Source organism: Schistocerca nitens, chromosome 4, assembly GCF_023898315.1.
Source record: "Schistocerca nitens isolate TAMUIC-IGC-003100 chromosome 4, iqSchNite1.1, whole genome shotgun sequence".
Lineage (NCBI taxonomy): Eukaryota > Metazoa > Arthropoda > Insecta > Orthoptera > Acrididae > Schistocerca > Schistocerca nitens.
This window is the reverse complement of record NC_064617.1, coordinates 223,565,994-223,847,051: the sequence shown is the minus strand read 5'-3', so window position 1 is coordinate 223,847,051 and position 281,058 is coordinate 223,565,994. Positions and strand designations below refer to the sequence as shown.

The following is a 281,058-nucleotide window of genomic DNA, read 5'->3' as shown; positions in this document are numbered from 1 at the left end:
ACTCAAGTGACATATTGGCTTCTTCAATAAAGGACACCACTCACACAAAAATGTTCTCTTGTGTCTGACAGTTTCACAATGTGATCTATATGCTAACAGCTTGGTAGTTCATGGATGTTGTTTCACATGACAATTTAAAGACAAGACTTTAACACTCTCAACAGTGGCCTATTTGAAGCATTCATGGAAAGAAGTAGTAAATGAAAACCACAAGAATAATTTGATAAGAAATGTTACTAACAGAACTCTCCAGAATATATAACATTGCTACATGATTATATTACCCATTGTGTAAGTGCAAACTGCTACAGAGATTTTCTAATGAGTCCAGCACTATGGTCTGGTATAAATGAAACAATCATTATGTCATAATGTGAAAGACAAACAATAATCATTAATCTACTTTCTCAAGGCAACATTTCTGTACTTGAACACTGGCTATTCAGAATTCTTTGGAGAAAAGTCACTGAAAATGTCATTAGTGAAGTTAAGAAGATATGCCTCAGTAGTAAAAGCTGATCAATATCAATATGGCAATGTTACCAGATCACAATAATCAAATTTATTAAATAGAAATACTTCTAGATTAGGAGACAAAAATTCTCTCTGCCCCCCCCCCACTCTCTCTCTCTCTCTGTCTCTCTGTCACACACACACACACACACACAGAAACGTGTGTACGTGTGCCAATACATACCGAGGAAAGGGTTAGTGGGTTGAGAGAGTGAGGAGAGGGAGGTGGGGGGGGGGGGGGGGCGGCAGGAAAGATAGGTTGTTTCAAAAGTAAGTCCACTGTAAATACTAGTTCCACAATAATGCACATAAGATTTCAGCCTTAGATCACACAGCAGTTTTTGTTTTGCCTACTAATAAACATATCTGCATTTAGCAATACAAGATATTTTCAGGAAATGGAGAAAGCACTCTGAAGTATTTTCAGAAAATTAAAAAAAAATTAAATCTTTCGATTGCCTGAATCGCAAACAATATGCAACATAAAATTTTATAACTAGTTTCAGTTGTTTATATAAACAAGATCTGAAAGAACAAGCTGAAGTAGTTCACTGCTTAAGGTAAAATTCAGTTACATAGTCTTCAGGAATATATAAGGGGCAGTCAAATGAAAATGAGACAGATGGAAAAAAGTAGGTAAACTGTTTATTATTTCAAAAGTAATTACCATAACTGTTAACACATTAATCCCACTGTGAGACAAGACAGTCAGTGCCTTCATGGAAAAAGGTTTGCAGTTGCCTAGGGAACAATGGTTGTAACCAGATGTGCACCTCTTTGTCCAAAGCAAATCAATGACCATCAATGTCTTTCTCCAGGGCTCCAAAAATATGGAAATCACATAGAGAGAGATTGGGTCTATATGGAGTATGTGCATGGGCTTTCCAGAAAAACTTCCGCAGCACAGTGGAAACAATCTTGGCAACATCTGGGCTTCCCCATATTGCCAAGCTTATTTTGAGTAAACACACACTATATAGTCCTGATTTCTCCCCATGTGACTTCCATATGGAGGTGATGCACAGTGCACTCAAAGGAAAAATGATTGATTTACTGGAGGAATTACTCATACTTGTATGGAGTAAAGTGCTGATCTTATACTAAATGAACACCGAGAATCTAATCAGGACTATTTCTCAATATTTTCTGTAAATTACATTTATTTTATGAGGCTAGCCTGTACTGGTAATATGTTTGTAGTGTGTGCTGCCTAGAGGACTGAAATCTGCACTTCTGTCCATCTGCAACCATCTGCTCATAAGCACTTGATGTTGATCACCACTGCATTCTCATGCTGGGAGATGGTGCTTCAGCCACACTGGCATCTTCCAGCTTTTATTTGTTATTTTGAGTGCTTGTTCTTACTTATATAAATTCTGTACTCATATGTTAAAATTTATATTGTACTCCTTGTCTTTTAACATCAGTTAAATATATTGCTTTCTTTTAGCAACTGTTCTCTCTTAAGCAGCCATTACGTAGCCACTACAATTTCAACATTAGATGGTCAGATGTGTTTTTCTTTTTGTTCTTGTTTTTAATTCTTACTTTCATTTTTTATTAACTTAACTACATTTCTTTTATGTAATTTATTTTGTATCTGTGGGTACTTAACGCACCACGTACAAGCTTATCTGGCAAGTCTTGATTGGCTTTCACAAGTATATGCAGCTATCAGTCTACTGTGGATTCCAATAAGTTACAATCAAGTTTGATCTAAAGCGCACACTCCGCTGCAGAGTGAAAATCTCATTCTGGAAACATCTCCCAGGCTGTGGCTAAGCCATGTCTCCGCAGTATCCTTTCTTTCAGGAGTGCTAGTTCTGCAAGGTTCGCAGGAGAGCTTCTGTAAAGTTTGGAAGGTAGGAGACGAGATACTGGCAGAAGTAAAGCTGTGAGTACCGGGCGTGAGTCGTGCTTCGGTAGCTCAGATGGTAGAGCACTTGCCCGCGAAAGGCAAAGGTCCCGAGTTCGATTCTCGGTCGGGCACACAGTTTTAATCTGCCAGGAAGTTTCATATCAGCGCACACTCTGCTGCAGAGTGAAAATCTCATTCTGGAAGTTTGATCTACTTTGCATATCTATGTATTTTATCTTTTTGGTTTTGACATGTTACATCTCATAACAATGAAGAGTAAAGTTTTTTACACAAGTGCAGTTTTAATAAGCATGGCATGTTTCTTCAGATAGAAATATCAACAATCTAGGGAAAGACAGATTGCAACTCACTGTAAAAAAAAAAAAAAAAAGACCTGTCAAGTTGCAGGTGGGCACAATTAAAACACACTTACATTAAGCTGTAGGCCATAGCTTTCATCAGTAAAAAAGAGACACACACACACACACAGACACACACACACAAAGAAGAAGAAAAAAAGAAAAAAAAAAAAAAAAAGGGCAAGCATATCTCATGCACACGTGATTGCTAACACAAGCAACTTGGGCCACAATGCAGCTATCATGTGTGATGCAAACAGCATTTTATTATTATTATTTCTTTCCTTTCTCAGATGTTATGTCTGGTTAAAAATGGAAAGTGACGCGGACCTTGATAAAGCATGACTTCCTTTTTTACTGTATGGTATATGTTACATTGCATTTAGGAACTTTCGGGTAATTGAACAAGTATCAATAATTACAGATTTCTGTAGTTGTATAAATACGTTTGGATGTAGCCCGTATTGCGTTAATGTACTGGTGAATATTGTGTGGTATGACTCCTGTAGCTGATAATATAATTGGTATAATGTCAACTTTATCCTGATGCCACATGTCCTTGACTTCCTCAGCCCGCTGGATGTGTTTTTCAATTTTTTCTCCTGTTATTTTCTGTATATTTGTTGTATAGGGTATGGATATTTCGATTAGTTGTGTTAATTTCTTCTTTTTATTGGTGAGTATGATGCCAGGTTTGTTATGTGGTGTTGTTTTATCTGTTATAATGGTTCTGTTCCAGTATAATTTGTATATATCATTCTCCAGTACATTTTGTGGTGCATACTTGTATGTGAGAATGTGTTGTTTTATTAGTTTATGTTGTATGGCAAGCTGTTGATGTATTATTTTTGCTACATTGTCATGTCTTCTGGGGTATTCTGTATTTGCTAGTATTCTACATCCGCTTGTGATGTTATCTACAGTTTCTATTTGTTGTTTGCAAAGTCTGCATTTATCTGTTGTGGTATTGGGATCTTTAATAATATGCTTGCTGTAATATCTGGTGTTTATTGTTTGATCCTGTATTGCAATCATGAAACCTTCTGTCTCATTGTATATATTACCTTTTCTTAGCCATGTGTTGGATTCATCTTGATCGATGTGTGGCTGTGTTAGATGATATGGGTGCTTGCCATGTAGTGTTTTCTTTTTCCAATTTACTTTCTTTGTATCTGTTGATGTTATGTGATCTAAAGGGTTGTAGAAGTGGTTATGAAATTGCAATGGTGTAGCTGATGTATTTATATGAGTGATTGCTTTGTGTATTTTGCTAGTTTCTGCTCGTTCTATAAAGAATTTTCTTAAATTGTCTACCTGTCCATAATGTAGGTTTTTTATGTCGATAAATCCCCTTCCTCCTTCCTTTCTGCTTAATGTGAATCTTTCTGTTGCTGAATGTATGTGATGTATTCTATATTTGTGGCATTGTGATCATGTAAGTGTATTGAGTGCTTCTAGGTCTGTGTTACTCCATTTCACTACTCCAAATGAGTAGATCAATATTGGTATAGCATAAGTATTTATGGCTTTTGTATTGTTTCTTGCTGTCAATTCTGTTTTCAGTATTTTTGTTAGTCTTTGTCTATATTTGTCTTTTAATAATTCTTTAATATTTGTATTATCTATTCCTATTTTTTGTCTGTATCCTAGATATTTATAGGCATCTGTTTTTTCCATCACTTCTATGCAGTCGCTGTGGTTACCCAATATGTAATCTTCTTGTTTAGTGTGTTTTCCCTTGACTATGCTATTTTTCTTACATTTGTCTGTTCCAAAAGCCATATTTATATCATTGCTGAATACTTCTGTTATCTTTAGTAATTGGTTGAGGTGTTGATGCCAGTAGTTTTAGATCATCCATGTATACCAAATGTGTGATTTTGTGTGGGTATGTTCCAATAATATTATATCCATAATTTGTATTATTTAGCATGTTGGATAGTGGGTTCAGAGCAAGGCAGAACCAGAAAGGACTTAATGAGTCTCCTTGGTATATTCCATGCTTAATCTGTATTGGCTGTGATGTGATATTATCTGAATTTGTTTGGATATTAAGTGAGGTTTTCCAATTTTTCATTACTATGTTTAGGAACTGTACTAATTTAGGATCTACTTTGTATATTTCCAATATTTGTAGTAACCATGAGTGGGGTACACTATCAAAAGCTTTTTGGTAATCAATGTATGCGCAGTGTAGTGACCTTTGTTTAGTTTTAGCTTGATATGTCACCTCTGCATCTATTATCAGTTGCTCTTTACAGCCTCGTGCTCCTTTGTAGCCGCCTTTTTGTTCTTCATTTATAATTTTGTTCTTTGTTGTATGTGTCATTAATTTCTGTGTAATGACTGAAGTTAATATTTTGTAGATTGTTGGTAGGCATGTTATGGGGCGATATTTTGCTGGGTTTGCTGTGTCTGCTTGATCTTTAGGTTTCAGATAAGTTATTCCCTGTGTAAGGGTATCAGGGACTGTGTGTGGATCTGCAATGTAATTGTTAAATAATTTAGTTAGATGTGAGTGTGTTGAGGTGAACTTCTTTAGCCAGAAATTTGCTATTTTATCATTTCCAGGGGCTTTCCAATTGTGCGTAGAATTAATTGCTCGGGTGACTTCATGTTGCAAAATTATCACTTCAGGCATTTGTGGTATCATCTTGTATGAGTCTGTTTCTGCTTGTATCCACCGTGCATGTCTGTTATGTTGTACCATGTTGCAAAATTATCACTTCAGGCATTTGAGGTATCATCTTGTATGAGTCTGTTTCTGCTTGTATCCACCGTGCATGTCTGTTATGTTGTACCAGGTTTGACCATATGTTGCTCCAGAAGTGTTCCATGTCTGTTATGTTTGATGGATTGTCTATTTTAATGTGTTATCCATTGTCTGGTAAAATTTATTTTGCTTTGAGTTGAATGTTTGGTTTTGTTTCCTTCTATTTTCAATTTTTTTTGTATCTTCTAAGTCGTTTGGCCAATGCTTGTAATTTATGCTTCTTTTCATCTAATTGCTCTATCGCTTCTTGTTGTGAGATTTTACCCAACCTTTTTCGTTTTTTGTCTGATATTTCATTTCTTATAAATTGTGTTAGCTGTCCAATGTCTTTTCTCAGTTTTTTATTCTGATCTGTAGCCTGTGTTGCCATGCTAGTTTTGTGGGATTCTTCTGTGTGTTGGTTGGTTCTGATCTCTGCCTAGTGTGTATATTTAGTGCAGTGAGTGCGTCTACATAAACCAGTAGTTGTAACTCTTCCATAGATGTATTTTCATTTATTTTGTTGTGTATGATTGTGTTGATAGTTGTTATTGTTGTTTCGACTTGTGGGTTATTTGGTGGTCTATGCAAGAATGGTCTAATGTCTGTATTTGTTTCTTTGTATTCTATATATGTCAACTGAAATTTTTCTTCTATATCTAACATGTCTGGCACTTCATGTTCTATTTGTGCTTGTTCTGGTGGCTGTCTTAAGATTTCATTTTCCTGTGATTGTTTAACTTATGCGTGTTGTTCTTTGTTTGTTTGCTCTGGGATGTTTGAGTCCAATACTGTATTTTCTTCTTCTTCTGGTTGCACATCACTTTGTTCCAGTATTTGTTGTACTTGTTGTTTGATGTTTTCTAATTCTGACTGGGGTATCCAGTTATTTTTGATTATTACACGGATCTGATCAGCTAGTCATTGTTCTGTTAAAAATTTTAATTCTGGCTATCTGGTAATAAATGTTGTGTATACTTGTGATCTGTATCCAGTTGTGTTGGTTCCTATGTTTGTTGCTTGGTAATAACAGAACATGAGGTGTCGATTAACTTCATCTGACCATCTCATCCTCTGTCTTTGTTTTCCTTCTAGAGTGGTTGCAGGAAGCATATCCTGCAAAACACCTCTATTTGGATTTAAATCATTTGCTGTGTGGCTAGCAGTGTCGTTATCATTGTGGATGGGCATACGGTTCAAGCGTCGTCCCCGACCATGACAGCGCTTGTCCGAGGCTTCATTAGTTCTGTCCTGAACCAACCAATCACACTAAAAGGGGAGGTTAGCCCTATTAGTGGCTTGTTCTTTTCGTCGCCTTTTACGATTGGCAGAACATACCGGAGGCATTTCTTTTCCCGGGCCTCCACGGGGTTTATTATTTTTATTATTATTTATGTGAACTGCTTATTACAGCTAACACCTTTTGTGCTGATTTATTTCATTGTTTGTAATTAAACTGTTTGTTTATTTTATCCCTCTTGGTTTAGAATTATGTTTTTGTGTCTCACTGATATAGCTAACACTGTACTCTTATATGAGAACAATATGTCTTCTACATTTATTACTTCCTTATTTGTTTAATGCAGTAAAACTGATTAAGGGTCATATTCACCTGCTAGCTGCTTCTCCCTTATTTAGTAGTACCAAGATATGCAAACCACACAGTCTTACTTTGCTGTATATGTTGACACAATATCTTCATCATAATTGATATGTCATTACTTTTTGTACATTACTCTATGTTGAAATATGTAGTGTAGTTGGACAAAAATATGGGAACACTGTGAATTTGAACATAAATAGTGATTCTAGCCAAGCCTACAGTTTATAGTATTGTACAGGGTAATTATAATTAAAGTTCCAGTTTAAAAATGCTGTAAAAAACAAACCACTGCTCAGTACGGTGTCAAATTTGAAAGGAATATTATCAAAGGCAGGAGAAACATTATGGAAACAAAAAAATTAACGAAAATTTCACCACTATATGGCACTGTAAGTGGCAGAACAAGCATAATAAAAAATGCAGGGTGCACTGCTGTTCCTCAGTTTGTGCCTGAGATGCTCAGCATAACTGTCTCAATGCAGGATCACGTGCTGCTAGTAAACTCTTTTACAAGAACAGTGACTGTGCATCAGTAGTGCTGCAGGAGTTCTGGTCACTCAAGAGTATGAAAAAAAGACATTGGTCTGATATATGCCAAGGGTCCCCAGAAAGTCCTTACGAAATTCAGAAACACGTGTTTTTGAACTGCACAATGGGAGAGGAAGGAAAACAATTGAGCATGCATCATAGAAGATGTGGCTACAGCATTGCAGGAGGGGTCAAGTGTTGGTGTGGAAATATGCAGTGCACAGGGATTTGCCTGAAGTTTGGACATGCCTGCAAGCACAGTGCATGAAATTCTGCGAAACATCCTGCATTACTATCAATACAAAATTACCCATGTTCAGAACTTTCTTCATGCTAACCTGCCAGTAAGACAAATGTTTGCTATAGAATTTCTTGTTCATGTGGAAGTGGACAACAGATGGCCATGGAACCTTCTGTGGACATATTGCATAACATGGACAAGGAAAATCTGTTCGTAAGTCAGTGGTACGTTCAGTCCGCAAAGGTAACTGTGTGGTGTGGGTTGGCAGCATCATTTACCATAGGGCCATATTTTTTTGAGGAAATGAGTCCTATCATCAGTGGTAAATACTATGAGAGTCTTTTTCCCACCAACATCTTTCTAACTCTGTGACAGTGTGTATGTATGGGTAGGGTCATTTTTATGCAAGATGGTACTCCTCCACATCTTGCACTGCCAGTGAAGCAACTGCTGCAGGGGCATTTTAGAAATACTACAATTATCAGCCGTATTTTTCATACAGACTGGCTGTCCAGATCACCTGATCTAAATCCATATGACAGCTGACTGTGGGGTTATCAGAAATGTGCTTGTGCTCAGTGCTCTGATTATGAACGTACCTGAATTGAAGACACACAATACGCAACACGGTCTGGACATGACTCCTGAGACACTCTGATATGTTATGGAACACGCTGTTTCTTGATTTTGACTTGTGTCAGAAAATGGTGGACTACATACTGAACATGTCCTGCACCAGTCGCACAATTAAAAACCGATTTGATTGCTGCTTTTTACACAGTTTTTGGCCTGAAGGCAATTAAAAACCAATATCATTGTTGCTTTTCATGTGTTTTTTGGTCTCTGGATAGTTAAAAACAAATTTTTGCCACCCAATATGGAACGACCTTGCCATGGTGGGTGAGGTTACCTAAGTAACAGTGGCGCAACTCTTGAATCCCAAACTTGCGTGGCTGTGCGCACTGCACAATAAGGTTGGTTTAATGTACAGCTCATACTATAAATGTCATATTGCAAATCATCTGTCATTGTAGCCAAACTCATTTACATTACAATGCTTACAATGCCATCTAGCAGGAAAATGTTTATAATTTTTTTTTTTGTTTTGTTTCCATAACATTTTCCTCTTTTCCAATAATATTCTGTTCAAGTATGATGTCATTCCCAACAGTGGCTCTTCTTTTTACAGTGTTTTGAAAGTGGAACTTTAATTATAATCACCCTGCGTTAGACCACCAATGTCACCTGTGGAATAACTTTAATGTGTTGCAAAAGTTAGTTGTGGTCAGAACTGTGTTCTGTGTAGCTGTGAATGCATTATGTCAGAGCTAAGTGAATTCAAACATGAGCAAATTCTGGTGCTTATACAGTGCTTATTTCCATAACCAAGGTATGGGGAGCATTTGGTGTTTAAAGAGGCACCATATCAAAGATTTATACCGCATATAGGGAACGTGGGAAACCATCATCTGCTAAGTCACAAAATGGACAAAAGTGTGCATTGAGTGATCATGACTGACAGTCATAGTGGAGAATTGTGATGAAAAATAGATGACAGCTACCAAAAGTCACTGCAGAATTGAATGATGCACTTGTGAACACTATCAGCACAAAAACAACATGCAGGGAGCTACAGAAGCAGGGAATTAAAGGGCAAGGTGGAATTTCAAAACCATTCATCAGTACTGTAAATGCCTGTAACAGGAAAACATCGTGCCAAAGTTATAAAACCTGAATATGGAGCAATGGAAAAATGACATTTGGTGACAAGAGTCTTGTTCCACAATATTTCCAACTTCTGCTCAAGCTTGCATTCAAAGAGTGAAACATGGCAGGGGTTTGCTGATGATTTGGATAGTCATATCATCATATTCCACAGGCCCCATGGTTGCTCCAAAATGTTGCATTACATGCCAAGGATTATGTGACCAGTTTGTCTGATCTTGTGTATTCATTGATAATATGTTTGTTCTCAGTAGTGATGTGTTCCAAGGCAAAGCCCTTGTTCACACAGCCTGCATCCAGGACTGATATAGTGAGCGCAAGGATTAAGTGTTCCATCTCCTCTGGCCATCAAAACCACCAGATCTCAATATTATGAGTCCTTGAGTATCTATTTTGGAGTCACTATTTTGCAGGAACATTAGTGTAATTCTCTTTTTTTCTTTTCTTTTTTAACCATACAGTGCCTATATTTATCCATTCCCAGATGACTGGATGCTGTTTTGAATGCCAACAGTTCTAACGCTTTAGACGACAAGAAGTGATGTGGAGCTGGTTTGCAAACTTCCCACCTCTCTCCCATAGGTTGACTTACTTGGCATGTACTGTCTATCTTCTTCTCTGGATAGCTGGACATGTCAATCTCCAAAAACTTCTTCTCCAAAGACTAATGCTGGTTAATGGAATTTATCAGACTCTCTCTCTACTCTTGAAATAATTTGGTACTCGAAGAATATTTTTAGTTCAGTCATGGTGTATTTCAAATTCCACAAAAAACAAATTCATCACTTCTCATATAAATATTCGAACTCGTGCGAGTCAACCAAGTCGTCAAACATTAGACTCTATTAGGATACATTTACAACAGGGTTGGTTTAATATCACCAGAAAATATGAACATGTCTTGCTTCTAGCATGTCCTACACACGAATTACTTAAAAGTCTAATCTCATTTCTTCATTTGTTTTTAACAATGATCAGAGTCACTAAACCAGCAAAGAATAGCATCGGCTCTTCTCTACACATACACTGAAACTCTATGGATCTTACAGCAGGAACTTGTCGCCCACTGTTCGGTCGCCGTGTCCACATTTTGCTCATGACTGTTTTTAGACCTGCACACACAAACATGCAATGCGCAGTAGGTCGAATTAGTCTCCCTCACACTTCTATTTAAAATGTGATGGGTTCGAGATGGAGGAAGGCCAAGTGGTTTTAGACTTTACACATAAATTCTCAAAGCACTACACAGTTTCCCTACACTGTATCAGGCATGATTATGTGTTATTTTTGTCCACTCCCTGTATATTCCTGAAGATTATTTAAAACAATTTTACCAAAAGCAATTTCTGTGTTTGCTTGTCCTTTGAGATCTGAGGATGGTTGTACGAACAACTGAAACCAGTTATCAAAATTAATGTTGTATATTGTTTGTGATATATACAATTAAAACATTTTGTATACGTTTTTTCAAAAAATTTCTGAATATCTATATTTAGTGTGGGCTGTGTACATCTACCGGCTATTGATTATAGAAATGAAGAGAATCATTTTCTTGGAAAAAAAAAAGTAACAAAAGAAGAAATAGAGGAAGCCCTAAAAAGTATCTAAACCAACAAGGCCAGCGGAGAAGTCTCAATATCAGCAAAAATGGTGAAATGAGAAGAACTGGAAATCCTACACCATATCTTCCAGCAAATATGGGAGACATAAAAACGGCTAGATGAATGGACAATGCCACTGATCCACCCACTCCATAAGAAAGGTGACAAACAAGACGTAAACAACTACAGAGGCATGCCATTACTTACAGTCACCTACAAAATCATCCTAAAGATACTGCTGAATAGAACTGAAGGAGTCCTAGATAAACAACTTGGAGAATATAGGATGGGTTCCGGAAAGGCCACCCCTGTGCCGAACAAATTTTTAATTTGAAATCAATAATCTGACACAGAATGCTGAATGGCAAAAATATAGTGGTTTCTTTCATTGACTTCAAAAAAGCCTTTGACTCAGTGGATAGAGAGACCCTAGATAGGACCATCAGAGAACTTGGGGTCAAATAGAGGGTGGCAAATATTATCAGAGAAAACTTAACGGGCACTACTTCCAAAGTGAAGTTTATGGGAGACTTGTCCCAACCATTTGAAATCAAGACAGGTATGTGACAGGGCGATGGATTATCACCAATACTATTTGACTGTGTCTTGGAGAAGATTGTGAGGATTTTGAATTCCGAACTTGAAAATCAAGGGATTAGCCCAATCTGTCTAGGAAGAAAATCGGGAGGAATCGAAGTCAACTGCTTGACTTTTGTTGATGATTTTGCAATAATTTCAGAGAACTTGGAAGAAGCGGCCATACAGATCAACCTACCAGAAAGGATCGCTGGCAAGACAGGACTTAGGATCTCGAAAGAGAAGACCAAATTCATGACAAGTGACAAACACGGACCACAATTGGAAGGTAGGAGATGAGATACTGACAGAAGTAAAGCTGTGAGGACGTGGCATGAGTCATGCTTGTGTAGCACAGATGGTAGAGCACTTGCCCATGAAAGGCAAAGGTTCCAAGTTGAGTCTCAGTCCGGCACACAGTTTTAATCTGCCAGGAAGTTTCATGGACCACAATTCCTTGAAACAGAGATTGGACAGATTGAGAGAGTAAAAATATTCAAATATCTCAGAGAGGAGAATGGACTAGAGAAAGCTGCTGTAAAAAATAGAAAGAACTTATGGATTAATTAAAAACATTTACAACAAAAAGTGCATCTCTTGGAATGCCAAAATAAAGCACTACAGTGCTGTGGTAAAAACAGTGTGCCTGTATGCCAGTGAAAGCCTCTCAAGGAATTATAAGTTGGAACAGCTGGAGATACTAGAAAGAAGAATATTACAGAAAATCATGGGTCCAACCCAGGTTGAAACTGACTGGAAATTTTGGAGCAACAATGAAATCTACAAAAACGTGGAGAAAAACTTGGAGACAACGAAAAAGAGGAGGTTACCATTTCTAGGACACCTATACAGAATGGACAAAACCGTATTAACCAAAAGGATATTTGACTACCTGTGGAAAAAGAAAACAATGACAAAATGGATTAAGGAAACTCATACGGATCTGGAAAGGTTCAACATTCAAGAAGTTCAGATGTTAAATGGGAATGTATTTCAGACCATGATTCAAAATTTGGAAGGATTTCAAGACGAAATAACTAAGAAGACTGGAACAGCCGGGACGGATGGACAGAAGCAACAACACAGTGTCCATATGAAGGAGTACTGGAGAAAGACGAAACTTCAGACAAAGAAGAAATGACATTGTAGCATGATCCTAAGTAGTCAATTCACAAATAAATAATAATAATAATAATTCCTCAAACCCACTCCTCTCTCTCTCTCTGTCTTTCTAACACACGCACACGCACACACACACACACACACACACACACACACACACCTCTGAAAGATTCAAAACAACTGCCAGGAACACCTTCAAGTGTTCAAGTGTTTCACTGTCTGCCATCTTGTTTTTACAGCTGGTAAACAGTGACAGTGACAGTGACAGTTCAGTATACAGAACACAGAACTTCACAGTGAAGAAGATGAGGAAAAAAGAAAACATAAGTGAAACATAATGTAAATACACACACACACACACACACACACACACACACACACACACACAAAACCCTTCCACACAGAATTAATTAACTTCAGGCATAGCCATAACAGTTTCCAAATCATAATTTTTGCTTTGTAATATGTCTATATGGAGTTGAATATAATTGCAGATGGGGGAAAAAAAAAAAAAAAAAAAAAAAAAAAAAAAAAAAAACAGGCAGTATAAAAACATACGGTAATACCTCAGGAAAACCACGTGGTAAATACAAAACTTTGTGCGTTCTTCAAAAAATTTGTAATTACAATATAAAAACTAATATTTACATGTGTACAAACAGTAAGAAACATTCTTTATGTTTAACAGCTATAAAATAAGCCCACTGATGATGCTGCAATTGCAGTGAAACATGTTTGGGATAAAAAACAAAATTGTGTTTTGCTGAAGCCGGACCCCATCCAAAATCACATGCATTGAAGAGAATCAAAATGGTTACCACATGTAGGTTTTCAGGATTGTCTCATTTTCTGGATGCAAAAAACATGACCACAACTGATTGTGGGAACGTGGGAGTAACCAGTGATGCGTGCTTCGTTTACTGCATGAAAGTGCAGCGAACATTAGATACAAGTCTTTACTCTTTGTTAGTTCAGTGAGTTATCTTTTCTGAGTTGGTAAAATAAAGTATTTTTGTGCAACACTGTATGTGGGTTTAAGTTGTTGCCTACTTGATATTTAATGCATATATTTTTGGATCACAGAAATTAGTGAGCAACCTGATTGTGCATATCATACGGCATTGCTTATATTATGAACAAATATCGGTAAGGAAGAGTAATCCTACAATTTTAACATAACAAATGTATATAAACCAGATACATGGCTCATCAAGTGTTACATAAAGTAGAAGTTTCTTTAAATCATTTTCATACTGTTTCTCACATGTATGATCTTTGCAAAATCCATGTACAGAATCTGCAACCAATATTGTTCAGTTCAGGCACGAGAATGTTCATGATGGAGACTCACTGTTGGTGTGCATCTAAAGTTAATAAAGAATTTTTGGAATAGGTTAATGCAGTGGGAAGGGAGAACAGGTATTTCACAATTTCATTTTCCAGGCTGTTACACTGAATTATCAGAAAAAAATGTCAAAGCTGCTGAAACTGACTTTGCTAAAGGCTACAGTCAGCCACATTATCATCGAGGATACATCAATAATATGGAATTCAGTCCAGCATAGCACCAACAGTCATTTGTGTAGAGCATGAGCCACATACATATAAAGCTAAGACACCACTTTGGAAAATTTGGGATGGAATAATCACAATATTATGAAAAGGTCAGGCAACCAGAGACAGTGGCTGTGCATGCGCGCAAGCACGCGCGCGCATGCGCGTGTGTGTGTGTGTGTGTTTTTTTTTTTGTCTAATTTGGAAGTAGGCCTTTGCGCCAAAAGCTTACTTGTTTGGCAGTCACTTTGTTGTGTTTATCTGTAACTCAACATCTCCGCTATATGCTGATTATCATCCAACTTTCCATAATATTGTTAAGACGCCACATGACACAGAAGATGATGTTCACTTTTTTAACCCTCGAGTGGGTGCACCAATGTATAAAGTACATGGATCGCAAATAACATGGTCTTGTACCATTCCATTGTTGTTTTGTAATTGTGAGCCCATACCTATTCCTTCATTATTGCTTCAGCTAACACAGTTACAAGTTGTGTTACAATACATCCAAGTGAGCAGCAGTAATATAAAATAAACAGTGAGCAGGTGAGTGAGCAGGTGAGAAAAAATTTATAATCAGGGCAAGAAAATGCCCCAGGTTATGAGCTAGAAGCACAATACCATAACGAGGCAGTTGTCTACAAGCTAATTAGCAATTGAATAAGCATCTGGCTGGAATCTGATTAAATTGTACTGTTACTGCTCCACTGGGTCATTACTGTGAGGTAAAACTTGTACATGGCAACAGAGTGAGACAATAAAATTTCTTTTATTATTGTTTAATTAAACAGTGATTTAGCACACATAATACTAGTTTATTTAATTGGTGCTTAATCAAACTAAGATTAAACTGTGATTTTATTCTTACACATTTACCTTCGTAACATAAAGATAGCTATTTTCTACATGTGCACAAAGTATGCCATGTGCCCGCAAGTGTTATGGAAATTGGTACACCCACTCAAGTGTTAAGGGACAATGATTTTGTTAACTAGAACATAGCAGTTAATCATTAACTGTTATCCGGGAGTAATTTTCTCATTGTCCCTACAGCTCCGATCTGCTGCCAATTGTTTTAACATATTTTTTTCATCTCAAAATATTTCTTTTTAACTAATCTTCCATGGCAATGGCAAGATGAAAAATCTGTCAACAGCTGGTTGTTCTCAGAGGTGGGATATTTCTAAAAACAAGGTGTGCATATATGTGAATTATAAGTCTCAACACAGGAGGTAATGACGTAGAAAAGTGATGAAAGGTGTATGCTTACATGTTTACTAAATATTCTTGTTAGTGTTATTTGTGTGTGTGTGTGTGTTTACATTACAAATTAATTTCATTTATGGATGATTATCAAAGAGTCAACACATAGTCAGATAGGTCAATTGAAGGTATTTGCAAAACCAATAAACGTATGCAGTAGATTTAATTTACCATTTTATTGATAATGGGATGATTCACTGCATGCAAGACCAGACAAATCTGTAAACTAGGCAGAAAATACAAAGGAAGCAATAAAATTATTTTCTGCCATAAAGGTAACATTTTGGCATTACAGTGGAAAGACAAGAGTGGCGTTTATATGGTAGCCATGAGGAACAGAATAGACATGCTTTCCTACACTGACAGGAGAGAAAACATCAAACCAGCAGCAATGCCCGGTTACTATAAAAACAAGCTGGATAACCAGCAGCAATGCTCAGTTACAATTAAAACAGGCTAGATGCTGATCTCAGAAATCAGGCATGTCATGGGATATCCAACCACTGCTCTGTGAAATGGTGGAGAAAGCTCTTGTTCCATCTAACTCTCCTGGCAGTTTCATATGCATGTATATTATATGAAGGGTGTTGAATAAGTAATGCAACACTTCTGTTCCACCACCAATTTTGGCTGAAAAAATGTGGAATTTGTTGTGGGACATTGTAGAATATTCCTGCTTCAGCCGCTATAGTTTCATGAAGTTCTGATAGTACCCAAAGCTATACGTAACCTTCAAAATGGTGTCTGTAACAGAAATGAATTCCATGCAGAGGGCTGTCACTGAGTTTCATTTGGTTAAAACTGGAGCAGCATAGACATTCATAGCCTCTTGCGGAATGTCTACAGAGACCTGGAAGTGAACAAAAGCATGGTGAGTTGTTGGGTGAGATGTCTGTTATCATCGCAACAAGGTCACGCGAACCTGTCCGACCTCCCACATGCAACCCGCCACGCAGCTGTGTGCCCTAAGGAAACTGAAGAAACAACTTCAGAGTGTCTGTCAACACAAAAATGCATAAAAACTTCTCCTTCTGTATGACAAAGCAAGGCCTCACACAAGTCTGCAAAACCAAGAGGAGCTCACAAAACTTCATTGGTCTGTTTTTCCTCACTCATCCTACAGCTGGGATCTTACACCTCCTGACTTCCATCTGTTCAGCCCAATGAAGAACGCACTCCATAGGAAGCAGTATGTGAATGATGGCAAGATTACTGATGCAAGATGATGGCACCAATGCTGACCAGTACAGTGGTACTATGTGGGAATACAGGCCCTCCCTGTAAGGTGGCATAAGCCTTTCGCATTGAACAGAGATCAATGTAATTTGTAACTAGAAGAGTGGGAATAATAAGATGTATTGGAATCTGGGATAAAGCCAGTCAGCTTTGAGCAAAAAAGAGGTGTTGCATTACTTACTGTGTACACAAGTTACAAAAAGACAAAGTTAGAACCAGGGAATTCATCATTTCTGTTTGCATGGATCTGTCAATGATCTGTGGTAGTGAGACTCAGTCTTCTACAAGTGGTGACGAGATTTCACAATTGGCTGCAAATCATTCGCTGGAGAGAGTACCAATATCACCAGGAATGAAAAAAAAAAAAAAAAAAAAACACAGAAAACATTCAGAGTCCTCAGACAGAGGGAAGAAAGGAGAAAGAGTAGCCAAAAGGAGAAATACATCATTTCATTGTGGTGTATGCAATGAGGGGTTTTGAACAAATAGGTAAATAAGTAAGCTTTGGTCGAAAAAGCCTTGTTCTGAATTAGACACCACACACTCACTCACTCTCTCTCTCTCTCTCTCTCTCTCTCTCTCTCTCTCTCTCTCTCACACACACACACACACACACACACACACACACACACACACACAGGGGCACACGTGTGTTTGTGCAAATGCAACACTCACACACATGACCATTGTCTCTGGCTGCCGAGGCCAGACTGCAAGCACCTGCGCATGGGAGAAGTAATCTGTGTTGTGGGCATAACGAGGAGGCTGGGTGGGGGAGAGATAGCATGGTAGGGATGGGGGATGGTAAAGTGCTGCTTGTGAGAGGATACAGGGACAAGGTGAAGAGAGGATAGGTTATTTAAGTGCAATTGGGAGTTTAGATGTAGGGTAAGAGTGGAAGGGGGGGGGGGGGTGTTGGAAAAAGGGAAGACATAAAAAGACTGTGAGTGCACTGGTGAAATAAAAGGCTGTGTAGCTGTCTAGTCCTGGAATGGGAACAGGGAAAGGAATAGGTGAGTAAATGACCATGACTAATGAAGTTTGAGACCAGGAGGGTTACAGGAACATACAATATATTGCAGGGAGAGTTCCCACCTGTACAGTTCCAAAAAGCTGGTGTTGGTAGGAAGGATCCAGATGGCCAAATGGCACAGGCAGTGAAGCAGTCACTGAAATAAAGAATGTCATGTTGGGTAGTGTGCTCAGCAACTGGATGGTCCAGCTGTTTCTTCACCACAGTTTGTCAGTGGCCATCCCTGCAGACAGACAGCTTGTTGGTTGTCATGCCCACATAGAACACAGCAGTGGTTGCAGCTTAGTTTGCAGATCATATGACTGGTTTCACAGGTAGCCCTGCCTTTGAAGGGATAGGTGATGCTAGTGACCAGACTGGAGTAGGTGGTGGCAGGAGGACATAAGAAACAGGTCTTGTATCTAGGACTATTACAGGGATATCAGCCATGAGGCAAGGGGTTGGCAGTAGGGATTGTGTGGGAATGGATGAGGATATTGTGTAGGTTCAGTGAGTGGCAGAATCCCACAGTGGGAGAGGTGAGAAGGATAATGGTAGGACATTCTTCATTTCAGGGCATGATATGAGGTAATCAAAACCCTGATTCAGTTGCTCCAGTTGTGGGTGGTACTGAGTCATGAGGAGAATGCTCTTCTGTGGCTGGACTGCGGGACCTTGGGAGGTGGTGGGTGACTGGAGAGATAACGCATGGAAGATCTGTTGTTGCACGAGGTTGGTAGGGTAATTAAGGCATGTGAAAGCCTGACTGAGGCCCATAGTGTATTTCAAGAAAGACTGCTTGTCATTACAGATGTGATGGCCATAGGTGCCTAGGCTGCTTGGAAGGGACTTCTTGGTATGGAATGGGTGGCACCTGTCGAACTGTAGGTATTTCAGTGGTTGGTAGGTTTGATGTGGAAGGAGGTACTGATTGTAGCCATCTTTGAGGTGGAGGTCAACATCAAGGAAGGTGGCTTGCTGAGTTGAGGAGGACTAGGTGAAGCAAAGGGGTAGAATGTGTTGAGGTTCTGGAGGAATGAGAGTAGGGTCTCCTCAATCTTGATCTATATATTGAAGATGTAATCAATGAAACTAAACAAGATGAGCATTTTGGGATTCTGGGTGGTTGGGAATGAAACCTCTAGATGGCCATGAATAGGTTGGCATAGGGTGCTGTGATGTAGGTGTCCACTGCTGTACCCCAAATTTGTTTGTAGGTGATGCCTTTGAAGGAAAAGAAATTGTGGATGAGGATATAGTTGCTCATGGCTTCCAGGAAGGACATTTTAGGTTTGGAATCTGTCAGGCATTGGGAAAGGTAGTGTTCAATAGTAGCAAGGACATGGCATTAGAGATGTTAGTATAAAGGGACGTGGCAACAATAGTGACGAGCAGAGTACCATGCGGTAATGGAGTGGGAACTGTGGAGAGTCAGTGGAGGAAATGGTTGGTATCTTTTGTGTAGGAAGGTAGGTTGCAGGTAATAGGCTGAAGGCAATGGTCTTGAGACAGAGATTGTCTCAGTGGTGGCACAGTAACTGGCATACTGTGTGGTTGGGTTTATGGACTTCGGAATGTATGTAGAAGGTAGGAGTGCAGATAGTAGTAGGGAAAGAATGATATCAGGCAGAGTTTCTGGGATGAGCCTGAAGATTTGAGGAGATACTGGAAGTCCTGCTGGATTTCTGAAATGGGTCACTGTGGCAGGGTTTGCAGGTGGATGAATTTGACAGCTGGTGGCGTCCTTTCACCAGTTAATCCTCGAGGTTCAATACAACTGTTGTGAAGCCTTTGTCAGCAGGTAGGATTATAAGGTAGATGTCTGTTTTTAGGTGGTGGATAGTAGTTCTTTCTGAAAATGTAATGATAGCTTGCATGTTGAGGGATTTGGGAGAAGATGACGGGGCATGGTTCAAGGTTAAAAAATTCTGGAAAATTAAGGGGGTGATTTGGGGGCAGTGGGGGTGGATCTTGGTTGGACTGAAGAGTGAATGAGTGAGGAAGTGTTTTAATCTGGTCGTTGGTTGAGTCTCATTGGTAGGGTTGGTGTGAAAAAAGTGTTTCCACTTAGGAACCAGGAGAAGGAGAGGAGGTCTTTAACAAGTCCAGAATGATTGAATTTGGGAATAGGGCAGAAGATTAGGCCTTTGGAAAGGACTGACACTTCTGTGGGGCTAAGGCTTCTGGAGGAAACGTTCATGACTGAGTTTCGGGTCTGTTTAGGTTCTGCATTCTGTATGGTGGTGGGAGGGATTTTCGAGGTTGGGGTTATGTAGCAGGCCTGCTAGGCAGGGTTTGTCAGCAGTGAGGGGATGTGGGGGGAGGTTTGAAGGCTGTTGTAGAGGTGGTGGATAGTGGGTAGTTTAAGGTGGGAATAGGAAGTGAAAAAGGTGGAGAGTTTGGTTTTTGAAGTGGCATTGTGCATGCTGCTCTAGTTCCTGACGGGCAATAGTTACAATGTATTTTATGGGATCCAGGAATTTGGGATTGTACAGTAGGATAATTTAAGGATGGAGAGGAGATATTGCAAGGAGGATTGGACCTGACTATCATTGTTCGTAGGACAATGTTGGTGATGGTTAAGGACTTGCTGAATCTGAACAGACAGAGATTATTGTGGAAGGAGGAGTTGCAGCTGGAAATGGTTAATTTGATGGTAAGGCCATTTGGGGGGATATCATGAGCCAAGCAACAATGTAGGAACAGTATGTGGGACTGTATTCTGACTAGGGATAAGGAAACTTTTCTGTATTGGCACAGATGGAGCAGGAAAGGATCCATCTTCAGCCTATTACCTGCAACCTACCTTCCCATATAAAAGATACCAACTATTTCCTCCACCGACTCTCCACAGTTCCTGTTCCTTTACAACACAATGCCCTGCTCATCACTATTGATGCCACCTCCCTTTACACTAACATCCCTAATGCCCAAGGCATTGCAGCCAGTGCCCAACAGGTTCCAAACGTACAAGCTCCTTCCTGGTCGCTACGACCAACTATATCCTAACCCACCATTACTTCTCCTTTGAAGGCATCACCTACAAATAAATCTGGGGTAAGGCAATGGGAATCTGAATGGCACCATCCAATGCCTACCTATTCATGGGCCATCTAGACAAATCCTTCCTATCAATCCTGACTCCCAAATCCCTAAACCGGTTCAGATTCACTGATGACATCTTCATGATCTGGGTTGATGGTGAGGACATCCTATCCACATTCCTCCATAACCTCAACACCTTCTACTCCATTTGCTTCGGGTCCTCCACAGGCAGGCAAGCCACATTCCTCGATGTTGACCTCCAAATCAAAGATGGTCACCTCAGTACCTCCTTCCACCATCCGTTCCCTACCAAGAAGTCCCTTCCATACAGCCTAGCCACCTGTGGCATCTGCAGTGATCAGCAGTCCCTCTCATAATATACGAAGGATCTCACTGAGGCTTTCACAGACTGCAATTACCCACCCAACCTTGTACAGAAACAGATCTCCCATGCCTCATCTTTCCAGTCACCCACAACCTCCCAAAGTCCCATTGTGCAGCCACAGAGGAGGATTCATCTCATGACTTAATACCACCCACAACTGGAGCAACTGAATCACATTCACTGCCAGGGTTTTGATTACCTCTTATCATGCCATGAAATGAGGAATGTCCTACCCATTATCCTTCCCACCTCTCCCACAGTGGTATTCTGCCACTCTCCGAACCTACACAATATCCTCGTCCATCCCTACACAATACCTACTACCAACCCCTTGCCTCATGGCTGATATCACTGTAATAGACATAGATGCAAGATCTGTTTTTTTACATCTTCCTGCCACCATCTACTCCAGTCTGGTCACTAGCATCACCTATCCCTTCAAAGGCAGGGCTACCTGTGAAACCAGTCATACGATCTGCAAGCCAAGCTGCAACCACTGCTGTGTTCTACATGGGCATGACAACCAACAAGCTGTCTGTCTGCATGGATGACCACCAACAAACTGTGGTGAAAAAACAGCTGGACCACCAAGTTCCTGAGCACACTACCCAATATGAGGTTCTTCACTGCATGTGCCATCTGGATCCTTCCTACCAACACCAGCTTTTTGGAATTGTGCAGGTGGGAACTCTCCCTGCAATATAGTGTATGTTCCCGTAATCCCCCCAGTCTCAAACTTCATTAATCTTGGTCCTTTACCCACCTATTCCTTTCCCTGTTCCCAGTCCAGCACTAGACAGCTACAAAGCCTTCTGTTTCACCAGGGCACTCACAGTCTTTTTACTTCTCTGCTTTTCTGACCCTCCCACCCCCCTCTCTGCCCCTGTATGCTCCCACAAGCAACAAGCAACACTCTACCATGTTCCATCCCTACTCTGCTATTCCTCCCTCTCCCAGCCTCCTCCTTACCCCAACCACACAGATTGATTCTCCCATCATGCACAGTTGTTGCAATCTGTTGTTGGCAGCCAGAGACAATCGTCATTTGTGCGAGTATTGCAATTGCACAAGTGCTCTTGCGTGTGTGTGTTTTTTGTATAATTCAGGATAAAGCTTACTTGTTTATCAATCTTTTTGTTGTGCCTATCTGCAATTCAACATTTCCTCTACATGGTGAGTAGGAATCTATCCTTTCAATAGTGCTGTCAAGAAGAACTAACAGAAATATTAAACTATATCCATAACATTTTTTTCCTTTCAATGTATTTAGAAGCTTAAAGTGATAATTTCTACTTGTAAAGTGTAAATAAAATGCCTTTTATTTTCTTTTTTCACCACTCGAAATGGGCATTCTTTTTCACATACTGTGACGGTGAGAAGTTTAACAGAAAAACTACTAAAGTCGCTTTTATTTAAACACCAATTAATGTTTTATTTCAAACTAAGAAAAATGGTTCATGTTGTTTCTTGAGTTTGTGCCAGAGAGTCAAAATATAGCAAAATGCTTGGCACTGGATGAAGGAGACAGAGATGACAGGGAAGTAACTGGTACTCGAAGTGGTAAAGTAAGATATGCTTAAAGAAAAAGCATATGAATATATAAAACTATTTGCTGAAATGTGTTTCTAATCCCATTCTTTGGTTTTTACAAGGAGTTCTACAGCAATTACACCATTTGAATGACTCATAACCTGCTCCGCAGTTTCTACCTACTGGACTGAGTAGAGGCTGTGAGGCATGTTCTGAAACATTTGTTGATAAAGCATTACTTGTGAAGGGGAAAGATCTGGTTTGAACTCCTAATCTGGATCTGACTACACCAAACAGGAAAAAACAGGGGATACTGAATTTATACAAAGGAGGTCAGCATGAATGGCTACAGGTGTTTTTATCAGTGGGAGAGAGTAGCAAAAGTGCTAAAAAACCTGGACTGGCAGATGATGTACACCATACTGCAGAAACCTTCTTACAAAGTTTCCAGAACCAATATTAAGTGAAGCATCTATAAATATATACAGCCCTTTAGTACTGCTCCCAGAGAGACTCCAAACACAAGATTACACTAATTACAGCACACAAGGAGGTATTCAAGCAGTCATTCTTCCTGCATTCCATATATATATACATGGCATGGGAAGAAGCACTAATATGAGGTACAATGGGAGGTAGTATTCTTCGTCATGGTTTTCAGAGTACGGATATAGTACCAGATGTAGATGTAGACTTCACTCACAACATTAAATGCATAAAACCTTTCTTAAATGTGTCCCATTATTGGAAGTCATTTATCCACACGCCAAGGATTTAAGTGGTTCTCTCTTGGTTTATAGGTACATTTTCAAATCTAACATAATTTATCTCTGATGAAACTAAGTGGTAGGCAAAAATTTACACATACAGTTTTATCCTCATTCAACAACTGTTAATGCTTAACCAGTTTAGCAACTAGGAGTTTGTATCAGAAATAATGTTACAGAACTCATCAGCACAGTGGTTTGAATACAGTATACTGGTTGTCATCAGCAAACATTACTGGTAGGCCTCTTTGAATGGTTTGTGGCAGATCATTGATACATATAATAAACAGAAGAGGACCAAGTGTGAAACTTTGAGGAATGCCTTGACTTGCGACTTGCTCCGCTGACTGTACGCCTCCAACATTTCTTTGAGGTGATTACAACTTTTTATTCTCTGATTGAGAGATACAATCCACACCAATCATTGCATTTTCCCCTTATTCCATACTGTAGCAGTTTATACATAAGTAATTCATGGCTGATGAGATCGGAAGCCTTTGCAAAATGAAGAAATACTCCTGCTGCATGTTTTTTGTCTTTGAGTGCACAATGAATTTTATTTAGAAACGGATACAGGGCACCATTTATTGACTCCCCTTCTCAAAGCCAAACTGATGAGGACTCAATAAATAATTGCTTTCCAAGAACTTAGCACTGTAATATACTGCTTTTTCAAGAACCTTGGATGAGGGTCACTAAGTTATTAACATCACTCTTTTCACCTATTTTAAAGACAGGAACCACATCTGGCAGGGGATAAGACACATTTTGGTAGATTTGTTTAAGGCAGTAACCAAACCACAAGAGCGGGAGTTTGGTTTCTATAGTACGTACTGCAACTTTCACCTAACATCAAGAACAATGTTTTGGGGATAACTCTAGGTCTGAACTGAAAGAGGGAATGGGAACATCAATTTGAGAAGAAATTTTATTGCCAATGTTTATGAAGTGCTTACTGAATAAACATAAGTGTAAAAACCACTCATGGATTAGGCCTTTGGTATGTCCTGACTGCTGCCTACAAGGTAGTATGAGGATTGGTCTACAACTTGGTACATATGATCAGCATGTCGCCAATCCCTCCAGCCATTATTGCCAGCACACGAATTCTGATGATGATGCTGCTGCTTCTTTACTCAAGAAGCACCTCATATGGCCTCACAACAGCTGAGTGGACCCTGTACCAGACCTCCGTATCTCAGAAAAAATCTGAGGTAGTGCCAGGAATCAAATATGGGTCCTTCCACACCCACACTAACCTATTTTTTCTTTCCAAAAAAAACAGTACCAAAATTACTAGCATGCAATGAAATGACATAAATAAAGTGACAACTAGTAACAGTCACCAATTACAGCATTCATAGAATGAGAAATGATATTCAGTCTTTAACATTAGCACTTGGAAACAAATTTAACGATCGCCTCCATTCGAGAGGTGTCTTCACTGTCACCTTCAACTGGTGGCAGTTCAACGGCCACATTTTCTTCTTCTTCAGTTCAACGGCCACATTTTCTTCTTCTGCAGCCTGAAGGCCCTCTGCATCAGTACCCAGACCCAACTAATCATTCAGTACATCCTTGATGTATGCACCTTAGTCTAGTCCAGAGTAAATAATGGTAACACAAGAGCAGTCTTGAACACTAGCATTACAAAGTCATTCACTACCTTGACATCTTTGTCAGTTTCAGCCTTCTAACAACATCTTTAATGAGATCAACACATTCCCTTTAACAGACATCAGGTGTTTGAATGATTGAAAAAAAAAAAAAAAAAAAAATGGAAGGTACACACTGGCACTAATATGAACAGACCTTCAATATTCAATACATTTATTCAAATTTAAATTTAAATTTACATACTTCTTTTTCTTGTTGATGCCATTGAGCATAGAGCTTGGTATGGTAACACTGCTTCTGGACTGCCCCTCTTCTGCTCACGCAAATTATTCTTGTTTGCTTCGATCCTCTCGATGCAGGATTCTCTGCGCTTTGCGGAGAGATGAACAGATGAGTATCGTCGCCGTGAATATACAAATAAACTTTGCTATCTGAATAAATTTCTTTAATACTTTCTAATGCACAATTGGAATACACACTTCTGAACAATACCAATGAGGCGGAACTCGTCACACGTCCACCCACTACCACTTATAGAGACAGACAGACAAGCAGGCAGATAGATAGATGACTCTAAACTTATTAAAAAATTGAAGAGCATCTCTCTACCTCTTTTGTTTCTATGCCAATGTTATCTATGGCACAATATGTATATTCCTTTGATTCACAATGTCGTGGATGCAAGCACAGTAAACGGTTCACAAAAGCAATGCAAATACTAGTGAGACACACACTCTGACACAGCTAATGCAACTAATAACACAACAGTTTGCACAGCAATATCAGCTGTTTAATGATTTCGAGAATAGTATTAGTCAACAGTTCAGTGAGGTGATCAAAACTATACACACAAAATTATCTGACAAATTATCCGGTAAGTTCACAGAGCTCGGTAAACAACTAAAACAAGAAATAATTACCAACATGTCCTGCAATATAAATACATTAAGAGAAGCAGTAACATCCGTAGACTATAAACAGGAACAACTTGCAAGCTAGTTGCAAAATGATGAATGCAGTCAGTGAGCTGCAAGATGTTTGCAAAAACCTACCTATGAAATACACAAGTTGAGTCTAAGAGTAGATCAGTTAAGTTTAGAGTCAGAATTTGCCAAAAAACAGAGAGGTAAGTTATGTGCAGATGTATAGGAAATAAACGAAAAAGCTGAAGCCGGGATGCTGGATAAGGGCAGCACTCTTGCTGAGAAGGTAGTGTCAGAATGCAAAATTTATGTAAATACTGTACAAGAAGCTCTAAAAGAGAAGGAAAATCAACTTCTAGCTAAAATTGACATGGGATTTAAAGGACTCAGAGGAAAGGTTGCGAGGCAGTGTTGCTAAAACTACTAACATTCCAAAACAACATATGACAGGAAACAAACCAATGCTTTTATAGAAGTTAGATACCTTCACTGATTACCCACAATACAGGGTTAGCCCATCGAAGGAAAATACCTAAGGTTGCACAATGCAACACACTTGCCGGCAGTTGCACCTGTCGAGCAAGCGCAGTTGCCATGCGCTACCCCACTAGCGAACAGAAGCACACCTGTCACCGACAGCGGAGATGAGGGATTACTTAGACACTGACAATTTCTGATATTTACTTCTGAAGGGAAAATAACACACCCTGCAGTCTTAATAAGAGCATTTTGAAATGTTTTACCTCATACCTGGACCGAAGCCTAGAAAATTAGATTTGTTGTTGGATATACACAGGGTCCCCCCCATGAACCATGGACCTTGCCGTTGGTGGGGAGGCTTGGGTGCCTCAGCGATACAGATAGGTACAACCACAATGGAGGGGTATCTGTTGAGAGGCCAGACAAACGTGTGGTTCCTGAAGAGGGGCAGCAGCCTTTTCAGTAGTTGCAAGGGCAACAGTCTGGATGATTGACTGATCTGGCCTTGTAACAATAACCAAAACGGCCTTGCTGTGCTGGTACTGCGAACGGCTGAAAGCAAGGGGAAACTACAGCCGTAATTTTTCCCGAGGGCATGCAGCTTTACTGTATGATTAAATGATGATGGCGTCCTCTTGGGTAAAATATTTCGGAGGTAAAATAGTCCCCCATTCGGATCTCTGGGGGGGGGGGGGGGGGGGGGGACTACTCAAGAGGATGTCGTTATCAGGAGAAAGAAAACTGGCGTTCTACGGATTGGAGCGTGGAATGTCAGGTCCCTTAATCGGGCAGGTAGGTTAGAAAATTTGAAAAGGGAAATGGATAGGTTAAAGTTAGATATAGTGGGAATTAGTGAAGTTCGGTGGCAGGAGGAACAAGACTTCTGGTCAGGTGACTACAGGGTTATAAACACAAAGTCAAATAGGGGTAATGCAGGAGCAGGTTTAATGATGAATAGGAAAATAGGAACGCGGGTAAGCTACTACAAACAGCTTAGTGAACACATTATTGTGGCCAAGATAGATACGAAGCCCACACCTACTACAGTAGTACAAGTTTATATGCCAACTAGCTCTGCAGATGACGAAGAAATTGAAGAAATGTATGATGAAATAAAAGAAATTATTCAGATAGTGAAGAGAGACGAAAATTTAATAGTCATGGGTGACTGGAATTCAAGTGTAGGAAAAGGGAGAGAAGGAAACGTAGTAGGTGAATAGGATTGGGGCTAAGAAATGAAAGAGGAAGCCGCCTGGTAGAATTTTGCACAGAGCACAACTTAATCATAGCTAACACTTGGTTTGAGAATCATGATAGAAGGTTGTATACATGGAAGAACCCTGGAGATACTAAAAGGTATCAGATAGATTATATAATGGTAAGACAGAGATTTAGGAACCAGGTTTTAAATTGTAAGACATTTCCAGGGGCAGATGTGAACTCTGACGACAATCTATTGGTTATGACCTGTAGATTAAAACTGAAGAAACTGCAAAAAGGTGGGAATTTAAGGAGATGGGACCTGGATAAACTGAAAGAACCAGAGGTTGTACAGAGTTTCAGGGAGAGCATAAGGGAACAATTGACGGGAATGGGGGAAAGAAGGACAGTAGAAGAAGAATGGGTAGCTTTGAGGGATGAAGTAGTGAAGGCAGCAGAGGATCAAGTAGGTAAAAAGACGAGGGCTAGTAGAAATCCTTGGGTAACAGAAGAAATATTGAATTTAATTGATGAAAGGAGAAAATATAAAAATGCAGTAAATGAAGCAGGCAAAAAGGAATACAAACGTCTCAAAAATGAGATCGACAGGAAGTGCAAAATGGCTAAGCAGGGATGGCTAGAGGACAAATGTAAGGATGTAGAGGCTTATCTCACTAGGGGTAAGATAGATACTGCCTACAGGAAAATTAAAGAGACCTTTGGAGAAAAGAGAACCACTTGTATGAACATCAAGAGCTCAGATGGAAACCCAGTTCTAAGCAAAGAAGGGAAAGCAGAAACGTGGAAGGAGTATACAGAGGGTCTATACAAGGGCGATGTACTTGAGGACAATATTATGGAAATGGAAGAGGATGTAGATGAAGATGAAATGGGAGATACGATACTGCGTGAAGAGTTTGACAGAGTACTGAAAGACCTGAGTCGAAACAAGGCCCCCGGAGTAGACAACATTCCATTGGAACTACTGACGGCCTTGGGAGAGCCAGTCCTGACAAAACTTTACCATCTGGTGAGTAAGATGTATGAAACAGGTGAAATACCCTCAGACTTCAAGAAGAATATAATAATTCCAATCCCAAAGAAAGCAGGTGTTGACAGATGTGAGAATTGCCGAACAATCAGTTTAATAAGCCACAGCTGCAAAATACTAACACGAATTCTTTACAGATGAATGGAAAAACTAGCAGAAGCCGACCTCGGGGAAGATCAGTTTGGATTCCATAGAAATACTGGAACACGTGAGGCAATACTGACCTTACGACTTATCTTAGAAGAAAGATTAAGGAAAGGCAAACCTACGTTTCTAGCATTTGTAGATTTAGAGAAAGCTTTTGACAATGTTGACTGGAATACTCTCTTTCAAATTCTAAAGGTGGCAGGGGTAAAATACAGGGAGCGAAAGGCTATTTACAATTTGTACAGAAACCAGATGGCGTTTATAAGAGTCGAGGGACATGAAAGGGAAGCAGTGGTTGGGAAGGGAGTAAGACAGGGTTGTAGCCTCTCCCCAATGTTATTCAATCTGTATATTGAGCAAGCAGTAAAGGAAACAAAAGAAAAATTCGGAATAGGTATTAAAATCCATGGAGAAGAAATAAAAACCTTGAGGTTCGCCGATGACATTGTAATTCTGTCAGAGACAGCAAAGGACTTGGAAGAGCAGTTGAACGGAATGGATGGTGTCTTGAAGGGAGGATATAAGATGAACATCAACAAAAGCAAAACGAGGATAATGGCATGTAGTCGAATTAAGTCGGGTGATGTTGAAGGTATTAGATTAGGAAATGAGACACTTAAAGTAGTAAAGGAGTTTTGCTATTTGGGGAGCAAAATAACTGATGATGGTAGAAGTAGAGAGGATATAAAATGTAGACTGGCAATGGCAAGGAAAGCGTTTCTGAAGAAGAGAGATTTGTTAACATCAAATATAGATTTAAGTGTCAGGAAGTCATTTCTGAAAGTATTTGTATGGAGTGTAGCCATGTATGGAAGTGAAACATGGACGGTAAATAGTTTGGACAAGAAGAGAATAGAAGCTTTCGAAATGTGGTGCTACAGAAGAATGCTGAAGATTAGATGGGTAGATCACATAACTAATGAGGAGGTACTGAATAGGATTGGGGAGAAGAGGAGTTTGTGGCACAACTTGACCAGAAGAAGGCATCGGTTGGTAGGACATGTTCTGAGGCATCAAGGGATCACCAATTTAGTATTGGAGGGCAGCGTGGAGGGTAAAAATCGTAGGGGGAGACCAAGAGATGAATACACTAAGCAGATTCAGAAGGATGTAGGTTGCAGTAGGTACTGGGAGATGAAGAAGCTTGCACAGGACAGAGTAGCATGGAGAGCTGCATCAAACCAGTCTCAGGACTGAAGACCACAACAACAACACACAGGGTGATGTTCTGATATGGGCTATGGACATGGTGGAACTTTGCCACTATCATGAACAGTTTGAGAGAGCATTTCTGGATAAGTATTGGTCTGAGGCCGTACAAGAGAGGCTCAGACATGAAGTATTCAACCCAGTTCCGTTCAATAGCAAGTGTGGAAGCTTAAGGGGCTATTTTGAAAAAAAAAATTGAATAAAACCAGATACTGGACAAACCTGGTATCTCAAGTAAATATGGTGAAAATTTTAAAGAGCCGTATGCCTGCCCACATTTTGGAAAAATTCATTACCATCCTGGAACATGACACTGAATACTTTCTATCTGTACTAGACTGAATAGATTTAATATAAGAAGAGAGACCAGTACAACCAAAGCCTGTTAATATGCCAATAGCTACACAGAGTGATTTACGGACCAATGAGTAAACAACAGATTCGTAGTACAACACGGATGGCAACCTTATTGCACATAGAACTATGGTAATCATAACGATAATCACAGCGATAATGGAAAAAACCGTAAATACAAATGTGGATATAAAAGAAATGGGCAAAAATTTAGCAACAGCAATTATACTGGGCGAGTAGCATACATCCAGCCTATTGCATAAACTGGGACATGGAAAATTAAGGGAGAGCTTATACTATGACTATCTACACAATACACACAAACAAAGATAAGCTCAGGGATTATATACATGGAAAGGGATCCTACACTATGTACATTATATCTATATATTTACAAATTTAAGTATTGGAAGTACATGAACTGATTAGAATTGAGGGACCAGAAAACTCTTTCTGCGGATAAACAAACGAGTACAATATAAGTGATAGGCTGAATAAGAGGTCGCATCACGCCTCTAATACACTTTATCTTCCAGCTTTATAAGGTAAGTAGAGAATGCACACATGACATTAAATGAGTTTGTGATAGCATGACTGCACACTAAAGTAAATGAGTACATGGTTGAATATATGAAAGAGGTATTAGTGACCATCGTGCCTCTGTACACTTATCTATGAAGATTTAGCTTTATGTTAGTAGTAAGTTTTTTCTTCAGGGAACGATGCATCAACACGTCCTAAAGTGAAGAAAGATAAATGCTTGTCGAGTCTTAGGTACCATATAAACATAAGAAAGGGCCACACCGCAAGTAAATATAGTTGTAAGTTTATGATATGTATGAATGTGATAGTGTGAAAATATGTGTAGAAGAATATAGTTGCAGTACATCGCATACCACTATGCTGAACTAAGGTAGAGATCTGCCAAATAATCAAGGGGTCAAAACCTAACCACTGTGAGTGTCGACTACTTATGAAAGCATCAAACACCTGATTTACATTGAAATTTCTTATACACGTTTGCTCCTTGTATAAACACTGTTTTATGCTCATTGTACATAACATACAGTATTGATGATACAACTCTGCATACCTCACCATATGAAATGGTTATCTTTTATATAATGAACATAAGAAGACTGAATAAGTATTCGATACAATTGGTATTGTCAAGTTTGCGTTATGTTTATAAACAACAAACTATTTTGTTCTGGGGATCACAATTAAGTCTAGTAAAAAGACGCAACTGACCATATAAATGCCGTTCCGTGAAATATCCTCAGCCCTGTAATGTGTAGATCCTTCCTGGAGAACGCTAGAGAGGCGAGGCCATGCACAGTTATTTAAGCAGCATGTAGACTCTGTTGCAGCAACTTTTGTTTACTTCTTTAATTCTTTGAACATGATAAATATGCTACAACAAGAAGTCACTGTAAAATGAAATGAAATGTATGTCAATTTATGCCATAAAGAAAAAAAAATAAATCTATTATTGTATGAATCTTATGTAAAGAATGTAAAACCAAATGAGAGCAAAAAGTACTCATATAATTGAAAATGAACAATGTAATGAAATTATAATTTAACAGAATGTACTAAAATAAAATGACAATCAGACTGCAATGTATATAAGTAGCAAAAATTACATATCAGCAAATAAATAGGGTAAGTTTATTTTTGTAGTTGTATTTTTATTAATTTTTTTATTATGTATATAGTATGTGGAAAGGACACTACAAAAACTTTGTGTAATGCAATGGTATGAAAGACACTCAAAAACAAAGTGCAAAAACATACAAAACCTGCCTGCAACGTGTTAAGAGTGAGTGTGAGATATGTCGGTGTGCGCATGACAAACTAAAAAATGACAGTACTTCGTGAAACATGATTTTTTGGTGCTCAACAACATTGTAAAAACATGAATTTCCTGTGCTTGACAATGTCGTAAAAACATGATTTTTTTTTTGTGCTCGACAACGTCATCGAAGTGGAAAGAAACTTACCTTGTCGGCAGATGTCAGATGAACAGCTGGTATCCCCACCGAATAAGTGCAAGCGACGGGGTGAAATACATTCCTGGGGCCGCTAATATGGAAACCGGTTGTCACCGCAACAGAGATTTCACAAATGATTACACCACTGAATCCACTACCAGGACCTCCAGAGGGGCACTACTCAATGTCATCAGGAGAAACAAAACTGTCATTGTGTGGTCCAGGGAAGTTAGAGCATTTAAAAAGGAAAATGAATAGGTTGAAGTTAGACAGACGTAGTGGGTATTAGTGAAGTGTGATGGCAGTAATGGTCAGGTCAGTACGGGATTAGCAACAACAAATCAATTAGGAGTGACACAGGAGTAGGTGTAACAATGAGTATGAAAATAGCAATGCAGGTAAGCCACCCTGAACAGGACAGTGAAAGCATCATCATAGCCAAAATATGTGCAAAATCAACACCCATTACAGTAGTACAGCTTTGTGTGTTGACAAGTTCCGCAGATGAAGACACTGAAAGAATGTATAGTGAGATAAAAGAAATTTTTCAGACGTTAAAGGAGAAAAAAATTAAATTGTGGGCAGAGACTGGAATTTGATATTATGGAAAGGACAAGAAGGTAAAGTAGTAGGAGAATACTGGCTGCAGGAGAGGAATGAAAGGCGTAGCTGCCTGGTATAATTTCACTCAGAGCACCATTTAATGATTGCTAATATTTGGTTTAGGAGTCATGCAGGATGTTTGTACAAGAGATCAGGAGAAACAGAAAGGTTTCAGATAGATTATATAACACAATAAATAGATTTTGAAACCAGATTTTATACTTCAGAACAGTTCTAGGGGTAGATGCGCACTCTGATGATTATTTACTGGTTACGAATTGCAGATTAAAGCTGAAGAAACTACAGAAAGGTAGGAAAGTAAGGAGATGGGACCAGGATAAATTGAAAGTTTCAAAGGTAGCATTAGGCAATAACTGACTGAACAAGTGTAATGAAACTGCTCAATGGTACACTCACATTCACTACTGAAATATGCAATACACTAATTTAATTTGCAGCATGGTCTAATAAAGCTTAGCATCAATTTTGTTTACACCCACGTTTATGAATTAAATGTCTTTTAAACAAAGTATGTACATATATCAAAGCATAATACAAAGAAATAGCTCATATGCAGTTGAGAAGATTACAAAAATTTTAATCTTCTTTCGTAACATTGATTTATGTGGATTTTTTCAATGTCAAAAATTATGTTTGGACTTGTCATTATTATTACTGATTATTTATTAAAACATCTACATAATAATAAAGAGAAAGTGCAATAGAAATGAGCTGTTTTTATTTGTGACTTGATTGATGTATTTGACATATGCACTTTGAAGAGAGTTTGCTTGGCAGGAAGAAGTGAAATTATGTCAAAAATATATTTTTTGAAGCAGTATTGGTGTTTTAAGCATGATTGTGTACATCACTGTAATCTGGAACTTGGGTTGACTGGATGTGGTTATTAAAAAAGATTACTAATAAACTAAGGAAAAGTATAGATAATGGATGTTACATTTCATTTAATACCATGCATTGAAAAGCCTGAACCTTGAAATTTATTTTGCAAGCAGGGTAATACCACTGGAAAAACTGGGCCAACAACGAAAATGAGTAATCGACCAGAAACTAAATGAGAAATCTTTTCTTACAACATTAACTTGAAATTATGAACAATTCCAATTTTCCCTCTTATACATTCTCCAGGGAATGAGAAAAGATAATGCAAACAAACCACAGAAGTCTCTTCTGTGGTTTGTTAAAATGTTATTTTTCTCATAGTAAAATAAGAGACTGGTTAGTCGGGGGAATTGAACGTAACACATAGAAGACAAATGTAACAATATTATGAGAAGGAAAGTTGCTGCTCACCATATAGTGGAGACGGTGAGTCGCAGATAGGCACAACAAAAAGACTCTCACACTGACAGCTTTTGGCCGTTAAGGCCTTTGTCAACAATAGACACACACGCGTGCACGCGCACACACACACTGTGGTTTCAGTTGCCTGAGACAGCAATTGTGTGTGTGAGTTGCATTTGCATTGTGTGTGTGTGTGTGTGTGTGTGTGTGTGTGTCTATTGTTGACAAAGGCCTTAACGGCCAAAAGCGACTCAGCATCTCCGCTATATGGTGAGTAGCAACTTTCCATCTCATAATATTGTTACATTCCCTCGTGGATTTTCCATTGTTTGATAGAATACAAATTGGTAGCTTCAAGAGACGAAGTACTGAAGGTAGCTAAAGCCTAGTTTACACAACGACACTAGGTTGCATGCAAAGGCGTTTCCTGACCACTGCGCAAGCGCGGATCGCGTTTGCGCAACTAGACTGTGAAACTAAGCAGTTTCGGCTCGTTCCAACTTTGGCGACACTAGCTGCATGAGATTTGAGGTTAGGTGCGTCAGTATAGTGTAAACAAACAGAAATATGAAGTGGAGAATGGAAGCAATTCTTCGCTTTTTGGACATCTATGCTATGCGTAAGTGCTTGTGGGATTTTAATGATTATGATTACAAAAACAAGCAGCAACGTGTTGCTGCACTTGAGGCCATCCTACGTGATCTAAACATTGAAGGACTGACGATGCCTGAGCTGCAGGGCAAAATACATTCACTTTGGAGTACATATACCAATGAACTACGAAAAATGCAGGCAAGCGAAACATCTGGCTGTGGAACAGCCCACATCTACAAGACGAAAATCCTATGGTACAAGATGGCTGATTCATATTTAAGGAAATTTGTGTACAGGAGAAAAGGATACACAAATCTGGTAAGTCGAATTATTTACTCAATATTCATTTATTTAAAAAGTCATCAATGCTTAACATTCACAGTTTGTAGTACTGCTACATATTTTCATACTCTTAAATTGCCATGGTACAGCACCATCTGTAACAAAGTAGTATACAAACCATGCCGTTCTTAATGCAGTCTGTTTTGAATAATTATTGCTGCCAGCTTGTAGCTTTGCGTTTATCAGCCCCCAGCATTTATACTCCTCCATGTCCCTGACTGATAAGTTCCACTTTCAGCATTCTCCTGCTATATCAATTGGGGCTGTACACATTGTTGGGGAGCTGTTTTTCTCTGCCAGTTGTGGATAACACAAGTAGCCCTGACAATTTTGACCACTATTTGTGGGTGGAATGGTATTGGTTTTTCAAAAACACGAAATTTTGACACAAGAATCCCGAACGCATTTTCTACAACAAGTTGAGCTCTCGAAAGTCTGTAATTGAATATTTTTTCTTTTACACTGAGTGGGCCACATTTTGAGAAAGGCTTCATCAAATATGATGTTAATGGGAAAGCATCATCACCAACTAAAACTGCATCTTCTGGTAGGCTGAGAGTTCTTGATTCTATTGCCGATTTTAATGTGCAGCTTGCAAAAATGCCACCATCAGACACCCACCCTGCTTCGCCTATATCAACATAACTAAAACAGTAGTTACTGTCTACAACAGCAAAAAGAACAATACTGAAGGTTCCCTTATAACTGTGGAATTGAGAAACAGTTTTTGGTGGATATTTAATCAATACATGTTTCCCATCTACTGCACCAAAGCATGGGAAATCCCATCTAACTTCGAAGTTTTTCATTATGTCCCTCCATTCACTTTCAGTTTGGGGTACCTGTAAAAAAGTAATCAGGATTACTGATCCAAACATTGCAGTTCATTAGAATGATACTAAATTATGATCAGGTATATCACAAGTCTGGTTATAACAATCACACTCTCTCCCTTCCAGGATGATAAAACAGAAAATGAAGAAGATGAAAATCTGTATGCATTGGAGGACACACTAATAAATGAACCACAGTCTCCACCCACATCAAGCATGGACGAAGTCAATGACCTTGTGTGTGTTCAATTTTGCAACAGTAGCCTGCAGTCAGCACCAAAACACAGCACAAAGAAAAGACGTGTAGAAGATCCTTTCCAGAATCTCGAAAATGCTGTCGATGCACTAAGGTCAATTACAAATCAGCCTGATGAGGAGGATGAAATTACCAGTTTTTGCAAGAGCATTATGAAGCAAATGCGGAAATTGCCAGAAGAATATAACATAGAACTGATGGAGGAACTCCAGTCCCTAATTACCTATAAGCGGAAGCTTTTCTTGGCCAAACAGCAAAAGAAAGAACAGGTCCATTGCTACCTAGGAAATACTAGGTGGGGAAGGAGGGTTGTCACAGTCAGAAACCATCCATGTATACTATGATGCCACAATGAATTAAGTTAAATTGTAATGGTGTGGTCTTACAGCAAATGTATTTTTTTGATCTGTAATAATAATATTAAAAAACAATTAAACAGTGTTATGCTTCACCTTCATGTATTCTGCAAGTCCCACGTAGATCACATCACAAACAGCTCGAATAAATTTGGCAATTGTGGACTTAGGAACACAATACAGGTATCGTAGTGAAGAATATGAATTGCTACTTGCCAGGTAATACAATGTAATTTGTAACTTTAGCTCTGGTGATAATGCTTCATGCATTACAGTATCTTTTTTCCTTATTGCATTGTTCACTGTATTTAGTGGATACATTAACTGGTCTGGTGTCATTCAGAGGTGATTAAAATAACTTCTTGGGTCTTCCACTACAATTTCTTTTAGCAATGTCGCAGAGCAACTGAGCTGATGTCTTTTCTTGATCCACTCGTGAACTCAAACATAATTCTGAATTCTTTATCTTTTTTCTTATGCAGCGATTTTACGCAAAGAAGCATTAACTCCACCACAACTCATGCAACTGCCAAAACTTTCATTTTAGACAACAATATACGGCACTCACCAACGACGAAAATGAAGTGTACACAGATGGCAGCATGTCTACAGACATATACAAAACCATTTGCATGCAACTCGTTTCACGCAACGAGTGGCACAAGTCAGTGTTGTTGTGTAAACTAGGCTTAAGGGTCCATATGCAAAAAAGGCAATGCCCAGTAGAAATCTTAGGTAACATGTGAGATAGTGACTGTTACCAAAGAAAGAAAAATTGGAATAAATATATATCTTTTAAAAAAAATGACAGGAGATGCAAAATGGGAAACCAGGAATGACTACATGAGAAATTCATGCCTGTAGAAGCATGAATGATTAGAGGAAAATTAAAGAGGCCTTTGGAAGCATGAGAGGATTTGTACGAATATTAAGAGCTTTTTTAAAAAAATAAAATGAAAAAAAAAAAAAAAAAAACTGAAGCACCCAGATGGAGAAGAAACTTCATGGGTTGAGAGAGTATGTACTATTATTTCTCTGATACAAAATTGAGTCAGATTCACCAAGAACTTAGCAGTATGTGTATAATTAGCTGTATAATGTTGCACCCATTCTGGCCTGGAGGGATGCATGGATTTGGTTGGGAAGGATGTCATAAAGCCATTGTAACTTCTCCTAAGGCAAACTCGCCCCTACTTTTGTAACTGGTCCTTGATATCCTGGATAGTGACAGTAGGGGGAGTTGATGTCTGAGCTGTTCCCACAGCTTCTGTTGGGTACAGATCTGGGGATCTTTTTGGCCATGGGAGTAGCTCAATATCACACAGACAGTTCGTAGAAACATGCACCATGTGTAGATGAGCATTGTCTTGCTGAAAATGGCACCACAATACTGTTGTAAGAGAGGCAATAGATGAGAATTCAGGATGCCTAACGTTTTGACGAATTAAAAGTGTGAAATTAGACATACAAACTTCACACTTCTTTACGAGATGACTTATTTGGAGTTTGCAGCCACTCTTCTTTACTGGATAGCCGGCTGCTGGAAACTCTCTCTACTTCTTCTCTGTCAAATAATGCTAGGTAAAGGAACTTCCAAGCCTCTTTCTACTTGTGAAATACGTAGCCACACAAACTTTGCTTTTCGTCAACCAGCGATATATTTGACTTTCAAGCACATTAACAAATTTTCACTATCAACAAATTATGTAACTTCCAGCAAGTCTCTCATACAATCATACATTAGAAACAATTTGTTTTTCATTCAAAAGAAAGTCTGCTTAGACACCACGACTTTCAGAAAAAAAAAAGAGTCTGAAAATACGTGTTGCCTCTAACCAGGCTGAGTCAAGAGTCCAAAACAGTACTGTTTTTTTAACTGTTCTAGTTATAATTAACAATAGTCAATGACACAATAAGCACAGAGCGGCATGTAAACTCCATAGTTCTTCGTTATATACTCACTAACACATCTATGGATTGCCCGACAGGTACTTGTCGGTACCGTTCGAACACCGCGTCTACTTTCTTCCTGTGACTGATTTTTAAACCTGCACACACACACACACACACACACACACACACACATGTAACACACAGTAGGTAGTATTTTACCATCCCACACTCATATCCAGAATATCATGTCTTTGAGGCGGTATAAGGCTGAGTGGTTCTAGAATTTACACAGAAATTCTCGAATCACTACACTGTTGTGCCGTCAGAGTTCCTTCAGTCACAACCAGGTTTGACTTGAAGTCATAACCAGTTGCTTCCCATGCAATGGGATGGATGGATGGATGGATTGATAAGCTGGTCTGGGTGCACGACAGCAAGGTCTTCAGTGCCCGCACAAAAACAGACTGAGACGAGAGTTGGTAAATTACACTAAACAGGAGGATCAAACAGCATGTAAAACAAAGGAAACAAAAGTTGGAAAACTATATGCGTACTGGCACAGAAGTACAGAAGCAAGTACTTCATCGATATTAAAACATTAATAACACAGGAAGAAAGTGGTATACGTAGTTAAAACAATATAGCTGACGGATGTGGCTGGCTGAGACCAAGAATAAAAAAGGAGGAGCCAGCCACTCTGCAACACACTAAAACCTCCACCTAAACTTTAAAACCTTAGTCACATTCGTCTCATCATCATCTACTAAAATACAAGGCAGATTCCCACCAGGATTTGCTTCTGGCCTTGCATCACAGTATAAACTGCATTCTATTAAAATATGGTGCATAGAGGTGTGCACGCCACAAGCATCACAACAGGGGGATCCTCTCACCATAGTAAAAAAACTATGTGTAAGAGGGCGGTACCCAATTTGAAGACGTGTGAAGGTCACTTCATCCCACCTGAGCAAGTGGCAAGAGGAATGCCACGGGTGGGCAGTTGACTTCACCAATCACAACTTATTGGTTGTCATCGCCAGCCATTCCTCATCCCACAACTGCATGCACTTCCTGTGTAGTGAAGAAATGACAGCTTGCAAGGGAATAGCACACCGTTCCACATCCAGCCCTCTGCAGGCCTCCTCGACAGCCGAATCAGCCTGTTCATTTCCCCTATCCCTACATGACCCGGCACGCAGTTGAATGACAGCTGCTTACACAACTGTTGGAGCAAGTACGGTTTGTCATATATCAGCTGGGCCACCTTCTCAGGCGGGTACAGGTTCTGTAATGATTGTAAGGCACTAAGGGAATCGGAGCAGGTGAGAAACTGTTTGCCCCAAATACATCATATCTTCTCCAGTGCCTTCAGGATCACATGGAGTTCCGCTGCGAAAATGATTTACTCATCAGGCATGTGAATCCTTGTGACCTGGTCAGAAAACACTACAGAGCCTACAAGAAAGTTCCCTTGTTCGGAGTCATCAGTGTAAACTACTGTTAAACTGTGATGCATATCTAAAATGTTAAAAAACAGAGATTGGTAAGTAAAATTTGGCGTACTGTCCTTCTTAAAATTAGTCAAGTCTAAAATAATTCCAGATCTCTGGAGGTGACAAGGTCGAAATCTGCTCCAACCTCGACGTAAAACGTAAGACTGCCCACACATATCTCTAAAAGGCAAAATCCTGTGCGCAAATCCCATAGGGACTTGTTGCCCATTGCCAAAAAAGCCTTTTCATTTGAGGATGAGCAATGGTATGGTATGCGAATGTATCTGATGTGGACAGTGTTTCATATTCCTGGTGCACCACAAACAGCCATCGACTGATATGAAGTGGTGGTTGACCAGCCTCCACACAGAGGTTTGGTATGGGGCTTGTTCTGAATGCCCCAGTGGCCAAACGAATCCCTTCACGGTGCATCACGTGCAACATCTTTAAATAAGAAGGTCTCGCAGACCCATACACCATGCACCCATAATCAAGATGATACTGCATAAATGCCCTGTAAAACTGGAGCACACAAGTCCTGTCTGCTGGCCATGTGCTGTGGCTATGACATTTTAAAATACTTAAAGAGTCTTACGTGACGATTTTTTCAGGACCTCACATGGTTGTGTATGCATATTTGCTAAGAATGCGAGAGAGCATGCACTTTTGCACTGCAACTGGCTCGTTCTCTGGCATCCATCTCTCGCTTTGCTCTCCAGCCATTGCTCCTACAGCTCAATGGGAAGTGGTCAACGATTTGTACAGAAGTGATTATTTCCTGATCTGGATTCAGCTGCCAGATACAGTGGAACCCAAAAGGAAACCATCACAATGGGTGCTCAGTACAGCAGACTGGACTCTTTACAGACAGCAACCATGTAATTTACAGTGAAATATGAGGCCCAGAAACCTCACTGTGTCTTTAAAATTAAGAAGTGTCCTTTGAAGTTAAGAACAGTGTACCTCATCCTCAACTAAAATTAAGAACAGTGTCCCTCATCCTCAACTCACCCAAGTTTAAAAAGGAATGAGAAAGGTTAAAAAGAAAACAATAGACTTCTCAGTTGAAAGCTTAAAACCACTCTTCTGTGCCCATTCATCAAAACGTTGAAGAATTAGTTGCAGTTGATGTGTTGTTGTTGCAAGGCTTGGAGAAGAGCTAAACACAGAGAAGTCATCCACAAACAAAGATAACTGAACTGGACTTTTCACTACTGACATAATGGTATTAATAGCTATGGCAAAGACACACACATTTAAAACACTATCTCGAGGAACACCATTCACCTGCTCAAAATGATCAGATAGGGCGTCACCAACTCAGTATCAAAAATACTGTGGTGAGAGAAAGGACCAAATAAAAATGGGAAGACAACCACAAAAGCCCCATTTGTGAAGCTGCTCGAGGATAAGATGCCTCCAAGTAGTATTGTAGGCCTTCTTAACGTCAAAACATATACCCAGAAGGTGAGGCCGATGCAGGAAAGCCTGTTGTATAGTCATCTCCAAGAGGGCCAGGTTTTCAAAGGTGGAGCGATACCTCCTGAACCCACACTGAAAGCAACTAAGGAGTTGGCTGGATTCTAAGATCCAGGCAAGGTGGCAGCTGATCATCTGCCCCAAGGACTTTACCACGCTGCAAGTGAGGGCAACACCATGGGAACTACTCCAGCATCTACATACACACCTACGTGATTACTCTGCTATTCACAATAAAGTGACTGGCCGACGGTTCAATGAACTACCTCCAAACTGTCTCACTACCATTTCACTCTCTAACAGTGCGCTGGAAAAACGAGCATTTAAATTTTTCTGTGTGAGCTCCGATTCCACGTATTTTATCACGATGATCATTTCTCCCTATTGTAGGTGGGTGCCAACAGAATGTTTTCGCAATCGAAGGAGATAACTGGTGATTGAAATATCGTGAGAAGATCCCACTCGCACCGAAAAATGGCTTTGTTTTAATGGCTGTCACTCCAATTCCTGTGTGATGTGTGTGTATGATTGATGGAAATTAGTGTCATGGAGACAGAGAGACAGTTCACACATACCTAATACTCCATCAGCTCTGGGGAAGAGTCGGATGAAGCATCAAGTAGAATTACGTCAACGTGGTCGGACGGTTTACCATTTGATTTGACCTGCTGTTGCTGCTTTACAGTAGTATTTCGCTGTTTTGCGGGCTTCCCTGGAGCTGGAGTAGGACACGTGATGGCTGTGCTGGGCTTCTGAACAGCCTCGGCAGTACCTGGGGCTCGCCCAAGTTGGCCACTGTACCTTTGTCTGCTGTTCTTGGAGGGCTACAGGCTCTGAAACACTTGCTGCCTTGGAAGTGCACTGACACATGCAAGTGTTAGTGCTGACAATCATCACCTTTGTTTGTGTAAAGGCATCAGCTTTTGGAGTAGGATTCTGAGGTGCTGATGCAAAAGATGTAGCAAATGTGGGAGGCTGCATGTAATTGCAGATCTTTTTGGTCTCACAACAGGGGACAAGCTGGGTTGTTTTTATTTCCTGTACTTTGTGATCCTCTAGAAAGATTCTGCAGTCCATACTCCACACAGGATGGTTTCCAGAGCAGTTGATACATTTGGCTGGAGATGAACAACCAACTCCTTCATGAGCAGCCTTACCGCAGTTGCCACATGTCACTTTTCCTTTACACCCTAGGGTCGTATGCCCAAACTAATGGTGTTTAAAACAGTGCATTGGATTTTGGACATATGGCGATATGTTTAGGTGAAGAAAGCCTACCTTAACTTGATCTGGGAGTTTGGGGGTGTTGAAGGTAAGAATGAAGGAGTCAGATTTCACAAGGTTACCATCCACCCTTTTCATAACATTCTGAACATCCACAATTCCCTCTGAAGCCCATTCACTCTTAAATTATTAGATTGGTATATCAACTAGGTCCCTAAATGGTACAACACCTTTGCTGAAGTTCAATGTGCTGCGGAGCTCTGTGTCAATGGCATATTCCCCCAGGCATTTAGCATTCTGTAGGTTAACAGCTTGTTGAGAACTGGATGTTCCAACCAACAGTTTGCCATTTCGCAACCACTTTATAGGTTTTAGTCCTGACATTTCCTTTTAAGTCCTTCTGGATGTGAGAAAGGCGAGACTTTCTCGGAACTTCCTTCTTTTCTTTTTATTACTAAAAACACATTCTGAATACTGGCTTCTGTTCTGTTACTCTTTACTGCTGTGTACTGCTTTACTCTCACATCTGGAGGGCTGGCTTCCCGAGCCCTCTTATTAATTTGGGTGTTAATACCTCCCAGTGGCCCACCCTTCCTGCCAGGAGGAGGAAAAGAAAATTTTAGAGTGTCCCACGAGCAGCTACGGAAACGAGGGACCACTCAGACAGAGCCCCGCATGCCTGAGAAAACCTTATACAACTGAAGTGCGGCAGGTTCCCCAGAGGTGGCCTGCTGGCGACTGTTCCATCTTAACAGCCATGCAACTCATCAGTGTGCAAACACACCTTTAAGATTGAGAGTTTTTTTATAGAGGTTTTTACCATCCTCACAATCCAGTTGGTCAAGCCAGGATCCCCATTCCCCGTGACAAACAATATTTCACCGCCGCGCCACACAGTGTTGCTGAAGCATGCCCTGTGCTCATGGTGACAGAGGACAGGTGGTGCTTACCAGTCCCCAGCTCAGTAAGCTCAGGGTTGCCAAGCCCGTACCCAGCAAACAATAGTGCCATGACTGACACCACCTCTCCACCTAAGATACTGAAAGAATGGGACCTCTCAAGGTAACCATACTCGCTGAGAACGGTCATCTGGGGTAGTGCAAAACCACAATTAATTTCTGAACACAATTTGAGGCCCTTCATCAACTGTCCATGCTTCACGGTCATGGCAGCCATTTGTATTGTGGCGTGTAATGTTACATGTATTTGGGTGAGCTAAGTGGCCACACAGTACTGGTATGAGGTAAAATTAATATGTTGTACAGCTGAACACTAGCAGACACACAGCTTAGGGCGTCCTGCAACAGGTCTGGCTAGGCAACCAGTACAGGCGAGTCCAGATACAAAAATGAGCAGCATGTGGTGAAATAAATAAAAAAAAATTTAAATTTATTGTTTATTTTGAAATGAGGAAAAATTATGGATATGGAACTGTAATCTTTGGTGCAGCCTTTAAAGTTTAAGGTATTGTATGTCTCTGCGTCGGAATGTGTCATTACAAGCATTACCAGAAATCGGTAAATTCCAAAGCTGGGAATTTGAACGGCTGTTACTCGCAGGGGCTCTGTTCAGGTGATTCACCAAAAATTGTGGAATGTCAGACAAACTGAAAGATGGCTTCTGACAGCTCTTTGAGAATCTATAATAATTTACAGTCAACTATTAAAGCAAATCTGAATACATTTGCAGCCCCAGAAAAGTGAGGTGCTTCCAATGACATGACAATATTTTCAATACCTTTAAAACTACAGAAGTTAATATTTCTCAGAGAATAAATATTTTAACAATTACCCTCCGAATTAATAACTTTTAAACATTTCATGCAATTTCAACAAATGATAGCTCATATAATAGCACTGCAAGACAGCTGTCATCCCAGAAAGCCATTCATCTGTATCTATTTTATTTATTGATTTATGACATCTGTCTTTTTTATTACACAAATATTTGACAGAACATCGCATTCTCCACAATTACACAGCAAATGAATACAGCATGAATACTTCACATTCTATAATATAATACCTCACATTCTGTCATATTTGTGTATTTATTTAATGAACCGTTTACTATTTTGCCAGTAACTTTATTTAAATATTAATTACAGTTGAAAATATAAAATCATGGTAATTTAAGAAGTAGTCAGTCACATGTGTTAGCTGACATCACCTTTGTAAAACTGTGCCAAAAGACACTTTTGACAAGCAGGCCTAAATAACAGTTTGAACAATATTTAACAACAATCTGTTGTCACATAACATTAGTTCACTTGTGGGAGAATACTGGCTTATTTATTTATGGACAAACCTATATTTATATGTATTATGGACAGTTTGAATGTGACCAAATGTTTATAACATTTCTTTATTTAAATATAATTACAATATATTAGTTTAGTCCACAAAGTGGTGAAGTTGAGTCAAATAATGTCTGCAGAACTCGATAACAAAACCACAGGTTTAGGCAACTGGCAACTGAAACCACACTGCGAGCAGCAACACCAGTGCATGATGGGATTGGCGACTGGGTGAGGGTAAGGGGGAGGCTGGGGCGGGGAGGGGGAGGGATAGTTTGGTAGGGGACAGTGAAGTGCTGCAGGTTAGATGGAGAGCAGGGGAGAGGTTGGGATTGGGGGGGGGGGGGGGGAGTAGCAGAAATAGAGAGAAGTAAAAAGACTGAATGTGATGGTGGAATGACGGCTGTGTAGTGTTGGAATGGGAAGAGGCTGGATTTGTGAGGACAGTGACTAACGAAGGTTGAGGACAGGAGGGTTACAGGAACATAGGATGTATTGCAGGGAGAGGTCCCACCTGCACAATTCAGGAAAGCTGGTGTTGATGGGAAGGATTCATATGGCACAGGATGTGAAGCAGTCATTGAAATGAAGGATGTCCTGTTTGGCAGCTTGTTCAGCAATAGGGTGGTCCACTTGTTCCTTGGCCACAGTTTGTCGGTGGTCATTCATGTGGACAGACAGCTTGTTGGTTGTCATGCCCACATAGAATCCATTGGTTGCAGCTTAACTTGTAACCCTCATAACTTCAACCTTCATTAGTCACTCTCCTCACCCATCCAGCCCCTCCCTGTTCCCATTCCAGCACTGCACAGCCATCATTCCACCATCACACTAAGTCTTTTTACTTCTCTCCTTTTCTGCTACCCCCCCCCCCCCCCACTACGCTCCATCTAACCCGCAGCACTTCACTGTCCGCCACCCCTGGCATACTATCCTTCCCCCTCCCCGCCCCAGCCTCCTCCTTACCACCACCCAGTCACCACTCCCATCATGCACTGGTGCTGCTGTGGTTTCAGTTGCCTGAGACTGTGGTCGTGTGTGTGAGTTGCGTTTGCATGCGTGTATTTTATTAACTTGAAATTCTAGCGAATGTATAGACATTTGACTGCAGGTTATTTGCAAAGAATTAGCTGTGGGGCGGGAAAGCAGATGTGCGCGGCTCGACCTTATGAGTACATTGAGCTACTCTTCTTAAACCGAGTCGTGCACAGCCCAGGCACCTGAAGTACAAGTAACCACAGGTAAAGATGCAACAGGTTTGCTCATATGGGATGGTGTTTAGAAGACCAACTACTGTAACAGTAACTGTTAGGTACTGTCGAAGATGATAATAGAGCCAGCACACAAGACATTAATTCCATAGTCCGGCTGCTGCTAGTCTCTGACCAATGGTGCAGGATGATACACAGTGTTGCAAGAAGTTCATTATTTGTTTTCGGATGGCAGGTGAAGGTGTGAAGGGGTTATGATGTGCTTGGCGCACAACACAGCGATCCTCCTCTGTGGTTGTCAGGTGTGGTCAACTGGAAGCTTGACGAGTCTGTCTGACTTCACTTTCCCATGCAGCGCCACAATGGATCACTGTCTCATGACAATGCACAAAAAGTCTGGATACTGTATGATTCAATCAGCTGGCCAAATGGATACTCACAATGAGGCCCCTTTCAAACTTTGTCAGGTATGATAATGCTGTATCACACGAGTATGTGGCATCTCCTTGTCCTCCACAGTGATCACTCAACATCCAACACTGTTCATGGGCCTTCGATACCCTACCAGACATGGTAAGCAACACTAAACACAAACAACAATAATGTACTCGTGCCCATACTAGCTGTCACAGTGAATGGCAATCCTAATTATTTACATACCAGCCATTAGTGCATATGTGTACACTGTCACCCAACCATGTCTTCTGGATGCTTCACTTATTTTGTTGTTTGGAAATTCCCGTTAAAAACTTCTACGACTTGTAGACAGGACGGAGTACATTATATTTTGAATAGGAATCCATGTCCGTAAATATAGTGTTTCCGTTCTATGGTTGTATCAATTCAGATATTTAACTCATCTACGTCTGCTTGAGGAACTGAATTAGGCATGACACAATATAATTATTAGATAGCAATTTGAAAGGAAACCTAACGAAATATCCATTTATCACTTAAGCACATTTGTTTGTATTCACACTTAAACACTGTTTGTTTACATTATTCCAAAACAAAAAAGAACACGGCAAACTGTGTATACAGAACAGTGCTGAAGCATTACAAAAGGGTCTTGATGTGGCAACCACCAGTGTTGTTATAGACATTGTACCTATGAAGCATGTTCTGGTACACACTCTCCATCACATCTGATACCTCTTCAAAATCTACTGCAGTGGCCGGAAGTCGTGCCAGAAGTCTTCCTCTGCCTCTGACAGGAGTGTTGAAAATTGAACTTTACAAATGACCCCACAATCCATAGGAATTAAATCTGGCGATCATGGTGGCCATGTAGTTCGACCACCTTGGCCTATCCATCTTTCACCAAATTGTCTGTTGAGATGGCCCGAACCACACATAACAAGGGAGGTGGTGCACCATCATTCTGAAACGACATATCCTGACAGACATTCAGTGGCACAGCTTCCAAGAATGGGTCCAATATGTTTTGTACAAAGTTCAAGACTGCAGGACCAATTAGCTTGAATGGAAAGATATGGCACTTCTGAATTGAAATCACCATAGAATGGAAATAGATGTTTCCAGACGTGGGTTCCTATTCAAAATATTATGTACTCACTCCCCTCTAGATGTCCTAGAAGCTAGTAACAGGAATTTTCGAACACCTTGTATAGAGGGTCTCTAATATGAGGGAAAAGAATCTTGAAGGTAATTGAGGAAGTAGATGAAGATGAGATGCGAGATGGGATACTACAAGAATTTCAGAGAGTGCCGATTTGACTAAGTGAAATAAGGCCCCTGGAGTAGATACATTCCAGAGATCCTGCGGAAAGCCAGCTATGAAAAAACTATTCTACCTGGTATTTAAGATATATGTGACAGGAAAAATCCCTTCAGACTTCAAGAACAATGTAACAATTACCAGTCAAAGAGGACAGATGCTGACAGGTGTGAATATTACTGAAACAGGTGGTTGCATAACACTGACATGAATTATTTACAGAAGAATGGAAAAGCTTGTAGAAGATGACCATGGGGAAAATCAATTCCAGTTTCAGTGAAATGTAGGGACACACTAGATAAAACTGACACTATGAAGTATCTTAGAAGATATACCACAGAAAGACAAACCTATGTTTATTGAAATTCAGAAGGTACCAGGGATAAAAATACAGAGACTGAAATGTTATCTACAACTTGAACAGAAACCAGAGTTATAAGAGTCAACGGACATGTAAGGAGAATAGTAGTTGAGAAAGAAGTGAAACGGGGTTGTAACCTATTCCCAATGTTATTGAATTTGTACAATGTGCAAGCAATAAAGGAAACCAAGTAGAAATTTGGGAAGGGAATTTAGGTTCAGGAAGAAGAAATAAAATACTTTGAGACTTACCAATGCGATAGTAATTCCCTCAAAGATGAAGAAGGAATCGGATGATCATTTGACTGTGACAGACAATGTCTTGGAAAGATGTTACGATATATGAACATCAACAAAAGTAAAACGAATAATAACATGTAGTTGAATTAAACCAGGTGATGCTGAGAGAGTTAGATTAGGAAATGAGACACTAAAGTAGTAGATGAATTTTGGTATTTGGGCTGCAAAATAGCTGAGGGCCAATGAAGGGAGGATATAAAATGTCCACTGGCAATAAAAAGAAAAGAGTTTGTGAAAAAGTTAAATTTGTTAACATCAAATATAAACTTAAATGTCAGGATATCTTTTCTGAAGGTATTTTTCTGGAATGTGACCTTGCACAGAAGTGAAACATGGAGGATATGGAGGTAACACAAGGAGAGAACAGAATATTTAGAAAAGCAGTGCTACAAAGGAATGCTGAAGATTAGATGGGTTGAATGGGTAAACTGAGTAACAAATGAGAAGGTACTGAGCCAAACCGGAGAAAAAGAAATTTATGGCACAGCCTGACTAAAAGAAGGGATTGGTTAACTGGTTGCATCCTGAGGCATCAAGGAATAGATGGCTAGATACTTGAAGGAAGTGGGGCAGGTGGTTTATTGTAGAATAAGACTTACAGTAAGCAGATTCAGTAGGTGACCCCCATCCCATACTGGTGATTATGGTTTAGGTGGCATTTCATTTGAGAGTAAAATCACAATTTCACATGCAACCTAGTGGTGTGTGCTTGTACTCTTTATATTATATTTTAATTGCACCAACAGAAATGGAAAAAAGGGCAGAACTTTACTAACTGATGTTGGAGTGACTCTTTTTCAATACAGATGTTTCAGATTTATTAGTTTTTCTTTTTTTAAAATTCCTTAGCAGATGAGTAATGGATTTCAAGCAGAAATTGCATTGTGTTCTTGCAGTGAAGGGGTCAAAACTGTCTAACATCAACATAAGGCTGCACAGGATGTATACAATCTGGGACAACCGGGAGATTCGGGAAAAAACTGGTAATTTTTTCATCCGGAAGAAAACCGGGAAAAATTGTGAAATTTTTAATTGTTTTAGTTTTCAGTTAATTTTTGTAAATTTGAATGGTAAGAACCGATACCCTAACAAAGGATATTACTGCAGAATAATACTGCAGCAATAAAACAAACTAGAGAGAGAGAGAGAGAGAGAGAGAGAGAGAGAGACAACTTAAAATGCGAAGGAAATGTGCATTATACAGCAACAAAACACAGTGCTCATACAGGTGTATGCCTACAGCAAAATGTGTCAAAGTCTTTAGGGAGACTATGTAATGCTCCAAAACAACAATTGCCTCCGATGAGTGTGACGTCACAACTGTTTCGATGAGTGTGATGTCACAACTGTTTACATTTAGATTCGTTTTAGCAGTTACAAGCGGGTTCATGCACATATGCAGTTGAGTCAGGGATGAACAGTACCTTCTCCTGTTTCTGGCTACAGAAATGTGGTTGTTGGCTGTGTAAGCAGTCGCAGCAAGCAGCTAGATGCAACTGGGAACAATTTTAATCATGCCCCCAACCTGCCAGAATCACACATGCACATCAGGCCTGGATCTGTTGAGGGGGCAATTCATATTCTTGAGGAAAAAAACCTTGTTTCACAAAGTGCCTAGCATCCAGCGCACATTGGTCTGCCGATTACTCATATGATTTTGAAATGCATCCCTGCTGGTTTTTGAAGACATTCTAAGCTGATTTCTGAAATAATAATAAGTTGATTTCTGAATGCATGCATAGTGTACATGATGTCTATGTTAGGGGAATCCTCGTCGTATCTAGAAATAAAGTTTTCTGCGGGCAAAAGGGGATGGGGCTAGATGAGCTGAGCAGAATAAAGCTGGACAGGTGAATGCCAATCCCTGTCTGATTATGTTGTTGATTGGGTTTGCAAATGACCAGCATTGTTATAATTACTAGCGAAATCCATAGATTCAGACTACCAGAGTGGAAATAAACAACTAACAGGAATAACAGGTAAGAAAGATTATGTATTATCTCCTCGGTGTATCCAAGAAAATGAAATTTTGACAGAAAATTTTTGGTCAGATTGCTGCACTAGTAAGGGCCAGTCACAGCCCCCAGTTAGCAGTCACTTAAGTTATATTCTGGAAGTAGCACGGAAGATGCGTTGTACGAACATGTAAAAATGCATAACCAAAGAATAATCGTGTGATAACTAAAACGGTGATTCTGGCAGGGTTAGTGAAGTTAGCCGGCGAATAAGTTTTGACAGTGGCAGGAATAGTTCCAGAATTAGTGATGACAAGATTGTTGGCCACTATTTAGTAATGCCCAGGTGCGGAAATATCGTAAATCCGGAGCTGATGCGCAGAGTAGTATGAGTTATATTGGGGAAGTGTGTAATCTCCACGTGACCCATGTTCACTTTTAGTGATTTTGCTGTTTCCTCTTCGTTTACTGCTCTCTCGTCAAATGAAAACAAATCGGATTTCTGTGGCTGGGAGCTATCAAGTGAATTAAAATACATTCACATAATGGCAGAAGGCTAAAATATGTTATTAGTTTCAGATTTTATTTTATTTCCACCTTTCTGACAGTCAAACATTAATCACCTTGCAGAACAATGAAGTTATTTTTGTCGGTTTGCTAAAGAAATTTGTTTCCCCCCCCCAATGAGGCAGTCAATGTATTTGAAACGAAGTGTTTAATTCCACACTATTGGCTAGTTTCAACTGCTTGCTGCATTTCAAGGGTACGTTTTCATCTTCTAGCATGTACGGCATTATGCCATAATAAAGAACCAAACATGAGGCAATACAGTACTGGTACTCCAAGAAATGTTACATCCTGAAAACCACACTGAAAAGCTTAATATTAGGTCGAGGCATACTTCATTGGGAATCTGGACATACGAATGTGAACTTTAAGTATGCAATTTAAATGTGCACATTTTAGTATGGTTCATGAAATTCCAATGCTCTTGGAGTATCCTCTGATGTCTTGTTTCTTTTATGGCATAATGTAAGATCTTTTAATGTTTTACATGTACAAACATATGAGCTTCCAGCGTCATCGTAGCTGCGCAAGCGCAATGGTGCCTGTTATCTGGCGCTCTCTGGCAACTACTGAAACGAACCCGTTTCTAACATGTCACGGGAAAATATTGCAACTGGTGGTTTGAAAAATGTTACTTTAAAAGTAAATTTCTTTTTATGCAAGTTGGACTATGTGCGAGAATGTAGATGAATTTCTTAAATCACAGAATGTTTGACTCTCATTTTAAATCAACTCTTTGGTGACGAGCCATTTAGAGTAATTTTGAGCCCAGAGGATCAGACATCTGTGTCTTTATTATGAGCAAATTGTTGTTGTACTATGGGAAGCACTCTCTCATCTCTGGCAACTAATTTATTTGTGGAAAACTTCGAGGACAAGTCACTGCACTCGGATAAAAATTTTGCTGGCACATTTGTGTGATATATCCTAAAGTGTAAAACACGCAAAAAAGATCAACATTATATATGAAAGCTTAGCTTCTCTTGCAGTATGTGATAGGTTTGCTTTTCTAGTAGCAACACTACATCTATTAATTTAAAACATTAATTTTTCCAGTTTGTGTATTTGCACTACATAACAGTGATGTTGCTATTAACTGAGTACATCACGTGCCCTATGGTCTGAATATCCGCTGTCATCGGCTGGTGAGATCAGATGACATGAGTTATGACTGGCTTCGAAAAGCGCATCGCAATTTCAATTTCAATGGTTCCGAAAGTAACATGTGGTGTTTGGTAGAATTCGAATTTATACTTTCGTAATACGAAAATATGCAGCGTACATGTTGCTGCCAAAACATCTTTTTCTCCCCCTGAGTTTCGTTTTCTAAAGTGCCGGGAAATTCTACACCCGTGTATAAAAACATAACCACTCAAGGGATTGATACGTTTTACAATTCCGACAGAAAATCTAATGTCATTTAACATGGAAAAAGTGTGTTTTCACCTGGGAGAAACTGTATTTTTAACCGGGAAATCTGGGAAAAATCCGGGAATTTTTTTTCCTTGTCCGTGTATACACCCTGCTGCAGAATGGCATCCTTGACTAGAGTATTGTGCCTGTAAGATCATTTGAGAATAGTATTTCTCTATACAGAGCAGAGACACAAATAATAAAAGTGCTTTTTATTGCTCACAGCCACTCTTCATAACTACAAAGTAATGATAAAAAGTTTAAAAGTATGTACTGAGGCACATTGTCCCCTACTTAATAACAATAAAGTAATGATTGATTAAGTATAAGTATGTTTAAAAACAAAATATTTGCTTTACTACATCACTGAAATGAAGTTACAATAAAAAATAGGAGTGGTATCTGGTTTATAAACTTTTAACAACAATGTAATTAAAAAAATCTAAATTATGCAATTTGTTGGTCCACTTGACACAGCATGAGAGTCCAATCACTGAAATAGAGATAATAAAAACATTAATTGGAAACAGATGTAATGATGCAAGTACAAACATTATAAAAATGCTCTAGTAATGCACAATAAGAAAAAGGGTGAGAAACTATGCTGATATTTCGGTCAATGCTATAATAAATGTATAAACCAGCAAACTTAACTCCTCTATACTTTTCATTCAGAAGAAACTTCCTCCAGTTTACAGATTATTTTAAGGAATATTCAGCTAATGATACCAAAATTTAAGAAGTTGTAAGTATGGGGATAATCCAGGAAGTAACGGCCATATGGAATTAATAAATTAAAGAAAAACATCTTATTAACAAATATGTGTCACTTCCAAATTGGAAGCTTATGATGTTTCTCTAAATCAGTGTTTCTCAAACATTTTTGGCAGTGGAAGTCCTTTGAAACATTAGGTCTTTTACGGAGCCCTAAAATAAACAAAACCTGGTTTTATGTTCATTCTTTAATTATAACCATTTAATGAAAATCATACAGAAACAGGTACACTATACACTACTGACTACAACAACAACAACATACAAAACACAAAGTAACACTGTATGCAACCCCACTGTAACTTGATAAAATTGTTTTCATTTAATGTCAGGTATGAAGTAATGTTATATTTTTGACCAACTGTGTAATGTCAGGTTTGACAGAAGAGTGTTGAAGAGATATGTCAGGTCCAGCATCCAGTCAATTGCAGTATTTTGCCTTGGTAACTGGATATGTTGAGAATCCTGTTTCACACAAGTATGTTGTTGATAACAGGGGAAGAACAGACAGAACCTGTGTGGTAAGCTTTGGATATTCATCATGAACCCTGCACCAAAGATAACTAAGTGACATTATTTTGAACAATGATTCCATGAATCTGATGTCATTTCTAAAAAGAATTCATTTCTGAACCCATGAAATCATTCTCAGTTTTGTGTTCTGCTCTTCAAGAAAATACATCCCAAAAGATGCCCACCTATTGTAAAGAACTTGTGCCAATTCTTTACGCATTTCTTTTGGTAATGCTTTTGTCTCATTAACAAACACATTTCATGTTAAAAAGCTTTTTAGTTCTTTTTCTTGCCAATACAAACAACATAAAAATCTAATGTTTTAAATCTAATTTTCTTAAGGTGGTTAGTTGGTTATTAGTATTGAAAACTGTTGTACGTTTTCCTTGTGAAGATAGATTTCATTCATTTTCCATGTATATCTGCCAAAACAGCCAGTATGAATACTCCAAGTCACATCGCTCAAACGGTCTTTTAATTGGAAAGAAATGTCACTCATAAAAGCTTGTAATTTGGCTCTTAATTTGAACCATCTTCTAAACATTTTACCTCGAGATAACCATCTAGCCTTGGTGTGGAGCAGTAGTTTTTATGTTTGCTCCCATAATCTTCACACAATGCGGGAAACAACTGCCATTGAGGACAACATGATTTAACATTATTGATTATTTTTACTGCTTCATCAAGAACCAGTTTTAGAGTTGATGGCATCTTCATTATCACAAGTGCTTGTCTATGCAGGATACAATGGCTGGAACTACAGTTTGGTACATTAATTTTTATTAGCGTTACTGCTCTTGCTGTTTTACTAGTCGTTCCTCTGCCCCACGTGTACAAATATCGATACAATCGTTCCAAAAGAGATGGTTTATTTTTCTAAATAAAATTGTTAATCATAATCAAAATTTCTCTTCTAAAGTGTTAATTGGCAGCAATGTGTGTGTAAGCAAGTTTTCTTTGAGCGAATGCTTATAAGGATATCGTACAATTATCTGCAAGATGGTCAGTCCAGCAACATATGTCGATTCATGCATTAGCAAGACGAATTTGTTGTGTTGAAGGCAACCTATTAGTTCTGTTTAATGTAGCTTGTGAGATAGTTAATTTAGTGTGAAACAATGTCATTCAAAAAGTGTACTGTAGAAAGATGCTTTGCAGATTTTTCATCAAGTATATATTGTGTTAAGTCAGCTACACATGGTTTTATTAAATTTTCAGCAATCCTGTGTGGTTCTTCCACTCAAGCAATGTGATAGTTGAACAAATATGATGCCTCCGTGGCTTTTTCACTCAGTTTGGGTTGCATACTTAACAGTTTCTTGACTTCTTAATAATTGTTTTTTCTTACATATAAAAATTTTTTCATTCTTGTCTTTGCAATGGGTCAGTATAGTTTTTCAAATGTCAGCACATCTTAGGAGGTACCATGGAAGTATTTCAAAGTAGGTTGCTATGTAACATCCAGAGCAGTGAGCCATAAGACTTGACAAACTCGAAATTTATGTAACTTTCGTCATACTTTCTTTGTTTCACCCAACTACACATATAAAATATTGTAAAACATTTGAATATTGCAATTTGATGCTAATTACACAGCGTTTAGTAAGGAAGTTCTGGTTAGAATCCAAACAGAAAGCTCATGACATCAGATTCAAGTAAACTTAATATCCAGACTCTGTAATTGGTGGGAATATTTTTTGTTGACACTGAAGCCACTAACTAGCCAAATTCTTTAATGACTACCAATATTAACTATAATTTATATTTGTCCCATTTCTGTTTGCATTGTATGCATTATTTAATCAAAGTTTGCAGTGTAATAGGTCAACAAAGTAAAATATGTGCAACATTGTTTGTAATTAGAGAGAAATTATGCAGTACCTTTATTATAAATGTAAACATATACTGGTTTTCAGCCTTAGCAATCATTTTGAACTATGAGACCACTATTAAATAACAGCAAATTTAACTCGTAACTCCATATTATATTAGGAAAATGACAACTTATATTTTGCTTATAAATTAATGAAATGTAATCTGCATTGTTCATTCCCGTATATTATCTTGTTTCAGACTTCTAAACAGTTTATTTCACAAACTACCTATACATATAAGTACCCATCAGGAAATAACGTACCTAAGTTACGATGTACAGTTTCTATCTGTGTATTAATTTTCTACAGTAATTTTGTAAATTTGCATCTCAAACAATTCTATTGACAGTTATTAAACATAGAAATAGATGTGCAACAGCGCTGTCATTATGCAGACTGTAGCCAATTTTCAGAGAGTCAAGACGTAGTCAGTTTGAAATGCCAACTGTTCATTGCTGCATGCCACCTAAACAGTAATAAAAAAATCTATTGCAACTCCTGAACTTTTATTGGTGATTTCCACAATGTGGTAAGATTGTCACAATTTCTTACAGCAAAGCAGATATGAAGATCTAAAAGCTGAGCATCAGATTCTACTGCCTAGTTTACATCACCCAAGAACTTTACTGACATTTTGATTCTTATCAGTTTCAGTCCAAATTTTCAGTACAAGCATATCGTGTTCTGTACCTGGTGGAGGATTGCCTTTTATTATTCATTTTTGGTGAGACTACTCAATAAGATTTGAAAGTGAACATTACCATTTAGCAGTTTCAAATAATTATATTTAGTCAAATTCCCAGCAGTAATGTTACACTTTAGATATCTTACTGCTTGAAACCATGGAGCATGAAGTCATTACATCAATACCTTGAATCTCACAGTCTTGATCAGAAATCTTTGAAGTTGATGCCGATCTTCCAGGCAAATTACATTTGAATTCTGGAGGCAGGATTTTATTGCAATGCCTTAGGCCAACACTCCATTCTATCTTTTAAAATCAACAGTTTAATTTTACAATATGAGTTTAATTTTACAATATGAGTTTAATTTTACAATATGAGTTTAATTTTACAATATGAATAATATCACCACAAGACACCGAATTTTACAACTGCAGTGAATAACAAACACAAATCAAATATGGTGCAATCCAAGAGCAGTGACCAGATTTGCTGAGCTGAAATGGACTTTGCATTACAACCACAAACTGAAATAGGAATTAGACTCTGAGCTGTATGGTGTGGGTGTATATAGCACCAAGCAATGAAGCATAGCAGTCGAATTGATGTTACTCTTTGAGGTGTTTGTGGAGGGGGGTTGGGATGAGGATAAAGCATCAGCACAATTGCTGCGCGCACATGTGTGTGTGTGTGTGTGTGTGTGTGTGTGTGTGTGTAGTGATGACTATTGAGTCACCACATACCTACCTGTACAAGCTAAATTTCTTTGTTTGTAGTTTTTGATTGTAGTTTTATTACCCTGCTTGTCACCTCATTTACGGCTATTATGCACCGAGAGAAAAACTAACTTTTCTAACACCAACTAAACATGGTGTGCTGTGCTCTTTAAATTGATATTATTTTGGCAAAGTCGTTGCAGAGGCCTTGCGGAGCTCCATGGCTCCACTGAGCACACTCTGAGTATCTCCACTGTAAATAATTACATCCATTATTTAAGAATTTGGCATACTTGTCCAAAAGCCTTAGAAATCTCATATCAGAGTAAGCTACTGTCCATCCATTAGGCCTGCTGTTTACTGTGTTATTCGACTCTGAAACATTTTCTGCCTAGGGATGCTTCTGAGATTCATAAAGGCAGAAACTCCAAGGAACAGGGTCCACACTGTAGCATACACAATCAAAAATCCCGTCTAAATTGATCAATCAAATGTCTTGTTCCAGCAGCAGTGTGAAGGAGCACAATACCATCAAAAAAATTCGTTTGTGGTTTTGGATTCACTCTAGATTTCTTAGGTTGTGACAATACTGGTCTCCACTGATTGGAGTGACTTTTGAAACAAATTGTTCTAGAAACTCATTTCCCTTTACAGCCACATCTGTGTTTTGTGTTGGTCACTCAGTTGTCAAAGAAGCCATCAGGCACAAATTTTTTTGTAGCCAAAATATTTGGACACAATTTTGAGATGCACAGAAAAGTTAAATACTTGGGACAGAAATGTGTAATTCATCTTAGTTTGCAGGTCTACTTTGGAATATTTTAGTCACTTGATTATTCAAATCACCTGTGGTGAGTGCTGGACATCCAGGTTGAATGTCATTATGACTATGTGTCCATACATTGTTCAACATTTCATACAGTTTGCATGCATTTATTTCATTCATTACTGTGTGACAATACACTTTCTTTAGTTGATGATACTTTTCTGTAGGGAATTTGCAAACCCTTTTAAGTAATCACAGAAAGCAGAACAACAACTTGTTTCAACTGGCACTCGTATAAAGTTGATACAAGGTTTTGAGGAAACCATTCAACCTCACACAGAATCCCGAAATCAATCTGCACAACAAAAATGCGTAAAATGTCATTTATTTACTGGATTAACCTCAAAATAACAACAGGTACATTTAGCAATATCACTAACTACCTGATATTACAGCCACAACTAGTCTTATGTCTCTGATTATTACTTTCAGTGCCATAATATAAGTGTTTCTGTATTTATCACTGCTCCACAATGCTTGTTTCACAAGTAAATTTTCACATTCCCCCAATATTTATATTGGGGTAATTTATTTGCATCTGCATCACTGCCATAGCGGAAACAAAAAGTTCTCTCAAACATTCATAAATAACCCAAAATGAATATATATTCATGACAGAAAGAGGGGAGTGTCCACTTACCAACTGCAGCAAAAATATCTGCTGAATTGGGCTGACAAACATGAAAGCACATTAAACATGTACTGAATTTCTATCTTTGGGGTGTTTTCAAACTTCCTTCATCAAGAGAAAGAAGCACACAGGAAATAGTAGAAGAAAGCTGTGACACCATGACATGTTCAATATCCTTGTAACAGTGATCCATGGATGAATAAAAAAATAACTAAACAGCTCATTTCTACCAAATGTCTAATTTGTCTTTTATTAAACACAAGTGGACAGTTATCCTAATGCCACACTAACTCTCAAAGTGGTTAACATATATTAACAGAGTATCTAATTCAGACTGTAACTGTCCCTACTTTGCAATCAAACTGATTTTTAAGATCACCAAAAGAAAGCAAATCTATTCTGAACTGAAATTGGTTACTGAGTAGAGAATGCTAGGTAATTTGCACTGACAATTTATAGTTTTGATCTATGTGTCACAAAACTATGGGTATTAAAACATTCTAAAGCAGGACAAATTAGTGCCTGTAAGTGATGATAATTTGTTTAAAAATAAAATGTACTGGCAGTTACAACAAAGAATTTTTGTTAATCATTTTTCACTAATTAATTAATTAATTCTTCTTCTTCTTTTGTTGCAGTACTGGCTTACACTCATTAATTTAAATGCTGCTTTGCTCCTAATGTGAAATAGTAGACCCATATCTAATCCACAGTAACAAATTGGTACTCCTGTTTGGATCGTTTCTCCTAACTGAGGAAAATGCAAATGCACACAACATGGCTCAATACTGGGCTGATAGTGTCTAACTTTCTGTGTTTTATAAAATTGTCTGGGTGTGTTTGTTAGCTGTATGTTTTATATAGTGTTATACCTTATTTGTCATACTATATTAATATACACATGAGGTGTTTATATAAAATACTGGGACTGATACTGTCACAGTATTAAGTATGCACATGCCAAAGACGAGCAATCAATAGCTGTGAAGTGTGAATCAGTTTGCCGTGGTCTTCTTTTGTGTATAAGCTGTTATTTTGTTTTGCTGGAAACATGATACGTGTGATAACAGAGCAATGAATGGTTGTGTAGTTTCACATGAAACTTGGAAAAACTGCTACTGAAACCTATCTTTTACTAAAAGATGTGTATGGAAAAAAAAAGAAGCTGTCTATCATGATGTGAGGTTTTGAGCAGTTCACGCATTTTCAAGATGGCCGAGAGGACACTGAAGATGATTCACACCCAAGACACCATTCAGCATCATGGAAATATTGGCAAAATACGTAATCTGATTCAATCTGACCATCGGTTGAGTATCTGATCGACTGCTGAAACTGCAGGAATCAACTAGTAATGGGTAAGGCAAGTTTTACATAAACAATTTAAAATGAGAATGTGTGTGCACAACTGGTGCTGAAAATTCTCAAGATCAAACGAAAAAGAGCTTGTGAAAATGTCTGTACTGACACTTTGAATACCACTGAAAATGATTCTGATTTCTTGGAAGGAGTGACAACATGTGACGAACCTTGGTTTTTCACTTGTAATCCAAAAACTAAGTGCCAATCCATGTACTGGAAGGGCCCAACCTAAAATCGAAATGCAAAGTGATGATTATTGTTTTTTCAATAGTCATAAAAATGTGTATCTTCACCAAGTTCCTTGAGGTCAAAACTGTTAATCAACATTGCTACGTTGAGGTTCTTGTTCAACTCCATGAGGAAAAAAAAGGAATGAGTCAAACTGTGGAAGAACCAGTTGTGGGTTCTGGATCACGACAACACAGTGGCTCGTGCTACACTGTCTGTTAAGAGGTTTCTAGTTAAGTACAGCAGCCCAGTGTTAGACTACCCACCTTATTCACCTGCCCTAACACCATGTCACTTTTAATAAGTTTCCCAAGGTCAAATTTGCATTAAAAGGAACAGGATTTCAGACCACTGAAGCAACATGCGTCATTAAGGAGCTCATAAAGGAAGACTTCCAGCATTGTTTCCATCAATGGAAAATTCGCATGGAGCGCTGTAGGACTAAGGGAGGAGATTATATTGAGGATGACACTAATTAAAAACATATGTTTTCGAAATAAAATGATTTACAGCAGCAGGTTCTTTATTTTATAGCCACACATACTGTACTTTTATATGCTTCTGACATGAAATAAATAACAGCATTCTAGTTTCTTTAAAAGTATTTTCACATGCATGACAAAGCTCTGGAAGCTATTTGCACTTGTCGAGTGCGTGTAAACAGGTTGATATGATCACAAAAATCATTTGTGACAAAGCTGTGCTGCTGCACTTTAAGACTTCCCTGGAACGTAGACTTAAATATACATTTCGGAGGAGATTTAGAATACAATTTGTTCAATAGTTATCAGTTATACACAAGAATATGAGATTTTAGTGTCTCACCTATGATGAGGTCACAGAGACAGAGTAAGAGCTCAGATAAGACAACACTGGTGCAGGGAATTAACCATAGTCTTGTCAGAGAAACACTCATAGTGTCTTAACAATGCACCACCTTTCTCAGTGTCAACGGCAGTAATTTTTTATTGTTGCGATAGTTCTGTCCACCTCTGTAACTGAACTGTCAGCACGGCTGCCAGCCAGGCAGAGGATCCGGGTACAATTCTGAGGAACTACTTGACTGAGCAGCAGCAGCTCAGGTCACAAACATTGACAACGGCCAGGAGAGCAGTGAGCTGACCCAGTGCCTCTCCATACAGGATTCAAAAAAGAACAGGAATCTACATTTTTTTTTTTTTTTTTTTTTTTTTGCTGGTTACTGTTCATTGTTATTTATTTTTTGCTAGTTACTTTTCACTGTCTTCTTAATAACTGTTATCTGTACCTCAAATGTTCCTGTTGTCTTATCATTCTTCTTTAATTTTTTCCCCCTTAGTTGAGATGAGCTGCTTATTACATTGATGTATACTTTACCATCAAATGAAGATCACGATGAGAGTTTTAATACCCACTGGTTTCTGCTTCATTGTATACTTCTAATAAAGATGTGCAGTAGTACCCATTGTGAGATGCTGTCACAAGTTTCAACAATGTGTGACTATTAGAATAGCAAAGAGACTTACATTGAATTCAGTCAATGACAGCCGCAGTGTAGAAATCAGTGTTCACAAGTGATAAAATTATGATTTGAAATTGTATTTGAATTTAAATCAGTGCCCTCAGGGATGTCCTTGGTAATGACAGAATCCTTTGCCTTATTTTGGTACAACCTTTTGCTGAGTCAGTGAATTCATATGTGGGAACCTCTCTTGAATACAGAAGTCTCCTCATCATACAACATTTTGGGGGACATAAAGGTGATTAAACTGGATGTCTGTTGCACCTACCAATCTTGGGATTGGAATGGCACCGATCTCTAAGATCTTAGATGATGTTCCATCTTAAGGTGATTTAAAATTAATAAGTACCATGCCATGTAATCAGAAAGAGGAGACCTGATCTTTATAATCCTTTCAACAATGACTAAGAGATTTAACAAAGTCATGTCAATATTTATATTTGTTATCATAATTTATGACAAAAAGTGGATGTATCAATGTAACTGAGAAGCAAGATGGTAGCTATGCATATGCACTCTCACTGACAGTGCTCGTCCAACAAGTGTAGAAACCAAGGAATCCAGGAAAAAGAATGATGTGTACTTTTTCCTCTGAATTTGAAGACATCACCTCAATCACACTTAAACAATGTACCTTACTTGCTATAGATTAGTATCCTTATTGTGTGGTCATTCAGTTTTCAGACGATTCCACAACAGCAGTCAAATGTAGGTTTGTGTGGCATATATTATCACAATAATCTACCTGCTCATACAACAACCAACACGTAAGCATTTCTTGAGGTGTCTAGAATCCAGACACTCCCATGTTCACACTATAACCTAGATTTTGCTCCATATGATTTCTTCCTTGCCCCAAAAGTGTGATAAACCAATAGTGGGTTTCACTTCAAGACAATCTACATTTGTCCATGGTACATTTCTGAATTATTTTGTACAGGAACTGCATCTTGAAGTATTTCACATGTTGCTTCGGTGATACACTGCTGCATACATCGCTAAGTAGACTATTTGCAGAAAATATAAAAGTTTATTTTTGAAAAGATCACATTATTTTCTGAAAACTTTCTAAGTGATTCTCCTACAGTGCTTTTTACCTTCTGTTTATAAATTCCATATGCTGTAATTTCGTTCCTAATGTAAGCACGTTCAGAATTTCCCTGTTCTCCTTTTTCAGTAGAGCTTATTTTGTCCCCCCACTTCCCCTACAGAAGTGTCACCTCATAAGCCACAGACAACACTACATAACCAAAGGGTCTCATATAAACAAATTTTCAGCAAAAAATCACACTTACACCATCTCTTGTACAAAATTCCACATCAGCCTTCGAGTTCTGTTTACAACCATCCTTTCACGTTTATACACCAGCACTATGCAACAGCGACAGCCACTATTGCTATGAACAACAACACAATGACTATCCAGTAACCTGAAAAAAAAAAAAAAAAAAAAAAAAAAATATTAAACCAAGGCAATATTGTGATACTTTTTAAAAATGAATGCTCATGTCTTTGACACTTCTATAATGTGTGGTACATACACTATCATTTATAGAATAATGCATTGTATAAGAATAGAATGAACATTTAAGTGTCTTAACATTTCAAATGCATCAACATTGTATAGACTGAAATATCAGAACGACATGGGACGTGATTTTGAACTTCTACAACTTAAAGTTCTAGCCTTCTATAAATTAAACCTTATTTAGATGTTCAGGTACAAATCGTGAAGAAAGCAAGTTAAAGATTGCCACATGGGACAACAATGTAAACATGGTTGAGAACTTTTACCAATCATAAAGAAAGGTAAGCAGACTATTGGCCTTCATTAAAAGGTATATCTTTGTTTTCAAGTAGCAGTCTTCCTTAATAAATAATAATAATAATAATAATAATAATAGCTTGTATATTATATTTTTAAAGATTTGTCAAAAACGTAACATTCACTATTTAGATGTATCTTGATGTATCAAGAAATGATACTCACCCCATGTTTTATCCTTCTGTCCAACAACTCTTATTTGCCTAGTCCCATCTACTATTCTCGCATCTGTTCTGTCCATATGATCAGCCAGATCATCTATTACCTCTGTGAAAAAAAGAAAGGTTTTATGTATGGCTTAAAAACCATTCCCATATGGCAATAGTGTAAAATGAGGGTTACTGAGAAGTGCACCCAAGACATACACACTGTGGCCCTTACACCTCCAACACCAGTAAGAAAATAGAGTGACCAAATTTTACTTACTGTGCATATACAGTATAGTGGGAAGAATGCATGAATGAATCTATAGGTGATCTGAGAGTGTATAAGATGCAAAATCTGGAACATAAAGTTGCTATCTCTGGCAGTAACCATTTTCCTAAGCTGGCTGGGCACTGAGCTGAACTAAGATTGGGTGACAGAAACAGTTCCATCATTCCTTTTTGCTCCAACTCTATGCCAGATTTCATCTATCGTAGTGGCTAAAAATGAGGGCATGCCAGTCTCTCTGTAATCCCATGACCAGATGATTTCAGTGTACGAGAGATCTATGGGACACGCTGGCAAGAAAAACAACTGAACATCTATTGTAACAAGGTAGGTCAAGACAGCATCGGCATCATGTGGTCTTGTATTACCTTGCTGAAAAACAACATCACGAGTCCTTAAAGGTATGTGATAGCCACTGGTATTAATATGTCAAAAATGCAATGTCTGCCACACAAATTATCAAGTATGCATACCAACTACACCCCATAATATCAATGCTAGGTCAGGCCTCGCCAAAATTTGCACTCCTGAGGCATGTTCACACTTCATGAGTCCAGCAGTATGCCAAAGGCACTACATGTGGAAAGCTTAGGAAGACATGTTTGCAACACAGTGTGACTACTTCTAAGATGCGAATATTGCAGCACACTTTTATTAGTACCCATAGTGCTTATTTTCAACTTTTTATTTTTCCATCAAAGCAATAACTTTACTACTTACTGTAATAATTACATTATACACTGCTGATACTGTGAGCAGCACTACAGAAAGCTTTACACACAGCATTAAAATTCAGTTATGATGTTTATTAATTTATATACATTTTGATTTTAGAATATGTAATATATCTGGTACTAGGATTCATGATACACACTCGAGTTAGGTAAATTAAAATCTGTTAAACCCAAACACTGGAGGGACTTTCTCAGCTTCATAACAGAAAACTGTTCACAGACAAATGGTGAACCAAAAACTAAACTAACTTTAGCAGTTTGTCTATGCAGTCAAGGCTTTTGCTCTAGGGATAGCATTTTATAAGATTGTTGTAAATTGTTGGATTGGGCAAACATGTCATTGAACTGGGTGCTACACAAGAGGTGCATCAGCAGCTACAAGCAAGAATGGTCAGACAAATAAATCAAAATCAGTCTTGCACATGCAAAGTCTTGGAATCATGATGAAATGTTTCAATTGCAGAAACATACTCAATCATGTCTGGTCCAGAAATTACTGCCTCAAGTTCTGGGAAACATTCCATGTCATGAACATAAAGCTGATTTTTGCATAGGATTAATTTTTGTTTTATATAATCAATCTTGTCAACCATATCTGTTACGAAATAACTCTGCCGTTGCATTAAAGGATGAACGTGTGGTTTCAGTTGCCTGAGACTGCAGACGTGTGTGCAAGCTGTGTTTGTGTGCGCGCGCGCACGTGCGTGTGTGTCTGTCATTGACAAAGGCCTTAACGGTCAAAAGCTATAATTGTGAGAGTCTTTGTTGTACCTATCTGCGACTCAGCATCTCTGCTATATGGTGAGTAGCAACTCTCCTTCTCTAGTATTATTAATATAGCATCTAGTTGCATTTGTAGCATGTAAAGATAAAAATTAAACTAAACTTTCTTAAACTATAGGCATTACTTCAAAAAACACATTCACAGATTTACTACATATAAGGAAATAAGAAAATCTTCAATCCTGTTGACACACATTTGCAGTCAGCTTATCTGCCCAATATTTTGATAAGAGGAGGAAATACAATGCAGAGATGCGCTGTCCACAGAGGATGCAATGAAGAATTATTATGCATTTTCTAAGGAAACACACTTTTTTGACTAACAACATGTAAACAAATACTATTCAATACTTAATACTTCATATTTTCTATGGCTACTTACCATTTTGAAATTCCACTTCATCAGTTATAGCTACAGCAATCTGTTTTTGCCTGGATATTATTTTAGAGAGTTCATCAAGACCCTGGTCTTGTGCTGTAATAACAATACATATGTATGTTAACAGAATTCCCCTTAAACTAAATAAAAGGAAAATTTCATTGCCACAGCTCATATGACATGATACAATAGCCATACTCAATGCATAAAGGAATGAGAAAAGACAACTACTCACCATATAGTGAAAAGTAGTAGTTGTGATGAACATATAAAAAACAACTTGACCATCGAAGTCTAGCTTCTGAACAAGCATCCTTCTTTAAAGTATTGCTCTCTCTCTCTCTCTCTCTCTCTCTCTCTCTCACACACACACAACACACACACACACACACACACACACACACACACACACACACAGAGAGAGAGAGAGAGAGAGAGAGAGAGAGAGAGAGATTCTCCATGGGGTGGAGGACTGACTGGAGGGAGAGAGTGCACGTGTTTTTCAGCACATTAAAAATTAAGTATAATTTTATGTATACCATTCCAAGGCAACTGACGGTGCAATCATAAAAAATGAATAGGCATTGGAAACTTCTAAGCTTCAAGAAGTCACAGAATATTACAGTTCCAAACACTCATTATAATATTCAGTTTCCAAGTATTAGATTTTGATATAATAGCACTAGAATGGCTACATAATCTCCTAATTTATTGAAAGCAAACAAAGATATATTTAATATATAAGAAATTATCAGCCTCGACTGCGGTAATGAAACCCACCTTTACCTAGGTTTCAGCCCAAGTAATTCAGCCTTCTTCAAAACATATACCTGATTCTATAATATGTCATGAGGGCATGGTCTAGAAATAAAACTAAAACAGCCTGAATAGGCATAGTCACATTTTAAAAATGTGGTACTGAGGTACTATGTGACTACACCTAGTCAGGCTGTTTTAGTTTTATTTATAGACCATGCCATCGTGACATATTATACAATCAGGTACATCTTCTGAAGAAGGCTCAATTACTTGGGCTGAAATCTAGGTAAAGGTTGGTTTCATTACCACAATCGAGGCTGATATTTTCTTATATATTAGATTATCACGATTGCTGACTGGGCTGCAATGTTGAAAGTACTAAAAAAAAGATATATTTACTTATGATGCAAAGACAATTTTTATTGGATCTGTGTTTTGAGACTCCAGTCCAAAGGCTGGTTTGATGTAGTTCTCCTTGCTAGCCATCTTCTACAAGTCTATTCACATCTGAGTAACTAGTAACACCATGATCCATTTGAATCCATTTATGTATTCATTCCTTGGCCTTCCTCTACAAATTTTACTATCAAACTTCTTTCCTTTACGAAATTGATGGTTCCTTGATGCTTTAGGTGGTGTCCTATAAACCTTTCCTTACTTTCTTTATTCTCCAATTCTATTCTACCTCCTCACTAGTTACTTGATCTATCCCTATCTATATTAGATGTCAACAAATTCCTCGTTTTCAGAATTGCTTTACTTGCAATAGCCAGTTTGTATTTTCTATCCACTTTACTTTGGCCATTGTCCGTAATTTTGCTGCCCAAATAGCTAAACTCATCCACAACTTTTAGTGTCTCGTTTGCTAATCTAATCCCCTCAGCATTGACTGATTTAATTCAACTACATTCCATTATTCTTGCTTTGCTTTTGTTAATGTTCGTATTCATCCTATATCATCCTTTTAAGACACAGTTGAGTTTGTTCCACTGCTCTGTCTCTGACAGAATTACAATATCATTGGTAAACCTCAAAGTTTTTATTTCTTCTCCCTGAATTTTAATTCCTTCTTCTTGGTTCCCTTTACTGCTTGCTCAATGTACAGACTGATTAACATTGGGTATAGGCTACAACCCTGTCCCATTCACTTCTAAATCAATGCTTCCTTTTGATGCTCCTTGACTCCTGTAACTGCAGTCTGGTTTCTGTGCAAGTTGTAAATAGCCTTCGCTCCTTGTATTTTGACTTCAGAATTGCAAAGGGTGTATTCCTGTCAGAAGGTGTCTACAAATGCTGTACACACAGCTTTGCCTATCTTTTAACATAAATTCTGTGGTCAGTACTGTCTCCAACATTCCTACTTTCCTCAGAATCTGAACTGAACTTCCATAAGGTCATATTCAGCCAGTTTTGCCATTCTTCTGTGAGTAATTTCTTTTGGTACTTTGCAATTATGATTTATTAAACTGATAGTTTAGTAACAGTCACACCTGTCATCACCTGCCTTATTTGGAACTGGAATTATTACATTCTTCTTTAAGTCTGAGGGTATTACATCCACCTCGCATATATTTTACAAACTTGGTGGATTACTTTTGTCGTGGCTGGTTCTCACAAGGATCTTAATAATTCTGAGGAAATGTCTTATGATCTAGGTGTCTCAGTTTGACTTACGTCTTTCAGTGCTCTGTCAAACTCTTCTTTCAGTATCGTATATCCTATCTCATGTTCATCTACTCCCTCTTCCTTTTCTATAATACTGCCTTGAAGTTCATTTCCCACGCATAGGTATTCTTTCCCCCTTTCCCTTCCTTACTTAATAATGGCTTTCCATCTGAATTCTTGATACTCATAAAAGCACTTCTCAGTCTTTTTAATTTTCCTGTATGCAGAATGTATCTTTCCCCTAATTACACATACCTCTATAGCTTTGCATTTCTCATCTAACAATTCCTGTTTCACCTTTTCGAACTTTCTGTCACTCTCATTTTTTAGATTGTATTCCCTCTTGCCAGCTTCATTCGTTGCATTTTTATATTTTCTCCATTTATGAATTAAATTGATGTCTCCCATGTTATCTACTAGGCTTTGTCTGTTTACCTATGTGATTCTCTGGTGGTTTCAGTATTTAATTTCTTAAAGGTACCTATTTGTCTTCTATTGTATTCCTTTCTCCTTTTTCTGAGAACTGATGCCTTATTGTACCTTTAAAACTCTCAGCATACATTGGTTCTTTCAATTTATCCCTAACCCATCCCCTACATTTTTGGAATTGCTTCAGTTTTAATCTGCAGTTCATAACCAAAAAGTTATGGTCACAGTCCACATCTGCCACTGTTAATGTTTTAAATGTGTCCAGGTCTTTTCCACTTTGTATTAAATTATGTCCTGGCCAGATTTCTACCAGGTGGCTTCCTCTTCTATTCCTTTTACATTCTACAATTTTTTCTTTTCTTCCTTTCATACTATCAAACTTACAGCCTCCATAAGAGAATGAACTAACTTGAAAAAAATATTACTATGTGTATTATTAAAGGTTTACTATAAAAAGGTCAGAAGATATCTAGGTTCCACTAGAGAACAGTTCTTTTTTCATCAGTAACTTTATAGTTAATTAATTACTTGCATTTTCTTTAACAGGAACAGGAAATTGTTTAATATACAGGTTTGCTATGGATGAAATAATTTACTCCATATTTTTGAATTTTTTAATAAATAATTACTTAGGAGTCATGACTCTACAGCAGATGTTGATGAGATACCTATCGAGATATTAAACACATTTAAAGGAATGTTTCCTCTACCTATAAAATAGGACCTGTGCCATTGGTTTTCCAGGGGAGTCTTATCCTTAGTGGGAGAGATTCTGAGTAATAACGGCAGTGGTTTATAGGAGAAACAGTCCTGTTTTTATGTTAGTAATAGTAGAATAATTGAGAGGAAAAAATATTCAAGTACCCTCTGAGCCTAGTGAGTGAATGCACGTGTGCATAAGTGCGCATGGGAGGGGGAGGGGGGAGGAGGATAATATAAAGGGTGTTTATAAATGAATATCGGGGTTCTAATGCTTTATAATATGTATTACATGTATTATATTAAACTTAACAGTTATAAATGCCATGTTAAATGAAAGAGCAACTCAAACAGTTTTACCAAGAACCTTATAAATGTTCAATGTGAGCACCATTTGTCACACGGCACACATGAAGTCTATAGCCGAGTTCTTCCCAAATGTTGATAAGTGTGTCTCCAGTGATTGTACCAACAGCTGCTTCAATCTGGTTTCTTAATTCAGGGAGGTCTGCTGGTAGTGGAGGCTCGTACACACGATACTTGATGAAGCCCCAAAGGAAAAAATCACATGGCGTTAGGTTGGGTGAACATGGAGGCCATGCACAGCAAACCCTGTCATTGTCATTTGGGAAGAACTCGGCTATAGACCTGATGCGTGCCGTGTGACAAATGGTGCTTACATTGAACATTTATAAGGTTCTTGGTAAAACTGTTTGAGTTGCTCTTTCATTTGACATATCATTTATAACTGTAAGTTTAATGTAATAAATATTATAAAGCATTAAAACCCTGATATTCATTTATAAACACCCTGTACAGTAATACATGGGTAACAAACAGTAACCATAAAATTACAAATGGGACAACAAAAAATGAAACTCAAGAATGACAGAATCACGTTAAAACAGGACAGGCCTACAGCTATTCAGTAATGCTATCAATGATGTTTAATGTTTATTTTCAAGAAGCGATAAAAGAGTGCTAAAGGTAGAAATATAATGTGAGAGTAAAAGATATCACTGTATAACAAAGGAAGACAACTTAATTAAACTGAATGAATATGCAGTGTAACACAAATTTCTGGATATTGGTAAACAAAATAGAAATTACAGTAATTATTATCAATAAAATCACTCACTGGTCGGAATTCAAACTAGTGTTACATATGGTACTGTCACTTTGTATTTCTAGTGGTGCTCCTCAATGTGTATTCAGTGGCTCAGCAACCAAAATGAAGGAAGATTAGATTTCAATGTCACACTGATGATGAGGTCATTGGAAACAGAAGCTCCACTAACAAACAAAACAAAGCAGAACAAAGGTGTTTTCTCTAAACTGGATAGTATAAGCAACTCCTACGCACCCTCCATTACTTAATACCAAACCTGCAAATAGGCCTGCAACTACTCTCCTAATGAGTCAGTACAGGTAATTATTTGAATGTATGTCAGTGTCTTGTCATTATTCTGCATAGGTGATGACTACGTACTATACGTAGCTACTCTTGCTTGGGGACTATAGTGTATGTGGAGTGACACACTCCAGGTGTGAAGTAAAGGCTGATTTGTTCTTCTACAGGGTTTAGCAGTTTAGTCAGTACAAGGACTAATTGTTGTGGGCAAATAATGTTAATGAAGTCATTCACAGTGCAACAGAAATAAAACAACACATAGTGTATATCTTTCTGACACTGAAAACTGCACTCAACTGACCTTGCACCATTCTCTGCTGCTGTTGTCGAAGTTCATCCACACTAAGATTTTCATTCTGTGACCCCTGAGGATAAATATCTTCATCTGCCCATCCTACAGTTCTGCCACTAGCAACAGATGACTGTGCTGGATTCTGTTGAAGCAGTCTCGACCTATTCCTTTCTCCAAAAGTGTCTCTTCAAGAACAAAATAAAGTGTTATATTTTATTTTCCACATAGTATATTGAAAACATTTTTAAAAAATGTATAATCGAGCAACCAGAAATATTGTTACAGAACAATGCTGAAGATTAGCTACATAGAATGGATAACTAACAAAGAGACACTGAATCAAATCAAGGAGAGTAGAAATTTGTGGTAAATCTTACCTCAAAGAAAGGATAGGTTGATAAGGACAACCTGAGGGTTCGACATATTGCAAATTTGGTAATGAAGAGAAGTGTGAAGTGTAAAAACAGTAGAGGGAGACCAAAGCTTAACTGCAGCAAGCAGGTTCAAATATAAGTTGCAGTACTAATGCAGAGATGAAGAGGCTTGCCGAGGACATACTACTGTGGAGAACTGCATCAAACTGGTTCCTGAACTGAGACCATAGCAACAGGGCAAGTACACACAAAAACAAAAATCATTAACAACTAAAAGAGATCTGCAAACTTTTACATCAGCAAATATAATATTTTAGTATTAATTTCCAAGTTGTTGCTTCATTGCATTGACCTTGACAGCCAACTTATTTGTATATTTTTGAATTTATACTGCATCTACTCCTCTTTGATGAACATTGTGTTTTTTTTCTATCTATTGGTTTTATGCGAGTGTGTGTATAATATAATACATTTTACTTTCAGATATACCATAAAATTACATTGTTTGACAAAAAACGTTAAGCACCCAGAATGTGAGGAGGAAACAAAATGAAACGTTGCAAGTTAAGAAGGTGTGTGACATAATTTCAGTGATTACACAATTGAGTCAGATTTACAATGAACTTGGAAGAATGAGCCCATTATCAGTATGGCGTTATTCCCCATCTGGCCTCGATGTATGCGCTGATTGAGCTGGTAAGGTTGTCATAAAGCCATTGTATCCTCTCTTGAGGCAAGCTGGCCTTTGATAACCTGGATACTGGCACTGGAACAAAGTTGGTGTCTGAGCTGATCCCATATACTTTCTATTGGAGACAGATCTGGGGACCTTGCTGGTCACAGAGTACCTCAACATTACACTGACGATTCACAGAGACACATGTAACATGGCACAATGACACTTTTACCTGAGAGGTAGTACCTGAGGACACACGATGTTCATGATGTACTATTGTGTATTCAAAGTTCACTCAACCAGTACCAGCTGTGACCTGAAGTCATATCCAGTAATACCGCTTCTCCAAAACCTCCCCATGTCACCACCCTACTCACCGGAGGTGGTCATCTGGGCTAGTGCAGAACTGCAATTTACCATTGAACACAATGTGATGCCATTCATAAGCTGTCCATGCTTCCCAGTCATGGCACCACTCCAAAGCAGTTGATGGTGTTTTGTTAACGGAAGCCTATGCATGCGACTGTAATTCCCTAGTCTAGTGGCTGCTAGTCTCTGATCAAGGGTGCTGGATGGCACAGAATGTTGCAGGTAGTCCATTAGTTGTTTTTGGATGGAAAGTGCAGATGCAAAGGGGTTACTATGTGCTTAGTGCACAATACTGTGATCCTCCTTTGTGATGTTTAGACATGGTCAACCTGATTTTTCCAAATTTCTCCTTGTTTCATTCATGACTTGCTTATGGGCAAGGATGTTGCATAGTGGGTGAGGATGGGAAGATAGTGGGGAGGATATAGACTTAAAAAAAGATGGAAGCTGGTAATGGGTGGTATTATCAAATAATCAGTTTATTATGTTATATTAACACAAATTATCTACAGAGGAATGGTACAAGAGATATAAATAAACCTGCAGAACAATTAGTTTGGGTTCCAAATAAATGTAGAAAACATATGAGCCAATAACTTCAGTGCAACTCACCTTAGACTATACATAAAGGAAGTCAACATATGTACCATTTGTAGATTTAGAAAAAGCTTTCAACACTGTTGACTGGAATACATTATCATTATACACTGAGGTGACAAAGCTCACAGGACAGTGATATGGACATATGCAGATTGCAGTAGTGTCACATACACAAGGTATAAAACAGCTGTGCATTGGCGGAGCTGTCATTTGTGCTCCGGCAATTCATGTGAAAAGGTTTCCAATATGGCAATGGCTGTACAATGGGAGTTAACAGACTTTGAATGTGGAATGGCAATTGGAGCTAGCCCCGTGGGACATTCCATTTCGCAAATCAATAGAGAATTCAAAATTCCAATATTTACAGTGTCAAGAAAAATACAAGATTTCAGGCATTACCTGTCACCAAGGACAAAGCAGTGACCAAAGACCTCCACTTAACGACTAAGAGCAGCAGCTTTTGCATAAAGTTGTGAGGGATAACACACACACAACACTACTTGAAATAGCTGCGGAAATCAATGTGGGATGTATGACAAACATAACTGTTAGGACAGTGCGCCAAAATCTGGCATTTAAGGGCTACAGCAGCAGAAGACTGATGCGCGTACCTTTGCTAACAGCACGACATTGCCTGCAATGCCTCTCCTGGGTCTGCGACCATATGACCACGGACGATTGGAAAACCACGGTCCAGTCAGATCAGTCCCGATTTTGGTTGGTAAGAGCTGATGTAGGGTTCAAATGTAGTGCAGACGCTATGTCAAGTTGCTGTACTGTGCCAGGCAGAAGAATGTCCGGCAACAACGTTAGGAGGTACCCCATGACCTTCGTCACCTCAATGTATATCATCTCCAGAACTTGACTGACCAACAATAACAAAGGATTTATGTGTTTTTTGCAATGCTCACTGACATAAGGTACTTATTTTCAGTGGGAATGGATTTTAAAGTGACGCATCACAACTTCTCAATAACTGTGATTCTGAAACTGTTAAAATTTCTGACATATCGCAAATCAAAGTATTGTGTGCTGCATACTTGACATGGTATCATTATTGTTCTCACAACTGTGAAATTAGATTACTGAACTGCAAACACAATACATTCATTAACTTGAACTGGCAGTACATGATGGGAAACACATGGTGACCATTCTCAACTGTTCTCTGGATTATAGAAGATTTAAGAGTTGATATTTCTTCAGCCTTTCTTTAATTAATCTGCATTCCTTTTTAGGAGATATTTGAAATTGTGAAGTTTATTCAGATTTATTGAACTTCACATACAACTGTTGAAATCAAGAACCATGCATTAAAATGTGCAGTTGAGGAAGACTAATAAGAAAATGAAGGACTAGCAGCATGGTGAGCTGAAAGAAATATGAAATGATCACAAGGGAAACTGAATGTCATGTTGAGGAACAATGCATTATAATCTTTCAGTAATATAACACAGTTTCAAGGATTTGACTTACCGATCAACAAACAACTGCTGCATTTGTACTTCTCTGCTTTGTAGCTGTTCGACTAAACGTGACCGTCTTTCCGCTTCCTGCCGTGTTCTAAAACTGAATCAAGGACAAAAGTTCCACACGGTTTCCTATCTACACTATATTTATGCATAAAACATATTAAGAGGCTAGTTTTTTCTGTGTCATCATCCACCAGTATTTTCAGCTTGCATTTGCATGACTCGCCATTTGAAATACCACATAAGTAGGTTGGCTGTCTAGATTCCTAATGTCGCACAATTTAAGAGACAGGTAATAGAACCAAATGCAGTGTGGAAGAAAGTCTAACTATTCTATAGAACACACTTTAAAAAATTCATATTAAAATATTATTTAGATGTCAGTGTAAGATCTGAAGCTGCACCAACATTTTCAAAAGTTGTCTACTCTCCTATAGTGATAGGTTCATTGTGGTGTATTACTCCCTTTCCCTCACAATTCTGTTGTGCTCCATCCTCAACAATTTTACATCATCAACAATGTTACATCCGTTTAGGCAAACAACATTTCACACTCCTTGTGTAGTATAAGGAACGATGATTGTGACAGAATTATAAAGGGTGTTACAAAAAGGTACAGCCAAACTTTCAGGAAACATTCCTCACACACAAATAAAGAAAAGATTTTATGTGTACATGTGTCCGGAAACGCTTAATTTCCATGTTGGAGCTCATTTTAGTTTCGTCAGTATGTGCTGTACTTCCTCGATTCACCGCCAGTTGGCCCAATTGAAGGAAGGTAATGTTGACTTCGGTGCTTGTGTTGACATGTGACTCATTGCTCTACAGTACTAGCATCAAGCACATCATCAGTACATAGCATAAACTGGTTAGTGTTCATCACGAACGTGGTTTTGCAGTCAGTGAAATGTTTACAAATGCAGAGTTGGCAGATGCCCATTTGATGTATGGATTAGCACGGGGCAATAGCTGTGGTGCGGTACGTTTGTTTTGAGACAGACTTCCAGAACGAAGGTGTCCCGACAGGAAGACGTTCGAAGCAATTGATCGGCGTCTTAGGGAGCACGGAACATTCCAGCCTATGACTTGTGACTGGGGAAGACCTAGAACGACAAGGACACCTGCAATGGACGAGGCAATTCATCGTGCAGTTGATGATAACCCTAATGTCAGTGTCAGAGAAGTTGTTGCTGTACAAGGTAACGTTGACCACGTCACTGTATGGAGAGAGCTACGGGAGAACCAGTTGTTTCCGTACCATGTACAGTGTGTGCAGGCACTATCAGCAGCTGATTGGCCTCCACGGGTACACTTCTGCGAGTGGTTCATCCAACAATGTGTCAATCCTCATTTCAGTGCAAATGTTCTCTTTATGGATGAGGCTTCATTCCAACGTGATCAAATTGTAAATTTTCACAATCAACACATGTGGGCTGACGAGAATCCGCACGCAATTGTGCAAATCACGCCATCAACACAGATTTTCTGTGAACGTTTGGGCAGGCACTGTTGGTGATGTCTTGATTGGGCCCCATGTTCTTCCACCTACGCTCAATGCAGCACGTTATCATGATTTCATATGGGATACTCTATCTGTGTTGCTAGAACATGTGCTTTTACTAGTATGACACAACATGTGGTTCATGCACGATGGAGCTCCTGCACATTTCAGTCTAAGTGTTCGTACGCTTCTCAACAACAGATTCGGTGACCGATGGATTGATAGAGACGGACCAATTCCATGGCCTCCACGCTCTCCTGATCTCAACCCTCTTGACTTTCATTTATGGGGGCATTTGAAAGCTCTTTTCTACCCAACCCCGGTACCAAATTTAGAGACTCTTCATGCTCGTATTGTGGACGGCTGTGATACAATACGCCATTCTCCAGGGCTGCTTCAGCGCATCAGGGATTCCATGCGACGGAGGGTGGATGCATGTATCCTCGCTAACGGACATTTTGAACATTTCCTGTAACAAAGTGTTTGAAGTCACGCTGGTACGTTCTGTTGCTGTGTGTTTCCATTCCATCATTAATGTGATTTGAAGGGAAGTAATAAAATGAGCTCTAACATGGAAAGTAAGCATTTCCGGACACATGTCCACATAACATACATTCTTTCTTTGTGTGTGAGGAATGTTTCCTGAAAGTTTGGCCGTACCTTTTTGTAACACCCTGTATAAAGTACAGAGTAAAGCATAGAAGATATACAGTGCATGAAAGTTTGTTTTCTTATGTGCAGACATTAACCAGGAGGTGTGGAATATGAGACAACGACAAGGTGTGTCGACACGTAAACGGCTTCACCTGCTGTGCGTGGGGCCTTTTAAGTTTTGGCGTTTTGGCGTTGTGGCTTGTAGGTGGCTTGGCCATCAAGGAGCAACCACACTCTCCAAAAATGAAAACAAAAGACAAGATGGTTTTGCATAAAAAAAAATTAATCTTGGAGATCATGTTAAGCCTTTGAGGCATTTGTAACGTAGTATGAAAAGTTGTGCTCTACTCTAATTCATGAGTCACTCTAATGATCTTTACACCCATTCAAGGAATTATATATGTCTGTAAAAGGAAAGCAGGGGATGTGCTTTTTCATGATATGAGTGGAATTTCCTTCTTTTGCTCCAACAGCTACAAAAAGTGAAAAAGTCAAGCCTTTCCTCGGCTACATATGGTATTTCAGAGGCACTGATTAGCAGGGCCTCTACTTCAAAGAATCAATTATGGTGACCAGAAAAAAAGTAAATACATCATATAGCATGTCAGATAATAGATCTCATGAAATGTTCTGACTCAGCTAAAGCCTTAACCCAACAAGAAAAATGCTTCATTTGGCTCCCACTGTACAGGACATAGAGCATCGGAGCAAAAGAAAGAAAATAAAGAACTATAATTTTCCAAAATCTTAAAATTCAACGAGTGATAAATTATGGCCTTGCTAAGAGCAACAAGGATTAAACAAAGGGATAAACTACAAATGAACAGATGTAACTAAATTGTCTAAATACAGAATTAATCTGTTAAGAAGAAAGCAAAAGGTAATATTGGAAATCTGAAGACAAACCATACTTATACAATTGTGGTACAAGTATTTTGGCAATTTCAGTTAAATTATGTGTCAAGTAAACAATGTCAGCACAAGAATAAAAGAATGTTTTAACTGCAATGGAGTAATTTCTCGGTAGGTTTGGAGGAGAACAGCTTTTTGGTCAGTTATGAGAAGATTTCGAAACCTTTCGCCAGTGGGGACGCAGTAGTAGCTGAGCAACACTGTAGGGGTGCAGCTGTATGACACAGTGCAACCCATCTATCGCTGTGTTAAGACACTGGCCGTGCAGGGTGATGCAAATCATTGCAGTATATTGCCCTGTACATGCGACTGCATCAACTACATGATGAGAGAGTGCAGTTCATTGGAAAGGATGAACTGGTCAGAAAATACAGAAATCCACTTTGAAAACTTTTTCTTTTTCTATACAGCGACACAGTGTTTTAGTGTTATCATGTTTAAGAAAACTATGCAGTAACCATTTATTAGTGTAATAGAGTGTACATACGAGAGAATATTTGCATTGTATGTCCGTCAATACTATAAAACTGGCTGCAAAGGCTCCAGAGTGGTTTAAAAGTTTATTACAATTCTAATTTTAAGAAATTATCTGACGAAGTAGATTCAACAAATAAGAAACCATCTGACACTAGGAATGAATTATCTGACACTAGGAAGGAATCTGACAGAGTAGATTCTAATATTTAGGAACTATCTGCCAAAGTAGAGTCTAGAAGTAACGAACTGTCTGTCAAGATTGAAAATACAAAAGAAGAGCTAAAATTAGAGATAACACAACATTCCATACAGGAAATAGAAGCTACATTAACTAACACTGCAAATAGTTTGACCCAGTTACCTCAGAAGTTGAAAGATGAAATCAATAATCAATACAATTTAGTTAGCACCGAAGTCAATGAGAAATACAAAAAATGAGATGATCAAATTAACAAAGTAGGTCAATTTGACGTTAGAGCATTCAACTAGGTTTAAGAGAAAATCTCAAAGGTGAAAGAGTGTGTAACTGTTTCAGAAAAATGCAAAGAATTTAGAGAAATAGTTAACACACCTGAAACACTATCTAATTTGGAGGAACGATTACATGAATTTGTAAATTCTAATGTGCAAGAGAAAGTAGAATTGCTTAATAAAACACTCTTTCTAATGAAAGTGCTGAAGAACACAAAAAAGAATTACCAATACAAACTAAAAAGTGTATGTATCATCATAAAAAGGGAGACAAATAGGAACATACAATCTGAACAAGCCGGACTCCAAAGTCCTCTGGTTGTGGTTCAGACAAGAATATTCAAAAAGTTGCAGCCTCTGATTTTAACAACATTTTTCTCACTGTGGCTGAAAGAACAGGGAACCATAATAAAAAAAATCTCCCGCAGAAGCCATAGAGCTACTGAATCACAAGCAAATCATACCAAATATAGCACTTCATTTCAAAAGCAGAATTCCTAAAGAAGCTGCAAGAATCACAAAATTATTTAAAGGCTCTGGACTGCAGACGTGTGTGCAAGTTGCGTTTGCGTGAGGGTGTGTGCGCACGTGTGTGTTTGTGTGTCTACTGCTGACAAAGGCCTTAATGGCCGAAAGCTATAATTGTGTGAATCTTCTTGTTGTGCCTATCGCAACTCAGCAACTCCGCCATATGGTGAGTAGCAACTTTCCTTCTCTGGAATATCAAATAGGATTTTCAAGTCATATGCAGACTTCATTAGTCACATATTATGCTATTTATGTAACCAGTCAATCAAAACTGGGGCCTTTCTGGATAGACTGAAACATACCATAGTGATGCCCGTACAAAAAAGTGAGGAAAGGAATGTATTATCCAATTATTGGACCATCTCTTTGCTGCCTGTGTTCTTGAAGGTGTTTGAGAGATTAGTGTATGATGGGATTTATGGTCAATGACAAGAAATGGCTTATTGACATCTACATAGTTTGGCTTTCGTAAGGGATTCTCCACAGAGAGAATTATATTTAGCCTAACAGGTGAAACTCTAGGTCAATTAAATCTCAGAAGGTATCCAATGGATATCTTTTGTGACTTTGCTAAAGCTTTCGGCTGTGTAAATAATAAAACATTGCTATAAAAAAGCTTCCACACTATAGCATAAAAGACAAGCCTTTGATGTGGCTAGGATCTTATCTACACAACAGGAAGCAGAGTTATCTTAATAGAGGCAAATGTAACAGTAAACTCAGACTGGGGAAATGTAAAATACGGAGACCCCCAGGGTTCCATCCTTGAGCCACTGATTTTCCTGATGTACATTAATGATCTACCAATTACAATTAACGACAGAGTAAAAATAGTCATGTTTGTGAATGATGTGAGTATTCTGATGAAGTGTCCAACTCCCCAATACAGGATACAGCCCTTGACAGTCACTAATCAAATGCACAAATGGTTCATGGTTCACAGCAAACAGCCAAATGATAGTTTCAAAAAGCTAACATTATACAGTTTCAGTCAGCAAATAAAAAACTCCAAGTTCCTGAAGTGGAGATCAACAACCGAAAAATTTATGAAACCATACACACAAAATTCCTAAGCATCCAGACAGACAGACAGCTAAGATGGAAAGAGCAAAGTGATCAACTGGTCAAAAAAATTAATGCAGTATGTTTTACTCTGGGAGCTATTTCTCACCTTGTTGACAGAGAAATATTGCTTTTGTCACATTTTGCGTATTTCTGTTTTGTATTCTGCTATGGTATTTGTAGTAGCCACCAGAAAGATCGTGGGAGGCGCACATTGGCACGGCGCGTCACGGGCGGTAGTGGCCGCAAGTAGAGTCCCGTCCACCAGAGGGCACGCGAGAATTCGGACGCGACCTCTGCCGGCGTAACTACAAGAACAACAACAACTCCAGCAGCACGGGCCATGCCCAGTCAGTCAACATCGGGCATGCCTAGGACACAGTCCCGGTCTACGCTAAGTGAAGTGCGACGTAAACGTGAACAGTGTTACTACACAATTGGCGACGAGTAGGGTCGTTCTTTCGCGTGTTGCGTCATTGTTCCGGTTTCGCAGTTTCTCCACGGCATGGAGGATTTGGTGCGAGTTTTGGTTGCGCAGCAGATGGAACTCATGGCCACCATGAAACAAGTGCTTCCGGCGTTGCTCTCCACGCCGTCTGCTCCGGCGCAGTTCCCTCCTCCCTTTCCCCCGTATGACGAGACGGCGGAGGATTGGGACGCATATGAACATCGCCTTCGGCAGCATTTCCAGGCGTTTCATGTTGCCAATGCGGAGGTATGTCGTGCTCTCTTCTTGTCTTGGATATCTCCCTCGCTGTATCAAGTTTTGCGGCAGCTAGCGCCGTTGCAGGAACCCTCGTCCTTGTCTTTTGACGCATTGTGTTCGTTGCTGTCTTCATATTATCACCGCCGCACGCATGTTGTGGCGGCTAGGGTCGAGTTCTATCAATGCAAGAAACAGCCCCATCAGTCTTACTGGGCGTGGGCCGCTACCCTGCACGGTCTTAGTCGCAAGTGTCATTTTGTCACGGAGCAGTCGCGAGAGTCGTATGCCCACGTTATGGTACGCGACGTCATTGTTCGTTCGGCCCCTGATAGGGAGGTCCGGCAACGGGCCCTGCAGTTAGAAGACCCTTCCCTCGAGGAAGTTCTGTCCATTGCTCAATCGTATGAAGTCTCTCACGCGGCAGGTCAACAGCTGGAAGCGTGGCGTGACGTCGCGGAGGTTCAGGGTGGCGCGGCCGCGTCCACTGTGTCCGGGGTGGACGACGTGCGAGCGGTACAATCCGGCCGTTACGGCCGCTCCCGCACGGCGCGTAAACAGAATTCCGGCCACCGGACCCTGTTGCCGTCCTGTGCGTCGTGCTATATACATCACGATCGGTCAGAGTGCCCCCAGCGTTGGGCCGTTTGTCGCAAATGTAATAAAAAAGGTCACATTGCTAAAGTTTGCCGCTCAGCCTCAAAGGCATCGAAGGAAGCCAGTACAGAGGACATGGACGTTGACATTCAGGAAGTTTCATCGGGCCAGGCTCCCGACGCATCGGCCCACAAACTCTTTATCGAGGTGTCGGTTTGGTCGCGCCGGTTACAACTGCAAGTAGATACGGGGGCGGCAGTTTCGTTGTTGAATGCACAAACTTATTCCGACCTTGGATCGCCCCCGTTGGCGCCAGTTTACCGGCGTCTACGCGGTTATGGTAAACAGTTCATTCCCCTACTGGGTCAATTCACTACCGACGTGACTTACAAATCAGTCACTCGGCCTATTACTTTTATTGTTGTCAGTGATGCGAGCTCCGCTAACCTTTTTGGCCTGGATGCCTTTCAAGCTTTCGGTTTTTCTATTGCTGACACCATACAGTTGGTCTCCGAAGACGTTCCCTATCACTCATTGGAATCTTTGATCTCAGACTTTCCAGATATTTTTGAGGAGGGCCTGGGGCGTGTTTCCGATTTTGAAGCTCACTTAACGTTGAAGGCGTCGGCTCGCCCGCGTTTTCTACGCGCAAGACAGATCCCCTTGGCTCTCCGCCCTCAGGTAAAGGAAGAGCTAGACCGGCTGACAGCCCTAGGGGTCGTTCTTCCCGTTTCTTCCAGTGAGTGGGCTTCGCCCCTCGTTATTGTCAAGAAGCCCTCAGGAAACTTACGCCTTTGTGGCGATTTCAAGGCCACCATTAATTCCCAATTGGTGGTGGACACCTATCCTTTGCCTCGTGCTGATGAATTGTTCTCCGCCGTGGCGGGTGACCAATATTTTTCGAAAATCGATCTGTCGGAGGCTTATCATCAGATACCTCTTGATGAGGACTCCAAACGGCTGGCGGTCGTCAACACCCCGTTTGGCCTTTACCAATACCAGCGGTTGGCTTTTGGAATATCCAGTGCCCTGGCGATATTCCAGCGTTATCTTGAGCATGTCACGTCGACAATCCCTCATTGTATTAATTACCTGGATGACATAATTGTCACAGGCCGCAGCACGAAGGAACACTTGCACAACCTTCGCACCCTCTTTCTCAAATTCAGGTCTGTGGGCTTGCGTTGCAACCTGCATAAGTCAACCTTCTTCCAACCGTCCATTGAGTATGTGGGCTACACCATATCTCGGCATGGCATACAGCCACTAGGAAGTTTGGTCCAATGTATTGTCAACCTTCCTCGGCCCACTTCGCTGAAAGAGTTACAAGCTTTTTTAGGCAAGATAGCCTATTACCACCGGTTCATTCCCAGGGCTTCCACTATAGCCCACCCCCTGTACTGCCTTCTGCACAAGGGTGTGCCTTTTGATTGGTCGCCTGCCTGCGAGCGAGCGTTCACCTCGTTGAAGGGCCTCCTCACTTCAGCCCCTTGTTTGGCTACTTTTGATCCCCATAAGCCGTTGGTCCTGGCTACAGATGCTTCGCAGTATGGGGTGGGGGCGGTCCTGGCCCATCGCAACGCAGACGGTTCCGAGCAACCACTGGCGTTTGCGTCTAAAACGCTTAGTCCCGCGCAGGCCCATTACTCCCAGGTGGAAAAAGAGGCTTTGGCCATTGTCTACGCTGTTACCAAGTTTCACCCTTTCTTGTACGGCATGAAGTGTCAGTTAATCACTGACCATAAGCCGTTAATATCGTTATTTGGCCCCGCCTCTCAGATTCCGGATAGGGCGGCCCACAGACTACAGCGCTGGGCCTTATTCCTCTCTAAGTACCATTATGACATTCATTTTCGCCCTACAGGACAGCATGCCAACGCCGACGCTCTTTCCCGTCTTCCGGTGGGCCCGGACCTACGTTCGATCGAGAGGAGATTATGTGTTTTCATTTGGATGTGGCATCCCGCCAAGCAGTTGATGGCTTTCCGATCACTAGTTCTCGAGTCGCCAGGGAAACGGCGGCTGACCCGGTTCTCCGGCAAGTAGTTCGCCTCATTCAGCAGGGGTGGTCCTCCCGCCCTCCAGGCCGGACCTCGGACCCTCTTCGTAATTATTTTCTTCTACGAGACCACCTCTCGGTCTTGGAAGGAGTTCTCCTTCTGGCTACCGATGATACAGCTCCTCGCGTGGTTGTTCCTGCAGGTTTACGAAGGGAGGTCCTCACGTTATTACATGCGGGGCACTGGGGTGTTTCCCGTACTAAAACCTTGGCTCGCAGACATGTGTACTGGCCCGGTATTGACAGAGAAATTGAGCACTTGGTGGCCGCCTGTTCCCAGTGTGCGAGCCAACAAGCATCTCCCAGGGCAGCGTTCTCTTCATGGCCGCCGGCAACACAAGCATGGGAACGTGTTCACATCGATTTTGCGGGCCCGTTTCTCAATGGCTTTTGGCTCATTGTCATTGATGCTTATTCCCGATTCCCATATGTGGTTCGCTGCTCCACAACCACTTCAGAAGTTGCAATCCAGGCACTAGCAAAAATCTTTTCTGTGGAAGGTCTGCCAATCACTCTGGTCTCAGACAATGGACCGCAGTTTATTTCGCAGACCTTCCAGGATTTTTGTAGGCGCTTCGGTATTCGGCACGTTTGATCTCCCCCCTTCCATCCACAATCGAATGGGGAAGCCGAGCGCATGGTGCGCACATTTAAGACGCAGATGAAAAAGTATGTGCAAGAATTTCCTGCAGAGGAAGCCTTGACGTTTTTCTTGACGGCATACCGGACCACACCAATGGGCGACCGCAGCCCCGCAGAGCTCCTCCATGGGCGTCAACCTAGGACTCTGCTGCACCTCCTCCGGCCTGGTCCTCGCCAGTCTTCACACAACGAAGTACCTGGCTTTCCACTGGGTATGTCGGTCTGGGCCCGTGGGTTTGGTCGCAATCCACGTTGGATACCGGTGGTGGTCCTGCGCCGAAATGGCCGCCGGCTCTATACCTTGCAGGCGGGGGATCGGGTGGTACGTCGTCACCAAAATCAGCTACGTGCACGTTCGGGCACCCACCCTCCGACCTCTCGGACACCGGCTTCCCCATTGCCGGCACCTGTATTGGTTTCACAGGGGACGTTACCTCCTCTCCCCGCTGTGACTCTGCCGCACTGCGATGGTTCTCAGCCTTGGCAGCCTCCAGTGGCTCCAGCACCGGCATCGCCATCATTCGAGATGCCCCAGCGAGAGCCGGCCCCCCTAGCAGGTTCGGTTTCTCAGGGGGCTAGTTCACCTGTGGTTGTCCCTTCCCCTTCGTCCCCACCACTGGGTCTTGCCCCTCCCGAGGTGGAACGGGATCCGGAGTTCGACAGCTTGTCACCCGTTCTGTCCCGAGCTCCGGTTGTGGGATGACGGGGGCCTCTTCGTGTGGGTCACTTCCAGCCGTATTCGAAGGTTCCAGCTCGAGGGTTGGCAGATCCCCTCGACTCCGGCCATCCAATGGATGTGGAGGTCATCGCTCCTGCCCGACGCTCCACCTTCCGACGCAGTGGATCACAGTGGCTTCACCCCCCGAAGGAGGAGGAGTGTAGTAGCCACCAGAAAGATCGCGGGAGGCGCACATTGGCACGGCGCGTCACGGGCGGTAGTGGCCACAAGTAGAGTCCCGTCCACCAGAGGGCACGCGAGAATTCGGACGCGACCTCTGCCGGCGTAACAACAAGAACAACAACAACAACTCCAGCAGCACGGGCCGTGCCCAGTCAGTCAACATCGGGCATGCCTAGGACACAGTCCCGGTCTATGCTAAGTGAAGTGCGACGTAAACGTGAACAGTGTTACTACAGTATTATCTTCTGGGGAAATGCTACAGGAGTTGAAAAAGTCTTCAAACTACAAAAACGAGCAATGAAGTTAATATGTGGGGTCTCGAACAGAAAATCCTGCAGGAGTCTCTTTACAACTCTCAGGATGTTTACTGTTACAAATCAATATATATACTCACTGATGATGTTTGTAGCCAGCAACAAGGAATTATTCCAGTAGAACTGTGACAGTCACAAGCATAAAACAATACAGGGGAAAAATTTCCGCTAAGGCTCTGCAACTCTCACAAAAGTCTATAGGGGCATAACTGAGTCAGAAATAAAAGTATACAACAAGCTTCCCATCAACATGAAAAGAGAAATTAACAATATATAGGAAAGTACACACATTTCTCAGAGAGCAAACTTTTTATAGAATAAATGAATCCCTAGAGCAATAAGGAAACCTTCTGAGTAAAAATAGATGAATTTACTTAGATTAACCCTCTGACAGGCATGCCTACTGCTGTCACATGAGCAGGCGCATGTTGTAAAATTTACAACATGCTCATTTGTCAGTAAAAACAAACTTGTCTCGAACTAATTATTGTATTTATTAAAGTAATTCATATTCACTATCTTCAACATTTATAACAAAAAGGTTTTGTTCTTTTAGTTCTTTAAATAACAATTTAGCCAGTTTTTCTCACATATGTTCACTTTCAGAAAACCTTTCACAGACAATTAGTTTGCGAATTAATTCTGGCAATGTTGAGAAAAATGAAAAAGTAGTCAATGGCCATCTCCTTGTAATTCTTTAAAATGGAGTATCAGTCACATATTTTAGCTACAATGTCACCTCCACCTTTTGACAAGTACTCATGATTTCAGGTTTGTTTGTTTCTTCATCCGCCATTGCCATGTCATGCACAACAGACAGAAGTATGATAGCACAGTTTTTACAAGGAATATATGAAACTAAGGTCTTATCCTACTGAAATCCAAACATTACATTTCCAATTTCTTTTGTTTTGTTTGGGAGAAATTATGGAACAATTTCACATCTGTTCTTTGTCATTGTACCAATGTAAGTGATAGTCTTCTGCAGCAAATATTCAGAAAGGAGGTAGCTTGTGTACTGATTGTCAGCTGTAAGGTTCCTGTTAGAATTTTTTGAAGGCACCACATATATTTTCACACTGTCCTCAGGAGCATTAGATGCACAATATTGTCCAAACCGCATACAGCTTAGAAAAAACAGAAACCTATTGTAATTCATTGCAGTCCTAAGCAGTAGCATTCCTGTTCATCTGCTGCCCACAGTTCCAGTACATTAGCATGATGGCATTTTTTCTTCTCCTTCTTCTTCTTCTTAAAAAAGAAAAGTCCCAAACACAGCCATTATTTTGTCACTTTATTACCTCTTTAGCACGAGAATTGATGTGTGTCTTGCTGTTTATTTATACAGGTGTTTGTATAGTTTACAATTTCATCAATAAAGTCAATGTCAGTTACTTCCAAAAAAGCACTAACTTTATCAGTTATACCCATCACATTTCTCTTTGAATCTGGTGGAATTTGTACAATTTTTTCTGTTGGTTTTGATGTTTTAGCTCACTCACTTTTACACCAATGTCCAATGTGAAACTTTGTCTTTTCAATAAACAACCCTCGTCCATCTGCTGCCTCTTCGGGATCGTCACCATCCTCACCTTCAAGTTCAGATTCACTGGCATGGTACCATTCACTGTTTTCTCACTCAAATCTACTTTACTTTCCTCCAAGTCTGAAAGGTCTGGGTAGACTTTGTCACAGGTAATGATCTTCTTTGAGCAGTTTGCTAATTTCTTCACTGATACACCTTTTGAATTGGAACAAAACATCAAAGAAATAAAACAAATAAATACATTTAGATGTCAGTGTAACCAAAGTAACATTTAATGTGCACCTAAAAAAAAAAATAAATAAAATAAAATAAAATAAGATAAAAAAATAAAGAGTAAGTATAGTTCACTTTTTAGTACACTCTGGACATTCACTGCTGAAACAAAGCTTGCAACTGTCACACCATCAGGCGTGCATTGCACTTTTTACAGCATTCGACACGTAATTGAACAATTCAGAAAACAAATTGAGAAAGCAACTTTAACATTGTCGAGGAAACATCAACAATGGAATACCTGGCAGCAATGGCGCAGTAGCTCAAAGTTAAGGCGTCAATTAGGCATAAAAACTCCTGCTGTTGTACTTTTTACAACAGCGCACCCGCTCAAGGGGTTTTTAAAAAAAACTACTGCTCTTAAAAGAAAATCTTTACCTAGGTGATGAAGACAAAATTGTGTATTCCCAACATTAATTATAATGATAAAATGTAAATTTATTTATATCACAGGTTAAAATGTGTACTACCATTTATTTTACACTATGAAGTATTTACTTGAATTTACTTATGGGAGGAAAAAAAAAATTTGTATTTTAATTTAAATCACAATGACAAAATGTAAATTTATTTGTTTATTTGTGGCACTGAGATAAAAATGTGTACTTCCATTCATTCTGCTATTTTAAGCATTCACTTGAACTTATACCAGTAAAACGCAGGTCGTAATACTGTCTGCAACCAATTGTTCATAGAAAGTAAGTATTTGTATGATACATAAAATGCTAACATAATTTTGTATTATTTCACTTGACTTGTCCTATATTATTAGTACACACTATGTACAATGAGTGATCAACAGAACCAAATAAAAAATCAAATCAGATAAAGTTTGAAACATGATGGAGAAGTTCACTTCCATATATTTTTTGAGAGTATTTTCTAGACCTTTACCACAAACCTGGGAAGATAGCAAAATGATAGATTTCACCTTGAGTTATTTAATACGTGTTGCAGCAGAATGGGGCACAGCTCATCCCGAGAATTTTTCACCTTGGGAGGATTTTAAGGAAAAATTTTGGAGAAAATGCTGATCTACTAGCACACAACAGAAATTGACATTATTATTATTATTTACATTTTATGGCCTTCACTGGACAACTCTAGCCAACTTTATACAAAGAATTTTTCAGTTTCCTGTCAGCCCTGTACTTCTTCATTCTCTCGGATCTCATCCTTCTTTCTTCATCGGAAATCACCTTTCCTATTGTCTGTTTGTTGATTCTCATTTGCAGACTGGTTTGTCTGCCTGTGAGTTCCCTGATTTTGTCAGTTTTGTTTCTTAGGCCTTCCAATGTAATCTGTAGCTCATCCATATCTTCCTTGATTTCTGTAATCCACTTAATGTTGCACTTAATATTCCACAATTTTTCTTTTATTCACCTGATGATCCTGTTCTCTGGTGTTCTCATTAGGTGTCCAAAAAATTAAATGTGTTTCTTTCTGATTGTACTCATTACCGGTTCTATTTCCTTGTAGACTGTTTCATTTGTCGCTACCCTCCAGTGTCCGTCTTTTTTGTATGATTTGTTGATGCACGTTCTAATGATTATTCTCTCTATTTTGAGTATTTTGTCTATTTGTGCAGTGTTAGTTGTTTTGAAGACGGTTTCACTTGCGTATGTTATTTCTGGTTGAGTGGCTGTTTAGTAGTGTTTTAATTTCGTTGCTATTGACAGGCTCTTTTCGTTGTAGGTGTCCTTGGTGCTATATTGTGCTCTAGTCAATTTGTTTATTCTGTTATGCCGTGTTGGCTTTTCATTGAGGTTATATGTTATGATTTCTCCCAGATATTTAAATTTATCTACAATTTTGATTTCTTGGTTTCTTATGGCAATTTTGTTTATGAGTGGTGGGTCAGTTAACACGATGACTGTTTTTTCGAAGGATATTCGAATACCAATTTCCTGTGCTACTTCCTGTACTGAGATAACTTGTTTGGTTTCCTGAATACTGTTGGACAAGAGAGCAAGGTCATCAGCAAATCCTAGACAATTATTAGATACAAAATAACTCTTGCGAAAGTTTTAAAAAGTATATAGAATGGCATCTGACTTGTTCCGAACATTTAGATAAGACATACAGGTGTCCCATTAAGTCTAAATATTGATACGAAGGTTACCATATTATGTACGAAACGATGTTTGGTATAGAGGCTAGATGACAGTTAATGATTAACTTTTGTTAAGGAATTAGATATGCAGAACACAGAAAGGAATTAACATACACCAGAGGACAACAGGGGAAGTAATAGCATGGATAGTAAAAGACTCCCAGACATGTTCATTACGAAACAAAGCATTAATGTTCACCAAGTACAAAGAGAAAACAAAGGTAGGAATACACCAATGAGTGGGCAAAACATATCCAACCCCTGACATAATAAAGAGTGTTAAAACAGCACTATACCTTGACAAGTTTTTGTGTCTAAAGTAGTAGCTAGTAGTGAGAACAACAGAATACAGGAAGTCCAAGAGGGACACACACAGAGAATACAGTGATTCTTTACTCTATAATAGCTACAAAAAACAGAGAACATCTTGGAACAGGGACCACAATCCAGGACGTAATAAACAGCTATTAGACCCATACATAGAAAAGGTTGTTTCCGTTGCTAATAAGATACCTACAAGAGAATGGTTATTAGAAGAGGAAGAAAGAGAAAAAGAGGATATTCAACTGAAACCCATAGTAATGGGGACTATTTATGGAAAAATCGTAGATATTTATATTGACTCAGGTAGTGAAGTATCTTTAATGTCACAAGAATTAGTATATGCTATCAAAACCAAATTGCATTTCCAATGTTACCAGTTATAGGAGTATATTTAGTAGGTATTACTGGAACCAAAGGTAAGCCTGTGAAGCATCAAATGAGAATACCTATTACCATAGGAAAACACGAGTTCTAGCAAACTTTATTAATAATGATGAAAATAAAAGTACCTGTGTTACTTAGTACTGAATGGTTGTTAAGGTACAAAGTAGTTGCCAATTTTGATACGAAGACCTTATTTCGTAATTTCAATGGCAGCAGTAGTAAAATGCCATATAACTCAGAATCTAAGATAAATCCATCCATTATCTTAAACATGAAAATACATTTGATTATGAATGCTCAGTTAGTTTCACAAGATAAAATGGCAAATGACATACTAACTAGTGAAAGGCCGATATTTAACAAAGTTTATGAATCAGCACTGATACCTGCAGAACAAAAGCAAGAGTTATATAAAATTCTGACTAAATATAGTAATATATTTTCCGACAAACCAGGCATCTTTGGACATTATATACATAAATTTAAGATAAAGGATTTAAATCCTTTTTTTTAACCACACTCTAGTGGCCTTCTGTTGGCCACTAGAAAAATTGTTAAATATTCCTGATAAGAGCAAGGAGAATAAACAAACAAGAAGCCTTGAAAATTTCTTTCTCTCACCAGGTCCTCTTTCCTTCCTAGTATTAAATGATTTAAATAAATGTTCTTTTCATCAAAAATAAAATAATTAGTGCTGTGGATCTTAATTACTGTCTTCTTGGCTAAAAAGAGTAATTTATTAATTTTTCAGTAATGCATGGCATCTCCAGACTGCAACCAAGCACACTCAAGGTTAAAGTTCTTCTTAACAGCCAGTGTAAGAAACAGCTTTTCAAGATTTGGGTCATAATGTAGCTCTGAAAAATTCTTGACACTGTTATTCAAGACCAAGTCAGACAGATGCGATTCTGAACAACTATGATAATCGGTGTCGGTAGGGCAAGTTCCACAAATTTTCGCTTTTCACAAAAGAGAATTTGTTCATTCCAAAAGACTGTGATATTAAACAGGGATCGCACAGTACTACCTAGCATTCAAGATACAAAGTCTTCTGCTTGCTTGCACTTTGTATCATAATTACTAGGATAGGAAAGATGATCACAATATTCACTTCAAAAATGAGAAAAACAATTACAAGATAAGTAATTATTATTTCATAAAACTTTCTTCTCAGTGTTCAACTATTATAGTATATATTCATCTTCTTACAAGAGCATATAATGACAAAAATTAATATTTTCTGACATCTTGCAGCAATGGCAGCTATTGTTTCCTTTTTAACAATAGAAGTACACCTTTGAAAATATGTCCTTTCTTAGTCAAGTCTACTATCGCAAAAAAATCATTAGTAAAGTCACAGAATACACAAGTGTGTTAAAATCACGGAATGCTAACAAGCCAATGATATTATTTACAACACTGCGCTCTCACAGGCGAAAGCGATAATTGAGCTTATGAAGTGGTACTGTAATACCAAATACTTATCAGCTTGAGAGCAGCAGATCAAGGAGTAATCAACAAAATGGTAAGTGCTGGACACTTGTGCATTAAATAAACATCCAGAAACCAAAAGGGACAGACCCGTTAGTACACAGGAATTATTAAGCAAATTTGAACAGGCCAAATATTTCACCTCCATGGATCTGACAACTGGTTATTGGCAGATCAAGCTACATGATGACTCTAAAAAACACACTGCATTTTTATTTGATGAAAATCTTACCAATTTAGAGTATTATCATTTGGGTTAAATCTTTCAATGTTGGGTTTCATATGGGCACTCAATGAAACATTAAGTAAAGAACTGTTATATGAACTCACTGTTTGTGTAGATGACATTTTGCTAGTATTGAAAAGTTGGTACGACCATTGTCATTTACTCACGAAAACTTTGCGAAAGTTGAATGAAAAGGGGAAAGCCATAACATTGTCAAAAATCGCATTTTGCAAGGGAAGAATTAAATTTTTTGGGAAATTTAGTTGGGGTTAAGGGCATAAAACCCACCCAGACAGAATCAGAGATATACAGGAGTGACCGGAACCTCAAAATCTAAAACAGTTGCGTTCATTTTTAGGATTAGCAGGATCCTACCATTGATACAAACAGGGACAAGTATCAAATGATCCAGGGTTGATATATCTTTTAAAGAAACTGTCTGTGTGGTCATAGGACGAGAGTGCAGCGGAAGCTTTTACAAATGTTAAATAGGCACTGGTAGATGCCCCTAGTCTGTCATCCTGTAATGGTTGAACTGTTTAAGCTGGCCACAGATACATCAGAGTACAGAATCACAGTGGAATTATTCTAAAAGGAGTGGAATTCCGAAATGGGGGAGCATAGAACAATAGCATTTGCTAGCAGAAGTTTAACAAAGCATGAAATGAACTGTACAGCCATAGAGAATGAAATGTTAGCAATAGAGTGGAGTGTTAAAAAAAAATATCTCAGCTGTGTTTTTACAAGACTATCAACATAAAAATTAATTATATAAAAGGATTTCAGACCACAGGTCCCAATGCATCATCATGATTACTATTACGTATGAATGCTATTACATGACCTGAAGGAGCGGGAGTGATTTTTGCCATCAATTTTTTGGGATTAAGTTACATGAATAATGACATAAGGACTCTAGCTTTGAGGATAAAACAAGACATGAAAGAGGATCTTTACTTTAATGACACATATAACAGTTGCAAAGAACTATCATCACAGAAAATTCTGAATGGGCGATGACAAAAGATGAGTTATTTTGGAAAGCACCATCAGATCTGTGAAGATGGAGACTACGTTTTCCATGTGATGTAGAAACAGATCTTATATGGTTCATACACAAATGATATGGTCATTTTGGAATAAGGAAGTGTATTACACACAAGTGTAAATTTTATTATTTTAAGAATATGACTCATAAGATAGTTACTATGTTAATATCGTGTTCAGTCTGTCAACTCATTAAAGAGGATAATAGTCATGTGCACTATAAAACATATGCGATAATTCGAAAAGGTCTGCACAATTTAACGGCAGTTGAGTTCTTTGGCCAATTACCCACAGGAAGGGAGGTGTAAATTACATATCAGTGTTGGTCGAATGTTGGTCAAAGAACGTTAAACTTTATCCCATTAAACAAGCAAATACCAATACAGTAAAGCATTGTTTGCAAGATTTTCAAGATGACGGTAAACTGTGACTTCTACACACATAAAAAAAAAAAAAAAAGTTTTGTATCACCTTGGTTCCGAGAGTTCCAGAACCTGTACAGAAAATTGGAACAGATATCAACATAAATATAATTTCCGCCCTTTTTATTGCTCATGAAAACCACACATTGCATGCTGTACCACCATACAGCGAGACCTACAGAGGTGGTGGTCCAGACAGCTGTACACACCGGTAATTCCAATACCCAGTAGCACATCCTCTTGCATTGATGCATGCCTGTATTCATCGTGGCATACTATCCACAAGTTCATCAAGGCACCATTGGTCCAGATTGTTCGACTGAACGGCGATTCCGTGTAGATCTCTGAGTGGTTGGTGGGTTATGTCGTCCATAATCTGCCCTTTTCAATCTATCCCATGCATGTTTGATAGGGTTCTCTCATGTCTGGAGAACATGCTGGCCACTCTAGTCGGGCAATGTTGTTATTCTGAAGGAAGTCATTCACAAGATGTGCACGATGGGGGCACAAATTGTCATCCACGAAGACAAATGCCTCGCCAATACGTTGCCAATATGGTTGCACTATCAGCTGGAGGATAGCATTCACATATCTTACAGCCATTACGGCGCCTTCCATGTCCTCTAGCGGTACATGTCGGCCCCAAATAATGCCACCCCAAAACATCAGAGAACCTCCACCTTGCTGCACTCACTGGACAATGTGTCAAAGGTGTTCAGCCTGACTGGGTTGCCTCCAAAACTGTATCCTTGTCCATCCCTGCTCCCAACACCTTGCCTCATAAGTCATATGCCTGCAATAGGCCCAGATGCACAATATGTTCTGTACAACATCCCACTACCAACTATCTGTCACTGGTATCTCAGCAGCGCTGCAACCACTGTGCTGCATTCTGTTCGCATGCATGCCCACTGAAAAACCATGGCCAAGAGGCACTGGACCACCTAATTGTTGAACATGCCATCCAAAACTATGTGCTCCACAACCTGTGTCATTTAGATTCTTCCCACCAACATCGTCTTTTCTGAATTGCTCAGGTGTGAATCCTCCACACAACACTACATCTGTTCCTCTAATCCCCCTGGCCTCAAAAATTGCTTCTGCCTGTCCTCCACCTGCCTATCTCCTTCCCTGCTCCCACTCCAGTACTACAAATGCCTTCCACCACATCAATGAACCTACAAAGACCTTACCTCTCCCCCCTCCCCTCCCCTCCTTCTTCCCAAGGCACAGCCACACGATGTTGTACTTAGCAACCCACTGGGTCCCCACTCCAAATTCCAGCAAATTCCCACAGGGTGGACTGGCATCTTTCCCTGCCCCTATCCTGCTATCCCCTACCAAGCACACATTCCTTCCTTATGCTCCTTACCCACCTCAATTAGAATTCTGCTAATGTCAGACACAGTTACAATCAGGTCTTAGTACCCAGAGACAGTATTCGTGTGTGTGTGAGAGAGAGAGAGAGAGAGAGAGAGAGAGAGAGAGAGTGTGTGTGCTCGTGAGTTTCCTGCTTTGTCCATGTTAAAGATATGTAAACTGATTGTTGTTGTTGTGGTCTTCAGTCCAGAGACTGGTTTGATGCAGCTTTACATGCTACTCTGTCCTGTGCAAGCTTTTTAATCTCCAAGTAACTACTGCAAACTACATCCTTCTGAATCTGCTAAGTGTATTCATCTCATGGTCTCCCTCTACGATTTTTACCCTCCATGCTGCCCTCCAATACTAAATTGGTGATCCCTTGATGCCTCAGAAAATGCCCTACCAACCGATCCCTTCTTCTAGTCAAGTTGTGCCACAAATTCCTGTTCTCCCCAATTCTATTCAGTACCTCTTCATTAGTTACGTGGTCTATATATCTAACCTTCAGCATTATTCTGTAGCACCACATTTCGAAAGCCTCTATTCTCTTCTTGTGCAAACTATTTATCATCCATATTTCACATCCATACATGGCTAAACTCCATACAAATACTTTCAGAAAAGGCTTCCTGACCCTTAAATCTATACTCAATGTTAACAAATTTCTCTTCTTCAGAAATGCTTTCCTTGCCATTGCTAATCACATTTTATACCTCTCTACCACAACCATCATCAGTTATTTTGCTCCCTAAATAGCAAAACTCATTTACTACTTGAATGTCTCATTTCTTAATCTAATTCCCTGAGCATCACCTGATTTAATTCGCCTATATTCAATTTATCCTCATTTTGTTTTTGTTGATGTTCATCTTATATCCTCCTTTCAAGACACTGTCCATTCTGTTCAGCTGCTCTTCCAGGTCCTTTGCTGTCTCTGACGGAATTACAATATCACTGGCAAACCTCAAAGTCATCTCCATGGATTTTAATTCCTACTGCTTCCTTTACTGCTTGCTAAATATACAGATTGAATAACATGGGGGCTAGGCTACAACCCTGGTTTTTGTACAAATTGTAAATAGCCTTTTGTTCCATGTATTTGGCCCCTGTCACCTTCAGAATCTGAAAGAGAGTATTCCAGTCAACATTGTCAAAAGCTTTGGTTAAGTCTACAAATGCTACAAACATAGGTTTGTCTTTACCTAATCTATCTTCTAACATAAGTAGTAGGGTCAGAATTGCCTCACACATTCCATCATTTCTATGGAATCCAAACTGATCTTCCCCGAGGTCAGTTTCTACCAGTTTTTCCATTCGTCTGTAAAGAATTCGCGTTAGTATATTGCAGCCATGACTTCTTAAACTGACAGTTTGGTAATTTTCACACCTGTCAACGCCTGCTTTCTCTGGGATCGGAATTATTATATTCTTCTTGAAGTCTGAGGGTATTTCGCCTGTAACACGCAGCTTGCTCACATGGTAGAGGTTTGTCACGGCTGGCTTTCCCAGGGCTACCAGTAGTTCTAATGGAATGTTGTCTACTCCCGGGACCTTGTTTCGACTCAGGTCTTTCAGTGCTCTGTCAAATTCGTCACGCAGTATCATATCTCCCATTTCATCTTCATCTACATCCTCTTAAATTTTCATAATATTGCTCTCCAGTACATTGCCCTTGTATAGGCTCTCTACATACTCCCTCGACCTTTCTGCTTTCCCTTCTTTGCTTAGGACTGGTTTTCCATCTGAGCTCTTGATATTCATACACGTGATTCTCTTTCCTCCAAATGTCTCTCTAATTTTCCTGTAGCAGTATTTATCTTACCCCTAGTGGTGTATGCCTCTACATCCTTACATTTGTCCTCTAGCCATCCCTCCTCAGCCATTTTGCACTTCCTGTCAGCCCCATTTTTGAGACATTAGTATTCCCTTTTGCCTGCTTCATTTACTGCATTTTTATATTTTCTCCTTTCATCAATTACATTCAATGTATCTTCTGTTAACGAAGGATTTCTACTAGCCCTTGTCTTTTTACCTACTTGATCCTTGCTGCCTTCACTATTTCATCTCTCAAAGCTATCCATTCTTCTTCTACTGTATTTCTTTCCTCCATTATTGTCAATCGTTCCCTAATGCTCTCTCTGAAACTCTCTACAACCTCTGGTTCTTTCAGTTTATCCAGGTCCCATCTCCTTACATTCCTACCTTTTTGCAGTTTCTTCAGTTTTAGTCTACAGTTCATAACCAATAAATTGTGGTTAGAGTCCACACCTGCCCTTGGAAATGTCTTACAATTTAAAACATGGTTCCTAAATTTCTGTCTTACCATTATATAATCTGTCTGAAACCTTCCAGTGTCTCTAGGCCTCTTCCATATATATATATACAAAACGAAAGCATTGGTATGTTGATAGGACACAATAAAAAACACACAAACACACACACAAATTAGGTTGCTTCATCAGGAAAGAGAGAAGGGGAGGGAAAGACGAAAGGATGTGGGTTTTAGTGGAAAGGGTAAGGAGTCATTCCAATCCCGGGAGCGGAAAAAAAGCTCCCGGGATTGGAATGACTCCTTACCCTCTTCCTTAAAAACCACATCCTTTCATCTTTCCCTCTCCTTCCCTCTTTCCTGACGAAGCAACCTTGGGTTGCGAAAGCTTGAAATTTGTGTGTGTGTTTTTTTTATTGTCTCCTATCAACATACCAACGCTTTTCGTTTGGTAAGAAACAGCATCTTTATTTTTAGATATATTTTTCCCACGTGGAATGTTTCCCTGATGTGACTTACCAAATGAAAGTGCTGGCACTTCGATATAATAGCTTTCCGCTCCCGGGATTGGAATGACTCCTTACCCTCTCCCTTAAAACCCACATCCTTTCGTCTTTCCCTCTCCTTCTTGAATTTTGTGTGTATGTTTGTGTGTCTATCGACGTGCCAGCACTTTCGTTTGGTAAGTCACATCATCTTTGTTTTTAGATATATTTTTCCCACGTGGAATGCTTCCCTATATATATATATATATATATATATATATATATATATATATATATATATATATATATATAGACACACACATTCCACATGGGAAAATATATTAAAAACAGAGATTCCATGACTTACCAAACGGGAAAGTGCTGGTAGATAGGCACTATAAAAAACACACACACAAAATTTCGAGCTTTCGCAACTCCGGTTGCTTCTTCAGGAAAGAGGGAAGGAGAGGGAAAGATGAAAGGATGTGGGTTTTAAGGGAGAGGGTAAGGAGTCATTCCAATCCCGGGAGCAGAAAGACTTACCTTAGGGGGAAAAAAGGGCAGGTATACACTCGCGCACACACACACCTATCCATCCACACATATACAGACACAAGCAGACATATTTAAAGACAAAGAGTTTGGGCAGAGATGTCAGTCGACGCGGAAGTGCAGAGGCAAAGATGTTGTTGAATGACAGATGAGGTATGAGTGGTGGCAACTTGAAATTAGCGGAGATTGAGGCCTGGTGGGTAACGGGAAGAGAGGATATATTGAAGAGCAAGTTCCCATCTCCGGAGTTAGGATAGTTTGGTGTTAGTGGGAAGTATCCAGATATCCCGGACGGTACAACACTGTGCCAAGATGTGCTGGCCGTGCACCAAGGCATGTTTAGCCACAGGGTGATCCTCATTACCAACAAACACTGTCTGCCTGTGTCCATTCATGCGAATGGACAGTTTGTTGCTGGTCATTCCCCCATAGAAAGCTTCACAGTGTAGGCAGGTCAGTTGGTAAATCACGTGGGTGCTTTCACACGTGGCTCTGCCTTTGATCGTGTACAACTTCTGGGTTACACGACTGGAGTAGGTGGTGGTGGGAGGGTGCATGGGACAGGTTTTACACCGGGAGTGGTTACAAGGGTAGGAGCCAGAGGGTAGGGAAGGTGGTTTGGGGATTTCATAGGGATGAACCAAGAGGTTACAAAGGTTAGGTGGAGGGCGGAAAGACACTCTTGGTGGAGTGGGGAGGATATCATGAAGGATGAATCTCATTTCGGGGCAGGATTTGAGGAAGTCGTATCCCTGCTGGAGAGCCACATTCAGAGTCTGATCCAGTCCCAGGAAGTATCCTGAAACAAGTGGGGCAGTTTTGGGGTTCTTCTGTGAGAGGTTCTGGGTTTGAGGGGATGAGGAAGTGGCTCTCGTTATTTGCTTCTGTGCCACATTCAACCTAACTGCCCTTGTCAAAGATTTACTGTCCTACACTCGTAGTCTCTGCTGGAAATATCACTTTGCCACGAAGAAAAATAATCCTGATCCCACTCCTAATGATCCAACTCCCAAAGACACTATCCAAATTGAACCCTGCCTGGAACAGTTCCGTCCTCCATCACAGCGGGACCCACCTCCTCTTCCTCAAAATCACCCTCTCCAAACCTTCCAGGAATTCCTCACTTCCAGCCTTGCCTCTCAATCTTTCTTGAAAAACCTTAATCCTACTCCCAACATCACCACAGCCGAAGCCCAGGCTATCCGTGATCTGAAAGCTGACCGATCCATCATCATTCTTCCGGCTGACAAGGGTTCCACGACCGTGGTACTTGATCGTCGGGAGTATGTGGCAGAAGGACTGCGTCAGCTTTCAGACAACACCACATACAAAGTTTTCCAAGGTAATCCCATTCCCGATGTCCAGGCGGAGCTTCAAGGAATCCTCAGAACCTTAGGCCCCCTGCAAAACCTTTCACCTGACTCCATCAACCTCCTGACCCCACCGACACGCCGCACCCCTACCTTCTACCTTTTTCCTAAAATTCACAAACCCAATCATCCCGGCCGCCCCATTGTAGCTGGTTACCAAGCCCCCACAGAACGTATCTCTGCCTACGTAGATCAACACCTTCAACCCATTACATGCAGTCTCCCATCCTTCATCAAAGACACCAACCACTTTCTCGAACGCCTGGAATCCTTACCCAATCTGTTACCCCCGGAAACCATCCTTGTAACCATTGATGCCACTTCCTTATACACAAATATTCCGCACGTCCATGGCCTCGCTGCGATGGAGCATTTCCTTTCACGCCGATCACCTGCCACCCTACCTAAAACCTCTTTCCTCATTACCTTAGCCAGATTCATCCTGACCCACAACTTCTTCACTTTTGAAGGCCAGACATACCAACAATTAAAGGGAACAGCCATGGGTACCAGGATGGCCCCCTCGTACGCCAACCTATTCATGGGTCGCTTAGAGGAAGCCTTCTTGGTTACCCAAGCCTGCCAACCCAAAGTTTGGTACAGATTTATTGATGACATCTTCATGATCTGGACTCACAGTGAAGAAGAACTCCAGAATTTCCTCTCCAACCTCAACTCCTTTGGTTCCATCAGATTCACCTGGTCCTACTCCAAATCCCACGCCACTTCCCTGACGTTGACCTCCATCTGTCCAATGGCCACCTTCACATGTCCGTCCACATCAAACCCACCAACAAGCAACAGTACCACCATTATGACAATTGCCACCCATTCCACATCAAACGGTCCCTTCCCTACAGCCTAGGTCTTCGTGGCAAACGAATCTGCTCCAGTCCGGAATCCCTGAACCATTACACCAACAACCTGACAACAGCTTTCGCATCCCGCAACTACCCTCCCGACCTGGTACAGAAGCAAATAACCAGAGCTACTTCCTCATCCCCTCAAACCCAGAACCTCTCACAGAAGAACCACAAAAGTGCCCCACTTGTGACAGGATACTTTCCGGGACTGGACCAGACTCTGAATGTGGCTCTCCAGCAGGGATACGACTTCCTCAAATCCTGCCCTGAAATGAGATCCATCCTTCATGAAATCCTCCCCACTCCACCAAGAGTGTCTTTCCGCCGTCCACCTAACCTTCGTAACCTGTTAGTTCATCCCTATGAAATCCCCAAACCACCTTCCCTACCCTCTGGCTCCTATCCTTGTAACCGCCCCCGGTGTAAATCCTGTCCCATGCACCCTCCCACCACCACCTACTCCAGTCCTGTAACCCGGAAGGTGTACACGATCAAAGACAGAGCCACGTGTGAAAGCACCCACGTGATTTACCAACTGACCTGCCTAGACTGTGATGCATTAAATGTGGGAATGACCAGCAACAAACTGTCCATTCGCATGAATGGACACAGGTTGGTTGGTTGGTTTGTGGGATTAAAGGGACCAGACTGCTACGGTCATCGGTCCCTTTTTCCAAGTACTAAAAACACCCACAGAGAAGAAAAACGATTAACAGAATAGAGCACAAACGACACAGAACAAGAGAAACTGAGACAAAGACCACACAAAACGAACTAAAATCACACAGAGTGTGACGGTGGTTGGCCGACCATAGAAATAAAAAAAAGGAAAAGCCAACCACTTAAAACACATTAAAAAATCAGTTTAAATCCGGAGGCCAAAGGCCAGAATCTACACAAAACAATAAGATAAAACAGAAACACTTAGATTAAATGATAAAAAACCCCTGCCCGAATAAAACGTAAAACTAAGTCAGCCGTAGCAGAGTCAACTGTTAAAAGGGCAGGGAGCGTGTCAGGCAGTGCGAACGACTGCCTGGGCACAGCTAAAAGCGGACACTCCAATAAATTATGGACCACAGATAAAACGGAGCCGCAGCGACAGAGAGGTGCGTCCTCACGGCGCAATAAGTGGCCGTGGGTAAGCCGAGTGTGCCCAATGCGCAGCCGGCAGAGGACAACAGACTCCTTGCGGGAGACCCGCATGGACGACCGCCACACAGTCGTCGTCGCCTTGATTGGACGGAGTTTGTTGGGCGTGGGCAGATTGCGCCATTCAGCGTCCCAAACCGAAAGAACTTCGCGGCATAAGACTGCCCGCAAATCAGTCTCCGGGAGGCCAATCCCCAGAGATGATTTACTAGTGGCCTCTTTCGCCAGGCGGTCAACATTCTCATTGCCAGGTATCCCAACATGGCCTGGGGTCCACACGAAGACCACAGAGCGGCCGCAACGCGCAAGAGTATCGCGCAAGAGTATGCAGGGACTCATGGATAGCCATCACCAGACGAGAACGAGGGAAACACTGGTCGAGAGCTCGTAAACCGCTCAGGGAATCGCTACAGATAACGAAGGACTCACCTGAGCAGGAGCGGATATACTCTAGGGCACGAAAGATGGCGACCAGCTCAGCAGTGTAAACGCTGCAGCCAGCCGCTAAGGAACATTGTTCGGAATGGTCCGCTAGAGTTAGCCCATACCCGACACTACCAGCAACCATCGAACCGTCAGTGTAAACAATTCCAGAGCCCTGATACGTGGCCAGGATGGAATAAAAGCGGCGGCGGAAGGCCTCTGGAAGGACTGAGTCCTTCGGGCCCTGTGCCAAGTCGAGCCGAAGGCAAGGGCGAGGCACACACCATGGGGGCGTGCGCAGAGGTGCCCGGAAAGAAGGTGGAACAGGGAAAAACCCAAGCCCAGAGAGGAGCTCTTTGACGCGCACGGCGATCGGACAATCTGACCGGAGCCGACGTCCTGGCAGATGGACGACTGACTGCGGGAACAGGACACGGTAATTTGGATGCCCGGGCAAGCTAAAAACATGGGCAGCATAAGCAGCCAGTAGTTGTTGGCGTCGTAACTGCAGTGGAGGGACACCTGCCTCCACTAGTATGCTGTCCACAGGGCTGGTGCGGAAAGCACCAGTGGCAAGGCATATCCCGCTGTGGAGAATTGGGTCCAGCACCCGCAACGCAGATGGGGATGCTGAGCCATAAGCCAGGCTCCCATAATCCAGACGGGACTGGATTAACGCCTGGTAGAGCCGCAACAGGGTAGATCGGTCGGCGCCCCAGCGGGTGTGGCTCAAGCATCTCAGAGCGTTTAGATGCCGCCAACACGCCTGTTTAAGCTGCCGGATATGAGGCAGCCAAGTCAACCGAGTATCGAAAACCACCTCCAAAAACCTGTGTGATTCCACCACTGAAAGAAGTTCGCCGGCAAGATAAAGCCGCGGCTCCGGGTGGACAGTACGTCATCGGCAGAAATGCATAACGCAGGTCTTGGCTGCCGAAAACTGGAACCCATGAGCTACAGCCCAAGACTGCGTCATGCGGATAGCGCCCTGTAGCTGACGTTCAACAGCTGCAATGCCAGTAGAGCTGTAGTAAAAGCAGAAGTCGTCAGCATACAGGGAAGCGGAGACAGAATTTCCCACGGCCGCAGCGAGCCCGTTAATGGCTATTAAAAACAGGCAGATACTTAAAACAGAACCCTGTGGCACACCGGTCTCCTGGACGTGGGAGGAACTATATGAGGCCGCGACTTGCACGCGGGAGGTACGATACGACAGAAAATTTCTGATAAAGATCGGCAGAGGGCCCCGAAGACCCCATCCATGAAGCGTAGAAAGGATGTGATGACGCCATGTCGTATCGTACGCCTTCCTCATGTCGAAAAAGACAGCGACCAGGTGCTGACGGCGGGCAAAGGCAGTACGGATGGCCGACTCAAGGCTCACCAGATTGTCGGCGGCGGAGCGGCCTTTACGGAACCCACCCTGAGACGGAGCCAGAAGGCCCCGAGACTCCAGTACCCAATGCAAGTGCCGGCTCACCATCCGTTCGAGAAGCTTGCAAAGAACGTTGGTGAGGCTAATGGGGCGGTAGCTGTCCACCTCCAAAGGGCTCTTGCCCGGTTTCAAAACGGGGATGACAATGCTCTCCAGCAATTGCGACGGGAACTTACCCTCGACCCAGAGACGGTTGTACAGGTCGAGGAGGCGTTGCTTGCAGTCCACTGAAAAGTGTTTCAGCATCTGACAGTGGATGCTATCTGGCCCGGGAGTGGTATCAGGGCAAGCGGCAAGGGCACTGTGAAATTCCCACTCACTGAATGGAGCATGGTAGGATTCAGAAGTGTGGGTGCGAAAAGAAAGGCTCCGACATTCCATCCGCTCTTTAATGGAGCGGAAGGCCTGGGGGTAATTCGCAGAAGCGGAACTCATAGCAAAATGCTCTGCTAAGTGGTTTGCAATGACGTCGGAGTCAGTACAAACTGCTCCATTCAGTGAGAGCGCAGGGACGCTGACAGGTGGCCGATAGGCGTAGACGCGTCGAATCTTGGCCCAGACCTGCGATGGAGGGACATGGAGGCCAATGGTGGACACATACCGCTCCCAGCACTCCTGCTTGCTTTGGCGGATAAGGCGGCGGGCCCGTGCACGCAGCCGTTTGAAGGTGATGAGGTGTTCAATGCAGGGATGTCGCTTGTGACGCTGTAGCGCCCGCCGGCGATCTTTGATCGCTGCAGCGATCTCAGGCGACCACCAAGGCACAGTCCTCCACCGAGGGGACCCAGAGGAACGGGGAATGGCAGATTCGGCGGCAGTAACGATGCCGGTGGTGACCGATTGAACCACCGCATCAATGTCATCATTAGAGAGAGGCTCAATAGCGGTAGTGGAGGAGAACAAGTCCCAGTCAGCCTTATTCATAGCCCATCTGCTAGGGCGCCCAGAAGAGTGATGCTGTGGTAGTGACAGAAAGATCGGAAAGTGGTCACTACCACACAGGTCGTCATACACACTCCATTGGACAGACGGTAAGAGCCTAGGGCTACAGATTGAAAGGTCAATGGCTGAGTATGTGCCATGCGCCACACTGAAGTGTGTGAAGGCACCATCATTTAAAATCGAGAGATCGAGCTGCGACAATAAATGCTCAACTGTGGTGCCTCGACCTGTTGCCATTGACCCACCCCACAGAGGGTTATGGGCGTTGAAGTCGCCCAATAGCAAGAAAGGTGGCGGCAATTGGGCTATCAGCGCAGCCAGGACATGCGGCGAGACATCACCATCCGGTGGAAGGTAAAGACTGCAGACGGTAACAGCCTGTGGCGTCCACACCCGAACAGCGACAGCCTCTAAAGGTGTTTGGAGAGGGACAGACTCGCTGTACAGAGTGTGAAGGACATAGAGGCAGACGCCACCAGACACCCTTTCATATGCTGCCCGGTTCTTATAATAACCCCGATAGCCACTGAGGGCGGGGGTTCGCATTGCTGGAAACCAAGTTTCCTGAAGAGCAATGCAGAAGAAAGGGTGAAGGCTGATAAGTTGTTGGAGCTCAGCTAGATGGTGGAAAAAACCGCCGCAGTTCCACTGGAGGATGATATTGTCCATGGCTGAGAAAGGCGTGAAAGGACTGGGAAGGCAATTTACGCCGCTTGTTCACTCACTGCCACCGATTCAGTACCCGTGCGAGTGGCATCCATGGCGTCTGAGGGACTGGCGAGATCAAGGTCCTCAGCGGACGCTAGAATCTCGACCTCATCCTCAGACGCAGAGCGCGAAGGGTGCGGTGGGGTTGGTGCCACCGCAAGTTCTTTGGCCTTAGAGGTCTTTCTCTTGGACTTCTCTCGCTGAACCTTGGGTTTCACTGGCTGGGAAGGCTTCACCGATTCAGTCTCTGGGACAGAGGAGGATCGTGAAGCCCTACACCCGGCCGCTGGTGAGGACTTATGCCACTGTCGGCCGTCATCCTTCCCGCTGGTGGAACCCTGGGAAGGGAGGGTCCCAAGGGAACTCTTACGGGCGAGAGTAGCCGAAGAGGTTAGACGCTTCTCCGGCTGAGAAGCGGGGACGGACGTCCCCGACGGGTGGGAGGATGTTGCTCCTGAGGTAGGTGGTGCAGGAGCAACCGGTGGGGTAGAGCTCCCCCACGGGCAAGGGGGCAGGAGGAGTCGTACTGCTTATCGAGCTGGCTGGAAGTCTTGAAACTGATGGGGCTAGCACAGTTGTTGTAGCAGCTGCGTAAGAAGATTTCATTCTCACAGGATGGAGTCTGTCATATTTCCTTTTGGCCTCAGCATAGGTCAGCTGGTCCAGGGTCTTATATTCCATGATTTTGCGCTCTTTCTGAAAGACTTTGCAGTCAGGAGAGCAAGGGGAATGATGCTCTCCGCAGTTGACACAGATGGGAGGCGGGGCACATAGAGTATTGGGATGTGATGTGCGTCCGCAATCTCGACACGTGAGGCTGGAAGTGCAGCGGGAAGACATATGCCCGAACTTCCAGCACTTAAAGCACCGCATCGGGGGAGGGATATAGGGCTTGACGTCACAACAGTAGACCGTCACCTTGACCTTCTCCGGTAATGTATCACCCTCGAAGGCCAAAATGAAGGCACCGGTAGCAACCTGATTGTCCTTCGGACCCCGATGAACGCGCCAGACGAAATTAACACCTCTACGCTCTAAGTTGGCGCGAGCTCGTCATCAGACTGCAAAAGTAGGTCCCTATGGAAAATAACTCCCTGGACCATATTTAAACTCTTATGTAGTGTAATGGTAACGTGAACATCCCCCAAGTTGTCACAAGCAATTAACCTGCGTGACTGGGCGGAGGATGCCGTTTGTATCAGTACTGACCCAGTGCACATTTTGGACAAGCCCTCCACCTCCCCAAACTTCTCCTCTAAATGCTCGACGAAGAACTGAGGCTTTGTGGATAGAAAAGACTCCCCATCAGCTCTCGTGCAAACTAAGAATTGGGGCGAATAACTATTACCTCCATCCTGAGACTTACGCTCCTCCCACGGCGTGGCCAGAGAGGGGAACGTTTTCGGATCGTACTTTTGATCATTAAATTGAGCCCGAGAACGCTTAGAGACTACTGGCGGCTGGCCGCCAGCGAGAGATGATGTACCACGCTTCATTGCGGGTCATCCGCCCTGATGCCACCTACTCCGACCAAGGGCCCTCCCCACGGGCGCCACCCAGCCGCAGCAATAGCCATATGGCAGGATGTCCATTGCCGGGAGTCCTGATGCCCCAGGGAGATGGGCATCTACTCCTTGGCATACGTGGGGAGTTAACGGCGCAGGCATCAGTAGAGCGATCCCTGTGTTGTCAGGGGGCTACAACCAAGAGGGTACATGGCGGCCCCACCACAACGGATTGGCTACCGTGCTGGATCTTAGGTGCAAAAATGTCCAAGGTCGTCGTCGCAGTTAAAAGCAACACTGCAGAGTGCAGCGTGGTAATCACACCCAGTGACGTATCCCCGCCCAAGAGACAGAAAACGAGCGGGACACCATTGCAACGACGAAAAAGTCGGCGAAAGGTCTCAACGCACGACGGATACAGTGCACCATGTAAGGCGCCCTTCCCCAATTGGCTCGCTCTTCGGAATAATTTAGAAAGATGGAGGTCAAACCCGAGAGGGGACCATCACATAAGGCCGAAACATATGAGACTCCTTTTAGTCGCCTCTTACGACAGGCAGGAATACCGCGGGCCTATTCTTACCCCCGAACCCGCAGGGGGGGAATGGACACAGGCAGACAGTGTTTGTTGGTAATGAGGATCACCCTGTGGCTAAACATGCCTTGGTGCACGGCCAGCACATCTTGGCACAGTGTTACACCGTCCGGGTTATCTGGATACTTCCCACCAACACCAACCTATCCGAACTCCGGAGATGGGAACTTGCTCTTCAATATATCCTCTCTTCCCGTTATCCACAAGGCCTCAATCTCCGCTAATTTCAAGTTGCCGCCACTCATATCTCACCTGTCATTCAACAACATCTTTGCCTCTGCACTTCCGCCTCGACTGACATCTCTGCCCGAACTCTTTGTCTTTAAATATGTCTGCTTGTGTCTGTATATGTGTGGATGGATATGTGTGTGTGTGTGCGCGCGAGTGTATACTCATCCTTTTTTCCCCCTAAGGTAAGTCTTTCCGCTCCCGGGATTAGAATGACTCCTTACCCTCTCCCTTAAAACCTACATCCTTTCATCTTTCCCTCTCCTTCCCTCTTTCCTGATGAGGCAACAGTTTGTTGCGAAAGCTTGAATTTTGTGTGTATGTTTGTATTTGTTTGTGTGTCTATCGACGTGCCAGCGCTTTCGTTTGGTAAGTCACATCATCTTTGTTTTTAGATATATTTTTCCCACGTGGAATGTTTCCCTCTGTTATATATATAGCGACAGTTTTTTTACTTACTCCATTGTATTATAATTACTCAGTGGCTATTGTGTGTTCTAGGGCATGAAGTAATTGTTATGCACGTACTGATTAATTAATAAAATGTTGTTTCTGAAAGCTTTCACATTTACATTAAAAATTACTCAACAAAACACTATGGGCCCAGGCACAGGTGTGAAAGTAAGGTCTTACAAATGTTAAAATTGAAGTCATGTACAGAAATCCAGAGCCAGTTCAGAAGTTACAAGTGTGCTGATAATCCATATTATACTGATTGATCATTCTTGTGTGCAGACTGCCAATATTTTTTTTCTCTCACTCAAAGCTAAAAATGAGTGGTACAGTCACAACTAGACTTCCAGTGGTTGAAAAGTTGACCAGGGGTGACAATTACTCGATGTGGAAATTTGCCATGAAAGTGTATTTGGTCCATGATGAACTGTCGGATGTTGTTGAAAATGCTCCTTCGTATCTGATGAAACATGACAATTCTTGGAAGAAGAGAGACAAAAAGACACATTCCCGGATTATAATTTTTATCAACAAGATGAATTATTCTCATATGAGGGACACAAAGATGACAGCTGAAGCCCTGACAGCCTTGGAAAATTCATTTGAAGACTCAGGATTCACATGTAGAGTGAACTTGCTTAGATTATTAATCACTACCACATTAGATAAAAGCAAGTCAGCAGATGACTACTGCAATCAAATAATAATGACTATGTTTAAGTTAGATGAAATGAAGACTGCGGTGAGTGAAGAGTGGATAGGAACTCTGCTCCTGGCTGGAATACCCAATCATTATCAACCTATGATTATGGCACCTGAAAACAGTGGCAACGAATCACAGGAGATTCTATTAAAGTGAAACTGCTACAAGACGTCAAACCCAAAGACGCAAATAGAAATGAAGAATCTGCTCTATATACAAATATGAAGAGGCCTACAAAATGTATTATTAAATGCTACAAGGGCAATAAACCAAATCAAATTAATAAATATTGTTCAAGCAAGGACAAAAAAGGAGGATGCTCCTCAAAAAATAACAATGATGGATATGTATTTACAAAACAGACACAACGAAAGTACGCTTTTCTTGCTGCTGATGTTAAACAGTCTCAAAGAAAGAATATGTGGTATTTAGATTCCTCTGTGTTGACTCACATTACATATGATGGAAAGAAGCTTCATAATGTCAAACCATGTAATACTTCGTTGATCAGTATGGGAGGTGATGGCTAAGTGGCAGAGACTGCTGGAAGTGTTGATCTGACCTCCTATACTGGTGATAAAACAGTAGAAGTAGAAGCATATGATGTCAGTCATATCCCAAACTCAGCTGCAAATGTGCTATCAGTAAAATTCTAAGTAAAGGGCATAAAGTGACTTTTAACAAAAAAAGTTGGATTCATCTATGATGCAGAAGGTGAACTAATTGCCAAAGCACCGCCTAAGAATGGTACCTATTGCTTAAACACAACTGAAATGAAACAGTGCTACTATACAAAAGACAGGGAATTCTTATGGCATCACTGGCTAGGACAAATGAACCACAAAAGTAAGCTGAAACTGTCAAAGGCTTAGATGGGACTAAATGAAGATACTGTGATTAACAATCCCCTGAGTTGTGCATCATGGGAAAACAGTCATTTCTTCCATTCAAACCTAGCAAAAGTAATTCTAAACACATCTTAGACTTAGTACATTCTGATTTGTGTTGGCAAATGGGAGACAGCATCTTTTGGTGGAAATCATTATTTTCTCATATTTATTGAAGATTTTTTGAGGTTCAAATTTGTTTATTTCTTGAAGAAAAAATCTGTGGTAACACAGATATTTAAAAACTTCAAAGTCATGGTGGAAAAACAGACAGGCAGAAATGTCAAGAAGTTGTGGTCTGACAATGAAAAAGAGTATGTAAACAATGCACTAAAAGGATTCCTGGCTTCTGAGGGCATCCTCCACCAGCTTACAATACATTACAGTCCACAGCAAAATTGTGTTGCCAAGAGAGCTAACAGAATGTTGGTTGAAAGGCTTGTACTTGATGTTCGATGCTAACCTCTCATGGAGTATTGGGCTGAAGCTGTATCTGCAGCTGCATACCTTTACACTTGGAGATAAGATGCCATATGAAATATTGGCATATGAGAAGATCTTGTTTATCACATCTGAGAATTTTTGGCTGCAGTGGATTCATCAATAGGAGACTGGCCAGATAAATGTCAGCAGGGATGTAAAATTCGTGGAAGATGGGAGTTTTTCAAGTTCAAAGACAGAGGAACCTAAGACCACCTTAGGATTGGAACAAGTAGTAGTTCTTCAGGACATCAATACTTCACAAATTGAAGAAGAAGTTAAATCAGAAGACAGTGATAATGAACCCTTTTATGCCTGTGCCAGTATGTCAATAGAAACTGAAGCTCAAGACAAGGGTAATGAGAATCAAAACATAGTTCAAGACGTTACACCTCAAAGGTCAAATAGAAAACGCAAACCCTAGACATGGCCTGTTCATATTACTTACTATTTGAAAGAAGGATTTCCAAGTCAAGAAACATTTATGGCACACCTACTGGTAAAAGGATGCACTCAAGTTCAAGGTGTTGATTGTCAGGAAACCTTTGCACCAATAGTCAAGCATGCATCCATTATAGATCTCTTTTCTACAGCAGCTCAAGAGAACCTTGAGATCTACCATGTTGACATCACTACTGCTTATCTCTATGGAAATGAGCTTACGGCAATGTGGGTGAGGGTTCCCCCATTTGGGGAAGTTCGGCCGCCAAGGGCAAATACTTATTTCATTCGACGCCACATTGGGTGACTTGTACGTCGGAGATGGGGATGAAATGATGATGAGGACAACACAACACCCAGTCCTGAGCGGAGAAAATCTCCTACCCCAGCCAGGAATCGAACCCGGGCCCCTTGGCGTGGTATTCTGCTATGCTGACCACTCAGCTAATGGGGATGGACATCTTTCTATGGAGACTTAAAAGAAGAAATGCACATCATTCCATCAAAAAATTTTGCAACTCCTGGTGAAGTATGGAGGCTGAAGAAAGCTGCTTATGGACTCACAGGCTGGTAGGAATTGCAATAAAAAATTAATGAGGTGTTAAGAAAACTGAAATTGAACAGATCAAACACTGATCCATGTATCTATTCTCATGGAGATGGCACCAAATTAGTCATAGTAGCTTTAAATGTTGATGGTATGTTATTATTTTCAAATGACAGAAGTGTTTTGGACCAATTCAAAAGTGCTTTGTAGTTTTTTATATATATAAGATTTAGGAAAGATATACCAATGCCTAGGAATGGAAATTACACGGGATAGTGATAAAGGAAAAATTTGGATCTCCCAGAAATCCTATGCCAAAAAAGTTCTGGAGAAATTTGGAATGAGTGAAGCCAGGCCGGTGTCAACACCACCTGAACTTGGTTTGGACTCTGAAGCAGCCGAATCAGGTGATATCAAGGTACCACATCAAGAAACAATAGAAAATCTTATATATCTATCCCAAATCTCCAGAACCTGATGTGTGTTTCACTGTAAATCTCCTTAGTAGATATAATCACTGCCTTAAAGGATTCATTGGTTGTCAGTAAAAATACTGTTTAGATATTTAAAGGGAACCATGGACTACATGCTAGAATTTTCTAGAGATGATAACAAAGAAATAATGGCCTTCAGTGATGCAGATCTCTTTTAATTTCGTGGTCTAATAAGAAACAAAAAACTATTGCACTTTCTATCTGTGAAGCTGAATATATGGCCTTGGCATCAACTGTTCAAGATTTGCTGGGCAAAATCAACTTGTGTTTAAGGTAGATCAAGGCAGTGTCATAAAGTCATTTACAGTATTTTGTGATAATAAAGGACCCATTCAGTCAGCCAAGAATCAAGCAAAAAATTCTGCATCAAAGCATACAGATATACAGTATCACTTTGTAAGAAGGCATGTTGAGGCAGGTGTTATTAATGTTGAACATCTGCCTTCGGAAGAAATGTTAGCCAATGCTTTCACAAAACCACTTAGCAATGCCACAGACATGAAACAGGCGTAAGAAACTGTGGTTGTGTGAAATAAGTGAAGGAGTAACTGTACATTTAGACTTCATACTGTGTGTCGACGTCAATTTAAGGGGTCATGTTAAGATATGTAAATAGATATCGACAATTTTTTTGTTTATTCCATTGTGTTATAATAACTCAGTGGTTATTATGTGTTCTGGGGTGTGTAGTTAATGTTACGCATGTACTGATTAATTAATAAAACACTGTTTCACAAATCTTTCACGTTTATAATAAGAAATGCTCTACAGTCTGAAGGCTGAAATATTTATAGCAATCTTTTTAACTGAGCCTGTCTGCACCTCCATGCCTCCTCTATATAATAAATGTTTAATTAATATAATAAATTAAGGAATTACTTTACAATGTCAATGTATTTGTCATGCCTAATACCTGCAGTACACATTACTGATAAAAAGAACTAATAAATAAATCTGATTATCATCTGTATCATCATGTTTTGGTCTAGCTCAAACATCATCTCTGAACTACAAATTTCTGGCACGTGTATGAGTAGTTCGAAATTTCAATCAATCTTGTTGTTTTCTACTTCCAGTTTTCCTTAAGAAACAAATGTTTAGTAACCAATGAATAATGGACATGGAACTGTGGTCTTCTTTTTATCTTCTCCATATATCACACATGCTCTAGTTTTAAAATCTTTCAAAATTTGGTTTAATGATAATATTCCGCTTCCTCAGATGTTGTTAAATTAATTTATGACTTTGTTTTCCAATCAAACAACACTCATTTTTCTGGCAGACCTAGTGTAATATTAACTTTCATTTTACATTTGTTTTTTTATTTCCCTGTATTTGTGTTTGCTGAAAACTGCTGCATTACCATTGTAATTGGTTGTTTAATGAGTGCCATACATGGGCACAATGGTGTAGGCCAGACTGTACAGTTACCATTTAAAAGAGCTACATGCCTGCAGTATTTTTACAGTTATGTTAGGACTGTCAACATTTAAGAACAGTGTATTAGTTCTAATCAAAGGATACATCATTGATGATAATGAAGCAACACGTAACTTCTCCTGTAATTGCTGAACTTCTGAAGAATATTGTTTCATTCGGAGACGGACTGCTGATGAGAGGGATGCATAAAGGTGAGACGTCTTCTGCTCAAGACTTCGAGCAGTCAACTGTTCCATTATCTCCCTGTACAACTTCTCACAATCCTCATGTTCTTTCAGCCTGCAACACAGAGAAAAATTCAAGAGAAATTCTCAACGTACGAAGATGACCATGCAGGGATACAAGTCAAGGGAGACACAGCTGGAATGGAAATGAGAGGAACCAATAAAAAGAGAAAGAATAAAGTAGTATCATGCACAGTTTCCCTTTTAACTTAATACTTGATAAAACAATATAATTTTTAGGAAAGAAAAGAAAACTTCAACTGCCTTGTCACTTTTTTTTTTAAAGAAGTTTGTGTCAATAAATACATGTTTCTCTTTATTTTAAAGATCTTAAATTCAGTAGCCTCTAAATCCAATGTGTAGCCTTTAAACAGGTAAATAACTTCATGCAAAATCATTGGTGTGTAATTTATCCAAAAATTTATGAAGCAATAAGATTAGAATGGATTTTAAATTGAAAATATACACATAAGATACCTAAAAGCTTGTAATAATCATTCTTAATTAAATGACACATAGTACACAGCACAAAAACAAAATATCAACAATTGCTTGCTTGTAAACGTTCAGCAGCCCACTTGAGATTAATGTCAGTGACCAAACAAAGACTCAGAAGGATTCTGCTCTATGTTGCATGTTTGTTGCTGTGTGTTTGTTGTTATTACAGGTACTATGGGTTTATTTACTGATTGTCACTTTTTATTTGTAGTTCTCAGTTGCTACATATTGTCATTTTCGTCATTTAGAGATAATGAATGGAGCAATGAACGCTGGCAAATGGAGTGGGAAGTGGAGAAATGAGAACATCTCTGACATATTCTTCTTATGAGTTCAATATAGGGGTGAGAGGAGCGGAGGTAGCTAGAAACATTTGCAGCACTGTGTATTGAGATAATGCCATTGGAAAGAGCATGGCATGAAAGAGGTTTTCTCATTTACACTTGGAGTGGTCACCATCCAGGTCTGCTGAGTGCTGTTGGCAGGCAGGGTGCACTGAGCCCTTGTGAGGTCAACTGAGGAGCTACTTTATTGAGAAATAGCAGCACTGGCCAAGAAAACAGTGGCTGGGAGAGTGGTTTGTTGATCATATGCCCCTCTGTATCCATATCTGCTGACGCCTTAGGGCTGAGGATGACATAGCGGCTAGTCGGTACTGTCGGGCCAGTTCAGGATGGATATCTATTTCTCTCTTCCCCCCCCCCCCCCCCCCCCCCCCGTGCATATTCAGGAAGAAGAAGATCATTTAAACACATTAGTCCACAATGGTGCATTCAGGGTACTCAACAACTGGCAAATGTGATGAACTGTGATCATTACACCATTGTGAAACATTTGCATGCAGTGGGGAAAGTTAAAAAATCTGGTGTATGGGTACCGCATGCTTTAAGCCAAAAATAACAAAAATCAGCAGATGGCCGTATGTGTATCTCTGTTTGCTCATCATCAATTGGCTCATGAACACTATCAACCATTCTTATCCTATATCATTACTGATGACAAGAAATTGTGCCTTTATTCCAACATAAGGAAAAGAAACAAATGGTTGAGGCCAAACAAAGCAGAAACTCCCATACAAACACTTGCATGCATTCAAAAAAAGGCTTCCTCGAAGTGTAACCATCACTGCTGACATTTACTGCCAACAACTGAGACATCTTGCAGACATACTCCAAGAACAACGACCAGGAAGACTGACTGAACTGATCTTACTCCCTGATAATGAGTGCCCACATTCTGCAAAAAGAAAACTATACAGGAGTTGGATTGGGAAGTCACTCCACATCCACCTTATTCACCTTACCTTGCCCCCTCAGATTTTCCATATTCTCCGCAATCTATCAAACAACCTTAAAGAAACTTCCTTTCTGGATGAAAATGCACTCTGAACATGGCTCGACGAGTTCTTCACCTCAAAACCACGTGATTTCTAAAATTGTGAAATCTGAACAAGAATATATTATTGATAACTGAAGTCTCTGTTATGTGTATCTGTTGCGATTATTAAACTTATAGAAAAACGTTATGAACTTATGCATCAACCCAATACTTAACACATATTAATACAAAATTGTGTGCTAAAATACACAGTATATCTTGCTGCAAGGATCTAATATAGTTTTATGTTCTGCATACGAAAATGATAGGGTGTACTGTTTCTGAATTTCTGCATGGTCCGATACTGGAATGACAGGCTTCAATTGCCACATACACTCCTGTTTGTTCATAGAGCTCTAGGTGGCATACCTGTTTCAGCTGAGGTAAACAAATTAGAAATGGCCATGAAAGAAAGCCATAGAAAAACATTCCACTGGTTAACATTACAAACAGGTATGTAAGCAGCATCTGTTCACAGCAGTGTGCACAAACTCGAACTGAAACCTTACAAAGTAATGTTAGCGCATCGACTGACCTACTCAGGTACTTTTTTCCGACAAAGGATCTACGGATATTCCACGCTGGACATTGCAAGAATACACAGCATCAGTGCATATATGACAGTGTTAATGTGTTTTTGATTACATAATTAAACCTTGTTGGTTCTCTGAAAAATGGTTGCAATACATGGTACACATACCAATCAGACATTGAGGTTTGGTGGAAAATGATCAGTCCAATAATTTGAGTTACACTAATTGCACACCATACTCCTGTTTATCGTCATATGGAAATTCTTTTAAACTGATAAGAATTTTCAGAACTCCAACATTCACATACTATAGGATGCACAAGTGTATTATCATAAAAAGAGCACTTCAGGATCAGTCTCTTCATCATGCACAGACTGCAATACCAGACTGCAGTAATGACATTGAGCACAGTTTCTGAATTGGTCAGTTGATGCACTATAATTACTTTGTTAATGTTTGGAGTAGATGCTACTAATATAACAATCAGAAATGCTACATGCAGCAATTATTTTCCCCAACTTCTGCCTAAGGCAACTCGTAACTGGTATAGTCCAGGCAGGAGTGTACGAAGCAAAAAGAGCTTACCCGTAATGGTTCCCACACAATGGGATACAGACTAGCATCATTGATAGAACACCCTGTTTCATTTCAAAATAAAAAAAAATCCAGTCACTGTATGTGTCAAAAAATCTAGCCCCTACCGGATGTCATATACTCTTAGTCTTCCAATGCCATGAGGGGACAGAGAAGGATATCTGCTGACCTTTACTTTCACATGAAGTCAGAACCACAGAGAAGAATCACCTTCGGATAAAGCTATCACTGAAGCACCAAAGTAACTGGTACAAGCATGCATATATATGCAGAGATATGTAAACAGGTAGAATATGGCGCTGTGGTAAGCTTCGCCTATATAAGACAAGTGTCTGGCGGAGTTGTTAGATCGGTTACTGCCGCTACAATGGTAGGTTATCAAGATTTAAGCGAGTTCGAATGTGGTGTCATAGTCAGCGCACAAGCGATGGGACACAGCATCTCTGAGATAGCAATGAAGAGGGGATTTTCCTGTACGGCCATTTCACAGATGTACAGTGAATATCAAAAATCCAGTAAAACATCAAATCTCCAACATTGCTGCGACCGGAAAAAGATCCTGCAAGAACGGGACCAACAACTGAAGAGAATAGTTCAAACTTCCTGGCAGATTAAAACTGTGTGCCCGACCGAGACTCGAACTCGGACCTTTGCCTTTCGCGGGCAAGTGCTCTACCATCTGAGCTACCAAAGCACGACTCACGCCCGGTACTCACAGCTTTACTTCTGCCAGTATCTCGTCTCCTACCTTCCACTTGCCCGCGAAAGGCAAAGGTCCCGAGTTCGAGTCTCGGTCGGGCATACAGTTTTAATCTGCCAGGAAGTTTCATATCAGCGCACACTCCGCTGCATAGTGAAAATCTCATTCTGGAGAGTAGTTCAGTGTGACAGAAGTGCAAGCCTTCCACAAACTGCTGCAGATTTCCATGCTGGGCCATCAACAAGTGTCAGCATGCAAACCATTCAATGAAAAATCATCAATATGGGATGTCGGAGCCAAAGGCCCACTCATGACCCTTGATGACTACACAACACAAAGCTTTACACCACGCCTGGACCTGTCAACACTGACATTGGACTGTTGATGACTGGATACATGTTGCCTGGTCAGACAAGTCATGTTTCAAATTGTATCAAGTGGATGGACGTGTACTGGTATGGAGACAACCTCATGAATGCAAGGACCCTGCATGCCAGCAGGAGATTGTTCAAACTAGTGAAGGCTCTGTAATGGTGTGGGGCATGTGCAGCTGGAGTGATGTGGGACCCCTGATACATCTATATGCATCTCTGACAGGTGACACATAGGAAAGCATCCTGTTTGATCACCTGCATCCATTTATGTCCATTATGCATTCCGATGGACTTGGGCCACACCAGCAGGACAACACAACACCACACACATCTAGAATTGCTACAGAGTGGCTCCAGCAACACTCTTCTGAGTTTAAACATTTCCACTGGCCACCAAACTCATCAGACAGGAACATTATTGAATATATCTGGGATGCCTTGCAACATGCTGTTCAGAACGGGTCTCCACTCCCTTGGTGTCAATTCTCTCCAGCACTACTTCAGACATTAGTCGGGTACATGCCACGTCATGCTGTGGCACTTCTGCATGCTAGTGGGTGCCCTACACGATATTAGGCAGGTGTACCAGTTTCTTCGGCTCTTCAGTGTATATAGAAGAGGTGGAAAATAATAAAAAATAAACAAGTCCCAAATATTTTACACAATATTTTCGAGAGTTATGAAGAATTACATAGATTATAATTATTATTTTTAATTATATTAGTGTGCAAATATTAAGTAGCAGTGTATTAAACAGTTGGGATTGAGTGTGATAGTATAATTATGGTTATGGTAAAGCACTAAAGTTGTAAGGCATTACTGGAAAGACACTGCTGGGTAGCAGACTAAAACGGGCAGGTTCAGTAGGTTATTTACAAAAATTCTGTGTTTTTGTGCACATGTCACCCTTCCTTCACAAAGAGCAAATGTTGTGTTGTAAGAGCACTTGTTGAGTATAAATGGCTGCGGTAAGTGGATGCGGAGTTTCAGTGTTGTTAGTTTGTGTGTGTGTGTGTGTGTGTGTGTGTGTGTGTGTGTGTGTTTGGAGTTTGCGGGCTTTCAACGCAAAGGTTGTCAGCACCTTACCTACATTAAATGAAATGGATGTGGTTAAAATACCTAAAATTGTTGTACCAAAGTGAGGAAAAGACCTACAAAATGACACTCATACCCTCACTCCCATCTTACTCATATTGATCCACACAATCACTCTCACACGCTTTAAAACAATGGAGAAGGGTGAAAGCTGCTACACATCGGATTAAAACAGAATTAAAACTGCAGAATAGCTAAAAGAAAGGCACAGGAAAATGCAACTGACTGACCACTTACAAAGAAACGTGGCTGAGCCAATCACCTTGTACACACATTAATATCATCTCCCAACAATTTTTGGAAACAGGTCAGACAACTCACAAAACCTTCATTTGAATGTCACTTCAAATAGAGAGCACATCTGCCATTGCCCTCTGGTCTGAAAATAAAACACAGTTAAGTAAAATGTGGTGCACAGTGAACTGCATGCCACAAGCACCACATATTGAAGAGTCGTTGCGCTGGAGCACAAAGCCATGTGTCAATAGGACTACAGCCTATGCAAAGACAAGTAAGAAGGACCTCATACTGTCTTTGTGGTTGTAAGAGATGCGCCACGGCCACACAATAGTATTTTCTAGACTCACCTTCACATCAATGCACGACTCTGCACCTCAACAGTGAGGAGATGGCATGCAGAGGGATGGCACACTGAAACAATTGAGGATCATGAAGCACTTCCTTGGCTGCTACATCTGCCATTTCATTCCCTGCAAAACCCACATGCCACGGTACCCAGCAGAAAGACACCGCCTTCCCCTGCCATTGTAGTTGGAAGAGGATGTCCTGAATATTCTGTACTACTTTCTTTGCTGGGTACAAGCATTGGAGAGGGTGAAGGGCAGTCAGTGAATCGGAACAGACAAGGAATTTGACACCTGATGCACATCTCATCTGCTCCAGTGTCTGCAGGTTTGCGTATAAGTCCACATCTAAGATAGTAAAGTCTTGAGGCAGTTGGATCTGTAGAACACGATCAGGGAAAACAACAGAGCAACCAATGGAGTCCCCATTTTGACCCATCCATAAAGACAGCTGTAGAGTTGTGGTTCTCAGCTAAACTGTCATAACATAATGTGTTAAAAAACATGCACAGGAGTGTAATCTCTCCTGTACTGCACTAAATCTAAAATTACTCTGGGCCTCTGCAGTAACCATGTAGGCAGGCAGTTAAAACCTTGGATTTGGGGTTTCATCTGCTCCATACCAAGTGACTGCAGCACATGGTGCACGCAGATCCGAAATGGCTTTGATGCTCACAGACGATTAGCAAAAAGGCATTCCAGAGGTGGAGGATCAACAGTATGGTACTCAGTTGAAGTCAGAGCCACAAGGAACTTACACGCCTGATGAACTGTGAGAAACAGCTGCCAGATTGTGTGTGGCAGCTCCCCATCCTCAGTGTAGAGAGTAGGTATGGGGCTGGTCCTGTAGGCAGCCATGGCCAGCCAAATCCCCTCAAAGAGTAGGTATGGGGCTGGTCCTGTAGGCAGCCATGGCCAGCCAAATCCCCTCAAAGTGGATAGTGTGAATAATCTTCCGGTAGGAAGGCCTTGCTGATGCATACACTGTGCATCCATAGTCCAGCAGTGAATGCACGAAAGCCCTATAAAACTGGAGCAAATGCACCCTGTCTGCTCCCCAAGACTTGTTCCTTCAGGGTTCTCGCTTTCAGGTCTCTGAGGTGTCTTAACCACAACAGTTTTGAGTTCAAAATGAGGTCCAGATATCTCAATGTCTACAATGGAGACTGGTATCTTCATAGGTACGTCAGGTAAATTAAAAATATGACGAGAATGATTAAAATGCATGCACATGTGCGTGCGTGCTCTCTCTCTCTCTCTCTCTCTCTCTCTCTCTCTCTCTCTCTCTCTCTCTCACACACACACACACACACACACACACACACACACACACTTATCTGCAGAAAACTGAAAACCCATCATTACAGCCAACTCCTCTAATATCTGCACCTGATGAGACACTGTTGCAACACTGGAGGGGAAACAGAAAAGAGTAATATCCTCCAAAAATAAGGATAACTGTATGGGACTCTGAACGGTAGATGTGATACTGTTTATGGCTGTGGCAAAGAAGATAACACTTAAAATATTGTCCTGAGACACACCATTCTCCTGCTCAAAACCATCGGACAGTGTGTCACTACCTCGGGACCTAAAAAACTTCTGTGGCATGTGAACATGGTGAGATGGCCATTGATCCAGTTCTGCAAGAATGCTGTCTTCGATTAGTATCATACACATTACTGATATCAAAGAACATTCTGATACAGTAATGTTTACGTAGGAAAGCCTGCTGAATAGCCACCTCTAGTAGAGTCAGGTTGTCGACAGTGGACTGTAATCTCCAGAATCCACACTCAGCGTGGCTAGGGAGTTGCCTGGTCTCTAATAACCAGACCAGATGACAGCTAAACATTTGCTCCAAGGTCTTTCCTTAAGATGATACTCCGGTACCTACTGGGACATGTGTGTCCTTTCCTGGTTTGAGGAGAGGTATCAAAATTGCCTCTCTCCATGAATTGCAGAAGTGACCGGTCTGCAATATTAAATTCAAACATTCAAGGAGATTTTACTTTGACGCTGCTGGCAAATGTTGAAGCATGTATTACTGGATTCGGTTATGATCGGGTGCAGTATCATGAGCCTCAGACAGTGCTGATTCCAGCTCCCACATGGAGAAAGGGTGATTGTAACACTCAGAATTGTTGGATCTGAAGTCCAACTTGCCCTTCTCTACAGTCACACATTAGCAGCAGAACGCTGGATCCTATATGCATTGAATGTAGTTTTTGCAAAATGCTCTGCCAGTGTCTGTGTGGTGTCTCTGGGTGTTGTTTGGAGACACACTGTTTCAGCACTGCTGCTCTCCCCTTACTTCTGCAGAACACGTGGAATGGTTGATGGAGTCCAGGAACATTTGTCTTGATCCTTTCCTGCTCTCCTTAATTATGTAACAAGCCTTGGCTCTCGCAACTCGAAAGGCTGTGAGGTTGTCTGCTGTCAGTTGGCATATAAATTGTCAAAGAGCTGCACGTCTGTCCTGTATTGCTGAAAGGCACTCATCAGTCCACCAAGGTGCTGTCTCATAAGATTATCTGAAGGCTTCGGGATGGACAAGTCAGCAGCACAATGGATCACTACAAGCACGGTTTGATCAACCCATTCCTGTGCAGTGCCATGGTGTTCGAACACAGCCAGCTGGCTGAACAGTGACCAGTTAGCCCTGCTGACCATCCATTGTGGTGATTTATGTTCGAGCATTCCTCCACCCAGCAGGTGAATGCGGAGTGTGAATTGGTCACTGAAATGAAGGTTATCAATGGCTTACCACTAAACAGACTGTGAGGGCTAGGAGAGGGGGGGGGGGGGAGGGGGGGTGTCTAACATTTTTGACGGTGACTAAAAGTGTGAAGTAGATGTACAAACTTCCCACTTCTTTTATACGAGATGACTTACTTGAGATTCGCAGCCGATCTTCTTTGCTGGCTAGCTGGTTGCTGGAAAACTCTCTTGACTTTGTCTCCATGGAATGATGCTAGGTACAGGAATATTTAAGCCTCTCTCTCTCCTTGTGAAATAAGTAGATACACGAACTTTACTTTTTGTCAACCAATGGTATATTTGAACTCCATACAGATTAAAATTCTCACTTCCCACATACATATATGACTTCCAGTAAGTCACTCGCTCCGTTCAACATCAGAAACAAATTTAATTACATTTATAAAAGAGTTGGCTTAATAACCACGAATCTATTTCACATTAATCATAAAATGGGTCTTGCCTCTAACAAGGTTGGATTAATAGTTTCCAAGTGTACTTTTTTAAATTGTTCTTGTTTCATATAACAATAGCCAGTGAAACAATACGCATAGAGTTGCATATAAACTATGTGGTTCTTCCTTACACACACACTAACACATCTATGGATTGTTCGACAGGTACTTGTTGGTGCCGTTCAACCACCACGTCTACCTTCTTCCCGCGACTGATTTTAAACCTGCACACACAGACATGTGATGTGCAGTAGGTAGGATTTTACCATCCCACACTCATATCTACAATATCGTGTGTTTGAGACGGTAGAAGGCTGAGTGGTTCTAGAATTTACACAGAAATTCTCAAATCACTACAGGGGGCAAAAGAATGCCTTAGTAAACAGCACAGAAATGGACGGGAGCATGCACAACTTGTGAGATGTCATGAGGCTCCCCAAAACCCAACCCCAAGGGCAAGTAGAGGTTGAGCCCCACAATACATGATGGGCACTGAAGTCTCCTAGGAGAAGAAATGGTTGATGGTGTTGTTCGATAAGTGAGAGCCTCAGAGTCTGTTGCATCTGGTGGAGATAAATACTGTGAGCGAACAGTGATTCTCTGACACACATGAATTTCAACAGCAACTGCTTGCAAGTCAGTAGTTACAGGAAGAGCAAGAAATTATGCGGAGAGCAGAGGAGTGGTGTGCATTATTTACAAACACAGCAACCCCTCCCTTGGTCCTTTCCCCAGTCAGATCATCCTCGCAATAGAATGTGTAGCCCCATAGGACAGGGTATCAGATGTTTTAAAATGTGTTTCCTGCACACACACACACACACACACACACACACACACACACACACACACACACACACGGGACATTCCTACTGGATGATGGGAGCCATTTATCATGGGGGCTGCACTTTCACCCTGTCTTTCCACACGAACTGGGAGCATGCCATATGTGGAGGCTCAGCTTTGTGGCGAGATCACTGTCCCAGTGGGACATCAAGGTCCACTAGTCTGAAGAAGAATCCAGAGATAAGTCAGAGAGGATGAGTTCAACATCGTTGGACAGCAGACTTACTGGCTCTGTCAGTTGTTGATGCCTTGTCTTAGATTTTTGTCTGGGTAGGCTTTGGAACTACAACCGTGGTTGTGGTGGTAGCAGCACTGGTCAGTGGACCAGTCTGCACTTATGGAGAGGCAGAGAGCTCCCAAACAGCAGCAACCGCAGCCTTGTCTGATGTTCTGGGGGAGGTACGGGCTTTGAAATAACTGCAGCAGAACAAGTACACTGACAGAAGCAGTTACTAGTGCTGAAGCTGGCAACATCATTTGTGTAGCAAGATCAGTTTCACAGACTGACTGTTTAAGAATAGACGCAAATGAGGTAGTGAATGTTAGGCATTGCGTGGCCTTAGGCCTCATCATGCAAGACATACTTAGCGGTTTTGATCTCCTGTAATCTCTACTCCAGACATGGTGATCCACAGAGCAGTTTACACACTTCACAGGAGGGCAACAAATCAAATCCTTCATGGGCAGCCTTACCACATTTGCCACATGTGGCTTCTTCCTTACATCCAACAGTAGTGTGCCCAAAGTGCTGGCACTTAAAACAGCGCATTGTGTTGGGGAACAGACTGCACACTTAGGCAAAGGAAGCCTGCTTCGACATTCTCTGGAAGATTCAAGCTGTTGAAAGTAAGTATCATGGAGTCCGATTTCACTAGACCACCATCCACCATTTTCATTATGTTTTGTACATCAACAATGCCTTGTTGTGACCACTCATTTTTCAATTCTTACCAGGGAATATCAAACAGATCACTGCAGGTTACAACACCTTTGCTGCAGTTCAAGGGTTGTGCAGTTCTGTTTCAATTGCATACTGCCCAAGGCATCTAGCTTTTTGAAGGTTCGCTGCTTGATGGGGATTAGAAGTTTCCACTAATAGTGTTCCACTGTGCAGGCACTTGACAAACTTTAAAGAGCCACAGATTCCTTCTAAACCCTTTTGGCTATAGAAGGGCAAAACCTTCTCAGAATTACCTTTTTTCTGCTTGACTACTAAAAACACATACTGGTTAGCAGCATATGTTCTGTTACTGCAAATACTCTTTATCACTCTGAATAAGTCTAGAACAAGGAGGACTAGCTACACGTGTCACCTTGTTTGAGTGGGTGTTGGTGCCTACCAGCAGCCAACCCTTTCCACTGGGAGGAGAAAGAGAAAATTTTGAAGGATCCATCCTGGTCCCACAAGCAGCGAGGGAAATGGAAGTCCACATAGACAGAGCCCCATATGGCTAGGTAAGCCTTATACAAATGAGGTTCGGCAAGTCCCCCAGAGGTTGCCTGCTAACAACTGTTCCACCTCGACAGTAATGCAGCTCATCAGTGCGCAGGACATCTTGAGACTGAGCGATCTACACAGTCAAGCCATAATCCTTATTCCCTGTGACACTCAACTTCCCACTGCTGTGCCACATGGTTCATGCTGAAGCATGCCCAGAGTTTATGGTGACAGAGAACTGGTGGTGCTTATAAATCCCTAGCTCAGGAACCCCAGTGTTGTCAAGCCCATACCCAGCAAAAGAATGCTGAGCCCCTGAGGGCAGTTAATTCAAGTTCTGTAGATCATTTGTACAATCAATCGTAATGATGTGGAACAAGTCATTTTACATTCACAAATAAATAAGGATACATGCTGATCACCTACATTTTTTCCTCATTTTTTACTTCTTGGTACTACTGTGAGTTATGTGAGTTAATTATTCCTACCCATTACCTTTTACACATTAGACAATTAGAAATTCTTTGATGGAATGTCATTTTTTCTTCTGGTATTGTAATCATGTACAGTATAGTTCCTTTACTGTGAGTTATGTGAGTTAATTATTCCTACCCATTACCTTTTACACATTAGACAATTAGAAATTCTTTGATGGAATGTCATTTTTTCTTCTGGTATTGTAATCATGTACAGTATAGTTCCTTTTGAACTGTAGTGTATTATTTGGAACAAACTTCACCACAGAATAAGTATACTGTGAAGCTGTAGTCAAAATGGCTAATTCCTTAAAAAGATGACCACAAGATGATAGTGGCTAAGCATCACATGTTATCCTTACAGCATATTTTTGATTCTTACAGCACATTTTTGAGTAATGAAGATTTTATTTCTTGAAGTTGAATTATCTCAGAACATTATTAAATATGACATCACTGAATGAAAATATGCAAACTACGTCAACTTACTGATTTCTCTCTCCCCACAATTTGCAACGATTTGAAGTGGAAAGGTGGCTGAACTACGATGTTTTAGGAGTTCCACAAAGTGTTTCTTCCAGTTTAAATTCTCATCAATATGGACACCTAAAAATTTTCACATTTCCGCCCTGATTATTATCTTCTCATCATGTGTTACACTTAGCATTAGTGTAGTACCTCTAGGTGTGCAGAACTAAATATATTGCATCTTTTTGAAACTGAGAGAAACTATGCACAGAAAACCAACCAATAATACTTAAAAGAATATTATTTACGATTTCTTCTACTGCTGTATGTATTTTTGGAATAATTACTGTGCTAGTGTAATCTGATAAAATACTTAATTCTGCTTGTTGTATATTACGACAGAAGGTCATTTACATATCGGACCTTCAGAGATCAAGGGAATCAAGTCCATTTTTGGTTACCTTGGACTTATTTCACTTTTAAGTACTATTTACGAAGCGGCTTTCAGAGCATAAAAGGTTCATGTCCAGTTACTGAAAGTAACTGCTATAGGATTGGCAATATTATTGAGCACAGACGGAAGCAGTATTATGTTCAGAGCACAATGGAAACACGTCCACTGTCACAGTTTGCAAGCTGTTTTGCCAGTGTGTAAGCTCTAAATAAAGAAGATTCATGATTATCAGTGAAGGGAGAACATATTTCATTCCTTCTAGAAACTTAGTGATTACAGTTGGCAAAATGTTTACCTTCAGCGACTTGTTCAGTCAAGTCCTAAAGACATTAGCTTCAAATAATTCTTAAGGCTTGGAATGAAATCAGTAAGGATTTGTAATGTAAAGATGATTTAGGTCACTGAAGTATGGATGTGTACCACATTCCATATAAATGTGGCATGTCTTATGTAGGGCAGACTATTAGAACAGTCAAGAATAGATCCAAGAAACATCACAGACACACCTGACTAAAATAACCAAGCCAATAAGCTGCCACTGAGCACTGTCTTGAATACAATCATGAAATGAAATATGACAGGACTAGTATTGTGGTGAAAATATCAAGTTTCTGGGACAGCATTACTACAGAGTCTACTGAAATAAAAAATGTCAGTAAACCTAATAAACATGGATGGAGGTTTCAGTTTAAACAAGGCTTGGATTCCACCACTTAATTTATTAAGATCCTGTCAGCCATCACATCCACACTGAGAGTGTGTGTGTTTCATATAATATCAGTGCTGGCTTTGATAATACAAGGGCAAGACTGTAATGGGCAGAGGAGCTGAACTAAATAGAAGCATAAAACCAATGAAGGTCCACAGTGGGGATGGTGGTGGTCCAGGAAATGAGTACGCATAACAGCAAAACTCTCACCACCTGAAGAAAATAACTCAGTTGAAGTTGAAATATTGTGCATAAAATGCAAACACCAGCTTGGCTGAACACCCAGAAGTACACCATTAATCAATCATGCCAAGAAAACCTGAGAGATCAAATCAGTCTGTGTTGGAAATGCATTATTTGGTAGAGAAAGACAAAAAGATTCTTGAGAAACTCAACTGGTAAGTTTTGTGACTGATGTTTCAGTGAGTTGAGTGGTAGTGGCCAGCTGCCACCAAATCTCATCTTTTACTGTGTGTCAGTTGCTCAGAGCATTACCTGTTATGTGGACAGAGACGCAGAGCCATAAGTGCTGGACGTTGCTCACTGACATCACAGCTCCCACCAATCACAAAGTTATTTAATCTGTGCTTTAGCAATGTTAGACTGAGAATTTCCAATCATAAATGAACATTCTCTGGGTGAAATATTCATGACATAAGTTAAAAACTGTATTTGGATAAGACTAGGACACACAGATCTGGTTATTGCAAGCAAAGCCCTTCCAAGTGAGTCATCCAATTACACTGCATAGTGGAACTTTCGTGCCATTAATAACAGTGTTTGGAACTCACATCAGTTCATTCTACTCAAAGTCACATTAGTATGGTGTCTGATGCAAAGAAGTCAAAACAGGTATATTGAGATGGAGTGGGGGTATTGATATCCTGGTCTAGGGCCGAGTTATGTATGTTAACTGGAGTTTGGAATACCGGCTTTTTTAGTTGTGGGGAGGGGGTGGGGGGTAGGAAGATGGTATCCTGGTCTAGGGTTCAGATACATAGGTTAACTGGAGTTTGGGATACTAGCTTTTTTAGCTGTGGGGAAGGGGGGGGGGGAGTTGGTATCCTGGTCTAGGGTTGAGCTACATAGGTTAACTGGAGTTTGGGATACCATGATCTTATGGTTTGTCTTTAATGATATTGGCGGGCTTGCCCCCCCTCCCCCCTTTTTTTAGTTTGTCCACGACCAACTCCTGTTTTCCATGGTTGCCCTGCTATTTTCATTGGGTTTCGTCACTGAACTGGTTCACGTGTTATCTGTATTTTTGTGGGTGTTACGATTGAAGTTTTGGTGGCCACATTGATTATCCTCGAAATAGGGGTTTTTAGGCATGGTGATGACATCATTGGTCAAAGCAAATTGGTGTTGTAGCTGTGCTGTGCCACAATGTGTTATGTGACATCATCAAGCCACGTTGTGTGTATTTTGGAGTGGAAATGAAATGATGATGTAGAGGGCACAGTACATGAAGAGACAGCATGCTCTAGAGGTTTATGTATGTCGTGGCGATGCGTTTGTGAGGTATGTTAGTGTGCCATTTACTATGCTACACCTGTTGTATTTCTCTCAATGATTTTGCAGTTTCGTGTGATGAATGTAATAAGTTAGGTGTTTTTTATGTATATTTTGTTGATTTGAGGTATGGGGCTTTTAATTAATTTTCAATGTTTGTAGGAGTTTGGGATATTGGCTTCTGTAGTTGTCGTAGGGGGTTTATTGGTATCCTGGTATAGACCTATATAACTCAACCCTAGATCAGGATACCAATAAACCCCCAATCACAACTACAAAACCCAGTAGCTATCTCAAACTTCTATGAACCTTAAAAACCAAAGCAACATTAACGAAAAACCGAACAGCTCAAATGAACAAAATATACATAAGAATCCTTAACTTATTATATTCACCAAACAAAATTACAGAATACCAAAAGAAATACAACAGCTGTAGCAGAGTAAATGAAACACTAACATACCTCACAAACACATTGTCACGACATAAAAATACTGCTTGAGTATGCCGTCTCTCTTCATACACAGCATCCTCTACAACAATACTTCAATTCCACTCCAAAACAAACACACCATGGCTCGATGATGACACACAACTCATTGCAACGCAGCGCAATATCCCCGCAAGGTAGTGTGCTAAGGCACCTCCTGTTCCTTACGTATGTAAATGACACACAGATTCCCCCCCCCCCCCCAAAAAAAAAGCAGCTTTGACCATGTTGTTAGCACATGAAACTAGTGTTTTAGTGATCAATTTTCAGGAATTTCTATTTACAACAACTGATTAAGTCATTAAGGTCATGAATTCATGATTCACCGCCAACAGGTTCACCCTTAATCTAATCTAATCTGAAGAAAACAAATTACACACAATTCGGAAAAATGAATAAGGCATAGTCCTCATCAATTCAGCCAGGCTAGAAAAAAATCTTACCTTCATAGTTATTGAATTTAGCATATGTTAAAATGAAGGACTAAGTAAGGAACACATATTTTGTTGTTATCTCCAAAAAAAAATTTCTGCTCCAAGATACAGCTCTCCAAATACCATTTTGAAGATGCAAATTTTGGAAAACAATTTAAAATTCTGTATCTCTGGAACAGTTCTAGATTGATTTATTTATTTATTTTTTTTTTTTTGAAAGATAATTGCTTTATGATTACAAAGAAATCCTCCATTTGGCTAATCTGTCAAAGTTCTTTTACTATAGCGTTCTGAACTTTTTTGATGATTTATGGAAAAAAATTTTTTTTCAAAAATGCCAATCCATAAAATTTTGATTTTTTTCTGTTGGTTAGTACCATATAGTTCTACATTCCCTGAAAACGAGAGCTTCCACTTTTAGGTTGAACAGGTTTTATAAACAATTGAAATTTTTGCTATACATAAAACCTGTTTTATTATCACCTAACAGGCTCATAAAAATAAAAACCTAGCCTTATTTAACATAATTTTAGTTTTGATAGATGAGTAAGAGACTCATTTTTCAAGCATTTTAAATGGTTCCAAAATGTATGTGTAAGGTCTACGGACTTATTCCACTGCTTCTGTATCTTTCTTTGATATAAAGTGATGCCTTCCTGTTGAACCAATAGGAACTGGAACACTTACAATCTTCAAAACATTGTGAACAGGAAGCGAGCACTGATGGCGTTGCTGCTATCCTTCAGCTGGAAACCTATATCAAGCAGCTGGTCCATGTGGTAGCATAAAGTTTACTACAATTTCATTTAAGTCATAACTGGTGTCTATAATTTCTGATATCCACCAGTCACACACACACACACACACACACACACACACACACACACACACACACACACACACACACACACACACACACATCCCCCTACTCAGGTTGTGAATCTAAGTATTATCCTGCTGTTTCTGAGGTGTTGGCAGAATGAAGGAAATTTCTTCTTTCTTGCTCTTTAAAGTGCATGCAATAGGAGTTCGCCCAGCACTTTCGAGTCCAAAAATGTGTCTTTGGAATTCCTTTCACGGTAGTAGTTTGAAGGACCATTCTCCTATTTTCTGCTCAAGGAATTCTTCGATTTCCTCTTTGGACGAAAGAATGAGGGCTGTGGATGTGTAAGATTTCACGACTTGCGTAAAATCCTCAGTATTCTGAATTGCAGCTGTATTTGGTCTGGAAAGATTATGTTTTGTAGCATGGTGCTTCAGCAGGCCTCCTACACCATCACAAGGCCCTTTCCTTTGGCCAGTAGCACTGTATACCCAGTCAGTTGGCACAAGCGACTTACTCAATTCAAACAGCTGGTAACAATTTTTAAAATGACTAGGAACACCATCACAAATAATGATGATATTCTCTGCCCCTGTTTGCAGTTGAAGAATTTTGCGCACTGCTGAGCAAAGCATGTGCTGAGTCATGTCCTGTGTCATCGCTTATAACTGCAACACTTGTGGTCTTGTTTTGAAAATATGTCACTCCTGTAAAAATTGAAACCTGGTCATTACTCCAAAGATACCCTTGTACTTCTTGTGGGAGAATTACTGACCAGTTCTCAGCAAAATCACAGTGAAGCACTAAACATTGTTCTTCAGCCTGTACACATCCTTTCACTTCTGCAATGTGTTGTTATTACAATTTCTTCAGATGCTGGTGTGTTACTACTTTCACTGGCCATTTACCAAGATCATCAATGAAACTGTCAAAGGCAACAGTTTTCTTAATTAGGCCTAGTTTATTTCCTCCCATGTCTCATATGTAATTTCTGCAGAGTTATCTGCTATGTTTTCCAGGACAAGTGTCTGTGAAGACAATCCTCCTTTCCCAGGGCAGTCACCACATTCTTGAAACAAACAAGTCTCTCACTTTATGTCACAGACTACTAACGACTTCACACACCCAACCAAGGTGTCATATGTCAAGTGCTCCAGTAAGTCCTTCAAAGTTACCATACAAAGTTCAAAATTCCCACAGTACACACATAAACAGACATCTCTAGTTGGGGGTCCAACTACCCACTTAGGTCGCAGTACATAAAATTTTGATCTTCCAATATGTGAAGTTGTATAGTTGCTCTTATAAATTGCAAAAGTTTCTTTCATACTGTGAGTCATGTACCTCTTCACTTTCACAACTTTTTGACTTCAGCTGTCACAGTTATAGTGTCTTTTTTGTTGGCACTCTGACGAGAACAGTCCCACTTATATTCCAGATAAAATGGCTGCATTATTTGAGCTTGAGCTGCTTCTACAGGGGATCTTCTCTGCCACAGACTCCTTTTACAGACTTCAGATTTCTCGATTTGTCTACTATGTACTTTGACACTTATGGCTCAGAATTGTTTTCTTTGAAAATGTCTCTGGAATAACAGTTAAAACATGCACCTTTTCACTGTGCGATGCACAATATTCAACAGCTGAATTCATATTTGTGAAACATTCCTTGCAGGAGGTGCAAGAGTTCTTTGGTTCATTTTCTTCTGAAAAAAGGAATTTCTACTTTGAAGAATGTGGTCAGTTTTGCTGTAATGTATTCATCCATAGCTTTAGTAATTTCTCTGCACTTTCTTGATGCATAGAGCTTATGACTCGACTTCACTGGCCACGGTTTTTTAACAGGACAAACACCTACCTCTGAAGTTGACTGCTTCAGAGTAACACTTTTTTCCCCTACTGATGCAAAATCTGCATCATCTGCACTATGGAAGGCTTCACCTTGTTCAGATACTATTTTTTTTAATAACTCTTTTATGGATATGCAAACAGTCAACAGTCAGCACACTTCACTCCCCTGTGGCCCCAGTCAGAAGACATTTCAAATTTTCACAAAACACACTGCAACTGAGAGTCAACTGGCAAATTCCTCACAAAAACACAGAAATCACTGGATGGTCTGGATTTCTTCAAAGCCTCTTCTGTAGACAAATTGGTGCTGAACAACTACAATCAAGAAACCTGCAATGAACAACCATGACAAAGAAATTGACATGAAACTACAACAAAGTGTAAGAAATATCTGCAACAATGAAAGTGAAAAGGAAAGTGATAAGAAATAACTGCAACAAAGATAATAGAAATAAAAATTGTAACACAGAAATTAGTAAGAAACAACTTCAGTCAAGACATAAATTAGGCCTACCATTGAAAGTTAAAAAAAAGAAGTGTTTTTTAAATAAAACCTCTCCAACCTAAAAGTGGAAGCTCTCCTTTACAGAGAATACAGTACTATATGGTACTAATAAGCAGAAAAAAAAAAAGAGCGAGGTAGCGCAGTGGCTAGCACACTGGACTCGCATTCGGGAGGACGACGGTTCAATCCTGAGCCCGGCCATCCTGATTTAGTTTTACTATAATTTCGCTAAATCTGCTCCAGGCAAATGCTGGGATGGTTCTTTGAAAGGAAACGGCTGACTTCCTTCCCTATTCTTCCCTAATCCGATAAGACCAATGACATCGCTGTCTGGTCTCCTCCCCCAAACAACCCAACAGAAAAAAATTAACTCTTCGGGATTGGGATTTCTGTAAAAAAAAATTCTGTAAACTATAAAAAAAATTCAACTTTGACAGATATTTCCACAAGGAGAATACCACTGTAATCATAAAACAATTTTTTTTATTTTATTTATTTTTTTTTTTTAGAAGAAGAAGAAGAAAAAAAAATGTGTTTCTTACTTACTCCTGAATTTTAGCATATACTAAATTTAATAACATTCAGAGACTATGAAGGTAACCCCCCCCCCCCCCCTACCATATAACAAAATGCTCCCAAATCTCAGATCAGCATGATTTGCTATGAAAATCATTTCAAAAGTTTGCTCCTTAGAAGCCACTACTATGGCTTACTTTATTTCCATTGTCTTTTAGTTATGAAATTATTATTTTGGGATAAAAGTAATAGTTGATGAAACAAAATTTTCGCACTAGGGCCTATAGAAAATGACTCTTCTAATCTTGAGAGACAGCATTCCAAGGGCACACTGCAAGCCCCGCCTAGAAAGACTTGTGTTCTTACGGTATCCTTCCTACAAACAAATCGCGTTTTTTTTTTTTTTTTTTTTTTTTTTTAAATCAGAAATAAACTTCTAGATGTATAACCTATTAGTGATTCCCCTTCCATGCAGAGTGAGCAAGAACAGCTAGGATTCAAAGACTTGTGAGTGGTGTCATAATTCATAATGCACTGTCATAGTTCGTAATGCACTGCCAATATACATAAAAAGGTTAGAGAAGAAAATGGCTTCTATAACAGAATTAAAAACATTTCTACTTGAGAAGAAGTGTGTGTCCAATGTAAGAGAATCCTGTAGGCCTAGCTTAGAAACACACTCGGCCACATTTAATGTCAATGTATATTTTTAACAGGAATATATGTGAAAGAAAGGGTGGTTACAGGTGTTCCTGTATTTATATTTTTCAGAAGTATAATGTAACAGTTCATGAACTGGTAACGTTACTGTTTATAGTTCTTGTGCACAATATAAGCTGCACTGAGCGAGGTGGCGTAGTGGTTAGCACACCGCGTCCGGCCATCCTGATTTAGGTTTTCCGTGATTTCCCTAAATCGCTCCAGGCAAATGCCGGGATGATTCCTTTGAAAGGGCACGGCCGACTTCCTTCCCCATCCTTCCCTAATCCAATGATCTCGCTGTTTGGTCTCTTCCCCCAAACAACCGAACTCCACAATATAAGCTAATTATAGGCTCTAGATAAGTGTGGTTTTCTTGACAGCTTTCTTTCCAAATGAAATACTTAGTAAGGTGTCATAGTGTTAAGGCACTGGATTCTTATTTGGGAAGAGTGAGCAGGGTTCAAATCTCCAGTCAGGTATCACAACTTCGGTTTTCCAATTTCTTAATGTGAATGCTGCGATAGTTCCACTGAAAAGGCCATGCCCAACTTCCTGCCCCATCCTTCCTAATCTAATCCAAGTACATTGTATATGTTCCATATATGTGTAAATTATATCTGTAATGTATATGGCGTATCCTAAGCTGTTGTATTGCATGGCTGACGGGCAAACACGTAAATAAACTGGAAACTGTGAGACTAAGAGAGTGTGTCATTAAATCAGTAGCTGCACTGACTGTTATCTGAAGCTACACAAACACAGGAGTAGACAGAAGCTATTCGAATGTCTGACAATACCTACAGCAAATCTCACAGCTTCACATATTCAAATACTTAGGACTGAGCGATCAAAAGTTCCAGTTTTTTTATCTATTGCCACCCACACACAGTATTCGCTTATATTCTAAGAAGAAAAACTCGCACAAGAAAAGAAAATTAAGATTCAATTATGTATCTTACCATGGGTCGCTGTCAACATAAACCAAAGCCATAGCAGCAACTTGTACGTGTTCGCGTTGAATTATATGTTTAGTTGCTACTTAAAAACACGGAATAAGAAACATGTGTTTCTATCATTTGTAAACAACTGTAGAGATCACAACAGAGTCCCTTAAAACCATCGACAGCAATATTTCCAATTTCACAAGCTACTTTCCCAAGGTGTTAACAATCAACATCTCACACTCTCACGACTCCAACCTTGATCCTTGAATATACAGACTACTGTTTTATCACGATTCGCCGAAGATCATTTCAGACACGGAGTCGTTAAAAAATAAATGTTTGTAATAGACTTCTCAAAATTAACAATTAAAATCCTCGACTTGTCCACCCATTAAGCCAGGCTGATTTTTTTATCTTCTAGAATGACAGGGAATCAAAGTAAACCTTTGATTTGACTCACAATGTATTACGCAGAATGGAAGCAAGTGACATTTGACAAGCTGTTAGTGGTGAAAGATAAATTTGATGAAATGTGTTCGTGTACGTTGATAGTAGTAGTAAATCAGGAAGCGACGTGTCTGCGTGAAGTGATTTAGTTATAATAACTATTCCAATTATATTATTTTGTGGTTTCAGTACTGTGCGTTCTTCACACGAAGTCCTGAAAGCAAAGTTTCATAAGGTAAATAAATTTCCACATCTGCTCTCTTCGAATAAATAAAGACAGACAACGTTTTGTTCAATCGATTATTATCGCGGATTGTGCTGAGGCACAATGTTTCATAGCACTAAATCTTGTCAGGAGACACGAAAATCTTAGAATACATTCAATGGACAGCGTCCCAGAAACATCACTACAAACATTCTTTCGAAATTCTCGTCGAGGTTTCACAAACTTTTCGTATGCGCGTATTATAGGCGAACAGAACTTTTGTAATCGACGCCACGATTCGCATAGTTGTTTTAAAGCACCACACTTTTACTTGTCGTACTCAAATAAACAGGAGACAATCAAAGCCGAAATTTAGGCTAGTATAACGTCTCCTTCTGTTGACCCGCTGCCAATAGAGATCTTTTACGGCAAAAATACTGTGCTTAGTGGTGTGCAGTTACGACCTCCGTAAAACCACAATAGGTGTACATATAATTTACAGTATTTTTCTTAAAGACATAGGAAGCACATTCAGTCAGTTTATTTAGTGGGTCTACCACAGTGTTGAACTTTAAAGAGCTCTAGAAATAATTATAAGTTCCAGAATGTAGTGAAATGCCCCGTCAAAACAACCATTTCATGACGTCAATGAAACAGCTGTTTCGTTTGTTGAAACTTGTGTGTCAATTAGTGTTCAAGAATTGCTTGTCAGATAGAAACTTAATAATACTTGGGTGACTAAGAGTTGATTTTTGTAGTGTACTTGCATAAAATGTTCAGTGCATTGCTGCCTGCAAAAGGCAGGGACCCTGATTCAAGTTATTGACAATCACAAGTTTTTCCCCTGCAAAAACATATTTTGTAGGCCTTAATGTGTATCGGTGAGTATTTACTGCCTTTTGTAAACAGTGAACAGTAAATAAATACATAAATTGTGTAGCAATGAACAGTATGGCTAGACATCTTTGCTTAAAGAGGGAGATGTAGCATCAAACAGTTAAAGATAATCATGTCAGAGTTCTGTTGTAGGAAGATTGCCGCATGGATTCTGTTTATAGGAGTAACTGAATCTTAGGGTAAATTAAAAACTGACTGTCAATTGAGTATCCAGACCCAGATTCATGTTACCTGTGAACATTACCCAACACAGAGTTTTTTGGAAATGTCCCACCCACCTAACTCATTTTAGGCAATACAAACTTAAAGTAGATTGTAGATATAAACATTTATACTACTGATTTACAATTTGTAAAATGAAGAAATGTTATGCAACAGATACTGATGTTTGGTACTCTGCAGTACAAGAATTGCTCATATTTGATGAATAATATAAGCACTCTGTTTCTGTTGAAATTCATTAACTCATCTCATTAATTACTGTATTGGTATGTTCCTTAGATGTTGCGGTATGACATTTAAGGGTTGTATTAATTTGCACATAACACATATCTGTGTTCGTGTGTAGATGCAGTGGTATGGTGATAGGGTTATGGTTTTTACCTGATATAGTGTTTAGTGCCTACCTAAACTTGATATGCAGTTCTCACTTCCAAATTAATGATAGTGGAGTCAAAATTTTAAGTTTTTTGTGGATATGTCTAGAATTAGCTGACAGTGCCATACTGTTTATTATTCCCTCTGTTTCTTCTGTAATATGAAAAACTTCTTTGGTAAGATTGGAATCATACTTCATATGACAAGAAACAAGGTAGTGGAAAATTACCCCAGAGGTGTATGATGGTGAGTCATAACGTTATGACCATCTGCTTAATAGCATGTTGGCCCACTTTTGGAGCAAAAAACAGCAGTGATTCTGTATGGTGGAACTCAGCAAGCCCTGGGTAGATTCCTGGAGCTATGTGGAATCAGAAATCTATGCTCCATTCATGTAAACCCTGAAAATTACAGGCCAGTGTTTAGTAAGTGGAGAGCTGGTGACTGAAAGTGTGCGTTCCTTAAGGTTTAGGTCATGTAAATTTGGTGGGCAAACACAAATATGAATTCACTAACATTCTCCTCAGACGACTACAGTACAATTCTGGCCTTGTGGTACGGACAGTTATCCTGCTGGAAAATGCCATCGGAATCAGATAAGGCATGATGCAAGTGGCCCACAATAATGTCCACAGCTATCGTAGTACCTTTCATTAGCACCAGAGGTCCCATTAAAGCCCAGATGAATGGTCTCTATAGAACAATAGTGCTCCCACCAACCTGTGTTTGTGGTATGATGCTTGTTTAATAGAGCCATTCATCTAGGTGAGTCAAGCAATCAAATGAATAGTATCACTATAGTTAATTTCTGAAGTTATTTATTGTTAAATACAGAAAAAACTGTATTAAGGCACTTATAACTAAAGTGAGTGTGATTGTTAAGCTGTACATTGTGGTTGTCAGACAGTACTACCATTGTCTGCAGTTTGGTCACCTAAGCTTTCAGTGCCGATAACAAATGTGGAAGTAATCATGAGACAGCTCTGTGTATAAGCCAAGCTACTTGTTATGTGCATTGCAAATGAGCTCACATGTCCACAAATAAATCTTGTCCAGCTATATCCTCAACATTTCATTCAAGGAAGCTGAGAAATATTTAAACCACAGACCTTATACTACGGTGGATGAAAATCTCGGTAAGAGAAAATTGGATTGGGAGAAGGAATTTCCTCTTGCATGAAGTTCTCAGCACAGATTCCCAACAATTGTTCATCTTAATAGACCAAAGCCTTCAAAACTTATTCCGACTCCTACCCTCCTGTTTGCCAATAGAAACTTGTTGTCATCCTGTCATTGAGAATCTTTACTTACTGCTATTTCCCAACAGTCAGACGCTTGTGGTCAAATTCCTGAAGGGTTGCACAAGAACACAGTACTGATATTGAAAAGTTAGTGTTTAGAATATTAAATCTGGTAACACAGTAAACCTTTTCTTTTAATGACTGTTTAGAGCATGCAGGCATCTACAATATGGTTTTCTCAATTTTATACAGGAAATAAAATACGGATTAGAACCAGACAGAAGCATCTTCTCATTTCACGATGTCCCTTAATATATTATCAGGGGCATTCAAAAAGAAAGGAGCCAGAGGCATAGTTACAGAAACCACTACCTGTATGTTAGAAGTATTGACCCTGGCTATTGAGACACTTGTCCCTCTGTGACACAAGGCAGTGAATGGCTGTCCCATAAAATTCCTGGGGCTGCGATGTTAGCCAGTTTGGCACGTACAGCTGGATGTCGTTATCCAAGGTAAATTGTTTGCCCCTCAGAGCCTTTTTAAGAGGGATCAAAAGATGACCCTGTTATGATTCACTTCATGCAGCATGGGAAAACAGTGAATACCCAGCGTTACTTGCAAACCTTGACCACCCTGAGCCAAGCGATCAAATCAAAACGACCAGGCAATCTCACCCATGGGGTCATTCTGCTCCACGGCAATGCAGAGCCTCATAAGGCCAACAAAGTTGTGGCCCTCCTGCAGAAATTCAAATGGGAGGTTCTCAGCTACCCTCCATACATTCCGGACCTCTCTCCCTGTGATTATGCCATTTTTGGTCTCCTTAAAAAGGTATGTCTAGTTGAAGATATTCTAGTTTTTGCTGTCAATAGCTAAATAGTGTACTCATGCTGAAGGGGGGGAAAAAGTCATCTAAATGATTCATCTGACCAGCAACATGTTTTGATTGATCAAATCTAGATAATCCCATGCCCAGTGTAGTTATAACTGACAATGTCACTGGTTTAATATAGCATCATATAGGGATTGTTTCCAGTAGCACTTCATGTTCAACAGTTGTAGTGTATGATGTGCTCTGAAACAATTGCTCCTGCACCACTGTTGTTCTCTATTTGTTGTCAAATCTGAAACACCACCCAGGGGGTGGTGATGTGCTTGGCTACCATGAGGCCCCAGCCTTTGGAACATCTTTTCCCTTCCATGCTGCATGTCTATCCCTCTGCTATTCTTTTCCCCTCCCTTGGGGAACATGTCTGAGATATTTTGGGGAATGTGGCCTTAATTTTTAGCAGCCTGACATCAGAACAATCCCTCCACTGTTTTGTTTCTTTCTTTCTTTCTTTCTTCGTTCTCCATCTGCTATCCTTCATCTGCTGTGTCATTTTAAGTTCCTCTTGGTTTCTTCTTCCTCCCTGTGCATTGCTGAAGGCCGGTCCACACATCTGCCGCATAATATGTGACTGGATAATGCGTAATTCCAGCCCGGGTCACCAGGTAGGGTTCTCGCATGTTTCGTGGTATGGGCCAGGTCCAGGGAGGGGTGATTGCCGGAGCTGTTACCTTCCCCAACTGCTAACTCTGTCAGGAGTTCAGGATGTGTGACCTGAGGTGTGAACAATTACCTAAGGCAGGTGGACCCTCCTCTGAGGGGGGTGCCCAGTTGGAAGGAGCACACCATCAGAGACGCTAGCAATCATGGGAGATTTTCTTGCAATGAGCCAATCACGAATTCAGTCTGCATCTACTAATTGCGATTGGAATGAGGCTAAAGACTCCAAGGCTCTTCCAGCTGCACCTTGATTTCTCATGTTATTGCATACTAAAGAAGTCCAGGTCTTTGTTACGGTTAATCTGTTTATTATTCAGAAAGGTGTTGATGCAAGTGCCAGCTCTATGAAATCCTGGTCTCGTTTACACAGTGGCACTTTGGTTTTGGAGACTAATTGTGATCCTCAGCCACAACTGCTTGTAGCTTCACTGCTCCATGGCTATCCTGTTCGTGTTTTGGCCCGTCAAATGCTGAATTCTTCGCCTGTCTTAAATGCACGAGGCTGCAATGCCTTTTTCTCGCATTCGATTGAACAGTGCATCCATCAAAGATCAAAGCCGGCTATTAAATCATCATGGTCTGACTGTACATTCCAAACCTGATGTGCTGTTACCAATGTCAGCATTACAACCACATTCGAATGTCCTGTCGAAACCCAGCCACATACATTACTTGTTGTACGAATGCTCATGAGGGTGATTGTCCACCCTTCTCCCCAGTATATTAGTTGCAATTGTGACCATTCAGCCTCATCCCAAGAATGTGAGAGCGGGCTGTCTTGGAGATCTGGGCAAAGGAAAAAGTGCCTTACCTTGTTGCTCATAAGTTCTTGGCTAGTTGGAAGCCCTGCATTTTACCATCTGGCAGCTACAGTACTATTCTCGCTACACCTTCCTCCGTGAAGAACACAGCCACGCAGACGTGCAAGAACACAGCGACACAGACTTGCAACCTTAAATTCAGCACCACGGTTGTAAAATCGCCCAATGTCACGTTAGCATCCCTGTCTCCTCCTCCTCCTCCTCCTCCTCCTCCAGCTGTGCAACAAGCCACCAAATTTTTGCCTCTGGCGGCAAACTCACCTGCGGTATGACCAACAGGCTGGAAAGGACAGAAGAAATACTCCTACAAAATCTTTTTACACCCCTCTAGCCAACAAACACCTGAGTCTCCATCTGCCAACTGCAAACGTTTAAAGAAACCAAACAAAGGTAAGCGGTCTTCTCCTTCACTGACTCGGAGACCGTCTTCCACAGTATCGCTCTGTGATACCCTCACCCGGCTGACCTCCGTTTCACCGGTGCGCACTGCCAACCACATCTCTGCCCTGGAATCAGCTGGTCGACCCTGTGAGAATCCTGACACCTCTGTAGATCTCGTGGAGCAGGATCCTCAAGCCTCTGCACCATGTAGCAGTGAGTAGTTTAAGGCTGGCAATCGGCAGCTACCCCCTGCAAGTCTGGGGGCTAGAATAGGCCCGAGGTATTCCTGCCTGTCGTAAGAGGCGACTAAAAGGAGTCTAAGATGTTTCAGCCTTTATGTGATGGTCGCCTTTAGGGTTTGACCTCCATTTTTCAAAATTTTCCCGAAGAGTGAGCCAATTGGGGAAGAGCGCCGTACATCATGCGCTGAGACCTATCGCATCTTTCATTGACGTGGATCTGCACTTCTGCTCATTCTCAAACTGTTGGGCGAGGTCACCCTCCTGGGTGCTTATTTTTCCATCAACTGTGCAGTATCATTTTCTACGCTGACGATGATAATGGACTTGTTTGCTTGGATGCACCTGATATCCAGCACGATAGCCCGTCAGTTGTGGTGGGGCCCCCATGTACCCTGTTGGTTGTAGCCTCCTGACCACACAGGGATCGCTCTGCTGGTGCCTGTGCTGTTAACTCCCCACATATGCCGAAGAGTAGATGCCTGTCACCCTGGGGTGTTGGGACTCCCGGCAATGGCCATCCTGCCAGGTGGCCTCTGTTGTGGCTGGATGGCACCTGTGGGGAGGACCCCTGATTGGAGTGGGTGGCATCAGGGCAGATGACATCTACATCTACATCTACATTTATACTCCGCAAGCCACCCAGCGGTGTGTGGCGGAGGGCACTTTACATGCCACTGTCATTACCTCCCTTTTCTGTTCCAGTCGCGTATGGTTCACGGGAAGAACGACTGTCTGAAAGCCTCCGTGCGCCCTCGAATCTCTCTAATTTTACATTCGTGATCTCCTCGGGAGGTATAAGTAGGGGGAATCAGTATATTCAATACCTCATCCAGAAACGCACCCTCTCGAAACCTGGCGAGCAAGCTACACCGCGATGCAGAGCGCCTCTCTTGCGGAGTCTGCCACTTGAGTTTGTTAAACATCTCTATAACACTATCACGGTTACCAAATAACCCTGTGACGAAACGCGCCGCTCTTCTTTGGATCTTCTCTATCTCCTCCGTCAACTCGATCTGGTACGGATCCCACACTGATGAGCAATACTCAAGTATAGGTTGAACGAGTGTTTTGTAAGCCACCTCCTTTGTTGATGGACTACATTTTCTAAGGACTCTCCCAATGAATCTCAACCTGGTACCTGCCTTACCAACAATTAATTTTATATGATCATTCCACTTCAAATCGTTCCACACGCATACTCCCAGATATTTTACAGAAGTAACTGCTACCAGTGTTTGTTCCGCTATCAAATTATCATACAATAAAGGATCCTTCTTTCTATGTATTTGCAATACATTACATTTGTCTATGTTAAGGGTCAGTTGCCACTCCCTGCATCAAGTGCCTATCCCCTCAGATCTTCCTGCATTTCGCTACAATTTTCTAATGCATCATCCGCGAAAAGCTGCCTGGAACTTCCGACACTATCTACTAGGTCATTTATATATATTGTGAAAAGCAATGGTCCCATAACACTCCCCTGTGGCACGCCAGAGGTTACTTTAATGTCTGTAGATGTCTCTCCATTGATAACAACATGCTGTGTTCTGTTTGCTAAAAACTCTTCAATTCAGCCACACAGCTGGTCTGATATTCCATAGGCTCTTACTTTGTTTATCAGGCGACAGTGCGGAACTGTATCGAACGCCTTCCGGAAGTCAAGAAAAATAGCATCTACCTGGGAGCCTGTATCTAATATTTTCTGGGTCTCATGAACAAATAAAGCGAGTTGGGTCTCACACGATCGCTGTTTCCGGAATCCATGTTGATTCCTACAGAGTAGATTCTGGGTTTCCAGAAACGACATGATACGCGAGCAAAAAACATGTTCTAAAATTCTGCAACAGATTGACGTCAGGGATATAGGTCTATAGTTTTGTGCATCTGCTCGACGACCCTTCTTGAAGACTGGGACTACCTGTGCTCTTTTCCAATCATTTGGAACCTTCCGTTCCTCTAGAGACTTGCGGTACACGGCTGTTGGAAGGGGGGCAAGTTCTTTCGCGTACTCTGTGTAGAATCGAATTGGTATCCCGTCAGGTCCATTGGACTTTCCTCTGTTGAGTGACTCCAGTTGCTTTTCTATTCCTTGGACGCTTATTTCGATGTCAGCCATTTTTTGGTTTGTGCGAGGATTTAGAGAAGGAACTGCAGTGCGGTCTTCCTCTGTGAAACAGCTTGGAAAAAGGTGTTTAGTATTTCAGCTTTACGCGTGTCATCCTCTGTTTCAATGCCATCATCATCCCGGAGTGTCTGGATATGCTGTTTCGAGCCACTTACTGATTTAACGCAAGATCAGAACTTCCTAGGATTTTCTGTCAAGTCGGTACATAGAATTTTACTTTCTAATTCACCGAACGCTTCATGCATAGCCCTCCTTACGCTAACTTTGACATTGTTTAGCTTCTATTTGTCTGAGAGGTTTTGGCTACGTTTAAACTTGGAGTGACGCTCTCTTTGCTTTCACAGTAGTTTCCTAACTTTGTTGTTGAACCACGGTGGGTTTTTCCCATCCCTCACAGTTTTACTCGGCACATACCTGTCTAAAACGCATTTTACGATTGCCTTAAACTTTTTCCATAAACACTCAACATTGTCAGTGTCGGAACAGAAATTTTCATTTTGATCTGTTAGGTAGTCTGAAATCTGCCTTCTATTACTCTTGCTAAACAGATAAACCTTCCTCCCTTTTTTTATATTCCTATTAACTTCCATATGCAGGGATGCTGCAACGGCCTTAGGATCACTGATTCCCTGTTCTGCACTTACAGAGTCGAAAAGTTCAGGTCTGTTTGTTATCAGTAGGTCCAAGATGTTATCTCCATGAGTCGGTTCTCTGTTTAATTGCTCGAGGTAATTTCCGGATAGTGCACTCAGTATAATGTCACTCAATGCTCTGTCCCTACCACCCGTCCTAAACATCTGCCCCATGCGATGAAGCGTAGTACATCATCAGTCTCTAAGCGTTCATGGGCTCAATTCAATGCGCAGAAATACGACCCCAAATCATTCCCCTCCCTGGCCACACCATGGGAGGAATAACAGGCTAAGGATGTCAGTGACTCTTATTCGCCCTGGTACCTTGTATGTTCGAGAGCTGATGGAGAATCTTTCATGTCGATGAGGCCTCAGTTTTTGGTTGAGCATTTAGAGGACAAGTTTGGGGAGGTGGAGGGCTTGTCCAAAATGAGATCTGGGTCAGTCATGACCAAAACAGCATCCTCTTCCCAGTCATGGGCATTACTTGCTTGTGACAAGCTAGGGGATGTTTCTGTACCATCACACCCCATAAGAGCTTAAATATGGTCCAGCATATCATATTTCGAAGGTACCTTCTTTTGCAGTCTGATGATGAGCTGCGCGCCAATTTAGAGCGGCAAGGTGTACATTTCGTTTGGCATGTCCACCAGGGTCCGAGGAACAATCAGGTTGCCACTGGTGCCTTCATCTTGGCCTTAAAGGGTGATACATTACCCGAGAAGGTCAAGGTGATGGTCTACCACTGTGATGTAAAGCCCTATATCCATTCCCCAATGTGGTGCTTTAAATGATGGAAGTTCGGTCATATGTCTTCCCGCTGTACTTCCAGTGAAACAGGTAGAGATTTCGGATGTTCATCACATCCCAATACTCGATGTGCCCCAACTCCCATCTGTGTCAACTGCAGAGAGTAGCATTCACCTTGCTCACCTGACTATAGGATTCTCCAGAAAGAAAGGAAAATCATGGAGTACAAGACCTTGGACTGACTGACCTACACTGAGGCTAAGAGGAAATTTGGGCACCTACATCCTGTACGTATGACATCTTACACCACCGCTACAACAGTCCTAGCGCCATCAGCTCCGCCAACCCCAGTCACTTCTCAGAGCCGGAAGACTACACCTGCCTCCTTGATTGTTAGTGCACTTCCCTCCCTGTGGCTCCTGCATCACATATTTTGGGAGCAGCGCCCCCGCCCCCCCCCCCCCCCCCCCTCCCCAACCATCGGGGATATCAGTCCCCACTTCTGCGCCGGAGAAGTGTAAGTCTTCTTAGACTCCTCTCACTAGGAAGGGGTCCCTTTGGGTCACTCTCTTCCCAGGTTTCTGCTAGTGGAAAAGATGACACCCACCAGTGGCTGAAGAGCCCAAAAGCAGCTGGTCATAGGGCTTCACGCTCATCCTCAGTCCTGGTGAAGTCCTCCCAGCCAGGGAAACCCAAGGAACAGCGAGAGAAATCCAAAAAGAACATCCCTGAGACCAAAGGAATTGCAATGGCACCCACACCACCTCTACCTACAAGCTCTGCATCTGTGGATTAGGTGGAGATTCTGGCGTCCGCTGAGGACCTAGATCTTGCCAAACCCTTAGATACAATGGATATAGACTGCTCAGGCAATAAGTCAGTGGTAGCAGATGACCCTGAGGTGTAAACTGCCTCATTGAATGTTCCATGCCTTCCCAGTCTCACGATGACGTCATCCTCCAGTGGAATTGTGGCAGTTTTTTCCACCGCCTGGCTGAGCTACGGCAACTGTTAAGCTTTACACCTGCTTTCCGCATTGCCTTCTAGGAAACCTGGTTTCCGGCAATGTGGACCCCTGCCCTCTGTGGCTATAATGGATATTACAGGAACCGTAGAGACTATAATCGAGTGTCAGATGGAGTTTGCATTTATGTCCTAAATTCAGTCTGTAGTGAAACGGTGCCCCTTTAAACCCCTCTTTAAGCTGTGGCTGTCAGAATAAGGACGACACAGGAAATAACTGTCTGCTATGTATATCTTCCTCGATGGTGCTGTACCCCTGAATGTATTAGCTGCACTGTTTGATCTGCTCTCTAAACCTTTCCTACTTTTGGGAGATTTTAATGCCCATAACCTCTACAGGGGTGGCACCATGCTTACTGGTCAAGGCAGAGATGTCGAAACTTTACTGCCTCAGTTCGACCTCTGCCTCTTAAATACTGGGGCCGCCACACATTTCAGTGTGGCTCATGGTAGTTACTCAGCCATTGATTTATCAATTTGTAGCCTAGGACTTCTCCCACCTATCCACTGGAGAGCACATGATGTCCTGTGTAGTTATACCACTTCCCCATCTCCCTGTCACTGCTCCGGCATCAGGCACAAAGATGCCTGCCCATATGGACTTTAAACAAGGTGGACAGGGCAACTTTCACCTCTGCTATCGCTGTTGAATCTCCCTCACATGGGAACATTGATATGGTGGTTGAGCAGGTGACTACAACAATCCTTTCTGCGGCAGAAAACACAATCCCTCGCTCTTTAGGGTGCCCCTGATGAAAGACAGTCCATTGGAGGTCACCAGAAGTAGCTGAAGCAATTATGGAGCATCGGTGGGCTCTACAGTGGCGTAAGTGGCACCCTTCCCTGGAGCACCTCATAGCCTTTAAATGTCTCCTGTGCTGGCGTTCGCCAACTTATCAAACGACAGAAGCAGGAGTGTTGGGAGAGATACATCCCAACCATTGGGTGCCATACACCACCTTTCCAACATCTTTTCGGGTACCAGACCCAACAGGTGTCACCAGTGTTAACATAACTGGAGTGTTATCTACCGATGCAATCACCATTGCCGAGCTGTTTGCTGAGCACTATGCTCGAGCCTCTGCGTCGGAGAATTACCTCCAGCCTTTCGCTCTCTCAAACGGCGGCTGGAAGGGAAAGTTGTCTCGTCCACTACATGCTACAGTGAACCCTATAACTCTCTGTTTACAGATTGGGAGCTCCTCAGTGCCCTTCCACATTGCCCTGACACTGCTCCTGGGCCAAATCGGATCTACAGTCAGATGATTAAACATGTCTCATCTGACTACAAGTGACATCTTAGCGTCATCCTCAACTGGTTCTGGTGCAATGGCGTATCTCCATCACAGTGGCAGGAGAGCACCATCATTCCGGTGCTTAAACCATGTAAAAACCCGCGTGATATGGACAGCTATCGGTCCATCGGCCTCACCAATGTTCTTTGTAAGCTGCTGGAACATATGGTGTGTTGGCGGTTGGGTTGGGTCCTGGAGACATGTGGCCTACTGGCTCCATGTCAGGGTGGCTTCCACCAGGGTCGCTCTACCACTGATAATCTTGTGTCCCTCGAGTCTGCCATCTGAACAGTCTTTTCCAGACACCAACACCTGTTTGTTGTCTTTTTTGATTTATGAAAAGCATATGACACGACCTGGCGACATCATATCCTTGCCACATTATACGAGAGGGGTCTCCGAGGCCCACTCCTGATTTTTATCAACAATTTCCTGTCACTTCATACTTTCTGTGTCAAAGTTGGTGCCTCCCATAGTTGCCCCCATATCCACTAGAATGGGGTCCCACAGGGATCTGTATTGAGTGTATCTCTATTTTTAGTGGCCATTAATGGTCTAGCAGCAGCCGTAGGGCTGTCCGTCTCACATTCTCTGTATGCAGACGACTTCTCTGCATTTCATACTGCTCCACGAATACTGGTGTTGCTGAGCGGCACTTACAGGGAGCCATCCACAAGGCGCAGTCGTGGACTGTAGCCTACCGTTTCCAGTTTTTGACCGCAAAGTCATGTGTTATGCATTTCTGCCAACATCATACAGTTCATCCGTAACTAGAACTTTACCTTAATGACGATCTCACTCACTGTAGTGGAGACATATTGATTCTTAAGACTGGTTTTCAGCGTCCAATTGACTTGGCTTCCTCACCTTCATCAGCTTAAGCGGAAGCACTGGCAGTGCCTCAATGCCCTCCGCTGCCTGAGGAACATCAACTGGGGTGTAGATCGCTCTATGCTGCTGCAGCTCTACAGGGCCCTTGTTCAATCCTGCTCTGACTATGGGAGTCTGGTTTATAGTCCAGTGGCACCCTCGGTGTTGCATTTGCTTGACCCAGTGCACCACTGTGGCATTCACCTAGCAACAGGAGCTTTTAGGATGAGTCCGGTGACCAGCATTCTGGTGGAGGCCGGAGTCCCTCCATTGCAGGTTAGGTGTGCACAACTGCTGGCCAGTTATGTTGCACATTTTCATAGTTCTCCTACGCATCCGAATTACTGTCTCCTTTTACCATCTGCAGTGGTTCATCTCCTGTATTGGCAGCCCAGGTCATGGCTTCCAATTGCAGTTTGTGTGTCTGATCCCTTCTTTCGAACTGGAGTCCTTGCCTTTACCACATATACTTGAGGTCCATTCACATACACCTCCATGGTGTACACCTAGGCCGCGGCTTAGCCTGGACCTTTCACATGGTGCTAAGGACTCAGTTAACCCAGGCTCTCCACTGCCACTTCCTCTTGATTCTTGACAAGTATGCAGGCCTTGAAGTGGTTTACACTGATGGCTCAATGGCTGATGATCACATCGGCTTCGTGTGTGTCCATGGAACATATATTGAACAGCATTCCTTGCCTGATGTCTGCTGTGTTCACACTGCCGAGCTGGTGGCTATATCTTGTGCTATTGAGCACATCCATTCATGCCCTGGGGAGTAGTTTCTTCTGTGTACTGACTCCTGGAGCACTCTACAAGCTATTGACCAGTGCTACCCTCGTCATCCTTTGGTAGCAACCATCCAGGAGTCCATCTATGCACTGGAATGGTAGAGTCGTGCAGTGGTGTTTGTCGGGACCCCAGGTCACGTCGGAATTCCAGGCAACAAACTTGCCAACAGGCTGGCTAAACAGCCTACGCGGAAACTGCTTATAGAGATCAGCTTCTCTGCAACTGACCTGCATTCAGTACTATGGCACCAGGTTTTGTGGCTTTGAGAGACGGAATGGCATAACCTTAGTAAGCACAACAAACTATGTGCCATGAAGGAGACTACGAATGTGTGGAAGACCTCCACGCGGGCCTCTCGCAGGGACTCTGTGGTTCTCTGTTGGCTGCGCATGGCCACACTTGTGTGACACACGGCTACCTCCTGAGCCATGATGAACACCTCAGTGTCGGTGCGGCGCCCAGCTGACAGTGGCCCATATCTTGGTGAGCTGTCCTTCTTTGGCTGCCCTGTGACGGACTCTTTAGTTACTGGACTTGTTGCCATTAATTTTAGCTGACAATGCCTTATCAGTCAATTTAGTTTTACTTTTTATACATGACAGTGGTTTTTCATTCTATATAATTTTTTGCGCATGTCCTTTTCCCTTTGTGTTCTCCCCTCTAATGCTTTTAGGCTGGATGTTTTAATGTGTCGCAGAGTGGCTGGCTTTTCCTTTATATTCTCGTGGTTGGCCAGCCACGGTCATCTGCTCTCTTGTTTTTATCCCTTCTACCATTTCTTGCTTCTCTCTGTGGTTTTCTTTTCCTGTTTTGTCCTTCTGTCGTTCTTCTGGTTCTTCCATTCTCCTGTTATTGTGCTGTACGTTTCCTTTCTTTTCTTCTTTCCCTTGTGTAATTATTTTACCAGGAACAAGGGACTGATGACCTCGCAGTTTGGTCCCTTCTCCCCCTCCTTTAAGCAACCACTTGGCAGCTGCCGACGTGACATCCCTTCATTTCTTCTCCCCTCCCCTTTCCCTCTCATGACCCTTCTCCAACGGAATGTTCACAGCATAAGATCCAACAAGGAGGAATTAGAGATGCCCTTGGAATCACAGCGTGCATTTGTTTTCTGCCTCCAGGAAATAAAATTGCATCTTCATGTTCACTTGGATCTCTTGCATTTCTTTCTTTGACCTTCCCTCTGAGGACAGCATTCCACCTCATGGAGGAGTTATCCTTCTCATCTGGAATGATGTTCATAGTCAAACCACCATCTCACTGAACACCCAGCTGCAAGCTGTTGCAGTCCGCTTTTCCCTTCCTTTCTAGATCTTTTCTCCTTGTACCGTCTACATCCCTCTGTCATTCGATGTCACCAGGGTGAACTTCCTCCAGCTTATTGGGCAACTCCCTCACCTCTTTTTGCTGGTCAGTGACTTTTATGCTCACCATCCTCCATTGGGCTCTTCGCAAACCTGTCCAAGAGATGCCCTCTTGGCTGACCTTCTCAATCAACTCAACTTCATCTGCCTTAACACTCGAGCACCCACATTCCTTTCAGACTCCACACACACCTATTCCCATTTGGATCTCTCATTTCTGCACTGCCCAGCTTGTCCATCGTCTCAAGTGATCCTTTCTCTCTGATGCATACTCGAGCAACCATTGCCTGTGTGCTATCCATTTGCTGACTTCTGCCCCATCTACATGTGAACCAAATTGGCAGCTTTCAAAGGCCAACTAGAGGCTTTACTCCTCCCTGACGAACAACATTTCCCCAGTTGTGATGACCAGGTAGAATACCTTACAAACATTATCCTTATCGCCGCAGAATGTTCCATTCCTTGCACTTCACCTTTACTGTGCTGTATAACAATCCCTCTGTGGACTGAAGCAAGCTGCAATGCTATTAACATGCAGAGGTGAGTTCTCGGAAGTTTTCACTGTCATCCTTAAGATAGGGCTTGCATTCGTCGTAAACAGTTGCGTGCGCAGTCGTTGCATTCTTCGGGATACCAAAAATGCTAGCTGGATTTCATTTACTAGTTCTTTTAACAATACCTCTCCCTCTTCCATTGTGTGGGCCAATCTCAGACAACTCTCTGGACCAAGGTTCATTCCCCAGTTTCTGGCCCGACTATAGCAGGTGATGTCATTGTGGACCCCATTGCTATTTCCAACATCTCGGTCTGCTATTTTGCAGAGATTTTGAGCTCCACCCATATCACATTGCCGTTCTCTATCGGAGATGAGTGAAGGAGGCTCGGGTGATACTCTTTTCCTCTCAGAATCATGAATACTACAATGCCACCTTTATTATGTGGTAGTTAGATCATGCTCTCACTGCATCCTGATCTTCCACCTGAGGGATGTACAATGTTCACATTCAGATGTTGCAGCACCTTGCAGGCAAGACTTTCTTCTTCATACATGCAGTCACATCTGGGCAGATGTCACATTTCCTAGATGCTGGCGTGAAGCCTCTGTCATACCCATAGCTAAGCCCGGTAAAGACCTTCTTCTAGCTACCGACTCATTTCTTCCACCAGCTGTGTTTGCGAGGTGATGGAACATGTGATTCATGCCCAGCTGGTATGGTGGCTTGAGTCTCACAATTTACTAACCACTGCATAATGTGGATTTCAGGCATGCCATTCTGTAGTTGACCATCTCTTCACTTTGTCAGCCCATCTCTTGAATGATTTTTTGCAGAAATACCAGACTGTGGCCATGGTTTTTGACTTGGAGGACTGGTATCCTCTGTACTCTGTACTCTATGGCCTGTCTCCTGCCAGGCATCTCCAGCTCCCTTTTCATTGACGATTTTGCAGTCTGTTGTAATTTTCCATGGACTTGTCTCCTTGAGTGGTGTCTTCAGCGATGTCTTGATCATCTTTACTCATGGAGCATCGACAGTGGCTTTCGCTTTTCCACAGACAAAACCATTTGTATGAATTTTTCTGACAGAGCAGTGAATTTCTTCCACTATCTCTACATCTTGGACTTGTTGCTCTTCCATTTTCTGAAACTACAACAGTCCTGAGGCTCATTCTTGATAGGAAACTTTCTGGGTCCTCCCATATGTCTTACCTGGCTGACCGCTGTACCCGGTCCCTCAATATTGTACGTGTCCTTAGTGGTACTTCATGGGGAGTGGATTGGACCACCCTCCTCCATTTGTAGCAGTCCCTTGTCCGTTTGAAACTAGATGTGTGTTTCGACTATGCATCTAATCATCGTTTATCTTATTTTGTCTAAATACAATCCACCATTGTGGCATCCGTTTGGCCACTGGCGCCTTTTACACTAGACCAGTTGAGAGTCATTATGCAGAAGTTGTCGAACTAATGCTGTCGTACTGTTGTAATGTTCTCCTCAGCAAATAAGCATGCTGTTTGTCTGCCATGCCTGGCCAGCCATCCTATGCCTTCTTGTTTGATGACTTCTTTGAATGCCATAATGGGGCATGTCCCTCTTCTCTCTTATCTCCTGACCGAGCGGGGTGGCGCAGTGGTTAGCACACTGGACTCGCATTCGGGAGGACGACGGTTCAATCCAGTCTCCGGCCATCCTGATTTAGGTTTTCCGTGATTTCCCTAAATCGTTTCAGGCAAATGCCGAGATGGTTCCTTTGAAAGGGCACGGCCGATTTCCTTCCCAATCCTTCCCTAACCCGAGCTTGCGCTCCGTCTCTAATGACCTCGTTGTCGGCGGGACGTTAAACACTAACCACCACCACCACCACCACATCTCCTGGAGTTTGGTTTCGGCTATTGCTCCGGCAGCTTAACTTTATGCTGCATGCCGGTGGGTGTGAACCTGTCACTTCCTTGGCTCCATGCAGCAGCCCATGTCCACCTTGGACTTCATTTTCTCCCTAAGTACACTACTTCAGGTTCTATGTATCGCTGTAAGTTTCTCGACCTTTACACGGAACTTAGCGGTAGTACCTTTGTGTACACTGATGGCTCTCAGACTGACCATAGTGTCAGGTGTGCCTCCGTCATTGGCACTAACCATTTTCAGTATTAACTTCTGGAACATTGCTCAGTATTTACAGCAGAGCTCTTCACCTTGTATCAGGCCACATAGTACCTTTTCAAATGTGTCACCTGCTCCGATTCTCTCTGTGCCCGTCAGAGCCTCTGTGTGCTTTATGCAGTCCATCCCTTAGTGCAACAGTTCCAAGGAAGCTTCTACTTGCTCACTCTTGGAGGAGTCACTGTGATGTTTATGTGGGTCCCTGGTCATGTCGGTCTGATGGGAAATGAGGCTGCTGGCACTGCTGCCAGGACTGCTGTCCTGGTACCTTGGCCCACTAGTTCTTCCATTCCTTCCAGTGATCTCCACGTTGCAGTCTGTCAGCAGGTACTGTCACTTTGGCATCACCACTGGCATTACCTTCATGGGAACAAGCTCCGGGGAATTAAACCTGTCCCAGGTACTTGACCGACTTCTCGGCCCTCTCGCTGCAAGGAGATCATTTTAACTGGGTTGTGTATTAGGCACTATCTTTTTAGCCATCACCATTTGTTAAGTGGTGATCCCCACCACTTTGTGCTCATTCTCATCAACCTTTAACGGTTCGCTATTTCCTGACCAATTGCCCTATGTTTAACCACTTACTTTCCACGATATGTTTGCTGTGTAAGTTTTGTCCGTTTTAGCAAATGATGCATGGGCTGTTGACCACGTTTTACCCATCGTAGCAATATGGTGAAGGACAGCTAATTTTTAGTTCCGGACCTCTGTTGTCTCTACAGCATATTTTGTGGACCTTTCTCCAAAAGGAAGTCCTTGTTTTAGCTGTCTTTCCATCCGTCAATCAGGCTTAATGTGTGGTCACTTTTAACTCCCTTTTTGTCTTAGTGTTCTAAGTTCTGACATGAGCTTGTATGACCTTAGTTCTTTTAGTGCCCTAAAACATATCTGAAACAGATTTCTGCCTACCCAGGTTTACAAAACAGACAAGTCTCCAACTTCCGCATTCTGTGGTGAGATTTTCATGTCCAACAGCTTGTCGCCTACTCATGGTTTGACCGTCCTTCAACCAATTGTGATAGATGCTCAAGACAGTGACACATGAATAGCTGACCAGCTTTGCCATTTCCGAGATGCTCATTCCTGGGTGTAGGGTCATAAAGGTCTGCCTTTTGCCAAAGTAACGTATGTCAAGTACTTCTGTATTTGTGCCCCATGTCATCGCTAGAGTGATTCCGCATTTGTCTCTGCTCCATTTATATACCTTACTTACCGTGTCATATGCCCACTATGCCCTCGGGCAACATTCAATTTCACAGTGGGTAGTGATCATAATGCTTTGGCTTTTTAGTGTGCCTTCCTCAGAGCATATACAATGTTACTAACTTCACATACCACTTTCTTTCTCTAGATTATTATCACAAAACAGTATGGAATAATATTTATCCCAAGGATGTTAATAGCATTTACATCCTGTTCCATTAGCTTGTCAAGATTCCAAGTAATATTTAAGCCCTGTACTTTGATGCAGAGTGAGTTAACATTATATCAGCTTTCAATTTTTAACAGTATTTTGTTCTACATCATATTGTTTTTAATGTATGCAGACATCAAGACCACCTACAAATCGGTAGCTGGTATATTATGGTATATGGCAGGTTACTAATTTCAATAATAAAACTGTCAGGAAAAAAAATTAAGCAAAGGAAATTGCGTCCATAATTTCCCAATTCATATAAAGTGCTCTGTAGGGTAATTATTTTTTATACAACATAAGTTCATTCAACCACACATCATGTTCTGTAAATTTCACCATGAAAGAGAGCCTGATGGTATATTGAACTCATCAGCTTCTACATGAACAAGTAGTCAACGCAGGCTAAGCCTATAAAGTACACTATCCACAAACTGATTAGTGGTAATCTACCCACACTGATTATTATGGGAATTAGTTCTAGATTTCTTTATATGTGTGTGGAAATATTAGGAATCAATCAGGTACTTTGAATAAAGTCACTGCACCTCCTCATTTATTTATTTTTATTAATTTATTCATGCAATAATTACCTGACTGTGATAAAGAATTTGTCATCATAATACAATGAAAATAGGCAGCATAAACGTACATACACTTAGAATATATGGACTAAATATATAAGTATGTTTTTATGAGTGTCAGACAAGTCAGCTGTGGCATTGCTGAAGGAACCAACCCAGCATTTGCTTGAAATGATTTAGGAAAATCGTGGGAAACCTAATCTCATTGGCTTTACAGAGGAAACTCCACCCTCCTGAATATGAAGCCAGTCACTTAAAACTACACTCCATCATTTGGTTGGTCCCTATTGTACTGTATTTTGGTGATGGATAATTTTGCACAAAATTACTTATGATATAAAAAATAGCTAAAATTAACCGAATTTTCTGTTGATGCTTGGCTAGCCATAACAACACTATTAAATAGGGAACAATTCCTAATGTTCTTCAAAATTGTATTTATTTGGTCACAAATTGGATTTTGGCTTCTTAGACCATTGTTGGGTGACAATTTTATGTGTTATAAACACAAGGGTCATTCAATAAGTAATGCCCATTTTTTTAAAAAAAGACGTTAATATACATAGTCAAACATTTGATGTTTGTTCTGTGCGCTGGTGAAGTTTCGAACCATCCTGGCAGATGGCAGAGCCATAGTGTAGCATCAAAATGGTGTCTACATATGACTCGCGTTACAAGCAGCATGCTGTTATCAAATTCTTGTATGCAGAAAAAGAAACCATGATGAACATCCATAAATGTTTTTGTGCAGTGTATGGAAATGCTGCAGTTGATAGGAGTGCAGTTTGGAGATGGGTAAAGAAAGTTACAGGCTCAGGAAACGCAGAAGCAGAGCTCCATGATCAGCCACACTCAGGATGTCCTGTCACAGCCACTGCTCCAGACATGTTAAATTGTGCGAATACCATTATTCGTGCCAGCCAGTGCATCACAACTTGACAATTGGATATACAGTTGTCGGTCAGCATTGGAAGTGCGTCTGCAATGATAGAGACTCTCAGATATTCAAAGAGGTGCTCACGATGGGTTCCACAAATGCTCACAGTGGACCACAAGATTCAAAGAAAGGCCATTTCATCTGAATTGGGCTTCTTAAAGATTCTCTTCGGGAAACATACTTTGAAGATGATGAGAGTGTCAGTCATGCAGTGAAAACATGGCTACGCCTACAGGACAAGAGCTTTTACCACCAGGGAATACATGCTCTTCCACAATGTTAGTGTACCGCCACAGAATGTGATGCAGACGATGTAGAAAAATAGGACATGGACAAGACATGTGATTGCATATTGTCACCAATTCTTAATAATAAATATATTCTGAAAAAAAGTGGGACATTACTTATTGAACAATCCTCATATAACTGCAGAACATTAAGAAAAGTGTTTACTATTTAATATTGTTAACAGGTAGTTTTGCTCTGCATCACTGCACACGCTGTGGATACCCGCTGTTGACTCCTGGACTGTGAACATGCTGCTGTGCTCCTTCCATTCTATCTATTCTGTTTAAAAAGCTAACTCCAGACTACTATGTCCCATGTGCACCTCTATGTCTTAAACTTCAGTCTATCTGAAAAACTTAATCAGCATCATCCCGTGATCGAGTGAGAAGTTGATCTCAGGGGAACAATACATTATTATCTTGTACTACAGACCTTGGACATTATTTTCTTGTAGTAGCATTACACGGTGATCGTGTACATGCACCAGCTGCTGTTTTTATTTAATACTTCAAACAAAGCACTTATGTAACTTCATGTAGAATATGGTCGGTTGTCTGTATACTGGCAAAATAAAGATCTCTTTTAATCGACTAATTAAAGTTACACAGAATTTACATCCCTTGGTACAAATGTTATGATAAATGTCAAAAGAAGTGGCTAATGTGACATTAGTAACTTTGTTTTTGAATATCTAGTGATTTTCAGTTTCTTTTCTGCTGTCTACAGGAACCTGTTTGATTTTTGCACCAAAATATAAAACTCAATTCTAAGTAGTAACAGGGTGGCAAATCTCCTGGAAAACCTGGATTTCTCAGGGAGTTATTATAACCTATAATTGAAATGGGATTTTATAAATCATGAATTTTAAATTATTAAATATCTTAAAGTGTGTTAATCATATGAATATTATTCCATATAAACTGTCAATGTTTAAAAACTGTGGTTAGACTACTGCTTATGGCTGGTATATAGCTCAACTGAGAGGAAAGAAAAGTTATTATTGTGGCATGCTGCCCCCCCCCCCCCCCCCTCTCCCCTGCCCCCAGGTACTTCTTGACACCATCTTCCTCCTTGCATCTTAAAGTAATTCTCTTCTTCAAGTTTGAGTTGCTGTCCTGAGTAAATATGGATGTTTAGGCCATATGAAAATCATTCATACTTCAGGTATTGTGGTTGTGAGTTGCCTAGTTTGTTGTAATTTCATTCTTGTTATTAAGCAAAAATACCTTTAGGGAGTACAGGTATTGTCATGTAAGGCTCCTTAGGTCCTTGAAGATGCTTCTTCAAGATGTTTGGTTGTCAACTTTACACAATACTCTTAGTGCTTGCTTCTATAGAATAAATAGCCTTTTTTTACCACAGCTGTGTACCTCTACAACATACATCCAGTTTGTGAATGAAATGTAACAAGAATATCCTGTTATGTCTTTCTTTGACATAGTGTTAGTATAATTTTGTTTTTGTGGCCCCTGTGGTAATAATTTTATCATGATATAGGATTTGTCAGCCCAATACAAGGAAAAACATGCCTTACGTACATACATATGAATATACACACATGTTTAAGGAGTAGTGGCTGGGTGGTCGGCCATTGTCATGTTGTAAGAACCATCCTGGCAGTTGCCTGCAGTGATTTGGTAAAACTTAAATCAACATGGCTCGACAGCATATAAGCCTCCATCATCCCAAATCTGATGCCAGTTTTGTAACAAAAACACTACCTTGTTTAGTTATACCCAACATACAATGCTCTGATATTTCTAAATACTTGGAACAAGTTGGTTTATGATTGTGTACACTGTCCATTTAGCTTCTCCACACTTATCACTGCATGCTACATACATTTCCAAATGACTCTATGATGATGCCCATGCTGGCACGTCTCTGTTACATCCTCATGTCGTCCTTTCCTCCTATCTGAAAATTTGAGTCAACATTTCTTCATGATGTGTGTGATGTTGAACTCAGAAAAAATTGTGGAGACATTAGTGTTGTGCATTCAGATCTAGGGTGTAAAATTGTTACTGTGTGTTATATCATACAGAAGTGATTTAGATATCATTTACCCCTACTCTGAGTTCTATAAATAATCTTTAATTTTGTAGTATGCTCTATTTGAGAGGTACACTTTGACTGCCTTTGTAATTAAATGTATTTTAATTATATCCTGTAGCGCCTTGCCCTGTTTAATAACAAAATGCTGTTAAGGATTTTTTGTTTGTTTTCACTACATTAAATGTAAATCTAAATTGGCTCTTGTTACATGACCATGCATAAAACTATTTGTGGCATACCTTACTTAATAATGTTCTTCCTCATGTGCACAACAAATGAGTATATGAACTAACTTGTTGCAGTAGGGATACCTATTTTTTTTAAAAAAAAAATATGTCCATGCAGTGAGCCTGATTACTACATTTAGTTGTTATTCTTCTGACCTCTTTCTGCAGTTCAGAAATTTCGACCATGTTTCTTGCATTCTGTCCCCAGCAAATGGGTCAACCAAAGCCTGTCTCCTTTTATGCATGATACAGCTATTTTGCCTTGAGGCATGTCATGGCGGCGCTACGTACTTGAAATGGGTTGTGTTGGCAGAGTCATGTTGGAGTATAAAGTGGAGCTCTCTAGCTTGGGATGCTTGTTTATGTTGGCAGTTATGGGCAATAAATTCATTTTCCCCCCCAGGGGATCCACAACTCTTTTGTGGATACGTGCGTAGCGAGCACGGGACCCCGAGCTGATGTGGCCTTCCTTCCTTTCCGGGCTGCATACCTTCCCTTTCCGCATCCTTCCCCATCCCCTCTCTTCGCCTACCCCCCCCCCCCCTCACCTCTGGCTCTTTCCTTTCCTTTCTCCCCCTCTGGGGGTCTGGTTTGTGCCTACGTCCGGAGACGGACGCTTGTAAATGTACCACATTCTTCGCCTTCCTTGCTTGTAAGTCTTCATCCTTCCTTTGTCCTTCTCTTTTCCTTACCTCTTCTCTCTACCCTTTTCTCCACTGCGGCGTTTGAGACCTCTTCTTTCCTTTCCCTTTCTCTTTCTTCCTCCCTGTGCGTGTCTGAAGGCCGACCCACGCACTTCCATGCGTAGCCGGTGACGGGGTAACGCGTAATTCCCCGCCCCGGGTAGACAGGTAGGACACGTACGTACCCCCTGGTAACGGCCAGGCCCAGGGAGGGGTGATTACCCGAGCTGATACCTTCCGAAAGTGCCGATTGGTCCCTCTGTCCATTTGTCGGGAGGTGTGACCTGAGGTGTGAACAATCACCTAAGGCGGGAGTGCCCTCAGAGAGGGCCCCCACAAGGGAGGAGCGCGCCATCGGAGACGCCGGTAATCATGGGGGATTCTTCCGCAATGGTTTCCTCACCTTCCACTATGTCTGCTCACAAACGTAAGTTCACTGAGTCTCAACCACAGTCAGTTCTTCCATCGTTGCCACAGTTCCTTGTTGTTTCTCGGTCTGACGAAGGTCACGACTTCTCCTCGGTCAACCCTTTCATTATTCAGAAAGGTGTCGACGCAATTGCAGGTCCTGTAAAGTCTTGTTCCAGATTACGGAATGGCACCCTGTTGTTAGAAACAGTCAGTGCCCTCCAGGCACAAAAATTGCTGCGTACCTCACTACTACACACTTTCCCTGTCCGGGTGGAACCGCACTGTACCTTAAATTCCTCACGTGGAGTCGTTTATACTCGCTCCCTCGATGGACTGTCTGACGAAGAAATTCAGCACTACCTGTCTGACCAGGGCGTAATGGCTGTTCATAGGGTTATGAAAAGGGTTGACACGAACATCATTCCAACCCGCACTGTCTTCTTGACATTTGACAAAGTTCAACTCCCATCGAAAATCAAAGCAGGCTATGAGATAATTTCCGTTCGCCCTTACGTCCCAAACCCTATGCGTTGCTATCGGTGCCAGCGGTTCAATCACACCAGCCAGTCCTGTTCCAATCCGGCCAAATGTGTTACGTGTGGCAGGGATGCCCATGAGGGTGCTTGTCCACCTCCATCCCCTCGCTGCATCAACTGTATGGGTGACCACGCCGCTTCCTCTCGAGATTGTCCCGTTTTTAAGGACGAAAAGCTCATCCAGGAAATTAGGGTGAAGGAAAAGGTGTCGACCTTTGCTGCTCGAAAATTATTCGCCAGTTGACAGCCCACCGTGCCTCAGAAAGGAAAATACAGCACTGTCCTTGCTTCTCCTCGGCCAACAAAGGAGGCGGCCACGCAGACTTGCGACCTCACCTTTAGTGCCACGGTCGTCAGATCGGCCAGCGCAAAGATCGCCCGTTCAACCTCATCACTTTCACCTGCCCACTCTCTGGCTCACCCTTCGTCGAGTTCTGCTAAATCTCGAGCCCAAAAGTCAGACACCAAGACTTCGAAAAAAGAGCATACTCGTGAAGAGTTTTTACGTACGGCAACTTCCCAACCATCGGTTCCTCCTTCCTCTAAACATCGTACTTCCAAGAAGGCTACAAAGAAACCCAGTTCCTCTCCTTCTCCGCCAAGGCGTGTCCCATCTACAGCACCACCTGGCGGAAATCGCCCTCGGCCGTCTTCTGTGTCGCCGAGGCGCACTGCTGGCGGCCGATCAACCGGCCGGTCGCTGGTGGCAGGAGCTGCTCCTGACCAACCTATGGATCAGGATCTCCTGCCTTCGGCTGAATGCCATTCCATGCTGTCGGTCGCAAGCTCAGAGCAGTCGTTGAGTTGACAGCGACCTTGGTCACATTCCTCCATTTTCTGTTCACCCTATGTCCATTATCCACTGGAATATCCGCGGTATTCGAGCCAATCGGGATGAATTGTCGATCCTCTTACAATCCTACTCGCCGGTCATCTTCTGTCTTCAGGAAACAAAGCTGCGTCCCCATGACCGCTTTGTTCTCCCTCATTTTCAGTCCGTCCGATATGATCTCCCCTCTGTTGAAGGCACTCCAGCACATGGAGGACTCATGATTCTTCTCCATGAAACTCTCCATTATCACCCAATCCATTTAAACACTTCCTTCCAAGCTGTTGCCGTCCGTCTTTCCCTTTCCGGATACACGTTCTCTCTTTGTACTGTATACATTCCATCGTCCACACCAATGGCACGAGCTGATCTCCTTCATCTTCTTGGTCTGCTTCCACCCCCATATTTGCTGGTTCGGGACTTCAATGCCCACCACCCGCTTTGGGGATCTCCACATCCTTGTCCACGTGGCTCACTATTGCTAGACGTCTTCCACCAAGCAGATCTAGTTTGCCTCAACACTGGGGTCCCTACATTTTTGTCTGCCTCCACGACAAATTTATCTCATTTGGACCTTGCGGTCGGTACTGTTCCGCTAGCTCGGCGCTTCGAATGGTTCGCCCTTGATGATACACACTCGAGTGACCATTTTCCATGTGTCCTTAGACTGCAGCCTCAACAGCCATATATGCGCCCGCGACGCTGGAAGTTTGCCCAAGCCGATTGGACACTTTTTTCATCTCTAGCGACATTCGATGACCGTCACTTTCCCAGCGTCGACGATGAGGTCACACATATTACCGATGTTATTCTTACAGCTGCGGAACATTCAATACCACGCACCTCCGAATTGCCCCGGCGCCCCCCAGTTCCTTGGTGGAACGAGGCATGCCGTGATGCACTATGTGAGCGGCGACGTGCTCTCCGCGTTTTCCGCCACCATCCTACTTTGGCCAACTGTATCCGCTATAAGCAGCTCCGAGCGCGATGCCGTCGTGTCATCCGCGATAGCAAGAAGGCAAGCTGGAAATTCTTTATTAGCTCATTTAACGCCTTCACTCCCTCCTCGGAAGTTTGGAGTCGGCTTCGACGGTTCTCAGGCGCGCCTAGTTTCTCCCCGGTCTCTGGGCTCACTGTCGCGCATGACACATTAGTGGACCCCGTCGCAATTTCTAACTCGTTGGGTCAGCACTTTGCTGAGATTTCGAGCTCTTCAAATTACCCGCCAGCGTTTCTCCCAAAGAAACGTGCGGCGGAAGTGCGACCTCTTGCTTTCTCCTCTCAAAATCGCGAAAGCTACAATACTGTTTTCTCGTTGCGGGAACTCCAACATGCACTCTCTTCTTCTCGCTCCTCCGCCCCAGGACCGGATGGTATCCACGTCCAAATGTTGCTGCATTTATCAACCCATAGTCTGCGTTACCTCCTTCGCCTTTATAATCGAATTTGGACCGACAGTACTTTTCCCAGACGATGGCGGGAAGCTATCGTCATTCCTGTTCCGAAACCTGGAAAGGACAAACATCTCCCCTCTAGCTATCGCCCCATTTCTCTCACGAGTAGTGTATGTAAGGTTTTGGAGCGTATGGTGAATTGCCATTTAGCTTGGTGGCTGGAGTCCCGCAGTCTTTAAACACCTGCCCAATGCGGTTTCCGAAAGCATCGTTCTGCAGTTTCTCCGGAAACGCCAAACGGTAGCAATATTTTTTGATCTGGAGAGAGCATACGATACCTGTTGGAGGACAGGCATCCTCCGCACACTGTTCTCTTGGGGCTTTCGAGGCCGGCTGCCCCTTTGTCTTCGCGAATTTATGGCAGAGCGCACATTTAGGGTGCGGGTGAACACTACTCTCTCCCGCACTTTCTCCCAAGAAAACGGGGTACCCCAGGGCTCCGTGCTGTGTGTTGTACTGTTTGCCATCGCTATAAATCCAATTATGGATTGTCTCCTTCCTGATGTCTCGGGCTCCCTCTTTGTGGACGATTTTGCGATCTACTACAGCTCTCAACGGACCAGCCTTCTTGAACGACGTCTTCAAGGATGTCTCGATCGCCTCCACTCTTGGAGCATTGAAACCGGCTTCCGTTTCTCTCCCAGTAAGACCGTTTGTGTTAATTTTTGGCGACGTAAGGAGTTTCTTCCGCCCTCCTTACATCTAGGTCCTGTCAACCTTCCGTTTTCAGACGTCGCTAAATTCTTGGGTCTTATGTTTGACAGGAAACTGTGCTGGTCCTCCCATGTTTCCTATCTTTCGGCTCGCTGTCTGCGATCGCTTAACACCTTGAGTGTCCTGAATGGTACCTCCTGGGGAGCGGACCGAGTGGTCCTTCTCCGCCTCTATCGCGCCTTAGTGCGCTCGAAATTGGATTATGGAAGCATAGTCTACTCCTCTGCTCGGCCGTCTATTCTTCGTCGCCTCGACTCTATCCACCACCGTGGATTACGTTTAGTGTCTGGAGCTTTTTACACCAGCCCTGTGGAAAGCCTTCATGCTGAGACTGCTGAACCTCCGCTGTCCAATCGGCGAGCAGTCCTTCTGAGTCGATATGCTAGCCATCTGTCTTCCATGCCTGCTAATCCAGCCCATGACCATTTTTTCGACGCCTCCTTTGATGTAGGGTATGCAGGCCGCTCATCCTCCCTACTACCCCCGGGAGTCCGCTTCCGTCAACTGCTCCATTCTCTTTCCTTCCGCTTTCCTAAAACCTTCTTGACAACTTGGGGTACAGCACCGCCATGGTTCCGTCCCCGGATCTGCCTGCTCCGTGACCTTTGTCGATTTCCCAAGGATGGTACCCCTACACTTGTTTATCGTCGGGCATTTGCTGCTCTATGTCCACAAATGACGGACGCCACATTTATTTACACCGACGGCTCGAAAACATCGTTAGGTGTAAGGAGTGCTTATATTGTTGGCGACACCCCAAATCAATTTCGGCTTCCCGACCAGTGTTCGGTGTATACTGCGGAGCTTTACGCTGTTCTCCAGGCTGTCCACTACATCCGCCACCATCGGCGGATACAGTACATTATCTGCTCAGATTCTCTCAGCTCTCTCCTCAGTCTCCAAGCTCTTTATCCTGTGCACCCTCTGGTGTGTGCACCCTCTGGTGCACCGGATTCAGGACTGTCTGCGCTTGCTCCACCTGGGGGGCGTCTCAGTGGCGTTCCTCTGGCTCCCGGGACACATTGGTATCTATGGAAATTAGGCGGCCGATATTGCAGCCAAGGCTGCAGTCTCTCTTCCTTGGCCAGCTATTCCATCGATTCCTTTCTGCGATCTACGGAGCGTTTTATGTCGTCATGTTGTTCATTTATGGCACGCGCATTGGTCAACACTTCCCAATAATAAATTGCGGGAAGTGAAAGCTCTTCCTTGCGCTTGGACTTCTTCCTCCCGAACGCGTCGTCGGGAGGAGGTACTTTTAACTAGACTCCAGATAGGGCACTGTCTTTTTAGCCATCGACATCTTTTAAGCGGCGATCCTCCCCCACTCTGTCCCCACTGCTCTCAGCTGTGGACGGTAAGACACCTTTTAATTGAATGCCCCTATTTTAATCCGTTACGCGCCCGTCTACAGCTATCGCCTGATCTATCGTCGATTTTAGCAGATGACACGCGCTCAGCTGACCGCGTTCTCCAGTTTATTAGTGCTAGTGAAATGACGTCAGTCATTTGAAGCTTTTTTTGGGGACAACCAACCCCTTTCTGTAGTGGATTTTTAAGCCTTCCTTCTGCTTTTAGTTTCTCCAATTTTATGACTTTGTTCCCATTGCTGCTGGTTTTCAATTTCGGTTTTTTTACTGTTTCCTAAGTCACGGGCTGGGCGCTAATGACCATAGCCGTTTTGCGCCCTAAAAAAAAAAAAAATCCTTTTTAAGTTTGGAGTTATTAGTGTGGTGTGTTGTTTGGATATGAAGTAGTTCACATGTAGGTCCCTGCATACTGCACTGGGACACGACATGTTCATGACGATTAGACTTTATTCTTTGTTGACTGCCGAGGATTTTGTTTGCTTGATTTTTATGTTGGTTTTTGTTTTGGTATGTCTTCATTATTAGAATTGACATATATTTAGTTTGTCCCCATACAAAACCACCTAATTTCAATATTACGCTGCTAGTTTTGTGTTATTTCCATAATTACATATTTTTTTATATTATTTTTGTCTGTCTGCGTGTATAATGAGTGATATTGTATAAGCTTGAAATAGGGATGTCTGCCATCTTGATGACGTCATGAGTCAATACCAACTGGTGGTACTCCAATCTTCAGTTTTCTCCAGAATAACCCATAGCTAAGATTAGAGTTTACATCAGAATAGTACATCAGCTTAAGACACTGGCTGTTACACTCTGTTGATAGAACCATAAGGGCATAATATGGTTACAACATTCTACACTACTGGCCATTAAAATTGCTACACCAAGAAGAAATGCAGATGATAAACGGGTATTCATTGGACAAATATATTATACTAGAACTGACATGTGATTACATTTTCACGCAATTTGGGTGCATAGATCCTGAGAAATGGGTAGCCAGAACAACCACCTCTGGCCGTAATAACGGCCTTGATACACCTGGGCATTCAGTCAAACAGAGCTTGGATGGCGTGTACAGGTACAGCTGCCCATGCAGCTTCAACACGATACCACAGTTCATCAAGAGTAGTGACTGGTGTATTGTGACAAGCCAGTTGCTCGGCCACCATTGACGAGACGTTTTCAATTGGTGAGAGATCTGGAGAATGTGCTGGCCATGGCAGTAGTGGAACATTTTCTGTATTCAGAAAGCCCCGTACAGGACCTGCAACATGCGGTCATGCATTATCCTGCTGAAATGTAGGGTTTCGCAGGGATCAAATGAAGGGTAGAGCCACGGGCCGTAACACATCTGAAATGTAACATCCACTGTTCAAAGTGCTGTCAATGCGAACAAGAGGTGACCGAGACGTGTAACCAATGGCACTCCATACCATCACACTGGGTGATACGCCAGTATGGCAATGACGAATACACGCTTCCAATGTGCATTCACCGCAATGTCGCCAAACACGGATGTGACCATTATGATGCTGTAAACAGAACCTGGATTCATCCGAAAAAATGACGTTTTGCCATTCGTGCACCCAGGTTCGTCGTTGAGTACACCATCGCAGGCACTCCTGTCTGTGATGCAGCGTCAAGGGTAACCACAGCCATGGTCTCCGAGCTGATAGTCCATGCTTCTGCGAACGTCATCGAACGGTTCGTGCAGATGGTTGTTGTCTTGCAAACGTCCCCATCTGTTGACTCAGGGATCGAGACGTGGCTGCACGATCCGTTACAGCCATGTAGATAAGATGCCTGTCATCTCGACTGCTAGTGATACGAGGCCATTGGGATCGAGCACGGCATTCCGTGTTACCCTCCTGAACCCACCGATTCCATATTCTGCTAACAGTCATTGGATGTCGACCAGCGCAAGCAGCAATGTCACGATACGATAAACCGCAGTCACGATAGGCTACAATCTGACATTTATCAAAGTCGGAAATGTGATGGTACGCATTTCTCCTCCTTACACGAGGCATCACAACAATGTTTCACCAGACAATAAATAGTTATATCTAAAACTCTGAGTTTGTTACACAACCCATAGATCTTCATTTACATTTAATATGGTAGATTTGTTTACTGTCTTTAAGTTGAAATTCATGCAGTTTGTTTCCTTATGTTCACTTTTAAATATCATATAGCTACTGCTAAATTGTGCACATCCTTGTGGGTTCCATTTGCTTTCTCGGCTTCAGTTTTTGAATGTATTTTATTGTACTTGTCTGTCTTTTTCCAGTTTCTTTTTGTCGTAGGGGTGTTCAGTACATAATGCAACTCATTTTTTTCTAAAAACAGATTGGTTTTATGCAGGATGCCAATAAGCCATATTAATCCCCAATCTTTTGGTTACAAAACCCTATATTTCAACATAATCAATCATTGAGACATCCTTACACACCCTTACTAGGAGGGTTTGAATGCCTGCCTGATACCACTCTACTGGTTGACATTGGAGCCAACACCTTGCTGCATCAATAACCAGCCCATCATCCACATACTACTTCCTGTGGAGTGCACCCTTTATTGGGCCAAACAGATGGAAGTTGGTAGGTGTGAGATCCGGGCTGTAGAGTGGATGAGGAACAACAGTTCAATGAAGTGTTGAGAGTTTCTCTAAGGAACACAGGCCTTTGTGAGGCCTTGCGTTGTCATGTTTGGCTGTGATCTGTCAATCACCTCGAATGAGTGTGTCTCCACATTCCAACATTAAAGGAGTCACAGCTGTGTGTGGCCAGCAGCACATGCGAGATCAGACAGGTTTGCGCAGTCTTCTTGCGATGAAGACAGATGCCTCGTCCAACAACGCACTGTGTGTTTGTTCACTGCTTTTATTCAAGCACCTATTGAGTATCTGCGATTCTCTGGTATTCTACCAAAACAAACTTAATGACAGCTCTCTGCTTGGAACACACCTCCATTATAGATGCCATTTTGTAGGCTATGTATAGCGCCACAACCTATCAGAACTTCTTGAAAAAAAGGTACTGAAATGGGAATATTCCATGGTGTCCCACAACAAACTCTGCATTTTTTTCAACCAAAATTGACTGCGGAAAAAAATGGTTGCATACTTATTGAAAACCCATTATATGTTGCCCCATACTGCTTTATTTTATTTTCTACATTACATATTATTTTATCACTAACTGATTTTGCAGCAAGCAGTGTCCTCCAGTATATATTTCTGTAACTGTGATGATAATTTAGCAACTCTGAATTAATATAGTGTTTTCTAAAGAACAGAAATATGTAATATGCTCAGAACCTGCAGTCATCCATTTATTTTCCATGACTTCAGCAGCTGCAGCTGCTGATGTGGCCACTTTTGGAAATGTCTCAAAAGTTCATTTGAACCATGTGCAGAACATAAAGAATTTTGCATGTACATTGTTTTTTTTTTTTTTTCTACGCTTCATCCATGTTTAGTGTGCCAATATCCTTGAAAACTTATGTATTTTAGGTTTAGAGAAGAATCTTATATAGTTCTGCAGTTTGTGTGATTGTACAACCCTGCCCTTTCCTTAGTCACTTAGCAGCAATGATAAGAGAGATAACGATCCTTTATAAATCTACACTGCAGTTTTCTGTACTTATATCTGTAAGCAAATGGTCTAAGAACAGTATTACCTTTTTTTGCCATCCCCTTAGCATTGTTTATTATTTGTAACACAAAAAAATAATGTAATGTTTAGTGCATTGTTACTGATTTTATTTTTAACTTGTGTATTTGTGTTCATCTCTCTACCAAAGATTATGTTCGTTTTTGGAGCTGAGACTGTCCATGACTTCAATTAATGTGTTAAAAAGGTGTCTGTATTGCTACTAAGTGAATGGCAAGTCCTACACTTACAAAACGATTGCCTTTTATGAATGCCGAGGTTTGACAGTTCAGTACATACTGCCAGATGTATTGATAAATCACTCAATATACTTATGAGAAGGATAGTTCCTACTCAACATGTAGTCAGAATAGACGCCACCCCCCCCCCCCCCCTCCACACACACACACACACACACACACACACACACACCAAATGCAACTCGCACACACATGACCACAGCCTCTGGCTGTTGTCCGGAATTTTCTGTTGTTCGGTATAATGATGCTGTATATCTGATGAGGTCACTAGGTATGGCACAGAAGGATACAACTGATGGCACTTGATTGCATAGCTAAACACCCATGCCAGATTTAATGGCTGCCACAGACCGCCATGGACTCACGTGTCAACCAGCTGTTATGTTCAGTAAGCTCTGTTGTGTATCTGTCTAAGACAACTCTGTGCTCAGTGGTTTTTTCATGGACTGATTTGGACCTTGTTGTTATCTACTATTGACATTTAGCCAGAGCACAGTTTAGCCTGTCTGCCTAATGTGGAACTGTCTTTGCTCACAATTCAACCAACAATTACTTGTAAGTGAACAATCCAATGGCATAAGAGTGCATCAAAAGTGTGATTTGTATACGACTGCTTCCCAGTCAAACCTCCAGACAGTGTTCTTCAGCACTGGCATGTGAGTTATTCGACAGTATTGACCACGTGGTATCCACCTCCAGAAGTCTTTTGTCCTTTGTGTTTTAGGGCAAGAAGCAGCATGAAGTCTGTTTTTTGAGGAGATACGTTTTAAATATTCTTTTACTTGTGATCAAAGGCACAATCCCAAGCTGCCTCCATTGTATCATTACCTCTGTGGTGAGCTAACAATATATAGAATATCCCTCTTTGTTAAAGATAAATATCAAACTATGCTTCATTCTACTGATGAACGAGTAATTATTGTGCAGATCATGTGCCAAGTAGAATTAATATTAGCACTCCCTGTGCAGTCCTTGAAGATGGCTATAGAAGCTCTCTCTGATCCCATCATACAATTCCCACACTCTTTTCTGCCTTGTGGAGATACCAACACACCAAATATTATTGCGCTATTCTATCACCTATTCTTAGAGTTTATGCTACAGAAGAATTGCTCCTTGTCAGAATGTATTTATTCCAACCTCAGTAAAGAACATTCATATCAGTGCTGAGTGCAGTCATGGGTCCCTTTTCTGCTGTTGTTTTCTCATTATGCTGTCCCACCATTACAGACACTACTAATCATAGACAGTTGATTACTTCCCTCTTTGCCTCCACCTGTTAGGCTGAGCAGTGCCTAAAGGTGTTCAGCAGGATTAGTTGGTCTTATTGTAAAGCAGTTAACTTATTTTGTTGCCATGTCTGACATTCAAGCATGATCCATCACTCTGATCAATATTTTAAAATGTATTAGCTGTGGGGTATAGGAACAAGCCAAGCCATTCCAACTTAATAAGATCAGGGTTGCCACAAGTTCTGGAAATCAGTGAATATCAGGGAATATCATATGTATCAGGGAAATTTGGGGAAAAAAAATTGGAAAAAATCTAGTTTTTGTCTCAGTACTTGAAATGGTTTGTTTACTGAGATGTGTTGCATCATCACTGGCTGGGCGCAGTTGAGTATGTGAGCCACTTTCCTACTCCCTCATTCTCATTGTTTCTTCCCTGTCTGCCACTCCCCTCAGCTTTCAGTCAGTGCTGCCACCACTTCTTGCTGCTAGCCTAGCAGCTGCTGATGAGAAGCAGGGAGGCACGAGGAGAGGATTGTTTGGATCTGATTCTCAGACATTGTTGATGCAGCAGACAGAGACAGTGATCATGTGTGCATGAGTTGTGTCTGAATGATTGTGTGAATGTGTATGTGCTCTCGTGTTCTGACAAAGGCTATGGCCAGAAATTTAGTTGTGAGAATGTGATTCTTTTTTCTGTGTGCCTGTCTGCAGCTCAGTGATCATCTGTACAGTGAGTTGCTACCTATCCACATTAGTATGATTTTCAGAGTATTCACGCAAGTTATCTGTTGCATGGATTGATCACTGCAGTCTCATTTTGTCAACATTGTGTCTGTAACATGTAAATAGCTGGCCACACGGGTGGACTTTCATAATGGGCTAAAACCGGAGGCATATCTGTGGGTATCTCTAATGGATCGGGCCTGCCAATCTGAAGCCCATCATTTCCCACTAATGTGCAGGCGTGCCCATCAGATCTAGTCTCAGCAATCTGCCTGCAGGCCAGGTATGTTTGTGTGTGGTGTAATGCGGCAGATTTTCATGGTTTATCCATGGACTCAGGACTGCGGTGCTTATCAGCAGGCCGGAGGCCACCGGCAATGGATTTCAGGAATTGCAACTGTCTCACCACAAGAACATTGTACAATGTGGCACTTTATAGACATTTTATTTATGCCAGTACATTTTGGCACTTTGAAAGTAGTTTACATTTTAGAAAGTATGGTTGATAAGAGGAAGAAAATAGTGGCAGTCACTGGCAGTTTGTACGGTATGTACTCACATATTTTGTGAAAGAAAAACCCCACAATACCTGTAAAATAATAGACATAACACAGTAGGCAATAACTGATAATAGCAAACATAGTAGAACCAACATTTTATTGGCAGTCACCTATAGTGTTGGTTTACACAAATCTTCCCTGCCTTTTACACTTCTTTCAGAAGGCCTACTTTTTTCTGGGGTTATTTCAGAAATCAGTGAAGATATTTTAAATCTGTCTTGCGATTCCAATGAAATATGTATTTTTGTCACCAAATGTGTTTTGTTTTATTGAAATAAAATAACATCTGTGGTCGTAATGTAACCTGTGTAACATTTGACTTGCTTTCTCCATGTAAAAATCGTTCATTGCAAAAGATGTTGATGTTAGTACTTGAGATATTTGCTCACATGTTTAGAAATACAGAAGTCCTTGCACCTTATGTCTTTACTTACCCTTGAGATCTCAAAATTTGTCTCCTCAGGGGGCCAATAGCTTTTTGGTGAGTACGCGTGTGGTGCACATGGGTCCCTGAGCTATTGCAGCCTTTATTCTTTTCTGGGCTGCTTTTCCTTCCCCTTTATTCTGCTTCCTTGTCCTTCTTCCTTTCCCTTTGCCCCTTCCATTACTTCTCTTGGTGTTCTTTATGTCAGCCTGACTATCCTCATGATTTTGCTTTGTATTGCAATTTTGGTTGGTTGCTTTTCCTCCTCCATTTTGGCTTTTCTTTTTTGGTCGCCCTCAGGTATTTGATCATCTCTAAATTTGAAATAGTAGTGCGATTCAGATGGGGAAGAAATCCCTCTCCCATCTCTACTCTCCCGCCACCCCCCTCCCAACCTCCTTGCTAGGTCACCAGCTCGGTATCCAGTCCATGTGGTGGGGCTGTTACGTACCTATCTGGCTGAGCCCCCAGATATCACAGGGATAACACTGCTGGTAGCTGTGCTGTGAATGCTTTGTGCAAGCCTAGGAATGGTTGCCCATCTTTTCGGGGCATCGTAACTCCCGGCAACAACTGACCTGCCAGGCGGCTGGCCTTTGCTGCTGCTGCTGCTGCTGCTGCTGCTGGGTGGTGCCCACAAGGCATGCCCCTGTTCAGAGAGGATGGTACCAGGACAGACGTTTGACACACAAAATGCATTAAACTCTCTGGCCGCTCTACTGTGGCTGCATCTCTTCCTTAATGTAGTTCTGTCTCAGTTCATGTTTCTGCCTTTCCAGCCTTACCCTTCATCTACATCTGCTGTGCACTTCAACACCTGTCTCTTGAACTGCATTGATGCAGTCGTGCAGGGTATTTCTGCCACTATTCTTCATGCTACTGGCACTGCTGTCCCCCTATCCACAGGTCCCCCTTATTGTTGATCAGTACCACAGTGGACAAAGGGAGTAGCAGTAGCTGTCCAGCACTGCAAATGGGCGTTGCAACGATTTAAACAACACCCTTCACAGACCATCCTCCTCGCTTTTAAATGTTTCTGTGCTGAGGCTCGTTACCTTGTTAAGCAAAGTAAAAAGCAATGCTGGGAGTGCTGTTTCCTCCCTGGGAATGTATGGCTCTTCATCGCAGGTTTGATCCAGGCTCTGTAGCCTTCTGGGCAACCAGTGATAGTCAACTGTTCAGGGGATTATCCTCCAAGGTGCTCTTTCTACTGGTCCATTGGTCCTTGCAGAACACCTCGTGACACACTTTGCAACAGCATCAGCATCCTCTTTCTATCCTGCCACCTTTCTCTGGCAGAAACACAGAGTTGAAAAGAAGCTGAATCCCACATGACATGACCTAAGACCCAGATTCCATCCACAGCCAGATGCTTTGACACTTGGACATTACACAGAGGTAATATCTACTAAGGGTCTTCAACCACATTTGACTCACGGGTGCCTTCCCTTTACAGCGGCAAGATGGTGTAATTATCCCCATCCAAAAGCCTGGGAAGAACCCAATGTCTCTTGACAGCTACTGCCCAATTAGCCTGGTGAATGTACTTTGTAAACTGCTTGAGAGGATGGTTAGCTACTGATTAAGTTGAGTACTTGAATGTCAGGGCCTTTTGTCCTGGTATCAGTGTGACTTTCGGGAAGGCTGATCTCCGACTGACCATTTGTATTGTATGGAACTAAGGACCTAGAAACGATGGAGAAGCTTTGTCCACACTGTAGCCCTCGGTGGTACACAATCCCACTAGCCCTCAGTGGTACACAGCCCCACAACAGGCTACAGCAGTCCACTCACCCCACTGCCGCCCCACACCGAACCCAGGGTTATTGTGCGGCTCGGCCCCTGCCATGTGTATTTGTGCTGGGAACCAGCACACCTTCCCACCCAGAAAGTAGTGTGTTAGACCACACGGCTAACCAGGTGGGCAACTGACCATTTACTCAGATTTGGAACTGCAATCCGACTGGCTTTTACTAACTGTTGGCACCTTGTCACGGTCTTCTTTGACCCACATAAGGCATATGAAATGGCTTTGCATTTTAGTTACCCTCCATGACAGGGGCTTTTGCGGCCCCCTTCCGATTTTTATTTGCGATTTTTTTTTTTTTTTTTTTTTTTTTTTTTTTTTTTTTTTTCCCCTCCTGCTCTTCTGGGTTCCAGTTGGCACTTCACTCAGCTCCCCTCAGATTCAGGGGAATGGTATCCCACAGGGTTCTGTATTAAGTGTCACAGTCTTCCTCATAGCCATCAGTGGGCTTGTAACCTCTGTTGGCCCTAGATTACCCGTGTTGTATGTCGACGATTTTTGCATCTGGTGCAGATCCCACCTGCTAAGTGCTGGCTCTAAGGCACCATCTGACGGATCTCTGCATGGGCTGTTTCCCATGGCTTCCAATTTTCTCCCTCCAAAATGCGGGTTATGCATTTTTGTTGTCAATTCATAGTACATTCTGATCCAGAACTTTATTTAGGCGACCAGCTCCTAGATGTTACAGCACAGTCCCGTTTCTGGGGCTTTTTTAAAATTTTTATTTATTTTTTTAATGAAAAGCTGATGTGGCTGGCCCATATTCACTGCCTGAAGACTACATGCATGGAGAAGCTTAATGCTCTCCGCCTCCTGGCCCACACGTCTTGGGGTACAGACCATGCTACTCTTCTCCATCTTCACAGTGCTCTGGTCTTGTCCAGACTAGATTATGGTAGTCAGGTTTATGGCTCAGCAGCTCCTCCCGCTCTGAAAATACTTGATGCTTTTCACCATTGTGGGGTGCATCTGGCTATTGGTGCCTTTTGCACTACTCTCGTTGACAGTCTCCTCACAGAAGCGGGGGTTCTCTACAAATACAACAAAGCCAACTCCTAGTTTCTTACACAGTCGCCATTCGCAGATTCCCTGACCATCCCGTGTAGCCTGTCGTCTTTGCAAGCAAGGGATGTCTCCTTTCCGATCGCTGCCCAAGGGTGGGATTGCTGGTTGGAATGCATCTCACTTCCCTCTGTCGGGATCTTCATTCCATTCACTGAAAAGTGCCCCGTGTATTCTCCCCCCCCCCCCCCCCCACCACCACCACCACCACCACCACCACCACTACCACTACCACTACCACTACCTTGTATGGTGCCTAGACCATGGATTAGGACCAACCTATTCCAGAGTCCTAAGGTCTCTTCACCCCTATGGTATCTCGGCGTCTTGTACATTCCATCCTTGTAGAGTTCCAGGGAGGCAATTACCTTCTACATTGATGGTTCTTAGACGATAGATAAAGCAGGATACGCTTTCACCCATGTCTCCTACTGACTTAGAACCGCATTTATTGCCAGAATCATGTAGTGTGTTCACAGCAGAGCTGCTAGCCATTACCAAGGCTCTCAATTTTGTTACTCAGGCCTCCCTCCACAGAGTTTTAATATGCATCGACTCATTGAGCAGCCTGCTACTCTCGTCATCCTTTGGTCTCTGCTGTCCATCACCTTCTCTCCTTCCTTGGCCATGCCGCTTGCTCAGTTGTCTTTCTCTGAGTCCCAAGTCATGTGGGTATCCCAGCGGATGAATGGGCTGACTGTTTGGCTAGATAAGCTGATAATCAGGCTCCATTCTCTTTCCTGACTCCAGCTGCGGATATGCAGATCTACGAGGGCTATTCAGAAAGTAGGGAAAGTTTTGGTATTAAAAAAACTAACTACAAGAAATACATTTTATTATATACATCTGAAAGAGTCACTGACATACTACTTTTTCACATAGTCACCAAACACACTGAGGCACTTATCATAGCGGTGGACAAGATTTGAAATACCTTTGTCATAAAATTCTGCCGCCTAAGACTTCAGCCAGTGAGTCATGCCCGCCTGGAGTTCCACATCGTCATCAAAGTACTGTGTTGCAAGCCAGTTCTTCATCTTGGGAAACAAGTGGAAGTCGCTCGGTCCAAGGTTGGGGCTGTAGGGCAGATGAGGGAAAATTTCCCGTTTGAATGAATTAAGGAGTTCTTTAGTGCAGTTTGCCATGTGAGGTCGGGCATTGTCGTGCAAAAACAAAATTTTATACAATAGCTTTCCTCGGCATTTGTTTTGAATTGCTCTTCTAAGGCTGTGCAAAAGTTTGACAGTACCGGGCAGAATTTATGGTTGCCCCACGTTTGAGAAAATCAATAAGAAGCACACCTTGCCTATCCCAAAACACTGTTGCCATCAACTTCCTTGTTGACAAGGTTTGAAAACATTTTCGTGGTTTTTGGGGGTACCTTGTGTGCCCCCACTCCATGGACTGTAATTTTGTCTCGCAATTGACATGTTTCACCCAAGTCTCATCACTGGTTATGATTCGATCCAGTAATGAATCATCACGTTTGTGGTAGGCCTCCAGAAGTGTCAACATTGCCCCCATTCGCTGTTCTTTATGGTGCTCTGTAAGCATTTTGGGCACCCATTGTGCACTAAATTAGTAGTAGCCTAGCTTTTGAGTGGTAGTTTCAAACAACAAAGTCCGTGAAACTTGTGCAAAAGAAAGCGAAAGCTCCGTTATTGTGAAGCGATGGTTTTCACAAATCGTTTCATCAACTTTAGCAACAAGATCATCAGTCACAATGCTTGGGCGTCCACTGAACATTGGTTCAGCTATTTTTAAACCGAATGCACCATTTCTAGACAGAACATTCACTCATTACGTTATTTCTGTACACTTCGCACCTTTCACGATAAATTTCTATAGGTTTTAAGTTACCAACAAAAATTGTATCACAGACCGCACCTCACAACTGGCAGGGTTTTCGATTGCAGCATACATTTCAAATTCGAATATTGAAAAAACCAGGTGCGCAGAGACCTCTTGTTGTCACGGATGGATGCAAACTGAGCATGTACATATCAAAATATACACGATTGGCACGCGCTTAGCGGCGTGAGACGGAAACGTTTCCTACTTTCTGAATATCCCTCGTATGCCCACTCTCTCTCTGCCCATAACTGGAGTGACATCTGGTGCTCTACTGCTCTCAGTAATAAACTCCGCACAGTCAAGGAGACTGCTGTGCTTTGGTGCTCTTCCTTCCCCTCCTCTCGGAAGGAGTCCACTGCTGCACTCTAGTGCTCTTCCTTCCGCTCCTCTCGGAAGGAGTTCACTGCTTTATGCCATCTACGAATTGGTCATACCAGGCTCACCCGTTGTATCCTCATGTGTAACAAACCACCGTCACAGTATGGTTGTGGAACCAGACTGACGATATCCCATGTATTGGTAGAATGTCTCCTTTGTGCTAAGTCTAGTCTTCCTTAATTTTAATATTAGCATGGCTGAACTGGTCCTCAGTTTCCCCTGTGAGCATTGTTATTTCCAGATATAAGGTTTTGCTTTACTCCTGGAGTAGAGGCAGGGTGGTTGCGTTTGGGGCCTCTCTTCACATTTTCTCAGTCTGGGACCCCATGACTGCTCTTTTTTCCTGTTTTTAGATTTGGTTTAACCTTTTATGCCTTTTTCTGTGTGTGTTTTAACTTGCTTGTTTTATAATTTGACTCCCCTCACTGGATCCATCCACTTTCAGCTGACCTTTCTCCTGTGAGTACTTTGGACTTGTGGGAGTGTTGATTTCTCCCTTCAGCCCCATAAACCCTTTCAGTTAATCAGTCAAGCAATCAGTGTCAAAATTTGTCAGGGAAAAATGATAAAATGTGTCTGGAAATCGGGTAAGAATTAGGGAATTTCACTTGAAGAAACTTGTGGCAACCCTGAAGATCTTTATATGACCATTACTAAAATGTGAATGCATGATTTTTATTAATGTTGCAAATATTGATATTTTATTGCACACATGGGATAAATACACACATTGGTTTCTTATGAAGCTCAAAATTATATTGCGTCTGATTGATTCACAAACAGTGCACTCCAAGTATAATTTTCAGTGTTTTGGTTTACAGTATTTTTGACAATCATCACGATTCTAAAAAAAAGATACTGTGATATTTCTAAGCAATGAATTTGACAATTTGCTACAATGTACTGTTTCCTTGCCAGTTGCAGGCTTATTGTTGACTGTTCTCTGTTTTATAACAGTTTGTAAATTCAGTGATTGTGCATGAGCGAGACTTTTTAGTGGATGCTTTTGTTATTTCATCACCTTTCCCACAATATTTTAGCATGGATGCTGAAAACATCATACATAAATGTTATTCTGTATTATCTGGTGACAATGGAAGCTTCAATGAAAAGTCTTGAGATATGTTATCGTATCGGAACCATGTGGTGCTCATTTGGACATTATGCACTTCTTTAATCATATTTCACATTTCACTACACGTTCAATTTGTAGTGTTACTGGTGAACAGATGTGTGGTAGAAAATTCTCATTTTTGGAAAGATTTGGCTGATAGCTCCTGTTGATTCCCTTAAATTTGCGGTAACTTAGTAGCTGCCACCAAAATCATCGTGCCAACCATTCAGACTCTCAGAGGCTCCAAAACCTGTGATGGAATAGCACACTCACCACTACATAGTCATTTGATTACTGATTTCCCTCATCACCTGTTCAGCCATTTTTCCAGTGACTTAGTATTCTTTGGACACATAACTACCTAATACACTAGTCTTATAGTATATTTTCCCTTGCTTGCCAAGTAGAACAATTGACTTTAAGATTTAGTGTTTTTGTCCTCTTTTTGTTAGTGTTTGTTTGCTGTCAGTTGGTAAAGTAGTAGTATTGCTTGTATTCAGATGACATTAGTTGACCTACATAAATTAACAGTGTGACGTATGGCAAATATTCTTTTAAAATGTTGTTTGCAAAAGATAAATGTGCTCTAAATATTGATAGAACTGTATTAAATATAATCACGTATTTACTTTCTTGTTTTTCTTCTTGATTGCTTAGAAGATGGCTGTGTCCACGACAGACAACTCTGCAGTGACGGCAACATTGCCAGTTACAGTACAGGGAGTCATCAGTACAACATTTGGACCAGGAAATGGAACTTCAGGAGTTGCACAGCCAACTACAGCTTCAGTTTTGTCAGCTATAACAGGAGCAGCAGTTATGAGTGTCCAAAATGAGGCTGCACCTATCTTTCTGCAGACCAAAGCTGCAAAAGGAATTGCTGGGGCTTTTGTTTGGGCTGCACTTATCCTCACATGCCATCAGGTAAGTGCTCTCTCTCTCTCTCTCTCTCTCTCACTCACTCACTCACTCACTCACTCACACACACACACACACACACACACACACACACACACACACACACACACACGAAGCAAAAAGCCTTGTTTGCTTTTAATGAATTAGTTGATGGGTGAACGGCCAGATGTCTTTGTGCAGCAGACACAATATTTTGGTAAGTGATGACATTAACATCATCCAGTATTTGCCCTTTAGGGAGTTCACAACTCTTTCATGAGTACAGGTATGGCAAGCATGGGGACTTCACCCCCCCCCCCCCTCCCCTTCCTAGATACTTACATCACATACTTTCTTTCCTGTGCTGTAATCTCTCATTTCTGACTGTCTTTCTCATTATGACAGCCTTTGATGTCAACCTGGCTATTCCCTATGTTCTGCTTTCCTTTCTCAGTGTATTAATTCATTTACTTAGCATCACCTTTTGGCTGGAATAACTTTTTGTCTCTTCTGGGTTTGATCTTCATTTTCAAATTTTTTGTTTTGTAGGGTGGACCAACTGGGGAAGAAGACCGTAAATAGTGTCTGTTGCATGCAGCATTAGAGGTCATCTGTGCACAGTACTCGTGTAGACTCTTATATGAGCTTCAAATCTAATGCTGTAACCAATCCAATGTGGTGGGCTCATTATGTACACTTTTGGATGAGCCTCCAGACTACACAGGGATGGCATTGCTCATACCTGAGCTACTAGTTCCCCTTGCCAGTCAAGGGATAGATGCCCATCTTCCTGTGGCATAAGAACTCCTGGCAGTGTCCATCATACCAGAAGGCCTTTTCTACGTTTTGGTGTGCGTATGGGAGGTGTAGGTGGCATTAGGGCAGACATTTCACTCAAGAAGCATATCAGATTACACCAAAGCAATTGTCATTCCCACCAGGCCATATCATCAGACAGGTGTAGAATGTTCAACCCTTTTTTTCCTACTCTGGCTACACCATGGGAAGAGGGATGACCCAAACATCTGGGAGTCAAATAGTTTGTTCAGTACTTAATAAGTACTCAAAACTGATTGGGATACTTTTATGTGACAAAACTAATATTTTTGTGGAACATATTGAAGATAAGCTTTACTGTATGATTAAATGATGATGGCGTCCTCTTGGGTAAAATATTCCGGAGGTAAAATAGTCCCCCATTCGGATCTCCGGGCGGGGACTACTCGAGGACGTCGTTATCAGGAGAAAGAAAACTGGCATTCTACGGATCGGAGCGTGGAAAGTCAGATCCCTTAATCGGGCAGGTAGGTTAGAAAATTTAAAAAGGGAAATGGATAGGTTAAAGTTAGATATAGTGGGAATTAGTGAAGTTCGGTGGCAGGAGGAACAAGACTTTTGGTCAGGTGATTACAGGGTTATAAATACAAAATCAAATAGGGGTAATGCAGGAGTAGGTTTAATAATGAATAAAAAAATAGGAGTGCGGGTTAGCTACTACAAACAGCATAGTGAACGCATTATTGTGGCCAAGATAGACACAAAGCCCATGCTTACTACAGTAGTACAAGTTTATATGCCAACTAGCTCTGCAGATGATGCAGAGATTGATGAAATGTATGATGAGATAAAAGAAATTATTCAGATAGTGAAAGGAGACAACAATGTAAAAGTCATGGGTGACTGGAATTCAAGAGTAGGAAAAGGGAGAGAAGGGAACATAGTAGGTGAATATGGATTGGGGCTAAGAAATGAAAGTAGAGTTTTGCACAGAGCATAACTTAATCATAGCTAACACTTGGTTCAAGAATCATAAAATAAGGTTGTATACATGGAGAATCCTGGAGATATTAGAAGGTATCAGATAGATTATATAATGGTAAGACAGAGATTTAGGAACCAGGTTTTAAATTGTAAGACATTTCCAGGGGCAGATGTGGACTCTGACCACAATCTATTGGTTATGAACTGCACATTGAAACTGAAGAAACTGCAAAAAGGTGGGAATTTAAGGAGATGGAACCTGGATAAACTGAAAGAACCAGAGGTTGTACAGAGTTTCAGGGAGAGCATAAGGGAACAATTGACAGGAATGGGGGAAAGAAATACAGTAGAAGAAGAATGGGTAGCTCTGAGGGATGTAGTAGAGAAGGCAGCAGAGGATCAAGTAGGTAAAAAGATGAGGGCTAATAGAAATCCTTGGGTAACAGAAGAAATATTGAATTTAATTGATGAAAGGAGAAAATATAAAAATGCAGTAAATGAAGCAGGCAAAAAGGAATACAAATGTCTCAAAACTGAGATCGACAGGAAGTGCAAAATGGCTAAGCAGGGATGGCTAGAGGACAAATGTAAGGATGTAGAGGCTTGTCTCACTAGGGGTAAGATAGATACTGCCTACAGGAAAATTAAAGAGACCTTTGGAGAGAAGAGAACCACTTGTATGAATATCAAGAGCTCAGATGGCAACCCAGTTCTAAGCAAAGAAGGGAAGGCAGAAAGGTGGAAGGAGTATATAGAGGGTTTATACAAGGGCGATGTACTTGAGGACAATATTATGGAAATGGAAGAGGATGTAGATGAAGATGAAATGGGAGATAAGATACTGCGTGAAGAGTTTGACAGAGCACTGAAAGACCTGAGTCGAAACAAGGCCCCGGGAGTAGACAACATTCCATTAGAACTACTGATGGCCTTGGGAGAGCCAGTCATGACAAAACTCTACCATCTGGTGAGCAAGATGTATGAGACAGGCAAAATACCCACAGACTTCAAGAAGAATATAATAATTCCAATCCCAAAGAAAGCAGGTGTTGACAGATGTGAAAATTACCGAACTATCAGTTTAATAAGTCACAGATGCAAAATACTAAGACGAATTCTTTACAGACGAATGGAAAAACTGGTAGAAGCGGACCTCGGGGAAGATCAGTTTGGATTCCGTAGAAATGTTGGAACACTTGAGGCAATACTGACTTTACGACTTATCTTAGAAGAAAGATTAAGAAAAGGCAAACCTACGTTTCTAGCATTTGTAGACTTAGAGAAAGCTTTTGACAACATTAACTGGAATACTCTCTTTCAAATTCTGAAGGTGGCAGGGGTAAAATACAAGGAGCGAAAGGCTATTTACAATTTGTACAGAAACCAGATGGCAGTTATAAGAGTTGAGGGACATGAAAGGGAAGCAGTGGTTGGGAAGGGAGTGAGACAGGGTTGTAGCCTCTCCCCGATGTTATTCAATCTGTATATTGAGCAAGCACTAAAGGAAAGAAAAGAAAAATTCGGCGTAGGTATTAAAATTCATGGAGAAGAAGTAAAAACTTTGAGGTTCGCGGATGACATTGTAATTCTGTCAGAGACAGCAAAGGACTTGGAAGAGCAGTTGAACGGAATGGACAGTGTCTTGAAAGGAGGATATAAGATGAACATCAACAAAAGCAAAACGAGGATAATGGAATGTAGTCAAATTAAATCGGGTGATGCTGTGGGGATTAGATTAGGAAATGAGACACTTAAAGTAGTAAAGGAGTTTTGCTATTTGGGGAGTTAAATAACTGATGATGGTCGAAGTAGAGAGGATATAAAATGTAGACTGGCAATGGCAAGGAAATCGTTTCTGAAGAAGAGAAATTCGTTAACATCGAGTATAGATTTAAGTGTCAGGAAGTCGTTTCTGAAAGTATTTGTATGGAGTGTAGCCATGTATGGAAGTGAAACATGGACGATAAATAGTTTGGACAAGAAGAGAATAGAAGCTTTCGAAATGTGGTGCTACAGAAGAATGCTGAAGATAAGGTGGGTAGATCACATAACTAATGAGGAGGTATTGAATAGGATTGGGGAGAAGAGAAGTTTGTGGCACAACTTGACTAGAAGAAGGGATCGTTTGGTAGGACATGTTTTGAGGCATCAGGGGATCACAAATTTAGCATTGGAGGGTAGCGTGGAGGGTAAAAATCGTAGAGGGAGACCAAGAGGTGAATACACTAAGCAGATTCAGAAGGATGTAGGTTGCAGTAGGTGCTGGGAGATGAAGAAGCTTGCACAGGATAGAGTAGCATGGAGAGCTGCATCAAACCAGTCTGAGGACTGAAGACCACAACAACAACAACATTGAAGATAAATTTGGAGAAGTTGAATAATTGGGAAAAAATGCACAATGATCATTATTAGTTAAAGTGTCCTCTGTTGCACAAACTACAAATCTTGATGCATGTGATAGTAAATGTGGCATACCTTTGCCCCATACAAAAATTTGAATATGGTCCAAGGTAGTTAAACATACACAGACACCCTTATCAGTCTTTGAAAGGAATGTCCTCCTTGAAAAAGTCAGACATTGGGACTAGTTGTGATGTGTAACTTTATATTCCACCACCCATAAGTTGCTTAAGCTTTGGTCATATATAACCTGCTGCAGGGCAGACGCAAAATGCAACAATGGCTAATGATCATGCCCTGAAGACAATCCTTGTGAACAACCACCTATTTAACAGAACACTATCCTCCACATTCACCAGTTTGCCCAATCTTCAAGAAAAAAAAAAGAAAATACAGGAATATAAATCTTTTGACCACCTGACACATACTGAGGCATGGAAAAAAAAAAGAATACAAATGCCCACATCTTTTTGATATGATGACCAATCATACAAAAAGTCACAGCTGTCACCCTGGCTACCCAGTTTTTTTCAAACTAGTTTTGCCACCGTACTCCTTTATTGTGGTTCCCATGGCTCTGTCTTCAGAAATAACTTCCCACATGCAGCCCAATGTCTACTGGTGACAGTGCTCCCTCTCAGGATGCCTCTCCCCAGAAATCCACAGAGCAGAGCCCTGACATCAGACCACTCTTCATCTGTTCCCACACTCATCTTGAATAGGCCCTATCAAGAATCTCTGCCACCAGAGGCTGTGACGGAGAATTGGAACAAGACTACTACTCCGATCCTGGAGGTGGCAGATCCCCCCTACACTGTTGGATTCAGAACCAATGTTCATTGATGTGGTTCCATCCCCATCGGTGACAAGCAGTGACCCTGGGGTATGACTTGTCCTCTTGGCCCCTTCATGCCTAACTGGATACCCACAATGTTACCATTCAGTGAAACAGTCACCTACTGGAACTATGGCACCTTATTTCTTCCCCTTCTGGAATTTGTGCTGCTGTACAAGAGGAACACTTCACTAACTGCCATTACCCAATGCTTCATGGTTATCGTGTATTCTCTGAGCCATGCTGGCCCCAAGAAGACATCTGGGGGGGGTCTGTACATTGGTTCACACAGATGTAAGTGAGTGGGTTCCCCATCACACTATGTTGGAAGCAATAGTGGTGCAGGTGCAAACATCTTCAGCAACCACTATTTGCTACTTTTATTTGCCTCCAGGCAGGCTAATTACTTACATTGAGTTGACCAGCTTAATCCATAAACTTGCCCTCTCCTTTCCTCTTACTTGTGGACTTCAGTGCACACCACCCCTGTGGGGTATACAGTTTCATCTGGTAGGAGCCTTCTTCTTGAGCAGATTTTTATCGGCCATGATCTGTCTCTCCTCAGTGTAATCCCATCCAAGGGCGAGTGTCGGGCGATTGATGCCCCACGTATGCAAACAGAATAGGATATATTGGATGTTAAGGAAATTGTCAGTTGGTGACTGCTTAGCTGAGCAAGCATTGGTATTGTTGGACCTGAAGAGAGAAAAGTCCTGTTTTGGCAACAAAACACCTACCCACTTCAGTACCACCTGTGGCGTCTTTTTAGCTATCTGTCTAACACTCCCTTCCCCCAATCTAATGGATTTACTTCATTGGTCATTACATGATGATCTTTGAGACAGTGATCATTTTTCGGTGAGCCTGTGACTTTGTTTCCATTACCAGATGTATGAACTACCACATTGGGTGCTTCAGAGATCCAACTGGTAGTTGTATGCCTTTGATGTTACCTTTTCCTCCTCTCTGTCAAATTACTTTGACAAGTTGTGCAAGATTTCTCAGATGTGATCACCCATGTCACTGGAACTTTTATTCCTCTTTCTATAGGTCCTCTCCATTCTCACTTGTGCCATTGTGGACCAAAGACACTGCAATAGCTACTCAGGATCGCCAAAGAGCCCTGCACCATTTCAAGTGCAATCCTTCATACACCAACCTAATCACTTTCAAACAACTTCCTGCTAAGGTTCACTGTCTAATTAAACACAGTAAGAAGGAATGCTTGGAGCACTATGTCTCTTTCCTGGGAACAGATGCCTCATCATCCCAGTTCCAGGCCAAGTTCCATAATCTTCTGGGCTCCCAAACGTCCCCACATGTATCTGGTCTCTTTCTTCAGGTTACCTGACTCGTTGGGTATTGCTGGACACCTTGCAACCCTACTTTCTGATGGTCTCAGTGTCCTCTTATGTGGCTGCCTTCTGGATGTGGAAGTGACAGACTGAAGCTGTGCCACTCTCTTTCTCCCCTTAGCTTGCCAAAGTATGTAATGAACCATCCAGTAACTGGGAACACTTCAGGTTCATGTCTCATCTCTTGATACAGCCCCAGGCCCAGATTCCATCTGCAGTTAGGCGATACAACATCTGTTATTCAACAGCTCCATCTCTCCAGAGTCTTCAACTATATTTGGCTCAACGGTGTCTTCCCTTTGCAGTGGTGAAATATTACCATCATTCCAATCCTTAATCTGGGCAAAACCTCAATATTCATTGACAGTTACTGGTCGATTAGCCTCCCCAAGATGCTGTGCAGACTGCTTGAAAGGATGGTTGCCCGCCAATTTTGGTGTGTCTTTGAATCTTTGGGCCTTTGGCCCCCCTTTAGAGTGCTTTTCTGGATGGTCGATCCAGAACCAATCATCTGGTTAGGTTGTAAACGACAGTCCGAAAGGCTTTTTCTAAATACTAACACCTCATTGCAGTGTTTGTTTGACATACATAAGGCATAAGACACCATGTAACACTATTGCATTTACTTACACTCCATGACTGGGGCTATCAAGACTCCCTACCAATTTTTATTCATTAATTTTTAACCTTCTGATCGTTCTGTGTTAGATTACTACTTCAGTCAGCTCTCCATGGGTCCAAGAGAATGGTGTCCTGCAGCTGTAGCCTTGGCTGAGCATCAGCTCCAAGGTGCAATCCAACAGGCATCTGCTTGGACCGTTTCCCGTAGTTTTCTCTTATCCTCTTCAAAAATGGAAGCTATGCATTTTTGTCCTTTTACCACAGTCCAGCTTGATCCAGAACTCTACCTGTTTGCAAAGCATTTGTAAGTTGGTGCACAGTCGATTTTGGTGACTCCTCTTTGACAATAATCTGACTTGGATGTCCTATATTCATCAGCTAAAGACTAATACATGAAAAAACTTAATGCTGTCTGTTACCGTGCCCCAACTCCTGGGGATGCGAATCGCACTACTCCCTTTCGTATCTACCGGGCTGTGATCCAGTCCTGCTTGGACTATGGTTGCCAGATTTATGGCTCGGCCGTGTCTTCAGGTTGGAAAGTATACACACAGTCCATCATTGTGGAGTTTGACTGGTCGCCGGCACCTTCCAGACTAGTCCCAAAAAGTGTCTTGTTGCCAAAACAGGGCTTTTCTCTCTTCAGGTCCTACAATACCAATGCTTGCTCAGCTATGCAGTCACCAACTGACAATTTCCTTATCATCCAATATATCCTATTCTGTTTGCATACGTGGGACATCAATCCCCAGACACTCGCCCTTGGATGGGATTACCAGTTGGAATGTGCCTTGCAGCCCTCTGCCAGGATCTGCGGGTATTCTCTGTAGCTTGTACTGCACATGTTTTCTCACACTCCCTCCTCCTCCCTCTTCCCGTTCCCCATATCTGGTTAATACTCAGGCAATGAATTTGGGCTGATCTGTTTCAGGGACCTAAAATCTGTCACCTTATAACCTTTCAGTGTCTGTTCCTTTCACTTCTTCAGGAGTATCAAGGTTCTACATCATCTGGTGGGCTATTGGCCCCTCTAATAAACTCTGCACTGTCAAGGAGACTACTGCTGCATAGCACTCTTGCTTCCATTCCTCCCAGATAGGACCCAGTGTTGTATGTTGCCTCTGCATCAGTCATACCAGCCTGACCCATAGTTTTAATTGACAGAATGAGTGACACCCAATTTGTGCTTTTGGAACCTTACTGACAGTTGCTCATATCCTTGTGGAAGGCACCCTAATTCTGCCTCTCCATGCTAAGCAAGGTATCCCGAATTCTTTGCCTCTCACGTTCTAAATCTGCATACATACCGCAAGCCACTCTGTGGTGCATGATGGAGGGTACCTCGTACCACTGATCGTCATTTCCTTTCCTGTTCCACTTGCAAATAGAGAGAGGGGGAAAAAACCACTGTCTCTTCTCCTCCGTATAAGACCCAATTTCAGTTATCTTGTTTTTGTGGTCCTTACACGAAATGTTCATTGGTGGCAGCAGAATCGTTCTGCAGTGAGCTTCAAATGTTGGTTCTCTAAATTTTCTCAGTTTAGTGTCTCATGAAAATAACATTGCCTTCCCTCCAGGGATTCCATTTCGGTTCACAAAGCATCTCCACAATATTCGTTTGTTGATCAAACCTACCATTAACAAGTCAGACAACTTGCCTCTGAATTGCTTCAATATCTTCCTTTAATCAGACCTTGCAGTGATCCCAAACACTTAAACAGTACTCAAGAATGGGCCACACTAGTGTTCGTTACGTGGTCTCATTTATAGATGAGCTACACTTTCCTAAAATTCTCCCAGGAAACTGTAGTTGACCAGTTGACTTCCCTACTCCCATCCTTACATGTTCACTCCATTTCATATTGATTTGCAGTGTTATGCCTAGGTATTTAATCAACATGACTGTTTCAAGCAGAAAACTATGTATACTATATTTGAACATTACGGGATTGTTTTTCCTAGTCATCTGCATTAACTGAAATTTTTCTACATTTAGAGCAAGCTGCCATTCATCTCACCAACTAGTAATTTTGTCGAAGTCCTCCTACAGTTACTCAATGCTGACAACTTCCCATACACCACAGAATCATCAGCAAATAGCTGCAGATTGCTGCTCACTCTTCCACCAGGTCATTTATATTGGCAGCTGATGCATGGACAGTTGAACTGGTGCTATGTCTTCTCCATGACAGTGGTTTTATTCTCAGATGTTTCATTTTGAACTAACTTCAGGGTGAGGTTGGGCATCTCATGCCACATGGTGGATCATGGGAACCATCGACCCTGCCTCTTTTGTATGCTGCCTCTGTCATCTCTCCTTTGCTCTGTTTTATTTGCTTTTAGGCAGTTTTCCCCTTTTTCTGCCACACCCTGTTCTCTGTTTTAGGAGTAGCTCTGTTGATTTGTGGGTGCTATCATCCTTTTTAATGCTTTGCTTGTGATGGATTGTGTGTGGAGCAGTTCTAGGAGGACCTGTCCTCTTCGCATGCAGAGCACAGGGTGGCACCCTTGTGCAGCCTTAACTGTTTCTCTCGTCTTGTTTTATTACGATGGTCCCACTGATACCTATTACATTTTTAGGCATTTTCCTTTTACTTTTATGGATCTCTTGAGTAGAAGGTATTCTTTACTCTGTAGCTGTCTTCACCCTTAATCAGGTTGGTGGGAGTTGGACTCTGGTTGGCTTTCTCTTACCATGACCGAGTTCTGAGATGTCACTTGTCTGCTCTTACCTATGTACCAGTCCAATCCATATAGGTTTACTTCTCTGTCAATAATTTTTTCGGCTATGGCATCGGTATTGCTTTCAGTGTTTTGTTTTTACCAATCCTACATACTTTCCTCATCAGAGTACATTCCTGGTAGACATCACTAGCTATGAATGACCGAACCAGTGACTGAGAGACTGATGACCCTGTTGTTTACCACTGGGGAGTAAATCAACTAACCAACCATCAGCTGTTTGCTTTTGCCTGAATTAAAAATTGCGTTATTGTATTCATGTGAATCGCTTATGTTCAGTGGTAATGTTAAAATTCCAATGCCTCTGGTGACAAAATGTGTTCCCAGGTCCTGTCATTTCACTGACAAAAAAAGCAAGCAACAATGGAGGCTTCATTATTGTCATCATCATAAATAAGAATGCATATCTTCAGAACTTCATTATTTTTGGGTAGAGAGCAAGAGTAAAATCAAACGCAAATGTCAGTAAGTTTTGCTCTCGAAAGGGCAACAGCCATTCACATTCTTGCCCTTTACAAGCTTGTGCTCTGTCTCTGATAACCTTGTTGTTGACTGTACATTAAATTTAAATCTTTTTTTCCCTTGAACTGATTCATTCATTCATTCATTCATACATCGTGAGTCCCATCATGAAGGAGATCCTTCAAGTTGAGAAACAAGTCAATTTAAAGATTAACAAGCAGAAGCTATCAGTGCCCATTACTTCATCATTGTGTGTAATGACAAATGTTAGCAGAAATAAAACACTGAAACAAAATAAATGGCAGTGCGAATCACTGTTGTTTGGACTTACACTTTAGAAATAAAATGATGACTATAAACCTTGAATCTATATTAGTCTTGTAATGTGGTAATATTTTGCACAACAGTGTTATAATCATAAGGAATTCCTTTCTGCAGTATCTACATAATACAGATATGTTTGGAGGGGATTGCAAACTGTTCCTTGAAATATTTCGTGTAGCTCCCTACATTTTCTGCTAGGTAATACTCATGTGGCAAAGAAGTAACCTAATGTACAATTTCAGCATTTCGTAAGCTCTATCTGCATTACCCAGTTATGGATACAACCTGTGAACTATGTCATTAATTCCAATTCTTAGCTCATTCATGAAACTTGTAATTCAGTAGTTGCTCATGCCATCAAAATGACGACCTAATCAGAGCATGTAGGATAATCTTCTCTCAAAGATTATTTTGCCACAGTCTTATAATGATGCAGAGCTCTGTGTGAATCAGTATTTACCTCTGTGTGAAACTTCAATGAGATATATTTGAAATGAGAAAAAAAACCTAAATTTTCCGGTGTACAACAGTCACTAACTTACCAGTGTCATCTTTACTTTTTAATTGGATATATTCCATTTGATGTTCTGCAGTGCCATGGAATACTAGTAACTCAGTGAAATTATTGAAGAATATTTCACTATTTAAAAAAAATGAAGGGTTCAAAAAAAAAAAACACACTTTTATCAGTACATTTGTTCCATGACTCCCTTATTTTACTCCCAAGAGTAAATATTGACTTCTTCCTTTTTTGTATTGTAATCATATTGAAACTTTTTTCTAATGCTTTGTGAGTACCATCATAAAGTTTATATATAGGATTTGTAATTGATAGTTTGTTTGGCCCTAAAGATTACTGTTTGCCAGTCCTGCAGAGAGAACAGACCCTGTGCATCGCTAAATAGTGAATACTGCAGTCTATAAATGTATCACCCATTTACTTCATGGTTCACAGTATCTGTCCTATTTTAATTACTGATAAATGAGGAAATGTTTTAAGTCATAAGGTTACGCTGCAACATAATGTGGCATAGTTCATTTAAGTTTAGGAACAGTCGAACTACTACTTAATAAATTAGCTTTCTTATATTTAACGGTACAAAATTTCATTCCAGAGTAGCCATTTCCTTGTGTCTTTAACTTCTTTTCTTTCTTATGTTCATCATACTTACCACTTCTAGCATTTCATACTAGGCCTACCCTCTTGATTCTGCTCACTCTCATGCAAGTGTCCATCTTCTATGATGGGGAGCTCCTGACTGTTTGTACACAAGTTGGTGCCCCATTACCACGACAGTGCAACTCTGACGGTCATGACTGTACATCACAAAAGAGTTAGTAACCAAAACTCAAAGCATATGGAATCCATAAAAGAATGTCATGTAACAAGAAAAATAATGCAAATATTAATGAATAAATCGTCACATGCAACTATAATAGCTGCAATGTGCACACTGTTTTTATTCTGTGTTATATATGAGTTACTTGACTGTGGATTGATGTTGAAATTTTTTGGGTTTCAGATATATCAACACCTTCGGTGGTATACCAATCCTGCTGAACAGAGGTGGATTGTAAGAATCCTGTTCATTGTTCCAATATATGGTTTTTACTCATGGGTCAGCCTTCTCTTTTTCAACAGTGACAGTTACTACATATATTTCTTCACTGTTAGAGACTGTTACGAAGGTTTGTAATATTTCCTGCTATGTAATTATAGACAGAAAATATTGTGTATTGTATGGTTTTTACCCACTCCCCTTTTCTCTTCTCGGTTTCTGTTCATTTACTTGTCTGTATTTTTGAAACAACTAGATACTAGATGAGCTATTTGGATTACTAATAAGCAGCCGTGTGACTTGGAGATTGTGTGTGACCTTACAATTCAGTAGCACAAGACTCAGTTCAGAAAATGAGAGTTTCCCGACATTGTCATTTTCTGTGAGTGCTTTTAATATGTGGGGAAAAATCTTGTGTCATAGTTTAATTAAGCACCGTTATGTTCAAATGTTCAGTGTTACCCCCCCCCCCCCCCCCATGAACCATGGACCTTGCTGTTGGTGGGGAGGCTTGTGTGCCTCTGTGATACAGATGGCCGTACCGTAGGTGCAACCACAATGGAGGGGTATCTGTTGAGAGGCCAGACAAATGTGTGGTTCCTGAAGAGGGGCAGCAGCCTTTTCAGTAGTTGCAGGGGCAACAGTCTGGATGATTGACTGATCTGGCCTTGTAACACTAACCAAAACGGCCTTGCTGTGCTGTTACTGCTAACGGCTGAAAGCATGGGGAAACTACAGCCGTAATTTTTCCTGAGGGCGTGCAGCTTTACTGTATGATTAAATGCTGGTGTTCTATGGATCAGAGCGTGGAATGTCGGATCCCTTAATCGGGCAGGTAGGCTAGAAAATTTACAAAGGAAAATGGATAGGTTAAAGTTAGATATAGTGGGAATTAGTGAAGTTCATTGGCAGGAGGAACAAGACTTTTGGTCAGGTGAATGCAGGGTTATAAATACAAAATCAAATAGGGGTAATGCAGGAGTAGGTTTAATAATGAATAAAAAATAGGAGTGCGGGTTAGCTACTACAATAAGCATAGTGAACGCATTATTGTGGCCAAGATAAACACGAAGCCCACGCCTACTACAGTAGTATAAGTTTATATGCCAACTAGCTCTGCAGATGATGCAGAGATTGATGAAATGTATGATGAGATAAAAGAAATTATTCAGATAGTGAAAGGAGACAACAATGTAAAAGTCATGGGTGACTGGAATTCAAGAGTAGGAAAAGGGAGAGAAGGGAACATAGTAGGTGAATATGGATGGGGGCTAAGAAATGAAAGAGGAAGCCACCTGGTAGAGTTTTGCACAGAGCATAACTTAATCATAGCTAACACTTGGTTCAAGAATCATAAAATAAGGTTGTATACATGGAGAATCCTGGAGATATTAGAAGGTATCAGATAGATTTAGGAACCAGGTTTTAAATTGCAAGGCATTTCCAGGGGCAGATGTGGACTCTGACCACAATCTGTTGATTATGAACTGTAAATTAAAACTGAAGAAACTGCAAAAAGGTGGGAATTTAAGGAGATGGGACCTGGATAAACTGAATAGACCAGAGGTTGTACAGAGTTTCAGGGAGAGCATAAGGGAACAATTGACAGGAATGGGGGAAAGAAGGACAGTAGAAGAAGAATGGGTCGCTCTGAGGGATGAAGTAGTGAAGGCAGCAGAGGATCAAGTAGGTAAAAAATCGAGTGCTAGTAGAAATCCTTGGGTAACAGAAGAAATATTGAATTTAGTTGATGAAAGGAGAAAATATAAAAATGCAGTAAATGAAGCAGGCAAAAAAGAATACAAACGTCTCAAAAATGAGATCGACAGGAAGTGCAAAATGGCTAAGCAGGGATGGCTATAGGACAAATGTAAGGATGTAGAGGCTTATCTCACTAGGGGTAAGATAGATACTGCCTACAGGAAAATTAAAGAGACCTTTGGAGAAAAGAGAGCCACTTGTATGAGTGTCAAAAGCTCAGATGGAAACCCAGTTCTAAGCAAAGGAGGGAAAGCAGAAAGGTGGAAGGAGTATATAGAGGGACTATACAAGGGTGATGTACTTGAGGACAATATTATGGAAATGGAAGAGGATGTAGTTGAAGATGAAATGGGAGATACGATACTGTGTGAAGAGTTTGACAGAGCACTGGAAGATCTGAGTCGAAACAAGGCTCCGGGAGTAGACAACATTCCATTAGAACTACTGACAGCCTTGGGAGGGCCAGTCCTGACAAAACTCTACCACCTGGTGAGCAAGATGTATGAGACAGGTGAAATACCCTCAGACTTCAAGAAGAATATAATAATTCCAATCCCAAAGAAAGCAGGTGTTGACAGATGTGAAAATTATCGAACTATCAGTTTAATAAGTCACAGATGCAAAATACTAAGATGAATTCTTTACAGACGAATGGAAAAACTGGTAGAAGCTGACCTTGGGGAAGATCAGTTGGATTCTGTAGAAATATTGGAACACGTGAGGCAATACTGACCTTATGACTTATCTTAGAAGAAAGATTAAGGAAAGGAAAACATACATTCCTAGCATATTTCGATTTAGAGAAAGCTTTTGACAATGTTGACTGGAATACTCTCTTTCAAATTCTGAAGGTGGCAGGGGTAAAATACAGGGAGCATAAGGCTACTTACAATTTGTTCAGAAACCAGATGGCAGTTATAAGGGTCGAGGGACATGAAAGGGAAGCAGTGGTTGGGAAGGAAGTGAGACAGGGTTGTAGCCTCTCCCCGATGTTATTCAATCTGTATATTGAGCAAGCAGTAAAGGAAACAAAAGAAAAATTCGGAGTAGGTATTAAAATCCATGGAGAAGAAATAAAACCTTTGAGGTTCGCCGATGGCATTGTAATTCTGTCAGAGACAGCAAAGGACTTGGAAGAGCATTTGAACGGAATGGACAGTGTCATGAAAGGAGGATATAAGATGAACATCAACAAAAGCAAAACAACGATAATGGAATGTAGGTGAGTTAACTCGGGTGATACTGAGGGGATTAGATTAGGAAATGAGACACTTAAAGTAGTAAAGGAGTTTTGCTATTTGGGGAGCAAAATAACTGATGATGGTCAAAGTAGAGAGGATATAAAATGTAGACTAGCAATGGCAAGGAAAGCGTTTCTGAAGAAGAGAAATTCGTTAACATCGAGTATAGGTTCAAGAGTCAGGAAGTCGTTTCTGAAAGTATTTGTATGGAGTGTGGCCATGTATGGAAGTGAAAAATGGACGATAAATAGTTTGGACAAGAAGAGAATAGAAGCTTTCGAAATGTGGTGCTACAGAAGAATGCTGAAGATTAGATGGGTAGATTACATAACTAATGAGGAGGTATTGAATAGAATTGGGGAGAAGAGGAGTTTGTGGCACAACTTGACTAGAAGAAGGGATCAGTTGGTAGGACATGTTCTGAAGCATCAAGGAATCACCAATTTTGTATTGGAGGGCAACGTGGAGGGTAAAAATCGTAGAGGGAGACCAAGAGATGAATACACTAAGCAGATTCAGAAGGATGTAGGTTGCAGTAGTTACCCAGAGATGAAGAAGCTTGCACAGGATAGAGTAGCATGGAGATCTGCATCAAACCAGTCTCAGGACTGATGACCACAACAACAACATGTTCAAATACATCATAATTGACTGCTTCCCTTAATTTTAATATAAGCATGGTGAAGGCAGTGCTGGAGTTTCATGTGTGATGTAGTCTGAATTTTTGTTAAAAAGAACTAAGTTGCTATTGTAAATTGAAGAATATTGAGAAGAATTTGTGTGTTTTTATTTTGTGTGACTTAGGTACATAATTACAAATGCATCACATAAATTACCTCTTCAATTTAGTGTAACTTTGACTATAAGAAATTAACTGAAAAAAGGAGAAAATGTGAAAGGTACATAAGTTTTAATGAAAGATGGTGAAATGTTGAAATAAAGAGATGAAAATTGTATTCATAAATATATAAAGTATTTTCAAGTATTAGAAAGTTAGAAGTATATGCTCTAGTGAAAATACGTCCAGTATTAAAAGTTATAAGGACTATGTTGAGGTAGTCTGTGAAAGTACTTCAGTGAAAGCTGTCATGTTGATAGGTAACAACATTTTAATGGGGAAGGAAAAGAAGAGCATATAAGGTTAAGAATTTCATCATTAATTTTTCTTTTCATTGTTAGAAGTGTGTGTGTGTGTGTGTGTGTGTGTGTGTGTGTGTGTGTGTGTGTGTGTTAACCCATAGAAATGATTATTTGTAAACTAACAATAATATTATGAAAAGGATAGATTGCTACATGCGTGCAAAAATATTTTGTTGACACCGATCTACATAGGGAGAAACAATCACCATGAAAAAATAAGAGAAATTAGAGCTTGTACGGAAAGATATAGGTGTTTGTTCTTTCCGTGTGCTATACAAGATTTGAATAATAGAGAACTGTGAAGGTGGTTCGATGAACCCTTTGCCAGGCACTTAAATGTGATTAGCAGAGTATCCATGTAGATGTGGATGTAGATGTAGATGAAGACGACGTTGAGATCCAGACAGGTGCAACGGAATGATTGTTATATTTTGAGCTCTCAGACAAAGCCTCCTTCAGGAAGGAAATACATACACATTAACACAAGCAAGCACACCTCATGCACACTTGACTGCTATCTCCAGCCACTCTGATCAGAATGCAGGTGTGTAAAATGGAAGCACCCACCCAGGAGTGGAGTGGGTAGGGGAAGGAATGCATGGTACAGGTGGGAGAGAGAAGAGAGTGCTGTGTGGTGGAGCATGTGTGGACTAGATAGTGGTGCCCCTCTCCCCCACACAGCCTCCCTATGCTGTGCGTGGCAGCCTTGCCTAGCCATCTAGCATACTCTGCCAGGCAGCGCTCATTTCTCTTCCCCTACCTGTGCCCAGCCATCCCTCCCACTTCCCCACCCTAGTTGTATTCTAGCCAGAGAATAGTGGTCATGTGGGCATGAGGTGCACGTGCTTGTGTCAGTGTGTGCACGTTTTCTTTTCTTAAGAAAGCTTTGGTCAAAAACTTAATGGGTAACAGTGCTTTCATTGTGCCTGTCTGTAACTCTATGTGTCATCTTTACAGTGAGTAGCAATCTATCCTTTTCATAATACTGTTGATACTCCATTCTGGACTTTCCATTGTTTGATATTTGGAAACTAATGTACACAGTTAATAGTTTTTGTTGTAATCAAATTAAGGGTTAATGATTATACTTGATTTGTTGCTTACTGAAACATAAGTGTTACAGTTTGTATGAAGAACTTGAAAAATTAGCCCAGCAGCACTTTTGGCAGTACAAATGAGCTGCATAACTATGAAGCAGTATTTATAAGACATATTTTTTATTCCAGCATTTGTAATTTACAATTTCTTGAGTCTCTGCTATGAGTATCTTGGAGGTGAAGGCAACATCATGAGTGAAATAAGAGGAAAGCCAATAAGGTAGGGAACGGCTGCATAATTCATTGTGAAAAAATAATATAAAAATTTGAATGTCTAACTGAATGATGTGTACAGTGTTGATCCACTTATTAAAACCCAAACATGGAAACTAAGACATTCAGTATGTCCAGATATTTTGATTGCATTTACAATAGCTGCTGTTTATTTTTGTCCTGTGACAGTCAATTCCATTTTATTGTTCTGTATTTCAGTTCAGCAAAATTAATCAAAATGTGACTGGTTCTTGTCACGAGTCATAACCACTATCTGATTAAATTTGTTGTTTAATGAAATAAATAATTTATTCGGTTGACTCATTCATTCTTAAGATTTGGAAAGGGTCATTGTATCATTTGTGCACTCACATTTTCTGGCCACTCTTTACTTTTGTACTGCCACTAAGTTTGACGAGAATTACTATTCCTAAATCTTATGTCAAGTAAACCATTTCACTTTAGGTTAAATGCCTGTCAGAAGGCTAAGACAGTTGGTATTTAACTTGAGACTGGTTGAAATGTAAGACATGAATGCAGTGTAATAATTTATTTAGCAGTGAATTCCATGTGTTGCATAACTAGCACATGCTGTAAAGTGAGTTCCTGTTCCTGAAGTCCTGAGATATTTTTCATGTGGGAAAGAAACCAAATTGATGCTGTGTCATGAAGCAGGTGCAGAGGTAATGACTGTTTGACAGAGTGTGTGCTCTGTTTCAGAGTAGTACGTGTCACTTGTACTGGTTAGCGTATTGGTTGCACGTTTTTCTGTAGATTGGGTGTTTGACATAGGACATCTCATACAGATAGGGTCAGGAAAATTCACATGAATGCCAACATGAAATTATTGATTTTTAGTTATGCAACACAAAGTTGATGGTTTTTTGTAAAACGCCCTGAAATTTGGCATTTTTCCCTTTTCCATGTAAAAGTGTCATAAATCTAAAGGCAGAAATTTACTAATACTGGTAACACACAGTTATTGAATGTTGAAATTATATTTTGACCTTTTCTCAACACAGTGATTTGTGTATAATTTTAAAATGGCTGTTCGTTTCCCATGTAAAGAATTATGGTTCTGCGTAGATGTGACGTTGAGCAAAAATACCCAACTTCCAACCAACTGCATTTTGGTAAGTTTAGCAGTCTGACATTTCCAGACACTTTGTATTGTTGATATTGTTGAGCAGGGAAATGCCTAGTGATCTTCTCAGTATCCACATTTCTGTGACATATAGTGAGCAGTCAGCATCTGTAGGTATTGACCAATGCTTGGTACCATATATGCAACTGGCCTCGCCATTCAATGGTATACCTAGACATCTTCTTACCACAAAGAACACCAGTGATGTGTCTCAATCACATCCAGGTTGCTTTGATTCTAGCTCGCATATCTTCATTAATATAACCTTCACTTTGTAGTTGAGAAGTAAGGTATCTGAATGTACCCACATTGATGAGAGGACCTCATTAATTTGTATAGTTCCATGAGATGGAATCTTTTTGAGGTACTCAGTCTTGTGGATGTTTGAATGGAGACCAAATCTTTGCAAACAGTCATAAAATGTTTGGAACTGAGTTTGAAGATCATTCCTGGTATCCATCCCAAGCATTATGTCATCAGTTTACAGTATTGTCCATGGTGCACACTTCTGTCGGTCACACATTATGGATCCATTACAGTGAAAATGTTGTTGTTGTGGTCTTCAGTCCTGAGACTGGTTTGATGCAAAGTGACAAAGAGCAGCAGAAACAGAGCTGAGCCTCTATGTACACCAACTGTCTAGGGAAGCTGTCAGTCAGTACTGCAGAGCCTCGCAGCTGGCTGCTGGTGTTCTTGTGCAGCATTTTTACCCAGTTCACGTGTTTCCTGGATCTTGGTGACTGCAAAGACTTAGCAAATCATCTAATGTGGTACTTGAACAGCTGCCTTCTCCAGGTCAGTAAAGTTAAGACCTAGCAACCTCCTTTTCTTGCAGAATTTCTCCATCGGCTGGCACACAGCAAAAATGGTATCTGGTATGCCACATCCCTTCACAGACCCACATTTATTTATTGAGTGCTGGACTATGTCCCATAGCCTGACGTCAAGGGTACATTATAATATCTTACATTACTGTAAACAGCTAGACTACTATTAAAGCACATGCATCTAACTCTCAGTAAATGTAATTGGAAATTGGACTTGTGTATAATGGCTATTTTTTAATTGATTGGGAATGGATTTTCATATTGTTACGTCTCGCACAGAATGACCTCATTCAATCCAGCCAACATGGATTCTGAAAACATCACTCAAGTGAAACTTAACTTGCACCTTTCATGCATGACTTATTGAAAGTTTTCGATCAAGGCAGTGAAGTAGATGCAGTATTTCTGGATTTCTGAAAAGCATTTGAGTCAGTACCATGTCTATGCTTATTATTGAAAGAATGATAGTTGGGGGTATCAAGTGAAATTTGTGAGTGGAATGAGACTTTTTGGTAGTTGGAACATAGCACGTTACCTTGGATGGAGAGTCATCGACAGGTGTTGTGGTAATCTTGGGTGTGCACCAGGGAAGTGTGTTGGGACTCTTGCTGTTAATGTTGTATATTAATGACTTTGTAGACAATATTAATAGTAACCTCAGACTTTTCACAGATGATGCAGTTATAAATTAATAAGTACTGCCTGAAAGAAGCTGCTTAAATATTCACTCAGATCTTGATAAGATTTCAAAGAGGTGCAAAGATTGGAAATTTGCTTTACATGTTGAGAAACTGTAAAATTATGTACTTCTCAAAACAGAAAAAGTATCTTATGACTGTAATATTAGTGAGTCGTAGTTGGAACCAGTCAACTCATACAAATACTTAGTTTTACCTCTTTGTAGGGAAATGAAATGGAATGCTCACATAGACTCAGTCATTAGTAAAATAGGTGGTAAACTCCTAGAATATTGCTCAAGTGTGTGGGACCCATACCAGATCTGATTTAGAAGGGATATTGAACATATACAGAGAAGGGCAGCATAAATGGTTACAGGTTTGTTTGACCCATGAGAGTATGTCATAGAGGTGCTGAAGAACTTGAACTGGTAGACACTTGAAGGTAGACGCAACCTATTCCAAGAAAGCCTACTTATGAAGTTTCAAGAACCCACTTTAAATCCTGAGAAATCTTTCTTATAAAGTTTCAAGAACTTGCTTTAAATTATGACTCAAGGGATCTACTACAAGTCCCCTCATACTGTTCCTGTTGGGATCATGAGGACAAGGTTGGACAAATTACAGCTTGCACAGAGGCATTTAAACAGTCATTCTTCCGCCATTCTATGTGTGAATGGAATGGCGGGGAAAACCCAAGAACTGGTACAATGGTACATACCCTTTACCATGCACTTCAAGGTCGTATTTGGCATATATATAAAGATGTAGATCTGTTTGGAGTATGTTAACAAACTTTGCCCGTGAATACTAAACTTGTTTCCGTTCTTCAAACAGGGAGTAAAGTGTAATGACATTTCTTCTTGTGTTTCATGATGAGAAGATGCACTTCACCTTCTATTTGAACTAATTTCAGTCATTTCACCTTCTGTTTTGAAGTTTTATCACTCCTTGTCTTACTTGAGGAATTGTACTATAGAGAGCAGTTTTGCTATAAGGCATTCTTTAATAATTTTGCAGATTTAGTTTAGAACCTTGGTGTGGTCCCACATTTTTGTTTTGTATCCTGCAGTGTTTCTTGTTCCAAAGTATATGAATGTTGAGTTTGTGGGACAAAGAGAGGATTTTGATGAATGCTCCGCAAGAGATATAGGCGTCCTTTAGACATTAGATGCCACATCAGAATGATCGCAGCAAACACAGTCAGTAGATTCCTTACACTTTTTGATAGTCACATTCACAAATCAAAATTTCGCATCGGCTGCTCTCACAGCACTCCAGTTTTGATTAAAAGAAAAATGAAGTTCAGTCCACTTTGAATTCACACATCAAGCTATTAGTGGGTCATAGTATAGGATTCTTGGACTCTGGTCATACTACTTGGTAATTCTGATGGATTGTAATTATGCATAGCTCCACAATTAAAACTGTACAATTATGAAAATAAATGAAAGATTTTTCACTTCATGCAATGTTAGTCTGTTTGGTAAAAATGTTATCGTTCAAACAATTTGTGATTGCTGTGGACCCTGTTGCAACGAAAAGAATTGAAGCATATATCTTTTTTAATTTCATTGGCAAGTATTGCCTCAGAAAAAAACAGTTGTTACTGTGTTTCAAAGGAAGGAGGATGATTAACTCTTAACATACCTTCTTTTATGTGGTCATTAAAACTGGACCACAAACTCAAATTGGCGAAGGAAAGAGGAGGAAAAAAAAAAAAAATTGGAACCCACACAAAATCTAAATGTGTATGGCAGGATCCTCCTGAATGCAAGTCCAGCATCTCAGGCAGTGTCGTCTTCCCCAGATGGTAAACTTCAGTACAAACTCGTATTCCATTAATGTTATTGTCAGTCATGATATGACAAGTGTGTGGAAGAAAGCAGTATGCTTGTTGACTGCTTGAAATGCCCAATCTAATGTTTACGAATGAACCATATGGTGATACGAAACACACAACTGACTGAAAATAATATAATGGACACAAATTACGAAAAGGAAAGTTGCTAATCATTATATAGCAGAGATGCTGAGTTGTAGATAGACACAACAGAAAGACTGTCACAAAAAGGCTTTCAGCCAGCAAGGTCTTCATCAAAGTAGATCACACTCACACACACACACACACACACACACACACACACACACACACACACACACAAAACTGCAGTCTCTGGCAACTACCGAAGCCACAGTTGCCAGAGACTGCAGTCGTGTGTGCGAGGTGTTGTTGTTGTTTGTTTGTGTGTGTGTGTGTGTGTGTGTGTGTGTGTGTGTGTGTGTTCGTTTTTGATGAAGGCCTTGCTGGCCGAAAGCTTATTTGTGACAGTCTTTCTGTCGTGCCTCTCTGCAACTCAGCATCTCTGTTATATGATGAGTAGCAACTTCCCTTTTCATAATATTGTTACATTCCATCCTGGATTTTCCATTGTTGGATATAATGGACACAAAAAGATACAAAGCCCTGCTTCTTTCACGTATGGCATTAGTGTGCTTAAATCTATTCAGCACATGTGTATAACAAGCTTGAAAAGACAGCTGATTGTGACTCCCATAACCGCATGTAAAAGAGGAAATGAATCTAGTTTTTTCAAGAAAATCAAGGTATTAATAGAAAAAGAGCTATAGTATTGGAAATATTATGCAGTATATTTCAGTCTGTGCTCATAGCAAAACGTAACATTAAATTTGGAAACCTTTTGTATTATAGCAGGAGAAGAGCCCTGGAATTAGCTGTAGACTTTCCATTCTTTTTATATTGGCTAGAGGCAATGTATGTATCTCAGTAGTTTAGATCTTTGTTGAATTGAATGAGAGGAGTTGTTAATTTGTATTCCTGAGTTAATTAATTGTCTTTTCTATATCTTCCCTTCCTGTTTGTTTTGTTCGTCAGCTATTCTAGAGGCATATTTCCCTTTTTCTGTGCTTCATTGTGAGAGTTTATGCTTTAATATTTTTGCAAACTGTCATAAACAAATAAGGCAAACTGCATTAATTTTGTTCATTAGTTACATGGAACTCTTACTAGTAACAACAATAATGATGCAACTGCAAAGTACCAAACAATATTAATAGTCATTACAGTGCTGCATATGTGCTATAGATTAGTGTTTTATTTAACTGCTTAGAGATATTGTTATACACTGAGGTGACAAAAGTCATACGATAGGACAGTGTTTTGGCAGAGCTGTTATATATCTCATGTGAAAAGGTTTCTTACGTGATTATGGCAACTCAGGGGGAATTAATAGACTTTGAACGTGGAATGGTAGTTGAAGCCAGCCAGATGCACGAGACATTCCATTTCGGAAATAGTTAGGCAAATCGCTATTCTGAGAGCCACAGTGTCAAGAGTGTGCTGAGAATACCAAATTTTGGGCATTACCTCTCATCACGGACAATGCAGTGGCCGACGGCCTTCACTGAACAACCAAGAGATGGCCTTCACTTAACAACCAAGAGAAACGGCGTTTGCATAGAGTTGTCAGTGCTAACAGACAAACAACACTGCTTGCAATAACTGCAGAAATCAATGTGGGACGTGTGACAAACATTACGTTAGGACAGTGCAGCAAATTTGGCATTAATAAGCTATGGCAACAGACAACCGATGCAAATGCCTTTTATAACAGCAGAAAGTCGGCTGCTGTGCTTCTCCTTGCTTGTGATCATATCAGTTGGACTCTTAGACAACTGGAAAACTTTGGCATGGTCAGATGAGTTCCAGTTTCATAGCTGATGGTAGAGTTAGTGTGTGGCACAGACCACACGAAGCCATGCACCAAGTATTCAACAAGGCATTGTGCAAGATGGTGGTGATTCCGTAATGGTGTCCGCGGTGTTTACATGGAATGAACTGGATCCTCTGGTCCAACTGAACAATCGTTGACTGAAAATGGTTATGTTTGGCTACTTGGAAATCATTTGCAGTCATTGATGTACTTCATGTCTCCGAACAACGATGAAATTTTTATATATGACAAAGTGCCATGTCAGAGAATTCTGAACAATTTGTGCAAATGATTTGACCACCCAGATCGCTGACATGAATCCCATTGAACATTTATATGACATAATCAAGAGGTCGATTTGTGCACAAAATGCTGCACTGGCAACACTTTAACAATTATGGGTGACAGTAGAGGTAGCATGGCTCAGTGTTTCTGCAGGGAGCTTCCAAGGACTTGGTGAGTCCATGCCATATGAAGCTGCTGCGCTATGTTGGGCAAAAGGAGCTATGACACAATATTAGGAGGTATTCCATGACTTTTGTCACCTCAGTGTATATGATCTCATTACTCGAGAACAAAACCTTAAGTGAAACTTGGATTTGAATTGGGGGAGATTAAGTAAAGAAACCAGACAGTAAAATTTGTTACCAATTTCATGTATTAAAGATTTGCAGTGTAAATGCAGATTGTAAGTACAATTTAAAACATCTATTTGGTCCCACCTTCCACACCTCCATGAATAGCCGCCTCTCCCATCGTCTCAGTGTTGTTCATATAACTTTGAAAGTAAATTTGAATCTTTGACACATCAAATTGAGAAAATCCACAACTGAATCATTATAACATCTTTAAGCACAGTCTGTTAACACACTTATTTTCCCTATGATCACTGGTGTCCTGTTGTATTGAAAATCATCAGATCTGTTAATGTAAATAAAAAAGTACGTGCTAAATTTGGTTGTACCTAACTTATCCAACACACACATGATATATAAATCAGAGTATGAGCTATCAATCAAAATAGCAGAGCAGTCAGTCAGTTTTGACTGTTGTATGCAGTGTCCCTCAGAAAATGAAACCAAATGGTTGTCTGCAGCTATGATAAGTATTATATACAGTGTTCTACTTATCACATGTGTTTGAAATAAATTAAGTAAGGTCAAACTTGGCATGCTCTTTATCTATGTGAACAGATTTGAAGATCTTTAGTAAAGAATGAAACTGGTGATCTTTGTGAAAAAAATGCAATAACAGATTGCATTTGAAATATTGTTGACTGGTAAATGAATTTATTTTTCATAGCTAACTGAAATTTTTATATTATGTGTAATGTTTTCTTTTTATTTGCAGATCAAGCTGTTTGTATGGGACATGCTGTTTGGTGGGCAAGACATATACTATTGGGTTTCTAAGGTTCTGTAAGCAAGCAACATTACAGTTCTGTCTTGTCAAACCCCTTATGGCTTTTGTTATAATTTTCCTACAGTCTTTTGGCCATTACCATGACGGTGACTGGAGGTATGTTTGTAAGGAAGTAGTGTTATAAATATTTCCCACTGCACTTTGAAATTTTTCTCTCTTTTCAGTATATTCCAGCTCTACGTATTCCACTTTTCCCATTGCTCTGATCCCACCCTCCAACCCTCCTCATCTCTGTGAATACTCCTCTCCCTCTCACTCTGGTCTCCCCAATGCTGCCCCCATATCATCAATCCTGTGTATCCTTGCTATACTGACAGTGGTGTGATGGTAATTGAAAAGCTGTGTGACCGTGTTCACTTACAAGGAAGTCAAATTTGTAAGTTTATTCACAATATCTGTTTAAATTAACAAGCTGCAGGAATTTAGCATGTCTGGCTTGCTGTATGCAGAATGTTTTCATTTTTAAGACAGATCATAATATCGGTTTGCACTTGGTGTTTTCTCTGTAACAGCTGAATGATAGGTAGTATTGTCCCTGCCCATTACAATATCTAGTTTGGAGTTAGGCATGATAAGAATTGTACAGTGAACAACCTCTTCAAAGTGATAACATTACTTTCAGTGTGATACACTGCTGTTTTTCTTGCATATAAATGAAAGTTTGCTCCCAGGAATTGAACCTGTGGAAACATGCATAACAATTATCCAAGAACCTTTTCTTATTGGAAATTTAGAACTGGTAGTACCAACTTTCATTTTCCATGATGTTTTTCTTGAGCGAATCTGGTTGACTTATGATTCATTGGGTATTACACTGTTAAACCACTGACTCCCCTTCTTTCGCTTATCTTCCTCATAAATATTGAAAATTTTATTCCATAATTAATTTCAACATATTTAAAGCTAATGTTTCCTAAAATTCTTTGCAAAAAAAAAAAAAAAAAAAAAAAAAAAAAAAAAAAAAAAAAAAAAAACACGTTTTAAGTAAATTTTCTCATGCATAATTCTTACAAAATTTTGGATGCTAATAATTCACATGTTTCAAGTGGCTCAGTGGTTATGCATCAGACTTGCGGTAGGTCGTCATTTTTGGCTTATGCTGTTCAATTGAGACTATATATCATTAACTGCATCACACTTAATAAGGTTTGAGTATAATTCTCTTTTGTAACTACAGTATAAATAAATTGCGGTAATTGGAAAGAAACAACTTGTTGTTTAAGGAGACTATATAATTTTTGTTTGTTTGTTTGACAATGCCTTAACATTTATTCGCTAAATGCTGCTCTTAGCATCTGAAGGTGGCCATGTCATTGAAACAAGTTATGATTGTTTCATAAAAGAGTGAATGTGTTAACAAATAAACAAAAATTGAAGATGTAGTAACATTCCCCCCCCCCCCCCCCCCCACGCCCCCATGGTTTGCAGGTTCTTTAAATGATTAATTGTACCAAGATAAACGATTCTCTCTTTGCAAAAAGTTTGTAGTCATAGGTGATTATCATGCAGTGATGATAAACTTTAACTATTATCTCCGAATGATTGCAATTAACATTTTTCATAGTTTTCACTTTGATGAATTTCCAGGAATTTCAAGCTCAGGCTTAAAAAATTGGATTATATAATTATATAATTTTTCCCATAATGCCTCTAGTATTATAATTTGTAGAATATAGAATACATATGTAGACCTTTTTAATACTGACAATCCCTTATTTATTGTGTGTTAATGGATTATGTCCTTCATCAAACATCTACCATTACAAACTGAACATTTTCATTAGCAAATGTTAATTACAGCAGTAAGTTACAATTTTTTTCATTTCATATATTTCATTATAATAATGCAGCACAATGAAACTCTCTCAACATGTGGATCCCACCTTCTCATTGTTACCGCAGTTGACTAAAATATCATGGTGACACTCGCTGCAAAGCTCTCCATCCATGGAGAAAAGAATACCACATTGTCACAATTTTGTAAATGCCGCAGGAAACAGATGCAAAATTTTGTGGATATATTTAAATAATGATAATGCAAGTGCATTGAAACAAAAAAAAATTGTTAACACTTATCTGATGTGCTGATGCAAGAAAGACATCAGTGTTATCAATAATTGTAACACTATGTATCCCAACTTCCCAGCTGATTGACATAGATGTTCAAGATCCCTGCTTTGAATTCTATGATCAATCAATTACAACATACATGATCAGATAACATAATAATGAAAGCAACGCACCATATGTACCAAGGGTATTCATTATTAACCACTCGTAAATTATTGTTGCATAGAAAAAGAAAAAAGTTGAACACATTAATAATGAAAGATACAGCTTAAATGTCTTTCAAATCTATGCACTGTGTGTCCTCAGAGTACTGAAATGCATGCACATTTCTGGTCTCTCTCTCTCTCTCTCTCTCTCTCTCTCCTCCTCCTCCTTCTCCTCCTCCTCCTCCTCCCCCCCCCCCCCCCCCCGAATCTCCAACCTCCCACCGGTATAGGTGGATACACTGTCAGTATGTTTACTGGATTCACTGACAGTATGTTTACATAAATAGTTGGTCATTGAACTCCATACAGAATCAAATTCTCACTCTCCACATACATATATGACTTCCAGTAAGCCAATTGCTCCTTCCAATGCCAGAAACAAATTTAACTACATTTATAAAAGAGTTGGCTTAATAAACATGACTGTACTTCACGTGAATCATACAATAGGTCTTGTCTTCTACCAACGCTGGATTAAGAGTCTATAAGAGTACTTTTTTCAATTGTTCTTGTTTCACACACAATATACACAGAGTTGCATATAAACTCTGTGGTTCTTCCTTACACACACACACACACACACACACACACACACACACACACTAGCACATCTATGGATTGTCTGACAGGTACTTGTCTGTGCCGTTCAACCGCCGAGTCTACATTCTTCCTGCAACTGATTTTAAACCTGCACACACACAGACATGTGACGCACAGTAGGTAGGATTTTACCATCCCATACTTGTATCTAGAATATCGTGTGTTCGGGACTGTAGAAGGCTGAGTGGTTCTAGAATTTACACAGAAATTCTCAAATCACTGCATATAAACCTCTTCCCCCCTCCCCCGCCTCCCCTCAGATCAAACACGCAATATTTTATTTTATACATAATCATTATGCAAGTAATATCACTTATAGTAACATTTCATATCTTAACAATATACATTATTTTTACATAAGTTTATATACATCTCTCTTCTTTCAGTAACAATTCATTGTTCTTTTGTGAACAATTTTTCATTTGACATGAGCATACACTCGATGTTTTAGTCAGCTTTACTAATATTTAGGAATTGTGAGGACTTTATTTTTCCCTTTATTTTCTTTTTCAATCGAAACCTTGGTGTTTGACACACGAGTAATCTATTTTCTATTCTTATCTCTTTGTACTACCTTTTTCTAGTATGTACTATTTTCATTAGTTGTAGCTTGCAGGAACTCTGGGCAAAATAAAAGTGTTCTTTTGACACTCATTTATTTCTACAAAACATAATAATGCTAGTCGTTCATAGAATTTATACTTTGCAGAATAATTCCTATAAAATTTGTGACTTTTGTCACGCTACTGTCCCCTTCTCTTAGTATCAACTACTATTCCTTGCTTGTGGGTTGACCATATGAGAACACTTCCTCTTTCCATTCTGGTAGGTATGCCGCTTCTTAAAACATTCCTATTTTTTAGTCCACAGGTCGTCCTGTCTTAGGGTGTCCATTTCATTTTCATTGAAAAAGGGGACATTTAAAATAAATTAGGAAAAACCGTGGGACAATGAAGAAAAAAAAAGGGACATAAATATTGTATTGACTAAATTTAATACACATACAAGTTTACCTTTACAACGTGCACTCAGATGATTCGAAATCACTTTTTACAATTATTCTGCCACACTATCACCGTACTTTTCACTTTTATGTACTTTATCAAGAAGTTCATTTTCGTTTGAAATTGTATCATAAAAGTCAGTACACGATACACCCTTAAAGTGTGTTTTGACAATGAGCAAGGCCCTTACTGTTTCAACTTTCATTCTGTGTGTTTTTTTTTTTTTTTTTTTTTTTTTTTTTTTTTTTTTTTTTTTTTTTTTCTCCACAAAGAGTTCACTAACGAAAACACATGTTCCACAGCAGCATTTGACTCAGGAATTACCAGACAAAACTCCACCAAATGAATCATGTTTTTCATGTTAATGTTTTTACTTTTGAAATAAGCAAATATTTTACACCACGTTGCACTAAAACTTTCTTTGTCTCCTTCACTTTTTATGAAGTTCTGTCCACATGAAAATTCATCAAACAGTTCGTCTTCATCAACAGGAAAATTTGGTACAATACTTTTAACAAAAACACAACAGTCCTGAATATTCTTCCACTGTAGCTGCTCCTTTTCAGTATTAACCCAGTCATATGCTTTAAAAGGTGTGAGAAATGGTAAACACCATTTTATAATATACTCAATGCAGGAGTCATAGAAGATGTCAGCATAAATATGAAATTGTACTACAGTAATTTCACCCTCTTCTTCCAGCTTTCTTAGAGTCTCGTGTACAAAGGATGTGAGAAATCTTTCAGATTTTCTACATTGTAATTTGCCCAATAATTTGTTTATTTCTTGATAAACTTCCACTATTGTGATTTCTTGTTTCTCAATACATTTAATTGTTGTGGAGAAAGGTTTTAGCTGGCTAACAAGAAAATGTAGAAGAACAATAGACACAGGGTTATCAAAGAATTGTTTAAGTATAACAGGACACTTATCAAGGGAAGTGAAATATGATTTCAAAGCAGGAACTATCTCTACAATTCTTTCCAATGCTGGTAGCAGAGATAGCCACCTTGTCTTGCTGTGCCCAAGTACATACAGTTTTGTATTCAGTTTCAGTAAACTTACAGAATGACTTCAGAGATTCAACCCTTACTGTATATATGTGGAAATGCTGGTAGATTTTGTTTACAATTAATTGGCAGTCGATGGGTAGGCAATCTGAGCCAGTTTGTAAGGAATTGTGCACCACATGTTCTAGACAGCCAACACCTACTATATTATTCACTGGATTCTGTTGCAGTTTATAGAACAAATTGTTTTCTCCTTTCCTCTGCTTACCACCAAAATTGGTGTTAGTGTTGTCTGCAGAAACTGCAATCACCTTTCGCTCAATATCATATTTCTTTAAAACCTCCAGCACATAATTCTGAAGTGAATCTGAAGTTTCTCCAGCTAAATTAATCAATTCGAGCACTTTCATCGTGATGCCATTTTCAGGGTGAAAATACCTGATAAGGAGAGGAACCAACTTTAAATCCAGATGATTTGATGTATCAATCATTACAGAAATGAATCTAGCACTTTTCAGGTCATTTAAAACCTGCTGAGCTGCGTAGGTGCAATAACATTTGAAATGATTGCATTACATTTTGTGTGCCCACATGTGAATTTAGGATTGAAAAGTTTTTTAACAACTGCTGTAGTACAGTCCATTGACTTAAAGCTATGGTTATGCACTGCACTGTGGTATGCAAATGTAGCTTCTTGTGCTGCCAACTGCCTATCCATTTCTGTTACTGATTTTAAGTTTACATAGTAGAGACTAAGTATTTATTTGCTCTTTTTGTTTGATCACTCATGATATGTTTCTTCGTCTTAATGTGATTCACAATGTCAGACCTTCCACCATGACCAATAGCAAATTTTGATCTGTACAAGGTACATTCTACAGTTTCTCCACTACCAGTGATAAAAGGAAACTTGCTTTTTGTATTGCTGTTAAAATTACACATTCGTTTTGGCATAATGAAACAGTGATTGCACAGTGCAAAACATTAACAGTGTGGTGACAAAAGCCAGAGAGCAAGTGTCAGTGGTGTAGAGTATCTCAGGACCGAAAGGACGGATTCAGTGGATCGATTTAGAAGTGAAGAATCTTCGTTGTTATTCGTAACCTATAGTGCATTTAAAATTCCTTGCGAAGTTTGACAGTTTGGTACATGTTCGGGGTGTGCTGAAAGTCATCACACACTTCCTAGCGTAAATAATTGTGCAGTTAATAGCAAGTCAAACAACCAGTAACGTAAAATACTCTAGCCAAGCGGAATCATAAAAAACAGGACATTTGAGCATCCCCAAAAAAACTTTCGGGACAGCGGGACATTTTGGTGAAAAACGGGACTGTCCCGGGGAAAACGGGACAAATGGACACCCTATCCTATCTCCACGTAGGTACGACTGCACTTTATACTTAGTGAATGCCGGGTACGCCCCCTTATCCTTTCTGAGTAGACCTCACAATTAATTACCCTAGTATACATTTCTATGTATTACATAATTATTTTCTGGTAAAGATATCAATCTATCTTAAGCTTCACATTTGTTCTATAATACATCATTTACTCCCGAGAGTCCTCCTGTACTTATCAACTTCTATACTTTCAGATATTATGTCTATATATACTACTTACATCCCACTATCCTTCAATTAATCAGAGTCTTTAGTGCACTGATGTTGCTCACGCCTTTTTCTTATCTATCCATTACTCATTACTATTTTATAGTTGTTCATTATGTATGGTCATCTCTCCTTATGTATATTCGATGGAGAACCGTCACAACACCCCATATATGTGTGCATAATTCCCTATGTTCACACCTTTTCCCCTACAACACCTGGCGGTTCTCACATCGTGACAGGCTTTGTCATATGTAATTTAATGTTTTTCATAGAAGTGTATATTTGTGTGTATGTGTGTTCGAGTAGTCTGATTCTTCGGCCTTTTTATCTAAAGATAAGATTTAGATTGTTAGTAACCACGGAAATAAGGAAGGACTTCAACAATAGAAGTTTGTGAATATGGAAAGAGGGAAAAGATAGACAGGTCCTCAAAATGAGAAGTAAGAAGGAAAAAATAGATGTGGTTGCTAGGATCGAAGAAGAGGAAGAAGATAGCCCCAAAGACAGGAAACTGTTCCCACCCCCTTTCCCCAGGTTCCCTACCTCTCAGGTACTTGAGTGAGACGCCATAGGAGGTTTGGTTTTAAATAATCTTCTGCAGAATGGACTTGTCCCACCTTCACCCTTTTAGGTCCCTGAAGGAAATCCTAGCAATCCTATGGAAACGGCAAATGAAGAAGAATCAGACAAACTTGTTTGTGAGGGTTGTTTGAAAGGTGTGCTGTGTGTTTTGTGTTAGTCATGGTTCATGTGTTCGTGTAAATCATGCTCTTATCTACAATACCCACCGCTTTCAAAATTAATACAAACCCTCCCATCTATATCACAGCTCCTAAAAGTATAAAATACTCGATACAAAATAGAAAATCTGTACACTATTATATCACAGTTGTTTAACAAGTCACATCATATTACATTATCCATAAATATAATAGTCTATTTAATTTATTTTGTCTAGATATCGCTTTTATTTCTGTGATTCTCTTAAGTTGTTCTCTATTTTATGGTCGTATATGATTTTTTAAGCAATAAGATTATAGGATAGTTCTAGATTTTAAAGGATAGACGACAGGATAGTTTAAGATTTTAAAGGAATTTGGTGCAGGAAGACTATTTTGGAAGAAACACCAAAAACAACTCAGGATCCGACGGTCGTCACTCCGCCCGTTAACTCAGAATGTTAAACGTCACTGGGGATAGATGACTCCGCCCGGGTCCCATGGATCTCATATTAACTTTTCTTGTGGACTGGCAGACCAGTAATTTTCTTTAAATTTCTTTTGGAAGTCTTCCCAAGAGGAAAAATTCTCAGTATTTACTGTACCCCATTCTGAGGCTTCCCCTAGAAGATACCCCACAACAAATTCGATTTTCTTAGAATCTTCCCAATTTTTTTAAGAAATGGGCCAGATGTACATCTCCATCTGGCTTAAATTCAGGAAATTGTCGAGATAACCCTAAATTAGCCTCCCCATTGTAAATCAGTCACAGCTTCGCTAGTTAATACCACATTAGGTGAAGTTACGTTTTTTTCTACTTTGTCTTGAATAAGCTTGAATTCTATACACAAGTCATCTATACCCTTCCTGGTATCACTAAGTTCGGAAGACAGAATAGGCAGTACATTTCCGAAGGTTATTCTCTCGGTAACTTTTCGATCTATAATTTCTTCAAATTGTTCCTCCAAACTACTTATATTTATGATATCAGAGTTCAATATTTTCTCTTTTAAATTTCCTTCTAAGTTATCTACTCGTGTACTGACACCTGTAATTTGTGATTGAATATTCGATATTTATTCATTATTCTTATCTACACTCTCTTTCAAAGCATTCTTCCCCTGTTTTACGTCATTAAACTTAACATTGCACATATTTTCAAAAGATCCTAACTTTTCATTTAGTTTGGATTCAAACTTAAAGTCCCACTTTCAGCTTTTAAAGTTTCAACCTGGGTAGTTAATTGAGAATTTACCAAGCCTAATTCTTTCCTTAGAGTCTCATTCTGAGCATTTGATTGCAGACTCTAAGCTTTAATTAAATTCATCAACTCAGCCTAGTCTGGCACTTCTTTACTCACTTTCATAGCCATAGCTGGTTCTTGAGTGTCCTCAATTTGTTGTATATTGTCCAAGCTTTTATATGCTTTAACCCTAGTATGCATTTAAAGCTGACTTTAAATACTATAATTACACAATAAAAGTTCACTCAACAGTATGTACCACTTAACACTAAAGTAATGAAGTTTTGTTTCACGCTCACCCTGTGTGGACGTTTCGTTGTGTAAGTGAGCAGATGTAGATGTAGTGGTTCTTTCTTACACACGCACTAACACTATGGATTGTCCGACAGGTACTTGTTGGTGCCATTCGCCAGTCGCGTCTACCTCCTTCTCACAACTGACTTTAAACCTGCACACACAGACATGTGGCGCTCAGTAGATAGGATTTTAACATCCCACACTCGTATCTAGAATATCGTGTGTTCGAGACCATAGAAGACTGAGTGGTTCTAGAATTTACACAGAAATTCTCAAATCACTACAAGTACAGGCTGTGGTTCCAAAGATCTCCAGTATGACCTCTGGTCAGTTCTAAGATTATCCATGAGTTTTCACTTCTTGCAATGTTTGTCAACGCAAAGAATGCAGAGTTGCACCAAGATTCAGGGTCCACCTTTAAAGGGTAGGTCACTATATACTGCCTGTGTAAATCAATTCAAAAGTTGGAAAAAGATACCCCACCTCCAGAAGGACTATGGCTAGTAAAGCACTGCAGTGTACAGTCAAATGTTCAGGTTGATGGCATCTTTTCTTTTTTATATTATTCAAACATAATGAACTTCAAGACATCCTTACCAAAATTATCCAACAGTGTTGGAGGTTTCTTGCAATTTGGGTGTTTTCTAGGAGGCACAAAACCAAGTTTTGCTAATGTTTTTACAGCATTGATACTTCAATTTAAAATAAGATTTACAATTACGGACACCATGTCCTCGTGCATTTCATTCTTAGGCCTTAAAAATGTCAAAAATAAGAGCATCATTTGGTAAATAATCCCCCTCCCTGGCTTGTGAAGCACTTTGTTTACTGCTGTCCTCTGACATATCTATTTACAGAACACATTATCAAGCGTACAGACATACATTCACAACTGTACTGCTACCATAAAATATCAAAATCATTTCAGGTGTAGTAATGAGATCACAGTGCAATCTGGAGGAGAGCAGTTATCACCGTCTACTATAAATTGTTGTTAGGTACTCTGAAGGATAATAAATCTTGTGGTCTGTCAGTGGTTAATGAAAGGAGGGGGGGGGGGGGGGGCAGAGGCTGAAGCCTGGACTGCCTTTCAGTGTGATGCAAACTACAGTTGCTTTGTATTTCCACACAGAGGCACATAATAAAATAAACTAAGCGTACTGCACAAACTTAGCACTGTGGCTACTGTAAATGCCGTACTGATGAGAGTATGCTCATACTCCAGATCACAGTGTCTGGTTTCTGGCTATGTTCACACCTTAGTATTCTCCATTCAAAGTGACTTAAACTTTCTTTTAAATGTGTAGTACAGTTTTTGTGAAGTGATGTCCTTGGAAACGTTATTGTTGTTTTATAGTTTCTTCATCTCTATCTGATTTCACATTTAATGTGTAGTTTTATTTTTTTATTTTTGATGTTTATCAATGGCTATCATTTGACAGCTCAAAGGAAAAACTACTCTGTACTTTTCCCCAAAATATCAAAAGCCTCCTTGGGATTTGCTGTTGGTTTTTATATTGATAGTCTTTGAGTGATTAATAAACTGAATACCTAAGGTTATAAGAATAAGAACAAGAGCAAGAACATAGTGAGTACTGTGTGTGTGTGTGTGTGTGTGTGTGTGTGTGTGTGTGTGTGTGTGTGTAGTGGTTGGGATGCAACTTCTGAAATATATGTTGACAATACGCAGTTACATTTCATGCTGATGTTTCGATTGTTTGTGCATAATAAATTGCTATTACTTTTATGTGTATGATGTATCATACTTAAAAGGTTTCTATAAATTTGTTTTCAGTCCTGATGGTGGTTACTTGTACATCACGATCATTTACAATTTCTCTGTCAGTCTGGCATTGTATGGGCTCTTCCTGTTCTATTTTGCAACAAAAGATCTGCTCACTCCCTTTGAACCTGTGTTGAAGTTCTGCACGGTGAAGTCTGTCATCTTTCTGTCATTTTGGCAAGGTGAGTTTCATAATTGTCCCTGCTAACACCGGAGCCTTGAAATTTTGGGGGTAATACATAATAACACAACTTTAAGTACAAGCCTAATATTTGAGGCCTTCTTGTTTATAATTTTTGAAAAATGTAAAATGATCATAAAGGTAGGTTTCACACAATATTTTTCCACTTTTTGATACAATAAACAAAAGTAGTATTCAGAAAGGTGGGATATGATCTTGTTTTAATATTTTAAGACTGAAAATGTCTGAATCACAGTTTTTATTTACCGTAATAATCAGTTTTGTCTGAATTAGACCATCTTCAGGCCTAAAACTAAAGTACAAGAGGATCATTGCTGGTAGTAGTAACTGTCGTTCTACATTTTAGTATGAGATCTGCAGGTGGCCTAATTCAGCTAAAATTGATTATTACAGATAAAAACTGAGCTTTTCTGTTTTGTTCACAAAGGTTTGGTAAATCATTTTTTATTGTAGCATGATCAGATTAAGACCTATCCCAAGTTTGCAGAAGTCCTAGTTTGTTTACACATAGTTGCATAAAGACCCAATTTCTATACAAGTACTTGCACAGGAAAGAGAAAGTGTCTTAGACAGACCAGAAAATTAAAGGGGATTGAAGAAAGGAATAGTTACCGAATGAAAGGAAAGGTTGAGACCAAAGAAATTAACATAAATTTAAGGCCAGGTGGGTGGCAAGAAGCAAGGACATATTGTATCGCCATTTTCCTCTGAGAAACTGGTGTTAGGGGGGAGAATACAGATAGCACAAGCGGTACCTGACACCAGTATCTTGGAACTACGCATGCGGGAATTGGTGTTACATGTCTTTGGTCCTCACCACCCACTTAGCCCTAATTTATGTTACTGTCTTCACTCTCAACCTTTCCTTTCAGTAACTATTCCTTTCTTCACACCCTTGTAGTTTTCTATATTTTTTAAAATTTTATGAACTGTCTATTTTATGATGTTTTGCCATTAAACTCTGTCTTGCTTATTACCCTATCTTTCACCTTGTAAGTTGTGAGGTTTTCAAATCTCATCCAGAGTGCAGTCCCCATAAATCAGCCTTTCGTTCTCATCCCATCTAGCAAGTTTCCCCTGAGCACTGATGACCTTGACATTGTGCCCTGTAAGCTCCAAACTCGCAGGTCTTCCCTTACCTGGAGTTCTGTGCTACTTTTTCAAAACTTTCCCCATTTCGTGAATCTCATCAGTCCTTTTCCTTCCCCTTCAACCCTTCTGCCAGAAGGAGCAGCCACTGGCTTAACTTTTAAGTGTGTGTTCTCCTGCCACCACTTGATGAGTAAATATTTTCTCTATCCCATTGCACTGTATTTTGAAAAATTGATTACTCACTATGTGAAAAGTTAATTCCCACTATCATATGTACATTGAACTGTTTTATTTCTGCACAGGTGTCCTTTTGGCTGTTTTGGAGAAGGCAGAAGTTATTGATCCAATTGTGAACACTAATGGATCACAAGCAAGTGCAGGCACAGTCTCTGCAGGATATCAAAACTTCCTCATTTGTATTGAAATGTTCTTTGCTGCTGTTGCTCTGCGCTACGCATTTCCGTACCAAGTATATGTACAGGGCTGCATAACAGATTCCAGGGGGCGCAGTGTCACTATGCAGAGCATCTCTAGCAGTCTCAAGGTAAGGATTTTTTAAAATTGTTTGTTCTTGTTTGTTTATGCGTTGAGAGATATTTTAATAAATGGCAAAGTTACTCAAGAAGAGGCATGCAAGAAGAGACAAGAGATATACGCTTAATAAATATGTGGATCAGTGGCGTTAAAAGATTTCTCTCTACGTTGTTAACATGTAGGCTATTTTCACTTAAGAGGAGAGTTTGTTACATATGTGTTGAGGCTCCTTGTTGCAAAGAAACATACAAGCTTTGGTTGTTGTCACAATAATTTGCCATACCTGCTGTCATTGATAGACCTGCAATCTTAGAGCAATTATATAGTGTCCATGGAGCAGTAAGAGCAAAGGAGCAAATTATGGATTTACACATGACAGATATTAATGTACTGAGTCAATGTTGCAGTGAAATTCGGCTGTGATCATTGATGACACCCAGGATAAATTTTAACATAGTAAAACATGTTGTGTACTTGAGATTAAAATTGTTAATACTGTAAATGAGCTCAGAGGTTTTAAAGCGGTGTATACTTATTGGTCCAAGCAGAGACAGGCTGTTTGCTATTCAGTCATTTTTCCCTCGGCATTGTCCTGAAAATCCAACTTCCCAGTGCTTTCAATATATTCAAAACTGAACTCAGAGATTTTGAAGACTGTGGGCAAGATGAGATGTGATCACAAAATTCGTCTTCTGTTCAGGTTCCCTGATTGCACTGCAAAAGATGCAACACTTGTACCAAGCAGGTAAAACTGTCCAGAATCTCTTGATTTTCTTCTTACAAAAGCAGGGAAATTGTCAGTCTGCCACATACTAGGGCATCTGGAAATTTGTGACAATTAAGCTGCGAATATTGCTATCAAGGAGGCATATAAGCTACTCTTTGTCAGTTAACGTGTAATCCTTCTGCATGCTGTAAGATTGCTGTTGAAAAGAGATTTGTCATGCGTATGAGATGTAGTGTGGCTAGACATGTCTGACAATGATCTGTGGTTCATAAAACCAACTGTAAGACTAAGGCACTCATCTTTCCAGCTACTAAGATGTGATGAGATTATCATAATGCACTGAAAACGACACACCTACATTACACATGGTTCCTTCTAGATTTATATCCTTGTTGAATGAAGGTAATAATATACCAAAATGTTACTGTCTTTTTACATCGTGAGAAGAAGGTAGCAGCCAGGTACCAGATGAGCTGCCCACAACTTTAAATGACACTGAAAGTGGTATAAGTTTTGTCTTTGTGTCACTTCACGTAACTAAGCTACTGGGTAGGAGATTTTAGTGCATACTCAGAGTGGCTGGCTCATCCGTTAATGATTTAAGAGGTTAATACACCACAATTTCGTGACTTTCTGGTTTAGTATTGTGTCTTGTTTTTAAATTTCTATTGAAGTTGTACATTTTATATTATTCTTGAAGACTAAAGTTTATCAAGATCACTAATAATTATTTATATTTTAATTACCAGTCTTGAGAGATTTACACTATTATCATCAGTTATTGTAACATTATTAAATGTTCATGCTTTTTACAACACTGAAAGTCACATAGTGATTGTTGTGTCAAATTGTAATAAAAATGACAGGGAACCTAAGCATATCACAAATCCCACACAATTAAAACATTCAAGGCCTGTTCAAAAAATTCCGGATCTTTGACCGCAAAATATTTCTATGGCTGTCTTTTACTTATTGTACATTGGTTGCCCAATGCTGTGTCCACTTCTGGAAGCACACTTAGCAGCCCTCTTGTGCTGGATTGTGCGAAGTGCCATCTGTGAATTATATTTTATCTCGTCTATCGTTGCAAATCTTCATCTTTCAATGGAGTTTTTAACTTTGGAAATTAAAAAAAGTCCACAGGGACCAGGTCTGGAGAGTACAGATGATGAGGCAGTACAGTTATTTCGCTTTTGGAGCAGAAGTCGCACACCAACAGGGCTGAATGTGCTGGTGCTTTAATAGTGATGCAAGAGCCATGAATTGTCTCACCACATTTCAGGCCATTTCCTTCACGCATTTTCTCTCAGGCATCGCAATATGTCCTGATAGTACCATCAATTAACAGATTGTCCCTATGGCATGAATTCATGATGAACCAATCCTTCAAAGTCAAAGAAAACTATCAGGATGGCTGTGACGTGTGACCTGACCTGATGAGCTTTATTTGGTCTTGGAGAAGCTTTCCCGACCCATAGTGAAGATTGAACCTTGGTCTCAATATCATAACCATAGACCCACATCTCATCGCCAGTTATGATTCTCTTAAGGAACATCTTGTTCTCATGTGCACAATCCAAAAGCTCTTCACAGGTTGTGGTGCAAAGGTCTTTCTGCTCTTGACTCTGTGAGCCTTGCGACGAACTAGGTAGCAACATGGTGCATTCCAAGACGCTGTGTCAGGATTTAGTGACGTGAGCCAGCTGAAATGTTACATTCTTCTGCAGTCTCTGACACAGTCAGTATTCGATTGGCAGGCACAATTTTGTTGATGTTCCTGAGATGAGCTTTGTCGGTAGGCATCGGAGGGCGTCTTGAACGAAAGTCATCTTTAACTTCCTTACGGCGATTTTTAAACTGTTTGAATCTCGTAACACCGAGTACAGCTTAAGAACTCATCAGCATACACTTTCTGCATCATTGGGTGTCTGTCTGTAAAGGTTTTCTTCAGTTTCACACAAAATTTAATGCAGGCACGTTGGTCCTCTAATTCTGCCATCTCGAAATTCGCAAACTGTGCAACACAACATTCTACTCAATACAGCAGCGCTGAGCAATAACTTAGCAGACATACAACAATGAAACTTCTGGCAGTTACACATTAAACACAGGCACGTGCAGGGATGCCAACCACATTTCGCTCCAATATGTGGCTTGTGTAAAATTACGAATATTCCAGAATATTTTGAACAGGCCTCTTACATGTTGTGCTGATGTCGCAGCATACGTTAGTGTATGTTGGGATATCAGCACAGCATGTTGTATATTTTAATTGAGTAGTGCTTGACTTCTGATGTGCTGATGTTCCCTGTCACTTTTTATTATAATTTGACACATCATCAGTATGTGACTTTCCTTGTATTCTTAAACAATAATATAACTTTCAGATCATCTCCAATGACTGATGCAATGTCAAATACATATGGTATATTTTAATACTAAAACTGTTTTAGCAGTTTTAGGTTTTGTGTGCTTGAGTGGATATGAATGTGAGAGAGTAAGTTTTAACTAATATTTTGTAGAAAAATCGTTTATCTGTAAATATTTTAATGACATCTGTCTCTTACGGACACTTTAGGTTTTGAACACCCAAAATAAGCAAACTAGACAACCTATACAGTGACTGTATGGGTTGTCTTTACTCATTCAGTTGTTAATGTTCTACCAAGGATTTTACATTATTTTATCCTAAACACATCCAAAATTCCATTTTTTGCAGCAGTTTACCCGCCATCTTTTACTTGTCTGTATATTTACCATTTAAAGACATGATGTGATGGTTCACTGTGTGTGCACTGTTTTTTGTTACTTATTCCACATTAGGTATAGTTTGCATATTAATAAATTTTTGCCTGTTCTTTCAGGAAACAATGAATCCAAAGGACATAATGACAGATGCAATTCACAATTTCCATCCACAGTATCAACAGTATACCCAGTATAGTTCAGGTAATAGAAATCTTTTCAGTACCAGCTGGTACACACATATGTTCTTTGTGTGTTAAGAAGCAGTCATTTATGACTGGTTGCTGCATGATATAATTTAGCCTACATTTTGTGCAAAATGAAGATTAGGGATGAGAAACAGTAGTATTTTTAGCCATCACTAAGAACACCTCTCTTAGGTTTCCATTGTAAGATATCACAATTTTACTAATTTTTTTGTTGAATTTTCTCACTTTAAGTAAGTAGTAAACTGTTTGGTATGCTGTTTTTTTTCCCGTACATTTGTACAGACTGATAGCATTCTGTAAATAAGTTTGTTCTCATTAGTATAATGACAAGGGTAGTTGCTACGCATCATATAGTTGCAGAAAGACACAAAAAGACTGTCGGAAAGTTAGCTAGGTCGTGAGGTCGTGTGTGTGTGTGTGTGTGTGTGTGTGTGTGTGTGTGTCTAATTTTTGGCAAAGGCCTTGTTTTCTGAAAGCTAATTTTCTTTTGTTGTGCCTTTTTGCGACTCAGTGTCTCCACTATATGGCGAGTAACAACTATGATTTTCATGATACTGTTATATTCCATCCTGGATTTTCCATTGTTTGTTCTTATCAGCACTTGGATAATCTGGTGCAGTCCAAATGACAATAACTGAAAACCAGTTAAAAGTATTACTGAGTTTCTGCTGTACAGACTTGTATCAGATGAACATTTCATGATGGAAATGCGGAGCATAACTTGATATGTTTGTAGTAGATCTTTCTTTTATCAGTATCTCTTTACATGTCAAATCTTCAAATGAGCTGAAATATGTAATTTGAATTATGTAAACGGACAGATAAAAAAAAACTGCTCACCAAGCTATGGCAGGTGAACAGACACACAAAAAGATTTGGCTTTCACAAGCTTTCAGAGCCAGTGTCTCCTTCTTCTAGCAGAAGAGTTGAGTGGGAAGGAAGAGGGGTGAAGGAAAAGGACTGGAGAGGTTTAGGGAAAGAGGTACAGTTTAGAAAAGTCACCCAGAACCCCGGGCCAAGGGAGACTTACTAGATGGGATGAGAAGGAAAGACTGACTGTTGAGGACTGCACTGGACGGGATTTGAAAACCTAAGAGATTAAAGGTGGAAGACAGGGTAATATGCAAGACAGAGATTGCTACTAAAACATCATGCACATGTTAATAAGAGTGAGAAGCTAAGTGCATTGGATGCAACAGAGGTGGAAGGAGGGACAATGAAAAATATCTAAGTCAGAAAATGAAAGATGCAGAAAACTGATATGGAGTGAAGAAAGTAGTAGTTACTGTGAACGGAAGGAATTAACATAAATTAAGGCCAGGTGGTTGGCGTGAACCAAGGACATGTTGTTGTGCTAATTCCCACTTGTGGAGTTCTAAGAAACTGGTGTCTATGGGAAGAATACAGATGGCACATGTGGTGAAACAGTCACTGAGGTCATGACTGTCATGTTGTACAACTGCAGCAGGATATTATGTGTTGATTTTTGCTGAGATTTTGCCCACCTCACCTAGAATATCTTTTTGTCACCCTCCCAGTCTCCACAATATCCTTGTCGGACCCTGTGCTCATTCTGCACCCATCTCCTTACCCTATGGCTCCTACCCCTGGGACCATCCTATTCTAGCATTCTATCTGGCAAAACATGTACTGTCAAAGGGAGAGAGACCTGTGAAACAACATGGCATATACCAGCTGTTATGTAAACACTGTTTAGCCTTTTACATTGGCATGACTTCCATGCAGTTATCAGTCAGGATGAATGGGTATAGGCAGAGGGTGTATTCAGGCAACACACAATATCCTGTTGTAGAGCATGCTGTACAACATGACAGTCATGACCTCTGTGCCTGTTTCACCACATGCACCATCTGAATTCTTCCCCCAGACGCCAGTTTCTTAGAACTCTGCAGGTGGGAACTAGCACAACAACGTGTCCTTGGTTCTCGCCACCCACCTGGCCTCAATTTACATTAATTCGAGTGCAGTCCCCAACAGTCTGTCTTTCCTTCTCATCCTGTCTGGTAAGTTTCCCCTGACCTGGGGTTCTGGGTGACTTTTCTAAACTGTACCCCTTTCTCTAAACCTCTCCAGTCCTTTTCCTTCACCTCTCTTCCTTCCTCTTCAACTCTTCTGCCAGAAAAGGAGCTACTGGCTCTGAAAGCTTGTGAAAGCCAAATCCTTTTGTGTGTGTCCCTGCTGCTGCTTGCTGAGTAGTATTTTTTTTCTTTTCCATTTACATTATATTATCAGTTATTGATTATTTTTGTTGTTATAATTATTTGAATTGTTTCACTTCATGCTCACATACAGTAAAAGAAGAAATTGTTGATTTCTTACAGTCTGAAAGCCATCTTGTAATCTATTCAAAATGTAATTATTATTTATTGAACAAAATTGTAAGTACATTATTGCTGTACACACTCGTCCTTATGTATCCACTGTGATATTTAGATGGTTGAAACTGAGAAAGAGATTAACAATGAAAGTTGTTTTGTTTGACAAACGAAATATGAGAATTATGATTAGGCAAAATTTGGAGGTGTAAAATAATCAATAAAAAATTGCAAAGAAAGTTCATTATATCAATGTAAACAGAAACCATAGATGTAGTTTTATTTTTATCCATTTTATGAATCAGTTTTTGGCTTAAAAATAAATAAATAGTGTAGAATATCCACAGTTTGTGCTTTGATAAACCTGAAATGGTTCTACTTAGCAGTGACAGTAAAATCAATTACCATGAAAGTCCTTCTTTCTAAAAGTGAACATGCGTGATAATGTCTAATTCTACACAGAAGTAACTATTGAATTTTTTACTATTAAAGCCAAATCCTGCTTATATTACTGAGACCAGGCAGGTAGCTGTAGATGGAAGATATGTCTGAAAGCGTATAGATGAAGGGAATGCAGTCCATTAGCTGTACAAGCTGGCGGGTTTCTTTATGTGATTTCGTGAGAAAAAGGGTCATTCCGTGCCAAGTGTACTAGATGTTCATGTGTGACCGTTACAGATTTTGATGAAATTTTGTGTGAACAATCACACATGTCCACAATGAACATTAGAAAAATTTCAAAATTGTTAATTCAGTACTTCCATAGATATAGTCATTTGTTTGACCCCCAGCACAGCCACCAACTGTGCACCTGTAAGTCTTCAACAACTTTGAGATGTAATATCTCCTGTAATACTGTCTTCAAAGAAACAAAACTAGGCCATAGTATAAACCTTCTTGAGCTGTGTTAAGTAAAATAATAGAAAAGGATTTCCTGTGCATATGGATAATTTGAAACAAAGCAGCCACAAAAATAGACGCAAAAAAAGTGAACTTTAACTTTTTATATCTCCAAAAGTAACTGTGGGATACACCTGATACCTTGTATTTAATAACTTACCAATACGAGGCCTTAGAATAGGAAATTTCATTCTCCCACTGCTTTTCAGCAGTTTACAAATTAAGGGAAAAGCTGAAAATTTTTCCAAAAATGTTAAAATCAATATTTTTGGCTCACTTTTACAAAAAAGTCTTTTGCAACACTCTTTTAAAACATTTTCATTAGAAAGACCATATTCCATACCTTCTAAAACACTATATTTGGTTCTGCAGTGCAAGCATACAGGGTGTTACAAAAAGGTACGGCCAAACTTTCAGGAAACATTCCTCACACACAAAGAAAGAAAATATGTTATGTGGACATGTGTCTGGAAACGCTTACTTTCCATGTTAGAGCTCATTTTATTACTTCTCTTCAAATCACATTAATCATGGAATGGAAACACACAGCAACAGAACATACCAGCGTGACTTCAAACACTTTGTTACAGGAAATGTCCTCCATTAGCGAGGATACATGCATCCACCCTCCGTTGCATGGAATCCCTGATGCAGCCCTGGAGAATGGTGTATTGTATCACAGCTTTCCACAATACGAGCATGGAGAGTCTCTACATTTGGTACCGGGGTTGCGTAGACAAGAGCTTTCAAATGCCCCCATAAATGAAAGTAAAGAGGGTTGAGGTCAGGAGAGCGTGGAGGCCATGGAATTGGTCCGCCTCTACCAATCCATCGTGCATGAACCACATGTTGTGTCGTACTTGTAAAGACACATGTTCTAGCAGCACAGGTAGAGTATCCCGTATGAAATCATAACATGCTCCATTGAGCATAGGTGGAAGAACATGGGGCCCAATCAAGACATCACCAACAATGCCTGCCCAAACGTTCACAGAAAATCTGTATTGATGACGTGATTGCACAGTTGCATGCGGATTCTCGTCAGTCCACACATGTTGATTGTGAGAATTTACAATTTGATCACATTGGAATGAAGCCTCATCCGTAAAGAGAACATTTGCACTGAAATGAGTATTGACACATTGTTGGATGAATCATTCGCAGAAGTGTACCTGTGGAGGCCAATCAGCTGCTGATAGTGCCTGCACACGCTGTACATGGTACGGAAACAACTGGTTCTCCTGTAGCACTCTCCATACAGTGACGTGGTCAACGTTACCTTGTACAGCAGCAACTTCTCTGACGCTGACATTAGGGTTATCGTCAACTGCACGAAGAATTGCCTTGTCCATTGCAGGTGTCCTTGTCGTTCTAGGTCTTCCCCAGTCGCGAGTTATAGGCTGGAATGTTCCGTGCTCCCTAAGACGCCGATCAATTGCTTCGAACGTCTTCCTGTCGGGACACCTTCATTCTGGAAATCTGTCTCGAAACAAATGTACCGCACCACAGCTATTGCCCCGTGCTAATCCATACATCAAATGGGCATCTGTCAACTCCACATTTGTAAACATTGCACTGATTGCAAAACCATGTTCGTGATGAACACTAACCTGTTGATGCTATGTACTCATGTGCTTGATGCTAGTACTGTAGAGCAATGAGTCACATGTCAACACAAGCACCGAAGTCAACATTACCTTCCTTCAATTGGGCCAACTGGCGGTGAATCGAGGAAGTACAGTACATACTGACGAAACTAAAATGAGCTCTAACATGGAAATTAAGCATTTCCGGACACATGTCCACCTAACATCTTTTCTTTATTTGTGTGTGAGGAATGTTTCCTGAAAGTTTGGCTGTACCTTTTTGTAACACCCTGTATAAGGCGCTAAAAATGACAACAAGATGTAGCAAAGTCAGCTAAAAAATTGGCATTTGGGAAAAAAATGCGATGTTTGCCTTTTTATATCTCCAGAAGTAATTGTAGGATAAGCCTGAAACTTTGCACATAATAACTTACAAACATAGCATCATATAATATAAAATTTCGTTCTGCTTTCCAATGGTTTACAGATTGAGGGCAAAGTTGATGCCAAAAATCACTATTTTTGTCCCAATTTTACAAAAAGATTCTTCATTTTTGTCCCAATTTTACAAAAAGATTCTTCTGCAAACCCTCATAAACCATTTTCATTAGGAAGAACGTGCTTAAACCACATAAAAACTATATTTGGTTTTGCAATGCGAGCATATGGGGCCCTAATAAAAAGTAACTAGGTGAATGTGCATTGAAAATGGGCTCATATTCCATTGGTACTCAAGTCTGACATCCTTTATTATATTCTACATTTTTTTAGTAAGCTATGAAAAGTCTTGATGACTGGGAAGTGAGGTAAGGTCAATCTTCTGACAACACTGGAGAAGCAGAATTTATTCTGAAAGTTTAATCTCTTTAGTATCACTAGGAATTTAAACTCTAGCTCACTAAACTTATTATTACATACACTGGAAAGAAAAATCTTCCTGCCACATTTACAACCAGCATGGCTTTTTCTTTTTGATGAAGATATTCTGTGACTGCGGTTTTTGTTTTTGACAACAAAGGGTAGAAGTGTTTGGCATGAATTATCAAACTGTGTGGCAGACTCATTATGGGGTTGCTTCCTAGATAAAACAATAGTTACAGTACTGACAGCATTCATTTCATAAAGCACACCTAACAGGTGTTTGAAGATGAGACAATATTGTCTTGAAATAGATTATACATACATGAAATAAACATCAAAATAAAATGAAGCTGTAAGGAAATTGCCTCTCAATGTCTGTCACATTTTTAAGAACCCTTTCTCTCAGGAACTGGGAGACATATCAAGTTCAAATTACTGTCACATGGTAAGGTCTATGGTCCTTTGGCGATGTAAAAGTTTTAAGCATCAAGTCAATTCAGTCAAAAAGTACAGCCATGTATGTCATATTTTGTCACTCAAAAACTCAATCATCAAAACCCTAGCAAATGACACATGAACTGAAATTGAGTGTAACAAAGCAAAAACTGAAATGCCTAACTCTGTTTTCAAATATTCTTTTGCAAAGGAAAACCCAGGAGAATTGCTCTTGTTTAATCCTCATACCACTGAAAAGATAAATGAAATGAATATTGGTGTCAGTGATGTTGAGAAACAGCTGAAATCGTTAAAACTGGACGAAGCTCCACGGCCCAGTGGAATGCCTGTCAGATTTGATACTGAATTTGTGGCTGAGTTAGCCCCTGTTCCTACTATAATCTATCACAGATCTATCTCACAAAAAACTGTGCCCAGTTGTTGGAAAAAAGCACAGGTCAACCTGTTTACAAGAAGGGTAATAAAAATGATCCACGAAATTACTATCCAGTATTCTTGACATTGACTTGTTGTAGAATCTTAGAACATATTCTGAGCACAAACACAATTAAGTATCTCAAATAGAATGACCACCTGCATGCCAACCATCGTGGATTCGAAAAACATCAATCATGGGAAACCTAACTCACACACTTCTCACATGACATACTGAAAGTGTTGGATCAAGGCAGCCAGGTAGATGCAGTATTTCTTGAATAGCATTTGACTCGGTACCACACCTATGCTTATTGTCAAAAGTATGATCACGGGGAGTATAAAGTGAAATTTGTGATTGGATTGAGGACTTTTTGGTACGGAGGACACAGCATGTTATCTTCGGTGGAGAGTCATCATCAAATGTAGAAGTAACTTTGGGTATGATCTATGGAAGTTTGTTGGGCCTCTTGCTGTTCACGTTGTATATTAATGACCTTGCAGACAATATTAATAGTGAAATCAAGCTTTTTGCAGGTGATGCAGTTATCTATATCAAAGTACTGTCTGAGAGAAGCTGCATAAGTATTCAGTCAGATCTTGACAAGACATCAAAGTGGTGCAGAGACTGGCAACTTCCTTTAAATGTTCAAAAATGTAAAATTGTGCAGTTCACAAATAAAAGAAGAAAGTTTTCTATGACTATAACAGTGAGTCACAGTGGGAATTGGCCAACTCGTGTAAATACCTGGTTGAAACAATTTGTTAGGGACATGAAATGAAGTGACCACATAGGCTCAGTCATGGGTAAAGCAGATGGTAGACTTTGTTTTATTGGTAGAATACTGGGGAAGTGGAACCAATTTACAGAGGAGATTGCTTACAAATCACTCATGTGACTGGTTTTAGAATGTTGCTCATATGTGTGGGAGCAGTACCAAAAAGGAATAAAGTATCGAGAACCTGCTGTGAACGATGACTCTAGGAATGCTTTGAATGATGACTCTAGGAATATGCTACAACCCACTATGTATTGTTCGCATAGTGATCATGAAGACAAGATTAGAAGAATTACACCATGCACAGAGGCATTGAAATAAACATTCTTCCCACACTTTGTACATGACTGCAACAGGAAGGAACCCTAATAACTGATACAATGGGATATACCCTCTGTCATGCAATTCACAGTGGTTTGCATAGTATAGATGTCGATTTAGGGTGCTTCCTGTTTATCTAGAATCATGAAATTTGGTAAGAAGCAGGGTTTCACTTAACGGGTAAATGGAAAAATCTGGAATTGTTAACTAGTAATTATATCACATGAAAAAATATTTCTTTTGTCATTTGTTATCCTACTTCAAACTTGAAACTAAAACTTTGTCGTAAGTCTTGGAATCCCAGGGACAAATATTTTGCTAATATCAATGTCAGTAACAGGTCAAAACTGTCAGTGTCATCAAATCCTGGTATAGATCAACTGTCTGCATACATAATTAAGTTTGTACGGGACCCTCAGTGTGCAAGTTCTACTCTAAGCTGGCCAATTTTCTTTTTTTGTATTGTTCCATTATTGGTTGCTGCCTTGATGTCCTACACCATATTTTTAGCACTCATTTGTTATTTATTGCCTTCCTGAACTCAGAAATTGTTCATTCATAATAGGTTTTCACCTTTTGCTAAGATTTTTTTATGTTTAATTTCTTTGCCTGCGAATTAGTGTAGTACTTTAAGTACCAGGCTATGAGTGTCATGTCGAGTTGAAACTATTGCACAGACCATATTAATTTTCTGGTTTGGATATAGTTTTTAGAATGTTTTCTACACTGTATTAGATTAATCTAAAATTGCACTCAACAACCCACTTTTTATGGTATTTGTGATGGAGCGTACCTCGAATACCACCGTCATTTCCTCCTATCTTATTCCATTCAAATTGATCACAAAAATTACTAAGAGTAAGCCTCCATATGATCTCAAATTTCTCCTTCAAAGTCATTTTATGAGATGTATAGTGAGCAGTAAAATATATGTCATATGTGGTTCATTGGGAAGTCAGCTCGCAGAAATTTAACAGTAAACCTCCTTGTGATGAACAACTTCTCTTTTAGCATTTGCTATAGGAATTTGAGGAGCATCTCCATAAAGCACTTGCACTCACAAAATACATCTATGGTAAAATATGAGTTATGATCAAAAAGCAACATGATTTTTTTTTCTTATAGAATCTGTTTTATCAACAACTACTTTGTCCTCTTCAAAACAATTCCCCTCAGAAATAACACATCTGTGTCAGTGCTTTTTCCAGTCTTGGAAGCAGTTCTGACACACATTTTTCGTTATGGTATTCAGCTACTTCAGCAGTTCTGTTTTTAAATCACCAATGTTGGCTAAACGATGTCCTGTCATGGTTCTCTTCCACTCACAAATAGTAAGAAGTCGTAGGGGGCCATGTCGAGTGAATGTGATGGCTGATGCAACATAGCAGTTTTGTTTTTTGCCAAAACATCACAAACAGGCATTGAGTTGAGCGGGAGCATTATAGTGATGTAATTTCCATGACTGGTTTTGCTGCACTTCTGGTCTTTCACTTCAGATCGCTTCAGGCAAACAGCACGTAATTTCCAGGTAGTATTCCTTGTTAACTGTATGACTATGAGGCAGGAACTTATGATGCACTGTGCCATTTTAATCAAAGAAAATAGTGAGAAGAGTTTTCATATGTGATTGAATTTGTTGAATTTTTTTTTTCAAGGCCCTTCAGGCAGTTTCCGTCGGGACAATTGGGCCTAGGGTTCAACATCATATCTATATACCCATGTTACTTCACATGTTATAATGTTCTTTCGAAGTTCTGGATCACTGTCGACTTCATTCAGCAATTCCTGAGTGATGTCTATGTAATGCCGTTTTTGATTGAAATTTAACAGTTTCTGAACAAACTTTGCTGCTACACATTTAATGCTCAAAACATCTGAAAAATTTGCTTGGTGTGAGCCACAGTATACGCCGACATCATCATCAACCTCCCTGATGGTTACTCAGCGATTTTTCCAGACCTGTTTTCTTTACTACTTCAACATTGTTATCAGTAATTGATGTGCCAGGGTGTGCAGGGTGGTCATCATCTTAAATACCTTCTCAACCCTTTTGAAATGTTTAAACTACTCGTAAACTCATATCTTTCTCCTAGTAGATTCGCCAGAAGCCACAGTCAGCATTTCAGATGCAGAACTGCACTTTGTTCCATTTCTGAAGTAAAATGTAATGCAAATTCTTTGATCCATCTGTTTCAAAAGTAAATATTTGCCGACCATTCAGAAATGCATATAACCTTTTCCACTGTCAGATATTCAAAACAACTGAAAATGCAAACGTACATCAGGAACATGTGTACCAACAAGAGAAAATAATTTTGAAAATCAGATGTATAAAGCCTGTGATAAAAAAGGTCCTGTTATTTTTTGATCACACCTCATATGTTGCAGTTCTTATTATATTCTCTATCTCCTCCTTTGGGTCTAGCTGGTAAGGGTCACAGATTGATGAGCAATACCGAGACAAACAAAGGTTTTTTAAGCTCTTTCTTCTGTGAATGACGTAAATTTCCTAAAGATTTTTCTAGTGGACCTGCTTTTCCTACAACTAATTTGTTTTCATTCCAGTTTTGGTTGCTCCAAAGCACACTGTTAGTTAAGTTATCATTGTTACTGGTTTAACGACTGATCACCATTTATGTAATTGGAACAATAACAGGTCTTTCTGTCTATTTATGTGCAGTGTGTTAGACTTGTTTGTGATGATGGTCAACTAACTATCCCTGCACTATGCTAAATTCTCAGCAGGACTTCTCACACATGACTAAATTTTTCAGTATTTTGACTCCTTTACTTACAAGAACATCATTTGCAAGCAGACTCGTAGACATTCTAACATTATGCCCCAGATTAATTATTTGAAACTACTAAAACAAATGTTATGTTGTGCCCAAATGTCTGGAAATGTGTGTGGGCTGTGATTCAAGGAGAGCAGAGAATGAAAACAGCAGCATTTTGGAGGGGTGGGAGGGAGAGAAACGTTTTTGCTATGAAATAAATTCAAAACAATAAACAAGATAAAGGTATAGTATAAGGCTTAGTAACAGGTTTTAGTTGATTTTCTATTCCTTTTTACTTACCTCAATTTTTGTCTTTTGTTATTCATTTAACAATTGAAAGGAAAATTGCTATTATGATCTTCCACAGTAAAAAAATTTCAGGAGTTTGGATTAAGTGTTTTGGCCTAAGTTGTTTTTATTTTATTTATTTATTTATTTATTTTACATTGCATTTAGGATTCTTTTATCCTTGGTTTGTTAAGAAGACTGACTTTGAATCTATGATACTCTCTCTGCTTTCATAGCAACTTTATTGCATGGTTAGTGAACCACGGCGAGTCTTTAGCCATCCTTCATGACTTTCATCATATTACGTATTTCTAAAACTCTGAACATTCTTTTTTAAATTTTTAGCCATTAGTGCCTTATGAGCACTGATTCATCCTCTACATCAACTGAAGCCAAAAGTTAGTGTATTTGTCACCATAAAATCACTTGACATAATTTTCAAGTAAGAGACTCAGAAAGGGCCCATGCCCAAGGCACCTACTTTAATCATATAAGTCTTCCAGGCAAGGTTGACCATACCCAGGGGCAAGCTGACCCCTTACCCCCCACCCCCCTACCACTGCTCTCAGGGAAAGTAAGAAACATAGTGTAGTCAGGTGCTTTCTTTCTTGAAAATCATTTAAAAGTCATCTGTATGCCAGTTTCTAACAGGTTTGGAGCTGCAACTTTTTATGGCTGCTTACACACACACACACACACACACACACACACACACACACACACACAAACTATTGTATGGATATCCTGGCTCCCTCCCCATCACTGTAACATGTGTAGAAAATTTACATACGCTGTTTTAGTTTTTTCTGAATCATTTTTCCATCACTGTTCCTAAAGCAGGCATTCCTGTTAACAGATTAAACAAATCCTGAGTCCTTACCATGAATGCTGTTGCAGTTAACTGACATAGTGTTCACATCTATACTTATTGTGGCTGATTTACTTCTGTCTCTGAACAGTACATGTAAACCATTAGGCCTTTGAAGGTGTTCCTCTTAAAAAGCAATGTGGGATGTAGTGCTACCTGTACTAATAAATGCAGGCTTAAAATTTTCCCTCGAGTAATGGATACCGACAGATCCATATCTAAGGGTGGTTTAAGTATTCCACTTGGCTTCGAACCACAGTATCGTGATTGGTGTTGCAAATTTACAAGCCATGTTTCCATTCCATTAGCAGTCTTCACCAATTCAGTGTCTGGGGGAACTGAGGATGGCCTCCGAATCCAGGCAGAAGGCATAATTTGTGTTGACATGAGCTACAGTTTGCAGCAAGTTGCACCCACTGCATTCAGTAGCTGCTAGCAGTCTGTCCTCCACATCTTGAATGAGTTTGGTTTTGTTGCCTGCTTTCATCTCAAGAGCAATGCACAGTTTGCATGGCCCACTGTTCATTGTGTCAGCATTGCATATTGTTATTGTTCTGTAGTAACCAATCAACATACTCTATGTGATCAAAAGTATCACCAGGCTGAAAATGACTTACAAGTTCGAGGCGCCCTCCATCGGTAATGCTGGAATTCAAAATGGTGTTGGCTCACCCTTAGCCTTGATGACAGCTTCCACTCTCAGGCATACGTTCAATCAGGTGCTGGAAGGTTCCTTGGGGAATGGCGGCCCATTCTTCACAGAGTGCTGCTCTGAGCACAGGTATTGATGTCAGTTGATGAGGCCTGGCACAAAGTCGGTGTTCCAAAACATCAAAAAAGTCTTCCCCCCCAGGGGGCTCACAGTCCTTTCATGAGTACATATGTGGTGAGCATGGGGCCCCGAGCTATTGCAACCTTCCTTCTTTCTTGAGCTACTTTTCCTTTCCTTTCCCTTCCCTTCCTTTCCTGTCCTTGCTCCTTCCCCTCCGCCCTCTCCTCTCCCTCTCTTGGTGTCCTTGTTTATGTTGGCCCCGCTATACTCCTGGTTATGTTGGTTTTGTTGAGTAATTACCTCATCCATTTGGCATCTTCTGGTCCGCCTCTGGGGTTTGACCTCCATTCTGAATTCCTGTTCTGTAGTGTGAGGCATTTGGGGAAGAGCATCTTACCTAGTGTCTCCAGCATGTGCCCTCCTAGTTCCTTCCATCTTTTCCTTCATGTTGTTGTCTGATGCTAGGGTACATAGCCAGCACAGTTGCTAGCCCGTGTGGTGGGGTCACTATGTACCCTTTCGGTTGAGCCCCCTGAAAACACAGGGATCACACTTCTGATACCTGAGCTGTGATCTCCTCATGTAAGCCTAGAAGTGATTGCATGTCATCCTGGAGCATCAGAACTTCCAGCAATGGCTTCCGTGCCAGACGGCCCTTGGTGTGGCTGGGTGGCACCCGTGGGGAGAGCCCCTGATTGGAGTGGGTGGTATCAGGGCGGATGCTATGCACATGAAATGCATGTGGGTCCAGAACTCTGGTCGTTCTTCTACGGCCGTCTCTTTGAATGGAACTGATTCTTTTAGTGGTGCTTCTTCTGCCCCTTCGGCCTTCCCTTCCATGGCTGCAGAGTGGGAGTAGGGTCAGACTTGTTGGCTAGTCACGAAACCTTTCCCCCGCTATCTGGTTTGCACCAGGACTGATGGGGATACTTTTACCAATACCAAACCTTTATTTTTTGTGGAACACATTGAAGACAAGTTTGGTGAAATGGACACTCTGAACAAGAAGCGGTCGGGATCGTTGTTAATCAAAACTGTTTCAGCTGCCCAGTTTGCGGTCCTTCATGCCTGTGACCATCTTGGCACAATTCCTGTGTCGATTACCCCCCCCCCCCACACCAATCTTTGATTATGGTTCACGGTGTAATTTTTCAGGCAGATGAGGAACTTGGGGACAATCTAGGACAGCAGGGTGTTCACTTAGTTCGGCGTGTTCAGAAGGGCCCGAAGGTGCCTTTATCGTGGCCTTTAAAAGGGATATCCCTCTCTGAGAGAATCAAGATTATGGTTTATCCATGTGACTTGAAGCCGTACATTCCACCACCTAGGAGATGTTTTAAGTGTTTGCGTTTTGGACACATCTTCCCACTGTTCGCTGACCCCTCTCTGTGGTGACTGTGGACGTCCACTCCATGAAGGGAGTTCCTGTGTCCCCCTCCTGTGTGTTTTAATTGTCATGGCAATCATTCTCCACACTCACTGGATTGCCCGGCTTATAAGAAGGAAAAGAAGATACAGGAGTATAAGTCCCTTGATCGTTTTTAACCTACACTGAGGCTCGTAAAAAGTATGCACATCTTCATCCTGTGTCAATGATGTCTAGCTACGCTTTAGTTACATGTTCATCCCTTCCTCCCCCTTCCTTATCCCAGTCCTGAACCCCTCTCCTCTCCCCCGACCCTGCGGTTCCCACACCCTCCCCTCCGGGTGCCGCTCCCCCTCCCTAGCCAGAGAAGTGTCCCACTTCTTCAGCATCTGTCGGTCAAGGGCGCCCCTCCCGGGACCTCCCCTTACCGGCACCATCCAGGCCAAAGGTCTGCTGCCACACGACGACCACAAGAACCACGGTCTGTGGGCCCCCAGGTCGCCCGCTCTCTCTCTGTTCCAGATCTTGCTGTAGCTGGCTCCCTTTTGCAGCACAGCCCTCCTCGGGTTGGCCCTCTGCAGGCCTCTGGTGGTGTTTGTATGTTGGCTCGTACAGATGTTGCTAGAAAATGGATTCCTCTTCTAACTACATTGGAAGCGATTGCTGTTAGGGATCACCTGGACTCTGGGGTCACAGTTTGCAATCTTTATCTCCCTCCTGACAGTACACTTACACCTGCTGCCCTTCTTCAGAAATTTCCTTCGTCCTCCCTTCCTCCTTCTCAGGGATTGTAATGCTCATAATCTCTTGTGGGGCAGTGAATTTCCATCTATTCGGGGTCTTCTCATAGACCAGTTTCTTGCAAACCACAACTTGTGCCTTCTTAATGATGGGTCCCCTACCCATTTCAGTGCCGGTCATGGTACCTTTTCTGTCATTGATTTTTCTCTTTCTTCTCCCTCCCTCCCTCCCTCCCTCCCTCCTTCCTTCCTTCCTTCCTTCATTACACTGGTCGCCACACGATGACCTTTGCAATAATGACCACCACCTGTTGATTCTCTCGCTCCCTTCCCGCTCCCCGATGGACAGGTTACCTTGTTGGTCTTTCCAACGCACCCATTGGCCTCTATATACTGCACAGGTCGTTTTTTTTCCCTCTTTGTCGGGTTGTATTGATGAGGTCCTACGTGATGTGTCTGATGCGATTGTTCGCTCTGCTAGCCTTGCTATCCCACGCTCATCTGGACCATTTCGCCACCGGCAAGTCTTGTGGTGAGGTATGGCCAGCTGTCAAGCTTTGCAACACCTTAAGAGGCAGCGGCACCCATCCACTGCCAATCTTATTACCTTTAAACGCCTCTGCACCAAAGCCCGTTAATTGACCAAATGGAGCAAACAGGTGTGTTGGTAATGCTTTGTTTCTTCCCTCGGTTCTACTGTCCCTATGTTGCGGGTATGGGCTACACTTCGCTCTCTCCAAGGTTGCCATCGGCATTCTACCCTCTCAGGCCTGGCCCTCCCAGATGGCCTTTGCACAGACCCATTGATTCTCACGGAACATCTTGCGACCCATTTTGCAACAGCATCAGCATCAGCCTCCTATCTGGCTGCTTTCCTTCACCAGAAACAGTGGGCTGAAGCTTTCGTCTTATGTTTTACCCTTGTTAGTCAGAGTCTTACAACGAACCTTTTACTGAATGGCAACTTCTTTCTGCACTTTCTTCTTCTCATGATACAGCCCCTGGCCCAGACTCTATTCATAACCAATTGCTTCAACATCTCAGTGCTCCACACGACATCATCATCTCCGGGTGCTTAACTGTATTTGGCTCCAGGGTGACTTACCTTCTCAATGGAGGGATAGCATCATGATTCCCGTCCTTAAGCCTGGTAAGAACCCCCCGTTTGTCGATAGCTATCGGCCAATTAGTCTGACAAACGTTGTTTGCAAGTTACTTGAAAGGATGGTAGCCCATCGGCTCAATTGGGTCCTCGAATCTTGGGGTCTATTGTCCCCTTCCCTGTTTGGCTTCCAAGAGAGATGGTTTCCGATCAATCCGATCATTTACTTCACTTGGAATCTGCAGTTCGGCAGTGTTTTTTGGCCTTCACAAGGCCTATGACATGGCTTGGCGCCATCATATCTGACTTACACTTCATGAGTGGGTCTTCGGGGCCCACTCCCAATTTTTATCTGCTCTTTCCTGTTCCATCGGTCGTTCAGGTTTTGGGTTGGTACTGTTTTTAGTTCCCCATGGACCCAGGAGAATGGCATCCCACAGGGTTCCATATTGAGTGTGCTGCTTTTCCTCATTGCTATAGATGGACTTGGGGGCCTCCATCGGTCCTTCGGTCACCCCTGCTGTGTATGTGGATGATTTCTGCATTTGGGTTAGTTCCTCTTCGATGGCCTGTGCAGAGCGGCAGCTCCAGGGTGCTATACATCGTGCCTTTGCATGGACCCTCTCACACGGGTTTCAATTCTCTCCTTTAAAATCTCGGGTGGTCCACTTCTGTCACCGTACTACGGTCCACCCCGATCCGGAGCTGTACCTCAATGCACAACGATTACCTGTGGTCCCACAGTTTCATTTCCTGGGTCTTCTTTTCGACAACAAGCTCACTTGGCTGCCTCATATCAGACTTCTGAAGATAGGATGTTTCCATAAACTTAATGTCCTTTGCTTTCTTGCCCACACCTCTAGGGGTGTGGATCGTTCCACTCCGCCTTTATCGGGCTTTAATGCTGTCTTGCTTGGACTATGGTTGTCAAGTTTATGGTTCGGCTGCTTCTTCCACACTGTGCCTCCTGGATCCGGTCCATCATTGTAGTATCCGTTTGGCCACTGGTGCCTTCCCTACTAGCCCTGTTGATAGTCTCCTGGTTGAAGCTGGGATCCCCCCCCCCCCCCTTTTCTGTTCAGTGGTCTCAGCTTCTGGTTTCTTATGCAACTGCTGTCCATTCGTCTCCCACTCATCCTTCTTATTGTATCTTGTTCCCAGAGCAAGGACAGCGCCCACTTGATTCCCGCCCTTGGGCGGGTTTCTCAGTTGGGCTCCACCTTGTGTCTCTTCGCTGTGATTTTCAGCTTCCTTCTTTGTCCTGTCTCCCATGTTCCCCCCCCCCCCCTCCCACCCACCCCCCACCCCCCTTCCTTGGTTACTTCCGCGGCCCCAGATTTGGATGGATCTCCTGCGAGGTCCGAAAGATTCCATTCACCTGACGGTGTTCTGTTGTTTTTTTCCACCAAATTTTATGGGAGTTTTGGGATGCTGTTGTTTTTTACACCGATGGCTCTAAATCTGCTGATCATGTGGGATATGCCTTCACATCCTCTGTTGGCATGGAAAATCATCTCCTGCCAACTGCATGTGGGGTTTTTATTCTGCGGAATTGATGGCAGTTTCCCAGGCCCTTACCTTTATTAAACAGTCCCAACTCAAGCGCGTTTTGTTATGTACGGACTCAATGAGTGGCCTTCAGGCTATTGAACGGTGTTTTTCCCACCATCCCTAGGTCTCGGCCATCCATGACTGTCTCGCGTATCTTCACCATGCTGCTTGTTCCATTGACTTCCTTTGGGTCCCTGGCCATGTGTGAATCCCAAGTAATGAGCTTGCTGATCTTTTGGATGGGGGAGCAGTCACTTACCCCCCCCCCCCCCCCCCCTTCTCTGTAAACCCTCCTGCAGCGGATTTACGGCTTCGTATCAAATCCCACTTCACACAATCATGGGCCAACTCTTTGGAGGTTACCTCCCTGTCTAATAAACTTCGTGCGCTTAAGATGACACTTGTCCCTTGGCATTCTTCCTTCCGCCTTTCCTGAAAGGACTCAACCATACTGTGTCGACTCCACATCGTCCATACCAGGCTGACCCATAGTTTTCTTTTGCATAATGAGCCACCCGCACTTTGAGGTTGTGGAGCCTTCTAGTCGGTAGCCCACATTTTGGTTGAATGTCCCCTTCTTTTTGTTCTGCGTACTAAGTACAGACTTCCCCGCACTTTACCTTTAATATTGGCAGACGATTCCCAGATGGTTGAACTGGTTCTCAGTTTCCTCCGTGAAAGTGGTTTTTATTTTCAGTTCTAAGATTTTCAATCTCCCTCTGGAGTAGGGGCAGGGAGGTGATGGTTGGGGTGTCTCCCACTATAAGCTGTGTTTGGAGATTCCTGACTCCCCTCCCTGGCCAAGATCCTCATTTCTCCCCTTTTCTTCTGTTTTTATTGCTTTTTAGATTTGGTTAGTCTCATTTTCCAATATGCCCTTTTACATTCTAGTGGTTGAATGCTTTTGAATAGCAGGTGGTCTTGCCTGTACTGCATCAGAGGTGAGATATTTCCTGCTTCTAGCTTAGCTTTGGGGTAGCCCACTTGCTGACTTCCCTCCTTCTGTTTTCACCATTGACAACACTACTGCACTTTTATGTTATTATTATTATTATTATTATTATTATTATTATTACTACTACTACTACATGTAGCCTCTTACCTTTTATCGTTATGACTCTTCTGAGATGTAAATCCATCTGAATGGACCACCTTTGAAACAAGGGACTGATGACCTTGCTGTTTGGTCTCTTCAACCCCCAATCAACCAACCAACCAACCCAAAAGAGTTCTGCAGGATTCAGGTCAGGACTCTCTGCAGGCCAGTCCATCACAGGGATGTTATTGTCATGTAACCACTCCGCCATAGGCCATGCTTTATGAACAGGTGCTCCTTCGTGTTGAAAGATGCAGTCACCATCCCTGAATTGCTCTTCAACAGTGGGAAGCAAGAAGGTGCTTAAAACCTCAGTGTGGGCCTGTGCAGTGATAGTGCCACACAAAACAACAAAGGGTACAAGCCCCCTCTATGAAAAACATGACCACACCATAACACCACCGCCTCCGAATTTCACTGTTGGCACTACATCCGCTTGCAGATGACGTTCACCAGACATTCACTATACCCACACCCTGCCACATTGTGTTCCGTGATTAGTCTCTCCACACCACGTTTTCTCACTGTTCAATTGTCCAATGTTTAAGCTCCTTACACCAATCGAGGCACCATTTGGCATTTACTGGCATGATGTGTGGCTCATGAGCAGCCACTTGATCATTAAATCCAAGTTGTCTCACCTCCCGCCTAACTGTCATAGTACTTACAGTGGGTGCTGATGCAGTTTGGAATTCCTGTGTGATGGTCTGGATAGATGTCTGCCTATTACACATTACGACCCTCTTCACTTGTCGACGGTCTCTTTCAGTCAACAGATGAGGTCAGCTTGCACACTTTTGTGCTGTATGTGTCCCTTTACATTTCTACTTCACCATAACATTGGAAACAGTGGATCTAGGGATGTTTAGGAGTGAGGAAATCTCGCATACAGACGTATGACACAAGTGACACCCAATCACCTGACCGCGTTCGAAGTCCAGTGAGTTCCACGGAGCACACCATTCTGCTCTCTCACGTTGTCTAATGACTACTGAGGTCGCTGATATGGAGTACCTGTCAGTAGGTGGCAGCACAACGCACCTACTATGAAAAATGTACGTTTTTGGGGATGTCCGGATACTTTTGATCACATAGTGTACTCCCTCTTCTGCAGTGGATGATTAATTTGATTGAAAATTTAATTATATTTGTGTCAGTGCTCTCGTTCCATTGTTAATGTATTCCTCCCACTGTGTGTGTGTGTGTGTGTGTGTGTGTGTGTGTGTTTTTCATTGATATTCAGTTTTATGATTCATTTCAAGAACTGTTTGAAGAAACAGATAGTTGGTGGATTGTAGAGCCAAGAAGTAGTCTTTTAACTTTTGCATTTCGTTATTTCATTCTTTTGAAATTGAAATGTCTACACATGTTCACCAGATAACTGCAAAAATACCATAACTAAACAGATTGCTGTGTCTAATCGGCAGTTTGAAATGATGATCCAGCCATTATATCAAATACTGGTGAAAATAGTAGAGACTTAATATCTTGGAAGGAGAGGAGGATGTCATCATTCAACAAGTTTATTAATTTATATAACTGATACACCAAACAGTTCTTTACCAATATTATGTGCTGTACAACATCATTTTTATGGATGGCTTCATGGTTTCATTGTTTGTTGATCTAATATGATAAACAGTTAATTTGAGTCTGAACTTATTGTACAAGACCATGACTTAACATTCTTTTACAACTTACAATTTGTGGTGTTCTTAACCATCATGTTTTTCTTCTGATTTTTGTTTTTTCAGAAGTTGTTTCAAGTCAGCCATATGAGAAACTTTGAGCCAGTTTTATCTGAACTTCACTAAGCATTCTTTGTGGTCTGCCAACGCCTGCTTCATGAAGATCTGCATGTCACTGCTTGCATGCATTTTCTGGACTGTAAACATAGCATGGAAAGAAACCTACTTTGTACAAGGCTTTCTGATTTATTTTTACCCACTGTGATTAATTTCATTGCTTGTTCTTAACCTTATGCTAGTAATATATGCTGCTTGTTTGTAAAAATCTATCTGCGCTGACCTGTACACAGCAACTCTATTCAAAGTATTATTTTTATACTCTCTGGGTAGTTTTAATGTTGTTCTGCATGTTGAAAGTGTTGTCCATGGCATAGTATTAGTGACCATAATATAGCTGATTGTTGTTAAAAGAAATGTAAAACATTGTCCTTCCCATAATCGACAAATTTATTATTCTAACACAAGGGAATGGAAAGTTTTTTATTGTACTTTGTGACATTATCATGGGGTTCCTATTATTTGAGGTTTTCTTTGTCAGAAATATTTATTTAAAAAACATGCTAGTAGCAAATGTGTGGATTTCATTCATACGTCTATAAATTTTGTGGAAAATAGTTACAGTTAACATCCTTTAAATTTTTTGTTGTTTTTTGCATATCTTTATTCTTAGTTCCTTTCCCCACCTTTTGTAAACAAATATCAATTTGCCATAACTGCCATCACAAACTTTTGTACAAATTGTCTTTATTGTAAAAATATATTGTAAATATGTTTGTTCATATGTAGATAATATTACAAGGAAGAAAGGCACAAAAAAAGATTAAAGTGGTTACAATGAAAATTGTATTTAGTTGATGAACAGACTGAGAAGCAGACATGTCTGAGACCTTTGGAGCAACATGTTTCTTCTTGGCTCATTAGCAGAAGAAAAAAGAAAGACGGGTAAAAAGTGTGAAAATGGCACACGAAATGCAATTCTTTCCCACACATGTGTATCAAGAGTGACATAGAGGTAGAGAATGTTAGAGAATGTATTTGCTGTTAACTTGCATCTGTTTTTTGAGCAAATAGCATACTTTTGTATTTAACACATACATGTGCCATTTCTTTTTTTAAATTTCCTCTTTATCATCTATTCAAGAAGAACAATTTAGCTCTAAAGGCACAAGATTAGGATGTTACTTATGAAAGAGAATGTGTACATGTGTGTTTACTCCACTATGCTTTTATCATCATTAAGTGTACCTTCACTCTTTATCTTTGTTCCTGTCTCTTATTTTTGTCTCTCTTTTGTAGATAGGTAGGTAGTTGTATGTAATTTTTTGCATTTTTTGAATAAATTAGCGTATACTAAAGAACCTCAATTTTGTGAAGATTGTTCTAATTGAATGCTATTTAATCTTTGCATTTGCACTAAATCAGTAATTGTCAATATTCATTCTCTCTCTCTCTCTCTCTCTCTCTCTCTCTCTCTCTCTCTCTCTCTGTGTGTGTGTGTGTGTGTGTGTGTGTGTGTGTGTTTTCATGAAGCACAAAGGTAGATACTCTGAAACATGCAGAAGATAAAATAAAATGAAATTAGAGCTCGTGATTGACTTACTTAATAAATGGGGAAACCACCAGACTCTGACATCCATGTTTCATCAAGACAAATTGGAATTAGAGGAAAAAGGGTAGAAATCACTACTGTTCAAATGGAGAAGGCACTTAGCAGCAGGCATGAAAAATTGCTTAATGTTCAGGGGAAAATCCTTCATCAGACTTGACACACACACACACACACACACACACACACACACACACACACACACAACTTTGTATGAAAGCCAGTCAGTTTTCTGCCTTTTTTGCGAGCCTGTCTGCTCAATCATTCTTGTATTTGATAAGTGGTGGTCTATATTCATTTATATCCTGACTTTTCCATTATTGACCAATAATAAGTATAGTATACAGAAATTATGATTTGTGTAGAATGTGCAACCTCAGGAACTATGTTAGAAGCAGTATGAAAGAAAGGAAAGAAGAGAGCTATTAGGCTTCAAGTTAGAGAAGATTGGGGACAAGAGAAAAAGCTGCCTTTTTGTTATGGTTAATTTCCCATTGTCTGAAAGACCTTTGGGACAGCACCTTAGTGGTACAGGCAGCAACTTTACTTGAGACCAGTCACGGATTCAGTTCTGGATTTATATTCAGTAACAGCATTGCTCAAATTCCCATTTAGCATCCTGGTGTGTTTTTCCCCTATAACATATTCTAAATTAATTGAAGCTATTGTCAGAAGAATTCCTGCAACAAGGCCCCATGCTGATTTTCTATTCCATCCTCAGCCCCTAATGATCTCATTGTCAGCAATATGTTTAATTGTAGATTCTTTTTTTTCTCAATAATATTTCTGGGGAGAACTAACACCCTTCAAGTAAGAGGCTTTGTCAGGCATTTGTATGTTACTTACAACATAAATACGAAAACATGTATGAATGATTTTGAAGAAAATTATTTGAACATAAGGAACAGAGAAATGTTTATGCACATTGCTATGGGAAGTAATTATCTCCAGGGAAATTGTTTTTACAAGTGTAAGTGTGAAAGCCTTTCAGTTCAGTTCCACATTCATTAAGAACATTGGGGACATTTCAGACTCCCATATTGCAAGGTAATGGCACACTCATGATAATGACAGTTATGCTCTTCTCCAGCCTGTAAATGATGGACTCGGTGTGTAGCTATATCATGTAAGATATAATGGGTTGTGCTTGTTATGTTGATTGTGCTGTTATGGAAGCATGCAGGATGTAAGGAAGGAAGAAACCTAACTCGGTACTGGTACGTACATTATTTTGAATAACACCAAGGTTGTAGTCATTTAATGTGATTAGTCGACCAGTTTTTTTTTTTTTTACTATCAATGATAGGATCTTACGTTCTTGGTCTATAAGACATGATGGGGAAGTTAGGAAATTAATCTTAGATATTTACACTCAAACTGGTCTTAAACTATTACATACATCCACATCTCCTCTCTGTATCAGCCAATTTATCTCATTGATCATTCCCCATGTCTACAATACAACAAACCAGATGTAATTGTACACTGACATTTATGAGAATTTGCGAGATATAGAGGGTGGTCCATCTGAAGTTTCGGATGAGATTATCTTGAAAACAATACATCAGGTAAAAATAGTGGGTAAGACAAGTTCGTAAGCTCAAATGAGGACATCAAATGATACTACACGTGACCTCCAGCCCCCGCCCCCCTGGGTGGGGTGGGAGGCAACTGTCAAATCTTAAATGAAAACTCCCATTTTTTATTGCAGATTCGGATTCTCCATAAAAAAGTAATCAAGTTCTGTCTGAAACACTTTTTTAAACCATTGACAAATGGCGCTGAAATCAAGAAAAATTAAAATTGGGGAAGAATTCAGATTTATTTAAAATGATCCAAGAAGGACGCATCAAATCGATACAAAATGTGCACCAATACTTTCATTATGCCAAATTAAGCTATTTTCTTACAAAATGTATCCTACCTGCCACAGTTTTTGATGGAGGGAGGCAGAATGGTATTAAAATCTCATTAGGGATCTCTTCACAATTGCATTACTCACCCGACTGTGGTGCTACCATGGACAAATTGCAAACTGTGGTTCAGTATAAAGGTTGGTGCAATGCAATCGGATGTCACTTCACTTTCAGATTGTGAACCGTACACATCAACTGACAAAAGTAAATTATTCTTTAACGAAACATGGCTCACTATCCTCCTACAGAGATTGTTGATATGATGTTAATTTTAGGTGAATGCCATAACAATTGCACTGCAGCTGCGCAATTGTATTCGGATCGTTTCCCAAACAGATGGCATCTAAGCAAAAACATTATTCAAAATTGCACTCAACGAGCTCGAAATGGATACATGCACCGTCCACCTCATCATCGCGAATACAATGAAAATGATGCTCGTACCCTTACATAAATATCATGCATAACATATCACACTGCAACAGGTATTAACGCCAAAAAACATGCAAATACACTTGCATTTCTGGCAGTGGGCCTTGGAAATGATAAGAGATGACAATGATTTTTTTTAGATACATTATGCCCACTGATGAAGCCACATTCGAAAACAATGGCGAATTAAATCATCATGACTGTCATTATTGGTCCCCTGTCAATCCACACACGCACAGACCTGTTAATGGTCTGGTGTAGAATTTTAAATGGTTACTTAATAGGACCGTATTTTTTTAACCAAAATTTTAACGGGGGATTTACAACTTCTCTGTGATGATTTGTTGGAGCCAGTGGAAGATGTTGATTTAGAAACTAGGCAACAAATGGCGTTCCAACAGGACGCAGCAGCTCCCCATTATGCTAAAAATGTGCGCAACATTTTAAATTTTTGGTACCCTGGTCGGTGGATAAAACGTGGTGGGCCAATTCAGTGGCCTCCACGTTCACCAAACATCTCCTGATTTTTTTCTTGGTGGCTTATTTAAAAAATATTGCTTATGAAGGACAGCCCACAACTCGAAACGATATGGAGCAACACATTCAAAGACTGTGTACAGCCATACCACAGGATGTGCTGTTCAAAACCTTGGATAACTTTCACAGACGACTGACTTTATGCATTGAAGCAAATCGGGCTAATTTTGAACAATTTCTTTGTGGCTAATTTCATTAATGAAGCACCCCAAATTGTGGGAGGCAAGGGGACACACACTAATGAAGCACCCCAACATGTGACAGGAAAAGGGGACTCACACAAATGAAGAACCCCAACATGGGAGAGGCAAGGGGACTCACACTAATGAGGCACCCCATGGGAACATCATTCTACTACGTCCATGTCGTCATTCCTAGGTAATGCTAAAAGTAGGATACAGTACATTTTGTACAACAATAGCTTAATTTGGTGTAACGAAAGAATTGGTGCACATTTTTTATCGATTTGATGCGTCTTTCTTGGATCATTCTAAATAAATCAGAGTTCTTCACCAATTTTACTTTTTTCTCAATTTCAGCGCCATCTGTCAATGGTTTAAGAAATATTTCAGACAAAACTTGATTACTTTTTCATGGAGAATTCGAATTTGCAATAAAAAAAAGGGTGTTACCATTTAAGATTTAAAAGTTGCCCCACCCAAGGGCAAGGGCCCAAGAGGTCATTTGTAGTATCATTTGATGTCCCCCTTTGAGCTTACGAACTTGTCTTACCCACTATTTTTACCAGATGTATAGTTTTAGAGATAATCTCGTCCGAAACTTCAGATGGACCACCCTGTATATATGTGAGTGAAAAGAAATTTATAATACAGTTACATCCCCACAAACCATGGAGCTTGGTGCAGTGAGATGGCATATGTGCCTCAATAAAATAGGTAGCCCTTCGGAAGGTACACCAATACTCGACGGGAATCTTTTATGAGGCCAGGCTAACAGATATTTCCTGATCAGGGGCAGCAGCCTTTTCAGTATCTGCAAGGGAACTGGTTGGATGATTAACAGCATTGACCTTTTGATATTAGCCAATAGGACCATGCTATGATGGTGCTGAAGGCAACGGGAAACTAGAGCCATTGTATTTCCTGAGGGCATACAGATCCATTGCACAGTTAAATGATGATGGCATCTGCATAGCTAAAGTATACTGGAGATAAAATGGTCCCCGAGAAGAACCTCCACATGGGTACTACCAAACGGGATGTCCTCCGAAGTAAAAATGTATTGTGCATTCAGCAGGTTGATGCATAGAATGTTATATCTATTACTTGTATAGGAAGGTTAGAGATTTGAAAATGGAAAACTTGAACAGCTGAGTGGAAAAAGGATAACATTCCATCCACCAAGTTTTTGGGAAAACAAAAAGATCTCTTTGCTGCCTAACTATACATTGTATTGAAAAACTCGCTGTTAAGCAATTGTAGTACAAGTGTCAAGTGGTTATGTCCAAAAATGTCATAATAGGAGTGCCATTAGTTAACGACTAATGATTAAAAAGGCTGAAATATTATCCTTTTTACACTCACTGCAGTAAACACCTTAATAAATAGTGATAAGAAAGGCTATTGGGGCAGCATACTTCACTCATCAATGTCACTGTTCACTGTGTCAGAAGTAGGCCACTGAAGAATCTCATCATAAAATGACCTGAGTTTTTCAGGCACATAGTATTTGACCTAGAGATGTCCTGCAGCTTTTAGATTTGATAGGGACTTTTCCAACATATGCTTTGCTTTTGGGAGCACCACATCTTCTTCCTTCTTCAGCTTGAATGTCCTCTAAACCAGGTCACCGGTGATCTCAAAAGCCTGCACAAAACCTTTCAATTTATTACTGTACACCATATGTCTGTATGTACTAATGTGAAATGAACCACCACCCCTGTCCTTGGATGTCTTCTTGAAGTATTGAGGCCACAAATATGTGAAGTTCAGCACTGGATTCAAATGATTTCCTCCTACTCTTCAGGCAAATAAATCTGATCAAGTCTTCGAATGATGACTGAGAAGTTTCTGTCACATGGCAAGACACCCTGTGCTCCAATCGGATAGTAGTGGCTGATAGAATCTGTCATTTATGGTGAACAGCCATGTTAATGTGTAGTTGCAATTCTGTCCAGCACATGCATCACTAAATATACTGCTGTTTGTGAAAATTGCAACCTCGAGAAGGAATTACCTGAATAGCACCACACTTGGTGGAAGTGGCGACAGGGGTGCAAGCAATACATAATACATTTTGCAACAAGATGGGGTACACGTAGGCCGAGCAGAGCCCTCTCATGTTGATCCGATAGAATCAGTGTTGCCCCTAGTGTAGTCTGTGCAGAGCTGTCGCACAAGGTGTAAACCATACAGTGAGTGCCAGTACGACTCACTGACGTCAAAGGGAACCATATTGGCATGTGAGCGAGTTCGAACTGGGGAAGAATGATCGGTCTCCAGAAAATGGGGATGTCATACCGTGACAGTTCGGCTCGCACAGGGAATGCTGCTATGACAGTGATGCATTTGCGGAAGCAGTGGATAGAGGAAGGTTGTACAGCGACAAGTGGGAACTGGACCATGGAAAATGACCACAGCATGGAATGACCATCATCTTGTCCGTATGGGCATTATGGACCGTACAGCGTAATCCACAGTGTTGGCTTGCTGCCGGGCACTGCAACAGGTGTGAGCTTCGCTGCATAACAGTGTGCTGCAGGTTGGACTGGTTGCACACACGCCATTACATTGGCTTCCATTGTCCAGAAACCACAAGCTCCTCCAACTACAAACGTGTCCAACAGTGATGGTTGCATACGTATCTGGTGGTACCGTGGTGAGCGCAACCTGGAGGGCTGCATTTTGGAGTGGCATAGCGGACAAACACCAGGTGTTATGGTTTGGGGCGCCATTGGTTACAACAACCAATCTCGCCTTGTATGTATTGTGGGCACTTCGAACAGCAACCGGTACCTAACAGAGGTAGTGGAGCCTGAGGTTCTCCCCCTGCTTCAGGCCTCTCCACAGGCCCCACATTTCAACAGGACAATGCCCGGGCACGTATTGCGAGGAATGTACAGGCCTTCAAAGAGAGACGGGTACCATTGCTTCCCTGACCTACACGTTCACCAGACATGTCATCCATCGAACATGTCTGGGATATGGTTGGTCAGCACCTCGTGCATCACGGTCCACCAGTAACTGGTGTCACAAGTTTGTGGGCTCAGACACAAACTGTGTGGGGGGAAATCCCTCAGGAATGTATTCAGAACCTTATTGACTCAATGCCATGGTGTATAGCAGCTCTAATTGCAGCACACGTAGCCACACAACATACTGAATAGTAGGGCTCAAACGGCATGTACAGATTTGAAAAGGTAATCATTTGTTACTTGTCGTGTACCTAACCTGTGGTATTAAATTAATTGAATTAATGTGTTTCCTTCTTGGTGTTTGTAATGTCTCTTGCAGTGGTCTCTCCACGATATTTTCAGAAATTTTATAAATTATATAACTCAGTACATATCTCAAAATATCTCTTCTTATCTTACTGATTCCTAAACTTTAATATACGATGATTATTAATACAAAGTAGTTTCAAGCCCTATTATTCTTTGGAGCGTCCGTTTACTCCATGGAATAGCTTCTCTGCTATCTATGTTTCCTCTTATAAAAAGAATGAGGGAATGCTTGCCGATTAGCCGTGAAAGGAGGAGGATGTATTTGTATGTATTGTTGAGCTAGTCGCCATCTTGATGAGATTCTGTATGAGAAGGAATTTAATACGTGAACTAAACTAAAGTAAGTGTGTTTGCGTATTATTTAACTGATTATTATTGACAGTGTCTGCTTACTACGCTGTGTTGCACGGGATCAGTGGGGAACGTCTGATTTACACTGGACGAACCTGCCGTTTTGTATGCTCGAGATATCCAGTTACTTCAAATAAAATAGGCTAACACGGTCTTACCAGCAGATCTCCGGTCTTCCCCATGTGATCACCGAAAGTTAATAATTATTACAAATGTTTACAGGAGATCGACTGACAATTTTCGTTGCATCGAGACTTCGAAATTGCTTCACTGCCTTATGGAATTTAAGTTAAGCTCAATTTAATCAGGATAGAACAGTATTGAACTGTGTGAATGTGATAAGCCTGCTTCGTGAATGAAAATTCCCTTAACATACGCATGTTTTTACTATCCTGATCAGTGAAGCTAAATCAGGCCGGTGTGAGAGAGGTTTTTAAATTTTTTGAATACCACAAAAAAAAATATTAAATGTTGCATGTCTTTCTTTCTTGGTGTTTCAATTTCCATAAATGGTAGTGTATATGCAGTTCTTTCACTTCTGCAGGAAATCCATTAATGAAGTCTAGGACACAGCTGCATACCTTGTGTATCTGTGTAGAAAACTGCTATATTGTTTCCTACATATTGAATGTTAAAAAACAAAACAAAGTTTCTGTTGATAGAACATTTCCTGAACTGGTGTAATTGACAAAGGTGGATATTGCATAAAATTGAAAGCAATGGCCATGATGACAGTCCTGAAATTTTGCAGATTTCAGCGACCTTTTGCATCTTCTGGTACACTTCTTGCTGCATCTGCTGTGAACAGCTCAGCGAGAGCCACTCTCTTTGCTACCTCATTAAGACACAAAAAATTTATTTTTACATTCAAAACTTCGCAGGTCATGCAAACATCAACTTGTGGCCTCTCATACCTCTGTTTAAAATGTTTTAAATAAAACTCATATTTAACTACTACTCTAATCTCTGGATGATTTTTCAGTGAAAAGTTTGTATATTTTTTGATTCCATAAACCAGATAGCAAATATGCTACAGGAGTGGAAGTGTAGTGTGACTAGTGTTTGGGAAATGAGGAGATATGTTCATCAAATTTAGTTGTGGTTATTGTTTCCAGAGTTTTTACATGGTTTAAATGCTTTCCTCTCATGTCAATGGGTGACTGATTACTCTGTGAATGCTTGTTTAAATGTTGCATCACTTTATTTGAGACAGCATGCAAACTAACATAGGCCCTACAACAAACTTCAAACCGATTGAATCCTTTAATGGTGAAGTATTTGAAAAATGATGTGTTTTGTTCGGAATTTTCTGTGGTTGATTGATGTGTAGCAACATCGTGTCTTTCTATCAATTCTAAAAGATATGTCTCTCTTTCATTTTCCAGGCATCCACTGTACAAATTGTTGATCACATTCCATTTCTCTGCAGCACTGATGCAAGCCATGCACTTCTTATGGACATCCACAATCTGGACCAATTCTTATAGCTTCCACCAAGCAACTCTTGCTTGTGACAAATTCTTCCCCCCTTTGTCTGGCTAGTTCCTCCATTTCCTCTGAATGCTTATCTTTGTTCAGTTTCCTTACTTTCTTCTAGTCTGTGTCATCCTCATTTGACTCAAACATTTTTCGCAGAATACAAAAGAACGCTTCACTCACTGAGAAATATCTACTACCTTCTGGATATAAGCACACCCATGCAACAAGCAGCTCCAACTTGCATTGTTACAGAAGCTGTCAACAAATCTAGCTCTCAGTGTTGACTCAGTCTCCTGCATTTGTAAACATCAAAAACAGTTATGCACCTTTGATTGGAAAAAGAATAAGATTCCTGGAATACTGTCTCTCTTCCAGTCAAGCATATTTGCAATCTCAACTGTATCATTGAAGTTCTATTAGAATATTCCCCATAGCAGATACAGCTGGCAACAGAATGGCTATCTCAGTCTAATTTCCCTTTTCTTCGAATCTTATGCTGTTTCCATTCACTCATTCCTTTGAAATTACTGACATCCTTTCAGAGGCGCGACTTGAATATTTTTTTTTTTTTTTTTTTTTTTGGGGGGGGGGGGGGTGGCAAGAATCATTTTATTAGGTATTTGCAGATGACACCAGTGTATTGATTGAAGGTGGAAATAGAAAGGCTCTTAGGCTGTAGACTGAAGTCACAAATGAAAAGATTTCAGAGCGGTTTGCGAGGAATAAGCTACTGATTAACCCTTTAAAAAAGAAAGAAAGAAAGAAAAAACACCACTATACAATTCCACACACAGCAAAATTAAAAATCCATTAAAACCAAATATTTCTTTGGAAAACCAAAAAATTAAGTGTCACTGAAACAAAATTGCTTTGTTTACTTACAAGACAATCTGAAATGGAATTCCCACATCACATTCTTAAATTCTAAGCTATCTAAAATGACCTATGCAATGAGGATTATATGGAACAACACAAGTGCTGAAGGAGAGAAGTGTATTATGCACGCATACTTTCCCTTTTGAGTTACGACATCGTATTCTTGGGAAATTCCCCTCACAGCATAACAACATTCAAGAAACAAAAAAAGATTGTGAGGATAATGAAAAATGCAAACAGCTGAAAATCATGCAAACTACGATTGGCTGGCGACTAGCCCCTACCCCTCAACTCGCTGAAATGTCAATCACAATGTCATTTCAGTTGGAGTACAGGTCAGTAGTGGTACAAAGCAAATACATAAATAAAGTTGAAGAAACATACCTTAATTTTTGATGGCAAATGTACTCCTCCTCAGATCATTCCCGCATATGAACTTGTCGCATATGGCATCAAAGTCGAGTTTCATCGTTTCATTTCTATGGGCGTTGAGAAGGGCGATGGCATTAAGATGATCCTGCCTCATTATAGAACGAAGATATGCTTTCACCGTCCACAGACAAGAAAATGATCGCTCAGCGGTGCAGGACGTTACCGGAATCGTCAGCACTACATGTCTGAATTTCACTAGTTCAGGCAGTAGGTCAAACAGGTGGTTTTCCTGTTTTAGGTATTTTACTATGTCACTCAACGAACTAATATTCGCAGAATCACTACTTCGGATAATCTCATGAAACATGCTTCGGTGGAGAAGCAAGCGTTCGTTCTTTGTGTATATCTGATTGATATCAAATGAATGTTTGTTATCACCAAGAAGAAATTGTTCAATTTGATTTACAAACATGAATGAATGTGTTTTGAACTGTGATTCCAAGAAGCTGATGGATGTATCCATTGTTTCGTAATACAATCTTCTATATGTATCACATACTTCAGTGAATGTTTCTATGGATGAATTGATGGAGTCATCGTATTTCTTAGGGACTTTTCTTCTACGGGGTAATTTTGGGGAATCAAAATCCATATCTTGACATTTTGAAGTTACTTCACCCCAGAATGATTCATAATTGTTTCTCATAAATTTAATAGAAGTTACAAGAGTGGAAATCATCTTATTGGCCTCCTCTAAGTGTAGGGATTTCCTTTGTAGTGGTATGTTTATGGTATCAACGTGACAAAACAGTTTTACCAAAAGTGATAACATGAAAAAGAAATCATATGTCTGCATATTAATCAAAAAGCCGTTTGCTTTGGCCCCAGTGTCTGAATTGTCATTTCTTGAAACATTTAGAAAAAAATCCTGAAGTTCTGTATAGTTGGACAAAACTGAAGACATTGCCAAGTATCTTACGGCCCACCTTGTAGGAAAGAGTGGTTTCAAATTTGTAGAGGCATCTGCCTTCAGGTGAGCAAAAAGATCTAATCTTTTAAGTGAATCTCTCACAAAATGTACCGGGTGATCAAAAAGTCAGTATAAATTTGAAAACTGAATAAATCACGGAATAATGTAGATAGAGAAGTACAAATTGACACACATGCTTGGAATAACATGGGGTTTTATTAGAACCAAAAAATACAAAAGTTCAAAATAATGTCTGACGGATGGCGCTTCATCTGATCAGAATAGCAATAATTAGCATAACAAAGTAAGACAAAGCAAAGATGATGATATTTACAGGGAATGCTCAATATGTCCACCATCATTCCTCAACAATAGCTGTAGTCGAAGAATAATGTTGTGAACAGCACTGTAAAGCATGTCCAGAGTTATGGTGAGGCACTGGCGTCGGATGTTGTCTTTCAACATCCCTAGAGATGACGGTCGATCACGATACACTTGCGACTTCGGGTAACCCCAAAGCCAATAATCGCACGGACTGAGGTCTGGGGACCTGGGAGGCCAAGCATGAAGAAAGTGGCAGCTGAGCACATGATCATCACCAAACGACGCACACAAGAGATCTTTCACACGTCTAGCAATATGGGGTGGAGCGCCATCCTGCATAAACATCGTACATTCCAGCAGGTGTTCATCAGCCAGGCTGGGGATGATGCGATTCTGTAACATATCAGCGTACCTCTCACCAGTCACGGTAGCAGTTACAAAACCAGAATCATGCATTTCCTCAAAGAAAAAAGGCCTGACAGTGGTAGATGTGGTAAATACAACCCACACCATGACTTTCTCGTCGTGCAATGGAGTTTCCACGACAGTTCTAGGATTTTTGGTAGCCCAAATTCTGCAGTTGAGGGCGTTGACAGACCCTCGGAGCGTGAAATGAGCTTCGTCGGTCCACAACACGTTACTCAATCAATCATCATCTTTCGCCATCTTTTGAAACGCCCACACTGCAAATGCCCTCCGCTTCACTAAATCACCAGGTGCGACTGCACAAGCGCTGACTTCCCCGTGCGTAGATGAACCCACTACAGTCTCCATTTCTTCCTGAACTGTCTCAGCAGCATTACGCCTTGTGCTCGGTCGGCCACTACGGGGTCTATTGCCTAAACAACCCATGGCTTCGAACTTTGAAATCATTCTTGCCACAGCTGCATTTCTCAAAGGACCTTTACCCATTCGAATCCCCTTCCTATGGTGATAGGATCATAACGCTGAACTAGCACATTCCCCATTCTGATAATACAGCTTCACTAAAAGTGTCTTTTCAGGTAACGTCAACATGCTGCGATTGCTGGCAATTTTTACCTCTCTATCTACATTATTGCATGGTTTATTAAGTTTTCAAATTTATACTGACTTATTGATTACCCGGTATTAAGTCGTTCATAACATTCAATGCATTTCAACATTCTGGAACTGCTTTCACAGTGTTTTGTAGTGTTAGATTTAAAAAGTGTGCAAGGCAGTACACAAACATAGCTCTCTTCTCCATTTCCATAAACTTTGCCTGGACACCATTATATAATCTGGCCATGTTAGCTGAACCGTCAAAGCATGGCCCCTACAATTAGATGTAGGCAAATCAACTTGTCTTAAAATGTTGATAATAATATCAAACAGAGCCTTAGCTGTGGTACTTTGTATTGAGTATAGCCCTACAAAATATTCTTCTATCTCTAGCAAAGCATCAACAAATCTTATACAGATACTAAACTGCTCTTTGGTGGCTATGTCTGTTTCGTTTGCTATTATTGCAAAATACTCTGCATTCTTGATATCCTTCCAATAATTTTCTAAGAAGTGTATGACTTAAAATGGCCAAAATTTCATTTTGCACATCATGGGATGTCCATTTGTAAGTTTCATGCTGTAGCCATATTAAAAGTAGCTGGCTATCTTCACATTGAAGGCATAATAAATTGCCAAAGTTACTTGTTTCATCAGTATGACCATGTATTGCAAGCCCCTGCACTGTTAAATAACGGAGGGAAGATATGATTTTTAGTAAACAAGCTCAGTTTTCTTTCATTTGTGTCAGTTTTTCTTTGGAAACCTGGCTAAATACATTGACATTCGATTTTAAGGATTTCAATTTCAGTACAGCTTCTCTGTGGCAGCCCAATGCTTCATGCACTTTCAACTTTTCTACCCCTTTCTTCCAGTTCCAAAAACCAGTTTCCATGAAAGTTTTTTTCCATTTTGTGAGAAAACTGAAAACGATTTTCTTCAAACATTTGTCTGCAAATTTTGCAAAAAATAACATCTTTTACCTTATTGTAATCGATCCATGCAAATTGCTGTATCAAAGAGGGCTGATAACAGCATTGTTTTTTCCGGGAACAGTGTTTCTTGTCACCGCCACTGTTCCGTCACTATCTGTGTCTTTGTTGTCACACACAGCACCACTAATGCTGGGTCTAGCTTCACCATCGCTAACACTTGTCACATTTCTTCCTAATTATAAACTTGTCCATTTTAAGGGACGAAAGACTAACAACTGAACTGAGTCACAGTAAGACTAACTGACCGCTGGTGATGCCCAGCTCCGGAATATTTACGTTCGCTGCCAAAATTAGCTGTGGCCTGCGTAACAGTACTGTGTGCCTAACAAGAAGTAGCCATGTAACAATAGTGTTGATCATTGTCATGGACGGCTCCAGGGAGGGGTGGCGGGGGGGGGGGGGGGGTGCGAACCGTGCCATCGCCCATGGTGAGAATAATTTGGAAATACAAATTATTCATAAAATCCAGGGTCTTATTAAAAATTTTCTATGGTACAGAAACAGGGTGCTCCGATTTATGAAAGAAATGTTTCCTCCAACAAAAATGGCTTAAAATGTTGTTGTTGTTGTGGTCTTCAGTCCTGAGACTGGTTTGATGCAGCTCTCCATGCTACTCTATCCTGTGCAAGCTTCTTCATCTCCCAGTACCTACTGCAGCCTACATCCTTCTGAATCTGCTTAGTGTATTCATCTCTTGGTCTCCTTCTATGATTTTTACCCTTCACACTGCCCTCCAGTACTAAATTGGCGATCTCTTGATGCCTCAGAACATGTCCTACCAACCGATCCCTTCTTCTAGTCTAGTTGTGCCACAAACTCCTCTTCTCCCCAATTCTATTCAATACCTCCTCATTAGTTATGTGACCTACCCAATCTTCAGCATTCTTCTGTAGCACCACATTTCGATAGCTTCTATTCTCTTCTTGTCTAAACTATTTATCATCCATTTTTCGCTTCTATAAATGGCTACACTCCATACGAATACTTTCAGAAACGACTTCCTGACACTTAAATCAATACTCGATGTTAACGAATTTCTCATCTTCAGAAATGCTTTCCTTGCCATTGCCAGTCTACATTTTATATCTTCTCTACTTCAACCATCATCAGTTATTTTGCTCCCCAAATAGCAAAACTCCTTTACTACTTTAAGCATCTGAGTTCCTAATCTAATTCCCTCAGCATCACCTGACTTAATTTGACTACATTCCATTATCCTCGTTTTGCTTTTGTTGATGTTCATCTTCTATCCTCCTTTCAAGACACTGTCCATTCTGTTCAACTGCTCTTCCAAGTCCTTTGCTGTCTCTGACAGAATTACAATGTCATTGGCGAACCTCAAAGGTTTTATTTCTTCTCCATGGCTTTTAATACCTACTCTGAACTTTTCTTTTGTTTCTGTTACGGCTTCCTCAGTATACAGATTGAATAGCATCGGGGAGAGGCTACAACCCTGTCTCACTCCCTTCCCAACCACTGCTTCCCTTTCATGTCCCTCGACTCTTATAACTGCCATCTGCTTTCTGTACAAATTGTAAATGGCCTTTCGCTCTCTGTATTTTACCCCTGCCACCTTCTGGATTTGAAAGAGAGTATTCCAGGCAACATTGTCAAAAGCTTTCTCTAAGTCTACAAATGCTAGAAACGTAGGTTTGCCTTTCCTTAATCTTTCTCCTAAGATAAGTTGTAGGGTCAGTATGGCCTCACGTGTTCCAACATTTCTACGGAATCCAAACTGATCTTCCACGAGGTCGGCTTCTACCAGTTTTTCCATTCGTCTGTAAAGAATTCGCATTAATATTTTGCAGCTGTGACTTATTAAACTGAAGTTCAGTAATTTTCACATCTGTCAACACCTGCTTTCTTTGGGATTGGAATTATTATATTCTTCTTGAAGTCTGAGGGAATTTCGCCTGTCTCATACATCTTGCTCACCAGATGGTAGAGTTTTGTCAGGACTGGCTCTCCCAAGGCTGTCAGTAGTTCTAATGGAATGTTGTCTACTCCCGGGGCCTTGTTTTGACTTAGGTCTTTCAGTGCTCTGTCGAATTCTTCATGCAGTATCGTATCTACCATTTTATCTTCATCTACATCCTCTTCCATTTCCATAATATTGTCCTCAAGAACATTACCTCTGTATAGACCCTCTATATACTCCTTCCACCTTTCTGCCTTCCCTTCTTTGCTTGGAACTGTTTTTCCATCTGAGCTCTTGATATTGATGCAAGTAGTTCTCTTTTCTCCAAAGGTCTCTTTAACTTTCCTGTAGGCAGTATCTATCTTACCCCTCATGAGATAAGCCTCTACATCCTTACATTTGTCCTCTAGCCATCCCTGCTTAGCCATTTTGCACTTCCTGTCGATCTCATTTTTGAGACGTTTGTATTCCTTTTTGCCTGCTTTATTTACTGCATTTTGTATTTTCTCCTTTCATCAATTAAATTCAGTATCTCTTCTGTTACCAATGGATTTCTACTAGCCCTCGTCTTTTTACCTATTTGACCCTCTGCCGCCTTCACTATTTGATCCCTCAAAGCTACCCATTCTTCTTCTACTGTATTTCTTTCCCCCACTCCTTTCAATTGTTCCCTTATGCTCTCCCTGAAACTCTGTACAACCTCTGGTTCTTTCAGTTTATCCAGGTCCCATCTCGTTAAATTCCCACATTTTTGCAGTTTCTTCAGTTTTAATCTACAGTTCATAACCAATAGATTGTGGTCAGAGTCCACATCTGCCCCTGGAAATGTCTTACAATTTAAAACCTGGTTCCTACATCTCTGTCTTACCATTATATAATCTATCTGTAACCTTCTAATATCTCCAGGGTTCTTCCATGTATACAACCTTCTTTTGTGGTTCTTGAACCAAGTGTTAGCTGTGATTAAGTTATGCTCTGTGCAAAATTCTACCAGACAGCTTCCTCTTTCATTTCTTTGCCCCAATCCATATTCACCTACCATGTTTCCTTCTCTCCCTTTTCCTACTCACCCGTGACTATTAAATTTTCGTCTCCCTTCACTATCTGAATAATTTCTTTTATCTCATCATACATTTCATCAATTTCTTCATCATCTGCAGAGCTAGTTGGCATATAAACTTGTACTACTGTAGTAGGCATGGACTTCGTGTCTATCTTGGCCACAATAATGCGGTCACTATGCTGTTTGTAGGCGGTCACTATGCTGTTTGTAGTAGCTTACCCGCACTCCTATTTTCCTATTCATGCACTGTAAATGTATCACTGACTGCTGCTTTGATCTTAAAGACATATTCACAGCAAAGAGATGAATGAGTGTGATATGTGAAAATAAGGCATCATTTATGAAATATATTGTGGGAAAAGTAGACTATACCATAAGGGGAGGGTGGCACTTGACATGTTCGTGCGGGGCGGCAAAATCCCTGGAGCCAGTGCTGATTTGTGTGGTGTTGTACTTAGTGATTGTCAATAGAATTTACAAAAATGAATGAAGAGTCTTTAATGTTACCTAGTGCTTCTAGTACAAGCTGCTAGCAGGCTGCTGTGGGAGGAAGTGGAGCTCGTCCTAGCAGCCAAAGTGCTGCGAGCTCATGGTGAGCTTTCATTCCCCGCATACCTCCATACAATAAAAGTGTGCGAATAGCACAGACGCAGGGGATAAACCCTGTCATGACAGTTCATCATATGCAGAGGTTAGAGGAGTAGCAGAAAGGAATACGCTATAGCTCGTAAAATCGGAATTTTTTTTTCCCGTACATAATCATTACATACTATTGTGCAAGTTTTAACAAATTTCCCAGTAAAGGATGAGGAAGGGGGAGAGAGTGGTGAGAAATGCTTGTTTGAATATTGGGGGGGGGGGGGGGGGGGCACTAAGTACCTTGCCTCCCTAAATCGGCGCCACTGCATCCTTTGCTTGTTTCAGCTTACCCAAGTCCCATCCCCTTAGTTTTGTACCTTTCTGTGATTCTTCAGTGTGTCTGCATTTCATAACTGCTAAATAATGGCCAGAGTTCATCTCTGCCCCTGGAAATGATTTATATTTTAATACCTGCTTTCTAAACACCTTTCTTACTGTCATGAATCTATCTGAAATTTTCTGTTGTGCCTTATTACTAATTACTAGTCAAATGAGGGGGACAAGTATTACGAGGGGAGGTAGTGATCATAAATGTGTGGATGGAGATGATATAAAAGTAATAGGAGTTTGTTGACAAATGGCTTTCAGATGCATTGCCAAAATGTGGATTAATATTGATGCCAGTAACAAAACTTAGGACTGGGATATGAGTGAAAATAGTAGTGCATTGCTGAGACTAGAGGACCGACATGGAAAATAACATCAGAAGAAAGCTTGAGGGCAAGAGAATGAGGAAGGGGGTGACAATGGATGTAGGCTAGTGGATATTTTGGCCAGGAGAACTGCAGGATGAAGACTGCAAGACAGATCCCACCTGTGCAGTTCAGTGACAGAAGATGCAAGTAGCAAGAGTCGTGCAGAAGCTGTTAAAGTTATTGGCATTGTTGTGTGCAGCTTGTTCAGGAATCAGGTGGTTCAGTTTGTGGGTACCTAGTCTGTTTGTTAATTATGAGTAGACAGCTTGTTAGTTGAGATAACTGCACCAGCATCTCCATTAGGACAACTGTAATGTATTCTGTGTCAAAAAGTCTATCCTGTACAGCCTTTACACCTATGGAGCCACATGTCCAGTAGGAAGCAAAAGTTAATTGCACATGCTGATAGGATTACCAGAACCTCCACAGATGTATATTATCTTGTACAGTTAATTCCCAGAACAGGTCTCCTAAACTAAGTCTTCCCACAACTCTCACAAACACTTTATCAATGCTAATCAGCCACCAACCAATGGTTTATCACTCAGTATCACCCAGGAAAGAGAGACGGTTAAGGTTTAAAGTTCGGTAAAGTTGAAGGTCATTAGAGATTGAGTGAGAAAGGAAATTAGTTGTGTATGTGTCCTTCCAAAGGAGCTATCCCTCAGTTTGCCCCAAGCAGTTTAGAGAAACTAAGGAAAAAGTTAAATATGGTAACCTGATTGGGAAATGAAACCTGTCCTGAACTTGATCAGTACCACCAGTCTTTGAGACGCTCAGCCATATGCTCCCCCTGTAGTTGACCACCCGAGATGGGGGATACGCTAATTGATATCCTGCCTTCCTCCCCAAGTGGATGTATATCACATACCAAAACTATCCTCTGCCATAATCCATCTCTATGCTAGTGTCCCAGGACTCAGTCCCTTATAGATGACCCACATGCACAATGTCCACAATATATCAACCCATCACGTGACGTTACTGGTACCTTATATGTGGTCAGACATAGTGCTGTGTGTGAAAGAAGTCACAGTACTGGCCAGCTGTGTATAACTGTTGTTGTGCAGCAGTATAAGTAAGTGCTACAACAAACAAACCAGTCTATCAACATTAACAGTTACATTCAAACTGTGTATAGCTGCCAGATCTGTCAACTGGTTTTTGAGTAAGCTATACACCATTTGGATCCTCCACATTAGCACCAAATCTTTAGAATGCCATAACTTCCTTTCCTCCTACCCAATCCATTACTTTTGCCCTGTCAGCTCCCATCTCAACTTTGTACTGCTCTTTCCTCATTTCTTTCTCTCTCTTAATATACCCCTTTGGTATATTGTTATTATGAATGTTAATCCTTATTTCATCATTTCCACTAAAGACTGTCAGTATCCCACTCACTTTTGCCTCTCAGTACTTCTCAACTGTCTTCATGTCTTGTTCACCTTATTCGTCCTGTGCCTCCCACGTCACACCCCCATACTCAACCACCACTTGTCTGGCCTGGCAACCAAATGTCAACAGTGTTGCTGCTACAGAGATGAGCACTTGGGATTTTCTGCATGTGTATGAGAAAACTCGAAAACAAATGAGCCTACATAAATCTGTAAATGTTCATATGTGCCACTCATGGTTCATCTGCAAGTTCTCTGTCTTCAACACTCTTTTCTATTGTTTTTGTTGCAATCCTCAATACAAGCCAACATTTATTGAATATAATTAATTTTGTAACAAAACATTAAATTTGTCTGTTAATCCACAAACCTAAAAGTAATAGTTCTCAGTGGTACATTAATCTGAACCACAACAGAACCAGATACGACACAGTTTCTAATTAAGTTGAACAAAGTCCGAGCACTACTTTACTTTTAAGCACACATTTAGTAATCAAATTCCCATTGATAACAGCTACTGATGAAGAACTCATCACTAGACAGCCTTACATTTGCTGTGGATGTGCATGTGACTGACCTGCAATATCAGCCATATTCCTTCCACAGGTGCCCTTGCCGGACATGGCCAGTATCACACATATCAATACATACGTATCTTCCATTCACAAATCTGGCAGAGTTACAAAATCCCCCCAGCCCTCCCCCTTTGAACTGACACATAGGGCTTATATGTGCCCAGTGGTGCAGGGATAGATGACATGGTGCAAATGGCTGGGAGCTGGGGTACATCAAGGTGTCTGGAGATACAGGCAGCAATGGTGCTGGATCTGAAGTTCCTTGTATAGACCCAGAAGCATCTCCAAAGGATGAGGCTGGTCCACTGATTCAGTTTTTGGTAACGCCAGATCAACATCCATGGGTGTGTTCTGCACCTTGTGGGAAGGACGGACCAACTGACCATCCTCTGTGACCCAGGAGTGGAGAAAGCTATATTGTTGTTGGGAGATGGAGGCGACTTTGGATTCCTTGATTATAGGGCTCACTGAACAAGGTACCAAACTGGAGGTAGTTGTGCTACTAGTGCAGCACTCCATCTGCTGTAGCCAACAACACCCACTGATGTCCTTGCTGTTCCACCACAGACCACTTGTCTGTACAAGGCCAGTAGATGTAATGCTGTGCCAGTTGCTTCATCCTAGAAATCACTCACTGGGATTAATGCAAGAGTTGGAGCACCTAATATTGCCAGGGATGACAGCACCACCACCCATCATCATTCAGCACCACACCTTGCCAAGCCTGAAGTTGGCGCCACTGACAAAAAAAAAAAAAAAACAAGAAAGGCCAGCTGGTTTTGCGTCTGAAAACTTGTTAGCCCAACCTGACCAGACATATTGCAGGACTCGTTAAAGAAGTGGGGTCATGCCAAGACATTGTAGCAACATTCTGGGGAAATTATAGGGAACTCATCAAACAATAGCTCCTGCTTGCTGTCTAATGGTAAACAAACTGTTTCCTGGCAGTCAAATTTAGGATTAGGACCTCTCAGAAGGTGAGACTGCACGTAAACTTTAGAAACCTGAGCAGAAGTATGGTAGTGAATGGAGTATTGGAAATTTGTCAAATACAGTGTCCATCAATGAAGGCAATGCACTGTACATTTTGGCATTTTAGCCACTGAAATGATGAGTGATTGATGGTTGAAGATAAGATTAAATTTGCAACCACACAACAATATTCATACTTTATGGACACTAAATATAATGTCAAATGCTTCCTTTTCAATCTAAGAACAATTTTCCTCAGCTAGAGTAAGAGTCTTTGATGTAAACATGATAGCCCTCATCTTGCCATTCTCTAACACATGAGCCAGAAAAGCCCTAATGCCATGTGGGGATAACTTCACTAACCACACTAATGGCAATTGGGGCTGGTAAGACACAAGTCAGTGGGCTGATTAGAGGGACAACTTTTAAAACTTCTGAAAAGCCTAATGGCATTCTTTAGGGGAAGGGGTTGAGCTATGGAGGCTGCCTGGGAAATAAGTCACACATAGTGATTCATTTTTCATAGAAATACCTGAAGGTCCTTAACAAATTTAAGATAAGGCATGTTTTGAATAGCCTCTATATATCCTGTGATGGGTTGATGGCCCTCTTCACTCAGAATGTAATGTAAATAAGTAACCGCTAGTTGGAAGAAGGCACAGCTGGAAAAGTTAATGGAAGGCCTTTCTCTGCAAGAGCTGCAGGAAAACAAATGTGATTGTGTAAATGTCTGTCTGTCATATGACCAGTGACCATAGTATTGCCAAGAAACTTCACACAGTATGGAATTCCTGCACTAGTCTACTCAAGAAACTTCTGGAAAATTGCAGAGGCATTGGCTGTATCAAAAGGTAACCCATTATATTGATAAAGTTAAAATGGTTTGTTCAAAACTAATATCTTCCATGAATCCTTGTCAAGAAGCAACTGAAAATATGTCCCTGTTAGCTCAACTTTTGAGAATAGCTTACCTGATAGAAGTTGAACAAAAGAATTCATCTGGATGAGGCAAGGGTTAGGCATCAATGCCCACTGATTGCAGGAAACAACCTTAACCTCATCATTACTGGCCAAATAAATAGGGTGGTGATCTGCAAAATCTTGCACTTGCTTTCAGCTTGAAAACAATGTAGGCTTGAAAGTCAATTGATTTCCCCCAACCAAGTTCAAACAGTGCCAGAAACTAAAAACAAAGAGTGCCATTGTAATGTAATTGGGTAGATAAATAATCTACTCACCAAATGGCAGCACAAGAACAAACATATAAAAGGTATTACAGTTTGCAGGCTTCTGGACACAATGGCTCTTTTTTTCTGACAGAAGGGTTGAAGGGGAAAGAAGAGGGGAGAAGGAAACAGACTGGCGAGGTTTAGGAAAAGGGGTAGAGTTCGGAAAAATTGCCCAGAACCCCAGTTCAGGGGAGACTTACTGGATAGGATCCAAAGGAGAGACTGATAGTTGACAATCTGAACCAGACGAGATTTGAAAACCTGAGAACTTCAAGGTGGAAAATGGGGTAATATGCAAGAAAGAGATATCTGATAAAGCATTGTGCTTGAGTTAATAAGAGCAAAAAGCTAAGTGCATTGTATGTGATACAGGTGGGAGGGGGATGACAAAAAATAGACAAGTCAGAAAATAAAAGATGTATGAAAGAAGAAAGGAATAGTCACTTTGAAGAAATGGAGACAACAAAGAAATTAACATAAATTATGGCCAGCTGGTTGGTGAGAAACAAGGACATGTAATGTCAGTTCCCACCTGCAGAGTTTTAGGAAACTGGTGTCTGGGGGGAGAATCCAGATGGCGCACATGTTGAAAAAGGCACCAAGGTCATGACTGTCTTGCTGTAGAGCATTCCCTGCAACAGTATATTTTGTGTTGCCAGTATGCATCCTCTGCCTAAGCCCATCCATCCTAACTGATAACTTGGTCATAGTCATGCCAATGTAAAAGGCCAAACAGTGTTTAAATTAACAGCTGGTGTACCACGTGTCATTTTGCAGGTGCCTCTCCCTTTGAAGTATATATATGCCACTTATTGGGCTGATATAGATGGTGGTAGGAAGTTGCACAGGCCAAGTTTTGCAGCTGGTATGGTCACAGGGCTAGGAGCCATAGGGTAGGGAGATGGGTGCTTACACCAGCCTTGTAACTGGCAAAACATATACTATCAAAGGGAGAACCATCTATGTGAACGCTGTTCAGTCTATTACATCGGTCGGCATGACTACCACCAAGTTGTCAGTTCGGAAGAATGGGTATAGGCAGAGGTTGTATACTGGCAACACACAATATCCTGTTGCAGAGCAAGCTCTACAACATAACATTCATGACCTCAGTGCCTGTTTCACTACACTTGTCATCTGGATTCTTCTCCCAGACACCAGTATCTTCTGAACTCTGCAGGTGGAAACCGACACTACAACGTGTCCTTGGTTCTCACCACCCACCTGGCCTTGTTGTTGTTGTTGTTGTTGTTGTTGTGGTCTTCAGTCCTGAGACTGGTTTGATGCAGCTCTCCATGCTACTCTATCCTGTGCAAGCTTCTTCATCTCCCAGTACCTACTGCAGCCTACATCCTTCTGAATCTGCTTAATGTATTCATCTCTTGGTCTCCCTATACAATTTTTACCTTCTACACTGCCCTCCAGTACTAAATTGGTGATCCATTGATGCCTCAGAATATGCCCTACCAACCGATCCCTTCTTCTAGTCAAGTTGTGCCACAATCTCCTCTTCTCCCCAGTTCTATTCAATACCTCCTCATTAGTTATGTTATCCACCCATCTAATCTTCAGCATTCTTCTATTCTCTTCTTGTCTAAACTATTTATTGTCCACGTTTCACTTCCATACATGGCTACACTCCATACGAATACTTTCAGAAACGACTTCTTGACATTTAAATCTATACTCGATGTTAACAAATTTTTCTTCTTCAGAAACGCTTTCCTTGCCATTGCCAGTCTACATTTTATATCCTCTCTACTTTGACCATCATCAGTTACTTTGCTCCCCAAATAGGAAAACTCCTTTACTATTTTAAGTGTCTCATTTCCTAATCTAATTCCCTCAGCATAATCACCCGACTTAATTCGACTACATTCCATTATCCTCATTTTGCTTTTGTTGATGTTCATCTTATACCCTCCTTTCAAGACACTGTCCATTCCATTCACCTGCTCTTCCAAGTCCTTTGCTGTCTCTGACAGAATTACAATGTCATCGGCGAACATCTACATCTACATCCATTCTCCGCAAGCCACCTGACGGTGTGTGGTGGAGGGTACCCTGAGTACCTCAAAGTTTTTACTTGTTCTCCTTCGATTTTAATTCCTACTCAGAATTTTTCTTTTCTGTCCTTTACTGCTTGCTCAATATACATATTGAATAACATTTGGGATAGGCTACAACCCTGTCTCACTCCCTTCCCAACCACTGCTTCCCTTTCATGCCCCTCATCTCTTATAACTGTCATCTGGTTTCTGTACAAATTGTAAGTAGCCTTTCACTCCCTGTATTTTACCCCTGCCACCTTTAAAATTTGAAAGAGAGTTTTCCAGTCAACATTGTCAAAAGCTTTCTGTAAGTCTACAAATGCCAGAAACATAGGTTTTCCTTTCCTTAATCTATTTTCTAAGATAAGACGTAGGGTCAGTATTGCCTCACGTGTTCCAACATTTCTACGGAATCCAAACTGATTTTCACTACGACTTCTACCAGTTTTTCCATTCGTCTGTAAAGAATACGTGTTAGTATTTTGCTGCCGTTGCTTATGAAACTGATAGTTTGGTAATTTTCGTATCTGTCAGCACCTGCTTTCTTTGGGATTGGAATTATTATATTCTTCTTTAAGTCTGAGGGTAATTCGCCTGTCTCATACATCTTGCTCACCAAATGGTAGAGTTTTGTCAAGGATGGCTCTCCCAAGGCTATCAGTAGTTCTAATGGAATGTTGTCTACTCCTGGGGCCTTGTTTTGGCTTAGGTCTTTCAGTGCTCTGTCAAACTCTTCACACAGTATCATATCTCCCATTTTATCTTCATCTACATCCTCTTCCATTTCCATATTGTCCTCAAGTACATCACCCTTGTACAGACCTTCTATATACTCCTTTCACATTTGTGCTTTCTCTTCTTTGCTTGGAACTGGGTTTCCATCTGAGCTCTTGATATTCATACAAGTGATTCTCTTTTCTCCAAAGGTCTCTTTCATTTTCCTATAGGCAGATCTATCTTACACCTAGTGAGATATGCCTGTACATCCTTACAATTGTCCTCTAGCCATCCTTGCGCAGCCATTTTGCACTTCCTGTCGATCTCATTTTTGGGACGTTTGTATTCCTTTTTGCTTGCTTCATTTACTGCATTTTTATATTTTCTCCTTTCATCAATTAAATTCAATATATCTTCCGTTACCCAAGGATTTCTACTAGCCCTCATCTTTTTACCTACTTGATCCTCTGCTGCCTTCACTATTTCATCTCTCAAAGCTACCCATTTTTCTTCTACTGTATTTGTTTCCCCCATTCCTCTCAATCATTCCCTAAAGCTCTCCCGGAAACTCTCTGCAACCTCTGGTTCTGTCTGTTTATCCAGATCCCACCTCCTTAAATTCCCACCTTTTTGCAGTTTCTTCAGTTTTAATCTACAGTTCATAACCAACAGATTGTGGTCAGAGTCCACATCTGCCCCTGTAAATGTCTTACAATTTAAAACCTGGTTCCCCCCCCCCTCCGCCCCCCCTTGCGGGTCCGGGGTAAGAATAGGCCCGAGGTATTCCTGCCTGTCGTAAGAGGCGACTAAAAGGAGTTTCAACCGTTTCAGCCTTCCATGTGATGGTCCCCCTTGGAGTTTGACCTCCATTTTTCAAAATTTTACAGAAGTACGAGCCTTTTGGGGAAGGACGCCTTACGTGGTGTATCACTGGTCCTCAGTGCACTAAGACCTTGGCACTCAGCATTGTAACGGCGTTGTAACCACACCCACTATTCCTCAAATTGGGCCTAAACGCCTGATGGGTTGCACAAGTTACGCCCATAATGCGTCCCCATCTGCACCTACGATCATGATGGACTTTCCATGGCACCCGAAATCCAGCACGGTAGCCAGCCCGTTGTGGTGGGGTCATCATGTACCCTCTAGGTTGTAGCCCCCTGACTACACAGGGATCGAACTGCCGATACCTGAGCTGTACCCTCCCCACGTCGGCCAAGGAGTAGATGCCCGTCTCCTTGGGGCATCAGGACTCCCGGCAACGGTCATCCTGCCAGGTGGCCCTTGCTGAGGCTGGGTGGCGCCCGTGGGGAGGGCCCCTGGTCGGAGTGGGTGGTACAGGGCGGACGTTTCGCAGATGAAACGTCAACATGTATCAGGCCGCTCTGCAGCCGAGTCTTTTAAAAAGAAAGGTACTGTCTCTGGTTCTGGTTCTCCTGCCCTTTCCCCCTTGGCCACTCTCTGGGAGGAAGGACAGGCCCGCCGGCTGGGGGCGAAGTACTTCCCCTGCTACTTAGTCTGTTCTCGGACCGATGGGGGGACGTTCGCCACCTCCAAGCCCATGTTCTTTGTCCGGCACATCGAGGACATCTTCAGGGAAATTGAGGCTCTCAGTAAAATGCGTTCGGGGTCCGTTCTTATAAAGACCACCTGCGCCACACAGTCGGCGGCGCTCCAGGCATGCGACTGACTAGGGGACATCCCAGTGTCCATTGTCCCGCATCTGGACGCAGGGGGTTATTTTTCACCGGGACCTCCTGCTGCAATCTGATGAGGAGCTCAGGGCCAACCTGGAGGGCCGAGGCATGCATTTCCTCCGGCGAGTCCAGCGCGGCCCCAAAGACCGTCGCGTCGACACCGGGGCCTTTATCCTCGCCTTCGAGGGGGACGATCTCCCGGAGAAGGTAAAGGTGATATGCTACCGGTGCGACATGCGACCTTATGTCCTGCCTCCTATGCGCTGCTTTCGGTGTTTGCACTTTGGGCACATGTCGTCACGGTGTGAGGCTGAGCCCCTTTGTGGTGATTGTGGACGTCCTCTTCGTGAGGAACATACATGCATCCCACCACCTCGGTGCGTCAATTGTCCTGGCATCCACTTGCCTAGATCTTTAGACTGCCCCGCATATCAGATGGAGAAGAAGATTCAAGAATTAAAAACTTTGGATCGTCTCTCTTATTCTGAGGCCAGGAAAAAATATGACCGCCTCCATCCCGTGACATTGACAACTTCGTTTGCCTCAGTCGTGTCCACTCCTTCCACAGTATCCTCACCCCTATCCTGTCCCCCCTCCACCTCCTCACCCCATCCGAGGTCTATGCCTCCACCTCCCAAATCCCTCCCTTCCAAATCCTCCTCCCTCACGGCCCCTGCCCCCTCTGCCCCAGGGGCCACCCTTCCTCCTCCTCCCCCTCCGCCGCCTGAGAAGCGATCCTCTTCTCAGGCGTCCATCGGGGAAACGATCCGGACCCCGGCTTCCGAGGTCCGGCGTTCCAAAACGGACCCCGCACGTGAGGACCTTCTTCGGGTCCAGCCCACCATCCCCGTGCCTCATCAGACTTCCAGGAAGGCCTCCAAGATGAAGTGTTTATCCCCCTCTCCACCCCGGCACGTTTCGTCTGATGCTCCATCCGTGAGTCGCTGCTCCCGGCCGTCCTCAGTTTCGCAGGGACGCTCTGCTGCCAGGCGCTCAGCTGGCCTCTCGTCGGCGAATGATGCTGCCCCTCCTACGCAACCCGGGAAAGCGGCCGCAGCTGGCGATGACTCGATGGAACAGGATCCGCCTCCCGCCGGTTGTAGTGTTGTTCCCTCGAAACCTGGCCCTCCGCGGCCGTCGAGGTGACCAGCTCTTCCCCCGTCTCGTTCCCCCTCTTTTTTGACTAGCGATGGCCTTGTTACATTGGAACATAAGAGGTATTCGATCTAATTGGGAGTAATTACAATTGCTCCTCCGCCTGCAATGTCCGCTCGTCCTTGGTCTCCAGGAAACCAAGTTGCGCCCAACTGACCGTATTGCCCTTACCCTCTATACCTCGGAGCGGTATGACCTCACCCCTGTGGACGGTATCCCAGCTCATGGTGGGGTCATGTTGCTTGTTCGGGACGATGTCTGTTACCATCCCATCCCATGGACCACCCCACTCCAAGCAATAGCTGTCCGTATTACTCTTTCTGCTTTTAATTTTTCAGTTTGTACCATCTACACTCCATCGTCACCCGCAGTTAGTCGGGCTGACATGATGCACCTGATTGTTCAGCTTCCTCCGCCGTTTTTATTGTTTGGCGACTTCAATGCCCATCATCCCCTTTGGGGCTCTCCTGCATCCTGTCAAAGAGGCTCACTCTTGGCAGATGTCTTCAACCATCTCAATCTTGTCTGCCTCAATACTGGCGCCCCGACTTTCCTCTCGGACTCTACTCATACCTACTCCCACTTGGACCTCTCGATCTGTTCTACCACTCTTGCCCGTCGGTTCGAGTGGTATGTCCTTTCTGACACCTATTTGAGTGACCACTTCCCCTGTGTTGTTCGTCTCCTGCACCACACCCCATCCCCACGTCCTTCGAGCTGGAACATACCGAAAGCTGACTGGGGAGTTTACTCCTCCCTGGCGACCTTTCCGGACCACGATTTTCTCAGTTGTGACAGTCAGGTCGAATACCTCACGGCTGTTATCATCAATGCTGCCGAACGTTCCATTCCTCGTACTACCTCTTCTTCACATCGCGTTTCCGTCCCCTGGTGGAATGAGGCTTGTAGAGACACTATCCGTGCTCGACGACGTGCTTGACACACCTTTCGCCGCCATCCTACGTTAGCGAATTGTATTGGATACAAACGACTCCGAGCGCAATGCCGTAGAGTCATCAAAGACAGCAAAAAAGCTTGTTGGGCCTCTTTCACCAGCTCCTTTAACAGTTTTACTCCCCCTTCTGTCGTTTGGGGTGGCCTGCGCCGGCTGTCGGGCATTAAGGCCAACTCCTCGGTACCTGGCCTGACTTCCAGTAATGAGGTCCTTGTTGATCCTGTGGATGTCTCCAACGCCTTCGGCCGATTTTTCGCGGAGGTTTCAAGCTCCGCCCTTTACCACCCTGCCTTCCTTCCCAGGAAAGAGGCAGAAGAGGCTCAGCGACCTTCCTTCCACTCGCTGAATCTGGAAAATTATAATGCCCCCTTTACTATGCGGGAACTCGAACGTGCTCTTGCACTGTCCCGGTCCTCTGCTCCGGGGCCAGATGTCATTCACGTTCAGATGCTGGCACACCTTTCTCCGGCAGGCAAAAACTTCCTTCTTTGTACCTACAATCGCGTCTGGACCGAAGGTCAAGTCCCCATGTGTTGGCGTGACGCCGTCGTTGTTCCTATACCCAAACCTGGGAAGGATAGACACCTTCCTTCTAGTTACCGCCCCATTTCTCTTACAAGCTGTGTCTGTAAGGTGATGGAGCGCATGGTTAACGCTCGGTTAGTTTGGATTCTTGAATCTCAACGGCTACTTACCAATGTTCAATGCGGCTTTCATCACCGCCGCTCTGCTGTTGACCACCTTGTGACCTTGTCGACATTCATCATGAACAACTTTTTGCGAAAGCGCCAAACGGTAGCCGTGTTCTTCGATTTGGAGAAGGCTTATGATACCTGTTGTAGAGGAGGTATCCTCCACACTATGCACAGGTGGGGTCTACACGGTCGCCTGCCTCTTTTTATTGGTTCCTTTTTAACAGATCGAAAGTTTAGGGTATGTGTGGCTTCCGTATTGTCCGACGTCTTCCTCCAGGAGAACGGAGTGCCTCAGGGCTCCGTCTTGAGCGTAGCCATTTTTGCCATAGCGATCAATCCAATTATGGATTGCATTCCACCTAATGTCTCGGGCTCTCTTTTTGTCGATGACTTCGCGATCTACTGCAGTGCCCAGAGAACATGCCTCCTGGAGCGCTGCCTTCAGCATTGTCTAGACAGCCCATACTCATGGAGTGTGGCAAATGGCTTCCGGTTCTCTGAAGAGAAGACGGTTTGCATCAACTTTTGGCGATATAAAGCGTTCCTTCCGCCATCCTTCCATCTCAGTCCCGTTGTTCTCCCCTTCGTGGAAACAACTAAGTTTCTAGGGCTCACACTGGACAGGAAACTTTGTTGGTCTCCGCACGTCTCTTATTTGGCTGCCCGCTGTACACGTTCCCTTAATGTCCTCAGAGTTCTTAGTGGTTCATCTTGGGGAGCGGATCGCACTGTCCTGCTTCGCTTGTATCGGTCCATAGTCCGATCAAAGCTGGATTATGGGAGCTTCGTCTATTCGTCTGCTCGGCCATCCCTCTTACGCCGTCTCGACTCCATCCACCATAGGGGGTTACAACTTGCGACCGCAGCATTCTACACTAGTCCCGTCGAGAGTCTTTATGCTGAAGCTGCCGAATTACCATTGACCTACCGGCGCGACGTACTGCTTTGTCGTTATGCCTGCCGGCTGTTGTCAATGCCCGACCACCCCTCTTATCAGTCCTTCTTCGCCGATTCTCTCGACCGTCAGTATGGGTTGTATGTGTCTGCCCTGCTGCCCCCTGGATTCCGATTTCGTCGCCTGCTTCGACAATTGGATTTTGCCCTCCCTACCACCTTCAGAGAGGGTGAGAGCCCGACACCACCTTGGCTCCAGGCTCCGGTTCATATTTATCTCGACCTCAGCTCGCTCCCGAAGGAGGGTACTCCGGCTGCAGTGTATTGCTCACGGTTTGTCGAACTTCGTGGGCGACGCCAGTCACACCTTTATTTACAGTGATGGCTCCAAAACTGACGATGGTGTCGCCTGTGCCTTTGTCGTCGGGGCCGTCGCCTTTAAATACCGGCTCCTCGACCAATGTTCCAGCTTTACGGCTGAGATTTTTGCTCTACATCAGGCCATTCAGTATGCCCGCCACCACCGCCATTCATCATATGTACTCTGCTCTGATTCACTCAGTGCTCCTCAGAGCCTTGGAGCTCCATATCCGGTCCATCCCTTGGTGCAACGGATCCAGCAGTCCCTCCATTCTTTTGCTGCAGATGGCTCTCCTATCAGCTTTCTGTGGGTTCCCGGCCATGTAGGAGTGCCTGGGAATGAGGCTGCTGATGCTGCAGCCAAGGCTGCAGTCCTCTTGCCTCGGCCAGCCTCCCATTGTGTCCCGTCGTCTGACGTTAGTGGGGTTGTTTGTAAGAGGCTTGTGTCATTGTGGTGGGATACTTGGTCATCACTTCAAGGAAACAAGCTCCAGGCAGTAAAACCGTTCCCAACTGCTTGGACAACCTCCTCCCGACCATCTCGGTGAGAAGAGGTCCTTCTGACCAGGTTGCGGATTGGGCATTGCCGGTTTAGCCACCGCTACCTGCTCTCCGGTGACCCAGCCCCGCAGTGCCCTTGTGGTCTTGCATTAACAATGTGCCATGTTTTATTGTCGTGTCCCCATTTTAGTCAATCTCGTGTTGTCCTGTCTCTGCCATCTACTTTACAGGATATTTTAGCTGATGACGCTCGAGCAGCTGCTCGTGTTCTTCGTTTCATTCTTTTGACTGGCTTGTCCAAAGACATAAAACTCTTTCACTTATTTTATCTGCATCTTTGTAAGAACTTTCTGGTGTCCCCCCCCCCCCCCCCCAATCCCCCCCTTGAGTTTTACTAGATTCTATGTGCTCTAACAATTGTGACTGGGCGCTAATGACCTCAGTAGTTGAGCGCCCTTAAACCCCCCCAAAAAAAACCTGGTTCCTAAATCTCTGTCTTACCATTATATAATCTGTCTGATACCTTTTAGTATCTCCAGGCCTCTTCCATGTATACAACCTTCTTTTATGATTCTTGAACCAAATTTTAGCTATGACTAAGTTATGTTCTGTGCAAAATTCTACCAGATGGCTTCCTTTCTCATTTCTTACCCCCATTCCATATTAACCTACTACATTTCATTCTCTTCCTTTTCCTACTACTGAATTCCAGGCACCCATGACAATTACATTTTTGTCTGCCTTCACTATCTGAATAATTTCTTTTATCTGATCATACATTTCATCAATCTCTTCCTCATCTGTGGAGCTAGTTGGCATATAAACTTGTAGTACTGTGGAAGGCGTGGACTCCATGTTTATCTTGGCCACAATAATGTGTTCACTATGCTGTTTGTAGTAGCTTACCCGCACTCCTATTTTTTTATTCATTATTATACCTACTCCTGCATTTCCTCTATTTGATTTTGAATTTATAACCCTGTATTCACCTGACCAGAAGTCTTGTTCCTCCTGCCACTGAACTTCACTAATTCCCACTATATCTAACTTTAATCTATCCATTTCCCCTTTTTAAATTTTCTAACCTACCTGCCTGATTAAGGGATCTGACATTCCATACTCCGATCCGTAGAACGCCAATTTTCTTTCTCCTGATAATGATGTCCTCCTGAGTAGTCCCTGCGCAGAGATCCAAATGGGGGGCTATTTTACCTCCGGAATGTTTTACCCAAGAGGACGCCATCATCATTTAACCCTACAGTAAAGCTGCATGCCCTCGGGAAAAATACGGCTGTAGTTTCCCTTTGCTTTCAGCTGTTCACAGTACCAGCACAGAAAGGTCATTTTGGTTAGTGTTACAAGACCAGATCAGTCAATCATCCAGACTGTTGCCCCTGCAACTACTGAAAAAGCTGCTGCCCCTCTTCAGGAACCACACGTTTGCCTGGCCTCTCAACAGATACCCCTCCATTGTGGTTGTACCTACGGTACAGCTATGTGTATCACTGAGGCACACAAGTCTCCCCACCAACGGCAAGGTCCATGGTTTGTAAGGGGCTGCATGTGTTAAGACACACATTTTAAACAAAGCACAGAACTCAGATTATTAACATAACATGAGACGGAAGAGGTTTACTTACTATTGAGCTGTTGATGAAAAAAGTGAGTGAGGCATAGTTGAAAGAAAGAAATTTTTTTAAAAAATGTTGTGTTTCTCACTTTTGCAACTTGCAAACAGTGGTCTCATCAGTCGTTGCTGATGTTGACAGTTTGTCATAAACCAATACTGTTTCATATCTTTTTGTTAAGCATTGTGTGAAGCAGAGCAGCAGGAATCTCAGAATTTGTTTTACCTCTTCATTCTGAAAGTCCTTGCAGACTCCAACATTTCCAATTCTCCAACTTGTACCTAACATTCACCAACCCCCAGATCATAGCTTATATAAATACTTTTGTCCCACATCTTCTTCCCTCCTCTTTTCTGTTTACTATACACATTATCTCTCTGTCTTTGTACGAGATCTACCTATGGCTTTAAACCATTACAGCCTTCATCAACAACAGATGACACACACACACACACACACACACACACACACACACACACACACACACACACACACACACGTGCGGCTGCAGTCTCAGACAACTGAAACCATTCTGTGAGCAGCCGGCCGGTGTGGCTGAGCGGTTCTAGGCGCTACAGTCTGGAACCGCGCAACCGCTACGGTTGCAGGTTCTAATCCTTCCTCGGGCATGGATGTGTGTGATGTCCTTAGATTAGTTAGGTTTAAGTAGTTCTAAGTGCTACGGGCTGACGACCCATAGTGCTCAGAGCCTTTTTTTTTCACTCTGTGAGCAGCAGCACCAGTGCATGATGGGTGTGGTGACTGCATGGGGCTAAGGAGGAGGCTGGGGTGGGGAGGGGGAGGGATAGTATGGTGGGGATGGTGGACAGTGATGTGCTGCAGGTTAGACGGGGAGAGGTGGGGAGGAAGGGGGGAAGTAGTGTAAAAGGAGAGAAGTAAAAAGACTAGGTGTGATGGTCTGATGACACCTGTGTAGTGCTCGCATGGGAACAAGGAAGGAGCTGGATGTGTGAGGACAGTGACTAATGGAGGTTGAGGCCAGGATGGTTACGGGAATGTGGAATGTATTGCAGGGAAAGTTCCCACCTGCATAATTCAGAAAAGCTGGTTTTGGTGGGAAGTATCCATATGGCACAGACTGTGAAGCAGTCACTGAACTGAAAGATGTCATGTTTGGCAGTGTGTTTAGCAACGGGGTGGTCCACTTGTCTCTTGGTCACAGTTTGTCAGTGGCCATTCATGCAGACAGACAGCTTGTTGGTCCTCATGCCCACATAGAATGCAGCACAGTGGTTGCAGCTTAGTTTGTAAATCACTTGACTGGTTTCACAGATAGCCCTGCCTTTTAAGGGATAGGTGATGTCAGTGACCGGATTGGAATAGGTGGTGGTAGGAGGATGTGTGGGTCAGGTCTTGCATTTAGGTCTGTTACAGGGGAATGAGCCATGAGGTAAGGGTTTGGGAGAAGGGATTGTGTAGGGATGGACGAGCATATTGTGTAGGTTCAGTGGACCACCAGAATACCACTGTGGGAGCGGTGTGGAAGATAGTGGGCAGGACATTTCTCATTTTAGGGCACGATGAGAGGTAGGGGTGGCTGGAATGTACAGAAGGGACTGACCACCCATGGTTGTCACATCTGCAGTGAAGAGCAGTCCCTCTCGAAATATACCGAGGGTCTCACTGAAGTCTTCATAGACTGTAATTATCCTCCCAACCTTGATACAAAAACAAACCTTCCGTGCCTTATCTTTCCAGTCTCCCACCATCTCCCGAAGTCCCACCGTCTGGCCACAGAGGAGCATTCCCCTCTTAACTCAGTACCACCCAGGACTGGGGCCACTGAATTACATTCTCTGCCAGGGTTTCAATTACCTCTCGTCCTGCCCTGAAATGAGAAATGTCCTGCCCACTATCCTCCACACCCCTCCCACAGTGGTATTCTGGTGGTCCACTGAACCTACACAATATGCTCGTCCATCGCTACACAATCCCTTCTCCCAAACCTTTACCTCATGGCTCATTCCCCTGTAACAGACCTAGATGCAAGACCTGACCCACACATCCTCCTACCACCACCTATTCCAATCCGGTCACTGACATCACCTATTCCTTCAAAGGCAGGGCTATCTGTGAAACCAGTCAAGTGATTTACAAACTAAGCTGCAACCACTGTGCTGCATTCTATGTGGGCATGAGGACCAACAAGCTGTCTGTCTGCATGAATGGCAGCCGACAAACCGAAGCAAAGAAACAAACGGACAACCCTGTTGCTGAACACTCTGCCAAACATGACATCCTTCATTTCAATGACTGCTTCATAGCCTGTGCCATATGGACCCTTCCCACCAACACCAGCTTTCCTGAATTGCACAGGTGGGAACTTTCCCCACAATACATTCTAAATTCCCGTAACCCTCCTGGCCTCAACCTTCGTTAGTCACTGTCTTCACCCATCCAGCTCCTTCCGTGTTTCATACCCAGTCTTTTTACTTCTCTACTTTTCCGCTACTTCCCTCTCCCCCCCCCCCCCCCTTCCCCACCTCTCTGCTGCCCCCCGTCTAACCTGCAGCACTTCACTGTCTTCCACCCCTACCATACTATCCCTCAACCTCCCCACCCCAGCCTCCTCCTTACCTCCCCCAGTCACAATTGGGCGGAGGATGTGGGGACAGTAGATTAACATAGGCTGAGGCTGGGGTAATTTTGTATTGTAAGGATAACTCATATTTGCACATTTCAGAAAAGCTGGTGGCGGAGGGACAATCCAGATGCAGCCATTGGAATCAAGTATGTTATGTTCAGCAGTTTGTTATGTTCAGCAGCATGTTATGCCACAGGGTGGTCTACCATCCTCTCACCCACAGTTTGGCAGTGGCCATTCATCCTGGTGGACAGCTGGTTGGTAGTCATACCAACCTTTCAGCAGAAGAAAGGACAGCCAAATACAACCTCAAAACACATCCTGACCAAATCATCCTACCTGCCGACAAAGGTCCCACCACTGTCATTATGAATCACAGTGACTATCTGGCAGAAGGCTTCTGCCAGTTATCTGACTCCCCCACCCATAAATTCTGCCAGGGTGATACTATCCTAGAACTCCTTCTACATGTTTCTCAAAATCTACAAACCCAACAATCCTGGATGACCCATTGTAGCTAGTTCTTTTACCACACTGAAAGAATTTCGGCTTTCAGTGACCAATATCTCCAACCAATTGCCCAAAATCTAGCCTATCACATCAAACATGCCAACCACTCCCTTCACCGACTCCATCATCCCCACCCCTTTACCTTTTGGATTCCTAGTAGTCACTGTTGATCCCACTTCCCTATACTGCATCATCCCTCATGCCCATGGTCTAGCCACTGTTGAACATTACCTTTCCTACCATCCTTGAGACTCAAAACACACTACCTCATTTTTCATACACCTTACCAACTTTATCCTAGCATACTACTACTTCTCCTTTGAAGGGAAGTTATATAAACAAATCTGTGGCACATCCATGGGCACCTGCATGGGACCCTCCATTACCAGCCTGTTTAGCCTCCAAAAACCCCTAACCCCTGGTCTGGTTCGGGTCTTTAATGATATTCTTGTGATCCTCTAAGACACCCTAAACTCATTCCTTCACAATTGGGCCTTGACCTGGGCTCTCTGATGGCTCCATCCACACTTCTGACCACATAAAACCCACTGACCACCCACCGACCAGCATTTCAACAGCTGCAATAAAATCCACCAACCACCAACAGTACTGGCATATGAACACCTGCCATCCCTATGGAAGGTCGAGGTGAAAGATCTACCCAATCCATCCACCCAGCACTTCCAATTCCAGTCCTGTCACAGGCTTATCCTACCCCATCAGAGGCTGAGCCATCTGTGGAAATAGTCATGACATATACCAGCTCTGCTGCAGTCATTGCACAGCTTTATACATTGGTATGACTACCACCCATCTGTCTACCAGGATGAACAGCTATCGCCAAACTGTAGCCAAGACCTTGATAGACCACTCCATGGCACAACATGCAACTGAACATGACGTGCTTCACAACCTAGGCCATCTAGAGGCTCCCCTCTATCATCTGATTTTCTGAACTGCGCAGGTGGGAGTTACCCTTACAACACATTCTCCACTCCCAAAATTATCCTGGCCTCAACCTATGGTAACCTACTGTCCCCACGAAGTCCACCCAACAGTTTCTGTCTCTCTGAGCTATTGCCTCCTTCTCCCTCTCATCTCCCATCCTATTTATTTGTAATCCTCTGCTAATGCATCTGCTCGTCTTTCCCTGTTCCTCTCCTTTTTTGTTCCTTTTTTTCCCACCTCCCTGTTCATGTCCCCTCACCCACACTGTGTGTCAGCCTCCACCAATGCATCTGGCTGTCTTTCTTCTTTCCTGCCCCTCACCTTTTTCACTCCCCCTCCAAACCTCCATGCCCCACAGTCTCCTAACACAGTACCTAGCATGTTTGTCATGTTTCCAGGTAGTTCCTGTACACTCTGCTAGACAGTGCTCTTCTTCACCCTCGCCCCCCCCCCCCCCAACACACACACACACACACACACACACACACACACACACACATACCCTGCTATCCCTCCCCCTTTCTCCACCCAATCCGGACTACTACTTTCATTCAATGGGACATTTGCATTCTGGCCTGACCTGCATGAGTTGTACTTGTGTGTGTGTGTGTGTGTGTGTGTGTGTGTGTGTGTGTGTGTGTGTGTGTGTTTTCTTTTCTGAAGATGATTTCGGTTGAAAGCTAAATGAGTAACAGTCTTTTCATTGTGCCTGTTTGCAACTCACTGTGTCATATTTATTGTGAGCAGCAATCTATTCTTTCCCTAATATTGTTAACTAAATAATTAAGTACCAAAGATGATGTGCATAGTCAAAGACTGGTAGAGCTGCAATATATGTTACACCATGCATCCATCAACTGCAAATTTCTGTCAGTTCTGTCTTTAAACTATTTATGAAGTGTGTGTTGTGAGTTTAGAATCATTTCCATGTTAGAATGCATTTAATTCTACTTCTTTTGCTATTTTGTTATTAGTGACAGAAAGAAAACACAAAAAGATAAGAGCAATAGTGTTTCATGTATCCACATTTTTCAAGAGAGAGTTAGTAGTAGAAGCTCATTCTCATACAGAACTTGCACTAGCACTGTTAACTGCTAGGAGATTGCAGCTGAAGTGTGTAATGTGAAAACTGGCAATTTTGAGTTGCATTCTTAGTGTGTCTCAGTGTAGAACAAATTGGGCAACAGATTTCATTCATGCACACTGCTCTATCTGCAGGTGAGACATTCTTATACTCAAATCACACCCAGGAAATGGTGTGTGCTAATTTCTTTCAAACACATGTATCTGATTCAAATATTCAGAATATAATGTTGTATATTGATGCTATGATACATTGTGTTACAGGAGGCTCAGACTCACAGCGTGGCATTCGTGTCAGCAGTTATGATCCAGATGATCCCTCTTTGGCAGGTTGCGGAAATGGTAATGGTGTTAATGGTTACGGTCCTGTATTAGGAATGGGACTAGCTAATTCACGCAGACATACTTCACTATCTGGTGGTCAGCGAGTCTCTACTATCAGTGCAAACTACAATGAGAAAACAACACTTCTGAGTTCTGATGATGAGTTCCAGTAGTTTTTTATTTTTTATAATGGACACCTACTATCAGATGTTGCCAAATGTATGCTGATCTTCTGGGTTAAGAAACCCAGTTAATGAGCAGTATTGCTATTATGGTTGTTACAATAACTGCTGAGTTTCTAAACTTGGTGGCTGCATGTTATCAACAAACCTCATTGTAGAGAGCACCATTTACAAATTTTAAGATTGTTCCAAAATGTTGTGTAAATATGCAAGTGTGTATTGGAACTTCGTTGCAAATGCTTTGATGTATTAAGTCTGCATGTACATATTATTCCTAAATGACTTTTATAAAAAAGACACATTCCACTACAAGCCACAACAGTCTTGTTATCATTTTGTCCATTTTTTGTATGGTGTTCTGATGTCATAAAGACTCAGACTATTTGGTCTCAGCAGGACTGTTTGAAAATCTGCATCTATCAGTGACCCAAGAGAAATTAAAATAGTTCTGGGTCAGTCGTATTTATGTAAAAATTGTGTGAAAACTTTGCCTGACATTTACTGGTACCAAGACCACTAAATGACAAATTAATTCTTACGTTTTGTTCATTTTATTGTTATTTCATTATTTAATAGGTTTCATTCATGTTTCCATACTTGTATCACTTTATCCATTCATGTGTATGAAACTGATATAAATAGAAAAAATTGAAGCAATGTGAAGAATGATAAAAAGGTGCAAACAAAGATATATTCAACATCTTAAGTAAATATGAGTTCCACAAAGTATAGGATGTTAACTGATACATATAAGTTTGAAAGGAAGGAAGTTGGAAAAGGATTAGTGATGATACTGGAAACAACATATATGAAGAAAGATTAGATAAGTACAATGGATTGTAGTTTTTTGAGTAACATAATGGAAGAAGAATCCCAAGCCACAAAGACGAGAAGAGTAATGAAAAAATAACTACCAGTGCAGAGAAGACTGAGAAACAAGGTTAATGGCACAAAATGATATGAGTGAGGAAAGAAAGAGATCTGAACACAGGAGATAAAGTAGTTGTAACTTATGGCCACAATTTTGAGACAACAGACAATTTTTTTGGAGTGTTCAAGAAAGGAATATTTTGAAATAGGAAGCACACAATTTCAATTAAATGAACAATTTCAGTTTGTTCAATCATCATCATTTGTGCTTCTTGAAATGTTTGAGTTAAACAGTGATGTAATTAATGACACAGTCTACACAAAAATTACTAATTTCACATCATTATGTACACTTACAGAATATTGACGAACAAATAGTACAGTTAATATTTCCACCAAAAAAATTTCTGTCTGAAAACTCAAGATAAAGCTATTTGGATATTCTCCTTATAGAAGGACAGAGAGATGCTATGCTCCCATCTTTCTCTACCAGGCATTATGTAAGCTACGTGTGGACTTTGAATGATAATATGTCTGATAGTGTGAAACAAAATTTTGCAGATGTGAACAGTAGGGCAAACACTTTTATGAAAATCATAATCACTGATGGGCTACATCATGAAGCGTTTGATCTCCAACCAGAAATACCCACGTTCAGCTACAGATGTCTGGTAAAAATAGCACTACAATTTTAAACTGTCACATTCCTTACATGTAAGGCTTTAATTTTAAATCTGAAATGATCAGCACATTTGGTCACTAGATTAACACAATAATGCAATAATCTGTCAGTGTGCTAAACTTCTCATGTCTGAAACTAATAGTTCTGTGTAATGTGTTACGTTTGGCCAATTTAATTGTTTGTTAAAGACAATGTATGCGATCAATTTTTTTTTCACGGATCTAATCATTTCACCTTAATGAATCTCTTGTAATATTGTATTGTCATCTCACTAATGTGAGTGCTAAACTTTTTTAGTTGCTTTTAAAATTCACAGAGTCTGATGAGAAGCTATCCAGAAACTCTTATATTAAACAGCAGATTATACATCAGCTTACAGTGTTTCTTAAATGTAAAAGTTATGAAAGGTACAGGATACCTTTGATTTGTAGTATTGGTGGGTACAGAACTGAGCTGATGGCATATTATGTGAAACTACAGTCATAAGACAGCTTATATGTACTTAAGTAGCTCTGAGTATGACACTGGTATTATTGTGAAAGAAGTCAAAACTGGAAGGTACAAAAATATAGTAGTGAATTGTAAATTTTGCACAAGATGAGAACAAATCTACCTCACATATACACTTCATGCTGATGGCAACTGTATAAGAACTGTTAGTTTCCAAGTATATTTTGGTATTTATAGTTAAAATGCAGTGCTTACTGCACAAACACATTCATTTAATTTTGCACATAGGTCCAAAGAGAATAAAGTAAAGTATACTATAAAGGAATTGGACATGTGTAACCCATATTTTAATGTAACACTGTAATTTTTTTTAAGAAACACTCAGAAATAATATTGGAATATCCACACAGGGGCTCTCAGAATGAAATAAAAATGAAAGTCCCTGTTGGCATACCTGCAAAAATTTCCAATTATGGCTACCTGCCATTTTAGCATGTTTGGAGGAATGAATTACAGCAGTAATGAATCTTTTTGAGAGTTACATTACCTTTTTGTATCTAATTTATATGACCTACTATGTATATCCTGAAAATAGAACAGACAGTATGGTTAGGCTATGGAAATCAGTTTCAGGAACTAAAGACAAAGACAGTCTCAACTTTGCATTGTCATAATTTCATAAATCACTGACATGAATCTTATGGTTAACTTCATATTCATAAAAAGCTCTTAATAATATGTGGTTGCATATTAAGTACCTGATTACTGTTGACGTTGCTTTCATACACAATTGCAAACTACTTCTAACAAAGGATCCATCATAAAACTATTAATAAAATAAGGATAAGAAGAAATTACCTTTTATTTCTCTATTTTCTTAAAAATGTAGCAATACTTGACTTGTAGAAGATGGATCAAAGAATTATATGAAATGGGCAGATAAGATTCCAAAAATCATGCTGCATAAAAAGGTCTTTTACTCTAAGGATATGCTTTTTGTGCCCCCATTAATGGT

General features: G+C 41.1%; 2 protein-coding genes across 4 annotated transcripts; one reads left to right on the top strand and one right to left on the bottom strand.

Moving 5' to 3' along the window:
• Nucleotides 1-53,185: 53,185 nt before the first annotated feature.
• On the bottom strand, nucleotides 53,186-134,647 carry LOC126253074 (syntaxin-8). The gene is made up of 8 exons (XM_049954168.1): nucleotides 134,231-134,647; nucleotides 112,939-113,133; nucleotides 74,878-74,964; nucleotides 71,392-71,567; nucleotides 66,131-66,223; nucleotides 63,965-64,066; nucleotides 63,270-63,404; nucleotides 53,186-53,359 (listed from the first exon to the last, which is right to left on the bottom strand). Exons 1-7 carry the CDS (start codon nucleotides 134,260-134,262, stop codon nucleotides 63,346-63,348), a joined length of 744 nt encoding a protein of 247 aa, XP_049810125.1. The 5' UTR covers nucleotides 134,263-134,647; the 3' UTR covers nucleotides 53,186-53,359; nucleotides 63,270-63,345.
• Nucleotides 134,648-134,672: 25 nt separating this feature from the next.
• LOC126253073 (transmembrane protein 184B) lies at nucleotides 134,673-278,244 on the top strand. 3 transcript variants are annotated; one of them, XM_049954166.1, is made up of 10 exons: nucleotides 134,677-134,755; nucleotides 134,852-134,897; nucleotides 177,341-177,607; nucleotides 189,604-189,769; nucleotides 195,008-195,098; nucleotides 202,824-202,991; nucleotides 213,450-213,619; nucleotides 215,034-215,275; nucleotides 218,857-218,941; nucleotides 277,800-278,244. In XM_049954166.1, the coding sequence occupies exons 3-10, from the start codon at nucleotides 177,344-177,346 to the stop codon at nucleotides 278,030-278,032; spliced, it is 1,419 nt and encodes a 472-aa protein (XP_049810123.1). In that variant the 5' UTR covers nucleotides 134,677-134,755; nucleotides 134,852-134,897; nucleotides 177,341-177,343; the 3' UTR covers nucleotides 278,033-278,244. The 3 variants fall into 3 exon arrangements, with proteins under 3 accessions (XP_049810122.1, XP_049810124.1, XP_049810123.1); XM_049954165.1 differs by having other exon boundaries at nucleotides 134,673-134,897; nucleotides 277,800-278,242; XM_049954167.1 differs by lacking the exon at nucleotides 277,800-278,244 and adding an exon at nucleotides 238,914-240,001 and having other exon boundaries at nucleotides 134,675-134,897.
• Nucleotides 278,245-281,058: the final 2,814 nt, after the last annotated feature.

Bases quoted from the DNA above. Each gene is read 5' to 3' on its own strand.
- LOC126253074 (XM_049954168.1), bottom strand. From the start codon at position 134,262: ATGGCTTTGGTTTATGTTGACAGCGACCCATG. The intron at 71,568-74,877 runs GTAAGTCAAATC...TTGTTCTTGAAG, and splicing joins CAGCAGTTGTTTGTTGATCG to AGACACTTTTGGAGAAAGGA. The intron at 66,224-71,391 runs GTCAGTTGAGTG...TTGTTATTACAG, and splicing joins GCAGCAGAGAATGGTGCAAG to CACAAGACCAGGGTCTTGAT.
- LOC126253073 (XM_049954166.1), top strand. From the start codon at position 177,344: ATGGCTGTGTCCACGACAGACAACTCTGCAGTGACGGCAACATTGCCA. The intron at 195,099-202,823 runs GTAGGGAACGGC...TTTTATTTGCAG, and splicing joins ATAAGAGGAAAGCCAATAAG to ATCAAGCTGTTTGTATGGGA. The intron at 215,276-218,856 runs GTAAGGATTTTT...CTGTTCTTTCAG, and splicing joins GCATCTCTAGCAGTCTCAAG to GAAACAATGAATCCAAAGGA.